Raw genomic sequence first — 288,358 nt, 5'->3', positions numbered from 1 at the left:
GAATCATTCATCTCCCAACATCCTTTATTCTTGCTTTGGTCATTGCTATATGACAACATGATGCTTAGAGCAATGGCACCCACCTTGTGCTTGTGAAGGAAAAGCCAGGAAAATTGCACAGATATTCATTTGCTCATTCAGTGAATATTTATTGAACACTTACTATTGCTGAGTGTTCTAAGATTTGGGGATACACTAGTAAATAGAACAGTCTTACGTTGGATGTTTATCCAGAGCATATTATGAAGCCGAAAATATTAGCATCACTACTAAGACACTATGAATTAAATATTGTGTTACTTTGCAGCCCAAAGTATTCTAAGTGATACAAAAGGTTCATTATTACTAATATTAAAAAAGTGAATGAAATGTATACGCTGAACATAACTTCCTCAAATCCCCAACCCCAGATATTTATTTGCATTTGTCACTCAGTATGCAGGACTTATACCCTATCCCACCCTCAAACACATACAGAGAAAGAAGGCAGGGAGGGTTTTCATGCTTATCTGGGATAGAGAAAAGAGTGATGTGGAACAAAAGGAGGAAAAGAATCTGCTATCCACCCCAACTCTCAGGGCCTCCTATAGGGAAGCAGGGGTTATAAGTGAAAGAAAAAGCATTATGATTAAAGACTCTTAAGAAACTCTGCCTACGCAATAAGACTAGGTGCCATATTGCTACTTAGAGAGGAGAAGGGCATGACCCCAATCTCTGCACACCACAGGGGGACATCTGGCAGGAATCTAAGGGCAGCTGTGGAGTGGGAATGCCAGGAAACATTCCCACTGAAGATCCTCACCAAGATGGCTGTGCTGCAGAACTGCAATACAGTGGCTACTAGCAATGGACTTGAGTAATGATACAAAATCAGGACATGTGTGGACTTATTCCTGAGTCCAAGTGAGATACTCGTGAAATTGCCAAAAAACTGGAGATGAGCTGAGGTCCTGACATATGGCAGAGAGGGCTGTGAGGAAGCTAAATTCAGACCTTATTAATGTTCTTCATCTATGCCCACTGGTTGGGTTGGTAAGCTAGGAACATTCAGGTTACATTGCAATATTAAAATCAAAAGTTTATTTATTTATTTTGAGAGTGAGCGCGCACATGCGTGCACGCGAGCGAGCAGGGAAGGGGAGAGAGAGAGGGAAAGAGAGAATCCCAAGAAGGCTCCACTCTGTCAGTGCAGAGCTCACAACCTGGGAGATCATGCCCTGAGCTGCAATCAAGAGTCAGACATTCAACCCACTGAGCCACCCAGGTTCCTTTGCAATATTAAAATAAAGAAAAATGACTGCAGCTCTCTTTCCTTCATTATTTTCCAATTTACAGATAGTTTTTTTTTCTGTTCCTTAATATAAAACTCCCTTTCCACCCCCCAAAAATAAAAATTTATCAAATTTTAGATCTTGAGAATCTCAACAGAATTTAATCTTTTTCGTAGAGAACAGAAATACAAGTTTTTCACTTGAAAGTATGGGACACAGCAAATTTATTTAAGGAGGATGCTCTGAAACACAGTATTTTTTGTGGTCAAAGACTTCTAAATTCGTTGAATTGGACACCCCTTTGTAAATCTGAGGACACTCTAAACTTCTCTGCAGATAAAGCCCATTGGCATGTGCACACTTACTTGAAGTCTGTCCGTTCCCTCCAATCTCGGATGCCACAGGATCCTAAGTTAAAAGCTTATATCAGGTCTCAGCTTCTAGCACTTCTGTGGTTCCCCGTGGGAGTTAGAGTGTAATGCTGCTAAAACAAAGCCCATGAATTTGGCCCACCTGCTAGCCAGTTAGCATTATTGGAAGCCCCAGTACATCCCTGAACCTTATCAAAGTCCATCAAGTGTAGATGATTCAGTGCTGATGAATCATCTTTCCAAGTAGGTGTTCTTCCTGGTACAGGTAATAATTTGATGTTCCACTGTGTCCAACTGAGAGCTTCCTCTTCCAACACAACAGATCACCACTGTACTGACGGTTGCAAAGACTGACACTCTGTACTCATAAAACAGTCCTCATAACAATGATCTAAATTAAAGGCACTTCATCGTACACTTTAGAAACATTATCCCTTTCCATCCTTCCGGGAGGATGAGACTATGAACTATTACTCCCATTTTACAGGTAAGAAAACTAATGTTAAATGTCATGACCAAAGTCACACAGGTAATAAGTAGTAAAACACATATATATCCCAGTTTTATCTACACGTTTGTGTCCTCCTCAAGCTCATATATTGAAGTCCTAATTCCCCATGTGATGGTATTAGGAGGTGGGCCTTTGAGGGGGTAGTTAGGTTGGATGAAGTCATTAGGGTATAGTCCCCCCATGATGGGATTAGTGCCCTTATAAGAGGAAGAGGAGACACCAGAGTTTCTTCTCTCCACCAAGCAAGCATGTAGCAAGAAAGTGGCTGTCTGCAAGCCAAAAAGAGAGCCCTCACCAAAACTCACCCCTTGCTGGCATCCTGATCTTGGACTTCCTGGCCTCCAGAACCATGAGAAATAAATGTTTGTTGTTTAAAGCCACCCAGTATATGGTATTTTGTTACAGCCGCCTGAGCTAAGACACCCAGGATGTCTGAGCCTGTGCTTTGCACCTCTGCTTTTTGCATTCCAACTAATATGAACATTATACTTTGTAATAATTTTAGTCCCAAGTGTCAACCCCAAATTAAATGAGTTAATAAAAGCTCAACATAAATACTTCTAAATCTCCTGAAATAATTTCAATGGAAGAAGATTGACTTTTGAGAGACAATAACATGTACAGGCATTGAAAAAAAAAAAAAAAGTCTTTTCACTTAATTGTTAAAAATTCCCCATCTATATCCTGCCCACATAATTCTCAACTAATAATAGCCTATTTCACTCAGTGTCAGCAAAGAATACAAAATGCTGTAATCCACATGTGTGTTATTTTGTTGTACATGCCTGCAAACTATAATTAGCCGATATCTTCTTCAAACATCAAGTCAAACATTTTTGAGAGTTTTTCTTGCTTATAGAAAATTCAGTTGCAAACAGCCTAGAAAAACATTTTTTGTTCAAAAAAGAAGGGCAAGAAAAACAAACCCTGTTCTCTCTTCTATCACGATTTGATGTTGAATCTATCATCACATTTGCTCTTTTTAAATCATGTCTGAAATCGGTGTGACTTGAAGCAAAGAATACACCCATCGTAATATGAACATCAAAGAAAACACATCAAAGAAGATGACAGCAAGGAAGGGCCATATAAGAAGAGAACTAAAAATGAATTTTTAAATTGGATTTAAAGGTATCTTATTTAAGATACTGGTGACCTTGGCAAGAGTCATTTTGTTATTGATGAATGTGGGAACACAACTGCAGTGGCTTCAAACAATTATGGCACATCTCTTCAATGGTCTGCTCTGCAGTGGTCACACGATCACAGTGCTAAATTAGCAACACATCTATGAGAAAACCAAGTCACCAAACAATAATAGTGTGATTTCATACTTGTGACAGTAAAACTATCAGTTATAGAAATGTATGTAGGGGTGGCTTAGTTGGTTAAGCATCCATCCGACTCTTGATTTTGGCTCAGGTCATGATCTCACAGTTCGTGAGATCAATCCCTGCATCAGGCTCTGAACTGACAGCCCAGAGCTTGCTTGGGATTCTATCTCTCCCTCTCTCTCTCTCTCTGTTCCTCCCCCACTCATATGTGTGCTCCCTTGTTCTCTCTCCAAAAATATATTTATAAACATTTAAAAAAATGTATGTAGGTATGGATATGGATAGCCTTATTTGTATATTTGTAAATACATGAGAGAATTGTCTGAAATGGCACATTATTGTGCCAGAGACCTGTTTCAGCCACAGCTGTGGTAGATGATGCCACACAGGCTCAGATGCATGCTGATTAATGTCCCGCCAGAAGAGCACAACTGTGGTCTTTCCATACTCTGTGTTGGGGACTGCTCAAAGGAGCCTACTGGGCCTTGCAAACAAGAGTCACCCCAGAGAGGCAGGTGAGTGAACACCCCTAGAAGCAATACTCAACCAATGGGGAATAAGAGCTAATGGATGAATGCCCCAGACTACCCACCCCCTTTAAAAAGACAAGTTTGGGAGTCCTTCTGCGTATTATGTGTGTGGTAAAATATACATAACATAAAGTTACCATTGTAACTATTTTCAGTGTACAATTCTGTGACATTAAGTACATTCAACCTGTCATGGAGCCATCACCACTAACCATTTCCAGAATGTTTTCATCATCCCTGATATAAACTTTGTATTCATACCCCTCCCAAATCCCCCTTCTCCCCTCCCCTCAGCCCCTGACAAGCTCTATTCTTTCTTTCTCTATGAATTAGTCCACTCTAGGTACCTTGTATAAGTAGAATCATTTAATATTTGTTCTTTTCTGTCTGGTTTATTCCATTTAGCAGAATGTCTTCAAAGGTCATCTATGTAGTAGAAGAATTTCATTCCTTTTTTTTTTTTAATTTTAAATGTGAATAATTTTGCCTCTTTTTTGATATATAATTGACATATAATATTGTATAAGTTTAAGGTGCGCAATGTGTTGAATTGATATATTTATATATTGCGATGTGATTACTACCATAGCATTAGCAAGCATCTCCATTACATCACATAATTGTCATAATTTCTCTTTTGTGGTGAGAGCATTTATGATCTAGTCTCCAACCATTTCAAGTATAATATTCAATTGTATGTATAAGCTGCATTTCATCCATCCATTCATATGTGTACATTTGTGCTGTTTCCACCTTTTAGCTACTTATCATGAATAACACTACTGTACAAGTATCTGTTTGAGTCTTTGCTTTCAATTCTTTGGGGCATATACCTATAAGTGGAAATGCTAGTCATGTGGGAATTCTAAGTTTAACTTTTTGAGGAGTGTCCAAACTGTTCACTGCTTTTAGGTCCTGGTGGAATTGAACCTCAGGATCTTGATAACGTGCCTGGAGACTGGCTCCTCCTTCTTTCCTGCCTCTCTCTCCTGCTCCCATGACCTTCCACGTGGAACACCTCCAGCAAGGTCCTGCAAGTCCTTGTCTCAGGCTCTGCTTTCAAGGGAACCAAAACTAGGATAGCACCTTATCTAAGAGTGGTTACAGCTGGGAATCAGGAGTGGAAAAGGGGTGACATTGCCGTTTTGAGCTTTTGTTCCTGTGTCACTTTTGTCTTTTTAAATGTTTATTATTTAAAAAAAATTTTTTTAGTGTTCATTTACTTTTGAAGGAGAAAGAAACAAAGCGTGAGCAGGGGAGGGGCAGAGAGAGAGGGAGACACAGAACCCAAAGCAGGCTCCACGCTCTGAGCTATCAGCGCAGAGCCCGATGCCGAGCCGTGAAATCATGACCTGAGCCCAAGTAGGATGCTTAACAGACTGAGCCCCCCAGGGGCCCCTTCTTTTTGAGTGTTTAATATCATAAATAAGAATCCAGAGTACAGAGTTCTTGTGTTCTTCTGAGACATGTATAAATGACTCCTCCAAAACAAAATAAGCCAGGCTGATCATTCTTACAGCTTTGTGCCTGCAGAGCAAGTGATAGGGTTTTTAATTAATTTTTTACAAAGCTTTTAAGTTCTTGATCTGAGATGATGCTTTTGTGCTTAAGACTGGATCCCTGAGGACTCTGCCTGCACCCTTACCGAGATATTAGGTATTGGCGCACCTGGATGGCTCAGTCGGTTAAGCGTCTGACTCTTCATTTTGGCTCAGGTCATGATCTCATGGTTCATGAGTTCAAGCCCCGCATTCGGCTCTGTGCTGGTGCAGAGCCTGCTGGGATTCTCTCTCCCTCTCTCTCTGTCCCTCTCCCACTCGCACTCCATCTCTCTCTCTCTCTCTCAAAATAAATAAACATTTTTTAAAAAGATTTTCGGTATCAATGTTCTCACCTCCATACTTCTACCAAGCCTACAGTTTTCCCTCTTGTCCATCTTGACCCGTGTATTATGCCCTCCTGGCTTCATTTCCTTTCCTATTTAGTAAGACTCCATGGGACTTTGTGTTACAACAATTATTATGCCATCCTTTTTTATTCCCTTGTTTCTGTATTTCATTCACTCTCCAATTTCTAACCTGGATTAGTCCGAACACTTGCCTCCAGGCTGCCGAGGACTGCTGGAGAAAATGACTTCATTTTCTCAACGATGTAGGAGTGAAGCAGCTACTGGTTATGGCATCCGGTCTCGGCAGACCCTCACCACTATTTAACAACGCTATACTGTCTTGACCTAAGCTTTTTTCCCACTCCCCGTTGCTCTCCCTGACACCCACACCCACACTTTCACCAGATTTCTTTGATCCATGTTTCACAAAGACGATGGAAATTATTCCATGTTCAACCTGTTTTTTTTTTTTTTTTATTTAAAATCATCCATATCCGAACATGTCTTTGGAGAGCTAAAATGTACAATGTGCTCACCAAGTGCCAGGTACTGCACTAAATAATATGATAGCTAACATTTACTGAGCATTTATTATGATTATGTCGCAGAGTAACTGGCACCTACTAAGCACTCAGTAAATGTTGGCTACATAATGACAGGTCCAAATACAGATGTTTATAAATATGGTGTCAGAAAGTAAAACGATCAGTCCAACTCCAGAGCGCATATCCTTAATCTCTACTTCTTCCCTTATGTCCTCCAAAATTTTGGCTGTAATCCTTACAACATCACCAACTCTAAAGACTTTTTTTTTTTTTCCCAACGTTTATTTATTTTGGGGACAGAGAGAGGCAGAGCATGAACGGGCGAGGGGCAGAGAGAGAGGGAGACACAGAATCGGAAACAGGCTCCAGGCTCTGAGCCATCAGCCCAGAGCCCGACGCGGGGCTCGAACTCCCGGACTGCGAGATCGTGACCTGGCTGAAGTCGGACGCTCAACCGACTGCGCCACCCAGGCGCCCCAAGACTTTTTGTTTTTTTGCACTACACAAGCAGATTCCAGAATTTCGGGGGGATGGGAGGATGGGGGGGAACAAACTGGTAAGATAGCTAGGAAAATTCTAAAAAGACAAATGATAAAGGCAAATTAATGCTTATATTGTATGTGAAAAGACAGTATAAATCTACAAGTACTTGAAATAGTTTGGTAACAGTGCCTGAATAGACAGATAAATGGAACAGAATGAAGAACCCAGAAATAGGCTGAGATACATATGGGAATTTAGAATATGATAAAGGTGGCAGTTAAATTCAGTGCAGAAAAGATGGGTTATTCAACAAATAACAATAGTATAATACAACTGGTTAACCATCTGGCAAAAGTAAAATTGGATTCCTTCCTCATTTCTCATAAGAAAATAAATTACAGACAGAAAAGAATTTAGCCTGAAAAATGAAATTATAAATGTACTAGAAGAAAATATGGGAGAACATTTTTAAAAGAGTAGAGCAGACGTGACCTTACTAAGCAAGAAGCAAAATCTAGAGGATATTAATAAGCCTCCTGATATATTTAAAACATATAAATGAAACATTTCAGCATGGAAAAAAAATACATAAAGACAGTTGAAAGTAACAGACCAGGGAAAAATACTTGCAGCACATTAGACAGGAAAGAGACTAATTTCCTTAATACCAAAAGAGATCAAATCAGTAAGAGAAAAATTCACTTTCTGATGGAAAAATGATTGGATAACACGAAGACAGTTCACAGAACAAAAACCACAAATGGCTTTTAAAACCAATGAAAAGATGAAAATTGTACACAAAATGACATGGCAATATGTTTCATTTATGGGTGGTGATGGGGGGCAGGTGTATAGAACACAGTACAGGAAATTGTTCGGGAATAGGCATCATCACACCTTTTGTTGAGGAAGTGTAATATAGAACAAACTCTTCAGAGGCAATTTGATAACAGCTATCCAAATTTAGACCCACAGTTCTAGAAAGATATCCTACAGGTTTCTTCACACACGTGAGCAAATTTAGAATGACCGCCATTGTAGCATTATTTATGGTAGGACAGCCCAAAACATGATTAAATGCCACTAGTAGGATTTTACTTAGTGTATCACTTTAATGGGAAACCCTGCAGACATTAAAAAGAGACAAGACAAACCTATAATGACAGGTATGGAATGATCTCCTAAATCTATTTTATACAGAAAAAAAAAAATCATGAAACAAACCAATCAGAAACAATGAAGTATACTTTGTACAGGTCTAGTTGTTAAAAAAGAAAAGAAAAGAAAAGAAAAGAAAAGAAAAGAAAAGAAAAGAAAGAAAAGAAAAGAAAAGAAAAGAAAGAAAAGAAAAGAAAAGAAAAGAAAAAAGAAAGAAAGAAAGAAAGAAAGAAAGAAAGAAAGAAAGAAAAGAAAAGAAAAGAAAAGAAAAGAAACGGGTGTGTATATGCGTCCAAATATGCTTATTTATTTATATAGAATATCTCTTAAAGGTTACACAAGAAACTACTAACAACGGTTGCCTGTAAAGAGATGGGCTCAAAACAATGATTTGTTTTCCCATTATCTATTCTCCAGTTATTCCTTAGTAAAAGAACCTTGGATTTTAGCTAACTTCAAGGCCAACTACATGACAATAAAGATGATATTTTCCTAGCTTTCTTTGCAAACAGATGTGGCTTAATTATGGGCAACATTTTGGCCATAAAGGGGGTTGCTCTCCTCTCCTCTCTCACTTCTTCCTGCCAGCCAAACTATGGAACTGCTTCCTGGAACTTAAGCCACCTACCTGCAGTATGAGAGAAAAGCCCCATTTTGACAATAGCAAAGCAACAGAAAAGAGTCTGGGTCCATGAGAACAGTGGCCTCATTACACCAGCCTGGAAGTGCTTGCCTTTGAGCTTTTGTTTTTGCGGGACAGAAATACGTTTTTATCATGTTGAAACATTGGTCTGTGAAAGTTTGTGTCACTCATAGTTGAAGCTAACCACAACTGATTTGGGATATGGTGGGATGGGTGACTCGGGAGTAGAAATGGGAGTAGATTTCTATTATTGAGTCCATTTTACAGTTTAGAAACATACCAGAGTATGGATGGTCTTTATAAAGGACTCTTATTTTCTCTTTTCTTCATCTCCTCTCCACTTTGAATGGCTGGTGGGAGCATCTTTATTCCTTAAGATAATCACAGTTTCAGGCTATTTTATTTTTTCAAAACGCCTAAAAGCCCACATGATAGACCAAACAATTTCTTCCCAAGTATTCTGAATGTGAGAATCTATGAAAATAAGAGGTGTGTGTGTGTGTGTGTGTGTGTGTGTGTGTGTGCAGTGTGCAAAGAAAACCGATGAGAATAATCCTTTTAGCACACCTCCATCTCAGCTGGGTACTTCCTCATTATAGACTTTCTGAGGCTGAGGCTTTTTATAGCATCATAAATTAAGCTGTTTGTTACTAGATCAATTCTTAGCTGGAGTCATTCCAATGCTGTGCTAGAAGAAGAGCTATTTTATTTAATTTAGGATGTGCTGGCAAGACTGCCAAACATCAATAAGAACCCAGAAACACTCTCAGGCAGAAGGAATGATACATAGCAATGATGTCAATATCTTTGCTTTCAATTTTGATTTATGGATATTGTTTTAGGAGAGTCAAAGGAAAGAAGGTAAATTTGGGAATGCCAACAAGGATGTTGAGGAACAGGATGGCTTCCCCTTTTCCTGTGGTTAGAACGAATTCTCTTCCTATTTCTGATTATATACTACTAGTGTCCAATCCTGGCTGAGCATGAGAATCATCCTGAGGGACTTTATTAAAATACAGAATCTCAGACTCCGTATGTCCAAAATTCTGGTGCAGTAGATTTGGTTAAGCCTAAATCTCAACATTTTTAAAAAGTTGCTCTGGCAGCAACCTGGTTCTATATTTACAAAGACCTGCCATAGATCAATGTGATATTTTTAGATGCTCGCTACATGTTGTCTCATCAGACACACGGAGGTATGCTAATGGTCTTGTGGCTACAGGCTAGGGTACTGTATATGTCACTACTGTTGCCTTTTCCACAAACTCAGGAACACTGTGCTCACATCACTTTCACTTTCACCTGGCACTAGACTTCTCCACACCAAGGACCCCTGGCTCCAAGAAATAACATCCGGACCCTCATCTTTGTTCTAATGGGTTCCTGAATGCCTGAGGGGACAAATACATTAGACCACCATCCTCTAATAAAAACTCCCAGGCCCCAAACAAAGATAAGAGTCATGGTCCTTTCCTTTCTGAGTTTCCCAGACAACTCTGTCTGGGTCTGCTCTCTCTAAATATCTTCAGTAAACTCCTGTTTTCACCTCCTGCTGGCTCATGTTTGATTTCCATCCTGAATGAAGCCAAGGACCCTCTTGGCTGACCCTGAGGGATCCCCTCTGCGTCCTCAGACCTGGCCTGCCAGCATCAAAATCATACTCTTGTTTGCTATGTTTTTCCTGGTAACTTCCTCTAACTGGCCTCACCCCAACCCCAAACATCTTTTGTCTCTAGTTAGTATGGTATTTAAGGAGGTGGCCTGGACTATTTCTGGGATTTACTCAGTTTTCCTGAGTCTCCCCCATGTATACATGATACTACACTTCTGTTTGTTTTTCTTCTGTTAATCTGTCTTAAATAACAGAGGTGTTTCAGCCAAGAACCTGCAAGGGTAGAGGGAAAATTATTTTTCCTCCCCAACAAGGGTCATGTGAAGATGGAAACAGAGTTTAAGGTGACACAGTTGCAAGCCAAAATATTGCCAAGGATTGCCAACAACAATTAGAAGCAAAAAGAAAGGCAAGGAAGGATCCTCCTCTAAAGTCTTCAGGGAGAGGATGGCCCTGCCAGCACCTTGAATTCAGACTTCAAACTTCCAGAGTGGGAAAAGAATACATTCTTGATGTATTAAACCACCCAGTTTGTGGTGATTCATTACAGCAGGCCTAGAAAATGAATGCACATGTTCAATAAGAACCTTCAAAAGCCAGCAATAAATAATCTGTACTAAATGAATGATAAGAACACTACTGTGTTATGATACCTTGGAGGATGTCTAATAATGTTGCTGAGATCATATGTTCAAATTTACCTGTAAACCAAAGATTCTGGCAACATCTCTATTAGGCCACAGAACAAATCTAGTAAAAAGTAGCGAAATGTACCACCCCAAAATATGCCTCCTTGGCACAGGGATTATTTTGAGCTGATTATTTTGAGAAATTGCAGGCACAGAAGCTCTGAAAACAGAGTAGAAGTTACCCTTTTGTAAGGGAATTTATATTTATAAAAGAAATCTCCATTTGTGTCTCCAAGAGTGTCTCCTTCCCTGTACCAGAAAGAGAAAAATGACTAAATCATAAGAAACTCATCAATGCAGAAGGTACTTAAGTTGCAGAACAAACCTTATCCTTGTATACTATGCTTTTCCTGGTAACCTCCTATTGCTGGCCTCCCCACTTCCCACACACATCATTCTTTTGTCTTTAGCTGAATAAAGTATTTAAGGTGATAGCTTAGGCCGTCTTCAGGAGACACTGTTCCCTGGTATTTCCACTGCACACATGATCTATATATGTTCATAAATGTGTTTGTTTTCTCTTGTTAATCTGTGTTTTCTTTTTTTTTTTAATTTTTTTTTAACTTTTTTTTTTTTATTTATTTTTGAGACAGAGAGAGACAGAGCATGAACGGGGGAGGGGCAGAGAGAGAGGGAGACACAGAATCGGAAGCAGGCTCCAGGCTCTGAGCCATCAGCCCAGAGCCTGACGCGGGGCTCGAACTCACGGACCGCGAGATCGTGACCTAAGCTGAAGTCGGACGCTTAACCGACTGAGCCACCTAGGCGCCCCGAATCTGTGTTTTCTTATAGGGGGTCTCAGCCAAGGACTCAGAATGGTACAGGGAAAATTATTTTTCCTCCCCTACACCGGCAAATGGTATATTTTCATGCCACTTCTCCATAGAGAGTATCTTTGTGATGAAGTTGATTGTGGGACTAATCCCTCCCACATCAGCCTAATAATGATGATTTGCAGCCTAGCTGTTACTCTCAAATGAAAAATTCTGGAAATTCATTGACTAGGATGCAACAGGAAGTTACTCAGATCAGAGGGCTGAAAGTTAACCGTGGAAGGGAGGAGGAGGAAGGGACAAAAGAAGAGAAGGAACATGGGGCTTTTTTGCAGGTCCAGCCAAGGCAATGCGCAGTTCAGTGTTTCACCTAATAGCCCCTTTCCATGAGCCAGTTTGAGCCTGACTGAAGCTGAGCTGTCCTGAAGTCACCTTTAGTTTATTATAATACTAAGATCTATACTATAGATCTTATCTATACTATAATGATACAGGTGGGGTTTCCCACCATTTTCCTGAACATACAATGTATGTATTAGAATGTTGACATGCTGAGCATGCGCAATTAAACCAAGATGCCTAAGTAATAGAATGTGTTTAAGTCCCTTAATATATAGGCAAGCTCCCTGCCTCTGAATAAATACCCTGAATAAAAGCTAACACACTTAATAAAAGCTTCCTGTACTAACCCCATGGGAAGACAGTGCTTTGAGACTATCTCCCCGTTTCCCTACTTGCTGCACGTCATAAACGCTGTTTGCTCAAGCTAAATGGACTTGGGCTGATTTATTGGCTGAGGCACCCCAAGCAGTGAGCCCTTTGCATGCGGTGACAAACCTATTTTATGATGCACAATAAAAAATAAATACTCATTATCTTCATGCACTATTATAGTAGTAAGGCCAGGATACATGTTGTTTAATCTATTTATTGCTATGTAACAAACCAACCCAAAACACAGTTACTTAAAACAATTATTTACTATTTCTCATGATTCTGGGGGATGAGGATTTGGTCAGGGCTCAGCTGTGTAGTTCTTTTATTCTGTTAAAATATAAACTGAGGCATATTAAAGCTTTAAAAAGTTTGAGCAAAAATTGATTCAATTTGGGCATCATCCAATCTAGTGAATAGACAGGAGCTCCAAGGAAATATACAAAAGAAAGACTTTTATATGCAGATGAGAGCAGGAACAAGGAAATCATACTAGGCAATAAAGCAGATTGGTTATTGGAAGGCTGTTTTCCTTTAGGGGAGAGCAGGGGTCTATCAGGCAGATTACCTAATTCGTGCTGCAGATGATTCCTGAATGTCTGGTTTAAGATTCCATTTCTGAGAGAGCCAAAGGTTAAGTCTTCATCTGGTAACATGAGGCCTAGCAAAAGCAACTTGATTTGGGAACTATTGTCTTGTTTTTAACAGTTCCATGTGGGTTGTTGACTCAACTATATTCATCCGTAGTTGAGCTGGGTCCAAAGGTCAATAAATAATTATTATATAATATATAATTATATATTTTTAAGTGATGAGATAAAATGCTTTTTAAATGGCTAGTTATAAGAAGACGGAGGAAACAGGGTAAAAAGGACAGCAACAGAAGACTTCTATAAATATACCTTCTTTGGTGTGTTTGACTTTAGAACGATCTAAATATTTAACATGAAAACTAAAACAGAAGTAAATAATAAAAGCAGTCTCTGAATTTAAAAGCAATAGTAAACAAATGAACCTAACTATATTGTAGGTATTATAGATGGTAGAATAATCAGAAAGAGAGAGAGAGAGAAGATACAACAAAGGATTTTAGAACACAATAACTGTATATTCCTAAGAGGGTACATTAGAGACATATTCTAAAGACAAGAAGAGCTGGGGAGAAAAAAAAGAAACCAACCATTTTCAGTAATCTTGTTGGAGGTGGTAAGTGTTAGAATTGCTTTCTGAGATGATTATGTGCATTGTATGGTAAAAATAAAATGTCTAATTAGGCTGGTGCCATAGAGAACTGAAATCCACGTGTGTGCCATTACCTGGAGATACAGAAGTACAACTGATGAAGTTAAATAAAAATCTAGTTATAACTTGGAGTTGATAGTATAAGTATAAATTCATGATGTACTTCATCTTAACAACAACAGAATCCAGACACGTTTCCTAACTCTAACCACTGACAAGGCAAAAGAACCAATGACTAACTTGGTAGCAATGAGCACTCAAGGGTCCAGATTATGATCTCTAACTATCATTTCTCTCTTTAAGCAAACAGACCCTCTTTGGAAAAATGATTAATTCTGGGTCTAGAACAAGAACTGTAAAAAAAAAAAAAAAAAATACTGGAACATAGTGTTATTCAAAATAAGAAGGAAGCTACTGAACACCACCAGGATTGTGTCAGAAGTAGTCAGACATCAACCTACATGAACTCTGCTGGGCTGAAATAGATCTGAGCATCAATGAACATAATAATTCAATGGCCTGAAATACTTTCATATGTTTACAACGATGAGTTCGTCGTTATACTAAAACTAAACACATTGGTCACCTTTGAAAATGCCAGGAAAACATCTCATCATCTTGAAATCTGATAAGTGAAGAGAAATAATCAAGCCACTCCTGCCCTTGAGGCCACGTTTCTCTTATAGAAGTATTCTAAAAAGTAAATGAAACAGTAACGATAGAATATCACTATTTTGTAACCCCCAGTGAGTGTCACAAGACAAGAGACACGAAGACATTATTTTCCTCATGACGGAAAAACATACCTACAAAGTAGTGTTGAAAAAAATTTTAATGTTAGATAGGCTTCTAAATCTGTCAATTTATAGAAAATACAGCAAATAAAGGAATATGTTAAACTTAATATAGGGATGCAATCCACAAAATCCAAACTATGGAAGCTATGAAATAAACTACAACCAAAAATTCAAGAAAAAGAAAAGAGATGTAGGAGGACCCTATAGTTTAAAAGAGACTTTGAAAAGCTATCAACAATAGCAAACTATGGACCTTACTTGGATTGCAATTCAAAAAAAACTATACAAAAAAGTTTAAAAACAATTTTTTTAAATGTTTTTATTTATTTTTGAGACAGAGAGAGACAGAGCATGAGCAGAGAAGGGGCAGAGAGAGAGGGAGACACAGAAATCTGAAGCAGGCTCCAGGCTCTGAGCTGTCAACACAGAGCCCGACGTGGGGCTCAAACTCACAGACTGTGAGATCATGACCTGAGCTGAAGTTGGACGCTTAACCTACTGACCCACCCAGGTGCCCTAAAAAGGTTTTTTTTTTAAATAGAGCAATCAGTTCAATGTAATGATATTGATGAACTATTGTAAATTTGTTTCCATATAATGATAATGTATATCTGCATGTTAAAAAAAAGAGTCGTTATTTGTAGAGATACATACTGAAATATTTACAGAGAAAATCATATGATATTCAGGACTTTAAAGTAATCTTGATGAGGGGAGAGTTGAAGAAATATGGACAAAAAAGAGCTTGACCATGTATTAATAATTTCTGAAGCTAAGTAAGGAACACATTAGATTCATTATACTATTTGCTCTAATTTTATATATGTTTGAAATTCTCTAAAGTAAAAAAATATTAAACATCAATATTTATTAAAGAATTAGATGAAGCCCAATTGGTAGAATGACGGAATTCTCTAAGTCCCTCTTTTTACTATAATCTTTTCCCTAATGATTAGCTCAACCCAACTGAGGAACCAGGCAGCCCCATGACAATCACTTCTAGCATCAGCAGTAAACACTATTACTCTGCTGAAATTTGTCTAATCGCCTGTAAGTTTAGTAGGCTGCTGATTTCGTTCATAAGGGTTAGCGATCAAACAGCTCCTGCCAATCTTCCTGTGAGGAAGACTGGGCATACGCCACGTTAAATGTCATACCAAGGAGGTATTCCTATACTGAGTCCCCATGGTAGCCTTTGTATCAAACCTCAGCCATTTACAGGCTTTTCTGCTCAAGTATCCTATCGTGCATTACCTCCCAGAAATAACTGAAGTCTTGGCATTCTTCTCCTTGCTGAAGCTTAGAGGCTTTGGCCAAATGCTGAGCTTCTGAAAGTTTTGCTCCTGACTCACTGAATTTGAGCACTGTAGTATACTGTGGTTAGGGGCAGGTAAGAGGAAATCTGTCCAGAACTGAAGAAAAAAAAAATACAAAAAAACAGAGCCTAAATGTCAAATGATAAGCTATGTATGTGTTTCTAGAATTTTAAAAGGACGCTTTGATATCACTATTAAATTTGGGCACATTTGTCAAAATTCCTTATTCCAGTAAGATGTATGTGCGCTGGGATGCTGACAATCTAAATTTAGAAGAAGAAAACTTACATATGGGAGGAATGATTTGAATTTCTACCCACCTGAAGGTGAATCTCATGAACAAGAAATGGTTTGCAGGGGGTGAAACAGAGACATTATAAAGGCAGCCACCTCTGTTCCTGAAAGGCCTTCACAGCAGCAACAGATGGGACCGCAGAATGCAAAAAACAGCAGGTCATAATTGGACATGTAATCGATCTGGTGACTTCGAGATATCAAAAACATCGGAAGGCCAGCCATTATGAAAAATATCTTGGCTTCCTCTTTCCAAGATACTCTTGGCCACTGAATTGATGTTCTTGTGGAAGACATCTGCTTGTAGGTGATGACTGAGAAATGGAATAAATATATAGCATAAATCTCTGCCCCCAATTCCCTACTCTGCCAGCCATTACTAGTACACGTAGGTGTTAATTTGGTAGCTGTCCCAGATTTCAGAAAGGCAGAGATGGCTTCCAGCTAAAAATGGTGACTTGAGGATACATTTAACGCCCCTTTTTTCCATCCAAGTTTTCTATTGAAATAGCCTTTAGATATCATAAACAGGAAACATAGCGATGTTGGTAATTAAGAAATGAAGGTATCTTTGTTAAATATCATAAAGATGAGACCATGAAGAAGAGGCCTATCACTCTAGGTTACTTTGAAGTCTGGAAATTAAATGAAAAGAGACCTCTGCAAAATCTGACCATAACCTTCATTGCAGTGGCAAGGGCTAGAGGTAGTGATAAGTCACTGGTGACTTTGTCAGAGGCACATATAAGTCAGCCCCCACCTCAAAGGAATGCACGGTACGCCAGAGCCACAAAGAGCAGGAATCTTGGGATACTTCCAAGTATCTTGCACTGAACGTGGATGGCCGTGCTAGAAAAAGCAGAAAAAGGCTACCGCTATTTTCTCTGCATAAAGACAACTCTTCCGGCAGAAGAATATGCTACTGTCCCAGCTAAGCTCAGGCTCACTTGATCTGAAACTTCAAATCTCCATGATCTCTAAAAGAACTTAAACAACCAACACTGGATCAACTCAGTCCTCCTTCTCTCATTTAGCAAATAAGGAAAAATAGGAAAAGAGTGCAAGTCAAAAAAAAAGGCACCAATCTGAATGATGATCTGAGTAATGAGATTGAATGTTCTTATATGAAACTTTGGAAATTCTCTGATTAGTTGAAGAGGATTTTGCATATTGGACGCAGAATAAGCAGTAATGAAACAGGAGAAGAGCTGACATTGAAAAAATAGAAAACCTGGTCGTCAAGTGACAAATCAGTGAATTAGAACCCAGGCCCTAAACAATCCTCCCAGAACTTGGAGAAAAATGATAAATAAATAAAAAGGGTAAAAGAAAGGCTAAGAGCTGTGGAGAATAAATCCAGGAGATCGAATATGCATTTAATACATTAAATTTAACTGACTTTGTCAGTTTAAGAGATAAAAATGTAGGGGCACCTTGGTGGCATCCAACTTTGGCTCAGGTCATGATCTCGTGGTTGATGAGTTTGAGCCTCTCGTCGGGCTCTGTGCTGACAGCTCAGAGCCTGGAGCCTGTTTCGGATTCTGTGTCTTCCTCTCTCTGCCCCTCCCCCACTCTCTCTCTCAAAAATGAAAAAAACTTAAAAAAAATTTTTTTAAAGAGATAAAAATGTAACAGTAACACTGGAGAATCTGGAAATATTTGATAAATTAACCTAGGGTCTAGGTTATAAAAAGACAGACAACTACTACAAACTACTACAAAGACTAAAAAACAAAATATTTTTTAAAAGTACAAGGTACAAAATTAGCAATCAGATTTGCAAAATTTATATGCAAACTTTACCACAGATTTGACATACATTATAACTTCAAAATCCTTTGTATATATTTGGTGATATATTTGAAATTCATAGAGGAAGATATAAAGTATAAATATACATATAAAATAAATAATTATAAATTATAAAAATTACTTTGAACATGGGAAAAACTTGAGTATTTAATTTTTACAAAAGAAACTTAAAAACAAGTAAAGCAACTTGCCCAAAGTTATACATCTTGTAAGAGGCAGAGCATGAATTTCAAATTTCACAGCATCTTAAAAAAAAACATGTAAAGCTTCCCAATTTATATTAAGAACTCCCATAATGTTGATAGCAAACCTGACTGAAATAGCAAACACACACACACACACACACACACACACACACACACACACACACCCCATGTAGGTTATTTCTCTAAACATAGATGGAAAAAAGCAAAAATAAAATACCAGAAAATTGAATGCATACTAAAATAAAATAATACAATACAGCAATGTTTATTTCAGTAATGCAAGGATTATTCACTCTTAGAAAATATATAGTATTGTATTAATATATCAAAGAAAAAAATCCCATGATAATTTTGATAGATTTGATGTATCAATCAAAGGCGTGTGTATAAATCAACATCATTTTCTGATAAAAACTCTAAACTAAGACTAAGACATTTTCTTAATACAATTAAGACTTTTTTTTTCCTCAAAAAAGCAGTCAGGACCACAGTTAGGCAAAATCTGTATGTATGTCTGTTGAAGTTTGCAGTAGTTAATATTGTTCTCAGCAAGCAAAAAGACCAAAAAAGAAAGAGAAAGAGAATCATTTCAAAAGGGACCATATCCATTAAACTGGCACATTTTAATCCTCCCTCCTTCCCACCTTAGCTCATGTTTCTTACAGTCTTTCACCCTTGTGAGACTTACAAATTCAGGACAGAAGACAGCTGTTAAATGAGTTTTGCTAAATTCCTGTGGTTCCCACTAAACACGTCAAGAATCAATTCCTATGAGTAAGAGTATAGAGTCCCTCCCACAGACTACAGAAGATACTCATCATACCATTAGAGTTTAACAATGGATCTTATATTTGTTTAAGGATAATATGACATAAAAGAAGAAAAAGTCCACATATATTCTTTTCTTCCTTGGTTTAGGTTGGAAGATGCAGGACAAGAAAGAGAAAAGAGAAAGACAAGGTCAGAAGTTCACCTCTCCAAAATTTGTTCATTTAAAGGGATGGAGGGATATGAACTGAGGCAATCATGAAGAGCAGGAAGCTTGTTCCCTATCACCCTATTTGGGATTCTAAGAAGAAGCCCTGTAGGAGGCTGTATACCCACATCTAGCTGTCAGGTAAAATTGACACAGATAGAGCTTCTACAGTATTTTATCAAATCGAAGTCACTTTCAAACTGAAAGATGTAATAAAGTAAGATGCTATCAAACTATAACATGCTTATAAGATATAGTCCAATTTCATAGATGATGCAATGTGAAAAAAATAATGCACAAATTGGAATCAACAAAATATGAGAGTACCCCTAAGCTGTCATGTCTGGCATCTTAATCTCAGAAGCTTCTGGTCTAAATCAACACTTGGCATATAGCAGATATTTAATAAGTGTTGAAGATAAGGGGAAGGAGGGAGGGAGGGAGAGATGGAGAAAGGGCAAAAGGGAGAGGCAGAGGAAGGAAGGATGGAAGGAAGGAAAGAAGGAAGGAAGGAAGGAAGGAAGGAAGGAAGGAAGGAAGGAAGGAAGGGAGGAAGGGAGGGAGGGAAGGAGGAAGGGAGGAAGGAAGGAAGGAAAGAAGGAAGGAAGGAAGGAAGGAAGGAAGGAAGGAAGGCAGGCAGGGAGGAGGACTTGATTTGTCCAGCATCTGAATACAGTCCTCAGAACTATACATAACCAGCTTCCCTCTCATACTTTCAAATTCCAAGTATTGGTTCATATTCTCAAACACTTCAGCTCTAACAAGCTTAGAAATAACACAAGTTCTTTCTCCAAAGGATCTCAGCTTACCCCATTGTCTTAAGTCATCTGAGATCCTGTATCTATTCTCCTTACTTCTAATTTGGCCCTTTCTCCTGTCCAAAGCATGCCTCAAAATATTTTTGTCTACACTGTTCTAGAGGCCAATTATGGAAAACAGAAGAATTTCTGAATTTGTGAAAAACAGAAGAGAAACTGACCTCAAGGAAGTTGTCTAGGAATAACCAGTACTTGAGCTGAAACTTGAGGGTAGTAAGAACACACCAGCCAGCAGTAAGCCGGTGGGGGGTGGGGGGGCAGGTACAGCAGCCTCTCCCATGAACTCTAGCATGCTATCTCAAAGACGCAAAATGCTAAAAACCTTTGATTGTTCAAAAGCTAGCTTTTTGTAATTTTACATTATAATTTATGTTTCATGTGCATGAATGCACACTCTATTTTCTTCTTGCAGTTGGTTGTAATTAAGCAAGATTTTCAAAATCAAGGTCTAGATGATTGAAAGGTGCATATTTAACAGGTGATTTTCTAGTTATTTATAGCAGCAGTTGCCTTGACCGATAGAGTTCCAAATGATTTCCGCTCCTGGAAATTGCCAGTCTGTTTTTCCTCCTACTTTGCTTGCTTCTCCTTCTTGCTCCCTTTAACTTGCAACAGCTCCTCTTCCAGATTACTGAAATTTGAAGAAACCACTCAATCCTTTCCCTAGCTCTCTTTTCTTCTTTATGTCTCATGTTTTACTTAATTTAAAAATTTTGAAATACTAGATAAATCCAAAAGAATGCATATAACATTTTTGCAAGTTATGAAGCATAAGAGCAAAACCAACAAGGACCAGGACTACGGTGGGGCAAGTGAGGCATTTTCTGTGGGTGCAAAATTTAAGGGGCACCAACAAAAACACAAATACTTAGGATAAATAATATTTTAATACAATATTTAAAAATCAAAATTAAGGGGCACCTGGGTGGCTCAGGCGGTTAAGCATCCGACTCTTGATTTTGACTCAGCGCATGATCTCACAGTCTGTGAGTTTAAGCCCCGTGTTGGGCTCTGCACCTACAGCATGGAGCCTGCTTGAGATTTTCTCTCTCTCTGCACCTCCCCCACTTGCACTCTCTCTATCTCTCAAAATAGATACATAAAGAAACTTTTTTAAAAATCTTAGATAAAAATCAAAATTAATGTGAAAATATCCATAGCAAACCAAACATGAAAGTTTTAAATAAAGACAGGATCTGACCAGGGCTCCTTGGTGACTCAGTTGGTTGAGCGTCTGACTCTTGATTTCCACTCAGGTTGTGATCCTAGGGTTGTGGGATTGAGCCCCAAGTTGGGCTCCATGCCGAGCATGGAAACTGCTTAGAATGCGCTCTCTCTCTCTCTCTCTCTCCCTTGGCCACTCCCTTCTCCTCTCTGTCTCTCTCTGTCTCTGTCTCTTAAATAAATAAATAAATAGCAGGATCTGATCCTGTAGTTTTATAACACTGCCTCAGTTGGCTCATTGTAATCCCAGCCTTGGTTCCAATATACTTATATTTTAAAAAACAGGCATCTAGCCTGAGGACTGTGGTTTGCCAATTTGATTTTTTTAAATATAGCATTAAAATAGGATTTGTCTTGATCAGGGGACCCCCTAGATTTGCAGCTGAGACAAGTCACGGTCCTGCCCATTGCCCAATTTATGAAATGGAAAATGTCCTTTAGCTTGTTTGTAAACTTTATAAAACTAAAATGTAAACTTTAAAGAACTTGAATGCATTAACTGAAGCCACACTTTTTTCTTCCCTTAATGTTAAGTCTTAGAGAGTTCTCCATGCTTATGTGAGCAGCTATAAATCATTGATATTTATGGTTTTCCAGCATTCGATCCCATAGCTACATCTTTTATTTGTGTATGTTCCTAATGACATGTGTGGTTTGTTTCTAGTTACTTGTCATCACAAACCCTGCTTCTGTGAACATTCCTGTACATGTCTGCTATCCACAGTCTGACACATTCTCTGGACCCCCAAGTCTACTCCTGGGAAGAGAATTGCTAAGTCACAGGGTGTGTGCAAGTTGATATTTACTAGATAATGGCATATTATGATCCAAAATGCTGGCACCAAATTCCACTACTACCAATGAGAGTTTCTGCCCAACAGAATAGCCAACTTTTTACAACTTTTTAATTTTTGCTAAGCTAGAAGGTGTGACATGGGATCTCATTGGTGTTTTAACTTGTATTTCCATGATCAATAATGAGATTGAGCATGTTTTCATATTCTCGTTAATTATTCAGTTCCTCTTTCAGAATACCTGCTCACCTATTTTGCCCAATTCTATATTAGAACAGAATTTAATAGATATAGATATAATAACATATAGGGATATAATAGAATATGTACGTATGTTTTGTTGGTCGTTCATTTTTTTTAGAAACTCTTTATATACTCCAGCCATCAATCTTTTGCTGTGTGTGTTCCAATGCCTTCTCTAAGTTTCCACCTTGTCTTTTTACTCTTTATAATACCTTTTCATACAAAAATTCTTAATTTTAACATAGTCAAATATATCATTCTTATCTTTTATTAGTAGTATATTTTGTTTCTTGCTTAAGAAATCATTTAGTGCTCTGCTGTCATAAAGATAATTTATGTTTTCTTCAAATAGTGTTAAAGTTTTGGCTTTTGCATGTAGTCCTTTCACTCATCTGGAATTGATGTTTTGGATATGATGTGAGGTAGGGATCTGATTTCAGTTTTTTCAATGTGGATAACCTATTGCTCTGGGAGCATTTCTTAAAGAGACATTCTTTCCCCACTGATCTGCAATGCAACCTCTTCCATATATCATGTTTTGATATATGTGTAGGCTAGTTTCTGTTTCATTGGTCAGTTTTTAAATCTTTGCACCAATGGCCACATAGTTGTATGTAGGAGAGTTTTCAAATAAATCTTGATATCTAGCTGGTGGTATCTCATGTCCTTACTTTTTTTTTAATTAATTTTTTTTTGAGAGAGAGAGAGAGAGAGAGAGAGAGAGAGAGAGAGAAGCCTAAGCAGGCTCCACGCTGAGCTGAAATCAAGAGAAATTAAGAGTCAGATGCTTAACCAACTGAGCCACCCAGGCGCTCCATCATCTCCTTACCTACTTCTTTTTTTTTTTTAAGTTTATTTATTTATGGGGGGGTGCATACAGAGGGAGAGAGAATCCCAAGTAGGCTCTGCACTGTCAGGAAAGAGCCCAATGCAGGGCTCAATCTCACAAACTGTGAAACCATAACCTGAGCCATAATCAAGAGCCAGATGCTTAACCAACTGAGCAACAAAGGCACTCCCCCCCCTTACCTACTTCTTGTCAAGAGTATCTTGACTATTTGTCCCTTTTAGGACCAATTTGTCAGGTTCAACTGAAATAATTCTTTGGGGATATAAGTATACATCGAATCAATTTGGCATTATAATATTATAAGACATAATATTTGTCTTCTTTCGTACACAGTACGCCCCTCCATTTATTTGGTTCTTTACTGTAGTGGGATGAATGATGGCCTCAAAAAGATATGCTCATAACCCCTGGAACCTATGAATGTGACCTTATTTGAAAAAGGATTTTTTGCAGATGGAATTAAGATGCTTTCAACCCGGGCCTTAAATTTAATAGCAAGTGTCATAAGACACAGAAGAGAAGGGCATGTGAAGGGGGAGGCAGAAATTGCTGTTATACAGCCACAAGCCAAGGAACACCTGAAACTGCCAGAAGCTTGAAGAGATAAGGAAGGATTACCCCGTAGAAACTTCAGAGGGAGTGAGGCCCTGCCAACATCTTGGTTTTGCATCTCTGCCCTAAAGAACAGGGAAGAATACATTTCTGTTGTTTTATGCCACCAAGTTTGTGGGAATTTATTACAGCAGTCATAGGAAACTCCTGTGCTTTTAACAAAGTTAAAATTTCTTCACAATGATCATGCATATCTTGTTGCATTTATCCCCAAATTTCTTATTTTTTTAATGCTATTATAAATGGCATCTCTTAGAACCTATGTTTGTTGGTGTTTTATTGATATATACAAAGGCAATTCATTTTTGGATGTTGACCTTATTTCCAGAAACTTTGTTAAAATCTTTCTTTTTAATCAACATGTGTCAACATTTTGCTATAATCTTGTATGCAAGCAAGAAAAAATATGGCTCTTTGTATGTCAAATAAAACATTTATTCCTGGTAGGGAAACTTTCTAGGGAAAAAAAAATGGATTAATAGAGAAAGAAAGAACACTCTGGTTGAAGGTCACCAGATTCTTAGCTGACAGCTTGATAGTCAACTGTGTGAGTCACTAGTTACCCAGAGCAAGTCTTCATTCCATCAAAATTTATTAAAAATCGACATAAGCAGGGGCGCCTGGGTGGCGCAGTCGGTTAAGCGTCCAACTTCAGCCAGGTCACGATCTCGCGGTCTGTGAGTTCGAGCCCCGCGTCAGGCTCTGGGCTGATGGCTCAGAGCCTGGGGCCTGTTTCCGATTCTGTGTCTCCCTCTCTCTCTGCCCCTCCCCCGTTCATGCTCTGTCTCTCTCTGTCCCAAAAATAAATAAACGTTGAAAAAAAAATTGACATAAGCATTTATTGAAAATGCTAATTTTTCTAAGAAGGAGGGTGTGATTTACAGCCTGAAAAGGACTGTGGCTCAGACCATTTTTTTCATTTCTGATAGTATCGTTACCTCAACAAGTAGGGCTTCCTGCTTCTATTCTCCTTCATCCTGAGCCTGTAGCCTTAATTTTAATTTTTTTGACATTTATTTATTTATTTTTGAGAGAGAGAGGGAGAGAGAAAGAGAGAGTGAGCACGAGTTGGGGAGGGTCAGAAAGAGGGAGACAGAGGATCCAAAGCAAGTTCTGCACTGTGAGCACAGAGCCTGACGCAGGGCTTGAACTCACCAACCGAGAGATCGTGACCTAGGCAGAAATCAGGAGTTGGCTGCTTAACTAACTGAGCCACCCAGGCTCCCCTGTAGCCTTAATTTTAAAGCACAATTATAAATCTAATCATGCTATTCCTAAGTGCTAGTAAAGAACTCAGTGTTCTTGGAAAGAAGCCTAATTCCTTAAATGGCCCATAAGGTACTGTAGGGTTTGGTCCCTCCCGGGAAGTCTCACCTCTTATCACCCTTGCCCTCGGGTTGCAAACAAACTAGCTCTCTCTTAGCATTTGAGAATCAAAGTGCTTCCTGGCCTGTCAAGTAGTTGTATAAACTATTTCTCTACCTAAAATCCTCTTTTCCCCCATCTCTCTGCTGGCCTACTCCTCATATCCCTCATAGCTCAGCTTAGAGTCACTTCCTGAGTCTTCCCAGATCCTTCCATTTGAATAATAAATTAGAATCTCCCCCCACACACACACACACCCCTTCCCTATTATTTCTTTTAACTCTCAGCATCTCTCCCGGCCAGCACCCATGGATTTTTTTTCCACTAATATTTTTAACTTACTTTTAAATGTATAGTCACTGAGGGGTGCCTGGATGGCTCAGCCAGTTGAGTGCCTGGCTCTTGTTTTTGGCTCAGGTCATGATCTCATGGTTTGTGGGTTCAAGCCCCTCATTGGCCTTCAGGCTGATAGCATAAAGACTGCTTGGGATTCTCTCTCTCCCTCTCTCTCTCTCTCTCTCTGCCCCTTCCCTGCTTGCACCCTCTATCTCTCTCTCACTCACTCAAAATAAATAAACTTTAAAAAGGTAAAATTTATTTTAAAAATTTATAGTCACTGAAATTCACAAATGCATAGTCTTATAACCACTACCACAAATAAGATACAGAACAGTTTGATCACCACAAAAATTCCTCGTTGTATCTTTTTGTGTCTTTAGTCCCCTCACAACCTGGCAATCACTGCAGCTTTGCCTTTTCCAGAATGTCATTTAAATGTCATTTAAAAACTGTATGGTACTGGCATAAAAACAGACACATAGATCAATGGAACAGAATAGAGAGCCCAGAAATAAACCCATGCATATATGGCCCATTAATTTACAACAAAGGAGCCAAAAATATACAATGGAGAAAGAACAGTCTCTTCAAAATTAGATAGTCACACACACACACACACACACACACACACACACACAAATGAAACTGGACCACTATCTTACACTACATACAAAAATTAATTCAAATTGAGCTAAACACTTGAATGTAAGGCTTGAAACCATAAAACTCCTAGGGGAAAAAAAAACATAGATGGTAAACTTCCTTAACATAGGTCTTGATGAGTGATATTTTTTATTTTTAAAATTTTTATTTATTTATTTTTTGGATGATTTTTAAAATCTGACACTAAAAGCAAAAGCAACCACCCCAAAATAAACAAGTGGAACTAAATCAAACTAAAAAGCTTTGGCTCAGCAAAGGAAATAACCAACAAAATAAAAAGACAACCTACTGAATAGATAAAATATTTGCAAATGATTTATCTGTTAGAGTTAATAGCCAAAACATATAAAGAACTCATACAACTCATACAACTCAATAATAAAACACCAACAATACAATTTTTAAAAAATGGGCAGAGGATCTGAATAGACATTTGTCCAAAGGAGACATTTTCATGGCCGACAGGTATAAGAAAAGATGCAGTGCATCACCAATCACCAGGAAAATGCAAATCAAAACCATGATGAGATATCACTTTGCCCCTGTCAGAATGGCTAGAATCAAAAAGACAAGAAATAAGTGTTGGCAAGGATGTGGAAAAAAAAGGAACCCCATGGGGCACCTGGGTGGCTCAGTCAGTTAGGTGTCTGACTTCAGCTCAGGTCATGATCTCGCAGTTCGTGAGTTCGAGCCCCACATCCAACTCTGTGCTGACAGTTCAGAGCCTGGAGCCTGCTTCAGGTTCTGTGTCTCCCTCTCCCTCTGTTCCACCCCTGCTTGCTCTCCATCTCTCAAAACTGAATAAACATTAAAAAAATTAAACAAAAAAAATTTTTAAAAAAAGGAACCTTGTGTACTGTTGGTGAGAATGTAAATTGTGCAGCCACTATGGGAAACACGATGTAAATTTCTCAAAAACATTAAAAACAGAACTACCATATGACCCAGTAATTCCACGGCTGGGTATTTATCCGAAGAAAATGAAAATACTAACCAGAAAAGATACACGCACCACCCTGATCATTACGGCATTATTTACAACAGCCAAGATATGGAAACACCTATGTGCTCATCGATAGATGCGTAGTTAAAGAAATTATATTTATCAAAAAGAATGAAATCTTGCCATTTGCAACAACATGGATGTACCTCGAGAGCATTATGCTAATAAGTAAAATAAGTTAGAGGAAGACAAATACCATATGATCACTCTCATATGTGGAATCTAAAAATAAACAAATCAATAAATAACCAAGCTTATCAACACAGAGAAGAGATTGGTGGCTGCCAAGAGATTGGTTCTTCAAAATAAGTGAACAGCTTTTTTTTTTCAAGTTTCAATAAACTGAATATTTTTTTAAGAAAACACACATATATACCATTTTATGAATAAAGTGGGCACCACTGCAACCATCACCTAGGGGAGGAAAATTTCCTCGTGCTATTGTTTTGTAGTCGGTCCTTCCCCTCCCCCTCAGCCTGCCAACCACCCAGTTTTGCCTTTTCCAGAAGGTCATGTACATGGTACCAAAGCATAGGTATCATTATGGATATGATTTCTATCATTCAGCATTATGCAACTGAAATCCATTCATGCTGTTTGTGCATCAAGAGTACATTCCTCTTTATTGTTGAGTAGGGTTCTATTGTATGGAGGTATTGCAGTTTGTTAATTCCATTCCCCAGTTGAAGGACATCTGGATTGTTTCCAGTGTGAGGCAATTAAGCATAAAGTTGCTATAAACATTCATGTGCAGATTTTTGTGTAAACATACATTTTCATCTCTCTTGGGTAAATACGTAGGAGTGAGATGGCTGTGTCATATGGCAAGTGTATGTTTACCTTTATAAGAAACTGTCAAACCATTTTCCCAACACACTGCCACTTTGCATTCCCACAGCAATGAATGAGAGAATTCCAGGGGTTCTGTATCCTTGTCATTACTTGGTATTATCAGGTTTCTTTTCACTTTATTTTATCCATTTTAACAGTGTGTACTGACATCCAATTATGACTACAGTTTGCATTTTCCTAATGACTAATGATGCTGAACACCTTTTCATGGTTTATCTGCCGTCTGTATATTTTCTGTGGGGAAATGTCTGTTCAAATCCTTCGCCTACTTTTTTTTTTACATCGGGCTGTTTGTTTTTTATCATTGAATTTTGAGGGTTCTTTATATTTTCTGAATACAAGTCCTTTTTTCAGACATATGACTTACAAATATTTTCTCCTCATCTGTGATTTTTCATTTTATTCTTGTAAACATCCATTGGAGAACAAAGGTTTCTAGGTTGGTTTTTTTTAATGTTTATTTATTTTTGAGAGAGAGAGAGAGAGAGACAGAGAGAGAGCATGAGCAGGGGAGAAGCAGAGAAAAAGGGAGACAAAGAATCCGAAACAGGCTCCAGGCTCTGAGCTGTCAGCACAGAGCCCAACGTGGGGCTCGAACTCACAAACCGTGACATCATGACCTGAGCCGAAGCCACTCAACCGACTGAGCCACCCAGGCACCCCTAAAGGTTTTTAGTTTTGATGAAGTTCAATTTATCAGTGTTTGGGGTTATTTTTTTTTTTCTTTTGTGAATCATGTTTTTGGTGTCTAAGAACTCTTAATTTACAATCACAAAAATTTTCTCCTGTTTTTTTTTCTGGAAGATGTATAGTTTTATGTTTTATATTTAGCTGTATGATAAATTTTCAGTTAATTTTTGTATAAAGTATGAAGGTTGGGTTCAGGTTTTGTATAAAGTATGAAGGATGTATTTTCAGTTAATTTTTGTACAAAGTATGAAGGTTGGGTTCAGGCAAATTATTTTTGGCATGGATACATAATTATTTCATTGCCATTTGTTAAAAAAAAACTATCCTTTCTCAGCCTTTACCAGAAATCTATAGACCACACACATGGGTTTATTTACTCTCATTATGGTCAGAGAACCTACTTTGTCTGAATTGTACTCTTTCAAAATTTTAAGATGCATTTTATGAATCATTATGTGGTCTGTCTTAGTGAATATTCCATATGCACTTGAAAGAATTCGAGGTCTTCTATGTCCTTGCTGATTTTCTGTTTACTTATTCTATTTATTGCCAAGAGGATATATCTCTTGGGGCAATTGTTGTAGTAGTTACTATAGTGATTATAATACACAAACCTTCTCTCTCAATCTGCTTAGAGCTAATATTTTGCCACCTCAAATAAAACATAAAAGCCTTACAACCACGTTTGGTTCCCTCACGCTTCCTTTTTGATTTTATAGTCATCATTTGTACTACATTGAAAACCCCACCAGTAATATTATCCTTTCTGCTTTCAACTGTCACATGTATTTTAAATGGCATAAGAAAGGAAAAAACAGTCTATCCTATTTACCATTTCTGTTAGTCTTCCTTTGTTCACGAAGCACCAAGGTTCTCCCAGATATAATTTCCATGAAGAGCTTAGAACGTCAGCATTTCTTCTAGAATAGCTCTGATGGTTGACAGTTTTCTTACTTTTCCTTCACCTGAGAATGTCATTATTTTCCTTGTGTTCCTGAAGGATATTTCCTTTTTCTGGACGCAGAATTCAGGGTTGACAATTCTTTTCTCTTAATACTTTACATTGTTCTACTGTCTTCTGGCCATTTATGGTTTTTTGATAAGAAATCCACAGTATTCAAATCACTGTTTTTTGCATTTTGTTTTTGCTTAAATAATTTCATTATACATTTGTCAATTGTATTAGTATTTTAATTTTTTAAAAATTTTTAATGTTTTATTTATTTTTGAGAGAGAGAGAGAGAGAGAGAGAGAAAGACAGAGTATAAGCTGGGCAGGAGCAGAGACAGAGGGAGACAGAATCCACAAAGCAGGCTCCAGGCTCTGAGCTGTCAGCACAGAGCCTGATGTGGGGCTTGAACTGTGAACCATGAAATCATAACCTGAGCTGAGGTTGGACGCCCAACCGACTGAGCCACCTGGGCGCCCCTATTGTATTAGTATTTTTGAAGAAAGGATCATTGTATCTTTCTTTTCTATTTCATTTAACTTCTGTTCCCATCTTTACAGTTTCTTCCTTCCACTTCCTTTGGATTTATTCTGTTTTTCTCTTCTTCCTTTCTTTCTTTTCTTTTTCTTTTTAAGTTCATTCATTTTGAGAGAGATAGAGAGAGCAAGTGAGGGAGGGGCAGAGAGAGAGAGGGAGAGAGAGTGAGAGAGAGATCCCAAGCAGGCTCCACACTGTCAGCACAGAGCCCAAACTCATGAACTGCAAGATCATGACCTGAGCAGAAACCAAGAGTCGGACACTTAACCGACTGAGCCACCCAGGCACCCCTCTCTTCCCCATTTCTAAAGTTGAATGCTTATCTCATTTCCAGTCTTTACCCTTTTCTAAAATAAACAGCTGAGGCTATACATTTCCTCTGAGTAAAAGCTTTAAAGGTAAATCTGTAGCCATGTAGCATTCTCATTACCAGTCAGCTTTAATTTCTGATACTTGATACTTGACATATCAATTTAGAAGTCTAATTCTTAGTGTTCTAATACATGTTTTTAAGTTAGCTGTTTGTTTCTGACTTTTTCCTTAAACGCATTGGTAAAAAAAAAAAAAATTCTATATGATACTGATTCTCCGAAGTGTGTCAAGATTTACTTCAGGCCTAAGAAGTAGTCCACTTTAAAAACAATCTGGGGGCACCTGGGTGGCTCATTCGGTTAAGTGTCGGACTTCGGCTCAGATCATGATTTCACGTTTTGTGGGTTCGAGCCCCATGTCAGGCTCTGTGCTGACAGCTCAGAGCCTGAGACTGTTTCAGATTCTCTCTCTCTCTCTCTCTCTCTCTCTCTGTCTCAAAAAATAAACATTAAAAAAATTTTTTTTAATGATCTGGGTATTCTTGAAAAGAAGTATATTCTCCAATTATTAAGTACAGAGCTCTTTGTTCTTTAGATCAAGATTGTGTGTTCCTCAAATTTTCTTTACCTAGAGTGATTTCTTTTTAATCTGTCAAACACTGAGACATAGGTATTAAAATGTCCTACAATAGTATATTTGTCTATTGCTGCTTTAGTTTGATCAGTTTATCTATCATGTATCTATTATCTATATGCTTTATATATTTGGAAGCTAAGTGATTAGAAATACACAAATGTAGCACTATTTGTCTGAAAAATTCAGTTTTGTATCATTATATATAATCCTTTTTATCTCTAGTATTATATTTCTTTCTTTAAATTCTACTTAGGCATACATATAGATGCACCAGATTTATTTTGGTTATGTCTACTTTGGATATCTTTTTCCATTCTCTTTTTCCTAACTTCATTTTGTCCTTGTAAGTGTATATCTTATAAACAATATACGCATGTGTTTTTTAAAAGCTATTCTGAGAATCTATGATCTTTAACTGTAGAATTAAGTCCATTTAAATTTATTGTGATTACTGATATATTTGGGTTTATTTTTCCATCATATTTCAAGCTTTTGTTTTTTCCTGCCCCTTGTTTCTCCCTTCCTCCACCTCTCTCTGTCTTCCTCCCTCTCTCGCTCTCTCTCCCTCCCCCTTTCTCCTTACACTTACACCGAGTGTAGATATTTTTTCTCCTTCCATTTTATCCCTTAACTGGTTTGGAAGATATACACCTTATTTCTATTCTCTTAGTCACTAAACGGACACTCAGCTTAACAAAATATAAAGTTAGTCTTTACTTGCCTCACATACAATATAAAGATTTTGAAATGTTTTAGATGTAATTACCTTTCTCTTTCATATGCAATTATGACCCTACATTTTAGCTCTATCTTAATTTTAATGCCATAACTTAAGCATTATTAGCATTTTAGAATATCAGTATTTGTTTATATAGTCCTAGAGAGTTTACCATAATCTTTACTCACTATTTTGTCTTGTGTCTCAAACCTTTGGGGGACCATTTTCCTTTTCCTTGAAATATACCTGTGAGAAATTTATTTGGGCTTATTTGGGTTTTGGGGGGAAGTAGACTCCATTTTTTTCTTGTATTGAAAGTTCTTTAATTAATCTTCATTCTTCAAGTACAGTTTTTCTGCATACACGTTCCAGGTTGCTGGTTATTTTATCTCAGCACACTGAAGACACTCCTCCGCATCTTCTGGGTTCTACTCTTCAGAAGTCAAGTGTCAGTGTCATTGCCAGGCTTTGTTTATGAAGTGTCGTTTCTCTCGGGCTACTTTTAACATCTTACTTCTATAATAGGAATCTGAAAAACCATGACTCTCATGAAGTTATCAACCATTAACTTTTGCAAGTTGCTCTTCCTACTTTCTTATATCTCCTTTTGTAACTTCATCTTTTACACCCTTGCTATCACTTAATCTATCACATTTTTTTCATGTCTTTGTATTTCTATGCAGAATTCTGTTCTTTATTTTGTGGTGGTGGTTTTATTTCTTCGTTGATTTCTGTGTTGCTTCTTTAGATTTCTTTTCTACTTCACCAATTCTTACTTAAGCTTGCCTGCCCTCCAACCCTTACACTATATTTAAATTTTAGTTATTGCCCCATCTAGACACTGAGCTCTATAAGGTCAAATACTTTTGCTTATTTTGTTCACTGCAGTAAACCCAACCACTAGAGGAGTGCCTGTTTCATAACAGGTGCTCAACAAACATTTGTTGATAAACTATTAAATGTTGTATTCTTGTAAATTGGATTTGCTTTTTTCTCCCCCATCTATTTGCTCAATTTGGTACTCTTTTATTTCTTTTGTTAGGTTTTGTTTCTTCCTTTTATTTTGGTAAGCACTAAAAAAACTCTTTTGTATCCTGTATCTAATAATTCCAAATTTAAATATCTTGCAATTCTAGTTCTGCGTATTGTTTCTGCTAACACTTGTTCAAAGTAACTTATTTCCTTATATGTTTTAAGCTTGCTTTAACTTTGTGGGATTCTTTGAGGCCCAAGATGAAGGAAGAGTCCTCCAAGGAGGATTTGTGCTGGTTTTACTCTACCTGAGGACACTAGAGCCTACTTTAAACTCTAATTCCCACAGGCACCTGGCTGGCTCAATTGTTGGAGATGTGTGACTCGATCTTGGGATTGTGAGTTTGACCCCTACATTGGGTATGGAGATTACTTAAAAATAAAATCTTTAAAATTAAAAAAAAAAGAAACTTCAATCCTTAACCTGTAGCTCTTAAGACCACAGAGATAATATAAATTCAGCCAAATCTATGAAAGGGATTCTTAAGAGGAGGCATTTCTTTTCTTTTACCTCCTCCTAATAATACCACAGCCAACACTGCAGTCTGCTTCTGAGGGGTGAGTCTTCTTTTTCTAATTCACCCTTTACCCAAGGACACAGCTTTTCCTATGTCCCGGATTTGTATAAGGTGGTTACTATGTAAGGTGGTAAATCTATGTCCTGCACTGACCCAAGAATTTGCCTCCAATATCCCTAATGCTCCAAAGCTGTAAGTCACCCACATCCAGTGGCTTTAATATATGCAAAGGTTTCAGGGTTCACTTACTGTCTTAGTCTGCTCAGGCTGCCAGGACAAAATATCACAGATCAGGCACTTAAACAATTTATTTTCTCACAGCTCTGAAGGCTGGAAGTTCAAGATCAATATTTTAGTAAATTTGGTTTGTGGTGAAAATCCTCTGCCTGGATTATAGATGGCCGCCTTCTCCCTGTGTCTTGTCTTCATGTGGACCTTCCTTCAACAATTGCATGCTGGGGGAACTAGGGGGAAGTATGAGGTCTGGTGTCTTCTTATAAAGACACTAATCCTATCAGATCAGGGTGCCACTCTTATAGCCTCAGTTTACTTTAGTTACTTCCTTAAAGGTCCCATCTCTAAATACAGTCACACTGGGGGTGAGGGGTGGGGTTAGGGCTTCAACATATGAATTTGGGGGCAGGGAACACAAATATTCTGTCCATGTCATTTACCTCCAGGTTTTCCTATACCTCTTTATTCCTAACCTCAGAGGATTTCCATTAGCTTCTTAAAGGGCTCATCAGATTATCTCAAAAGGGTTTTCTTTTTTTTTAATTGTTGTTGTTGAATATTTTTAGATGTCACGTAGCAGACATGAGTTTCAAAATCTCTAGCTTTTCGTATTGCCAGAAAAAGACATCTCTTCTCTATGTATAATCTTGCAGTAGGCAATTCTATCCAATCTCGTATACATGCTTCAAATAACACATCGAATTTATATTTCCAGCCCTGACTTCTCTCCTGAGATTAAGACTCACAGCCAGCTGCTACTTGACATCTTTACTTGGAAGTTTACAGAATATTTAAAACCTAATGTATCCCAATCAGAATTCAAGGTCTTCCTCTCAAATTTTCTCTTCCCCTCATTTCCCTATCTCAGTAAATATCATGATAACCATTGAATCCCTCAAGCCAAAGAACCTAGACATCAACCTTGATTCTTCATTTTTCCTCTCTTCCCACATGCAATACAAGAACAAGTCCCATCTTCCCTATTTTAAACACAGGCCCTCAATCTGTCCACTGCTCTCCACCTCCTTTTTTACCACCTTCGTGTAGCTCATCTGGCCACCTCTACTGCCTCCTAAGCAGGGACCCGCTTCTATACTAACCCTCCTACAATGAGGCACCACAGAGGAGCTAAAGTGATCCTCACATCACATCTCAATAACTTAAAATTCTCCGTTTGCTTTCCATTACACTTACAATAAAAGTCGTACCCTCATTTCACAAGGCTTTAAATGCTCCAATGACTGTCCACCTCTCTGAGCTGATCATGTACATGCTCCCCTGAGCTCCTCACACTATGGACCCTCTGGCTGTCTTCCTGTTTCTCAAATATACTAGTCCATGCCCACCTCAAGTCTTTTATTCTTGCTGTTTCCTCTGCAGGAGCACACTTCCCTATGATATCTGCTTCACTGAAGTTTCAGCTCAAATGTTATCTCCTCAAAAAGATCATCTCTAACCACTGCTAACTATTTTCTATTTGTTCCTCTGGATCCACCATCTACCTATACCTACTCTGTTCACTAGAAAGCTGACCTTCGTGGGATAAATCAATCAGGCCTCCTTGATCTCTCTTTCCATTGGGTTTTGCCAATGGGAAGCCATGACAGAAAATAGAAGGACAGGAGGAAAGAAAGATCTGGGTATTTATTTCCCTGGCTCCCCCGACACTAGGTTGCTGGTTGGTGGTGGCCATGTTCCTGTACCAAAGTTTCTAACAGTTGGCGACTTTTATAGGCATAGCCTCCCATAGGGCTCCACTAATGGCTCCTTTCCCTCATCCCTCCAGGCCCAGGTGTAACAGTTTCTTCCTATTTGGGGGCCTGGAATGTTTCAGCATCCACTGTTAGTTTCCCTTCAATACATTCTTTTTCCTCCAGCATTCCATCTGTTTCCTGTTATATGGGTTTCCTAGGGCTGCCACAACAAAGTACCACAAACTGGGTGGCCTGAACAATAGAAACTTATTGTCTCACAGTTCTGGAGGCTGGATACCCAAGTTCGAGTTGTCAACAGGGCTGTGAGGAAGAATCTATCTGTTTGATGCCTGTCCCCTAGGGATTGGTGGATTGCTGGCAATCTTTGACATTCCTTGGCTTGTGAGTGCATCATCCCAATCTCTGCCCTCATCTTTACATGATGTTCTCCCTGTGTATGTGTCTCTGTGTACAACTTTCTCCTTTTTATAAAGACACCAGTCTTTTTGGACTAGGGATTACTCCAATGACCTCATCGTCGTAAACTACATCTGCGATGACCCTATTTCCATTCTGATGTATAGGAGTTAGGACTTCATATGAACTTTGGAGGGGCACAATTCAACCCATAACACCTGCTGGAATTCTAATAGAGATTCGTATCCACCATCACTTTCTGTCACACTTATTTATTTTCTTATCTTTTGATGTCATTTTATTTATTTTTATATGTGTATATATTTACTTTCTGGTTTTCTTTCTCTCTCAGTAGAATATGGGGGCAAGCTGCTGTTTACCTTGTCTTTTGCTGTAGCTGTATAGCACCAGATACAGAGTAGGAGACCAATAAATAATTACTGAACAAATGAATAGATGGCAATATCTAAAGTTTGGTTAGGATCTTGCACTGCTATAGACTCTAGTTATTAACTACCATAAACTATAATATTCACATTCTACTGTGACATCGCTGTAACCCTTAAAAGAAGTTCATACTAGCATCCTCATGAATAATGAGGACACTTGGGTGTCTTTTGTCCCAGATCTCCATCTATTCATTGTGTCATGTTAAGGAGCTCTTATAACCTCTCTGACCCTGAATCTCCCCAAATGAGAATAAAAATGTTTCCTATCCCTAATATCAGAAGGCTTTTTAAAGGTTAATTATGGTCCCATGCTTTGTGGAATGTGGGGTGAGAAAGAATCGCAAGCAATTATTGTCTTTATGGTGATTATGGTTACTAGTGAGACACTCTTCAGATCCCAACCTCCTGTCAAAGATGTTAAGAAACACTGAAAGAAAAAATAGCTGACTGGTCAAATAAATTCAGGCAAGATCAGGTTAAAACAACTCAGTAATTCTCAGAAGTTCTGACAGTGCAAAGTATATTTAAGTTTTCTATAATACAGCATCATATACATTTTTTTCCAAACTTATCTGACCATGCAACACTTTTTATTCAAAACATCATATATAGGACTAAGGGTGGAGAAATGATAAATTAGCGACTTCTGTCTAAGCTAAATAAGTCAAAGTCACTTAAAAAAGTACAGTAGACTTTTTAAAAAATTCTTTTAATGTTTATTCTTGAGAGAGAGAGAGAGAGAGAGAGAGCGAGAGCATGAGCAGGGGAGGGGCAGAGCGAGAGAGAGACGCAGAATCCAAAGCAGGCTCCAGGCTCTGAGCTGTCAGCACAGAGCCTGATGTGGGGCTCAAAGTCACAAGCCGTGAGATCATGACCTGAGCTAAAGTCAGATGTTTAACGCATTGAGCCACCCAGGCGCCCCAAGAGTAGTTGACTTTTAAACCAAAACAAGAAAGAGGAAAGAATATTCCAGCTCTGGATGCTGCAGGTGGCTGGCAGTGTTTTCCAGCTCCATTGCAATATAATTCAGCATTAGTCCTCAGCAGAGAATGGGATTACATGGGCTCCACAATTAAATCACTCCTCTTACCATAAGTATTAGAGCACTTTTGAGTCCTGCTCTTATTCTCCTCAGCATAAAGTTAAAATGATGCCCTTTCACATTTTTCCTCATCACAGTATATACCAGAAAACAGAGGGAAGCATCCAAAATGTGACTCACTAGTGGTCCTGTGTCCACAGGACGGGCACCAGCCCATTTACGTCATACACACTCCTCTTACTGTAGGCAAGAAATCAAGGTTTGTAGAGTATAAAATATCATTTGCTGCTACTAAGGATGTTTTGTCTAAGCTGCAGGCTTAGAGTTCCTCCTTCTGCTCACAAACACCTGGAGGACTGAAATAAAGCTACCAAGTTTATGAGCTGAGAGAACTACAGAATATTATAATCAAGCCCCTTCATAACAGAGTGGAGAAAATTAAGGCCCAGGATGAAGTGAATTACTTAAGATCATGAAAAGTCTTTGTATTATCACAGAGGTGACCATCCAGGGAGGCAGACAATCCTGTCCTGATTTGCTTAGAGAGAGCTCTCCCGCGGTGTTTCAGCCTATCCAACTTTAAAGACCCTGGACTCCTAGCTAGCTTAAATTCTAGGATTTCATTCAGAAGGTGACATCCTAGAGGCCAGCAAATTCTTCCTTCTAAGTATCAGGGGAGAACTATCTAAAAAGATAGCAAAACAACCCTTAGAAAAAACTAGGGTTTGCTTGTGCCCTTAGACCTTAAACACCACATGAAACTTCAGCCCATACCAGCCCAAGAATATCCAATCTCATTGCTCATCCGTGCCACTTACCCCTCTCACAGCCTTTGACCTTATACTACTCCTGCATTCTTTCCCCTGATCTTCCTGCTGCCAAAGATATCTCATTTCCCAAACGAAAAGGTTTTACCTAGCAAAGAAAACCATCAACAAAACAAAAAGAAACACACCGAATGGGAGAAGATTTTTGCAAAGTATATGCCTGAGACAAGGTTAATCTCCAAAATATATAAAGAACTTATATAACTGAACCCCAAAAGACCAAACAATCCACTTCAAACATGGGCAGAGGATGAGTATAGACATTTTTCCACAGAAGACATCCAGATGGCCAACAGACACATGGAAAGATTCTCAGCATCACTAATTGTTGGGGAAATGCAAATCAAAACCACAATGAGATATTGTCTCATACCAGTCAGAATGGCTAGTACCAAAAATACAAGAAATAACAAGTGTTGGTGAGCATATGTAGAAAATAGAACTCCTGTGCATTGGTAGTGGGACTATAAATTGGTACAACCACTAAGGAAAACAGTATGGAGGTACCTCACAAAATTAAAAACAGAAATACCATATGATCCAATAATTCTACTGTTGGGCATTTACCCAAAGAAAATGAATACATTAATCTGAAAAAGATATATGCACCCCTATGTTTATTTTTTTAATGTTTATTTATTTTGAGAGAGAGTGGTGGAGGGGCAGAGAGAGTGGGGGAGAGACAATCCCAAGCAGGCTCCGTGCTGTCAGCACAGAGCCCAATGTGGGGCTCGATCTTACAAACGATGAGATCATGACCTGAGATGAAATCACAAATCAGACACTCAACTGACTGAGCCACCAAGGGCCACAGTACCCCTATGTTTCTTGAAGGATTATTTATGATAGACAAGATGTAAAAGTAACCCAAATGTCCACTGATAGATAAATGGGTAAAGAAAATGTGGTGTGTGTGTGTGTGTGTGTACACACACACACACACACACACACAAAGGAATATTACCCAGCCCTAAAAAAAGAATGAGACATTGCCATTTGTGACAATATGGATGAACCTAGAAGGCATTATGCTAAGTGAAATAAGTCAGACCAGCAAAAACAAATACCATATGATTTCACTTGTATGTGGAATCTAAAAAAGTAAAACAACCGAACAAACAAACAAAAGAAAACCAAACAGACACTTAAATACACAGGACAAACTAGTCGTTGCCAAAGAGGAGGTAGGTGGGGGAATGGGTAGGTGAAGGAGATTAAGAGGTACAAACTTCCACTTAGAAAATAAATGAATCACAGAGATGTAAAGTACAGTGTCACTAATACTATAATAACTGTGTATGTGACAAATGGCAACTACACTTATTGTGGTGAGGACTGAGTAATATATAGAACTGCCAAATCACTATGTTATATGCCTGAAACTAATATAACATTGCATGTCCACTACACTTCAATAATAAAAAAAATTGAAAAATAAAAAGATATTCCATTAATTGGCACACATTTACCAAGCACCTGCTATGTGCCAGGCATCCTGCCACAAGCTGGAGATACCAAGATGGCATTTCTTTGCTCAAGGGCTCGCAACGTGGTGAGGAAGAATATAAAGAGATTATTGTTTAACACGGTGTTGAGTGACGTGCTAAAGTAGAAAGGTTAGAAGTAAGCTGTTCCCTCACACACAGACCAGTAGGTTAAGAGATTGTACACACAGCCCTTAGCATGTCTCTCATTCATTTCCTCTTTCCCATCCCTTCTGCTTCTGCTCTAGTTCTAGGTTTTATCGTCTCTTAACTGAACTAGTGTAACATCTTCCTAACTTTCTCCCTGCTTCCAGTATCACTTTTGCCAACCTAACTTTCACTCTTCTACCAGAATGATCTTATTAACAGAAACCAACACATCCGGAATATAGTAGACATGAATAAATACCTTTTGAATAAATAACATCACTCCGCTAATTTACAATTTAGTAAATTCCTAATTCACATGGGGCTACTTGCAAACTTTCCCACTGACTTGTCCCTATAAGAAGGGAAGTGAAAACACATAAACCCCCGAAGGTATTTTTCATTAAAATGCACAAATGCAAGATGTACGGCTCGATAACATTTTACATTTGTGTAAACATATGTCCACCATTCCGATTGAATATAGAGCATTTTCATTTCACCCAAAGAAGTGTTCTCGTGCTCCTTCTCAGTTCAGCCTGCCTTCCCAGAGTTAACCACTATTTTATCTTCAGTCGCTATACATTTGTGTTGCCCCTTCTTGAACTTCATACATCATATAGTTATCTACTGCGATTTACTTGAGTATCATTATTTTATATCCAGTCACCTTTCCTTGAGCATCTCAGATAGAAATTTCCATCCCTGAGCTCCAAGACACCCAGGGGCCACTTTCAGGACCCCACAATCCATACTGAACTCTTTGCTTTCACCAAAACCTATTTCCTATAGATATCAATTAGAAAGAATATGAAAAACAAATTCTCATTAAAGGAAAGAAGGTATAGATACTGTATATCAAGGAAAATATTCTCATGATTACTACCTAAGAGGTTATACCTATATAAACATAGCTTTGAGGACTGACTAATCAGATAATGTCATCTTGATTCAAGGAAATAATTGCCTGACAATGAGCCATCAGAGCCAAAGACGAGCTCGTAATAAAGATACTTAAGCAAAAGGAAAATGTCCAGGAGGAATAGAAAAAAATAAGCAGCATCCACTGAGAGCTTATTATAGTGTAGGCAAAGTGCTAGCTAAGCACTGGGGATTTGAAAATGAATATGCCACACATTGGTCTAAATTGGTATTTTTTTAAAAAAATTTTGCTAATGTGTGTCAAAAGCTTTAAATAAGGTTTATGTCTTGGTCCTAGTAATTCCATTTCTAGAAATTTATCCTAGAGAGATATTCAAACATGAACAAAAATATGAGAAATACCCAATCTGTGAAAATTATTAAATAAATTATAGTAAATCCATATGGTTAAACATTACAGAACCTTTTTTTGTTTTGGTTTTGGTTTTGCTTTGTTTTGTTTTGTTTTTTAGAGGGAGAGAGAGTGCAAGTGGAGGAGAGGCAGAGGGAAAGAGAGGATCTTAAGCAGGCTCCACACTCAGCATAGAGCCCAACATGGGGCTCAATACCACAACCCTGAGATCTTGACCTCAGCCAAAACCAAGAGTCAGATGCTGAAATAACCCACGCACCCCATAGAACCTTTAAAAATATATATCGCGTCTGGCTGGCTCATTCGGTAGAGTGTAGGACTCTTGATCTCCAGGTTGTAATTTTGAGCCCCATGTTGGGTATAGAGATTATTTAAAAAAATAAAATACCACAGGATTTCACTCATATGTAGAATTTAAGAAACAAAACAAATGAACAAACGGGAAAAAAGGAGAGGCAGAGCAAGAAAATAGACTCTTCTTTTTTAAAGACAAGGTTCAAGAATTTTTATTTATTTTTTTATGTTTATTTAATTTTTGAGAGAAAGAGAGACAGAGTACCCGAAGCGGGCTCTGCACTGACAAGCAGTGAGCCCAATGGGGGTTTGAACTCACAAACCAGGAGATCGTGACCCGAGCCCAAGTCGGATGCTCAACCTACTGAGCCACCCAAGTGCCCCAAGAAAATAGACTCTTAAATATAGAGTACAAACTGATGGTTATCAGAAGGGAGAGGGATAGGTGAAATACATGATAGGGATTAAGGAGTGCACTTGCGAGGAGCACCAGGTGACGTGTGGGAGTGTTGAAGCACTGTATTGTACGTCAGAAACGAATATAACACTGTGTGTTAACGAACGTGAATTTAAATAAAAAGCTTTAAAAAAAGATATCCAACATATTGATAATGTGGTGACATTTGGGGAAGCCACGGGGTTTGGTGGGAACGTGGTCAAGGGAGATTTTACTATTCTTGGTATTTTGTTTCAAAAAGAATGCATTAATTTGGAACTAAATATTCATTTAGAAATAAACATTATTTTTTAAAATCAAATGGCTTTCTGAATACACCAACTAAGTTCTGCTATAAAGATTATATGGTATTTTTTTTAAATCAAAACCAACTAATTTATATAATGAAGAAATATATGCCCAGAAGGCTCTGTACATCTGAACTAATATATAGCATAGTAAACATAAAAATCTTTAGCCAAATTTAAAGTTAATCAGTTTAAGTGTTGACTTAGTCTTGCATTGATTTTATGAGTAAGGAACTTAAGTTCTGTAGACATAGGCGTGCTCAAGTGAAAAAGTTCCTGTCTATTTCCTTGGACTTGGATGATTTTTACTGTTTAAACCGTTTGGAATGTAGTAGATTGGGAACTTGCCTTGTTGGTTTCAGTTACAACGGACATCATTACATCAGAAATTTTACTCGTCATTAACCTCTAAAAAAATTCAAACCTAGGAAAATTCCCCAAAAACCTTCAAGAAGGCAGGTAGGTCATAAATGAAAAGGTCAAAATATGCTATTTTTTAGCCAATCTATTTCTTTCCCATAATTTTAAGAAGTATTAACTACTGTTAACTATCATGTAATGTTTTACCTTATAATTATGATCATGTGCAGTGAAAGCATTAGTTTATGAGAACGCATACATAAATATTTTCCTTTAGGCTAATAGTTAGAAGGATTTTTAACAGGGTATTATTCTCTATACATTATCAATCTCATTTCATTTTTTTGTTTTTGTTGTAAGCAATTATATTTCAGGAAAGAAAGTAAGGGAGGGAATGGTATTTGGTAATAAAAAAGACAGCTAAACTTAAAATATTCTGGAACTAGAAGTTCTATGGTGAGTTTTTGATAAAGACAGTTACCTTAGTTTCCCTCTTTCATGTCTTAATTAAGAAAATAAAACTCAGCTAGTTATTTCCCTTTTTATAATAGCTAACATAAATGTGTAACTTTATTACTTCCTCCCCAGGAAAGATTTAATTGTGGGATGTATCTTTCCTTCCATTTTCTTTTTTTGGCTAGAAATCAAAGAATGAGGATTGTCTTCAGTGATGTTTTTACCTTACTCTGCCTCTTGGGTGGTAAGTCATTAAGAAAGCATAAATCAAAAAGAGGGAAAATTATCTAAGAGACTGCAGAATTACAATATCAGTGGAAGATGACCTTAAATAAGGTAATTAAGGTGCTTATAGCAAGGCCTGAGGAAGCACTTTTAAACAGCTAGAGCTAACACTTATTGAGCATTTACGATATGCCAGGAACTGGTCTAAACATCTCATTTGTATTAATTCATTGAACCCTCATGACAACCTATGAGTTAAGTCCTGTTATTTCCCATTTTATAGATGAGAAAACTGCGCTGCTAGATGCTGGCCCCATGTTGCTATTGTTATCACTAGGCTGGAGCTAACCAAAGGAGGCTGGAAGCTGTTATAAAAAAGGCAAAGAAAATTAATTAAATCGAATAAGCATAGACACGGGCCTTCTAGCACTTTGCCTGTTAAATGTGCTCTTCACCATCTTCCTTCATTTATAAAAGAACCAATAAAGGAGATACTAGGGCACTTCCAATTCCTTTTACAGAATTCCTAGGTCTCCTCAAATTATTTAGATATGTATGAAGGTAATACCTCCCAACAGGTATGTTCAAGCACCATCATGGGGATTCTCCCTCTAGTAAAGCGGCAAGATGATAACGAAGACAATTGCTCTATGCTGCACCCAGGGTTCTTTTAGAGTCAACAAGATTTAATGGATGAATGAGTCACCTGGGAATCTCACCAAAATGCAGGTTGGGGTGGGGCCTGAGTTTGCACTTCCAACAAGCTTCTAAGTGATGCTGGTGCTGTTGGTCTGGAGACTACATGTCAGTAGGGAGACTCTAGAACACATCCCAGAGATAAAATTCTAAGATTGAGACTTGGAGACCATGAGTAGCAAATACTGGGGTCACCAACTGAAATGCCTAAAGTGCTTGGTCAGCTAATATCTCTCTTGCATTTCACATCCTTATACTAGTCTCTTGTAAAAAATGTGGACAGGAGCATATGAATAGGGGAAAGACCACATGAGAACATACCCAGTGTCTTGCATACCATGAAAAATGATTTAGGGAGGGGACCAAGTTAATTTTGCCAGATACACAGGGAAGTTGTGAGGGTAAAAGAAGAAAATTCTGCATAAATAGAAACCTTGAAGTAATGGGTGCCAGGAGGTAAGGAGTGGTTATTTAAAAGGATCATTGTTGGGGCACTCGGGTGGCTCAGTAGGTTAAGGGTCCGACTTCGGCCCAGGTCATGATCTCACCATTCATGAGTTCAAGCCCAGCATCGGGCTCTGGCTGACAGCTTGGAGCCTGCTTCTGATTCTGTGTCTGCCTCTCTCTCTGACCCTCCCCAGCTCGCATTCTCTTTCTCTCTCCCTAACTCTCAAAAATAAAAATAAACATTAAAAAAATTAAAATAAAAAATATCACTATCATCATGATTATAATATATATTTAAATAACTAGATATTATTTAGAATATACCTTTAAATAATCATATGGATGCTATAATAATATAAGCAATAATATAAAAATAATTACATATAATATATTACATATTATGTAATTATATTTCTATAATTTGTATTATATATTATTTATGTATAATAATATAATATATTTATATTTATATAATCTATATTCATATTTTTAAATTATATAATTTATATAAATATAAAGTATATATAATACATACAAATATATAAAGTATATATACTCTAGAACTTTATATATTATATAAATATAAATATATATTTACATATATATGTATGTAATTTAATATATATTTATATTTATATAATATACTTACATTTTTAAATTTTGTAATTTATTTATTTATATAAATATATATAAAGTATATGTATAATATAAATATATATAAAGTATAAAATATATATAATATATAAAGTATATATAATACATATAAACATATATAAAGTATATATACTCTAGAACTTTACATACTATATAAAGTATAAATATGAATATATATATTTATGTATGTAATTTAATATATAATATATATTTATGTAATATACACTTATATTTTTAAGTTATATAATTTATTTATTTATATAAATATATAAAGTATATGTATAATATATAATTATATATAAAGTATATGTATAATATATAAAAATATATAAAGTATATATAATATATAAAGTATATATAATATATAAATATATATAAAGCATATATACTCTAGAACTTTATATATTATATAAAGTATAAATATATACATTTATATTTTATATATATAACTTAAATTTATATATAATTTAGATATAAATTTACATTGTAAAAATTATATATAATATATATTTATATATTTTAAATAAATTTAAATAAATTTATTTTATTTATTTATATTATACATTTATATACTATTTATATGTCATATGTTATGTGATTGTATTTATATAATTTATACAAATAATGTAATCTATTGGATGTTTCCTGTTAATAAATAAAGTCATAAAATAGTATAGCATACTTCAGAATTAATCATTAAGGAAACTATTCATTTTACATTTAACCCAAAGCTGTAAATTTAGTTGTCAAAGACATATATTTATGTGCTAATGTCAATAAAACCAACAATAAATTTTCAGATAAAAAAGACACTGGAATAAAGGACATGGGATCTGAGAACATATTTATAATTACTCAAGCAAATGAACAGATACAGTCAACAAAAAAGCCTAAAAGCTAAGGTTTCATCTTCAGCTGTAAATAACGTCAGAGCCAAGGTTTTAGGAAGAAGATATGGATGCTGGGTGGGGGGATCAGAAGGAGGAGGGACTATGTGAAAGGGAGGGAAAGAAGCCAGAGCAGGACTCCCCCAGGAAAACAGTCCATGGGTCTCTGGCAAGGCAGAGAAAGAGCTGTCCACCCCGGAGGAGCCCCTGGCACCACAGTTCTGAGCCATGCAGTGATCTCTAAGAGCAAGGGGTGAGACTCAGAGGTCACAAGTGCAGGAGGAAAGTTATCTCAGGCATGACTTAAAGATCCAAGCAGCCCTAGTATTCTGGGCAGGCAACTGACTCAGAATCTACTAAGAATCAAAACATCCAGAAAGAAGAGGGCAAGATCAGGACGTTTGGGATACAAAAAAGGCAGGCAGCTCTAGGGACATGGGGCGCTTGCTTAGAACAAGGGCTTGAGATTCCAACAGACCTTTTTATTTTTTTATTTTTTACATTTTTTTCAATGTTTATTTTTGAGAGACGGAGCGTGAGTGGGGAAGGGGCAGAGAGAGAGGGAGACACAGAATCCGAAGCAGGCTTCAGGCTCTGGGCCCTCAGCACAGAGCCCAATGCAGGGATCAAACCCACGAACTGTGAGATCATGACCTGAGACGAAGTCAGACGCATAACTGACTGAGCCCCCCAGGCACCCTCCAACAGCCTTTTTTAAACTCCTGTCTCTGCCACTTGTACTAGCTACTTAAAATCTTGAGATTTAGTCTTCTTTCATGCGAGACTTGAGCAGTTTAGTACTGGCTTCGAAGGCCTACTGTGAACAATGATGGAGCTAATGAATGTAAATTGCCTAGCAGGGTCCTTGGCATAAGCTTAGTTCTTAAGAAAATATTTGTTGATGGATTGTTGATTATGGATTGAAAGTCTGCCTCGCTCAGAGAGAGAACCAACTGTGAAATTTCCAAAGTGTCTTGAGATGAGAATAGTCAACAGAGGTTAATTAGCCTCATCAGCCGACTATTTTCTCTTAAAAGTGATCTTCTCTAACCCTGAAAATGGCAGAGGGAGATGGAAAAAATACAAAGTGCAAACTGCCTAATAAACTCTTCCTTCGGGTCATCAGTGAGTAAGAGTGACGTGGCAATGGTCTTCCTATGTTCAAAGATGAAAACTATGCACACTGAGGCAGATTTGGACTCAATTTTAGAAGAATCTTTTAACAGGCTGAGGTGTTTTTAATGGTGATGAGCTCTCCATCAGTAGCCAAGGCTCCCTGTAGAAATTATTATAAAGGCGCTGCCTGAATTCAATGAAACTAGTGGTCCTGAAACACTGGTCTGGACATCTATGTCCAAATCACATGCCCTCCACTGTTTCTGCATATCTACAATACAGATTTCTGAACCTCACTTCCTATATATTCTAATACAGGTCAATAGGGGCTCTGGGAATTTGTGTTTATTGTATTTTAACTGTTTACGTAAATGAGATGCACAGTCAAATTTGGAAGCCAGTCCTCTAGATAATAGCTAGCTTCCAATCTTGCTTATGCTGACTAAGTTTGAGAATCTCTGGGCCATTTCTATGTAATCAAAATAAATAACATTTTAAGCCGCTGGATTTGAATGCTGGAGATAACCTATATGTAAACATTAATCAAGCAATACACAGTCACAGAGAACCTACAATACATAGACATTGAAGTGGGGGCCACCTAATAGTGACTATATGGCTGAAATTCAAATTTCTGGCTAAATAACTGGTTTGATTTAATTAGGTGCCGAGGAGTCGAGTAAATTTTTCCCAACTAAATTGTTTAGACCACCTGGCCTCATTTCTAATTAGTATCCGTTCTGGGTGCTTCCAATTGCATGAATGTAGCATATGCTTTGAAATTTCTCCCACTCTCGAAATAAAAATAATTTTAATTTATATGAGTTTTTAAAATTCTTTTTTTAATTGTTGCTTACCTTTTCCAGTTGAAAATCACATTTTTTTTTCCCTCTCCCTTTGTCTCTTCTTTTTTTTTTTCCTTTCTGGTCGTCACTTCTGTTTTGCCTTTATTTATTTATTTATTTAGTTAGTTATTTATCTTCTGTACTTGGAGGTGCTGGAGGTGTGATTTGTAGATTATGCAACCTCTCAATCCCCTTCCATGGATGTCTTTTGGATCTTGGAACCTGCAAAACGAAACCTGGTCAGTACTGCATAAAAGAGATTCACGTGAAAGGTAAGTCTTGACACTTAAAAAAAAAAAAAAAAAAAAAATATATATATGAAAATGACGACAGGAAAAAAAATCCTTATATAAAAGCAAACATCAGTAAACATTTACTATGTGCCAGATGCTGTCCTAAGGGCCTTAACCTGGATGACATTATACCAACAAAACAATGACATGGGCTTGATCTTGTCACTACCCCCATTTTAAAGATGACAAATCTGAGGCATTGGAAGATTAAGACATGTGCATGGTGTCACACAGCTGATGAGTATTGGAGGCAAGATTCAAATTCAAGTGAATGTCTATACTGCCTCATTCACACCACTCACATCCTCACAAAAAATTAGTAATAGTTTGCAGGGCCCTCCTAAGCACAGAGCCTGTACAAGTGCACAGGTGACATGCCTAGGAAGCCAGCCTTGTCTGCAGAGGTTAAAGGGTAAGTGCAAACGTCCAAACGATGACAACATTAGAAGAAAATACCGAAGAAGACTGAAAGAGAGGAGGCCTCTTGAACATCCAAAAGACCTACGTTGTAAAGGAAATGAAAGATAAATTTGAATACTTCAATATTTTAAGACCTATAAAATGAATGACAACCCCCAAAATTTAAAGATAAAGAATAAACTGGATGAAAATAGTTGGAATATAAATAACAGAAAAAAAGATTCCAGTGATAATTTAGATTAGGTTAGCAATTTTTTAGACAGTTTGGGAATTTCCATTGAAATTTTAAATGAACACAGCTTCTACAAAGCGATTGTATTTCTTGATATCTACTGCAGCAAAATATTCACATGTAACACAAAAAAGAATGATTATCAAGGTTATCCCTCAATATTATATTTAATTGTAAAGTAATGGAAATGACCTAAATGTTTATCTATGGACGAAGTGTTCTTCAAACTATGATGCAAGGATGCCTGGGTGGTTCAGTTGGTTGAATATCAGACTCTTGATTTCAGCTCAGGCCATGATCTCAGGGTTGTGGAATCAAGCCCTGTGTCGAGCTCTGCCTTGGGTGTGGAACCTGCTTAGGATTCGCTCTCCCTTTCCCTCTGCTCCTCTCCCCAGATTGGGTACTGTCTCTCTCAATAAACAAACAAATAAACTGAGATGCATATTCAGGCTATGGAATGCTATGCAACACTTACATGAACTAGATCCCTTTGTTAACATGGGAACAATCTCTAAGACATTCTTGAGCAGAAGAAAGGCAGTTGCAGAACAGTAGGCATGGAATACCAACCGTGAATAAACATCTCCACGAGGCAAAACTCTAAATTCCTCTATGGAGTTGGAAGGAGAAAAGAAAAAGAGATCAAAGTTAGTTGGGAGAGAGGAAGAGAACTTGGGGGTCCCACGTGATGGGTTTTGGTATTAAGAGGGTTATTTGTGCTTATTCAGCCCACTCTCTAAGCCCCGTGTTCCCTCTGGCTCATGCCTCTGCCGGTCAGAGCCCCTTCCTTCTAGAAGGGGAGAGGTGCCAGGGACCCCTGGAGCCATGAGATGCTGGCTCCCGGTGATTGCTCTTGTCTTTCAAAATGTGGACACATACTCACTCATCAAGGCAGCTGAACTTCAGAACAAGTGCCAAAGGTCTCTGCACATGAGTCTGGAGGCTGATGTATCAAAATATTGACAATGGCTCTTGACCGGTCAAGGACCCAGTCTGACTCCAGTGTCGTGGGCACAGCAGTTTCCTAACTCGCAAATTTTGTCGTGAAACAAATAGAACTGGAACACTTTGAGAGCTTTATTAACAGGGTTTCTCACCCTTGACACTATTAACACTTTGGCAGGATAGTTCATTGTTATGCAGGGCTATATTATGGACCCTAGGAGGTTTAGCATGTCACTCCATGCAAGTAAGATCTTCCAAGTTGTAACAACAAAAATGTTTCATTATCTACTGTCCTGGGGGTGGGAGGCAAAATTGCCCCTGGTTGAGTGACTACTGTTTTGAGAAGTTTCCAACCATTACACGTTTGGCTGCCTTTGGGGAACTGCTCCTTCCTGTTCTCCCTTCATAAACGTGGAAGGTGGTGGGGGGGGGGGGGGGAGGCTGTGCACGATTACAGGACAACACTATCCCTTATTTTGCACTTGTGTTTATTTTTCACATTTTGTGCAGTGAACATGCATTACTTCCAAAATCAGGGTGAAAATTAAACGAAGTCAAGGACACACTTCCCTTTCTGAGAAGCACTTACACATCCAAATGATCCTTCTGTGGATTAAGCCCTTTGAATAACTCATGACCTGGGTTAAGCTGGGGAATGATAATGGAAGCTAACACTTCAGAAAGTTTTACAAGTCAGTGGCAATTGCATGGGTTTTATCATCTGAAATTGAAAGCTATTTTGCTTTCAAATTTGAAAGCTACTGTATTGCAATGTAGCTAACTAGAATACATTTAGGTGGGAGTTCTTAAAGACAAAATGTATCTTCATAAACCTAGAAGTTTTGCTTTGTCTTTGTTTCTTTTGTTTGTTTGTTTGTTTATTTTTGAGAGAGAGAAAGAGAGCCCACAGGAGGGGCACAGAGAGAGGGGAACAGAGGATCTGAAGGGCACCCTGTGCTGACAGCAGAGAGCCCAAAGCAGGGCTCAGACCCACAAACCCTGAGATCATGACCTGATCCGAAGTCAGATGCTTAACCGACTGAGCCACCCAGGAACCCTGTTACTTTTTTTTTTTTTTAACCTGTTAGTTTGAAGCATCTAAGCCAGGTAGGTTGCACTTCACAAGGAATTTCCTTACCCCTACCCCCCCACCACATGGCTTGAACCCCATGATAGATTTACAACCCCAAGATAGATTTGCATGCTGTACTGACTGGGCCAGCCGGGCACCCCAACCCTACCTCTTTTGTTTCCCTCAGGTGGAATTCAGTGGTATTCCATTCAAGGTTGCACAGAGACCCAAGATGAGTGCTTCAAGAGAATAACAAAGCCTTCTGGAATTCTCTCTACTCACTGTTGCCTTTATTCCTTGTGCAATCTTTGAGCCAGTGGCCCATTTCCAAGTTGTTTGACTGATCAACTGCCTCAGAGTCTGATCTGGTCATCACAAGACAACAGGCTGCCATTAATCCACCCTCTGCAAAACACCTATCTCTGCAGGTCATACGAGTTGTGGTCTAAAACCAGTTCTGGTTTTCAAGGTGCCCCCCTTCTTCCCCACCACCTCCAACTTCTCCCAGAAACATCCTTTTTCAACACTATGTCTCTCCTCTCCTCTTTCTGCTCAGTTCCCTTTCTGGTGACTTCAAAGCTACAAAGAAGTAAAAACGTATTTCCCTGAGGCAAATAATGCATATCGTCTCTAGTTTACTGGTTTCCTTAAATATTTCCGCATTCCGAAATACAGTTACAAATGGATTGTATCACAAGATACCAAGGGACCTCAGAACGTTCATTTGGCTTCCAAAGCAAACTGCCTTGTTTTGGGGGAGTAATTTATGGCATAGGAGGAACTGATTTAACAAATTCCATAGGAAAAATAAGTCACAAATAAGCAAACCAGGCCTGTGAGATCTATGAGCCCAAATGCAAAGAGCTCTGGCAGGTGTGAGAGTTGACACTTATTTTTCCTTTCTTTCTTCTTTTTTTTTAATGTTTATTTCTAAGAGAGAGAGAGACAGAGTGCAAGCAGGGGAGGGGCAGAGAGAGAGGGAAACACAGAATCCAAAGCAGGCTCCCAGCTCTGAGCTGTCAGTAGGGAGCCAGATGCGGGGCTCGAACTCAAGAACTGTGAGATTATGACCTGAGCCAACATCCCACGCCTAACCAACTGAACCACCCGGGCGCCGGCACTTATTTTTCCCGCCCGTATTTGGATCTGTCCAAATGCTGGATTTCCACACCATAGCCACGCCTCCGTGCTTTGGCTCTTCTAACATTGGCAGACGAAGCGATTCATTTTGAGCAAAGAACAGGTGCCCATCCACAAGGAATTTTAAAGGGTTGTGAATATACTTTGGCCTCCATATTGTACCACATATTCAATTACTCTCATTCAGTGCTCTACTTAAGCTGCCTCCAAGTTACTGCATTTAAAATGTTAAAGTTGTTTTTCTCTGTGTTTTCAGGAGTTTGAGAAACACAAATGGTAAATAATACATCGCCACAAAACCTTCTTTGTTGTCTTTTCCTCAGAACCTAAAGCAGTGTCTCACATACAGCTGGCCATCAATAAATGCTCTTCTATACCCTTTGAAGAAAAAGAAGTGTAAAAAAAAAAGCGGGGGCGCCTGGGTGGCTCAGTCGGTTGAGCGTCCAACTTCAGCCCAGGTCCTGATCCCACGCTTTGTGGGTTCCAGCCCCACATCGGGCTCTGTGCTGACGGCTCAGAGCCTGGAGCCTGCTTCAGATTCTGTGTCTCTCTCATGCTCTGCCCCTCCCGCACTCTGTCTCTCTGTCTCCCAAAAATAAATAAACATTTTTTAAAAATTTATAAAAAAAAAAAAAAGCCCAAGGATTTAGACCATATTTATGAACTAAGGAAAAAGTTTCTTCATCCTAAGATTTAAGTTCATTTGCCATTATTCTGTCACTTTACACATTAGCCACATTGTTAAACAGATTGGTGAACTTCATGGAGACATGACTTTTACTTGTTTTTTTATATATAATGTTATTTACCCAATGTCACAGGAGGAAAAAAATAAGCTCACACAATCGGTGACTAGCTCCATAAAGCTTCCCAAACTTAACTTGAAATCCCAGTGATGTAATGAGAAGAAAAGAAGGAAGCAGGTACCCCTTTTTTGTGCCACTAACTGGGCATTGACCTTGGCAGGTCACCTTGGAGTCTGTGTACTTCATCCTCCTCACATACAAAATGAAAAGGATTGGATCACATAATCTCTCAGATCCCTTCAAGTCCCCATACTTTATGACTTGACATTGACTCCTCTGGTGCTGAAGGTCTAGGAGACAGACCCTGGTTACATGGTCAGCACTCCTGTAGCACAGTGGAGTCCAGGAAACCTAAAGGAGAAATGGAAGTCATGACAAGCAGTGCCCATCACTGGAGCACTTGACTACCTGCATGCCAACATGACCCAAAAGTCACACAGAACAAAAATAATTTTCACATCCTTGATGTGGTATGCTGAACGATGCCTCTCCAGAGATGCCCACATTCTAATCCCTGGAAGCTGGGAATATGTTATGTTATGGTGGCAAAGGGGACTTTGTAGATGAGCTTAGAGATTTTGAGATTAGATTCTCCTGGATTTATCTGGGTGGGCCCAATGCAATCACAAGGGTCTTTATAACAGGGAAGTAAGATGGTCAGAGAGGGATTTGCAGACACTCCATGCTGGCTTTGAACATGGAGAAAGGGGTCACAAGCCAAGAAATGTAGGCAACCGCTAGAAACTGGAAAAGTCAAGACAACAGATTCTCCTCTAGAATTTCCAGAAGAAACAAAGCCCTGCAGACACATTTTCGACCTCTAACACCCATAATGGTAAGATAAATTTACTTAAAAAAATTTTAGAGGGGTGCCTGGGTGGCTCAGTTGGTTAAGTGACCAACTTTGGCTCAGGTCATGACCTCACGGTTGGTGAGTTCGAGCTCCACGTCGGGCTATGTGCTGACAGCTCAGAGCCTGGAGCCTGCTTCGGATTCTGTGTCTCCCCCTCTCCCTACCCCTCCCCTGTTCACACTCTGTGTCTCTCGGTCTCTCAATAATAAATAAATGTTAAAAAAAATTTTTTAGAGATAAGTGACATGTAACGTATTCATTTTAGGTGTGAAACATAATTATTTGATATTTGTGTGTATTACAAAACGATCACCACCGTACATGTACCTTAACATCCAACACTATACACAGTTACAGAACATCTGCTTTCTTTTTACATGATTTGTTATAGTATTTGTCATGGGAAACAAATACATTTGATCACGCACAGGATGATATGGTGTCTCCCCTCCACCCAAGGTTTACACACCCAACACTTGGTTTACATGAATCTGATTTCAAGAGAGGTATCTCAGTGTCCTATTATGTCCCTTTCATCCTAACAATTTCTCAGTCATGATTTCCCTTGAAACACACAGATGGCCTATAGACATGTGATCACATCTTTCCAGCCTACACCTCCCACTCAAGCCTCTATCCATTCAAGATAAAAGTTTATTCTTTGCTTATCCCTCACACCTAAAAACAAAGTGATAGCCTGATTTTTATCAGTTTATAAGACATCAGACTGAGGGGTCAATGGATCTGAGGACCTCGCTTGATCCTCTGAATATGAGGTTGGCTTCCCTGTTAGTAACATTCTTTCCTGCAACTGAAATAGAAGCTTCAGTGGTGAATGCCCCATAATTTACTTATGAGAAAGCCTTTGCAATCAATCAACTGGGGGCATATGGAAGATGTGGCAGGGAAGAGACGGAATTTATTCCATTAGCAGAGGAGGGATAGGATGTTTTGTCCTGCTGGCACTCAGTTACAAGATTTTCAGAAGTTCCCGTGAGAACATTTTATAAATGAGATGGCCACTGCTCTCTTCCCCAGTATACTGATGAGGAGTCTGAGGCCCCATAGCTCATAGGTGGCGGGGGGGAGGTTTGTGGTGTGATGTACTATGTGATCTTCTCTCCATCACAAATGCCAGGCCCTGGGGGAGCCATAGAAGCAGACAAGAAGCTGAGCCAGCGTGATGATACAACTGACTCCTTGGCACAGCTGTATGAGACACAAGACTTGGGAGTCTCTGAAAGAAGCATAAGAGTGAAGGGGCGCCTGGGTGGCGCAGTCGGTTAAGCGTCCGACTTCAGCCAGGTCACGATCTCGCAGTCCGGGAGTTCGAGCCCCGCGTCAGGCTCTGGGCTGATGGCTCAGAGCCTGGAGCCTGTTTCCGATTCTGTGTCTCCCTCTCTCTCTGCCCCTCCCCCGTTCATGCTCTGTCTCTCTCTGTCCCCAAAATAAATAAACGTTGGAAAAAAAAAAGAAGCATAAGAGTGAAGAAATAGAAGGAAATGGGATGGTTGATGACTGACCTCTTGAGTTTCCAAAGCAACTCTGAGTCTGACTCAGGACTTTGGACAGAAAGAAAAATTTTGTTAGATAACAATGGGAAAAGTCCGGAGCCCTGAATGTTGCACGCTATGTCCACAGGCAGTCATCTTTTTTTGTTTGTTTTAATTTTCTTCAGTAGAGGACTCCATGTGCTGATACTTTTCCGGCTAAAACTGAATGCTGGAGACATGGGAAACACCCACATCCTGGGGGAGATCGGGGGCCATTGCAGCACTGACTGTCCAGAAGAGTAAACATTCTCTCTCTAAGGCACCAACTCATATTTCTGAAGGTCCTAGAACTAAAGGCACTAGAGGTGGCTGTACTCGCTGGTGGACACGTTTCTATCTTGCATATTTCATTGATCTTTGCAGACCACCACTGGTAAGTCATGCTGTAACCTCTTTTGGTGGCACCTCAAATCCTAACACTCCAATTAACAGGACAGATCCAGAAAGGCAGCCCCATAATCTATCCTTCCCATAACTTGGTGGTGTGAGTGTATTTTCTACCTTCTCGTGCCCACAGACAGTGAATAAAGTCAAGAGATCTGCCATCAGAAATTATTGTGTAGAAAGGAACTTCCAAACAGAGTCATAACTAGCAATTTTGGTGCCAGGGCAAGCACAAAATATGCCCTCAAATTAACTTTGGAATTCATGTCTTGGCTCCTATATTGGTGTTATTGATAATACTTACCATCTGGTGGTTTCCTGTTTCAACTAATTATTCTTGCTAACTAGGTATTAAGCTCAGTGATCCTACATGCATGTGCTGTTGGATTAATTGCACAATCATTTTTAAAACTGACACACTGCCGGGTGCCTGGGTGGCTCAGTCAGTTGAGCGTCCGACTTCGGCTCAGGTCATGTTCTCGCAGTGTGTGAGTTCGAGCCCCACGTCGGGCTCTGTGCTGACAGCTCAGAGCCTGAAGCCTGCTTCAGATTCTGTGTCTCCCTCTCTCTGCCCCTTCTCTGCTCATGCTCTGTCTCTCTCTGTCTCAAAAATAAATAAAGACATTTTTTTTAAATTAAAAAAAAATTGACACACTGTAGATTTCAGAGCCCTGGGGCAATAGCATAGTGGCCAGGTAGAGTTACAGCTCTGATTATGCAGAGAGAAGAGACAGCAAGAAGTAGTAGTCAGTGACGGTAGGAATGGGAAGCACAGAGGACTCTTTAATTTGATAAATATTTACTGAGCAATTCCTACATGTCAGGTACAGTGGAGGTGATGAGGATACATCAGTGAGTAATTTAGATGTTCACGCAGTTACTTCCAGTATGCGGGAAGAAATCACAAAAATAGGCATTTGTCATATAATATAGTAGGTCTGAAATATTAATAATTACAGGATGATATATGGAGTTCAAAAGGAAGGTACCCACCCCAATGATGGTCACAAAAGGCTGTCAAAGCAAGTATGACTAAGCCAAAATCTGAACGGTGGGGAATCAACCAGAACAGCTGGGAGATTGGAGGTTTCTGTTGCTTGAGATCCAGAGTCCTGAAGAACACAGAATCTCCCCCAGAAAAGCCTAAGGGCAGTGGATGAACAGCTTTTCATTTTAGGAAAGTCAAAGTGGCTTCAGTTTGGAAAATAAGTGGAACTAGAGGCTAGGAGAGCATTTAGGCTTTTGCTGCAAGCCAGGTGAGAGATGATGGTGTGCCTACAATAGGTAAGTGGCAGTGGGCATCTAAGAAGTATTTCCTGCACTTACTAAGTGCAGGAAGCCTTCCAGGTTCCAGGGATACACCAGTGGACAAGTTCCTGCTTTTAGACAGCTTACCTTGTAGTGGATCTTACGTTGTAGTGGAACAAGCAATAAATAACCTAATGTCTCATAACTTGATGTCAAGCAAATACCATGGAAATAAAGTTAGATGGATTAAGGTGATGATACATGCTCTATTTTATTTTATTTTATTTTTTTAATTTTTTTTAATGTTTATTTATTTTTGAGACAGAGAGAGACAGAGCATGAACGGGGGAGGGTCAGAGAGAGGGAGACACAGAATCTGAAACAGGCTCCAGGCTCTGAGCTGTCAGCACAGAGCCTGATGCGGGGCTCGAACTCATGGACCGCGAGATCATGACCTGAGCCGAAGTTCGACTGCTCAACCGACTGAGCCACCCAGGTGCCCCTACATGCTCTATTTTATACAGGATGGGTAGAGCAAGCCATCTCTAAGCGGAGACCTGAAAGAGATAGAAGGTAAGTCATCTACGACGTGGAAGGTGAGCATTTATAGGCAGCAGGAACCTCAATGTTCTCCTCTGGATATATTAAGCTTGAGATGCTGATTAGACACCCCTATGGAGATGCTCACATGTGGTCAAATATGCAAGTCTGAACTCAAGAGAGAGGTCTGGCTGGAGAGAGAGAAATTTGAGGTTCATCAGCAAAAATATGGTATTAAATACCTTTGACCTGGACGAGACCACTTGAGGAATGAGTGTAGGTCTGAACCCTGGGACCCTGGGAAATTTCGTGGTAGAAGAGAAGAGAAAGAATGGCCCAACTTCTGCATTGGAGAAGTCCACTTAATAAAGGCTGGAAGAGATGTTCCAAAAGAGCCCTTCCACAGAATCTGCCACAGTGACGGAGGTGGTCTGTAGAAAAAGACAGTGGGAAGGAAGGCCAAGAGAGAGTCCAGCTTATTGAATTTTCAGTTGCATTCACCTATGAAAATGGCACTAGGCATTTGGGCATATGGATTTGAAGCTCAAGGGGGAAATAATAGCTGGGGATAGATTCGTGCACCTAGCATCTAGGTCAAAAAAATAAGGTCAGTATAAAGAATGAGAAAAGAGAAGAGAACTTTTAGAAAGACATTCATCAAATGTGGTTCAGCAGGAAATGAGAAAGCAATGTGTAAAGGCTCAAGGCTATGTTCAGGTTATTGCAGAAAAGGAACACGTTAGGACTTAGCATATGATAAGTGGCTAAGCTTCAACCCTGGGGTGAAGTGGAATAAGGTCTATGTCACAAGAAGAGCAGAGTCTCTGAAGCTAAAAAATACCAAGGCTCTAAGTTTCAGTTCTACCATTTACTAACCGCGTGACCCTGAACCGTTTACCCAACTTTCTGAACTTCAATTCCCTTCTTTGTAAAACAAAGTCAATGGCATCTACTTTACTGGATCTTACAGAGGATCTGGTACATGATCGATGCTCACTACCTACTCCGTTCTCTCTGCCCTGAAAGTTTTCATCAAGAAGGGCAGGGCAGGATAAGTAGCAATACTAAAAATGGGAGTGTCTGGAGGGGCAGCTGGTGGCTCAGTCGGTTAAGTGTCCGACTTTGGCTCAGGGCATGATCTCACAGTTCCTGAGTTTGAGCTCTGCATCGAGTTCTATGCTGTCAGGACTGAGCCTGCTTTAGATCCTGTATTCCCCACCCACCCACTCTCAAAAATGAATAAACACTTAAAAAAATTAAGAACTAAAGATCGCCATTTAATTCCATGATGAGGAAGGATCACGGAAGAAGAAAGGGCCATGGTACAAAGTGAGAAACAGATCCATGAAAGGGGAATGCAAGACAAAACAGCTGTAGAGAAAAGGAGCAGAGCAGTGGCTTGGGAAAACACACTGGTACCGAAGAGTCACATGATCTCTGGCAAGGACTTGATGTCACACCCTCCCTTCCACCATCCAGAAAAGACAGGACTGTTTTATAGTCCCTGAGAGTCTCACAAGCACCCACTGCTGATGGTTCCCAATGGGTGTGGGGGTGGAGGAAAGCAATCCAAGAACTTGGAGAAAAAAAATTATACCTTGATTCCTTTATTTTCACTCATCTGTAACTGAAATTGAGCACTTCCTTCTATAATGAATAAAACCAGCATGTCACGATAGTAATAGAGGTAACTGTGACTTTGTTATCAAAAAAGTAAGATAGGGGCGCCTGGGTGGCGCAGTCGGTTAAGCGTCCGACTTCAGCCAGGTCACGATCTCGCGGTCCGTGAGTTCGAGCCCCGCGTCGGGCTCTGGGCTGATGGCTCAGAGCCTGGAGCCTGTTTCCGATTCTGTGTCTCCCTCTCTCTCTGCCCCTCCCCCGTTCATACTCTGTCTCTCTCTGTCCCAAAAATAAATAAATGTTGAAAAAAAAATTTAAAAATAAAAAAATAAAAAAATAAAAAAAAAAAGTAAGATATTTTTATATCATATTTTTGTTTTACAGACAAAAACTTTTGTTATGCAGACTATCTCCAGATATCACTTATGCTCATCAACGCTTAGAAATTAGAGTAGTCGTCATATCCAGCACTAATATCTTAATAAAGAAGCACATGTATTATCATTTATTGGGGTATTTCATATTTCAATATTCCTTTGTAATCCTACATATTTTATTTGAAGCATTTGGAAAGAGTATTCTGAAAAAGGGTCTATTTGTGTTATCTGTTCCTATGTAACAAATCACAAAACTTCACGGCTTAAAACAACGATCCTCTGATGATTATTATTATCTCTCATGGCTCTGGGGCTGACAGCTCCACTGAGGAATTCCTGCTTGCGGTCTCATGGAAATACAGAGTAGCTGGGACTGGAATGATCCATTTACGTGTTTAGCACCTAGACTGGGAGGACCTGAACAGCCAGGGGCTAGGACAGGGCAGAGCTCATTCAGAATCTCTAATTTTTTTTTTTAACTTTTTGAATTTTTGTTTATTTTTTTCATCATGATAAATGTACTCTTTAATTCCCTGCGCCACCCCTGCCCCCAATCTCTTCCAGAGAATTTCCACGTGGTTGAACATGGCAGCTTTAGGGTTGCCCAACTTCTTACAATGGCAGCTCAGAGTGTCGAGAGACAAAGCCAGACAGAAGCTGTACCACCTTTTATTGCTTATCTGCAAAGTCCTGTGGCACTTCACCCTCCTCTATGAGTTGAGGCAGCCACGAAGACCCACGCAGGTTCATGGGGAGAGTCCACAGACTCCACCACTTGGTGGGAAAGAAATAAGCTTTTGGGAAAAAATGAGACCCAAGATATGGTTGAGACCATTTTTGTAAAAAATAGTCTACCACAGGACCCATAAATTTCACCAGCCTATCAAATGGGTTCGTTGCACTGGGGGAACAAAAAAAAGTAAGAATCCCCTTCTAGAACCTCATCACAACCGAAGTTCACTCACGTTACATAACTCACCTTAAGATACAAATCATTTCTTCTGGATCCTGTCTGCTGATCACATCTAGTCTACTGTCTGGTTCATTTGCTCATTTTCTGTTGATCGTTTCTTTGAAACTATCTCTTCCAGTGACCCCCACCTCCAAAACATAACACAAGCGTATGTGCGAACACACACACACACACACACACACACACACACACACACACACACACACTCAGACACATACTCTTCTAGATTTCATTTTCTGGGCATAAATCCTCCATCAGAACCCCAATCAGTTAAGTGTCTGGCTCTTGATTTCGGCTCAGGTCATGATCTCCCAGTTTGTGAGTTCCAGCCCTGCATCAGGCTCTGTGGCAGAGCCTGCTTGGGATTCTCTCTCTCTCTCTCTCTCTCTCTCTCTCTCTCTGCCCCTGCCCCGCTTATGCATGCATACTCTCTCTCAAAACAAAGCTTAAAAAAAGAAAAGAAAGTCACTAGAGAATCCTATTCTCTATCTTTCTGAATTATATTTGTCTAAGCAACTGAACGTCCCTGGTGAAAACAGTGTTAACAAACCCTTCGGCCCTTGGCTCTCAAGCCTGTAGCCGGGCCTCAGCGCACCAGAGCCTCCCTGCGGCTGCGCTGCCCTGGACGCCTCTGCCATCTGGTGGCCAACAGTGGTATAACCGCGCGCTGCTAGTCCAGCCAACCAGCCTCCTGCACTCCGTTCTCCTCATCCATCAAGCCAAAATGCCCTAGCTGTAATCTCTAGTTTCCAGTGCCCTGTACTAACGAATGCAGAGGCAAGAGCCTTGCGTTACCAAAACACATGTGATATTTGTGGCTAATAAATGCGCCAAAACCTGGAACAGTGCCTGTGCAGGTGATGTGACGTCCAATAAATACTTGGGGATGAAAAAGAAAAGAGGAAAGGTAACGCTTGGAGCATAACGAATCAATTGGTCCAGTGGGTTATGTAACTCTGAAGTTCAAAAAACAAGTGAGAATCTTCTACACATTGCTGAAGACCACAGGTGGATTCCATCCTAGCTGCCCAACTGGCCAGCTGTGGGCAAGTTACCTAACTTCTCTGATCCTTGGTGTCCTCGTCGACAATGTGATTATAACATTTACCCGGTACAGTTATTCTGGAAAGTAAATGAAATACCTTATTAAAAACACCTAGTCTAGCGACTAGCAGGGAGAAAGTGCCCCGTCACTGCTTTAATTAATGTTACTATAAAGATGGTTCAAAATGTCAGAATCTTTTTTGTTAAGACTAGGCAAATACTCATGTGCTTCTGGTAAGAAAGCGATGCTAGAAATTTAGAGGGGGGTTAGATATGCAGGAAAACCTGAGAAGTTGGGACTAGGACTTTTTACTCATGGAGAAGCCATTTACAACCTTTTTTTTTTTTTTAAATAAAGGCTCTCTCATGAAAAATGGTAATGGGTCACTGTCCCACCTCATGTCCACTAAAGGAAGAACTGGAGGGAATGAGGCCAAATGGTTTGTTAGTGATTATGCTGAAACCAGAAATACCTCAAAGAATTTTATGGATCCTTTTTATGATTCTACTCTCAAAAGAATTATATTTCTCCTTAAATAGAATCAAGTCCCAGCTATAGACTGGCAGAATACGGTCTGAAGTGTCACCTCCAAAGTGGAAGAGGCCTAATGTAATCAACCTGCCACCAAGCAGCTGGCTGATGTCCTTCAGACAGCATACCCTAGTGAGGGTGCGATTTCCTTCTCTGACGCTAACATGCTGGAAATTCAGCATTGGCAGTAGCCAGTAGCCAACAGGTTGCCTTGTGAGAGGCAGCCCATTCTTTTGGGAAAAGGCAGAGCCTCCATTCCTACCAGTATGGCCAACTCCTTGCTCAAGCAATGGGTGGCCAAGGAGAGATATTGGCTGCTATTCACTGAGTAGGTCATCCTGTCCACCTGGTTATTGAGCATCCCCCTGGAGCAGATGCCCTTGTGCCCACTCCTATAGGTCCACCTTCATGTCTCCAACCTTCCAATCTTGCTAGTTTCATGTCCCTGACTAACTAACCAAGCCATCTGTCCCTGCCTGGAAACCTGTGTATCCATATCCCTGCCCACTTCTCCTCCCCTACAAAGCAAACAACCAAGTGTACCAGTTGTATCTCTGTCCACTGGGAGAATTCCCTTCAGCCTGTCCTTGAAAGTCAATATTGAATGACTATAGTGTGACAACTGTCCATCTTCTTCTTCCTCTAATACACTGATGAACCAGACACAAGAATTTTCCTCTCCTACCACTGGATCATCTAGAGGCTACTGTGAGATCATGTGCATGAATTGAGGAAAAGGCACTAGTGTCACAAAAGTGACACTCTCTAGACCTGCTTGGAAGTGACCTTTATGAACCATTTCATCATACGATGGATTGTGGCAGCTCCTGTGACTCAGTGGTCATGATGATGTCCAGCCCATGGTGAGCAACACTATTCTCATCACTATGATCAGTTACTCAGTCTCTACAGAACCTCTTTTCCTATGGTGAGTGGTTCTCTGCTACAGAAGGCATGATTATGTCCAGAACCCTGTAAATCTGTGCTGCAATTCTCCTAGTGGAGGAGGTCAGAGACTAAACACTAGATATACACATAGATACATCTAGCACAGATACATCCCAGCATGACTGGATCTGCTGGATCATTTAGCACAAGTTTGGGGCAGATTGCTGTATAACCTTAGCCTACGGTAAAGTCCTCCCTTGTTCTGCTCTCCACTCAAAACTGGTTATGTCCCAAATCCAAAGAGACCCAATAAGCAGTAAGCCTCCCTCTTAGGGCGGCTTGGCTGAGGGCACAATGTGCTAGAAATTGGTTTTCTACTGAAAGAAGATATCCCAGCAAACCCCAGGCAATTGGACCTCTAATAACTGTCCCAGTATGGCAATCCTCTGAATATTTTTCATTTTATCTTTCATCCTTTGGAGAACATAACTCTAACTAAAGCATACACAGTATATGCTACTTTCTGTTCACCAGGTCAAATTAATATATCAATGCTATAATGGATCAACATGTTATGCTGCAAAATATCAAGAGGGTCAAGGTCCATGGAAATTATTTTGTGTCAGCTATCAGGAGAGTTAATATAACCTTAGTCCAAGCCAGTGAGTACATCACTGTCTGCTCCATGTTGTGAACACCTTGGACATCTGTTACTGACAGAATTGGGGGGGAAAAAGAAACTACATTCCCCATATGGGGAGCAGCCACTTATGGCATACTCCAATAGCCATATATGGAGTAGCAGATCTGTAACAAATAGATGCCACATATATTACAGCAGCTATCATTGGGGCTACCTTTGTTTAAGTTTATATAGCCAACCTTTATTGCAACCATTCATCTGGTTTTTGCAAAGGTTATGCAACTGAATTGAATAGGAATATAATGGGGAGCCTTTAACATTTTGAGCTCAGACCCTACGTCTACATGGACAGGGCTCATATGAAACTTCCCCCGTGTGGACTTCTACTTGGGGAAGAACTACAGGAATATGTACTGTATTTACTTGCTGGAGGGTTGCAGAAGCCTACCTTCAGGGACCCACCCCCCCTTTCAGAAGGCTTTGTGTGTCAGAACTACTGAAATATGAAAACCGGAAGAGAAATCATTTATAGTGGAAACTGACATCACTCTTTGGCTCATCAATTCTTATTTTCTTTCTGGTTATAGTAATCAAGCATTCCCCAGTTGGTGACCCGTTTGTCTCAGCCTCGAGAACACCATAGTCTATTAACCATCACTGCAGATCCTTGCAGGTCAAGGCGCTCTGCCTGACACTCCTCTTCCTGGTCATTATAATAGCTATGTCTCCCTTGCGCCTGATGCTTACATGCTGCCACTGGTCTCTGTTATTCTGAAATCTTACTGCTCCCATTGACACCAGGAGGATCATTTCTGCAATGGCACCTACTACCGTCAGTCCCAGCCTACAAAGGCAGCCACCACTGACACTTTCAGTGATTCTGGTGCCTCTTGCTAGTGCATTCCTCATCTCCTTTATAAAAGGGGTACCTTCTGAGCCCTCTTTGAGAATCTAGTCAGCAGGCAGCTTCCCCAATCTTATCTAATAAATCTATTCTAGCATGCCCACCTCTCTGAGCATAGGGACCCCGTCATCCATATGCTTCTACATCATGTTTAAGCTTCACGCAGCCACCCAGAAGGATATTGGAACCAGCTGCATGTTTCTTTGCCAGGACATTTCATCCTGAGTCATGGGAGAGTGTTCCAGAATCATTTCACTGTCCCTAACGAGCTCTATATTCTGTTCCTCCACCTCCTCATCCACCTCAACACAGTCAAAATCCATTCCTGCACATGCTTCTTTGGTTCTACACAGTACAGACTAGCCATGCCCTGAGATTATTTTGGTGAACATCTATTTCTATCACAGCAGGTATTAAACCTCCCCTCTTGGGTTATGCCGAGACTTGACCCTAGTTATTGGTCTGGAAGCAATGAGCTGGAAGGTGCGGATGAGAGTGTCAGAGAGTGTCAGATCTTGAGAATAAACATCATCTTGCAACACAGCCATCTTAGATAAGGCTTTGCATGGTCTCCAGGGAAAGGAGGCTGTTCTCTCTCCTCTAGCAAGGAGGACCACTGCTTCTCCCAGCTAGGTGGGTTCAGAGGAATACGGGGAGGGCTCCAAGGTTCTCAGACACATCCTTGCAAATTTATTTACCCTGGAACCCTGACTTTAGCATGGGAGACTGGTGGAAGCTGTGCATTCTAGTATTCTTTGCAGACCTGCCACCTTATTATTAAACTGAGAGCCTGCTTGTTAGCACAGGCCGCCCTATAGCTACAAGAAACAAGGATCTCCACATATGCTGCCAAGCAAGCCTTCTGGCATTTACAGCCTCCCTTGAGTTCATAGTTGGCTGACTTGCATCTCTTCTTTTCCTTCAGGGATTCCAAGGCAGACATCCAGCCAACTCCACCATCTTTAGAATTACCACTGCCCCATACCACTCAAGTTCTGGGACTCTTGACCAACTCAGTGCTTTCCCTTTCGTTTATACCTCATCCCAACGCATACACCAAGAACCTTAGCAATTGTGACGCTATAGCATTGCAAAGGATTAACACCACCCCACTTACCACTAGCCATGACATCAGTAGGTAAGACATTTCAAGAGGCCCATTACAATGGTCTGCTTTCTAGAGCCAGATCTGGTACCAAATGTCTTCATTCAGATTTTCCCTAAAGCAGAACTTGACACTAGCACTTGGACTGAGGACAGGTTGCTTATTTGTGAGATGATTCTGGGAAACCGGAGTGGGGGAAAGTGAATCAGGGAAGGAAGAAAAGCCAATATTAAGAGTGCGTTGTCAAGGTCACTCCTAACTTGACCCCTGGTACCTCCTGAAAAGTAGAGTTGTCCATCTGAAGGATGGAGGCCTGGAACATTTATTCCCATTGGTTGAGGGCTGTTCCTGAAGCCATTAATTCCCCTCACTTCCAGGCTGCACTTGGCAGGGTTACCCTTGGATGTTAATTAAAGTAATAATCTATAGAATAGTATAACCTCATGAATTCTGAGCCCTGTGGACATAAATCCTTTCTTTAACAGAAAAGACCCTCATAATCACAGGCTGATAATGTTCATACAGTTTTGGTTTTTGTTATAACTGACTCATGGCAACACTACCTATTTACTACATGGATTCATTGAAATAGATTGTTTTAAAGCTCTATTTCAGTTCTTTTCATAAGACTGGAAAGCCCTAGGAAAATAAGCAGTGGAAACTTTGAAGGAATTCTTAACAAGATTAAATATAGATAACCAATTTGACTAAGATTTCAGTAGGTCTATTATACCGTAAACTTATCGTCTAAAATGTTAATTATCTTGGCACTGACCTTTAGATTTCAAAAGGTTGTTCCTTGTACAAATTTCATGGTGATTAAATGCTATAAAACTCCAACGTGAGAACATAATAGTCATTATAAATAGTCCCTTCAACATCAAACACACACAAACACATACATATGCACAATTACATTTGGTAATACATTTGGAAGAATTTGACTGTTAGGAAATAATCATAAGAGATATTTAAGATTAATGAGGAATATGGAAAAATATTCAGAGAAATAAGACCTGAAGAACTTGTGTACGTGCATGACCCTGGACTTCTCTTGGCCAAAAACCAAAGTCCCCATAAGTCTCCTCTTGGGAGATATGAAAGATAATGAGTATCGAATGGGTCAGATCATTGAGGAAACATGAAAAAAAGAAGACTGACTAGCAGGTCTGGTGCAATGCGCACAGAATGAGCTTCCCCCGAAGTCATTTCATGCACCTGTCTAGTTCCCTGGTGGTTGTTACTTTATCTACCTCTGCCTTGTAGGAGAAGTTGTGGCTTTGGGCTTTAAAATCACATTCTCAGTCATCACTTCTGGGAGGGTCCTGCCCCTTAGGCCTTACGACCCAACTCCCCTCTCAGCAAGACTCCAGAGCTACTTTCTTTCAATCCAAGCGTCTCAGTGGATTAATAACAAGAACACCTGAAACGCTCAGTTCTGAGCACCACACTTCTTCGGATTGGAAAGAGCAGCTACTCAGTCCAGTCTGAGAGGGCTCCTCCTTGGGGATACTAAGAGGTAGTAGAATGTAAAGCAAAAAGCATGGATTTAGGCATCAGGCACATCTGGATTTGAGTCCCAGCTCACTAAACAACATCGGGGAAATTACTCAGAGTCTCCGCACTTCTCTTATCTATCAAAGGAGGAGGCTAATAATGGCCATCTTTCAGGGTCATGTCATAAATAATTTGTGTAGAGTTTCCATACATATTGTCCACTCAATAAATAGCAGCGTGTCATGGTTAAAAAGTGTGGGCTCTTGAGTTCTTGCCACTTACTTGTTGAGTGATCTTGGGCAAATTATTAACCTCTCCATGCCTCAGTTTCGTCATCTGCAACATTCGGATAATGACGATACCTTCTTCGCTGGCTTGCTGTGAAGAGAAAAAACACTACTGCTCTTAGTACACTGACCTCTTCCTATTCATCAAACATGCCAGGCTTATTAGTATCTCAGGAACTCTGTTCCTGCCCTTTCCCCTGCCTGTAATTGGTGTGTGTGTGTGTGTGTGTGTGTGTGTGTGTGTGTGTGTGTATAAGCAGTTAGAGCAGTGCCTGGCACCTAGTAAGTGTTCCATAAAATTGAGCTACTGCAATGTCACTATTACTCTTTAATTCTACAGAACTCTGAAAATCCTGAGGTCAGCCTCTGTGGAACTACTTCCTCTATCTCCCAGAAATTGTTAACCTCTTCCAAAGCAAGATGCACTTCTGCTTCATATACTAGCCCACTAAGAAAAACACATTCCCGGGGTACCTGGGTGGCTCAGTCAGTCGGGTGTCCAACTCTTGATTTCAGCTGATATCATGATTTCATGGATTGTGAGTTTGAGCCCTGCATTGGGCCCTGCACTGAAGGTGCAGAACCTGCTTGGGATTCTCTCTCCCTTTCTCTCTGCCCTTCAACTTCTCATGCTCTATCTTTCTCTCTCAAAATAATAATAATAATAATAATAATAATAATAATAATAATAATAAACTTAAAAAAATAAAAGAAAAAATTATTTAAAAAAGAAAAAAAAACATTCCCAGGTGTGCCTGGCTGGCTCAGTCAGAAGAGTGTGTGACTCACAGGTTCGAATCACACGTTGGGTATAGAGTTTACTAAAAAAAATAAATACACTTAAAAAAAAAAAGAAATACATTCCTCCTCAAAAAATTAAAAATAGAATTACCATATGATCCAGTAATCCCACTACTGGGTATTTTGAAAAAAATAAACCAAATTGATAAACCTCTAGCCAGGCTTCTCAAAAAGAAAAGGGAGAGGAGCCAAATAGACAAAATCATGAATGCAAATGGAATTATTACAGCCAATCCCTCAGAAATACAAGCAATTATCAGGGAATACTATGAAAAATTATATGCCAACAAATTGGACGACCTCGAAGAAATGGACAAATTCCTAAGCACCCACACACTCCCAAAACTCAAACAGGAAGAAAGAGAAAATTTGAACAGACCCATAACCAGCGAAGAAATTGAATCAGTTATCAAAAATCTCCCAACAAATAAGAGTCTAGGACCAGATGGCTTCCCTGGGGAATTCTACCAGACATTTAAAGCAGAGATAATACCTATCCTTCTCACACTGTTCCAAAAAATAGAAAGGGAAGGAAAGCTTCCAGACTCATTCTATGAAACCAGCATTACTTTGGTTCCCAAACCAGACAGAGACCCAGCAAAAAAGAGAACTAGAGGCCAATATCCCTGATGAATATGAATGCAAAAATTCTCAACAAGATACTAGCAAATCGAATTCGACAGCATATACAAAGAATTATTCACCATGATCCAGTGGGATTCATTCCTGGGCTGCAGGGCTGGTTCAATATTTGCAAATCAATCAGTGTGATACATCACATTAATAAAAGAAAAGATAAGAACCATATGATCCTGTCAATCGATGCAGAAAAAGCATCTGACAAAATTCAGCATCCTTTCTTAATAAAAACCCTCAAGAATGTCGGGATAGAAAGGAACATACTTAAACATCATAAAAGCCGTTTATGAAAAGCCCACAGCTAATATCATCCTCAATGGGGAAAAACTGAGAGCTTTCCCCCTGAGACCAGGAACACGACAGGGATGTCCACTCTCACCGCTGTTGTTTAATATAGTGTTGGAAGTTCTAGCATCAGCAATCAGACAACAAAAAGAAATCAAAGGCATCAAAATCGGCAAAGATGAAGTCAAGCTCTCACTTTTTGCAGATGACATGATATTATACATGGAAAACCTGCAAGACTCCACCAAAATCTGCTAGAACTGATACATGAATTCAGCAAAGTCACAGGATGCAAAATGAATGTACAGGAATCAGTTGCATTCTTATACACTAATAATGAAGCAACAGAAAGACAAAGAAACTGATTTCATTCAGAATCTCACCAAGAATCATAAAATACCTAGGAATAAACCTAACCAAAGATGTAAAAGATCTGTATGCTGAAAACTATAGAAACCTTACGAAGGAAATGGAAGAAGATACAAAGAAATGGAAAAACATTCCATGCTCATGGATTGGAAGAATAAATATTGTTAAAATGTCAATACTACCCAAAGCTATCTACACATTCAATGCAATCCCAATCAAAATTGCACCAGCATTCTTCTCAAAACTAGAACAAGCAATCCTAAAATTCATATGGAACCACAAAAGGCCCCAAATAGCCAAAGTAATTTTGAAGAAGACCAAAGCGGGAGGCATCACAATCCTGGACTTTAGCCTCTACTACAAAGCTGTAATCATCAAGACAGCATGGTATTGGCACAAAAACAGACACATAAACCAATGGAATAGAATAAAGACTCCAGAATTGGACCCACAAATGTATGGCCAACTCATCTTTGACAAAGCAGGAAAGAATATCCAACAGAAAAAAGACAGTCTCTTTAACAAATGGTGCTGGGATAACTAGACAGCAGAAGAATGAAACTAAACCACTTTCTTACACCATTCACAAAAAATAAACTCAAAATTGCTGAAAACCCATCAAAACCCTAGAAGAGAAAGCAGGAAAAAACCTCTCTGACCTCAGCTGCAGCAATTTCTTACCTGACACATTTCCAAAGGCAAGGGAATTAAAAGCAAAAATGAACTATTGGGACCTCATCAAGATAAAAAGCTTCTGCACTGCAAAGGAAACAATCAACAAAACTAAAAGGCAACTGGTGGAATGGGAAAAGATATTTGCAAATGACATATCAGATAAAGGGCTAGTACCCAAAATCTATAAAGAACTCACCAAACTCCACACCCAAAAAAACAAATAATCCAGTGAAGAAATGGGCAGAAGACATGAATAGACACTTCTCTAAAGAAGACATCCAGATGGCCAACAGGCACATGAAAAGATGCTCAACGTCTCTCCTTATCAGGGAAACAGAAATCAAAACCACACTGAGATATCACGTCGCACCAGTCAGAGTGGCTAAAACGAACAGATCGGGAGACTATAGATGCTGGCGAGGATGTGGAAAAATGGGAACCCTCTTGCACTGTTGGTGGGAATGCAAATTGGTGCAGCCACTCTGGAAAACAGTGTGGAGGTTCCTCAAAAAATTAAAAATAGATCTACCCTATGACCCAGCAATAGCACTGCTAGGAATTTACCCAAGGGATACAGGAGTGCTGATGCATAGGGGCACTTGTACCCCAATGTTATAGCAGCACTTTCAACAATAGCCAAATGACGGAAAGAGCCTAAATGTCCATCAACTGATGAATGGATAAAGAAGATGTGGTTTATATACACAATGGAACACTACTTGGCAATGAGAAAGAATGAAATCTGGCCACTTGTAGCAACGTGAATGGAACTGGAGAGTGTTATGCTAAATAAAATAAGTCAGGTAGAGAAAGACAGATACCATATGTTTACACTCATATGTGGATCCTGAGAAACTCAACAGAAGACCAGGGGGGAGGAGAAGGGGGAAAGAAAAAAGTTACAGAGAGGGAAGGAGGCAAACCATAAGAGACTCTTAAATACTAAGAATAAAGTGAGGGTTGATGGGGGGTGGAGGGGGGAGGGGGAAGTGGTTGATGGGCATTGAGGAGGGCACCTGTTGGGATGAGCACTGGGTGTTGTATGGAAACCAATTTGATAATTTCATTTAGAAAATTTTAAAAATAAAAAATTAATTAACTTAAAAAAAACAAATGAAACACTAATTCGAAAAGATGTATGCACGCCTAAGTTTACTGCAACATTATTTACAATAACCAAAGTGCCCATCAATAGATGAATGGATAAAGAAGATGTGATACACACACACACACACACACACACACACACACACAATGGAATATTAGTCATAATAAAGAATGGAATCATACCATTTGCAACAACATGGATGGATCTGGTATAATGCTAGGTGAAATAAATCAAAGGAAAACAGGGGCGCCTGGGTGGCGCAGTCGGTTAAGCGTCCGACTTCAGCCAGGTCACGATCTTGCAGTCCGTGAGTTCGAGCCCCGCGTCGGGCTCTGGGCTGATGGCTCAGAGCCTGGAGCCTGTTTCCGATTCTGTGTCTCCCTCTCTCTCTGCCCCTCCCCCGTTCATGCTCTGTCTCTCTCTGTCCCAAAAATAAATAAATGTTGAAAAAAAAAATTAAAAAAAAAAAGGAAAACAAATACCATATGATTTCATTCATATGTAGAATTTAAAAACAAAATAAAGTGGGGCGCCTGGATGGCTCAGTCGGTTGAGCCTCCAGCTTCGGCTCAGGTCATGATCTCACAATCTGGGAGTTCAAGCCCTGCGTCAGGCTCTGTGCTGACAGCTCAGAGCCTGGAGCCTGCTTTGGATTCTGTGTTTCCCTCTCTCTCTGCTCCTCTCCCGCTTGTGCTCTGTCTCTGTCTGTCTCTCTCAAAAATAAATAAACATTAAAAAAAATTTTTTTAAAAAACAAAAAAAAAAGAAAGAAAGGGAAAAAAAAAGGGAAACAAAAAACCAGACCCTTAAATACAGAGGACAAACTGGTGCTCCTCAGAGGGGAGGTGGGTGGGGGGATGGGTGAATAGGTGATGGGGGTTAAAGAGCACATTTATCCTGATGAGCATTGAGCGTTATGCTAAATAAAATAAGTCAGGTAGAGAAAGACAGAATTGTTGAATCGCTATGTTGTATACCTGAAACTAATATAACGCTGTGTGTTAACTCTTCTGGAATTAAACATTTTTTTAAAAGAAAGAAAGATATACATCCCTCTATGACATTCATTCCCAATTCCTCTGTCATGTACCCAGAATGTGCACAAAGAAACACCACATCACACCCCTATTCTCATCCTGGCCATTGTTTCTACTTTGCGCTCAGCTGCGGCTGGAGCATGACGCTAGACTTGGGAGTTTGAAGATTCAGGTTTCAGGCTCTGCGTAGTGTTTTGGTCAGTGACCTCTGGATCCAACCTATAACTTTTTAGTGTTTTTCCTTCTTTGTTTTCAAGTACCAATTACCTGGTGATCTCTTGAGACGATTAAATGAGGTAAGTAATATAATATAATTTGTGTGTATGTAAATAATATGGGGTCACTCACCTGCTTAGTGGCTCCCCTTTGTCTTTAGAACAAAATTTAAACTCCTTAGCATGGGCTTTGCCTTCAGATCTCACCCCCACACCTCCCTTCCCCTCCCTCTGCTCCACGTACATTGGCCTCTTTCTATTCGTGAAACACCACGTTTACTCATAGCTCTGCCACTTTGCCCTGTTTTCCCCTGCTTGTAACGTTCTTCCTCCAGACCTTCCCAGACTGTGTGCTCTGTTGTGTGCGTCTGTCAAATATCCCTCTTGGAGGCTCACACAGCTGGCCTAGTCTGGGTTCCCTGCCCCCAATTGCTACCACATCACTCTCTGTTATTTTCCTCATGGTACTTATCATCATCTGAAATTATCTTGCTTTATTCGCTTAACAGTTTTCTCTGACAGCAGGGGCCATGTCTGTTTGGTTGACAGCTCTCCCCACCCAGCGTCTACCGATGGCACCTGGCCTAAGAGAGATGCTCCTTAAATATTTCTGCATGAATACATATCGACATGCTCCACAAAGGTGTAGGGATGCAGGTGTCCTGGGGGAGGTACTGCAGTGACTGGCCATGGCCAAGAGAGCAGAGGAGCTCCACACATCCCAGAGTCCTTCTTTCTTAGGGACATTCTGAAGGAAGTATCACTTTAGACCACACCATGTGGCACGGTGTGGGGAAGTCCTTTTGTGAACAGGAGGGCTGTGAGCCCCCAGACAAAGGAGAGAGAGCCTCACAGCACCCATAAGAAGGCAACCATCACTGAGAGGGAAGCCAGACCCAGGAGACACCACGTGGAAGATGTCAAGTACGGAGTCAAAGAAGAAGGAGCAAAAGGGCCTCGTGAACTGGATTTGGAGCCGAAGTGGCAACATGCCAGCGGGTCTGCTGTGGGGAATGGTCTGTCCCAGCAAAACAGGACCTTGTATGCAACTGTTAGGGCATTGTGATCATAAAAAGCAGATTGACTTTGGGTCTGCTCTAGCTCTGTTTCTCAATTATGTGTCCTTACCAAAAGATCCACTCTCACTTGGGCCTCCCTCCTGACTCTCCATGTTGTCCTTACAGACTGTGGGAATTGGATCTTGCCACTGTAAATGGAGCATCAGAGAGAAAGTAGCTCGGTTGTTGCAAAAGTACTCTAAAAAGGCAACAAAGTAGGAAATATCCAGCAGAATGTAGAACCCAGTCTCCTAGATGGCGTAAAACTCACTGTGCTTACCTTCAACTTCTGGGCCACTCACAGTCTGGGTTTGGCTCCCACTCTTACAGTACCTGTGAGCCAGAAGCTTGATCCAGAGTCAATCCACTTGTGGTTTGTGGCTGCTGGTCCCTCCACCAGTTTTCCTAGCCTCGGGGCCTTTTCCCTTCCTTCTTTTTACCTGAAACAGACTCTTCCCCAAGCTTCCCATGGCTTCTACTTATCCATGGCTTGCTCAAATGTTATCTCCTCAAAGAGACTGTCCTACTAGAAAATACTTTCCTTGATGGGGTGCCTGGGTTAAGTATCCGACTCTTGATTTCAGCTCAGGTGATGATCTCACGGTTCCTGAGTTCAAGCCCTGCATCGGGCTCCGTGCTGATAGCCCGGAGCCTACCTGGGATTCTCTCTCTCTCTCAAAATAAACAAATAAACAAATAAACATTTTTTTAAAGAAGAAGGAAAAAAGAACGAAAGTAACTTCCCTGAGAGCAGGGATCTTGTCTGTCTTATTCACCCCCTATATCCTCTCGCTCCTAGAAAGTTACCTGCCCCATATGAGGTGCTCAATAAATATCAGTTTGCTCATGGAGTGGCATATGAGTTCAGGTTTTTTGCTACTATGTTTAGATTCACAATTCTGCCCTACCAAAGTCTCTACTACTTATATATTTTGTCAGTGATCATTTCGCTTCAAGTTGACTTTGGAGTCAGCCAGATCTGGATTTTAATCTTTACTTTGACACTTCTAGCTATATGATCTTGGGCAAATTATTTAACCCCTCTAATGCCTCTATTATTTTACAGATACCGACACTTTTCTCATCGGCTAATTTAAGAATTAAATAATGTATGTAAAAGGCTTAGCACAAGTCTTAGCACACGCTAAGAACTCAATCAATGTAACCCATTAATATTATAGATTAATGTTATTATTGTTATTTGTGCTATTTTTACCATGTATGCCCTTTGGGAACAGTGTGACTTAGCAAACTTGTCCGCTGGTGGCCCTGCCTGATCAAGTGCATAGTCTATACTCTACAGTTCACTCCCAACGTGTTTATTGAACAGTCAAAATAACAGGTATAAGTAAGACCCAGGGAGGCCACAGATGCACAAGGGAGGGCATTTCACATTGAAAGGGACTGCATGGAGGAAGATAGGTGGGACATTCTAGGAACAGAAACTAGTTCTACATAACTAGACTATGGGTTACATTCATCCATTTATTCATTTGGAAACCATTTTCCAATCACCCGTGGTTAACCAGGCACTGTGCTAAATGCTGGCGGATAAAAAGGATCAGAATGTCTTCCCTGCCCTCCAGTCTAGAGAGGGGACTCAGTTGCTAACTGACACACAGTGAGAGGTGTTGCTGTAGCAAGAGCTACGCGAGCACAGAGGAAAGGAAACACTTTTCTGCGTGAGGAAGAGAGGGAAAAGCTGAGAACGGAAAGGGACCCGTGGCAAAGGCACCGCAGACCAGCTGAGAAGGCTGTTTAAGCACAAGCACGGAAGGTAAAGGAGTGATAGGAACACCAGAACTGGAAAAAGTACACGGAACAGTAAATACTCAAATTAAAATTCTTGAGAGCCTGGACTTCTATGAAGAGAAGAGCAATATCCATTAATTAAATCAATCCAGAGCCTCCAAAACTGACCATGGGAGAAGTCTCTGTGTGGGAAGGGACAGATGGGCTTGGAAACCCTGACTTTGTCCCCCTTTCCCCTGGAGAGGGATCCTTTTCCAAGGCTGCTGTGACCACAGGGCCTCCAGAGGGCGCCGTTCTCCCTCAGTTCTTAGGCGCAGTAGTGGGTCTCCACAGGAGCCAGCGTCAGAATGCCCTGGGAGGCTGGACACATCACTGGGCCCCACCCTGAATTCCGGATTCAGTTTGTCTGGGTGGGATCTAAGAATGTGCATTACTGATGATATCCCAGGTGGAGGCTAATGTTGCTGGTAGAGACCAACTTTGTGAGAACCACTGTGCACAAAGCATCCGAGACCCTTCTTTGTATGATCAGAAGTACAGAGAAAACAAAGCCGGAACATTGCAAGGAGGCCTTGCTTAAGGCTCTGGAGGAAAACAATCAAACAACAACAACAACAATAACAACAACAACAAACCACAGAGCTCCTCCCAGCCGTATAAGTGGCTTATACTTTGTAGCTCTGAGTTTTGAGAACCCTCTGAGTTCTAGCTTTCTGGTTGAGAGTGGCCTCTCTTACCCAGCTCCTTCCTTTAGGGCAAATGAACATCCCCTATAGAGAGAGTAACAAGATTTATCCTCCCCCGGCCTTAGTAGGAATAAGACCAATGAGCAATAACACAGAGTACAACACAAGAAACACATTAATCTGATTAACTGAAATACATATGAAATAGAAAATCTTTATTTCCTTAATAACAGTGGCTTATTTATTGTAGAGTTCCTTCCAATTTCTAGAACAAAGCTTTGTCCCTGGTGTGTGCCTAACAAATGTCTGAAGTGAATGGAATTATGGCTCACAACATCTCTTCGTGCACAGAAATACAGTCTACTTTGTTAGTGTTACTCGTTTGTTCTTACCCAGCTATATTTAGCCCAAGAACTTTGAATCATTTATTATTTTTATCATTTATTGCAACAGCTTTCCAGATAGCACACAGGCTCAATAAATACAGATGTATTCCTCTTTATCTCTGTACTCTGTCTTTCTTGGATCATTATCTTAGAAACCTGTGCTTAATTACTAGTCTTGTATTTATTTGTGTCATGGCTTGTCATGACTTTGGGTTGTTTTTGAAGAAAAATATGCATCACATTTTTTTCCTTACAGATAATCAATCCCTAGCTACTCTTTGATGTCCTCTATGATCCTCTTGGGAACTAAAATTAACCGCCCCCAATTATGTTTCCCTTTTTATCCGTTCATTTGCAGTTGTGTGCCTCTTGCAGATAAAGGGCTGGTAAAGCTCTCTCATGTTTTCTTCCACAGAAATATTTCCAAAGACTTAGGGGGTCTTTAAAACATAGACTAGGGGCACCTTGGTGGCTCAGTCGGTTGAGTGTCTGACTCTTGATTGTAGCTCAGGTCATGATCTCCATGCTGAGTGTGAGCCTGCTTAAGATTCTCTCTCTCTCTCTCTCTCTCTCTCTCTCTCAAATAACAAGAACAACAACAAAAACACAGACTATATCAAGAGTGGGGGCAATGAGAAGTCACAAGAAAGATGATCATAGCATCTAGACTCCCATTAAAGCATCTCTTTGGACATCACTGGGTTCCAAACGGAGGACAGGATAGAGAATGGAATGGACAAAAGAGTAATAGAAAGGGTGCAGAACAGGCTCCACCAGCGGCAGCCACAGACCTACCAGTCTTCTTCCCTCCCCTGACCTGTCCGGCCTCAGGCAAAAGCCTTGCAGGAGACCTTAAAAGAATGTGCCGGGGAGAAAGAGGAGTCAAAGCAAGTCTGAAGAGAAAGAACAAAAGAGAGTTATAAAGAGTGTGAGGGCCAGAGCAAATGAGAGAGAGGAAGATGGAGAGACCAAGAGAGAAAGACAGAGACAGAGAGACAGAGAGAGACAGAGATGCAAAGCGACTCTTCCAGAAGGATAAATCACTCTTCCCACCAAGCTACACACACACTCCCAAAACACCTCACAGGTCCCCCAATCTGGAAGTACAAGCCTCAACAGGCTGAGTCACCACCCTAGCTCTAAATAAACTGCTTGACCTGGTTCTGAAAGGGATTACTTTTTGCCTTAGTCACTGTGGATTATTCCTTTGTACGTGCAGTGGCCACCTGTCTTATCTACCCAAGGTGACTAATGGATTAATGTCATTTTCCTGACATCAACTTCATGCAACCATGTTTGTTTTTAAAAGACCAATCAGAGGCTGAATAAAACAGAATATGGCCTCGGGATTCTCATCCAGATGCCAACAAACTGGAACTAGACCAGGTTAGGAAACAAAACCAAAACAAGAAATCAAACAAAAAAAAAAAAAAAAAATCACAGTAAATTAAAATGTGGCAGCTGTTTGCCAACTCTCAGCCAAAAAGTAATCTTTCCTGAAAGAATGGCCTCCTGGAGAGCAAGTGTTACACTTACATATCTTTGTGGAATAGAGGGATTTAAGAGCATTTGGACTGATGGTTCATGGCTGAAGACAACTGGTTTACCACATTTGATCCCCATTAATGGCCCAGTGAGGGAAATGGATTCCATTTTACACATGAGGAAACCAAGGTTCAGATACACCAATGATCACACAGTAACAACCAGGAAGTAGAACCCAGTCCTCCTAACTAGGGCTCTAGGGCTCTAATAAGTATGTATGGGACTTCAAAACTCAAGACAAAGAAATATGTCCTTACTATAGTAGTCAACACTATTAAATGTCCCCCAGGGGCGCCTGGGTGGCTCAGTTGGTTGAGCGACCGACTTCAGCTCAGGTCATGATCTCCTGGTTTATGAGTTCAAGCCCCACATTGGACTCTGTGCTTATGGCACAAAGCCTGCTTGGGATTCTGTCTCCCTCTCTCTGTCCCTCCCCAACTTGCTCTCTCTCTCTCTCTGTCTCTTAAAAATAAATACAAATAAATTAAAAAAAAAAAAGAATTAGGTGCTTAGTTCAAAACAATAGCAGTAAAAGCAAGTCTTTATTATCCCTTTTCTCTTAATCTCCCTTCATAGAATGTGCTGTTTGTTAAGAATCAAGGACAGCTAGGGACGCCTGAATGGCTCAGTCAGTTAAACGTCTGACTTCTGCTCAGGTCATGATCTCACAGTTTGTGGGTTTGAGCCCCGCGTCGAGCTCTGTGCTGACAGCTCAGAGCCTGGAGCCTGCTTCAGATTGTGTCTCTCCATCTCTCGGCCCCTCCCCTGCTTATGCTCTGTGTCTCTCAATAATAAATAAATGTTAAAAAAAATTTTTTTAAAAAGAATCAAAGGATAGCTATCATTTGCTGAAAGCAAGTAGGAAAAATACAGAAAACATGTACAGAAGAAGAATCCAAAGAAAACAGGTATAACATATGAAGCAGAATATACTCTTTTTAGATATTATCATTATTTTCAGCAAGATGAGAGAATATATTTCACCCATAAAAACCAAACAGGGTGCTACGAAAAAAGAATAAAAATTTTAAAAAGTTCTGGAAAAATCAGAGTTCTTAAAAAATTCAGTAGAAATGCCAGACTACAAAAATTAAGCAAATCTCCCAGATAGTAGAACTATAAAAGAAAAAGATATGGAAATAAGGGAGAAAAGACAATAGACTGAGAGAAGAAATCATAGATACCTATCAGGTAACTCATAGCAGTTCCAGAAAAAGTGAACAGATAAAATGGAAGGAATACAATTATCAAAGAACTAAGATTAAAGAAAAAAGTCCAGACTAGAAGAACATAGTCTTCAGGTTGAAAATGCTCACCAATTGCCTGATTTAAATAAATGAAAAAGACTCCCAGCATACAATCATAAAATTTTGGAGAAACAACATAAATTAAGGATTCTCACCACTTTCAGAGAGGAAAAACAGTCACAGACAATGGGGAATCAAAAGGACATTTAATTCTCAAGGGCAATACTGAAAGGTGTTAGGACGTTTATTTACAATGTTCAAGGAGGCATGCCTGCCAAACTCTATATCAAATTACAAATCTTGTATGAAGGTAAAACAAAGACATTTATAGATATGCAAAGGCTCCAAAACTATATCTGACATGCCCCTGTTTAAGATGCCACTGTAAAGCGGGCTTCACAAAATAAAGGATTTACAACAACAACAAGAACAACACAGGGAGCAGCATGGGATACACAAAAGATGGACCCTACAAAAGAAAAGGAAATCACAGAATGAGTGCCAGGCTGGAGACGCTCAACCACAAGCATATACTCCCTACAACTTTTCCTCCTTAGAAAAACAAAGACTAAGATTGCTTATCACCAAATGACTCCCTCACTAGGGAAATGTTAAGACATTCTTAAAGATGGAAAATGAGGGCTGCCTGGGTGGCTCAGTTGGTTGGGCCTCCGACTTGGCTCAGGCCATAATCTCAGGGCTCCTGAGTCTGAGCCCCACCTCAGGCTGCTGTCAGGCTATCAGAGTAGAGCCTGCTTCACGTCTTCTGTCCCCCCTCTCTGTCCCTCCCCGATTTGCGCATGCTCTCTGTCTCTCAAAAAATAAATAAAACATTAAAAAAAATTGAAAATGATCACAGGAGACAGAAGGAAATAGGGGGAGGAGGTAAACAAAATTGGCTAACACACTGGTAAATATAAACAAATAGAGAGGCGCCTGGCTGGCTCAGTCAGTAGAGCATGCAACTCTTGATCTCAGTATGATGAGTTTGGGAGCCACATTGGGCATAGGGATTACTTGAAAAATTAAAATTAAAAAATAAAATTAAAAAAAGAATTCAATTTATTCACTAATTTATAGTTAGAAATAGAAGGCTCTGGAGCTTGCAGGTGCTGTTGACAGAGTTATTAGTAAAACAGTCAAGAATCTTCAAGATTTTTTTAAATTTTTGCATTCTCAGAGATCAATTGGTTCAACTCTGTTTTATTGGGAGACTACATAGTAGAGTGAAAAGAGACACTGATGCATAGACTGTCAGGAGCCTGTGTAACCATCAGCAGATAATTTAATATAGTGGATCACTTTATTTATTTTTTTGTTTCATTTTGTTTTGTTTTAGTAATCTCTACACCCGATATGTGGCTCAAACTCATGACCCAAAAATCTAGAGTTGCATGCTTTTCCGACTGAGCCAACCAGGCACCCCTCTCTTTTTTTCTTTTTAAAGCAGGAAAGCATTAGCCATTCACTTAAATCTATTTCAAAGATCATGAGAAGTAGAGCAACATTATAGCATGAAAAAGGGAGCCCTGGTGAGGTGAGGCTACTAGGTGGAAGCTCACAATGAGTTATTCTTTTCCACATGTTTGATGGAGACTCCAAGTGGATGAAACACTAGGAGTAGAGTTAACCCTATCAGATGAGGTTGGGTGAACATCAGTAAGTAGGTTAAGCAGACGAGTCTTCCTTTGTCCCTTGTCAAACATCTACCCCCATGTTCTCAAGTACCCACCTGCCAGGAGGGCCAGATGGGAGCTGTAAGAGCGAGGCATCTGGGTCTTTAAGCTTCTGGTGATCCTGACACACCCCCAGTTACAACCCACGGCCCTAGGAGATCACAAGTTCAGGGAGACGACGCTTTCTAGTATTTGGTTCTCCTATAGCCATTGTTTCTTAACTCGACAAAGAACAATCCAGTAAACCATTATATTATTTACAATTATTAGCACACCAACTTCTAGACAGGCCAAACCAAAAAATGGACACAACTTCCAGGGGTTGGCTCTAAAACCTGCTTCTAAGCTCTTCCTGGTTACGTGGGCAGCTAAAGAACCCTGGCTGAGTCATCCATCTGGCTCCCCTTTAAAATGCTCATGGAGACATAGTTACAAAAAGAAAGTCCCAACAGGACTTCAAAATAAAAACATCCATCATCAGGTAGGGCAGATCCCAATTTTCAGTAAATATCATGTGATTGAGAAACCAACAGGGTCAAGTTATGACCTCTGAAACTAAACTCTGTAGCCAAGAGAAAGTCGAACAAAGCCTCTACTGGAGGTGGGGGGTCGGGTACGAATATTAAAAATATTTAACAACCGGTAGCAAATGGTCACAGATCAATCAGCACAGGGGCCAGATGCAAACCCCTGCTTGTGTTCGGGCATATGAGCAAGAAGGAGGTGAATGTCGGACCAGCTTCCTCTATTCTTTTTTTTTTTTTTTTTTTTTAATTTACATCCAAATTAGTTAGCATATAGTGCAACAATGATTTCAGGAGTAGATTCCTTAGTGCCCTTTACCCATTTGGCCCATTCCCCCACTCCCACAACCCCTCTAGTAATCCTCTGTTTGTTCTCCATATTTATGAGTCTCCCTGTTTTGTCCCCCTTCCTGTGCTTATATTATTTTTGTTTCCCTTCCCTTATGTTCATCTGTTTTGTCTCTTAAAGTCTTCAGATGAGTGAAGTCATATGATTTTTGTCTTTCTCTGACTGACTAATTTCACTTAGCATAATACCCTCCAGTTCCATCCACGTAGTGGCAAATGGCAAGATTTCATTCTTTTTGATTGCTGAGTAATACTCCATCGTATATATATACCACTTCTTCTTTATCCACTCATCCATCGATGGACATTTGGGCTCTTTCCATACTTTGGCTATTGTTGATAGTGCTGCTATAAACATGGGGCTGCATGTGTCCCTTCGAAATAGCACACATGTATCCCTTGGATAGATGCCTAGTAGTGCAATTGCTGGGTCGTAGGGTAGTTCTATTTTTAGTTTTTTGAGGAACCTCCATACTGTTTTCCAGAGCAGCTGCACCAGCTTGCATTCCCATAGCTTCCTCTATTCTTACTTTCCCATCCACCACAGGGAGAGTCGGGGACAAACCAGGAGGTCACCCCAAAACTATAGGCTCTCTTCTGATGCAGTTAGGGCCACTGCCACACCCCTAAATCCAGTATTACTCTCTATTCATTCTGAATCTACAAATCCTAGAAATGCAACATGACCAGTGATGATACCTGATGCTGGTTGCATGCTCAGGAGAGCTCTGGAAGCAAGTGCTGATCCCTGGGCATTGTAATTTTTTTATGCACTGCTTCTGGTCAAAACAAAACAAGAAATCACAAACTGATTCAGATTATCCAGGAATAACTTCTCCATAACGTTAAGTGATGAGATATTAGGTCCAAAAGAAGAGCCAGCCTTAATCCAGGAGGACTGAACTTGACCACCTGAGAAATATTTCTGGCTAAAGCTAAAAACAGCTCCCCACTGATGATCAGAGAGAAGTTCAAAAGTCCCCAAGTATGGGGAAGGCAGGAAAGACTGAAATCTGGAAATTAAGTTGGAACCATATCTTACACCTTACTCTAAGAAAATTCCAAGTGGATCAAAGACTTAAGTGTAAAATGTGAAGTTCTAGAAAGAAAATATATTGGGGGTGCCTGGGTGGTGCAGTCAGGTAAGTGTCCAACTTTGACTCAGGTCATGATCTCACGGTTTCTGGGTTTGAGCTCTGCATCGGGCTCTGTGCTGACAGCTCAGAGCCTGGAGCCTGCTTGGGATTCTGTGTCTCCCTCTGTCTCTGCACCTCCCCCACTCACACTCTGTCTCGGTTTCTGAAAACCAATAAATGCTAAAAAAAAAAAGAAATTTAATGAAAACATATGGGAATTTTTTCATATCTTTGAAATAATGAAGACATTACTAGATATTTTTAGTAGTCATTAAAAATTGGCTAATTGCTACATTTTACTACATTTAAAAAAAGCAAAGAAAAGCTTCTGCCACATGGGGCTCAAACTCATGAACTGTGAGATCATGACCTGAGCACAATCAAGAGTCAGACTGAGTCACCCAGGCATCCCTAAACTTTTATTTTAGAATAATTACAGGGTCACAGAAACTTGCAAAAATAGTAGACACAATGGAGTCAAGTTCTCCTGTAGACTTCATCCAGTCTTCCCCAATGATTACCTCTTATGTAACTATAGTGTAATAGGGGGCAATAACAAAATCAGGAAACTGACATTGATGCTATGCAATGGCATAGTTCTATGCCATTTCATCACATGTGGATTCATGCAACCCTACTGTAATCAGGATATAAAACTATCCCACCCCACAAAGATCTCCCACCTTCTCCCCCAGTAACATCCCTAACTCCAGGCTGTTGCTAATCTGTTTTCCATCTCTATAATTTCATCATTTTGAGAATCTCACATCAATGGAATGATACAACATGCGGCCTCTTAAGATTCACTTATTTCCATTTAGCACAATGCCCTTGAGATCCATGAAGTTGTTGTACCAATAGTTTGTTCCTTTTGTTGCTGAATAGTATTTGATGGTATCATTGTACCATGGTTTGTTGAATCATTCCCTTATCAAGGGCATTTTGATTGTTTGCAGTTTGAGGCTATTACAAGTAAACGTTCTATGAACATTTGTGTGCAGGTTTTGTGCAAACATGAGTTTTCATTTCTCTGGGATAAATGCTCAGGTTGTACGATTATAACTCATACACTAAGTGTGTGTTTAGTATTTTTCTTAATTTTTTTTATTTTAGAGAGAGAGAGAACACAAGTGGGGAAGAGGGACAGAGGGGGAGAGAGGGAGAGAGGAAGAGAGAGAGTAAGAGAGAGGGAGAGAGAGAGAGAGAGAGAGAGAGAGAGAACCTCAAGCAGGATCCATGCTCAGCGCAGAGCCCAACACAGGGCTCGATCCCATGGCCCTGGTATCATGACCAGAACTGAAATCAAGAGTCACATGCTCAACTGACAGAGCCGCCCAGGCGCCCCAGTACTTTAAGAAACTATTTTCCAGAGTGGGTATCATGTTACCTGCCCAACAGCAATGCATGAGAGATCTAATTTCTCCTCACTATTGCCAGCATTTGGTCTTGTCACTATGTTTTATTTTAGCAGTTATAACAGAAGCATAGTGATATCATACGGTGGTTTTCATTTGCATTTCCTTAAGGGCTAATGATGTTGGACATCTTTTTGTGTGTTCATTTGCCACCCAAACATCCTCTTCAGTGAAATGTCTCTTCATATTCTTTGCCCATTTTCTAACTGGATTGTTTGAACATATACTGGTAAAAAGTTTATGGATTTACTCCGGAAATGCAAGTTTATCGAGCAAGCAGGAGGGAAGTGTGATAGGGCTATTTGATGACATTGCAGCTGTTTAAATGCAGATGCAGGAGACAGAATGATGATGAATGGAAGACAAATACTGGGGAAGTAATGTCAAGATGTGAACACAAAAGGGAGGAAGGTAGAGGGAAAAGGAGGAGGGGAGTGAGAGACAGTGGATAAAGGAAAAAAGGAAGAGAGGAAACTTAAAATGAATAAATAAATAAATAAATAAATAAATAAATAAATAAAGTAAATAAAACTTAAAAAAAAAAAAAGAAGTTTTTGGTATTGTAAAATTGAATTGTAACCTGCAAAGTGATGACGACTTCGACTTCCTTTAAATCTAAGCTTACTCCTGCTGGTGGTAAGGGTGAAAGAGAATTGGGAGTCAAGGGGTATGATCTTTATCCCAGTTCTACCAAAGACGGGGAGCTCTGTCAAGCTCTTTCATCTGTGGAGTGGGAAATCGAGTCATCTGCCTCTCCTATCTCTTGTGCACATTATATCCTATAAAACACTTACTAGAAAATACTTTTGCACTTGAAAGTTCTTACAAATAAAAACTGTGATTGCTAATATTATTATGACATTACAGTTAAATTCAAAGACTCTATAAATGAAAATGTAACCTACATAAGTGTGTAGGACCACAGAGAATGAGGTGACGTGAAGGAGACAAGAGAGGCTCAAGTTAATGACACAGGAGGTCATGAACCAGCACTGCCTTCAGAGGTGAGAGCCATCTCTCAACCCTTTTCTTCCTGTCACGGCAATGAGAGGAAGCCTGGGATCATCCAGCAGTTGGGGTGGGAAATTCCTGAGGTGGTTTCTCATATTCAACTTTCTCTTCTCAATCCCAGTTAGATCCCAGTTCAAAGAACTTCTCCTCTTCCCCAAAGCCACCACCCTGATCAAAGTCCGGAATTTCTGCATCAGCCTCCAACTCAGCAGAGCAGTATTTCCCCTAAACTGCTTTTCCTGATTTCACCATCTCAGTCAATAACACAGTTAGCCATTTGGTGTGAACTTTGCAGTTTCCAAAGTCTGAAGTCATTCCTGCATCCTCCTACTCATATCCAGGGCCACATTGTGACGCCATGGGCCCTAGGCACTTTGCCTTCGTGGGTCTCTTTCTCCATCAGAAAAAAACTATATGTAATTATATTAAATATATACATATATTTTACAACTGCATGATTACAAAGACGGATGTATATGATCCAAACTGCATTCACTTTATATATTCTTTTCTTTCATGTTGAGATAAATTAAAATTAAAATATTTTTTTAGATTCCTGAATGTACCATGGGTCCTAGACACTGTGCCTCCTGCTTAATTGGCAAGTCGGTCCTGCTATTCACTAAGATCCACAGCCTATGGACAAAGTCCTAACTTTCTGTTCTGATGTTCATGGCCTTCAAAAATCTGACTGCTCGCCATTAGAAGTCTTTTTGACTCTGCTTCCCCACAGGAATCCTTTTCCTTGGTCGAGTTGGCTTGTCCACTGTTTCCTGAATACAGCTGTCCCTGTCGCCATTTTGGAGTTGCTTCCCTCCATTTGCCTTCTCCTTTCCCAAAGCTTTACTTTGATTTATATTTGTCATATGAAGCCCACTTAAATCTGGCTTCAGAGACAGAGACAGACAGCATGGTACAGGCAAAAGAACACGAAGTAGATATAGATGGACTTAGGTTGCTTTTCCTCTCAGAGCTAAAGTTTCCTTACTTCTAAGGGTGCCTGGCTGACTCCGCTGGTAGAGCACGTGACTCTTGATCTGGGGGGTCATGAGTTCAAGCCCTATGTTGGGTGTAGAGATTACTTTCAAAAAAGGATAATGTTACCTGTCTTTTAGGAGTGACATGAGGAGTACATAAAAGCAAATACAAAACAAAAAAACCCAGAAAACCCTAAAAAGTACCTGGCACACAGCATCCTCTCTTCCTTTTCCTTCCCACTTCTTGCTAAATGTGCAAGGTTTCAGTGATCTGTTTCTCAGTTGAAACCCCTGTACTACATGCTTAATCAAACCCAGACAATCTTTTTTACTGGATTGGATTATAAGTAAAAATATATAAATACAAATAAACAACTTTACTGAGAAGTAATGGATATACTACAGCTAGCATATATTTAAAATGTACAATTTGGTGAGTTTAGATCTATATATAAATCCATGAAACGCTCACCATAATCAAAGTAATAGACATACCCATCACCACCAAAACTTTCTGGGCTCCTTTGTGATTCCTCCTCCCAATCCTCCCAACTTCCCTCCTATGCCACACAACCACTGATCTGTTTTCTGTCACTGTAGATTAGTTTGCATTTTCTAAAAATTGTATATAAATGAAATCATACAGCATGTACTTTTTTATGTCACTCCTTTCATTTGGCACAATCATTTTGAGATTCATTTATATCGTTACATGTGTCAGTAATTCACTCCTGTTTATTGCTGAGTCGTATTCAATTGCATGAATTGCAAAGTTTCTCTTTTCACCTTGTGATGGACATTTTGGGTTTTTCCCCAGAACATTGGGGAATGTTGGGCTCTTGTAAATAAAGCCGCCATGAACAATTTGGTGTACGTACAGGCTTTCATTTCCCTTGGATAAGGACTAGGATTGAAAACACTGAGCCATAGCCTAAGTGCATGTTTAACTTTTCAAGAGATTGCCAAAGTGTTTTCCAAAGTGGTTGTCTCATTTTACATTCCCACCAGCATGTGTGAGCATTCCAGTACTTCCTCACTGTTGCCAATACTTGGTATGGTTAGTCTTTTTAATTTGAGCCATTCTAGTGGATATTTAATAAATATATTATTTTAAAAGTTTATGGGTCAGTCATTTATAACACAAAGGATACTCATAGCTGAATTAGTGTTCAAATTAGCTCTAAGCCCTTATTTTCTTTCCTTTTTTTTTTTTTTTTTAATTTTTTTTTTTCAACGTTTATTTATTTTTTTGGGGACAGAGAGAGACAGAGCATGAACGGGGGAGGGGCAGAGAGAGAGGTAGACACAGAATCGGAAACAGGCTCCAGGCTCTGGGCCATCAGCCCAGAGCCTGACGCGGGGCTCGAACTCACAGACCACAAGATCGTGACCTGGGTGAAGTCGGACGCTTTACCAACTGCGCCACTCAGGCGCCCCCTTTTTTTTTTTTTTTAAATAGAAATCCTAAGCCTGAGACTCCTAAGTCCCAAGTGTCAACGTCTGGACTTCTGAAACTAAATATTGAACCTTCTAGATTTCCTCTAAGCCCTTGTCTGATCAATGGAAGTGAAAGAGAAAATCAGAGAAGGCTAAGCTATTTGATTACTTATTTAATGTTTTTATCAAGTTCCTAATGTTTATTTACTTTTTTTAGTTTTTATTTTAATTCCAGTTAGTTAACATACAGTGTTCTATTAGTTTCAGGTGTACAATATAGTAATTCACTTTCATATATTGCCCTGTGCTCATGTTTTAATTTGTTTCTTGTTTTACACAAATGTCCATATCAGAGCTAAAGGCTGGCCTTTGTTGTGGGCAGGTGGGGCAGTTGGCAATGATGGCAGCCAAATAAGGGGAAGTCCATATTGTTCAACTTATGCCTAGTTCTGTCCCTGCCATTTATGGCCACTCTCTGCATAGGTAGGCTCATTGAGAAAGCATCAGAGTAGCTGGAGAAAGAAATCAACTGGTATCCATGAGGCACCTGGAGGCTCAGTCAGTTGAGCATCTGACTTTGGCTCAGGTCACGATCTCACGGTTCATGCGTTCAAGCCCCACATCGGGCTCTGTGCTGACAGCTCAGAGCCTGGAGCCTGCTTGGGATTCTGTGTCTCCCTCTCTCTGCCTCTTCCCTGCTTGTGCTCTGTCTCTCTCTCTCTCTCTCTCAAAAATAAATAAACATTAAAAAAATTAGAAAACAATTAACTGGTATCCACATGACAAGTTATCTGGTCAACCCACCTATTACGAGCATCTTCTGTAGTATATACTCTGTCTCTGTTCTGAAACATACCTTAACATACTTCTCCCGCCCCCCATGCCTTCATGATACTCTTTTTCCTATATTGTTTTCCCCAAGCCCCTAACAAGCTGGACAATCTGTTTACTACGGTTTTTGAATCAGCTGAGATCTGAACAGTCTCTTCTTTCACACAAAGTGACAACCGGGTGTACTGTTCAAAGCTCTGCCCACTGGGAGGATTTCCCTTCCCCATGATCTTTCAGGGCCACCATCAAATGAAGCTGTACACCGGATGCTACAGATGCATATCAGAAGATCCTACAGTATACCAGACCCATACTCCTTCATCAAGTGGTCACAGAAACCTTCCCAGGAGACCATGCACATGCAGTGAAACAGGGGACCAGGCAGTGTAGGAGGCTGAGTCATCTGCTTGGCAGTTCACTTGACCCTTGGATCTGCATGGGACTGACTGCATGTATCACCCTAATCCTAACCTAATAATGGATTGCTGCTGCACATACAGAGTTTGATGGTTCAGTGGAGGCTCCCATTCGTGTTGGGTAGTCTGGGTCACACACATACATGATGGCCCATGGCGAGGCTTTCAGTCTCTACCAAGCCACAGGTGCAAGCCAGAGCTGCTTTCAAAGGGTGATAGTTGCCAGCAGGCTATGAGTTCCCTACTAGGGATTGCCAGAGGTTCCATAAGGCAGTCTATCAGTCACAGACATTTTGAATATCATTGGGTCTGCTAGGCCATGAGGCTCAGGTGGCATGGAAGCTTGCACCATAGTCTGCACCTGCTTCAGAATGCTTTCTTGCTCTGGATCTTGCTCAAACTACTAGCCTCACAGCTTGCTAGGTAGATGGGTTGGAACACCATGCTCCAATGTGGCATACATTGCTTCCAAAATCCAGAGAACCAACGTACGTTGCGCCTTTCATGGTGGTAAATGCAAGATACAGCAACTTGTCTCTCACTTTAAAGAGATGTGCCCCAGACTGTTGCACCCCTTCAAGATATCACACATGTGGCAGGCCCCTGAACTTCCATAGACTTTATCTCCTACCTTCTGGCATAAATGGGATTTACTAAGACGTGTAGGATACTTGCTACTTCACTCTCCCCAGGTCCAACTAACGTTATGTCATCATTGCCTTGGGTCAGACTGACGTGAAGTAGACTATCAAGATGACCAAAGTCCCTTTGGACTGTTTTACAACAGAAAGCAGGAGAGTTCACATGGCCTCGAGGCAAATCAGTACAGGTATATTGTTGCCCTGCCTTGCAAAGGCAAACTGCTTCAAAATGCTTCTCATTGTTATTAATGGTAAAGATGGGAAAAAAGCATTTTGTTAAGTCAGTAGCTATAAATGGATACATGGGACTACATTGATTTGTTTTAGTAATGATACTGCAGCCAGGCCATGGTTCTGATGGGCATTACCATTTGTTTAAGTTTGCAGTGATATATAATCATCTCCATAACCCATCTGACTTTTACACTAGCCACACACACAGTGGAATGGGGATGTGATAGAATCGTATCACTGCATCTTTCAAGTGTTTGGTGCTTGCACCAACCTCTAGAATTCCTCCAGCGACAGGGAACGGCTTTCGGCTTACTGTCTTGAAGGGGTGAGTTGTGTAATTGCAGAATTTTCGCTTGACCTTTTCTATACCAGTAACCACAATGTCATCTGCTCAGCGACTATCGGAGATGTGCTCTCTTCCTTCGAAAGCTTCCACCCAGGCTTTCTTATTATCCACTTAAGTTGGAAACTCACAGTTACATATCTCCTTTATCCTCTATATAGTCTTTAGGACTATTAAAGGAAGCCAGATGGCTCCAGGATCTATATAATCATTATTACTGTGAGAAGTGAGATGATTCCTTTTCAGAAATACCAAACAAAAGCAGTGCTGTCTACTTAACAATAGGTTTACGACCTATTGGAAATACGTGCGAACCCCCTAACCACAATGGAGTGCCAAGCCCTTAGACGCTTCACTTCCTGGTTCTTCTTCCCCTCTCCACTTTGCGGGTTTATTTTTCACGGGCTTTGCGATGAGCATGTGCCAAAGAACTGAAGTCTCTGCGACACCTCAGGGAATGTACATTTGTTCCGGTCAGACTGCTTTTTGGCCTTACATGGAATGGGCATAGGCAACTTCTGGGTAAGGTTGTACCTCTGAAGTACTCAGCCAATGAGGAATCAGAGGAGGGACTTCAAGCTAGGGATAAATGGCCTGCTGTAACCAACCAGAGTGTGCCTGTCCCTCAGACACCCACTCTTGCAAGATCCTTGATCAGCTTCACTGTGCTCTAAGTCTCTGAGTCCCTCCTTTGATTGGGTCAGTGAACTTATTTCTCACATTACCACCATAATGAGTGAGTGCCACGCTACCTGATCTCCCAATGCCTTGCCCTCCTCCTGTGCCTTATCTCATACCCACGCAGTGATAATCTGAATAAGCATAATGCTGCTGTATACCAGGGATTATGTGTCCCATTTTCCATTGGCAAATAAGTCATCGCAATGCTCTTCAAATAGATGGGCAACCCAAACTCAAAATCCCATTCTAAGTGTCTATTTTCTGGGAACACTTGTGAGAGCAATTTTTTATGTCAATCAAGATCTCAGGAAGAAAAAGATAACACACTAAAATTGAATAGTTTAGGGGCACCTGGCTAGCTCAGTCTATACAGCATGTGGCTCTTGATTTGGGGGTTGAGAATTCAAGCCCCACATTTGGTATAGAGTTTGCTTAAGAAAATAAAGAAAAAATAAAGAAATTGGATAGTTTAAGGAGTATTTTAAAAAGAGACTATTTACCAGGAACTGAGTAGGGTAGAGGAAATCCACAAAAGCATAGTAGAGTACCCTGAGGCTAGAAAGAACATGACATCATTACCACCTCTAGACCTCAGGGAGCAATGAGAATGCCCTTCTGAAGAGAGAAAGGTTTGTATGTACAGAATCATCAGACTATTTCTCTACTTATCCTCAGCCTACCCATGGGGCCACACAGGAAGTGAGCCAGGGGAAGAATCTGGACTTGCCTTTCAGGGATCCCCATTACATGATTCCAATTGGAAGCCAAAAGGTAAGGACACCCATGGATATAACCCATACAATCAGCCTGCCAGGTCACAGAATAGGGTGCAGCAGGATGGAGAGTAAATCTAGGACAAATGGAAGATGGTCTATGGTTTTAAAAAATTAACTTGTGTATATTTATGTTCAGTTTCCCCAAGTAGATTGTAAACCCCTTGGGGCAGAGACAGCCTTACCCTTCCGTGGATCCTCCCAAAGCACCTGGGACAGTATGGCATGAGTGAATGAATGAAAGTACTTCAACGTTCATAGCCATGCTATAACATGTCCATAAACCAAGTTACAGAGCATAATAAAAAAAATTATCTGAAGGAAAAACCTGCCCTCTGTAGCCTACCCAATTCCCAAGAGATTGGTACATAGTGGAACAGAACATAGTATTACAAAATGACTGGATCAGATGAAACTTTGACAGCATTTAATATATTCCCAGCTGAACAAAGATTTCAGCTGTCCTTGAGTTATTTCATAGGTAGGCGACAGCCAGTCCAGCCCCTGCTTTTGATTAGCAGGGCTTCAGATGAAATCAGATCACCCAGCTTGTGGCTTTTAAGTAATAGCTGAGTAATGGATGGTAATTTCCCATCTATTAGGCTAAGTCTCCCTTTCCAATAGGTTTTTGTGCAGTCTGCTAAGTGACTCTGATTTTCATTTTTTTCCCCCTGAATGCCCTTCTAACAAGCCTTGTTTTGACAGTCAATGGCTTGGTACAATTTGCCAGGATTTGTTTTTCTCTGCTACAGATTGATTCTTCTTATCTCACTTTGATTTGTTAAGGAAGCATTTGACCTCCTATCAGTGATAGGAGAAGTGTTGGTCTTGTTCTGCAGATAATAAAGAAGAGATAATTTTATTGGATTCTAACAGAATTTGAAGAGTAAGGAACAGAGAGCAGTGGCTTGCTGTAAGAAAATCAATCACCCAAATGTATTCCTGCAGAATGTGTGCCCTGGACACATACAAGAGTCAAAACAAAAAAGGGCTTTAAATACAGTGATCACGCCATTACCTTCTCAACTTGGGGCCACATAGATTGACATTGTAACTTAATATCAACATGAAATCAAAGTGCTATGTTCATCTCTCATGACCACAGATGGCACAATAAATTAATAGCTTAGTGAGTGATATTGGGCTAGTGTGCCAATTTTTCCCCTTGAGGATTACATTTCAATTTTTGTAAGTCTTTACGATTGAGGAATAACATACATACAGGAAAGTGCAATCTTAAGAGTATAGCTCAGTATACATCTATGTGTATTTATGTACCTAACTATCACCAGATCAAGAAGAACATTTCCAGAATTCTAGAAGTTTCCCTTGTGCTCACTTTTAGTCCTACCTCCAAGGGTATCCACTATTCTGACCTCTATCAACACAAATTAATTTTGCTTGCTTTTTTTTTCATTTAAGTGGAATCATACATTATTTCTATTTTGTGTCCAGTTTATTTTTTGTTCCTCATTGAATTGTGAGATTCAGCAGTATTGTTGTGTGTTATCACTAGTTTATTTACGTTCACTGCTCTGGAATATTCTATTGTATGTATATACCACCATTTATTTATTCATTTTATCATTGGTGGCCATTTAATTCCCCTCAGTAAAATTGCACAAATTGCAAATAAATATTTAACAAATTGTATTCAGATACAAATCACAGAATAACCTCTTACCAGAAATTAAGAGATACACTTTCCTCCTCTTATGCATTTCCATTGGCAGTTTTGAAAGCGCCTTTCTTTATCATAGCAACACCTAGTGGCTTAAGAAGGCTATAGGTCTGGATGTGCGCATTTACATTTGAAAACAGTGACTTTTAGTTGTAATAGACCTCGGATAGCATCTAGATGTCCATTAGAACCACGTAACAACGTCTGGGCCCCACTAGAAATCATTTAAATCAGAACCTTTGGCGGGGAGAGTCCAGGATTGGTAGGTTATAAAAGCTGCCTAGGTGATTTTAATGCGTAGCCAGGGCTGAGAACTACCAATCTAGAACAGTTTTCGCTAAACATCACAATTCCCTGGAGGGCTTGTCCAACCACAGATTGCTGGACCCCGCCCTGAGTATATTTCAGTATGTGTGGGTGGTGCTCCAAAATGTGGGTGCTATGTCTCTAACAAGTTCCCAGGTGGTGCTGATGCCACTGGTCCTGGGACCACATGATGAGAACCAATAATCTAGACCAACTCTGTTATTTTACACGAGCAGAAACTTCAGGGCGGGCATTTGAAGTAATTTGCTGGAGTCAAAGTGCCAGTTAGTGACAAAGTTATAATTAGAATGGAGCCTCACTGTCACTTTTCCTCTCATCTGATAGAAGTATAATTAGGTATCTCTGAAAGTTACATCATCTGAGTCTACGTTAAGAGACAGACTACTTCCCTCTAACAAAAACACAAAATAAGGAGATGTTTAAGGGGTGGGTGGGAGTAACTCTTTTCTATAAACCTCTTTGTAAGACTTAATCACTCCAAAGAAGTGAGGAGATCACACACTAAAGAACCAGGACTGAGAAGGCCAGCAGGGATGGGAAACAGAGTCAGCTTGAACTCTGATCCTTGCTCAGGAAAGGATGCACCTCCCTCCTTCCACCACCCCTCAGAGGTTAAGTTGCTGCAACCCAGAAGAGCCATGTGGTCACAAGTCACCCGATCAGGAGTCAGGAGACCTCTCAGCCAATAATTTGTTTCTCCCACATCTCTCTCGTAGTACAGGAGTAATCTGTATTGCTGTATTTCCCTATGGCTCTTAAATGTCACCCACATTTGTCCCTTACAAAACAATGCTTCCAAATATGGCGGCTTCTCCCTGACATTTACGGCCCACACCTGAGGTTTAGATAGCTCTGTGCCTAAGGGCCCATAGTACCATGTTGTCAAGAGGGGTGAGCCCATCGTTCCAGCTGTGCTAAACACGCTGTAATGACAAATGCACCCACAGCCTGGATGCTGGTCTGCCAAGCCATTTTGGCCTGCCTTACTAGCTCCCCGAACTACAATGATCGTTATCAATACATCAGGAGAGCTTTGTCCAAGGGGCTAGATGATTAGTATTTTAAATACACACCACAGGTGATTCTAATGTAACCCAGGTCTGGGGACCACTGCCCAATATCATATTATTGAGGAAGCATTAATCTCAGTTGATGTTCTTGTGGAGGTGGGGGTGGGTTAATAGCATTATACAGTGATCTTCATAGCATCTACACTTTTGGGTACTGGACAAAATATTTTCAGCTCAAGATTCAAGCAGGAATGAGAGCACCTGGCTGGGTCAGTTGGTAGAGCCTGGGACTCTCAGGATGGTGAGTTCGAGCCCCAAATTGGGTGTAGAGTTTAATAAATAAATAAATAAATAAATAAATAAATAGGGGCGCCTAGGTGGCTCAGTCAGTTAAGTGTCCGACTTCAGCTCGGGTCATGTTCTCACGGTTCATGAGTTTGAACTCCGTGCTCGGCTCCATGCTGACAGCTCAGAGCCTGGAGCCTGCTTCAGATTCTGTGTCTCCCTCTCTCTCTGCCCTTCCCCAACTTGTGCTCTGTCTCTCTGTCTCTCTCTCTCTCAAAAATAAACGTTAAAAAAAATAACAAACAAATAAATAACTAATAAAATCTTTAAAAAAAAAAAAAAGATTCAAGCAGGAACAAATTCATTCCACCAAATGGAAGCGACAAAAGAAACTGCATCAGCCAGGGACTGCAGGTATAGGGCATTTGCATATAAGATACAAAAAGGTATTTTCTATAAAAAATAACTGAGGCAGACTCATTTTTGAATAAAAACAAGCAAAGATATTTAGTATTCTCTGATGGGGAGCAAACAAGCAGCCAGTCCAGAAAAATCAGAGCTGATATGAGAACCCACATTTGACTTTTTTGGTTTGCTGAATCTACAGGTTTTCATTATTGAAGGTAGATCCAGTTATTTTTTCTTTCCTTCATGAAGACCCTAGTTGAACCACCCCCTTGACACGCGTGTGCGCTAATGCATTTACTCATTGAAATCCCACTTCAATTTAACGATAAATGAAGGCCATCTCCCCACATTGCCAGGGGTGCCACACCCCACCCTCCCCAGTCGTTCGAGACACGCACATAGTATACCCACCACAGAAGAAAAACAGAAATTCCTAACATAAAACTTCATCCTGTCTTATCTACTGAGGCCACGTGCTGGACTACATGCTCTCTACATGTCTTCCAATTCTAAAAATTTACTCCAACAAAACTGTGCGCACAAATGGTTGCTCCAAAACTTTCATAAATGATGCAGCGTGTAGCTGGAGGTGTAGTAGTTTGTTAGGCTTCAGGACTCCAAATCTCCACGGCTACCAGATGGATTATTGTGCCTGCACACTATTAATTATGTAATGTGAAGGATATTTTTAAATTGAGATATATTTATCCTATTTCATACATATAATATATATTTTAAAAATATATTATATATGTATATATAATATTTAATATATATATAAAACAAGTCACAGACTGGCAGAAAAATATTTCCAAGTTATAGCTAGTAAAGGATTTGTATATAAAATATATACAAAGAAATCTTACAACTCACTAATAAGAAAACAAGACAATTTTTTTAAAAGTAGGCTCCACACCCAATGTGGGGCTTGAACTCATGACCCTGAGATCACAAGTCACATGCTCACGAGTTGCATGCTCTACCGACTAAGCCAGCCAGGCGCCTCAACCCAATATTTAAAGTAGGCAAAATAAGGGTGCTGGGCTGGCTCAGTAGGTAGAGTATGCAATGGTTTTATTCTCAATTTTTTTTTTTTAATTCTAGTTAGTTAACATATAGTGTAGTATTGATTTCAGGAGTAGAACTCAATGATTCATCACATATATAACAGCCAGTGTTCATCATAAGTGCCCTCCTTAACACCCATCAACCATTTAGCCCACCCTTGCACCTCACTCCATCAACCCTCAATTTGTTCTCTGTTGTTAAGAGTTTCTCTCTCTCTCTCTCTCTCACTCTCTCTCTCAAAGAGAATCTCAAGCAGGCTCCACACCCAGCAGAGTCCTACACTAAACGAACTGCGATACTCAGGTGTCTCTCATTAAGAGTCTCTCATGGTTTGTTTATTTGTTTGTCTTTAAAGAACTTTTTTAAAAGATTTTATTTTTAAGTAATCTCTATACCCAACATGGGGCTTGAACTCACAACCCCAAGATGGAGTCACATGGTCTTCCAAATGAGCCAGCCAGAAGCTACCCTTTCCCCCAACCCACCCCATGCAACCCTTGACCTTGGGTTCATTGAGCTGAAGCCTCACGTTGGGCTTAGAGATTGCTTTAAAAAAAATTAAAAGTTAAAAAAATAGGCAAAGTGTTCAATAAACATTTCACCAAAGATGACATACAACTGGTAGACAAGCATATAAAAGGATGCAGAGTCAATAATATCAGTAGTCATTAGGAACACACAAAAACCACATTGAGACTCTAGACCCATTAGAATGGCAATAATCAAAATGGATTAATAATTACAAATGTGGAACCTTCTCAGTGGGGAACCCTCAACATCAATGGTAGGTGGTACAAAGGTGTGGCTGCTTTGGAAAACAATTTGGTAGTTTCTCAAAAGTTAAACATAAATTTACCACATGATCAAGAGAGCTCACTCCTAGGTATATATACCCAAGAAAAATAAAAACATAGGTTCACACAAGGACGCACAAATGTTCACCACAGAATTATTCACAATAGCTATAAAGTGAAATTGAATGAGTAAACAAAATTAGTATGTCCATAGAGAGGGGTACTATTTAGTAAAAAAAAAAAAAAAGAGAGAGAGAGAGAGAAAGAAAAAAAATGATGAACTCCTGATACATGTTACAACACATATATATGTCAAAAATGTTATGTTATATGAAAGAAGTCAGACTTGGGGCGCCTGAGTGGCTCAGTCAGTTAAGTGTCTGACTTCAGCTTAGGTCATGATCTCATGGTTCGTGAGTTTGAGCCCCATTCAGGCTCTGCGTTGACAGTGTGGAGCCTGCACGGGACTCTCTCTCTCTCTTGCTCTGGCTCTTTCTCTTGCTCTCCCTCTGTCCCTTCCCTGCTCATGCTTTCTGTCTTTCAAAATAAATAAATAAACTTTAAAAAAAAAAAAGCCAGACTTAACAACTACATATTTTATGATTTCATTTATATGGAAGGTTCATAACAGGCAATTTTATAGACTCAGGAGATTAGTTGCCTGAAGCTGGGGGTGGGAATGGGGAATGACTAAAACTGGCCACGATAGATCTTTTTGAGGTGATGGGAATGTACTAAAACTGGATTGTGGTGATAACTGCACAACACTGTCAATTTACCAAATCATGAATTTTACACTTAAAATGGGTGAATTTTATGGTATGTAAATTATACCTCAAAAAAAAAAATTTAAAAATTACATAGACGAAATTATCACTATGTTATGGAAGAAGCTTTCATAGAGTGTTACAGGATTTACAGCACAATGAGGCTGATAGTTTTATTAGTGGTTCCCAACCATTCCCAGGCCGAGAATCCCTTTTTAAAATGAAAAACTGGGGCACCTGGGTGGCTCAGTCGGTTAAGCGTCAGACTTCAGCTCAGGTCATGATCTCACGATCCGTGAGTTCGAGCCCCGCATCAGGCTCTGTGCTGACAGCTCAGAGCCTGGAGCCTGTTTTGGATTCTGTGTCTCCCTCTCTCTCTGACCCTCCCCCGTTCATGCTCTGTCTCTCTCTGTCTCAAAAATAAATGTTAAAAAAAAATTTTTTTTAATAAATAAAATGAAAAACAGTGACAGCCTTATGTATTCTAATTGAACCTTTAGTATAAATCGAGGAAATACATAGTTTCAAGAAAACTGTGAACTCAGTAATAATTTGAATTTGCATTAACTAATCACATCTACTGCATATAAAAGAGGAGACAGATATGCAAGACATAATATTATTCAGTCTACTAACAATGCTGAGTGTACATGTGGAATTCATGGGCTTCGTGCATAATGGCGGAGTCAGCGACCCCATAGTTGAAACTCCCTCAAAATTTTTTTGCCACCCGATGCAGCACTGAACAAAAAAAGCAAAAATACTACTTTAAGTTCAATTCCATGGCGTGTGTGGTCCCCTCTGCAGTCAGTTTACAGCTGGGAAGAACAGGATTGACTTCTGGACCGTAGGCTTGTCCCATGTGTGGGCAAAATGCACTTGACAAGTCGGTCCCAGAAAGAGAGGAAGTCATATGAATGGAAAAACACAGAAAAGTTGACTGGTCGGATGCTTTGTCCAAACAAATAACGGAGCTGCTTTGGGATTCCTGTTTTGTCTCCAGTCTAGCCCCCAGGGTCTGTTTCGTTGCAACCGATATGTCACCACAGTTCTACAGTGCTAACCCCGTATTCATGACCGTGACCATGCAGAGACAGCATGCCCCCATGCAGCTTCTTTCCTCTGGGATTTTCATTTGCTGGAGGATATCCTCTCAACTTTACTGACCGTAGCACAGCATCATTCGGTATTTCTGGAACCACCGACTGAGGACTTCCCATGTTTAAATAAATCACTTAACAGGACCTGAAATGTACTGTTTTCAATGCCAAGAAATGGATTCCAAAATCGTTTCCAAATTATTTATAAGAAACACTTGTTTGTTTCAGTAAGTCTTGTTTTTGTCACCGTCCACTGGCAGGCCACTCACGCTACACCTGCCTTGTTCAGCTGGCAGTCACGAGTGTTGCAAAGGCAAGAAACATAGGAGAAACTTATTTTTAAACAGGGTGTAACTAACTGTTCAGTTGCACTTCCAAATACTATGTTCAGTATGCTTTGGGGTGACGCATAATAAATACACTCTTCTTCCTGTGTTACCAGATGTTCTGGACACTCTGTAGTTGTATTAATTATGTTTTTTTCCCCCCAGAATAACAATTGGATCTATTGCTTTAGAGTACTTCCCCAGAAAACATACTGAGTATACTATTTGAAAGTGTAAATAACAGGGTTTAAAAGTCAGCTTATCGTCTGTTTCCTGAGTTTGCGGACATGTTGTAATGTCCGCTGCTGAGAGACATCAGTTTCGTCCCATAGGAGAACATCTTCCTAACCTCACCTGGTCCTGGCAATTTCCTCAGGGCCAATTCATTTCCTATATTGGTCATTTAGGTCGTTGTTCCCCATGTTACCATGATTTTTCTTTATCGTGTTAAAAGAAAAAAACTCTCTTAGAGATTAAACAAAATATTTTCCACAAATAAATCTGGGACTAGATTAAAATAAAAAGTAGATAAAAATAAAAATAACAAGGTCACCTGGGTGGCTCAGTTGGTTGAGCGTCCGACTCTTGACTTTGGCTCAGGTCATGATAAATAAAATAAACATTTTAACAAAAGTAGAATAAATAAGGTCATAATTACACAAAACTTATTTGTAATTTGAACATGCAAATTTATAATTTAAATAAAACTTCAGTGTAATGGAATATGCTTTTCCAATTAACATTCTTTTTCTTTTTTTAATTTATCATTGAGAGAGAGAGAGAGAGAACAGCTGGGGAGGGGCAGAGAGAGAGGGAGAGAGAGAATCCCAAGCAAACTCTGTGCTGTCAGCACAGAGCCCGACTGGGGGCTCAGTCAATCCCCCAGACTGTGACATCGTGACTTGAGCCAAAATCAACAGTCAGATGCTCAACCAGCTGAGCCACCCAGGTGCCCCGAACTTTCTACTTTTAATTCATTATGTAATTTTAAAATATAAAATTTTTGATCATTTGATTATCGAAGTTGCTCAGAAAGTTTCTCTGTGTGTGATATTATAGTTAGCATTATGCCATTACTGAGTTTTATTTATTTTGTTTTATGTTTATTTATTTTGAGAGAGAGAGAGAGAGAGAGAGACAGTGAGAAAGACTTAGCATATGCCAGGGAGGGCAGAGAGGGAGAGAGAATCCCGAGCAGGTACAGTGCTGTCAGTGCAGAGCCGTATAGGGGGGCTCCAACTCACGAACCATGACATCATGACCAGAGCCGAAGTCAAGAGGCAGGTGCTTAATCAACTGAGCCACCCAGCGTCCCCTACTCAGTTTTAACAAAGAAATGAAAGGCCATTTGTAAACTTGTTACTGTCAGAAATATTATTTCTAAAGCCTGTCATTGCACATGTTTGTGTTATGTTGTCACTGAAGGGTCTACCCCTTGCAAGCATTAAAAACAGCCAATAGCAGTTCTGATGCTTCTTGTACAAATGCTTTCATGGGGAGTGGGGGGGGGGGGGGTGTTGCTTCTTCTCTTTCAGTGTAATAGAATTCTGAATCAAGCTTTTTTTTTTTTTTCTTTTTCCTAATCCAAGAATTTCCAGCTTACCTACTTCTCACCCCAACACAGCCTCTTAGGATAATTTAAAAGAAAATCTCAAAACCAAAATTTATAACATTTATAAACATCACAAATGAGCACCTACTCTACCCAGGAGCTTCATGGATACTATATTTAACACTTCTGGAAATTTTATTTATTTATTTTTATTTATTTATTTATTTTTTTAAATTCAACGTTTATTTATTTTTGGGACAGAGAGAGACAGAGCATGAACGGGGGAGGGGCAGAGAGAGAGGGAGACACAGAATCGGAAACAGGCTCCAGGCTCTGAGCCGTCAGCCCAGAGCCTGACGCGGGGCTTGAACTCCCGGACCGCGAGATCGTGACCTGGCTGAAGTCGGACACTTAACCGACTGCGCCACCCAGGCGCCCCAACACTTCTGGAAATTTTATACTGTAGAAGTCACTATCCTTATTTTACAAATAGGTAACGTACACATAAGGTAATGTCACAAAAGTAAGGCAGTTGGTCCAGGGTCATACAACTAGTAACAGGCGAGGATGGGATTCAAACATCCTTCTGCCTCCAAGTCACTCTGCTTCCTACTCCCCTGAAGTTAAGATTTATGTTGCTTTACTTCAAGACATGGTTTTGACAACATTATACTATTAAGTGCTTTTAATTTAGTGTTATAATTGTATTCAAATTCAGGTAATGTTTACATACAATAAGTGTTGAATTTTACATTTCTATTTGGGAACTTATGTATAAATAGAATTATATTTGACTATTTTTGAATTTAGGTATAAATAGAATTACAGAATATATAATCTCATTGTGTTTGGACTCTTCTGCTCATCATATCTGTGAGGTTCATCAATGGACAACATCTACCTTTTAAAATGTTAATTGCAACTTAATGTTAATTTTGAGTTCAAAGACATTTGATTCGCTTTAAAATAATGAAAAAACTTGGGGTGCCTGGCTGGCTCAGTCGGTAGGAGCATGTGACTCTTGATCTTGGGGGTGTAAGTTCAAGCCCCATGTTGGGTGTAGAGATTACTTAAAAAAAAGTCTTCAAAAAACATACTGAAAAAATCTAAGTAGTATTTAAGAATTTAAATATTTAATAATAAAATTTAATTTATATACTTCATATTAATATTTCTAGAGGTTACAGAAACTTCTAAACCAAATTTTGATGAAATATTGTATCACTTAATCAACTCTGAACACGTAGGTACTATTTATATTTTTACATTGAATATATATCTTAAACTCCTCCATATTAGTACAAGTACTAACTATACATTTTATGATAATGCACATTTTGCCTTTGGAAGAAACCAATTTTAAGAGTATAAAAATTTTTAACTTTTAAGACTATATAGACATAAAAGGTACAACTTCATGTATAATTATTATGTAGTGATATCTTTTTTTTTCAATGTTTATTTATTTTTGAGACAGAGAGAGACAGAGCATGAGGCAGGAATGGGCAGAGAGAGAGGGAGACACAGAATCTGAAGCAGGCTCCCGGCTCTGAGCTGTGAGCACAGATGCTCGGCTCGAACCCACGAACTGTGAGATCATGACCTGAGCCAAAGCTTAACCAACTAAGCCACCCAGGGCCCCTGTAGAGACCTCTCTTGAAAGCTTGGTGCTTTAATTCCTTAAAAAGTCTTATGTAAGAGGTTTGGGATAGCATAATCATTTCCATCTGTATAATTACAAAAGTGTAGGACTCATTAGTAGAGAGCGGAGTATGTAATCCCAATACACATCCCTGACTCCAAAAGGGTTGCCAATAAAAACCATGAAAGATGGTCTTCCAACATCACTATTCCACGCAAATCTGAACAGCGTGAGTGACAACATTCTAAGCCACAGCTATATAGAAGATATCTATACCTTTCTATTAAAAAATAATGTAGCTTTTGAACAGGGTGATCATTCAGTATACAACTAATGTTACAGGGGAAGGAAAAGACTAGAAAGAGGGAGATAGTAAGGGACAGAGGTGTGTTCAAGTTAGTGATGTTACAAACTTCACTTAAGGAAAAAAAATGTTTAGGGACATGGAGTATGGGTAATTTTGGATAAATGTGGTTGAAATAATACAGGCTTTGGAGCCATATAGACTTGGTTTGAATCTTAAGTTTATTACTTATTATCTTTTTGACTGTGGCAAGTTAACCTCTGAACTTAGTTTTGACACCTGAGAAGCTGAGAACACCTAACTCAGAACACTGTTGTTTATCTTACATGATAAAATACGTACACATGTACCAAGTACATATAAAAACTTTCTTTTTCTTCTCCTCATAATTATTACTGTACTAAAAGATAATCACTGCAACCTACTGGATAATTCTAATGCAAGATAATCCCAATACAACCTACCGGATATATTCAGAATTGCTTGCAAACACCTATATTCTTTCCATAACGCAAGTAGGTCTCACAATAAAGTGACATCACCTACTTAGAAAGATTACAGGTATTATGACTCAGATGTGGAAATGTCACAGAAAGGAGTAGCATAAAAAAGTGATTTGAACTCAAGGGCATCAGCAATGAGCACTCTCCAGTGATGCCTGGGACCCAATGGTTCTCTAGAAAAAAAGCTCAGGATTGTCTGAAATAATGGAATACGAAAGCATAGCAGAGGACTGTCAGCACAGCCCTGGAATAGTAATAGTATGGAAAACAGTGCAATTATCCAGTCAGCAACTCACATACTATCCGTAGGCATACTAACCCTAATATCCAGAAGGGTTTCTGGGATCAGATGATTGTATAGGTTCAAAACCTAGGCCTGACGCTTTTTGGTTGTGTGCCAAATTACTTTGCCTCGATTTCTCATCTGTAAAATGTGGACAGTGATTGTTAGCACTACACAGAGCCATGATGAACATTTGATGAGCTTATCATGGAGAGGGTTTAGTTTTGAACGGTACCAGGATACATTCCACACTTAATCCACATGCCTCTTGCCTTCCCGGAGGACACCCTTTCTTGGTTCTCCTTCTGCTTCTCTGGTCATTCCTTAGTCTCCGAAGCTGGCCACAGCCAGGGCACAAGAGAAGGAGTCCTAGCAGAGAACAGCTGCTGAGAGGCTTAGAGCCAGGCAGAGATGACAGAGGTCACACAGTGCTGGAGTCTGAGCTTACCCACATTAAGATGGCAGGAAATACATTTCCAAAAATAAAGGCCATACTTGAGGAATAAGAAGATAGGAATAAGGAATTCTAGAAATAAGTGCGAACGGAAACAGACCACCCCAGTAAAGCCTACACCCAAGTTCTGATAGGACTAGGTTGATGTGACCAGTAATTTGTTTTCTAGAGGAAGCCTCTATAACATACCATCCACAATTTCTAGCATACAATAAAAATTACTAGATGTGCAAAGCAGGAGAAAGTGTCTAATAATCAAGATAAAAGAAATGAAAGTAAAAAAGGGTTTCTAAATAACTGTGATGAATATGTCAAAGAAAAAAAGAGGAAAAGATATGCAAGATAGGTAACGTGGAACATTTCAACAGTTACAATCAGTAAAAAAAAGAATTGAATGGACATTTTAGAACTACAAAATCCAGTATCTTGAAATTAACAATTTACTAGCTGGGTTTAAAAGCACACTCAACACCTTAATCCTATTTATTTAGAAGAGAATTAATGAATGACAAGAAAGGCTAATAGAAAACATACAAACTGGGGGCACTCAGCTGGCTCAGTCAGTAGAGTATGTGACTCTTAATCTTGGGGTCTTGAGTTCAAGCCCCACATTGGGTGTAGAGCTTACTTAAAAAAAATAATTAAGAAAAATTTAAAAAGGAAAACCTACAAATTGATTTTTTTCCAAGTTTAAGGACAGTGACCAACAGATTTGAAGAACTAAGAAAACCTTAAGGCACGAACCAAATTTCATAGTCAAATGGCTGAAAACCAAAGATAAAAAAGAAACCTCTCAAAAGCAGGTTTCACATGATCGGGCCATCCATTACCTCCCTGATGGCTTATGAGTCTCCAACTTAATTCTTTCTTTCCTTCCTTGCTGTCCCTTGAACAAATCTGGGAAAATCTTGCCAGATTGTGGCTGTCTCCTCTGCCTGGGACATTTTTCCCCAATGTGTCACTCTGGGCACCTCACTTAAAAATCACAGCCCAATGGGGCGCCTGGGTGGCGCAGTCGGTTAGGCGTCCGACTTCAGCCAGGTCACGATCTCACGGTCCGTGAGTTCGAGCCCCGCGTCGGGCTCTGGGCTGATGGCTCAGAGCCTGGAGCCTGTTTCCGATTCTGTGTCTCCCTCTCTCTCTGCCCCTCCCCCGTTCATGCTCTGTCTCTCTCTGTCCCAAAAATAAATAAACGGTGAAAAAAAAAAATAAAAATCACAGCCCACTTCCCACCCACTTGTACACCCATCCCTAGGCTATCCAAGCTCTTAGAGTCCCAATCACTCAAGCATTCCTTATTTTTTCCCACAGCACTTTTCACCTTCTAATATAATTTACTTCCTACGTTTATTGCTAATTGTCTGTCTCTACCCACTAAAAAGTCGTCTCTGAAATGATAAGGATCTTTGTTTTGTTCATTGTTGTACCCCACGTATCTTGAACAGGGCCCTGCACACATAGGTGCTCAACAATTATTTGTTGAACGAATGAATGCTATTATTATATTGTCATTATTCTAAGCCTTTTTAGTCACCAAGTAAGTTCATGCCATGTCCTCCATCTAATACAGTTTTCTCTATTTACCTTTGGAACTGCTTTTGAAATGTGATTAAGACTGGTACAGTAGCTCAGTAGTTAAAAAACAGACCCTGAAGCCAGGTAACATGGATTTGCAACTAACAGGATTCCATATATATACATTCTGCATTCTCTCTCTCTCTCTTTTTCTCTGTCTATATATATATATATATACACACACACACACACACACATATGGAATTTTTATATATATTACATTATAGATATTTATATATATGCAACTTGCAGAATGTAGGCAAACAACTAAATTGCTTTCTCCGTTATTAATAATTACTAATCCATTACCAATTTATTTATACATATAATCAAACAGTAGCAATAATAGCATCAATTGCATAGTGTTCTTATAGGTTCTAGGCATTTCACATATTAATGCATTTAATCCTTCTATCAACCTCATGAAAACGAAGGCACAGAAAGATTAACTAGTTTGTACCATGACATACAGCTTAGTAAATGATACAGCAGGATTTAGACCCATGCTGAGTTCCAATGAAAAGAAATTTTTAGATTGTACAAAATACTTCCTAAAAAATATAAATGAACTAAATGTAACAATTAAATTTATGTTTGCTTAAAAAAAACAAGGCAAAACCTTTCTTACCACTAAAGACAGAAATGCAGATATTAGGATATGTCACTAGGTGATGCTCTTTGTTAAATTTCTCTCCTAAGAAGGTAATCTGAGGATTTATAACTTATTCAGATGGGAAAGAATTTATGCTAGGTCTAATAATTAATTTAGTTGGCTCTTTAACCACAAAAGTTACCTCAGCCAGAAAATAATTTTGTATGCAAAAAGGTAAGCCCCACAAAATTATGGGAAACTTTCTGCAAAATTGTAACCTTAGAAAACTGAGACTTCCTCACCATGAATACGGTATCTCTTTCTCCAGCATGAATATGGTATCTCTTTCCACTTATTTTTCTCTTCCTCCATTTATGTCTCTATTTTCCTCAACGTTTTAATAAGATTTTATATTTTTAAACAAAAAAATCCATTAAAAATGGGAAGAGGATTTGAATAGACATTTTTCCAAAGAAGACACACAGATGGCCAAGAGACACATGAAAAGATGCTCGACATCACTAACCATGCACCATGACTTTGATGCAAATCAAAGCCATAATGAGACATCATCTCATACCCTGTCAGAAGGACTACCCTCAAAAAGACAAACAGCAAGGTGAGGATGTGGAGAAAAGGGAACTCTTGTGTACTGTTCATGGGAACATCAGTTGGTGCAACCACTATGCAACCGTATGAAGGTTCCTCAAAAACTAAAAAAATAGAAACACCATATGATCCAGTAATTCCACTACTGGGTATTTACCCAAAACACTAATTTGAAAAGATATATGCTCCCCTATGTTTATTGCAGTATTATTGACAATAGCCAAGATGTGGAAGCAACCTAAATGTTCATCCATAGATGAATGGACAAAAAGATGTGGGGTGTGTGTGTGTGTGTGTGTAACATATACATGCATACATATACATATAAATTATAAAATTAATAAGACAAAGACATATTACACACTTATCAAACTGACAGAAATGTAAAGATCAAGTGTTAGTTAAAAAGGATACAGAGCACTGGAACTCTAATAGATTGCTGTGGGGAAAGGAGATAACAATTCTTCTGGAAAAATAGCTTGGCATTATACAGTAATCCTGAAAATGTACATAGCTGGATGGCCTGTACCGCTACTAAATATACATCTAATGGAAATTTATACCAAGAAACACATGTAACAATGGTCACAGCAGTATTATTTGTACTAGGAAAATTTTAAAATAACTCAAATGTCCCTCAGCATTAGAGAGGATAAATAAATTGTAGTATGTTAAGACGATGGAATAAAACACAGTATTGCAAAATGAACAAATTAAAGCTCTTACAACAATATGGATCAATTTCACATCCATGTTCTTTATTTCATTATAAAGAGATACAAAATAACATGCATGTATAAGTCTGTCCATATAAAGTTCAAATCCAATGTCTGCCACTTATTTTCGAACGGTTCAGGAAATAAAATACGTATCTAATACCTAATGAGATATAATGAAAATATAACCGATCAATTGTGAATCTACGGGAAGAATACACAAGGTTTCATTGTACTAGTTTGCTGTTTTCCTTGGGTTTGAGATTTTTCAAAATAAAAAGATAAAAAAGACTAAAAATCAGACAAAACTAATTTATATTGTTTAAAAGTAGTTTCTTCATCTGGATGACAGATGTATGACTTTTCTTATAATTATTTATTAAATTACACATATGTATTTTATATATTTTTTTCTGTATGCATATTTCACAAAAGAAGAAAGGTTAAAAAATGTGATCCAGTATGTAAAAATACTTTCAAGAAAAACTGCTTCAATACACTTATTAAACATTATTACAAAAAATAAATAACAAGTCTTTTATAAGCAAGCTTTAAGTAAAGGGACTTTGTTATGTGGGCCATTTACTTGGGATCAATCCATCAAAAGGTGCTGAGGACCAATTTTTGAAGCTTGCACTATAGTTATATCATCTGATTTTTCCATGAGATACTTCTTACACAAGTAACAATTCTGAATCTTGTTTAGTTTGATATTAGGTAGCACATTCTTCTAAATAATTCCCTTGAACTGCAATATGATAACCTAATATTCACTTTGGCAGGTACTCTGGCATATGCTACTTAAAAGTGTATTATAAGAGGGGCGCCTGGGTGGCTGAGTCAGTTGGTGAAGTGTCTGATTTCAGCTCAGGTCATGATCTCATAGTTTGTGAGTTCGAGCCCTGTGTCGGGCTCTATTCTGACAGCTCAGAGCCTGGAGTCTGCTTCAGATTCTGTGTGTCCCTCTCTCTTTGCCCTCCCCAATTTGTGCTCTGTCTCTCCCTGTCTCAAAAATAAACATTAAAAAACTTTTTTATTTTTTTTTAAATTTTTTTTTTCAACATTTATTTTTTTGGGGGACAGAGAGAGACAGAGCATGAACGGGGGAGGGGCAGAGAGAGAGGGAGACACAGAATCGGAAACAGGCTCCAGGCTCTGAGCCATCAGCCCAGAGCCTGACGCGGGGCTCGATCTCAGGGACCGCGAGATCGTGACCTGGCTGAAGTCGGACGCTTAACCGACTGCGCCACCCAGGCGCCCCTAAAAAACTTTTTTAAAAAATGTATTGTAAGAAAACACTAAATGAAAGTTTCATAATCATCCAAGTATCATGCATAAGTTATATAGTCCATGTGTGAATTTTGCCTGTTTTCTATATAGGTTTTTGCTATTTTTCTCATTAGGATTTCACAGTATTTTTGTGTAAAACCCTCAAAAGTCAAAAGTTGTTCAGAATTTCATGTTTTCAAACTGACTTTGAATATATTAATCCCCTTGATTGTCTTTTGTGTCATCTAAATCAATATCAAAATCTAAATCATCATCACTTTCTTCTTCATTTCTTCTGCAACTTCTAGGGTTGGAACGTAGATTACTTTCAGGATTTTCTGTCTTTTCTGGTTCTTTATTAAACCTAAAATTGAAAAAAAAATTAAAACTTCTATTTATTTCTCAGGCTTTCATTATTTAACTATAGAGTGACAAGAACTTTATACTACATTTCCTCATTAGGAGGAGCCTAAAAAAATAAGTATAGAGTAAAAACTCCTGGAAGACTAATATCAGTCAAGATCCAACCAATTATAATATTGTTGTCAACAAAATAGCCTCAAAGAAATTAATATATGATGTCCACTAAAGAAAAGCAGTTATATAATGAATGAATTCTTCTGTGATGAGTGATGAATGTAAGCCTTATGGATAAATATTTCCATTTCCTAAAAATATAAAGTTTTATTTTTACTGTAATGATAGAAAATTTTAATGAATAATTAAGACTTTTTTCCTGTTAGGTAGAAGGAAAGAATCTAAACTGGTGTGATAGACTGCACCTTAAGACTCTTAGAGCTACTGAATGTTTCCTTGAAAGAAAATCCACTTATCAATTACTAAAAGAGTAAATCCCAGACATGAAAAAAAAATACTCACGGAATAACAATGTCTTCTTTCTTTCCACATTTTGCACAAACTTCAAGTTCACAGGCACATGGTCTACACATTATGTGATAAGAATCTCTCACTGCTTTTTGTAAACATTTAACACTACAAGTGGGAAAAACATCAAGTATTATTTTTTACTAATTTCCTAAGATTTATCTGCTGAAATGAGGGGGTGTAGCTAAATGTATAAGTGAAAAGCCTAAAAATCAAAACTCCTATATTTCAATCTCACTTATCTTATGTCAATTTAGATTAATTATATAGCATTTCTAAATAACAGTTTGTTATTTTTTAAGTAAGCTCTAGGCTCAAAGTGAGGCTTGAATTCATGTCCTCGAAATCAAAATTACATACTCCACCTACTGAGCCAGCTAGGCACCCTAGATTTATCTTCTTTCTTAAAGCTTTTAAAAATGTCATCTGCACGGGCACCTGGATGGCTCAGTCTAAGAGCCTGAGACTCTTGATCTCAGGGTTGTAAGTTTGAGGCCCACATTGGGTATAGAGATACTTAAATAAATTTTTAAAAATGTCATCTGCAAATAGTGACAGTTTTACTTCTTCCTTTCCTATTTGGATGCCTTTTATTTCTTTTTCTTGCCTAATTACTCTGGCTATGACTTCTAGTACTATGTTGAATAAAGGTGGCAAGAAAAGGTATCTTCATCTTGTTCCTGATCTTAGAGGAAAAGCTTCCAGCTTTTCTCTATTGAGTCTAATGTTAGTTATGGGTTTATCATATACAACCTTTATTACATTGAGGTATGTTTCCTCTACCCAGTTTGTTGAGAGTTTTTATCATAAACAGATGTTGAATTTTGTCAAATGCTTTTTCTGTATTTACTGAGATGAACATAATATTTTTACCTTTCATTTTATTAATGTAGTATATCACATTGATTCACAGATGTCAAACTACCCCTGCATCCCTAGAATGAGTTCCACTTGATCATGTTGTATGATCCTTTTCATGTATCGTTGAATTTGGTCTGCTAATATTTTGTTGAGAATTTTTGCATCTGTGTGCATCAGGGATACAGGCCAGCAATTTTCTTTTCTTCTGACATCCCTGTCTGGTTTTGTTATCAGAGTGATATTGGCCTCATAAAATGAGTTTGGAAGTGTTCTCTTCTTTTCTATATTTTGGAATAGTTTGAGAAGAATTGGTGTTAATTCTTTAAATGTTGGCAGAATTCACCAGTAAAACTGTCTGGTCTTGGACTTTTGTTTTGGGAGAGACTTGATTATTAATTCAATCTCCTTACTAGTAATCAGTCTGTTAAGATTTTCTATTTCTTTAAGATTCAGTCTTGAAAGGTTGTATGTTTCTAGGAATTTACCCATTTCTCATATGTTTTCCAACTTGTTGGCATACATTTGTTCATGCAGTCTCTTAGGATCTTTTGTATTTCTGTGGTATCAATTGTAACTTCTGTTTTACTTCTGATTTTGAGTCCTTTGTCTTTTCTAGTGGGTGAGTTGAGCTCAAGATTTGTCAATTTTGTTTATCTTTTCAAAGAAACAGTTCTTAGTTTTATTGATCTTTCCTATTGTCTTTTTACTTTCTATTTCACTTTTTTTCTGCTCTGTTCTTATCTCCTTCCTTCTACTAAGTTTGGCTCATTTGTTCTTCTTTTTTTAGTTCCTTGAGATGTAAAATTAGGTTAAGTTTTCTTATTTCTTGATGTAAACATTTATTGCTATGAACGTCCCTCTTATAACTACTGCTATATCTCATATGTTATGGTGTGTTCTCTTTCCATTTTCATTTGTCTCAAGGTGTTTTGTTTTGTTTTCTCTTTCTATTTCTTCTTTGACCCATTGGTTGTTCACTTTCCACAAATTACTGAGGTTTACACTTTTGTTCTTGTAATTTATTTCTACTTTTATACTGCTGTGGTTGAAAAAGGTACTTGATATGATTTCACTCTTCTTAAATTTTTAAGATTTGTTTGGTGGCCTAACATAGGATCTATCCTGAAGAGTGTTCCACATGTACTTGAGAAGAAAAGTGTATTCTGTTGTTTTTAGGTGGAATGTTCTGTACATATCTGTATAATATTGTTAAAATGTCCACACTACCCAAAGCAATCTACAGATTCAATGCAATGCCTACCAAAGTTCCAAAGACATTTCTCACAAAAATAAAATAATCCTAAAATGTAAATGGAGCCACAAAAGACCTCAAAGAGTCAAAGCAATCCTGAGAAAGAACAAAGCTAAAGGCATCACACTTCTTGACTTCAAACTATATTACAAAGCTACAGTAATCAAAATAGTAAGGTGTGGACATAAAAACAAATGCATAAATCAGTAGAACAGAGTTAACAGCCCAGAAATAAAAGCACATATATATGGTCAATTAATTTACAACAAAGGAGGCGCACCTGAGTGGCTCAGTTTGTTAAGCGTCAGACTTCAGCTCAGGTCATGACCTCATGATTCATGGATTTGAGCCCCACATCAGGCTCTGTGCTGATGGCTCAGAGCCTGGAGCCTGTTTCGGATTCAGTGTCTCCCTCTCTCTCTCTGCCCTCCCCCATTCACACTCTGTCTCTTTCTCTCAAAAATAAATAAACATTAAAAAAATTTTTTTTAATTTACAACAAAGGAGCCAAGAACAAACAATACTCTACACACATACATACATACATACATACATAAGAAATGAAAATATACATGCATACAAAAACTTGTATATGAATGTTGACAGCCACATTATTTGTTAATAGCCAAAAGAATGGAAACTATCTAAATGTCCATCAAGTAATGAATGGCTAAATAAGATGCATAGCTCTACAGTGGAGTACTTAGTAATAAAAAATAATTAAGTACTGATAAATGTTACCACATGCTTGAAAAAATTATGCTAGGAAGCCAGCCACAAAACACTGCATGCTATATGATTCTGTTTATATGAAATGTTCAAAAAAGGCAAAGTGATCGAGCCAGAAAGCAAGAGTAGGGGTGTTTGGGGGGAAAATGCAGATTGACTACTAATGGGCATGGGGTTTCTTTCTGAGATGATGAAAATGTTCAAAATTGGTTGTGGTGATGATTGCACAACTCCATCATATACTAAAAGCAACTGAATTATACACTTCAAATGGATGAAGTGGATGGTGTGTGAGTTAAATCTTCATAAAGGTATTTTTAAAAGTCAAACGGAAGTGTTAGAAATAAAATCTTGGAATGAAAGACAAAAGATAGCAGAAATCCACTTTAAACAGAAACATATAGACAGTTAAAAGTAGGACAAGGAAAAAAACCATGCAACTACTAATCAACAGAAAACTGGAGGGGCACGTGGGTGGCTCAGTCAGTTAAGCCTCTGACTCTTGATTTTGGCTCACGTCATGATCTCGAGGTTTGTGAGACTGAGCTTTGCATCGGGCTCTGTGCGACAGAGCAGGGCCTGCTTGGGATTCTTGCTCCTCTCTCTCTGCCTCTCCCCTGCTTGCATTCTCTCTCTTCCCTCTCTCTCAAAATAAATAAACATAAAAAAAAAAAAAAAAAACAACAGAAAGCCGTAGTCAATATATTATTATCAAAATATACTTCAAAGAAAATTGCCAGGTATAAAAATGGTTATTACATGACAATAAAGGGATCAATTTTTTAAAAACACCCAATAATCGGGGTGCCTGGGTGGCTCAGTCGGTTAAGCAACTGACGTTGGCTCAGGTCAGGATCTCACAGTTCGTGAGTTCGAGCCCAATTAGTGCTCACAGCCCGGAGCATGGAGCCTGCTTCGGATTCTGTGTCTCCCTCTCTCTCTGTCCCTCCCCTGTTCGTTCTCTGTCTCTCAAAAAAAAAATAAAAACTAAAAACAAAATTTAATAAAAACACACACACACATAATAATCTTAAATGTTTAGGCACCTAACAACAGGGTGTTAAAATAAATGAGGCAAACTATTGATAAAAAGAGAAATAGAAAAATCCATAAGTATAATTAGGGACTTCAACACTTCTCTTTCTGTAATTGATGGAACAAGTATGCAAAAAAATCAATGAAGTTATAGAACACCTGGTTGATAGAAGCCTATATCAACCAAATTAACATTTATAGAACACTCCACCCAACAAGAGCAATATATTCTCTTTAAATACACGTGGAGCATGCTCCAAGACAGACCATATTCTCAGCCATAAATTAAAACAAATTAAAACAAATTAAAAAAATTTTTTAACCTGAAATTTGTTCTTTGACCATAATGAAATTAATCAGTACACAGAAAAACATCTGCAAAATGCCCTTATATCCAGAAATTAAACAAAACATTCCTAAATAACATGCAGGTCAAAGAGGAAGTCATGAGGGAAATGAGAAAATATTTTGACTGAATGACAATGAAAACACAGCATTGAAATTTATAGAACAAAGCTAAAATATTCTTCAGAAATTTATATAATTAAATGTTTATATTAAACAAGAAGAACTATCTGAACTTCTACTTTAAGAAAGCAGGGAGGGGGGCACCTGGGAAAAAGTGTAAACTCAAAGCAAACAAATGGAAGGAAGCAATGTCAATACAAACCAAAATCAATGAAATTGAGGGGTGCCTGGCTGGCTCAGTCAGCAGACCATGTAACTCTTGACCTTGGGGTCCTGACTTCAGGCCCCACACTGGAAGTAGAGTTTACTTTTTTAAAAAAATCAATAAAATTGAAAACAGAAAGATAGAGAAAATCAATAAAACCAAAAGGAGATGCTTTTAAAAAATTAATATAATTCATAAACACATGGTCAGACTGACGATGATAAAAGAAAGGAGACAAGTTACCAATATCAGGAATGAAAGAAGGGCAGCACTAGGTAAATCTAACAGATATTAAAAGAACAGTAAGAGAATTTGGCAAACAACTCGATGCACATAAATCCAACAACCTCTACTGATACAGACACATTTCTGAAAAGGCATACTATCAAAACAAGAAATAGCACTAATTAAAAAAAAAAACTAATTACACAAGTCCTTTCAGAAAACAAAATAGGAAGGAAAAGTTCTCAACACATGTGATGAGGCCCTAATATTGTGATAACACAAAGACAAAATTACAGACTGGTATTTCTAATGAACATAGATGTAAAAATCTATAACAAAATGTTAGCAAATGAAATTTATCAAATTTCGGAAAGGGTATACATCATGACCAAGTAGGCTTTATCCAAGGGCATGCAAGGTTGATTCAATATTAAAATCAACGAAGGGGCGCCTGGGTGGCTCAGTCGGTTAAGTATCGACTTCAGCCCAGGTCATGACCTTGTGGTTAGTGAGTTCAAGCCCCGCATCTGGCACTATGCTGACAGATGGAGCCTGGTGCCTGCTTCTGATTCTGTCTCCCTCTCTCTCTGCCCCTGCTCCTGCCCCGCTCACACTCTCTCTCAAAAATAAAAATAAACAGTAAAAAAATATATTAAAATCAATTCATATAATTCACTGAATTGATGTTCTAAGGAAGAAAACCCATTTATTGATCTCAATAGACGCAGAAAAAGCATTAAAGTAACATCAATGCATGATAAAAACTCTCAGCAAACTATAAAGGAAACTTCTTCAAACTGATAAAAAGCATCTACAAAGAAATTACAGCTAACATCATATTTAATGACGAAAAAATGAATATCTTCCTTATAAGATCAGGAACAGGGAAAGAATACAGGCCCTCATCATTCCTTTTCAAAAATATACTGGGGGTCCTAAGCAGTGCAATAAAGGCAAAAAAGAAATACAGTAGCATACAGATTGGAAAGCAAGAAATAAAACTGTCTTTATTTTTTTAAATCATTGTCTATATAGAAAATCCCAATGAATTAACTAAAGAAGTATTAGAAATAAAAAGTGAGGGAGCGCCTGGCTGGTTCAGTCGGTATAGAATGCGACTCTTGATCTCTGGGTTTTGAGTTTGAGTCCCACATTGGGTGTAAAGATTACTTAAAAATAAAATCTTTTTAAAAAGTAAATAAATAAAACATGAGTTTATTAAAGTCATAGTATATATGGTCAGTAAACAAAAATAAACTCTGTGTTCTAGCAATGACCAATGTCTTTCTGTAGAAATTGACAGACTGATTCTAAGAGTTATAAGAAAACGGCAAAAAAAACCTATAACTGACAAAATAATTTTGAAAAAGAAAACCAGGTGGGAAGACTCATGATTGGATTTCAAGACTTACCGAAACACTGCAGTAATCAAGTTAGTGTGGTATTGGTGAAAGGATAGACACATGGATCAATGGGACAAAACAGAATCTAGAAATAGATCCATACATATACAATCAATTGATTTTCAGCACAGTACAAAGGGAATTCAATGGAGAAAAAACAGTCCTTTCAACAAATGATGCTATAACAACTGGATATTCATAAAATTAATAGGAAATGGTTCATAAGTCCAAATATAAAACCAAGAATCATACAACTTCTAAAAGAAAACACAGGAGAAAATATTTGTGAGCCTAAGCCAGGCAAAGATTTGTTAACTACAACAAAATCATGATCAAAAATTCCTGATAAGGGGCACCTGGGTGGCTCAGTCAGTTGAGTGTCCCACTCTTGATTTTTGGTTAGGTCATGATCCAAGAGTCGCGAGATGGAGCCTGCATCGGGCTCCACACTGAGTGTGGAACCTGCTTGGGATTCTCTCTCTCCCTTTCTCTCTGCCTTTCCCCTGCTTGAGCTTGCTCTCACTCTCTCTCTCAAAATAAATAACTGACTGTAATGGCACTGGGTTCAGAAATCAGGCCCTCTCTATTTTACCTATTCTTTTTTTTTTTTAATGTTTATTTATTTTTGAGAGAGAAAGAGAAAGAGACAGAGCATGAGCAGGGGAGGGGCAGAGAGAGAGGGAGACACAGAATCCAAAGCAGGCTCCAGGCTCAGAGACCAACACAGGACTCGAACTCACGAACCACAAGACCACAACCTGAGCTGAAGCTTGATGCTTAACCAACTGAGCCACCCAGGCACCTCTTACCTATTCTTTTAATACCTGTATTCTTCTCGGGCACAGGATGGCTGTACATGTCATTAGGATGGCTGCCGATCTTAAGACTCCTGTATAAGGTTTCTTCCTAAATAACCAAGCATGATCCCTCAGTGAGCATAAAATCCAAGATACATCTGACCATGTGCTTTCCAAAAGGGACCAGTCAAAACTATGACCTAGTTGGGGCACTCACACAACAGCGGACCACTCCCTTGGGACTGGGTCATGGACAAAGCTCATGAGAAAGTTGCCCAGATTAGATAGAAGCTGCATACTTTGTTTTTTTTCGTGTCTCAGATTTGTCCTTACCCATGGGCTGTTTGGTGTTCTTTGTCCTACTCTCAAGGGCGTCTAGCTTAGATATATGACACTCATTATGATATAAAATAACTGCCTCTTCTTAACAAAAGCCAGGACCTTCACCTCATCCATTTATATTAGATCTAGAGTCTTAGAAAAGGATTATTGGTCGCCAAATACATCGACTCCCCCAAAACGGAAAGAGGCAGCCCCAATCTCTGTGGCGATGCAGTCCATTCACCAGCACCTATTGCAGTCTAGAATGCAATAAAGAAGCAAAGGAAGGTCGACATCCCTTCTCAAGAAGTACAAAGGTGTCACAGTGGTCAAGAAGAGGACGCTGGCTGCCACTCTGAATCCCAGAACAATATTCTGGGCAATAATCCCAGGCAATATTCCTGATGAGAATATTCTGTCATTCAGAAGCAAAGGGGGATTTTGGTAATGGACTCCTACTCAGTTAATGTACTCTCCTCATTTTTGTATGAATTAAATATGGAATCAACTTTCCTCAGTCCCAGAGGACTCTCCCTTGAGCTGTCTCCTAACACATTAGAGTCAATTTGGACAACAGGATTTCTAATCTACCTGGGAAAAGGCCTAAAAAGGATGCAAAAACTGCTGATTGCCAGACTAAATGCAACCTCAGTATTGGGGAGACTTCTCCCATCTTCCAAGGAAACCCATGTTGATTGAAAGGAAGGATAGGCAGGGGTTCCTTCTTTGGAAGGCATGCTAGGTCAAAGAGGTCAGCAGGTCGGAGATGCCCACCTACACCAGGGACAATAATTGGATTGTTCCAGGGAAATGTCCCCAGGGCCCAGACTATCCAAAGCAATGCTCTTGGGGATCAGCAGGGATGCCTCTAGCCCAGGAGGCTGTCACTATCTTTCCCATCCTCGATCCCATCCAACACTCCCTTGGGATACATCTTGAGAAACTGGAACCAATTTGACCCTGACACCTTGGATGCTTCCTTCCCAAGTCTGCTTACTTTTGAACATAGTTGGCCTCAATATAAACTAGAGGATGGGGAAATCTGACCGGAAAAATAGACCAAAACCCCATATGGTCAGCTCTTCATGGCCCTATATCTGGTCTGTCCTGATTCCTTTAGAGGGCATGAGAACACCCATCTTCTCACGCTCTACTCTTCAATCCACCATCGGCTCACCTGCCTCAGGCCCTTCTACTTCTGTTAATCTGCCACATCACCTGTGTTCTGTCCTGTTCCCTACGAGCTCCCACTTCTTTCCTGTAAACAGGTTGCTGCCAAGATCCTGTACATGCCTCCCTCTGTTTTTCCTGAGTTACTCGCCTCCTCTTTGTTTGCTTCCTCTTCCATGTGTCAGATCTGGAATATACCTTGAGAGGACCAGATAAATGTTGCCTGACTCTTGTTGTATGTGAGGTTTTTTTTTTTCCCTCGTTCATCTCCCTGGTTAATGGCAGCGATAACTGGAGCCAACTGTCTGGTTAGTCTACCTCCAGACAGGGGCTTTAAAGGAATATTCCCAGGCAGCTGCTGACATTCCTTTTGTTTCAGGGAGGTTCCCTGTCTTCTCCAGCCCTTCAGGGACTGCCTATTTTCACGTTTTGTTGTGAGAAAGAAAAAACGCATCTGTTCACCTGTCTGAGCTGATGAGCTTCAGGACCAGGAGTCCTCTTTCCGTGCCATCTGGGCTTTTAGACACCTCCGGCCTTGCTGGCGGCACCCCGTCTCTTCTGCCTCCACCTCCCCCTCCACCTGTTTCTGCACCACCAGCTTATACAAGGGGCTCCTACACCATTTTCACTGTCCCTGGTGCCACTGGCTCCCACTTCTCCTGCCCCCACTATCAAGGAGTGAAAGGCACTCCAACCTGCTGGGCCACCTCCGCATGAAGTTCAAACGGGAGCGCCTTCCCAGTCAACATGAAGAGGTCTAGGGACCCCTCCCTGGGCTGAAACCACCCACTTTACACAGGCTCCCTAGGTAAAAAGTGGCCGTGGGGAACAAATAGACTGACTTTTCAGTGGACCCAGGTGCAACATGTTCAGTATTTAGACTAAATTTGTTACTTTAATTAAGACAGACATATCTTTAAAGTTATCAGCTTTAAATATAATACTTTAATTCTATCAAGGTTTACCGAAGGTCAAATAAGCTCCTGTTATCACTGTTGCAATCTGTCAGCAAAAAGAGGACTTAAAATCTGGCTGTCTCGAAATTTTCGAGGGGCGCCTGGGATGCCTCTGTCAGCTAAGCGTCCAACTCTTGATTTGGGCTCAGGTCATGATCTCGCGGTTCGTGAGTTCGAGCCCCATGTCAGACTCCACACTCCTATCACAGAGCCTGCTTGGGATTCTCTCTCTGCTACTCTCTGCCCCGAGCGCCTGCTCGCTCTCTCTCCCTCTCTCTCAAAATAAATAAACTTTAAAATAATAAAAACAGGTAGGTTAAATACATAAAAAAAGTTTATTGCTTTCAAAATATTTGGTAACCTAAAACTTTGAAGGTTTGCTAAGTGAGATGATAAATAGGATTGAATCGACTGGATATCTAAATCTTTTCCAAAAGACATGGACTGCTAAAACTTTGTTTACCAAACACAGGTTTATCTGCTTTGCCTTCTTGTTGCAGAGAAACTGAAGACACTTGGGCCTGTCGGGAAACATGCTTTATGCTGTATTGAAAGACTGTACTATGGAAAAATATGTTTTTAGAAATTATGAAATGTATTTATAAATTTGCCTATCTAAAGAATGCTGGTGTAACAGTTCACAATCAGTTACTCTTTCATTTCATTGGAAACTAAGGTTTCTAACAGTTAAAATTCTGTTAAATATAATTAAGGATAATGGAATAAGGAAAGTAATTCTGTAGGAGATACATGGGAAAGATAGAAGGAATGGAAATACATTTTGTTGAGGGAAAATAAAAGTAATTTTGTCCTAAAATGAGGCTGGTTATTTGGAGAGAAATGGCTTATGATAAAATTTGAATAAAAAGGAAAGTTGTAGAAGGTTTGTGAAGAGAAATCTTTGGAAAAGAACTTCATTGCGTGGTCAGGACTAAGGCTGAAGTGAATGGATTTTAAAAGTACACTGGTATAAGACTGAAATTCTGCTTCTCTCTCTGTTAAAAAGACAAAAAATTTTCAGATTGTTGGTCTGCTCTTGATAAGAAATTGTAAACAGTTTCTTTTTCTTTATCTGTCCAGAAAAACAAAGCTATGTTTTGTCTTTTTCAGGTCTTTGATTACTTAAGAGAATTGAAACTTCTAAATATTAAGAACTAAGTTTTGCTAACAATTGTGTAACCTTCTGTAGAATCTCCTATTGCCAGCTTTGGTAAATATATCATTAAATATTAAGTTTTATAATGACCTGTAATCCTATTTAGGTACGTGCTTTAAAACTTTGTGAGGTTACAGCAATTGCACTATTAGGTATTTATCCAAGGGATACAGGTGTGCTGTTTCGAAGGGGCACAGGCACCCCCACGTTTATAGCAACACCATCAACAATAGCCAAAGTATGGAAAGAGCCCAAATGTCCATCAGTGGATGAATGGATAAAGAAGATGTGGTATATCTATACAATGGAGTATTACTCAGCAATCAAACAGAATGAAATCTTGCCATTTGCAACTACGTGGATGAAACTAGAGGGTATTTATGCTACGCAAAATTAGTCAATCAGAGAAAGACAAATACCATAATGACTTCACTAATATGAGGACTTTAAGAGAAAATAGATGAACATAAGGGAAGGGAAGCAAAATAATATAAAAACAGGGAGGGGTACAAAACATAAGAGACTCTTAAATATGGAGAACAAACAGAGGGTTACTGGAGGGGGTGTGGGAGGGAGGATGGGCTGAATGGGTAAGGGGCATTAAGGAATCTACCCCTGAAATTACTGTTGCACTATATGCTAATTAAGCTGGATGTAAATTGAAAAAATAAATTAATTAAAAATTAAAAATAAATAAATAAAAGCTTTCTGATGTTAACAAACTTCCTGAGATTTAAATGGTAAATGAAGTCTTTTTGACTAATTAGACTTATTTATTTGGTATGTTGCTTGGAAAGCACTGTCAAGCTTATTATGATAAACCTTCTTAGGTTATGTTATATGGGTAAATGCTAAAACTATTCTAGAAAATATATAAAATTCCTTAAGTTTTAATATGTTTAGCACAAGGTCATTGCTTGATATTCTGATTTTTTTAAGTGTTATGTGTCACAGAAGTAACTGGATTTCCTAGTCAGCTACATTACAATGAACTCTCACATCAGATCTTCATTTTTTTTACGAGTGAATTTTATTTTTTCATTTATTTTGAGAGAGAGAGAGAGGGTACCAGCAAGGGGAGGGGCAGAGAGACAGAGAGAGGAAGAGAGAGAATCGCAAGCAGGCTCCATGCTGTCAGCTCAGAACCCAACCCGGGGCTCGATCCCACAAACTCTGAGATCATGACCTGCACTGAAATCAAGAGTAGGATGCCCAAATGACTGAGCCACCCAGGTGCCCCTCATATCAGATCTTTAACCACATCCATTTCTGAGCTTTTTTGGTTATTTATAGTTATTGTTCTGATGCTCTTGCAAAATGTGTTTCATCTTCAAAGAGACTTATGAAAAGGAATATGACAAATACAGATATTTGATATCTTTAGGATAAAACTAAACTGTGTAAGAATTTCCAGAACTAATAGGAAAGCTGCATTCAAACAGAACAAAAATAACATGGGGCTGAATGAACTAAGGAAGATGATTATCATTTTTATGACTTTTGTTTGAAATTTTGCTTGTTCTCTAATGTTTGCTCTCCTAGATTTAAGGAAACTTTCTCTTAAAATATCCATGGTTTACAGAAATATGATAAAGTATTCCCTTGTGAACAAATTGAAGCATTCAACTTTTCTCTTTACCTGAACCCTCTGAAATTCCGAAACTCAGTTGAGTTCTCTTTCTTCCATAGCCTATAGTTATTTGCATAAGTTCAATGAGAATCTGTTCTTGTAATGGGACACCACTGAAAACATTGGTTATTTTACCACCAAAGCTTTAACCAGAACGTCATATTTGAGAGAGACATGCATAGACTCAGATATGATGAGACAGCTTTAAGGAATTAAGGCTGACTTTATGGAGCCAATGGAACCTTGGAAATGTTGGTTTGATACCCTTCTTACAGAGTTCCCAGCAGCCTTACCAGGTGCATAAAGAAAGTCAATTCCTGGCAGTTGTAGGAACTTCAGGATATTTGGGGGACCTCAAGGAATATACCCTAATCTACAGGTATTGCAGCAGTCTGACGACAAACACTTGGCTTGGCTCTGGCCTCAAGAGGCTCCTACAAGTTTCAATAACGCATCCTTAGAGGCATCTGGGTAGCTCAGTCAGTTAAGCATTCGACTGTTGGTTTCAGCTCACGTCACGATCTCATGGTTCGTGGGATGGATCCACACGTTGGGCTCTGTGCTTTCAGGACAGAATTCTTGGAATTCTCTTTCTCTGTCTCTGAACCTCTCCTGCTCATGCTCCCCGCCCCGAAATAAATAAACTTTAAAAAATGCATCCTGATGATATCCATAGATTCTAGTTGTTTTTGTTTATTTGGTTGTTTGTTTGTTTTTTTAAAATAGGCTTCACATCCAGTTGGAGCCCAATGTAGGCCTTGAACTTAGGACCCTGAGATCAAGACTGGGACACTTAATGGACTAAGTCCCCAGGTGCCCCACAGATTCTAGTTTTGATTAATTTCTTTAAATGGTTGTTGTTTGCCTAAGCTAGACAACTTGAGGTAAACTTCGAAGAGACTGCCATAATAGCTCATATACAGATAATCTTCCTTATCCATATACAGATAATACCCCTCTGAGGGGATAATAAAAGGGACCCCATGTTGTTCATACAACAAACATATGATTACACAGCTGGACAATGGGATGGACTCCCCAATAACTGTGTAAGTCAGTTGTCACCTTGATCAGTTCCTTGGGGCTAGGATAACAAAATTGCTCTTTAAAAGTCAGAGCACACGCCACTCCATGGGGTTAATTAACTATGAACTTGTACAAACAATGGATGGCCCCACCTTGCTTTTAACTGGATTGGAGAATGCACTGGGGAATGCCCCTATCTCCCGGGACACGTCCTCTCCCACTTGCCAATGAATCCTCATAATTAGAATATTGTTAAGACTAGACATCAGGCAAAGAAGGTTTCTTAATGGTTTTATCCCTTAGCCATACTTGTGCCTGGAAGCCACTGAAAGGAACAATCCAAATGACAGCCCTACCTTAGTTTAAAGCTAGGTTCTCTTTTCTGTTTATTATGGATCTTTGATAAGAAATACAATTGCTGAGAAGTCTGTTTTGCTTGCTGTTTGCTATGAGCATTGTGAGACCTTTCCTGAATGTAACCCGCTGTGTAGTAGAATGGGTTGTAAACCTTCCTAAATGTAATGGAATGAGTGGTTGTACATAAACTAACCGGCGTTTCTCGCTTCTGTAAACCTGCTTGCTTAGCACATTCCTCACCTATCCCCTTCCCCTTTTTTTTCTCTCTCTCCCACCACAAGTAACAGACAAAGGACGCCCAATCAGAAAACCACAAATGTCCTTACTTTAGAATTTACCTATCAGGACCCTCACTCACCTATGCTGTTTGTCCCTGTCTATAAAAACCCTATACCAACTCTGATCGGGGCCTCTGTGTGTCACCGGCAACGAGTGCGCAGAGGTCCAGGTTCGAACCTGCAATAAACGACCCTTGCCGCTTGGCTTTGACTCACGACTCTGGTGGTCTTTTGTGGGAGGTTTTAGAACATCGGGCATTACACCACCATTATTGATGTAAAAGTGAGAAATAGAGGCTTTAGCCAAGCATATAGCAGCCACCTTTAACCCAACTCAACACACAAGTCACCCATAAAATCAAAAAGTGGCCCTCCGAAACTTAATGTCCCTTGACATCCTGACTGCAAGATAAAGGGGAAGTTATTATGCTAATATTGAGATTAAATGGTGTGTGTGTGTGTGTGTGTGTGTGTGTGTGTGTGTTTATATCCCAGATGACTCTGCTAATGTATCCCAAGTTTTAGCAGATATACACATACAAATTAAGGTAATGTCTCACTCCTAGCCCTTTTAATATTTGGTTAAATTCTTGGTTGGGAATGGGACTACAGTCTATCTTAAAGGGTCTTCTTATCACACTTTTTTTTTAAGGTTTTATTCTTAAGTAATCTCTATACCAATTGTGGGGCTTGAATTCACAACCCAGAGTTAAAGTCACATGTTCTACCTACTGAGCCAGCCAGACACCCCACACTTCTTATTTTTATTGTAATATTAATCCTAGTGTGTTGTCTCTTTTGCTTTATTCTCTCCTATTGTCGAGGTACAGGTAAAACTTCCTAACTCCTTCACCCAGCTGACAGATGATCCTTACTACACAAAACAGTCCTTCCTCAATATCCGCTCTGGACTCTACAGCAATGGGCTTCCATAATAGTTACTTGTAGGGACAGAGAGCAACCAGTTCAGTCCATTAGTAGGGACATCTCTACGGCCCCTGTCGGCTTGAAGAAGTTACAGCACATGGGCCCTTCGGCCTTCAACAGCCTTAAAGATTTTAGGACTAAAAATTGGTCAGGGAGGAAATGATGAGGGATAGAAGCAGAAAAATGCTCACTGTTAGCCCCAAAGGCTGACTTCTGGCCTGCATAGTTTTGATAAGGATCAAATAAGTGCTGGTTGCTACATTCTTAAAGGGTCTTATAACTGCCTGTGTATCTTGTATCTCACCAATAGTTGATATTGAACTGAATGATAAATACCAGAGAAATCTTGCAAACGTACTTTTACGAGTACAAATTCAAAGAAGATATTCATGATCTAATACTCCCTGCACGTTCCACCCCCCTTGAGTACTAAGTGTGTAACCACCAGCTTCATACAACAAAAGTGCAGTTCTTTGTGCCCACGGGTCCTGACCCCTGACCCCATGCTACTTAAATAAACCTGTTAAGTTGCAGCATACAATGTCTCAAGAATTCTTTCTTGGCCATTGTGTTCAATGACCCCGGAACAGATGGGAGTGACTACCCAGTTTTGGGGGGTGATGGAACTGTCCTATATCTTAATTGTGGTACTAATCTCACAACTGTATTCATTTCTCAAAATTATCAAACTGTTGTTAAAAACATAAAAGCAGGCCCAAATTGGACCAGCTTATGCTAAGCCCCAAGTCACCAAACCAAGACTTAGTTCACTTTCAGCTCTGCCAGAAAGGGAATCCCACACCCATCAGGCATCTCCCAATCAGCACCAGTTAGGTCATCTGCCCGACAGCCCCCAGCCAGCCTCCAGGAGAGGTGCCTGCAGTAACCAACTGGCTTTTTTGTTTAGTAGAATCTCCTTGTTTCCACTCCCTTCTGCCTATAAATGCCTATCAATTTGTGTATCTCCTTGGAGCCGCTTTCTATCTGCTAGACTGTATGCTGCCCAATTCATGAATCAATGACCAAAGCCAGTAAGATCATTAAAATTCACTCAGTTGAATTTTGTTCTTTAATACTGTACTGCATACACATCATACCTTCAGGGACTTGACTGAGAAAAATAATTTAGAATTAAAAAAAAAAAAAACTAAAAAAAAAAAAACCCTCTTTGATATACAATCTAAGTGAAAATAATTATTACAATTTTCTTGTTAAATTATTTGGTATGTTTGTATTTTGATTTTCCAAAAAGCTTTACTTAATTATTCTGCAATAAAAAAACAGATTTTAAAAATGTGGATCATTAGAACACACATGGATAAAGTTCTAACAATCCAAATGGATTAGGAAAAAGTTTCAGGTTTTCTTTTGGCTTCAATTTTATTTTTAAGGTTTAAAATAATTTAAAGAAAGTCCTTCTTGGTTAGGTTCATCAGAAGCTTCAAGGAAATTAGAATGTTTTCATTTCTATGGATGTGTTGTTTCATACGGAGGAGTCCCGGGGTGAGCCAATCCTTAAGTATTCAAATTGCTAATTCAGGGATAAAACTGTATTTACAGAAATGTTAAATGTCAAAATTTACATGTAAAATAGGCTTGACAATAGGATATCCTGTTTTGGAAGCTGGAGTCAAAAGATCCCAGAATCTACATTCTCTAACCCACTGAGTCCCCAAAACAGTGACTCTTAACACTGACTCGAACACCTGCATAGCTTATTAAAATGCAGATGTCTGGGTTACAGCCATTATTTACATACTCAGAATCTTGGGGATGGGTCCCAAGAATCTGTTAAGCTCTTCAAGAAATTCTTATGCACATTACCACTTGAGAACTCTTGACCAGATAAAAGTAATATGGCCTAGATGTGGGGCTTTGCCAGGGTTCCTACTGATGGTTGAGACCCTAATGGCCGATTCAAAGAAAAGAAGGAATTCTATGGCTGAAAGCAATTATGCTCTTTTCAAATTTAAATTCATTCTGAAAAACAGTCAGGTTTTATTAGGCTAATAACTCTGTGACTATAAATATACCCATCTTTTAAGGAGACACACAAGTTTAAAATGTTTCCTTTCTATAAATGTGAAATGTTTGTGCAAATGTAATATAAATTTATACACTTACACTTACAACCTTCCAGTTCCCCTTGCACGTAAGTACCTTTGTGTGCCTTCTCTTTCAAATCTCTTAATCCAGGTTTTAGGAGTAGAATAAAAGTGGTCTGAAAGTAATTGAGTTTCTGCATTTTTTTTCACCTCAAGACTGCATTTGTGTAACCAAAGAAAGTTGATTTTAAGAATGAATGGTTTTGATATTATTTTAATGGTAAGAGACACACATTCCAAGCTGCTATAAAATTTGTGAAGTATTTTGAAACATCTTTTAAAATGGCTGAAAATGACTTAATCACTCTTGAGTGTATTTTCTTATAAAATACACAGTAAAGAAAAACTTTAAATTTAACCTAAATACAAATTTTACCTATTTTCCCTTGAAAATGGCTCTATTTTAAATATTTTGTGAGCCCAACACTAAAAGAACTTCAGAGATGTTAAAATAAGGGTTTTGCCTTCTTTTTACTTCTCCATGGAATATAATTCCCAGAAACATTCAAACAATCTTGACCATGCATATACCACAATTAAGCATTTCAGTGGAAACCACGGTCAAAAACACAGGTCACTCTATAAACCATGTTTACTGACAAAGGAGACAGTAGTATACTTAAAAAAAAAAAAAAAAAGTTGCCATACTTACTTTTTTACAATGAAAGACACAAAAGGAAAGAATAAATAATTAAAAGCTAAAATATATAGTACATATTTAAGGGTGAAAATCAGGACAAAATTTGAAGTTTTCGAAGAACTGCTACAAATACTATTTTGAAAATAGCACTGACTTGGGAAGCAGGAGACCTAGACTCTAGCCCAGCTCTGACATGCCCTTGTCATATAATCTTTGAAAGTCACTTTGAGTCTCATTCTTCATAATGGATACTAAAACTACTGACACCTTAGCATGAACAAAGAGAGGGGCACCAAATTGTACTAGCAATCACTCTATTTGTCAACTCCTAAAACTCAGTTAAAAAAACAAAAATAAAAACTCAGTCTTTTTTAATGACATTGTTGTGATATTCACATGATTTTTTATATTGTATAATAAAACATACCAACGTTCAGAAGATCGGTATAACTGAGTGGAATAATATTTTCCAAATTCATTATGTTACAAAAGCACACGTAGGGATGGGGGCACCTGGCTGGCTCAGTGGGCAGAACATGTGACTCTTGATAGGATTTCTACAATTATCTTGAAAAAGCTATTAAAATGTACTTTTAATCCTTTTAAGATGTACTCTTCCCTTTTTCTTCTACTAGCCAGAAGAAATTTGCAAAAATGTATAACAATGCCACTTGTCTCACTAATAGTTTTGTTTCAAAAGTTATTTTTCATAAAAATTATTAATCCTTAATGGGCGCATGTTGTTTATATTCATATTATTTATTAAATAATTATTTAAAAAATTCGAGTTCTCATAGCTAACACAATAAATCTTAATAAATACAACCCATATAAACCAAGCTTTCTCAGGTCCTGAGTAATTTTTAAGAGTTACAGAGGGGTCCTGAAACAAAAGGTTTCAGAACCACTGATCTAGACAAGAAATGCCAAGGGAAAAAGAATTGAGCTTATATTTCTAGTACTTGCTAGAAGTAAAAGGCTTATTTTACCTTGCCACAAATTCTCTAGGATTGCTTTCATTTCCTGGTTATATTATTACACATTAACCTTTATCATAATTCAGCTCCACTTGTAATACCCTGACATGTGATGCCTAGGTGCTTTCATCAACAATGAGCTATGGTACTCCACCCTTAGTGTACCAATCATAGAAACTTAACATTGACACAATTCCATAAAGCCACACTTCCTGCCGTGACTCTAAGTAATCTGCTACGTAGAAAGTTTCTGAAACTATATTAAGGAATTACGTCATATGATATAATTAGAAAATGCTTTTAAGGAAACAGTATCTCCAAATTCTAAGAATTTCGAGTAGAAAAAGTTACAATTCACTTCCTTGTGTCCCTAAATGATGTGTTTGAAAATAAGTGTGGGGGCGCCTGAGTGGCTAAGTTGGTTAAGCATCCAACTTCGGCTAAGGTCATGATGTCAACAGTTAATGAGTTCGAACCCTGGCATCAGGCTCTCTGCTGTCAGTGCAGGGCCTCCTTCAGATCCTTGGTTGGTCTCCCTCTCTCTCTCTGTCCCTCCCCAACTTGCACTCTCTCTCTCTCTCTCAAAAATAAAAAAAAATTTAAAAACTAAAAATAAAAAATAAGTGGAGAGATTCTACTACCTCTTCTCACCAACGTAGATTTGATTAGAACAATGTCTTTTTTTTAATTTGAGAGAGAGCACGTCAACAGGGGAGAGGGGCAGAGGGAGGGAGTGGGGGGACAGAGAGAGAGACAGAGACAGAGAGACAAAGAGAGAGAGAGAGAGAGAGAGAGAGAGAGAGACAGAATCTTAAGCAGGCTCCACAGTCAGAAGCTCCACTGACCTGAGCCAAAACCATGAGGAGGAGGTTCAATTGACTGAGCCACCCAGGGGCCCCTAAATTTGCTTCAAACAATTCTTAGAAGAGTACAAAGCATTCACCCTCTGACCAAGAGTAAATTTAGAAAAAAAGAGAAAATGGAAATTATTACACTTCAGAGCAGGCAATTTTCCATCAAAGTTTGCTGTATCAATCAATATTAATGTCAAAAAGTAGGTTTCATGAACAGGTGAACAACTGATGACAGTCATGAAAACTCTCCACTTGACATTTAAATATTAAGGACCGAGGTTCTGGGCAAGAATAAAGCCAGGGTTTATAGTCACCATACACTTCGATATCCCATGAAAAGCAACCTGTGACCAAAACTCCACTCTAGGACATTTTAATACTCCAGGAATGTGGTTCCACAACTCTCATATCACTGATTAACCATCAGAGCCTCAACCTATTATAAGAAATGCTGGAGCTGAAGAATAGAAGCAAAGAACCCTAACTTTATAGCTAATTGTCACACATTGATAACATGAAGGGACTGATAATACTGTAGTATGTAACAATGTTTAGTCTTTTTAAAATTTTATTTATTTATTTATTTTTTAAGTAAACTTCACTCCCAAGGTGGGGCTTAAACCCTGAGATCAGAGTTGAATGGCTCTACCCACTGAGCCAGTCAGCCACCCCTATGTTTTGTTTTGTTTTGTTTTGTTTTTCTTTAAGTAATCTCTATGCCCAATGTGGGGCTGGAACTCACAATACCAAGCTTGAGTCTCACACTCCTCTGACTGAGTGTGAACCAGCCAGCTGTCCCTGAACAAATGACAATCTATGTGGAACCCAAAGACAATACTACATATATAGATAGCTTGAGATTATCCGCATTATCTGTCAAAGGGAACATGGGATTCTTGTTCATTTTCCCTCCATTCTCTGGTGACTTCCTCACAGGGTTTCCTATAAGCATGGTTTACAGCACTCTTTTACCTTTAATTCCTATCTTTTCTAGATCTCTCCTGTTTTCATTTTATTATTCCTCTGCAGTCTCACCGTGTATCTCTCACCTTTTACTTATAACTAGCCTTCTCACAATCTGCCCAAGAATGATTGTGGGCCTGTCTGTCCTAATAGATCAAAAACTCCCTGGTGTTGGAGATTCATTTCGGTATCTTCTAGAGTATATAGCCCAGTGCCTTACTGCAAACAAATGTTGGCAAAGATACAGAGAAAATGGAATCCTTGGGCACTGTTGGTAAGACTGTAAAATGGTGCAATCACTATTTAAAAAAAAGTATGAAGATTAAAACAATTAAATTAGACCATTAAAAATAGAACTACCAAATGATCCAGCAATCCCACTTGAAAGCAGCGTCTGGAAGAGGTCTTTGCATGATAAGGCTCATAGCAGTATTCACAACAGCCAAGAGGTAGAAGCAACTTAAGTGTCCGTCAACAGGTGAATGAAAAACAAAATGTAGTGATATACTCACATACACCAACATTCAATGGAATATTACCCAGCCTTAAAAAAGAAGGGAATTCTGTCTCATGTTATAACAAGGAGCCTGGAGAACATTACGCAGAGATAAGCCAGTCACAAGAGGACAAACACCGTTATGATTCCATGTATACGAAGTATTTCAAGTAGTCAAATTCACAGCGACAGAAACTAGAAGGATGGCTACCAAGAGCCGAAGGAGCGGGGGCCGGGGGGGGGGGGGAGAGGATCATTGTTTAATAGGTGTAGAGTTCAAACTTGCAAGACAAAATGTTTTGGATATCTGCCGCACAGCAGTGGGAACACGCTTCACGCCACTGAGCTGTGCGCTCACAAATGACTAAAACAGCAAATTTTAGGTTATTTGGTTTTTACACCATCACAAAAATAGAGAGACAGATAGATAGATAACTTTAAAAAGAACAGCCCTGCTGTACAAGATTATCTTGAAGGTCTTAGTTTGGCTAATTTGGTCAGAAAAAAAGCTTGGTGGCAAAGAGGAAGCAAGCATATGGTGAGAGGAGCAAGCCAACAGGGTGGCTTGACCCGCCTAGGAGCCTCTCCTCCTCCCCCCTTTCCCCCAAACAGGGTTACTTTTCGTTTTCTCCCACAGTTTAGAGAACCTCATCCCCACCCCCACTCCCTCACCCACTACAGGAGCCATACAAAAGCAGAACTTCCTGGGGACAAAACTCCACTTAGCCTCCTGCTGCTGGAGACTCAACTCCTCCTGGCAGGAGCCCTTGAAACATTTATGTGAAATAAGCCTTTTTTAAAATACTAGTTTATCCAAACTCTGGGCCAAGGAACACATTTGAGTAGAGGTGACATAGAGGAGAATTCACTTATTTAATGCAATGAAATATGAAGAGTTAAGGGCTACAGTGAGGCAATAAATCTTAAAAGTTATCAATTAGATAATTTCTGCTAAAAACCTAGATGTGAGAACCAGGGGTAGTGACTTCCATTTAAAAGCAAACAGCGTTTTAAGCACCCACGTGTCCTGAAACTTTTAGACCAAGACATCCCTAGAGCAATGCTGGGTGCAAGGCATGTTACACCCGTTCTTCCCCTCCTCACTTAAAATATTTTTTAGGATGAAATCCACTTTTAAAATATTTGATTTTTAAGGAATCGCTACACCCAAATCTTCTAGTCAGACAATCAAAAACGACTCCAAACATTGCCAAATATCCCCTGGGGGGTAAAATCCTCCCCTTCCGGTTGAGAACTGCTAATACAGAGGACTTAGTCCACTTTTTTTTTTTTTTTTTTTTTTTTTTTTTTTACTTTTTTTAATGTTTATCTTTATTTTTGACAGAGAGAGACAGAGCATGAGCGGGGGATAGGCAGAGAGAGAGGGAGACACAGAATGTGAAGCAGGCTCCAGACTCTGAGCTGGCAGCACAGAGCCCGACGTGGGGCTTGAACTCATGAACCGTGAGATCACAACCCGAGCCGAAGTCAGATGCTTGACTGACTAGCCACCCAGGTGCCCCATAACTCAGTCCATTTCTAAAGTCGGACCCCAATTTGTTGTGGCCTGTTGCTGTTTTATACCAGCTTCTCCCGTCTCTTCGGTTACTATGGTAACGTTAAACATAAGCTCACACTATATTCTTGGTAAACTTTTCTGTTATGAAGAGAAAAGAGGCAGGCTACAGATTCTAACAGAAATATGGGTATTTACCTATAACGCTTCTAAATTAATAGCTGAAAAAGGCTTCTTGGTTACTTGAAACACAAGGTGTAAGAAGTTTCTAGATACTAACATAGGCTTTTCAGTGCCTGAACATAAAATCTATTTGTCTAGATGCCTGGCTGGCCCACTTAATAGAGCATGCAATTTCTGATCTCAGGGTCCTGAGTTCAAGCCCCACGTTGGATATAGAGCTTACTTAAAAATAAATGAATGAATGAATGAATGAATGAGTAAATAAAGTTTTATACGTTGTATTCAGCAGTGGATAACATCCATAAACAAGATAGGTAACTATAAAAATTAATACAGCTTTGGGCTCAGATGAAGGGAAGAGGACTTTTTGAATGAATAAAAGAATGAGAAATCACTGTAGGAGAACAGGACAACATGGCTTTAGAATGGAATCAATTTGCATTTGAATCTGAACTTTCGGATCTTGGGTGAAACATTTAATCCCTCTGAGCCCAGAAAATAGGAGGAAAAAAAAAAGCCTCTTTTGTTTCTTATCTTGAGGAAGGGGATAGTCTTTTACCTATCTGTATTTCCACTATACCTGGAAAATAATGTCAAGAAATGAATTTTAAGTAAAAAATGTCAAGACTCCTTTCTTCTTTAAGAAATCATTTAATATTTGTAAGACCTCTTGCCCTTCCAATAAGTCAGCTCCACACCAATGTTATTTAAAGGATTCATGAACGACTTGGGACTGACCAGGCATGGTAATGAATAGGTTTCTTTTTCAAAAGTCAAAAACAGGGCCCTTGAACAATGAGGTTTTATACAAAAAGATTTAGACTCATCCTCATCCACAATTCTTACATTTGTAAGTAATCTTTAAGCCTAATAAGAATTCTACCATTTGGATATCACGGGAGATGTTGGTATAGCACCATAGAAGCCCTCCACCAGAGAGTAGCAGGTACTGGCCTTAAGATCAAAATACAAGCCAAAAGGAGTGGGGGATCCTTCCATAGAATCACCTTAACCTCCGATTGGCATAAAACAGGGTGGTGGTTAATCTTAGCTCTTTTACAGAGAAGAAAAGCTGTGAAAAGCTGAGCATTCTCTTTATGAGCCTTTCACTTTATGTCTATAAAGACCTGAAGATCTGAGTATTCAATGATAGTTAAAATTACCTTACATCAAAGGGTAGTACCAGTATATGAACATCACACTAACAGGCAACCTGCATTTTTATCCCCTCATCCCATTCCCCTCCAGCAAATACACAGTTTCAACTCTTCCCTCTTCTAGCTCTGGTGAGGACATCTAGTCTTTTCTGAAAAGTCTCGAGGAACAGCCCAGGGTCGTTTTCAGTAATTAGGAGAAACTGTCATAAAGAACATGCTTATAAAAGTCCCATAGCATATCACCTCACTGAAAAGGAAAAGGAAACATGAAACATTTTCTGCCAAGTACAAATATAATACAATTTTTGCTTCCATCGTCAAAATCGATAACCTGGAGGAGTTTAGATGTCTAACTCTTTTTTGGGTCTAAAATTTGGGGTTAGATACCATGGGCAATGGAAATTTGCTAACTGTGTGTGGTTTTGGTAATTTACAAGTATAATGAATGAGATCAAAGGGCTTCTTCGATTTTGCCAAAATTCAGAACACTACTTCATTCCAAAAGAGATGTCACCTATAAATAGCCTCCCTCTTCTTAAATTTTGTTTGGTTGAACTTTTCCCTATGTACATCATTTGGTTACATAATCTGTGGCAAGAGACAGCTAGACAAGGAATATTCAACACTTTAACCAATGACAATGTTCAGGGTGCTGGAAAATGAATCTTTCCACAAAAGACACATCCAGTGTCAAAGAAAACCTCTTATATAGATCCTGACAAAGGACAAATTTAACGTCTAAGTGAGATCAACTTGAACAAAACATTCAAAATTTCTAAACAAGTTATGTTACCATGAGTACCTTTCATCAGTGGACTTAAGTCACTTACAATGTTGGTAAAGTGTTAATATGCAGAGAAAGCCACGTGGATATAGGTGAGTTATACTTTCTACGACACTCCCAATCCTGGGTTGGAGTCAGAAGGCTAGGCTTTCCAAATGCCTAATGTGTCATGTGTTTGGTGTAATCTGAAATTCAAGATGTTCTGGGCCAGGCTGGTGACTTCCTAAGGAACATGTTCAGACCTTGTTTTAACTAGCAGTTTCTTAGTCTCTTATAAGTAATCATTTGTTCTATATTAGCTTGGGCTTCTTTACTCCTAAAGATCTTCCATTAGGCTTGAATGCCTTGTTATCTGTAATCAGGTATTTACACAGTAATATGTTTCCTTTATTTTGTACTCATCGTTAGCTATTCTGTGGCTAACCCCATCTGCCTTAGGGTGATGTGGAACAGCAACTCCTGAGGTCCTCTTAGCCTTCATCTCCTGACCCACCTGAAGTTTCTCAAAGGGCTCTGGGTCACTGTACTTACTACCTAGGTAATGACAACATTATCATGAGTTTCCTTCACTTCAATGACTCCAAGACAGGCCAGAATTGCTAACCTTTGGGTCTAGGCGTCCAAATCCAACCATTCTTTTTTTTTCTTTTCCTTTTTTTTTTTTTTTAAGATTTTTTTTTTTTTTTAATTTAAATTTACTTAAGTAATTCCTATACCCAACTTGGGGCTCAAACTCATGACCCCAAGATCAAGAGTCACATGCTCTTCTGAATGAGCCAACCAGACACTCAAAGTTACACCAACACTTAGAAATCACTTTTTTTTAAGTTTTGTTTTGTTTTGTTTTGTTTTAAGTAACCTCTACAACCCAATGTGCGGCTCAAACTCACAAGCCTAAGATAAAGAGTTGCATGCTCCATCGACTGAGCCAGCCAGGTGCTTCTAGAAAGCTACAAATCTTATAGTAAGCCTATAAACTAAAACTACATGGTTTATAGCACAACCAGCTATAGAGAACACAGTAGAAAACACAGCTAATTCATTCATGGAAATTTAGCATTGGATAGTACAAACAGTTGCCAAATTCTCTACTGCTAATTTGGGCCAGTTAGCATAAAACTCATCGGATTTGTTTAAAAGTATCTTCTTTTGGAAGGAAATGCTAAAGAACATGAGGAAAAGACTGAAGAAGAGGAGAGAGAAACTCATGTATCTATTGAAAAGGGGGGTCAATTACACCCATGAACGACTTGGGTGTTCTGCTCTCAAAGAGTAAACAGGAAAAAAAAATCTAAATAGCTGAAGTCAGACTATCCTACCTAAAGGCTTTTACCTCTCAGTATTAAAAGGAGTATTTTATGCAAAATAAATTGCCCAAACTAAAACATTCAAAAATGTTAAATATTCTCAAGAAAACAATACCTTGAGCCCTCCATACTTCAGGTAACACTTCTTCCCATAAAGGAAAAAGAAATGAATACATTGAAGGAACATACAACTACTGAATAGCTAAAAGAAAAATAAAGCAACAAGGAGCAAATGTGTTTCAAAGATCTACTATATAGACTACTAAATTAAAACTCATAGTATATGTGTAAAAAAACTACTGCACATATTAATGTTAATTTTTATATTTAAAATAATCACTTTTCTCTTTTAAGCAGCAATTATCCCCCAGTATGATTCTTACTCAGTTGAGCTAAAGGATATAAGGGAGCAGCACCAGGATGTACACAGGCTGATAAAAGAGAATCCCAGAATTATAGAAAAAGGGTAAGGTACTGAGGGATGAGAAACAAAGTCCAGTACCTTTTCATTTGCACCTAAATCTTCAAAGAAATGAAACCATAGGTTATCAGTCTAGCAATTTATTTGATACTCGATCTAAACCACTTCAGTAATCTTCATGGATAGAATTAAAAGGTCACACCCCTGGGGCGCCTAGGTGGCTCAGTCAGTTAAGCATCTGACTTTGGCTCAGGTCATGATCTTGTGGTTTGTGAGTTTGAGCCCACGCTCCCCCACTTGTGCTCTGTCTATCTCTGTCTATCCAAAATAAATAAACATAAAAAAAATTTAAAGAAAAAAAGGACACCCCCCACCCCCGCCCGGGTGACAGATGGAAGCTACACTTGTGATCACAGCATAATGTATAAACTTGAGGAATCACTGTGTTGTACACCTGAAACTAATGTAACATTGTGAGTCAGCTATACTCAAAACGTAAAAATAAAAATAAAAACATCAAACTCCTTTCAAGACTTTGGTCAACTTTGGTAAAGATGATCCACAATAAATATTATTACCTGGTTAATGGGAGACAGAATTTTGCAAAACAAACTCTCTCCTCTCTTCTCTAACCCATCTTTTATGAACAAGAACCCATAAAAATGGTACATTATTTATAGGAGAATGGGGTGGACAAGGATGAATCCACTTTATAAAGCAGGAATAAACTATGATACATATATTATTGATAAAGTAATTAAGAAATATAACTCACCATTTTTTAGGCTTTGACAATGGTTTATATTTGCTGTATTTTACACGCCATTCAAGAACTTCTTTACAGCGCTGACAGACTCCATCATGAAGCTTTGCATTAATTTTCTTAAAAACAAACAGAAAAACAAATTAAAAATTTCACTTGTGAGCCAGCATTGCAAACCCATGAAAAAGGCACATGAGAAATTTAAGTTTTTTTTAAAATAGTAACCTATGGAGCGCCTGGGTGGCTCAGTCAGGTAAGCCTCCAACTTCAGCTCAGGTCATGATCTCGCAGTCCATGAGTTCGAGCCCTAACTTGGGCTCTGTGTTGACAGCTCAGAGCCTGGAGCCTGCTTGGGATTCTGTGTCTCCCTCCCTCTGTGCCCCTCCCCTGCTCACTCTCTGCTTCTCTCTCAAAAATATACATTAATAATCAATTAATTAATAATAAAATAGTAACCTAAATTTAATCGGTGTAATATTTTAAGATACAATATGTGTATGTTTTTTTACACTATGTATTTTTACATGCATTACTCAAGTTGGTTCTTTTACAAAGGCAAAGATTCTTAATGAGGTGGAGCTCAGAATTAACCTTTTGGCAGAAGTATATGTTTTTAGATTTATTTATTTTGAGAGAGAGAGAGCGCAGGGGAGGGGCTGAGAGAGAAGGAGAGAGAAAGAGAATACCAAGAAGACTCCGCAATGTCAGGACAGAGTCTGATACGGGGTTTGAACCCACGAACTGCGAGATCAATGACCTGAGCCAAAATCAAGACTTGGCAGCTTAACTGACTAAGCCACCCAGGCACCCCGGCAGGACTATTTTACAAAGTCCTCCCCATTGATTCTGATGTGTACAAGTGTGTGTGTGTGTTTGTGTGTGTGTGTGTGTGTGTGTGTGTGTGTGTGTGTGTGTTGAATGTTTATTTATTTACTTTTCAGAGAGAGACAGAAAGAATGCAAGCAAGGGGCAGAAAGAGAGGGAGACATAGAATCTGAAGCAGGTTCTGTGCTGATGGCGGGGTTCAAACTCACAAACCGTGAGACCATGACCTGAGCTGTGGCCAGATGCTGAACCAATGGAGCTACCCAGGCTCCCCCTGATGTGTACAAATGTTAAAACTCAAATTTGTACAGACAGGATATGTGCATTTTACTGCGTGTAGGTTATATTCAATGAAAATATAATAATAAAAACCTAATTCATATTTTAAGCCTACTGTTTCCAACAATTCGAACTTTACCACTGAGAAACAAGAAAATACGCCGAGAAATTATAGTCCCAAATTGTCAACCTGGAGGCGTGTGAGCAGAGACCAGGATACCTGAGAAAGGAGTGTCAGGGAGAAGCAGCTTGAAGCAAAAGGGTACTTAGTCTTCAACTGTAATTCTGTATTCTCACAGAAAGAAAAAATGTTTTAGAAAACTGATTTCTAATCTGATTCCTTCAGAATAGAAAATAAATGTGTGCTGGGAATATCTGTGGTGGGAAAAGGGCTTTATGAGGGGGAAAAACCCCATTTTTATTAGGGTTTTCTTCTCAAAATGTGTTGGGAAATTAGGAGGATGAAAAAAATTTTAATGTGTCATGTGTTCTCCCCACTAGTTTTATATTTTATAATATATTCGTGTGATTCAGGACCTAGACTCTATATTCTCACTAAGTCCTCTGAGAATTCTCTATCTTACTTTGGCTCTGCAGGCCTGGTCTCTGCCTATTGTTGAAACAATGAGAAGAGGTCATTTTATGTTTTCTTTGCTTCCTTTGTTTCCTTTTTTAATTTCTCAAGAGGAGACAGAAAAGCATCACAAAAGATGCAGAGTCTTTGGGAGGTTATCTGATGCTGAGTCAAAAGCACAATGTTTAAAGATCATCTGAAAAAAAAAACTGAACAGTGCTTGCTTGGTATTCTTTAAAGTTCTACATAAGAAGGTAAAATAATTTGACACAACATTTACTCAAAGAGAAAATATTTCATGGGTATGTTCAAAAATCATAAATTAAGCTGTGAATACGTTTTGTTTGATTTTACTTCTGTGGTGAAAAACATATTCTGTTACTTATGAATTGTGTGTTGGGTATTCCTATCTCCCAAATCCAGATGTAGAGTCCCTGGAAAAACAAATTCTGGGGGCACCTGGGTGGCTCAGTCAGTTGAGCGTCTGACTTCGGCTCAGGTCATGATCTCTCAGCTCGTGGGTTCGAGCCCTGCGTCGGGCTCTGTGCTGACAGCTTGGAGCCTGGAGCCTGGAGCCTGCTTCGGATTCTGTGTCTCCCTCTCTCTCTGCCTCTAACACACTCGCATTCTGTCTCTCTCAAAAATAAATAAACATTAAAAAAAATTTTTAAAAGAAAAAGAAAAAGAAATTCTGCAAGAGGCTGTATTCTTCACTTATTGTGGTCTGTTACTTGTTGCCAAAAAGAAGAAAATCTGTGTCCAATACTAAACTCTTCTTATCAAACTCGATACTTAGCTGTCCCACATAAGGCTTGCTAAGGAATACCCAGAACTAAAGTTTACATCTCATCATTTGCTCTCACTGCCCTCTGGTGCCTGGAATTTCTTACTAAAAGCATTACTTATGGCAGGGGTGGGGGTGGGGGGGACGCCTGGGTGGCTCAGTTGGTAAGCAACCAACTTCGGGTCAGGTCACGATCTCATGATTTGTGAGTTCAAGCCCCGCATCAGGCTCTGTGCTGACAGCCTGGAGCCTGGAGCCTGCTTCTGATTCTTGTGTCTCCCTCTCTGACCATCCCCTGCTCTCTCTCTCTCTCTCTTTCTCATTTTCTCTCTCTCTCAAAAATAAATAAACACTAAAAAAAATTTTTTAAAGCATTACTTGTATTTGCCCAACTCTAAAAGTCATGGGAACAAGCTAATGACTTGAATTATGACTATAATATGAATGTGACAGGAGCTTTCTAACTAGAATATTCTTAGAATGCAAAACATTTTGTTATTGCAATTTTATTATATATAACACACTCTGCTTGTTAATCAGGGAGCATTATTTGGTTTCTTGTTTGTTTCTGTATCCAATTTCTGACCAGTTCATCTTGATTTACAAAGCTGCACATAGCTGGGCAACTGGTTTCTTCAGGGTGGATCGGACAGTAGAACAAAACAGGTCTTTGTGGAAACTTGTCCTGTGAGGGATGTGTGAAGCAGTGTAAATGGAGATGTGGTAGAGAGTTTACATGACTAACAGGCACTACTACAAAATTAAACTTGATTTTCACGTGTTAAGAAATGAATGAAAGAATACAAATGCATGGTACTTTCACTTAAAAATAGTTGCAAAAAGAGAGAAAATTACGTACTTCTGTTTTAACATATTTTGGCAAACCAGAAAAAGTTAAATCCAGGGATTTGAGCAATGAAAGCTAATCCTAGTTCTAGGAACCATTCTGCCTGGAGCAAAGATGGCAATCTTACCTTACTCACACCTATGTTTACAACTAACCCTGTTTTGGCAATTAATTTTAGCATATCCCTCCTGGTAGAAATAATAGGTTATTAAGGTTCAGATTTATGCATGCCCAAATATAAAATCAAAACTTAGTTTTGTAAGTATAAAATCCTTTAAAGATCATTTTTTTTTTGCATTTAAGCATCTTTCCATTGATAAAAAAATTAGCAATCTCTCTTTTTTTTAACATTTATTTATTTTTGAGACACAGAGAGACAGAGCATGAATGGGGGAGGGTCAGAGAGAGAGCGAGACACAGAATCTGAAACAGTCTCCAGGCTCTGAGCTGTCAGCACAGAGCCCGACCCGGGGCGTGAACCCACCGACCGCGAGATCATGACCTGAGCTGAAGTCAGACGCTCAACCGACTGAGCCACCCAGACGCCCCAAAATCTAAATTATTAAAAAGAATAACAATTCTAACTGCTGCTGAAAATCCATTTCCATGAAATGGCCTTGTTCTTCCCCGGCATTACCCCGTCCTCCAAAATAAGGTTGTGGTGCTAATAGAGTTACAACAGTATTACTCCAGAAAACAGGATTTTTATATCCTATTTATATTTAAAAGTATATATTTTTAAAATTTTCTATTAATACCCCTTAGACAGGATTAATAATCTCTAGATTTGGGAGCAAGAACTTATATGACTAATAATACTAACATAAAAATGTGTCTTTTAGGTTGTGACTTTCAAATCAAAAACTGTTTTAAATCCTTTTAATAAATACGGCCAGAACATTGTTGGGCATACAGTATCTTCAAAATAAACACAACCAAAAGCAGGTGAGGGAATCAAATTACAGGGAAAGTGAGGGTAGACAGGGAAGATGATGAAGCCGGTCAAGAGCACAGCTAGGAAACGCACCATGAGTGATGGACCACAAGTGAGATCCAAGGTTTCTTAGCCAGAGCTTTCTAGCGGCCAGTTAAAACATGAGCTCCACTCCCTACCTGCTTCAATGTCTGTAACATGCCCAAAATCCAATTTCTCGGAGGTAGCACAACTATTCTTGCTACTGAAACCCAAAGTCTGATCTTTCCCAAAAAGGAACTCATAGGAATAAGCCACGGTCTCAAAAACACCCTTACAAGATAAAGCGGTTCACAGAGCTGTTTTCTACCAGGGTTCTCAAAGTAGTCTGGTGTTACGTAACGTCAAACACAGTGAGGTAAAAGTTATTCTCAGGAGTACAGATGCCTGATATCAATAGGATCTATAGGAATGCACTGCATATAATAAGGCCATCATAAATAGTATTTCTCTTAAATGAGTTCTAAAAACATTCACCTTTATTATGAAAAATTTCAAACATGCAGAAAATTTAAAGTAATAGTAATGCATAGCCACATACACATTACCTAGAGACAATTATTAACGTTTTTAACCTGTTTTTGTGTGTATACTCTTAAACTAAGTTGCAGACATCATGACCCTTTACCTCTTGACCATAATATATCCTAGAATACTTTCTCCTAATTAACCACACTGCTGTTACACTTCAGAAAAAATGAAAAAAAAACTCTCCAATGTCATTGAATATAGCCAGTCTACCTTGAAATTGCCTCACCTGCCCCCTGCTACCTAAATCAGTATTCAAGTACTGTTTGGCTGTTATCTCTCTTTTGTTCTAGAAGGATGTCCGTCTTTTATCACCTTTTGCACTGATGTTTTTCAAAATTCCAGGCAAGCAAATTTGTCTGATTCTGGATTTATCTGATTCTTTATTCCTGACGTAATTTAACTCATTGTTCTTTCTACCATATTTCCATAAAATGTAAGTTAGGTTTAAAGGCCTGGTTAGATCCAGGTTTAACAATTTTTTGATAACGTTGCTTCTGCACAATTCATATTACTCCCACCAGGAGACACAAAATATGCAGTTCTCATGGAGTCAGGGATATGAAATTGGACTTGGATAAGATGGTGACTGTCCTGAGCACTTCAAATTATAAAGATTAGTAACAATCTACGTGGTCATATCAATATACTGTTCCACAATAACATTTCATTTCATGGTTTTAGCACCCACTCAAGACCCTTTGCCTTGGGACACCTGGATGACTCCGTCCACACTGCCAGCATGGAGCCTGCTTTGAGTTCTTCTTCTTCCCGTTTCTCTACCCTTCACTGCTAAAGCTCACGTTCTCTCTCAAAATAAATAAACTTTAAAAAAAATTTAAAAAGACCTTTTGCCTGAATCAATAATTTTGTTTATTTAGTAACCTCTATACTTATTTAGTAAGTTATTTAATCAATCAATTAATTAATTAATTTACTTATTTAGTGAGAAAGTAAGCAAACAAGTAAGCTCTATGCCTAATGTGGGGCTTGAACTCACAACCCTAAGATCAGGGGTCACATGCTCTACTGACTGAGTCAGACAGGTGCCACTGAATTAGTCACTGTAAATGCTAATTCTATCATTCTTTATATACTCATTAAAAATTTTTTTTAATTTTTTATTTTTAAAAGTTTTTTTTTTAAGTTTATTTATTTTTTAGAGCGAGAAAGCACAAATCGAGGAGGGGCAGAGAGAGAGGAGACAGAGAATCCCAAGCAGGCTCTGTGTCATCAATGTAGAGCCCAACGTGGGGCTTGAACCCATAAACCATGAGATCATGACCTGAGCTGAAGTCAGAGGCTTAGCCAGAGTGCCTCTTCATTAAGTTTGTTAAAAAGGTTGCCAGCTGGGCACCTGGCTGGCTCAGTTGGAAGAAAATGTGACTCTAGATTTCAGGGTCATGAATTTGAGCTCCACTTTGGGTGTAGGGAATACAAACATAAATAAACTTTAAAAAATAATTTAAAAAATAAAAATAAAAAGGTTAGCAGCAGAAGTCAGCTAACCTAACTCACCTAACCTAGGTCAATTCTTCATTTTTTTCTTTTACAGATCTTACTTTTTGTGTCAAATCTAAGAAGTCACTGAAGAATCATGAAGTTTTTCACCTGTATTTTCTACCAGAAGTTCAATAATTTTAGCTTTTATTTTTTTATTTTTTTTTCAACGTTTATTTATTATTTTTTTTGGGACAGAGACAGAGCATGAACAGGGGAGGGGCAGAGAGAGAGGGAGACACAGAATCGGAAACAGGCTCCAGGCTCTGAGCCATCAGCCCAGAGCCTGACGCGGGGCTCGAACTCACGGACCGCGAGATCGTGACCTGGCTGAAGTCGGATGCTTAACCGACTGCGCCTCCCAGGCGCCCCTAATTTTAGCTTTTAAATTAAGTCTATGATCCATTTTGAATTAATTTTTGTATGTGATGCAAAGCATTGGTAGAGTTTCATTTTAAATTAAACATGTATGTCCAAGTTCCAGCACCACTGATTTGCATTTGTACCTTCGTCAAAAATTAAGTATGTGTGCATCCATTTCTGGACTCAATATTCTATCACAGTAATCTATGTTTCTCCTCTTTCCCCAGTACCACCATGTCTTGATTGCTTTAGGGTCTTGAAATCAATACTGTGCATCCTCCAACTTTGTTCTTTTTCAAAATTGTTTTGGCTATTCTAGTCCATTTGCTTTTCCATATACATTTTGGAATCAGTTTGTTGATTTAAACAAAAAAGCTTGCTATGACTGTGATTAGGATTACACTGAAACTATGAATACATTGGGGGAGAATTGACATTTTTACAACATTGAATCTTCCAATCCATGAATACTGTGTTCCTGAGATAGACCCCACTTATCTGTGACATGTTGTATTTTTATTTATTGGTGAATACAATATGCTAACATTTTGTTGAAAACTTAAAAATTGTCTAAGTTCAGTGAGAGATTCTGGTCCATAGTTGTTTCAGGTTTTTTCTTGGTGTCTAACTCAGTTTCTAGAGAATTCATGTGCAGAGTATAAAAAGTTAAAATGGTAGTAAAAATTTTATATCTTGGAAGAATACTAGAATATTAAAAATCTTGTGGAGTCAGTGCAAAGCCATATTTTTAAATGTTTAAAAGCACACTTACATATTTAAAAGTGTTTTTGTCACAAACCTAGGAAAGAGAATTATCCTAACTATAATGGAACTCAAATTTCTTACAGTTATAACTAGCCATTGGTTTGCTCATATTTACCAGAACGCTTTTAGGAATAAACTTTTTAAGTGGATAAATATGAAATGGGGCAGGGAGGGAAGAGGACAGAGCTCAAACTTTATTTTAATTGGTTTTTAATGTTTTATTTATATTTGAGAGAGAGACAGAGCATGAGTGGGGAAGGGGCAGAGAGAGGGAGACACAGAATCCAAAGCAGGCTCCAGGCTATAGCTGTGTCAGCACAGAGCCCGACGCAGGGCTCGAACCCACGAACCATGAGATCGTGACCTGAGCCAAGGTCATATGCCCAACCGACTGAGCCACCCAGGAGCCCCAAGAGCTCAAACTTTACATAGAAATCCCTTTTGTATTGTGTCCAGTAGCCTGTAAACTTTGTTCATCTCCTTACTGCTTAGTTTTGCAACTGCAGTGATTATTTCCCCTCAATACTTTTCCGCACTATGTATTAACAATGGTACACTATACTATACCGTTTTCTTACGATAAGAATTACTTTTGTAGATGAAAAATAACTTTACTGATCAAGTCCCAAGACAACGTGCATTTACATCTAAATATTCATATTAGAAAACATTATAATACGGATAAAAAGACAAGTCTCAACATTCAGAGATTCTATACTTTCCAGCATTTCAAGTATATTTACAAAAATTTGTGTTTTTTTCTGTCCATGTTGTTTTATAACTTGTCATTATTTTTTTTCATATTAATATAGACTTTGGAAGCTTGTTTTTATTGGCTGCATCACATTCTCTTGGAGTTAAGTATCACTTAACTTACCCTATTTCCTATTATTTGACAATTTGGTTGTTTCCAATTCCTGACTGAATATATATTTAATGTTTATTTTTATTTATTTGTCTTGAGAGAGAGAGAAAGCGAGAGAGAGACCGTGCACACACTCGCATGAACAGGGCAGTCACAGAGAATGAGGCAGAGAAGGAATCCCAAGCAGGCTCTACACTGTCAGCATATAGCCCAATGTGCTGTTAACTGCCTCAGATGCTTAACCGACTGAGCCACCAGGTGCCCTTATATATATTTTTTTAAGTAAGCTCTAAGCCCAACTTGGGGCTCAAACTCATGACCCCAAGTTCAAAAGTCGCATGTCTACTGACTGAGCCAACCAGGTACCCCTGAATGAATGAATATATATACACACACACACACACATATATATATGTATATACGTGTGTGTGTGTGTATATGTATATATGCATATATATTAATGTATTACATTATAAATGTCAGGAAACGTCTAATGAACTTGCAAATTCTCATCACATTATATTTACACATAACAAGTTCTAGTCCCATTTTAATAAGAGTTAGGTAAAACTAACAGGAATTTTCTCAGAGGTAAAAACCTGCAGTAAAGAAGAATTATCCCATTTTTTCTTTATATATTTTTTTATCTTTTATTTAACTGTTTAAGAGAGGGAATACAAGCAGGTAGGGGCAGAGAGAGAGAGAGAGAGAGAGAGAATCTTAAGCAGGCTCCACCCCCAGTGTAGAGCCCAACGTGGTGCTCAATCTCATGACTGTGAGATCATGACCTGAGCCGAAATAAGAGTCGGCTTATTACATTAATATAATAATATATATAAATATATTTTTAAATTTTTATTTTAGGTAGTCTCCACACCCAAGTGGGGCTTGAGCTCACAACCGCGAGATCAAGAGTCACATGATCCACTGACTGAGCCAGAGAAGTGCCCCTAATTATCCCTTTCTTGAATCAAGTATATAATTACATGGATATTATTAGGAAGCAAATGTCTGTAAAATTGTCTACAAAAATTTGTATTTTAAATCCAGGTAAAGATTTTTAAAAGCAAACATTGCCATTTTCCTTTTTCAAAAGGTAATTAAAAAACACTCTTGCTACAATCAACTTAATATCACATTGAGACCATCACTACTATATCATCCAGGATATCAATACTGAGTTCTACTCACTTCACACTTTCAAACCTACAAAATCTATTTTTAATGTGATAAAGAACAGTCTGAATGTCCATGAGTCTCAGAAATACCTTATTTGGATTAAGTTACTGAGTCTTACTATTTTTATGTATTATTTCACAAAATGAGCTGGTCAGGTAAATAGCCTAGAAATACTTTTGAAGCGAGTTCTGATGGTGAAATTGGTTTTATTGTCATTTAAGGAAAACTGTAAAACCAAAGTTACTATAGGCTTACTTCTTTTTAGGAAATCATTGGCTCAATATAGCTCATTACAGATTAGCTGCCAACATTTACAACAATCTGTCACAAAAAAATCAGGCCATGTCTCCTTTAAGCAAAATAGTACCCTAGAGTTCTAAAATACTTAGGCGGGTGCCTGCGTGGCTCAGTCAGTTGACCGCCTGAATCTTGATTTTGGCTCAGGTTGTGATCCCAGGATCATGGGATCATGCCTGGTGGCAGGCTCCACGCTGAGTGTGGAGACCACTTGGGATTCTCTCTCCCTCTGCCCCTCTTCCCCACTCGTGCTCTCTCTCTTCCTCTCTCTCTCTCTCTCTAAAATATAAATAAATAAATATATACATACATACATACATACATACATACTTGGTATACACACATATGTCAAACACATGAATATTTGAGCTACCAATGGTTAATTTTTTACCATATAAAACTCTAATTAAAAGATACCAAAAGCATAGGGGTGCCTAAAGCATAGACTTCTGGCTCAGCCAAAAGAGTGTCTGGCTCTTGATCTTGGGGTCGTGAGTTCAAGCCTTATGCTGGGTGTAGAGATTACTAAAAAAAAGGAAACCAAAACAAAACAAAACAAAAAATACCTAAAGCATAAAATGAGGTCTATTTCTACTACAAGCTAAAATAATTTTCTTCCCCAAAGTCTACTCCATCTTCCATTCACTCTGTGTTAATCCTAAATCCTTAAAGCACCAATACCAAACTGAAAGAAGTGAAAATATACACAAGAAATATTCAAACTGTTCCTCTTACTCAATATACTTACAACGTAAGTTTTTATAGTGAAGAAATAATATCTGATTCCCTCTCCCACTTTTTTTGTTACTGCTGGAATCTTTAACAAATGACATCTGTGAAAATAAACAATTGCATTTTCATCCAAAGACTGAATATAAAATGAGTCCTGATCATCCCAAACAGAGGACTATTATCTCAGTAAGTGGGTAGAGCTATTGTAGGTTACAATTATACAGAGGGCCTATGTACAAACTACCTACTGATTTCTTTCAGCAGCCAAGCAAACTACCCAGATTTTCACTGACAAACTTAATCCTAACACTTAAGTGAAATCACACCTGCCTACACGCAGAAATGTGCTGGTGCAATATCTTCTGGCAGCAGAGAAACCTATTAAAAAACACATTTCTTCCCAAAGTATATTTATTCATTTACTCTAAGAAAAAATTAAAATAAGGTAGTGCTATGCATTTTTACAAGCAAATATTTCTAAAAGGTACTAACAACCAAAACAATGCATTGATAAACTGATCACATCTTTACAATTTTTTTTTTAATGTTTATTTATTTTTGAGAGAGAGAGAGAGAGAGAGAGACAGAGCATGAGCAGGGGAGGGGCAGAGAGAGAGGGAGATACAGAATCCGAAGCAGGCTCCAGGTTCTGAACTGTCAGCACAGAGCCTGACACAGGGCTCGAACTCAAGAGCTGTGAGATCATGACCTGAGCCAAAGTCGGACGCTTAACTGACTGAGACACCCAGGTGCCCCTAAAATGATCACATCTTTAAAAGGTGTGGTCAGTTGGATCAAAGAGCACTCTGGTATGAAGATTTTTAATTCTCTCCATTTTGTTCTAAATGGCACAATTTAGGAGGATATGTTATGAATGTTAAAAAAAAAAAAAAAAGATTTTTATGGAAGGACCCACAATGCAATGCTAAAAACAAATGATAAGCAGAACATTAGAAGGAATAAACTCCCGATGAGAAATTTTGCCTTACAATTAAAACATGGGCACTTAGTATTTTAAGATAATGGGCCGCCAATTATCTTTGAGCCATTTTCATTATTAAGTATGGGGCATTTTTAGTAAATAAATAACCCAAGAACACCTTCTCTAAATAGAAAATAAATAGCTTTACTATTGGAGCAGTTCTGTGGGAAGTAAGCCTTTTCTTCCTCAAACTTTTGCCGTAAATGATCAAAATGTCAATGGTTTTATCTAAGAATAATTTTTTGTATTTCCTGAAAAAAAAACCTCACAAAGTAGAATTGAAGCCCCAACTCCATTTGCTCCTTCTCAAGATCCTTTGCTCAAGCTTGTTCCTCTGCTTACCCCTTAAAAGTATCCATTCCCTAATATTTATTTAGTCATCCATTCACTCACTCACTTACTCATTCTCTGTCTCTGTCTCTTGAACCTAAGTGCCTGTTGAGCATTCCTTTCTTTTCACATTATGTATTTACTCTTGGTCAACAGAACCTGTAACCCCAGCCTCAACCATGAACTCAATGAAGATTATATGCAAAACCAATACCCAGTCCTACTGTCTCTCGGGAGGTCTCGCTCTCTCTGACTGCACGCACAATATTCACTTTCCTCCTCGTGGAAATCCTTGAAATATCTCAAATTCATGGACTAAATAAATAGCAACCCCTATCTTAGCAATAAAATCTGTTTCTCCTTTGTCCCAAACATTATCGTTAGAAAGTCTTCTTGTAGGCTCAGATTAAAAAAAAAAAATCTCAGGTCACCTTTGACCTTTGACTTCTCCCTCTCCTTTTACCAAAATGCCAATACTGACAAAATTAGTTTTCCCACCATGTCCCCAACTGTGTCTTCTACTCTACATCCCCCTACTTCCTCATATCAGGTCCTCATTTCCGATCTGAAGTAGCATCCCAAATGGAAGATGGATTAGGGAGAAGATAGAGAATGGGAGACCAAGCCACCAACAGTTACGCTTTAATGGACATCCCTCCATAACTCTCCGCTAGTCAGAAACCTACACTCTTTAAAGGCATTCCTAAGGCTGATATTCGGAACTCTCCACAATTTGATCCCTACTTTCCTTTCTGGTCCTACCTCCTCATTTTCCTCCCTGTCTACCTAAGCACTCCCCAGTAAACAAATCTGGCAGGACAGAAACTGCACTGTGCCTCCTCCTGTCTTTGCTCTGCCTGCACTCTACCTCCTTTTCCTCAGTACTGGTGGGCTGAAGTTTCATTCTTCATTCAAATTCCCGTTCCGCTTTCCAAGCAGTCATCCGAGATCCACTGTAGTATCTCCCACCTCATTCCATTCTGAAGATGTACACAACACCTACGATGGCCAGGCAATATTAGATACTAGATGGTATCTAATGTGATACAGGTTTAAAAAAGAGCGAGTTAAGGACCTTGCCCTGGAGCAAGTAAGCAGGCAAATGGAAAGACAGCTTTAGCACTGTGAAAATTATGACAACAGATAGACAGATAGACCAAAAGTGTTCTGGGATCATCCTATGCCTAACAACGTCCAGTATACGAGGAAGACCTCGTGAAAGCATGAGAAAGCTTATGGCCCTTCTGGAAAATGGCAAGCAGTCAGAACAGGAAGGTGTGAAGAGAATGAGAGGAATGAGCTAAACTATCAGAGAAATTATTTACCAAGCTAAAGAATTTTGACTCTTATGCAGGGAAGGGACCTGATTGGATAAGATCCTAAGGTATAACTTAAAGACAAGACTAGAGGGAAATAGGGAGATTAGTATGGAAGTTGCTACAGTCATCCAGAATTATATAATAAAACACTAAATTTGGTTGTGGTAGTGGGGATGAGAGAGATGGGCACGGGCATGGGAGGTAATAAAGACATAGAAATGATCTGGATTCAGTGCAGAGAACAAATGACTACAACAGAGTTAGAGCAAAGGCAAGACTCCAGGGAAGAGGGACTTTTAAATCAGTTCTCAAACTCTTGGGTACATAAGACTCAACTAGAAAGCATATTAAAAATCAGACTTCTAGGGACGCCTGGCTGGCTCAGCAGGAAGAGTATTTGTCTCTGGATCTCAAGGTTGTGAGCTCGAGTCCCATGCTGGGTGTAGAGATTACAAAAATAAATAGATATAAACAAACAAATAAAATAAAAATCAGATCTCCAGGCCCCACTCTCTGAGACTGATTTTTTTAACTTGGGAGCGTCTGTGGCACAGATCATGCTTTGAGAACCCATGATGGAAGGATAGGTGAATGCTCTGGTACAAGAAAGAGCCCAGACAGAGTGGGCTTCTGAAATAAAACCCCTCCCACATTCCCAGTGTAGACTTAAATGTATAAACAGAGAGAGTCTGATCCTTGGAAAGCTAGTCACACGGACTAGAGTATAAAGTATGGGGGAAGGTAATTAGCAGAATAGTCTGAGGTGTGGTTTGAGGCCTAAAGAATGATGACTCGTGGGGGTGCCTGGGTGGCTCAGTCAGTTAAGCATACGACTCTTGAACCCGGTTCAGATCATGATCCCACAGTTCATGAGTTCAAGGCCCACGCTGACAGAATGGAGCCTGCTTGGAATTCTCTCTCTCCTTCCCCTTCCCCTGCTCATGCTCACTCTTGCTCACTCTCTCTCTCAAAAGAAATAAACTTAAAAAAAAATAAGAATGAACCTGGACTCAACCCAAGAACTACTGATTGAGAATTTCTGGCAAATGGGATTCTGCATTTTACATAAGCTTTCCAGATCATCCTTAAGCATGCCAAAGTTTAAGAAGCATTGCCGGAGGTAGCTGAAGCAAGTAGACATTTCTAGGGAAAAAAAGTATATTCCCTACCTCACCTCTGCTACTGAAAGTGCTACTCCAAGGGAGGTGATATACTTTTCCTTAGAAAGTTGTAATTGTTATGGTTGAGACATGATGATGATCATGAGAAATGACACTTATGCAGTGTCTTCAGCTTAAAACTCAGTATTTACAGCTAAGTATATCATTTCCTCACAACTATGTTGGGGGATAAATAGTATTATTCCTACTTTACAGACGAAGAAACAAGTCCAGGCAGGTTTAATCATCTACCTACAACTGCACATCTACAAAATAATACCATGGGGGCTCAAGACCAAGTCCTCTGACTCCAAATACCATGTTCTGCCCTATTATTCCATATTGCCTCTCTTTTAGAAACCAAATCTTAGTTTGACTCCTAGTTTCACTGTTGAGAGCATCACTTCTTTGAGAATTTACACTTTGATTTCCAACCAAGTGAATGAAAGAAATATTTGAAACATACAGTGTTACAACTAGACTACTTGTATTACAGAATAATGCAGCAAATATCTGAAAGAGTCTCCAGAATGACCTCAAAACTGACAGAAAAAGCTATGTTGGAGACATAAATCAGGAATCCAGAAAAGCTCCAGGACCCTTTGGTGGCTCAGTCAGTTGACTGTCCCACTCTTGATTTCGGCTCAGGTCGTGATCTCATGGTTCGTGAGATCAAGCCCTGCTTTGGGCTCTGTGCTAACAGCGTGGAGCTTGCTTGGGTTTCTCTCTCTCTGTCCCTCACTCGCTCTCTCTCCTTGCTCTCTCTGAAAATAAAAATTAACATTTTTTTAAAAAAGGAATCCAGAAAAGCTATTATTTAAGAAGCATTTCCAAAATTTTATATCAAAAGACATCACCTCAAAACACATTTTATCCTCAATTCTCACTCATCTGTGTAAAGTTCCTTAACTCAGACATGGTCACACTGATACAGCACTATGCAGAAACCATCTGTTTTCCACCCTGATTTCCTCATGGTCTATACAAATAAATAGAATTTATATCAGTAGTTTCTGACCTTTATTCCTATTCCAGGAATTTAAGCCAAATCTAAACATGATGAAAACTGGAAAATTATTTCTTTATTCTTCCCTATTTTTTTCCAGTTTTATTGAGAAATAATTGACATACACCAGTGTGTAAGTGTAAGGCATAGGGCATGGTGGTTCTATATATATATATATATATATATATATATATATATATATATATTCATTCTGAAGTAATTACAATAGGCTCTGTTACCATCCATCTTCTCACTTAGATACAATAAACAGAAGAAAGAGGGGGGAATCACCCCTGTTTTAACCCTGTCTTAGTCATAGAATCAAATGGCAGAACAAATCTCAATTAACGAGGGAATCTAGAATTAGAGACATCTAGGAAATCGTGTAATTTGTGGATCAGTGATTCTCAACCTTCCTTTCTGCCTCTACTGTTCACATCCCCCGGTTACCTGCATCATCAAATACAGGAAAAATCTTAATTAACAAGAGTTAAGAGTATTGGGGGGAAGGACAGGGAAGAAAGATCCCGATACATTCCTTCCCAACACAAGATGTCTCTATCAGAATTAAAGGAGGTAAAGTGTGTTTCTATCTTCTCAGGAGATCTTCTTCTACACTTCTCACTTAACTCTATGCTTAGCTGTTTACAGTTCCTAGTCACTATTCTTTCACTTACTCAAGTCTTTGAATGATTTCACATGCAAAGGACATGTCTGTACTTTGTTCAGGTGTCTGGACAAAAGCATACTTAGGGAAGAGTTATTTGTTTATGTGGTTTATTATAAAACAAGTATTTTTGGTGTTCACTATAAAAATAAGGCCAAACTAAGTTTTACACAGAAGACTGCTATCATAAATCTATAAATCGCATGTCTAATCCTTTATAAAGATTCTCTCTGCTGCTATTCTTAGAACATTCCTGTGGCTAGGGCAGGCATAATTATCTTCATTTTGCAGATGAGAAACCTGAGGCTCAGAGAATTAAAAGATTTGCTTGAGGTCACACAATCAGAAGCAGCAGAGACAGAACCCATAAAAAGATGCCTTTTAGTTTAGAGCATTCTACTAAAGTTACAAGTAGAAAGTGTTCTCCTACAACTTTCAAGGTATTCTACATATTAAAAGAAAAACAAATTTGCAGAGTATACATTTCAATTTGTACTCTGTTTTGACTCAAATTCTAACATTGGTACATTGTTTTGCAAATATGGCCAAACCTGCTAGCTTATTTGTAAGGTAACCTTGCAGTATTATAAATCACTTGTTTAAAACAAACAAAATGAAATTCCAAAGTTAAAAAAAAAAAAACTCGTTTAGGAAAAAAAATATTATCTTTGCTAAGCAATGTTCTAAAAGAGGAGGATTTACTTTTCTACCCTGCTCCTCGGAGATTTTCGAGGCACTGAGACCTAAACAATAAGGGTAACTAAGTGGTGAGCCACACGGACAAACTATGTACGACTGGAATGCAAAAAGCCTATTCAAGCAGCAATTGCGCAGTGTCATGTGGCAACACACGTTTTTATAAGCACTCATTAAAAGTTAGTCACAATTTAAGATCTTGTCCAACCGGTATGGTATGCCCCAAGTTAGTGATCTTAAATGAGACAAAAATGACTGATCATTGTTTAATGTGTATTAAACAAAATAGAAGGATAGTATTCATTTCCTCTTCATAGCATATTTTGAGATTTTATGGATTTAACTCTTTGAAGCATAATAATTGTGGTAATGTCCACAAACCAAACGATTTTATCTTTTAAAATAAATCAACATTGTAAAGTCACTTACTTGGGAGCAGATCTACAAGGACAATTACTATATTGAAGCGGGTTAGTTCACTTCTTCAAAGATAGCCCCCTTGTCCTGGTCATACAAACATGTCGTAAGAATAACCTATATATATGCTGATAACTGATTCAGGAGCCAAGTCACTTACGGAAAATATCAGGTTTGTGCCGTGATTCATTCTGTTTAGAGCTCAATAGTCACATGTGACTTACCTAACTTGAGTTGGGAACATTTTCTCATTCTTAAAAGGAAAACAAAGATATTTTTGATGACAAGAATATATAAAACTAAGGGATAAAATTAAGATATATTCTGAATGAAGGATGCAAATCACCCATAACAAAATACTACTACATTTTATTTCTACAGATTTTAAAAAATCTGAATCTGTCCTATAATCCTTCTCATTTTAGTCTCCTATCATCCCTGTGTGTAAGCAGGAAGGTGGTATTGTTATCCTAATTTGTAGCATTGATATCACTTACCTATGATCACAGACAGAGTGACTCAGTAAAGTCTGAAGAATACTCGTGTTGTCCTGACTCCAAGCTTAGGACTTCTTCCAACATGTCAAAGTATAAAATGTGTTATGGATTAGAATTAAATACAGCATGCATTCTGATTATCTCTCCACTGTCTGTAGAAACAATCCAAAAAAGTATGTACTAGTATGTACTCGGCACTATGCCAGGCATCTCAAGGATTCAGGAGATTTATGATGTACAGTCCCTTCCACACAGTGCTTACAATGTAGTTGAAGAGACAAAAATAATGGGCATGAAGTAAAGATGGAGAGTAAGCAGTATTTGTGAGAGTTAAAATGGTGTTTAAAATAAGAGATTAACTGGCTGGCATCTTCCAACTGAGTTTCAAAAGACTTGGATTGAGGGGGAGTCACTACAGATCCAGTGCTCATTGGTAGACTTGCAGATTTCAAAACACTATCCTTTCATTTAGCCCCAACCCAATGAGACAAAGTGGGGAGTCATTTCTAATACTCTACTATTTCTACTACTTATGACAAATATGCAAAGGTGTCACAGAACGGGTATTGCATTTTATGTTTTCAAAGGCCATTGTTTATCTTAAGCAAGTCCTCAAGAGGTATCAGATCAAAAAAAAAAAAAAAAAAACAACAACAACAACACTGATGTGTCTATATCAAAGTCTAAAGTGATACACAGGCTAACTTAAAGCAACAGCAACCCCATCTTCCTTCCTTGTACTTCCATCACTCATGTATTAAAACCAGAAGTGGGGGGACACCTGGGTGGCTCAGTCGGTTAAACATCTGACTCTTGGTTTTGGGTCAGGTCATTATCTCATGGTTCGTAAGTTTGAGCCCCACATCAGGCTCTGAGCTGACAGTGTGAAGCCTGCTTAGGATTCTTTCTCTCTCCCTCTTTCTCTGCCCCTCCCCTCCTCTCTCTCTCAAAAATAAGTAAATAAACTTAAAAAAACAAAAACAGAAGTGGGCTTCAGTCACTAGCAGAAGCAGGAGAGAATATGTGCAGGTATGCACACTGTGTTTCAGCCTTTCCTGAAATGTGACTTGATAATGGAACATTAAATCACCTAGAGAATAAGGTGTTCAAATAACTGCTTCCATGGAGAGGAGAAATCTCACGTTTTTTGAGATTTTATTTTTAAAGTAATCTCTACACCCTACGTGGGGCTCAAATTCACAACCCCTAAACATCAAGAGCTGCATGCTCCACCAACTGAACCAGCCAGGTGCCCCCAAATCCCACATTTTTAATACTAGATTGTATGAACAAATAATAGGCACTTAGAGTTTACAACTTGGATGTTGACACTGATTTTCCTTCTCTGGCTTTTCTACCACCTCAAATAAGACAAGATCTTCAGCTTCCTTTTATTCTTAATTCCCAGGTTTGGTTGAAATCGGCAACAATGGTATGGATTTTGTCTTCCAGAAAAATTACCTCCCTTATTACGTGATTCACAAATATAACAACAGCATTAACTTTTACCACCATCCCATCAATGGTTATTTAAGGTTAACTCAGTTTTATTAGGTTCTTAGTTCACTACTATTTCTTCTACTACATATCTTCTTGTATTCTGGAATACATCCTTAGGTATATACATATGTGTGTTTTTTTGTTTTTTTGTTTTGTTTTGTTTTTATTTTTTTTTAATTTTTTTTTTTAACGTTTATTTATTTTTGAGACAGAGAGAGACAGAGCATGAACGGGGGAGGGTCAGAGAGAGGGAGACACAGAATCTGAAACAGGCTCCAGGCTCTGAGCTGTCAGCACAGAGCCCGACGCGGGGCTTGAACTCACGGACCGTGAGATCATGACCTGAGCCGAAGTCGGCCGCTTAACTGACTGAGCCACCCAGGCGCCCCTATACATATGTTTTTGACAAGCTTTTGGTTTGGATGATTCTTTGATCCTGGCAACTGAGTCACAGCTTAACTCTATAAAGAACTCTAAATTTAATATACTTCCCTTACAACCCTTTGTAGATCTTGTCCTATTTTTTTTTACAAGTAGCAGATAAGAAGTTGATGCCTATAAAATTATAGTTGTTTTATGGGTAACCTCTTTTTTTCCCCTCTCTAGAAGCTGGTAGGCATTTCTTTATGTTGTGGAGTTCAAAACTTTCACCAAGATATGTGTAGAACCCTTCTATCTGAAGGCTCATGATTTTCTTCAAGTTTGGAAAATTTGTGGGGGGTTTTTCCTTTACTTTTTATCATTGCTTCCTCACCCTCATCGTCTTCTGGATTTCCTTTGGAAACATAGAGGCTTTCCTACCTCCATCCTCCATATCTTAAATTTCATTTCATAATTTTTATCACTTTGGTCTTTCAGATGAGGCTGATCAAGCACTGGTTTGATCTCCCAAATCACAACTTAGTCTTTATTCCTGCCACACCGCTGTTTAGCCATCCCCTTAAGAAGTTTATATGTCTGAAACCACAGTTGCAGTTTTTAAGAAATGTTACAGGCAAGAATCTTCTACCTTTTTTTAACAGCAGTCTTTGTTTTATGGATTTTGAAAGCTTTTTGAATGATTAACGATGGGTAACAATTATACTTTTTAGTTTTTTTTAATCTTTACTTTTGAAAGAGATTGCAAGTGGGGGAGGGGCAGAGAGAGAGGGGAGACACAGAATCAGAAGCAGGCCCCAGGCTCTGAGCTGTCAGCACAGAGCCCAATGTGGGTCGTGAACTCATAGACCGTGAGATCATGACCTGAGCCAAAGTCAGAACAATTGCACTTTTAAAAGTTCTCTTCTGTGTCATATATTACCTCTGTTAACTAGGTATAGAAAGTAGGGTTTCTAGTTATGCATCACATAGTTTTGGTTTTCCTAACAGATTTTGTGCTTCTTAGTAGTAGTCTGCTCATATGAATAAATGCAGACATAGATCTGTACTGTATAATATGATAGCCCCTAACCAAACATGGCTATTTCGGTTGAATTAAAATTAAAATTTGGTTCCTTATTTGTACTGTCCGCATTTCAAATAGTCAATAGGTACATGTGGCTAGTGGCTCCCATACTGGATAGCACTAATATAGCACACTCCCACCATCATAGAAAGTTCTTTCGGACAGTGCTCAAATAGAATATGGGATGGGTTACTAAAGCAGAATTCAGAATCGCTGTTGCTCTGGAAATGAATTCAGATGTCCACTATATAATCCCTGGCTCTGGGTAATAGAGTGAAAATGAACATCTTGATAGCTTTTGCTCTAGTAAGCACAAGAAGTTTACTGCTTCCAAGTACAGGGGTTCCTTGTTACACTCTGGGACCAAAAATGATGAGGAATATTGCTCTGCTTGGTCTTTCATGGCATCTCCTCATTTTAGAGAGTTGTTCTTCTGACTTTATCTGAAGAGCAAGTGTTAGAGAAAGCCACTTGATACAAAGGATTGGCACAGATCTTATTAATTCTGATGATGGCATTATTCTAGAGTTTTACTGAAAAAATGCTGACTTCTATCTGTATTGTGTTACAGATTAATAAATTGTGTGCCGGCATCAGTCTAATCCTATCTACTTTACATTTTAATTTTCCTTAGTGTTCTTTTCTGTTTTTTCCGTTTTCTAATATTGTAGTTTCATTGTCTTCTGTCATTCCACTGAAATTTAGCAAATTGGGAAGATAAATGCATGTTTTGAGTCATACTGAATTAGGGCCTTAGTAAAATGTAACTGATTTTTCTTACTGGGTAACAAAAAGACCTTACTTAATAAAGGTGGCCCAGAGAATCACTAAGATTAGAATTAACCACCACAACAAACCAGAGAGTTTTTTATTTAAGTACACTAGGAAGCAGTTGACTTTAGAAATATCATATGAGGGAGGGTCAAAGGACAGCCCATGGTTCAAAGATAGAGTTTAAATGAAAGCAACAGCATCACATATGGTAAAAGTGACCATAATATTCTTTTACATGTATAGAAAATAGATGACAATTTATCCCACAGGATAAGTTCTATTCTAACTCTATTAAAAACTAAATCTAGGGATACCTGGGTGGCTCAGTTGGTTAAGCAACCAACTTCAGTTCAGGTCATGATCTCGCGGTCTGTGGGTTCGAGCCCCACATCAGGCTCTGTGCTGACAGCTCAGAGCCTGGAGCCTGCTTCTAATTCTGTGTCTCCCTCTCTCTCTGCCCCTTCCCGACTCATGCTCTGTCTCTCTCCATCTCTCAAAAATGAACACACACTAAAAAAAAAAAAAAAAAAAAAAAAAACTAGATCTAGCATTACACCTTATAAGCATTCAAATTTACGAGAAATATGATATCCTACTACTATAATGTCTTGTGATAAAGGTTAATGATGGTACACAGAACATTCAGATATACAAGTATAAACCATGATGTCAAATATATTACTCAAATTGATGACTTCAGTGACATGAGTAATTTCAAAACAAACAAATCAGCCACCTAAGAGAGGGCTGAGCATTTAATAATATATAAATCTTCACAGAATAACAAAGCATTTAAAATAATCACCAGCTTAGCTTCGTATTTCATACCCATGATGTTGTAAATAGCGAACACCACCAAATGACCTGCAAAACCAGACCTGATTAATATAAAGGTGCAATAGAATTCTACTGCTGATACACCATCACTGAAAATTATTACACGTTTATAGTTCCATCACTTATAAGAGATACTTCCTTGTAGAGGTGCCTGGGTGGCTCAGTCGGTTGAGCGTCCGACTTTGGCTCAGGTCATGAACTCACGGTTCATGAGTTCGAGCCCCGCGTCAGGCTCTGTGCTGACAGCTCTGGAGCCTGCTTCTGATTCTGTGTCTCCCTCTCTCACTACCCCTCCCCCCCTTTCAAATATAAATAAACCTTAAAAATTTTTTAAAAATTAAAAAAAAAAAGAAATACTTCCTTGTTAACAACATACAACTCAGACAAAACAAAAACAAAAAAGAAAGTCTATCGTACAATTTAGTTTCAAAAGACAATGTGAATAATTAACTTTAGAATGTAAACCCAACTATTCCAACTAGAAATGAACTTGACAAAATATCCAAGAAAATGACTACCACGAAGTTCTAAAAATGTCATTCAACCACATGAATAAACAGATAAATTGGAAGAGACTTAGGACTGAGGCTGAAATAATCAGCCCCAAAGCTATGGGAAAGTTCAAATTTACTACTGATATTTTTAAAAGTCAAATATCCGGGGCGCCTGGGTGGCGCAGTCGGTTAAGCGTCCGACTTCAGCCAGGTCACGATCTCGCGGTCCGTGAGTTCGAGCCCCGCGTCGGGCTCTGGGCTGATGGCTCAGAGCTTGGAGCCTGTTTCCGATTCTGTGTCTCCCTCTCTCTCTGCCCCTCCCCCGTTCATGCTCTGTCTCTCTCTGTCCCAAAAATAAATAAACGTTGAAAAAAAAAAAAATTTTAAAAGTCAAATATCCAACAGGGGCCAAATTAATCACTGTTGGAAAATCAAATCACACCAATTTCTTTCAGCCCAAAAAAGTATTACGCGAGGTTGTATTGCATATTTAAAGAGCTGAGATGATCCATCAGGATGCTCTTCTACATCCACTACTACTATCTCTGAAAAGAGAGGATGGTCATCAGGTACCTCCAGCTTTCTCTCCCTTGCTTCCAAAAGCTGGGACGTCAAGGTTGCTTTAAAATATTTCATATGCATCAAGACAATGGTTAAATTTGAGAAATAGGAGAGCCTGGGTGGCTCAGTCAGTTAAGCATCCAACTTTCATGACTTCACAGCTCATGTATTTCAGCTCCACATCGGGCTGTGTGCCGACAGCTCGGAGCCTGGAGCCTGCTTTGGATTCTGTGTCTCCCTCTCTCTGCCCCTCCCCTGCTCATACTCTGTCTCTCTCTCAAAAATAAATAAACATTAAAAAAAAATTCAGGAGGACAGTGGTAGTGACTAAGAGAGGTGAATAGCATTCTCTTGATCTGTGTATTGGTTACATGACTGTGTTCACTTTGTGAAACTTCACTGAACTCTCTGTTATAATTTTTGCACTTTTCTGTACATTTGTATGTTATACCTTACCAAGTTTATTAAGTGAAAATGCTCCATATTAGCCTTTTTCCACTTTGTAAAGTAGTTACTAGTGTAGAATTCCTGAATGAAGGATTCCTATCCCACTCACCTTTTTGTTGGTGTTTGGTACATATTAGGGGTTTAATAAAGACAGGTGACTGAACACGGATCAGTAATCAATTGTACAACGTCAACAAGAATAACTTGATTTCCATTCTCTCAACCCACATCACAGAATGGCTGCTACAGGACCATGAGTAGTTCAAAATGCTGAAGTCCCTGTCATGATCTCGCGGTCCATGAGTTTGAGCCCCGCGTCAGGCTCTGGGCTGATGGCTCGGAGCCTGGAGCCTGTTTCCGATTCTGTGTCTCCCTCTCTCTCTGCCCCTCCCCCGTTCATGCTCTGTCTCTCTCTGTCCCAAAAATAAAATAAACGTTGGGAAAAAAAAAAAAAAAAATTAAAAAAAAAAAAAAAGCAGCCAAACTGTTAAAAAAAAAAAAAAGAAAAAAAAGACTTAAAAAAAAAAAAAAAAAAGAGTCAGATGCTTAACTGATTGAGCCACCCAGGAGTCCTTGTAGTATCTATTTTTAATTGAGGTAAAATTTACATTTATGTCATGCACAGATTTTAATGCCCAATCCAATGAGCTCTGATAAATGTTTTCACTCTTGTGATCCTCACGTTTCCATCATTCCAGACAGTCTCCTGAGCCCCTTCCAGTCAATCCTCCCACCAGTGAAGGCAACTGCTGCTCTGATTTCTGTAGATGGAAGAAACACCCGGTTCATTTCCCTCCACGCATTTCTGAGATTTGTCCACAATGCATGCAATATATGCAAACGATGCATGTATCAGTAGTTCATTGTTTTTTTATTTGATAGAGAAAGTGGGGGAGAGGGGCAGAGGAAAAAGAGAGAATCTTTTTTTTTTTTTTAGGTTTATTTATTTGGGGGGTGGGAGGGGCAGAGAGAGAGAGTGTGAGAGTGCGAGACAGAGACAGAGAGACAGAGAGAGAGAGAGAGAGAGAGGGAGGATGGCAAGCAGGCTCCACACTGTTAACACAGAGCTCAATATAGGGCTTGAACTCACGAACCTTGAGAGTATGACCTGAGCCAAAACTGAGAGTTGAAGGCTTAACCAACTGAGCCACCCAGGCGCCCCTAGGGAGACAGTGACTCTTAAGCAGGCTCCATATGCAGGGCTCAATCCCCAATCCTGCCATCATGACCTGAGCTGAAATCAAGAGTTGGACATTCAACTGAGTGAGCCACCCAGGTGCTCCATTAAAAAAAATTTTTTTTAAGTTTATTTATTTTGAGAGAGAGAGAGCACGCATGGGACAAGGGGAGGGGCAGAGAGAGAGAGATAGAGGGAGAGAAAAAATTCCAAGCAGGCTCCACGCCATCGGTAAGGGGCCCAATGAGGGTCTTGAACCCCACGAACCATGAGATCATGACCTGACCTGAAATCAACAGCCAGGTGCTTACCTCACTGAGCCACCCAGGGATGGTGCTTTTTTAATAACAAAGTGTATCCCAATCGATGACTGACACAATCCATTTAACTACTCTCCTGCTGATAAATATTTGGGTGTTTTGCTTTTTTTCCAATCTTTGCCTATTGTGAATAAAGGTGCTTGTAAACACAGAATCCTGTTCTGCTGTAAATGTAATCATACCACCTTAAACTTAAGATAGCCTTCCACCCAACCAGAAGCTGAAGGATCTGACTCTATTGGCATTACAGTGAGGGAAAGGACCCTTACCTCTGCCAGAGCCCTGGCTGAAAAGATGAGACCCACTCCAAGCAGCCCATACCTGTGCTATGTCACACTACAGTCAGCTGAATAAACCTTGTGAGGAGAGACCTTCCCCTGGAACATTTCAAATAGGTAGTAGTTAGGGGCAGTAGCAATAAAGCGCATCTCTATTCTGACCCTAATGTGGTGTCACAGTATTTCTATTACATGCAAAAATACAGTACTAAAAAACAACATCGGGGTGCCTGGCTGGCTCAGTCTATAGAGCACCGGACTCTTGATCTCAGAGTAGTGCGCTGGAGCCCCACATTGGGTGTAGATCACTTAAAAACAACAACTGCAACACACATACACAAAAAAGGGGCTTTGATTTACTTGTCCTTTGAGGTCTCCTAACAGAGACATCACCTAATCAGCAGATAGCCATGTGCTAATTATGTAACTATCACTAAGTCCTAACTTCCCAATACACAGAATGGGATAATTATAGCATCTATCTTAGGGTCATTTTGAAGAGCAAAATTAGATGATGTATATTAAGTATGCATAGTGGCTAACACATTTAAGCACACAAATATTAGCTATTACTAATAAAACTTTTTTTCCAAAATGATTTAGAGAGTATAGCCTCCAATTTTCATTTTCCTTTCCACTTCAAGATAAAGACCAGAGTTTCTCAAATGAGTTTCTTGCTCCCGAAATAAGTTCAAGGTCAGTAGGTATTACGGAAACCAAAGGTTCCATAACCAAGCAAGTTTTGGTTAAATAACTTTATTTTAAGATTGTATTTTTAAGTCATCTCTACACCAGTGTTGGGCTCAAACTCACAACCCTGAGATCAAGAGATGCACACTCTACCCACTGAGCCAGCCTGGTGCCCCTAAACAACTTTTTTTTTTTTTTAATTTTTTTTTTTTTAACATTTATTTATTTTTGAGACCGAGAGAGAGAGAGAGCATGAACAGGGAGGGTCAGAGAACGAGGGAGACACAGAATCCGAAACAGGCTCCAGGCTCTGAGCTGTCAGCACAAAGCCCGACACGGGGCACGAACCCACAGACTGTGAGATCATAACCTGAGCTGAAGTCGGACGCTTAACCGACTGAGCCACCCAGGCGCCCCCCTAAACAACTTTTAGAGAGCGAAACATCTTAGTGTTGTATGCCAATGCACACTATGACCCCTAACAGTGAGATCCAGTATATACTTATTTCCAAAGTAATTTGACCACGAAACTGACTCCTGCCCTATCGAGAAGATACGGTCCTGGGGCACTTTGGGAAATGCTAGTAGAAACAACACTAACTACACATATAAAACAAATAGTATTCTATCAAAAAGATATACGCTCTTTCTATTTCATTTAGTTAAATGCTATCCATCTGTCAGATCTCAGGGAAGCCTTCTTTAAGCCTCCAAACTTAATCAAGACTTCCTGCTTGATACTCAGGTTCCCTGAGACTTTTCCTTCATCATCCTTACTGTGATTTGTATTAACATACTTGAAAGATTACTGCTTTCATCTCATCCACCAAACTAAATTACATTCAACCCTATATCTCTAGCATCTAGCACAGTGTTTGGTGCTAGATAATAAATATGAAACACATATGTGAATCTAAGAATTTCACTGCAGCTTTGTCATAGTGAAAAACTGAAAATAAGCGTTTATTAACAGGAAAGTAAGGTAGTCTACATTTACATTATACAGCCATTAAAAAGAGTAGTTTAATTTTTGTGTTCTGACATACGCACCTTAATTGAATGAGGAAGAAAAATGTTCTTTTATTACATATATACCATAGTGTGCATAGATGTCTAAAAACATATATAAACTGTTAACAAAAAAAAAATTAACAGTGACTACACTTAAAGAGGAATAGGATTGGGAAAAGGTAATTTTACTTTTATACTATCCACATTTCTCCATTTTCAGTATTCTCCAATAAGTGTATTTCTTTTCTAATTAATTTGCTTTGAGTATGTCTACATAAATTCTCATCTGCTTTATGCTCAGTTTGTATTTGTATACTATTTCGTAAAGACATTTTTGTAATGATCCCTATGGCAATCTGGAGAGGCAAATAAGACAAGAGATAGTATTAACTCCATTTTGCAAATTAAAATCTAGGTAAACTGCCTAACATCACAAAGCCAAATAAACAACAGAAGCTAAAATGTAGATCCTTTTTCTTCATCAATGTTCTTTTCATTACACATCACTGCCTTTCCAGGGACACAAGGCAGTCCTGATACAACCAACATTTTAGTATGAAATGACTAGAAGAGATTTAAACCTATTTCCATCTCAGCAAGTCATGAGAGGACACTGCAGACCAATGGCCATAGAGGCCTCTCTTAAATAATCCCAGGGAAGGAAGGGTAGGTTACAAAATCCTAGTGCATGTTCCTATCAGACAACTCTCTTATATTAAGCTGAAATCTCTCTCTGTAACATTGACCTTTTGGTCCAAGTTTGGCCATTTAGAAAACCACAGAATGAGCTTCTCTCTTGTTCTGGAATATGCTCAAGCATATGAAGACAGCTATCACCTGGGTCCTTTCGAGAATGAGTCCTTTGCTTAGACAAACTTCCCAATAAAACATCTGTCATTATTCAACTTCTAATCCCAGTCGAGTCTTGACGAACCGGTTGGCAGAAAAGGGAAGCTATCGTGCAGGACTCTTACAAATGAGGTACAAATAAGCAATTGTCACTACAGTCCCTTAAGGAGAGTTACAGACAACCATGCACTCTCACCACCCTTTTGTTGGATGGCACTGAATCAAACAGCTTTTTGGTATGAAGCATAGGAATGAAGACAGGGTCAGATGTTTCTGACAAAATCTTGGCTTTAGATAGATGCACATGGCTGGATCAAGAGAATTTGCTACGAACACAGCCAATTATTACTCCTCCATTAGATGAACAATCAACCTAATGGCCTTTCATCAGTAAAATATTTCTTCTGTTTTTGTCAGATTCTCCAATAACAAAACACCTGCTCATTCTATCAACAGACAAGTGAGACTTCCTCATGGTTTAAAAGAGGCAAAGAAATTAATGATACAAATTATAAAATGAAACTTAGTGACTGAGTTTGAGACTCATGGAAAGATCTAATGACATGGTTGTTAGAGAACATCAGGAAAATGAACAAAGAAAAGTACAAGGAGTCTAGGGAGAAAGGCTAGCACAAGAAGTACAAGTCCAAGAAGTCTCATACTTACAAGAGGTATAGTAAGCTACACTGTAGCTAAATACTTACTAAAATTGCTTTTTATCATCTCATGAAAAATAATCAGAATTAAATGCTTGTACAAAACCTTAGAGCAAAAATACAGGACAAGGCAGACCTCTACTCGGAATAGCATAGCTTTTTATCCTGGTTTACCTATTAACAATGAGCAAAAACTTGCAAAAGTCTTCTCAAATGCTGCTTCAGGTTTTCTTTCTGAATTTGAACTTAAGTAAGGGAAAGAAGTCCATTGAGCACCCAATTGAAACTATCCCTCCTGGGAGGCCTGCATGGCTCAGTCCGTTGAGTGACCAGCTCTTGATTTCGGCACAGGTCCTGATCCGAGGGTCATAGGATTGAGCCCTGCATCGGGCTCCGCTGAGTGTAGAGCCTGCTTGGGACTCTCTCTTCCCTCTACCCCTCTCCCCTACTCCCGCACACACTCTCTCTCTCTCTCTCAAATAAAAAATAATAATGAAAAAAAATACCCCTCTTTACTCTTCTTACTGATCTTTCATTTCACCAGAATTTATCATAATGATATATATCATATATATTATTGTGCTTGCTTGCTGTCCAATGATGCAGAAAACTGTATGATCCCTGAAGGCAGAGTCAACTCTTTATAACACTGCAAATATATGCACATATGGCTTTGTACATGGAGGGTGCTCATTAAATATCTGCAAGGTAAGTGAAGACAGAAAAAAGGAAAGGAGATCACAGGTGACCACGAACAGTTTACTTTGCTTTCTTAATTAAGGTTGAGACACTTACTATGATCCAGACCAATTACCTACATCATTTAGTTTAGCCTCACAAGAAGCCTAGGAAGTTTCCATTTGAGACAAAATAAAGCTCAGAGAATTAAATATTAAATGACGCAAGCCACACACTTAGTAAATCCAAACTCTCATTTATGTGAAATCAGTTTTATCTAATATGATGGCCGCACCCAAGATGCCCATGACTTCAATTATCTCCTTTCCATAAAGCTATGGGAGAAGAAGGAGATACCTACAGCAAATTAGTTGTGTACAATCCAATGCCTCTGGGCATCTATAAAAAGTCTGAATTTTCTCCCAGGTCACAAAAAATCCTCCTAAATAAGTAAAAGACTGGGGCAGCTGGGTTGTTCAGTCAGTTAAGCCTCTGACTTCTGCTCAGGTCATGACCTCAGGGTCCATGAGTTCGAGCCCCCTCCCCTCCCCCAACCTCCTGTCAGGCTCTGTGCTAACAGCTAGGAGCCTGGAGCCTGCTTGGGATTGTGTCTACGTGTCTCTCTCTCTCTCTCTGTCTCTTTCTCTGCCCCTCCCCCACGCATTATCTCTCTGTCTCAAAAATAAATTAGCATTAAAAAAATTTTTTTAAGAAGTAAAAGACTTATAACCAACAAAACAAGCGTTTTTACATTAGCCAAATACTTTGATCCTCAAAACAATCTTGCAAAAGAAACAGATGCTCCAATTATGTTGGTGAGGACACTTGGGGCTAAGAGCACTTAAGCCTTCACATTCTTCCTACAAACCTATGGGCTTGGAGCTTACACAAAGAAATAGTGGTGGGCGTTTGGGTGGCTCAGTCGGTTGGGAGTCCGACTTTGGCTCTGGTCATGACCTCACAGTTCTTGAGTTCAAGCCCTACATCTGGTTCTGTGCTGACAGGTTGGAGCCTGGAGCCTGCTTCGAATTATGTCTCCCCTCTCTGCTGCTCCCCCACTCGCTTGCTCTCTCTCTCTCTCAAAAATAAACATTAAAAAAAAAAAACATAGCGGTTGTATAAACTTGGTGCAAACTTTGAGAGACACTCGTAACATTATCATTTACCACTGCAAATATGTGATCGACATGGGAACCCTTCAACAACTCAATTCTCCACTTGCATTTTAGGTTCACTGTGCAACTGGTTAACTGTTGACCGCCAAATATATTTAGGAGGAGATAACACGTCCTGGTCAAAGAAAGGGCGTGGGAAAATCATTTTAGAAAAGGTTGTATTGCAGCCAAAACTAACTCTGGGCGGCGGTCCACAATCGCTCGCGCCAACTCCTCGCATTTCCTCTTTCCCCTCCACTGAACCATTCCTTTCTAGAGTCAGATTTGGTGCAACAGGCAGGTTCCTACCTTGGTCTGAATACTCTTATCAAACTTGTCATTTTTGAAGCTAAACGTATTCTGGTGCCTCTGAGGCCTGGAACGAGCCACGTTCCCTTTCTGGGAGCTCATCGTGGAAACCACAATCACCTCGCGTTGATACGAGGAAGACGCGGAGCGGACCAAGACGCCAGCAACTACTCAGCGGAGTCCACGCTTCTGTCACTGACCCGGAAGGAACTTATCCAGCCTTTCCGCCCCGCCCCCGTCAGCCCACGTGACTCATCAAGGCGGTCAAAGGACATCCTCTGGTGCCTCAGAACCCTCAAGGTTCTTCCATGCTAACCAGTCTCGACCCATCCCCCTCCGCGCAACCTCTCTCTCAAACCTGGCATCTGAATCCCGCTTCCTTCGAAGCGACTATTCCCCCATTGGTCCGAACATGGCAGTCCATCAGGGCGGAGAGGCGGAGAGCATTTGCTTCTATTGGCTCTTCTTTTCCGCAATCCCCGCCTCCTGCCGACTAAGCTCAGCCTCTCCCGGAGCCCGACTCCGCTGTGCGGCTTGTGATTGGCGGAAGGCCGGCTAAGCTGGGCTGCGTCCCTCCCCCAGCCCGCTTGGAGGCTGGAGCCCGGGTCAGCTTGGCGTCTCCCTCCAGTCAGTGACCAACTCCTGCCTTAGCGAGGCTTCTGCTCGCCCCCCTCGGTTCCCTTCCAGCCTTCCTCCCGCCACCAGACCTAGCCCCGCGGTGGCAGGCTGAGGAAGAGCGAAGAAAGGAGGATTAAAGAGAAGAAAGACCTCGCTGGGTCTGGGTGGTGTCTGCAGTGCCAGAAAGGGAGGTGGCGGCGGCGGCTGCGACCACGGCCGCGCGGGACGTGAGGCCCGAGAGCAGCCGACGGCGGCGGCCGCTCCAGAGCCTCGCGCCGGGGCCGTTAGTCAGCAGAACGCGAGCCCGTGTGCGGGAGCTGGGCCGGCGCGAGGCGAGACTCCAGAGCGCGAGCCGGCCCCCTCGGGCGCCGCCGTCCCTCCTCGTCCCGGCGCCGGGGGCTGCAGCCCTCGTCCCCCCCTCCTCGGCCGCGCCCGCCCGCAGGCCGGGAGAGTCCGGCGGTGGCGGCGGCAGCAGCGTGGGTCGCACCTTGTGGAGGACAGCGCGTCCGCACAGGCTCTCTGCCGGCCCTTTCTTCCCGACACCTTGGCCGCGGCCCCTCAGGTGCAGGTGCGTGGGGCCGCGGCGGGCCGGGCGCTGCGGCCGGGCTCGGGGAGGGGGCGCTAGGCCCGGAGCCGCAGCGCGGGAGGGCCGAGCCCGGGCCGGGAGGGGGGAGGGGAGCGGGAGGCGTCTTTGTTGTTGGCGACCGGGATCTCTCTCGGCGCCGGCGAAAGGCGGGGAAGCCACTTCGGATCGGCTCTGGTTTTGAGAGGCTTCTCCGGTGGTTCCGGGAGCGAGAGCGGTAGGAGAGTTCCTGCGATCGGAGAGGCTGCGGGGGTCTGGGGGCGGGAGAGACAACGGACAGACAGACCGGGAAAGGTCTTGGGTCCTCCTTGCAGAAAAGGGTCTCGTTTCACTTGTTTTGCTGGTCTCCCTGTGGACCGCAAGATAGGGTCAGGTTCACGTTCTCCTCCCCGTCTCCCTGTGAGGTTGGCGATGCCTGTAAGCTTTCTCCTGAATGTCCTCGTGTGTGCCAGCCTCGATCTGAGATCGAATCGGCCCCGTTCTCGAAGATGTGTGTGTTCCCGGCGGGCCGTCGCAGGGTTCTTTTTCTCTAGGTGGCTCAGCTTGAACTGTTTCGAATTCTGTTTTCGAGCCCTAGGGTAGGCTCATCAGTAATTGCTTTGAGTTGGAAAATGAGAGGTTTTGTTTGGATTTTTTTTTTTTAACCCTGAAACGAAAGTTCTGTCGAGTTACAGTGTACGGTTGTGAACGCTTTTTTTTTTTTTTTTTTTTTTTTAAGAAGTGTGAGTTTAACCCTCGCTTCTAGTTTAAAAAAAAAAAGAAGTTAAGAGCTCTGATCCTTGGGAGATTTCTGCCAATGCCAGAACACGGTTGGATTTTTTTTTTTTTTCACGGTGCTTTGATTTCAGTCTGCGTGAGGTGGGTTTGATAAGCAAAAAAGAGGAATAACGGAATACAGAGAGGGTGACCTTTAAATTTGGCTGTTTATGAAAAGGTATTTTTCTGTTTTAATATGTTTCGTAGTATATGTGTATATAATACTTGATGCGCAAGATGATTCATTGATTTTTTTTTTCCTAAGGCTCCAATAAAAAGAATTTTGGAGAGCTTGTGTCAGCATTTGGAACTGCCTAATGTGTCTGAGTAAAAAAATCAGGTACATGTTGTAATAGTATCTCCTTACGTTAACAGGAAAACTTAACAAAAAATGAACTTTTCTCCATAGTTTGTCTCTTTTATACGTTGATAGCATAAACTCATTTGTGTAACATATCTATCTAATCGTGACCAGTATTTTAATAATCATAATTATGCCTAAGTCTTTGCTTGTTGGTTAATTTTTATTGTGAGAATAGAGGTGGGGGCTTAAAGAACAGTGGAAATAGCCATGTTCCTATTTACAAAGGAAATAAAATCCCTGTTGTAAAATAGTTGCTGTATTATTGGAGGTCCATGAGGTAATGAATAGCACCCTCACCCATATTTTGACCTCTCTTTTCTCCTACTCTAGTATTAATAAGGTTAATTGGGAAGGATAGGATTAGATTTTTAGCAGGCTAGGCAGTTTTAATTTTGTCCCTTGCTGTGCAGGACTGTACTGGGTAAGTGGCTTGTTTCCTTGAGTATCTTTGCCTGTTTTGAAATATGGATGCAGTGATATCTGACAAAGAATTTTCTGTATCCTGTGACAAACAAAATTATCATAAGTCATCATGGCAAAATAATGTTTTTGGTAACTTAATGAACACAGAAGTACTGGGCAATTAGTGTCTGTTCTAAGTTCTGTCACTGAATTGGTTTGGGACAAGCAAGCTATCCCACATCTGAATCAGTTTCTCCATCTGTGATATAAGGCTAATCAATGTGCCACCTGCTCCCATTGTAGAAAGGGCAACGAGAACCAAGTTACTTTGGTTATATGGCATTAATTGTTTTAGTTTAATAAGAGTACTTTTTAATGCAGTTCTCTTATTTCGGTATCCTTGAAGAATTAGCCTAAAGAAATAGAATTGTAATAGGGAGACTGTCTACCCTTGTGCCATCATCTAAGAATTGATAACTCAATTGCTTCCTTGTTAAGATTGGTGTTAACATCTTTAGAATCAGTAATGACAAGAACATAGTGACAAATTTGTTGCTTTGTTAGTTTATTTACTGGTAGATTTTATTTCTAATGTATCCAAGGTTTTGTTCTTCATTCTCAAAAATTATTCCTTTTCCTACCTTGTTAAAAAATTCTCGTATCCATTGCTCTGTGTTTATACCTCTCAAGCTCAGCCTTGTGAGTTGGGGAGGACAAGTGATTTATGACATTTTTACAGATAAAGCCCAGAGAAGTTAATTCTTTGAATTGCCTAAAGCTACATAAATTTTAAGAAGCAGAACTGAGACTTGAACCTGGGTTTTCTGACTTCTAGCCCTGAATTCTTTGCTTTGGAGTAGTGTTTTCCAAACAGCTGTCTGGACCCAACAGTTTTTGCCAATTCGGATGAAATGAGAAATAGCACAGCAGTTTTAAGTATTGGCAACATATGATATCATGAATATTCATGCACTCATTACTCAGTTGAAGAAACAAATACAAAATGAAACGAAGCTTTCTTTGTAGTCTGTACACCCCTCTTAAATCCTCCTTCCTCTTTCCCCCACTCCCAGCCACTGACCGGAAATTAAAATATATCCTTCCTATGTTTATACTTCACTACATGCCTTTATGTCCATGAACATATATAATATTTCTTTGATTAAGACTATTTAAATATGTTTGTATTTGTAGTTTGTTTTCTAAACTCAATTTTCCAAGATTTATCTATGTTTATTCAGGTTACTCTAGTTTATTTTTACTGCGGTAATGGTATGTGTTCCATTATGTGGCTGTCACATTCCTTTGGTCATTTTAGTTTTTTCCAACTGCTTATTAAACACTGACGTAGGGAATATTCTTGTATATGTTTACTTGGGTTCACGTGCAAGACTTCCTCTAGGGCAGTGGTTCTTGAGCCTGTATCCCATTTTTATAAAAGTATATTATAGCTTGAGGTGCCTAGGTGGCTCAGTCAGTTAAGCACCTGACGTCAGCTCAGGTCATGATCTCAAGGTTCCTGAGGTCAAGCCCTGCATCAGACTCTCTGCTGTCAGTGCAGAGCCTGCTTCAGATCCTCGGTCCCCTTCTGCTGTGCCCCTCCCCCACACTTGCACACCTGCTCGCTCTCTTTTTCAAAAATGATAAATAAAGAAATTAAAAAAAAATATTTTATAGTTTTCCCAATACTGCCCTAAAATGAAATTCAAAATAATACACTCATTTAAAATTTAAATGACCTTACAAACTTATTAGTAACATTAAAACTTGTAGTAAATTTACATTATATTTTAAAGTAATGCTCTTACTAAAATATGAGAATTTATAACAAAGTAGTATATTTCACTGTGTAAATGCTCAGACCAAACCACACTCTAATCTTGCTACTGAGGGTGATAGTAGACTAGCAAATCAGATTTCTGGGAGCTTGTTAGAAATCAGAATTTCAGGCCCTACCCTGCTGACTGATGCTGAATTTTAACAAGATTCCCAGGTGATTTGTGTGCACATTAAAGTCCAGGAAGCACTGCTAGAAGAAACAGTAGTACCCAGATACTTTGCATCCATGTTAGTATCACCATGAATAGAGTAAGCTGCTGATGCAAATTAAGATAGGTGTGTTGAATGGGTTTAAGTACCGATGGTGGCACTATCATTGATAAATGAGTTTCTGAAGTAACTATTTTCGGTGAAGTTTGGACAAAAATAAAAGTGCGGTCTTCTCTCTTTATATACTGGTCACATTCTTTAAAATCTTCATCTATATTAAAGCAATACAAATATACTTTGTGTTAAGTCCTGTTTATAAATATCTGACCTTATTTCCCCCACCCCCTCCTCATCCCCTTAAATGAGTGTCAAGCAGAATATTCAAAAGTCACAAGACATGGGGCAGCATTATTATCTGTATGCACCAAGAGTGCCTGGTGTCCCTGGCAGCTGTTCAGTAGTGCCCCCATTTGTTAAACAACTAAAAAGCCCTCATTGAGGAAGATTGCCCTGAGATGTAAATCTAATGGTAGAGTGCTAGAACAAAGGGTAGGAGTAGCTTCAACTTTATTGGATAACTACCAGTTTTCTTTCAGGTGTTTCTATCAGTAATGGATGAGAGGGTCTATATTCTCACCTTCCAAATAACTTTATTAGACTCCTTATGGTTTGCCATTCTGAGGAGTATATGAAGAGGTACCCCACTGCAGTTTTCATTTGCATGTCACCAGTTAGCCCTGTAGTTGAGAACACTTTCATTTATTTTTTGGCCATTTTTTTTTCCATTCATGTTCCTTTTCTGTGAATTGTTTACTTGGGTTTTTTAAGTTTTATTTATTTACTTAGAGGGAGAGAGAAAATCCCCAGTAGGCTCCTACTGCCAGCCCAGAGCCTGATGCGGGACTGGAACCCACGAAAGCCGTGAGATCATGACCTGAACTGAAACCGGGGGTCGGACGCTTAACCGACAGTCACCCAGGCGCCCCTGTGACTAAACATTCTTAATTCTAGTCAAATATATTATTTTTTAAAAAAGATTTATTTATTTAAGTAATCTCTACACCTGACGTTGGGCTGGAACTCAACTCAGCGACCCCATGGTCTACCAACTGAGCCAGCCAGGAGGAGCCCCCAAATATTTTCTTTTATGATTGTGCCTTTTGTCTTAAAAGGAATTATTTTCTATCCTGAGGTTATAAATATTCTAATACACCTTTTTAAAGTTTTACATCTCCATATTTAGATCTTAAATTCACATGGGACTATTTTTATATGAGGTGTTTGTGAACCTAAATTTACTCAATAAAATCACTACTCTCCATAGTGAAATTATGTCATTGCTTATGCTAATGTGTTCTGATGAAATGAGTGATAGTAGATTGTATTTAGTTTTTAATAACTTTTGTGACAAAATTAAAATTTGGGAACTCTACCATTCCAACTTTTAAAAAATTTACGGGTGCCTGGGTGGCTCAGTCGGTTGACATCCAACTTGGGCTCAGGTCACGATCTCACAGTTCCGTGGGTTCAAGCCTTGCATTGGGCTCTGTGCTGACAGTTCACAGCCTGGAGTCAGCTTTGGATTCTGTGTCTCCCTCTCTCTCTGCCCCTCCCCTGCTCATGCTCTGTCTGCCTCTCTCTCTCTCAAGAATAAATTAAACATTAAAAATTTTTAAATAAAAAATAAAAATTTAACTGGTTTTTGAAATTCTTAAGTTTTGGGAACCACTGCTGTAGAGTATTCTAATTCCCATGTTCCATTCTGTCTTACATTAAGCTTCTGAAGCATCATAGAAAGTGAGCAGGCACTAGTTAAATACTGATCTTTCATCATCATTTACATCCTACACACTTTGGTTTGTTTTACATGTGTTTTCATCACTTTGTATTTGGGCTAGAATTTTTTTAATGGTTATTTATGACCCTAATTTTTAAACAATTTTAGACTAAATTTAAATATTATTTTAATGTTAATTTGGCTCAGATATAGCTCTTAACTATTTTGTTTTCCCTAGAATTGGAAGTGAGAATGGTTACACAAGTTCTTGGATACAGTGAAAGGTGAAAAGTGGTAAAGGGAAATTAGGTCAGTGTCTGTTGTGTATTAGTTTCTATTACAGATTTTGGGGGTACATCTGTAAACAAGCAAAGATCCCTAGCTTCCTAGGGCTTGCCACCTAGCAGAGGACCATAGGGAATATACAAAATTTTTTAAATATCTAATATTTAGAAAGTGATAAGTACTTCTACAGAAAAAGTAGTGAAAGGTAAGGAGAAATCAAAAGGAGGCAGTTTGACACATTAAATAAGGTGGTTAGGGTAAGCTTCACTGAGAAGGGGAGCACGAGCAGAAATGTGCAGCCAGGGCAATAGCCATGCAGATACTAGCAAAATCTTGGAAGAATGGACAGAATATAGTCTTTAGGTTAAACATGTATCCCTGGTTCTGCCACTTAATAAGTTGTGTGAACTTGGACAAATTAACTGAAGCCTTGATTCCCTCCTGTATCAAAGGATGATAACCTGAGAAAAGTATTATTAAGATGAGAGAAGATAACAAGTGAAAACACCTACCTCTTGCCCCCACCTGGTTCTCATATGGCACTCTGTACTCTAGTTTCATAGCATTTATTACCATGTAATTATCTGTCTCACCAGGTGATAAATTTTATCCCACCTATTCTGAAATACAAATGGGAAGAACAAGTCAGTGTCATAATATATTTTATTAACATACATTCATTTGTAAACTACCTGTAACCCTTTTTATATGTGAAAATCCTCTGAGTTTGGTTGAGAAAGCGTTTTTGTATTTATATTGTCTTTGTGCTAGAGCTTCAAATTGTATTACAGGCATTAGCTCATTGATCACCACGTACCATCTTTGTGATGGAGGCAGTGGGTATGTATCCTCTTGCACTTGGAAAGAATTGAAGCTGCTAAATGGTATAAAGTGACACAGAAATTCAAGGAGAATTCAGATGAAATCTGATTACATTTGGTTACATTTTCCCTGTGCTCTTTTTTTTCCTTTCTACAACATTGCTAAAACTGACTGTATAAAAGCAAAAATATGTAGCTTATGTTATATTGTTAAACCGTGGCCTTTGGAAAATCATTAGGACACAAACAATATGTTTGTGTCTAGCTATGACTTTATTTTCAGTTTTCTTCCATGAAGCTTCTCGTAGTATCTAAGGATGTGTTATTAGAATTGGCACCTGGGTGGCTCGGTAGGTTAGGCATCCAACTCTTGATTTCAGCTCGGATCATGATCTCACTGTTCGTGGGATCAAGCCCTGCTTAGGGCTCCGTGCTGGCAGTGCAGAGCCTACTTGGGGATTCTCTGTCTTCTCTCTGTCCCTCTGCCCTGCTTGTGCTTTCACTCTCTCAAAATAAATAACGACAACAAAAAGAACTGGCAATAGAGGTCTTTACTCTTAAGAATACATACTGCTAAAGAAATTAAAACATTATGGTTGTCTTAGATTATTAAACATTTATTTTTAAGAGGTAGTCACATTAAAAGAATAGGATTAGGGTAATAAGTATATGCTTAGTATAGGTCAGGGTGAAGAAGAAAGGGGGTTGAAAATAACCTCATTAACTTGGTGTAGTAAGCAAGTATATGTTCTCATCTCAACAAACCCAGAGTGAAACAAGAATGCCTCTAGGAACAAAAATAGAAGACATTATCATTTTATCACTTGCACTAAACTTGTTATGCTTCTGAATTTATATTGTTCTTAAATGTGTTTTTAAGTTAAAATCAATGGAAATAATTCCTCCAATAAACCTTTCCCAAAAATACTATCCACTGACTGTGACCTAGATACTTTGTTTAATTTTTTACTCTGTAGCTTAGCCATCCCCAACCCCAAAGGTATATATTCTCTGCATATCAGTTATTTGGTAACTGGTTTGGGCAAGCTTATAGCGGAAATGAAATGTACTACAAGTTACATTTTGTTCAGAGCTTTTTAACAGACTTTAATGTTGCTTTTTATTAATAAAGATTTAGGGCAGTAAAGTTATTAAGAGTGAGAATAACTTTTTAAAATTATACATTAAGGGCATTCAGGTATAATTCTCTAAGGTAATGGTTTTCAATTTTTTTGTTAGAATACATAAGAAAGACATTTTGCTTCATGACTTGATACATGCATATGCACCCTCAGAAAGTTTCACCGAAGAGAATCTATCTGTCAGCATGAACATTGTTCAAGGGAGATTTTTCCCCCTAGGGAAAGGAGTAAAACTTAAACAGGGGCTTTAAAACAGTAAAAGTTGTTTCATTTATTTATAGGGGAAGTGATTGAGTTGGCAGGGTGGGGGGGTGGAATCGGCCAACAGAAAAGAAACAGTATGCACAAAGGCATAGAGGGAAGAAAGAACAGGTCTGTCATTAAGGAATAGTATGATGTTCAGTAGAACGGATGAATAGGGAAATGCTCAGAAATAAGGCTAGAGACTGGGAAACAGAGGATGAGGAAATGCTGTATGACATACTAAAGAATTTATTCAAAAGAGCTTGTAGGGCCCATTGAAAGATGTTAAACAAAAAAGTAACATCACCTGGCATCAGTATACAGTGTGGATTAGAGGGATAGGAGATAGATTTTAGTGAGTGATTTTCTAATGTTAAATAAAAAGTGATTGAGCAAAGGGGCACCTAGGTGGCTCAGTCTGTTGGCGTCTGACATCAGCTCAGGTCATGATCTCACCCTTTGTGAGTTCGAGCCGCACATCAGGCTCTGTGCTGACAGCTCAGAACCTGGAGCTTGCTTTGGACTCTGTGCCTCCCTCTCTGTCCGTCCCCACCTCCCCCTCCCCGCCTCTCTCTCTCTCTCTCTCTCTCTCTCTCTCTCTCTCCCTCTCCTCTCCTCTCCCAGTAAATAAACATTAAAAAAATAAACATTAAAAAAATTTTTTTAAAGTGACTGAGCGAAGACGTGGCTGAGGGAGTGGAGAGAGATACATAGGAGATGATGGGCCTTGATTGAACAAGAGGAATGAAGAAAGGGAAAGGGAGGAGAGGGCTATACAGATGGAAATATTCAGGGTCTGTAGCTTAGGGGAGATGTCTGTGCTAAAGGTTTAAGTTTTTAGATTTAGGCCTTGTTACTGTGTAAGAAGTAGTTAAAGCCACGGGTATGATTGAGATAAAAAGACTGGAAGACAGGGGCGCCTGGGTGGCTCAGTTGAGTGTCCGACTTCGGCTCAGGTCATGATCTTGTGGTTTGTGAGTTCAAGCCCTGCGTCGGGCTCTGTGCTGACAGCTCAGAGCCTGGAGTCCACTTCTGATTCTGTGTCTCCCTCTCTCTCTGCCCCTCCCAGGCTCACACTCACTCTCTCTCTGCCTGTCAAAAATAAATAAACTTAAAAAAAAAAAAAAAAAAAAAAAAAGACTGGAAGACAAAAGACCAAAATACTAGTTAAACCCATGGGTTCGGGTGAATTAAACTTAAGGTAACTAAGATGTGGGTTGATTGCATTTATGTCTAATTCTAAAGCTTAGTACTAAAACTTTATTTTTTTAGGGTCAAATTTCCCCAAAAAGGAAAGAACAAGAAGAGGCTACCAATTTAAGTTTTGAAATTACTTCAAAAAAATTTTTTGACATTAGTGCCTGTTACAATTTTTTACATAAGTTTTCTTTTTCACAACAATGTATATTTTAACAAAAATAGAAAGGACATAATGTCCAAATGGAAGGGAAACCTTTAAAATCATTAAGCCCACTACTCTTGTCCTTAGTTTTTCTCATTTCGCCAAAGAATGATAACTTCATCATAGACCAGTACCAGTCCTCAAACAACCCTTCCTGAAAGACTTCTGAGATGACAATTTTATACACAAAAATATAGTACATTGTTACTGTTGTATAACAAACTTCAATTGTTATAGCTAAACACTTATGTTAAAAAAGAAAAACTAAATATTGTATTTTTCCCTTGTTAGAAACTCTTCCATATTTTGTTTCGCAGTGAAGTGATTTCTCATTACCACATTTCTAAGAAATTAACAAAATTTTAAACTGAAGCAACTCAGAAATACACAGCATTAATTCGTGAACTATTTCCTTTTGTTAACTTACTAGATACTTCTGGGTTTTGTTTATTATGACTTATTTTTAAAATTGCCAAAAGTCATTGTAAATCCAAATGTTTTTATTATTCTTTTTAAGATTTTATTTTTATGTAATCTGTACACCCAACATGGGATGGGGCTTGAACTTTCAACCCTGAGATCAAGAGTTGAATGTTCCACGGACCAGGCCAGCCAGGTGTCCCCAACTGTTTTTAGAAATAGGGCATCAAATTGCTCTAACATACCACCGCTTACTCTCTTACCTTGTCCCGGTTTGGGAATATTCTCCTGTATGCATAAACTTATTTGCTTATAGAAATGTAGCTATTGCCTAGTCAGCTGTAACAGCACATCTTTAATGAACACATTTTTGGGGGTTCCTACCAAAGTGAAGAACAGAGCTAAGTAGGCTCCATGTTCTTTAAATCTGAAGTTCTGCTTCTGCCTTTAATAATACTGGAAAGCAATTAGAGTAATACAGAAAAAAATCAAGGTTCAGAGGCTTGTAGCCGCCATTCTTGCCAGCATTCTCCTCCCCTAGGTCCTGAAGGGTATGGACATGGTTAGCAAGACATTTGCTGATATTCCCTGATGTTGATGCTAAAAAAGGAAAAGGGAAGGACTCGGCTTCTTACCGTCTGGGTATCCTGGTCACTGGATAGTCTACTTTCAAATTTGAGTGAGGGTAGTCTCTGCCACCTGAGGCCTTCAGCAGCTGTCAGTTGACTACCCTAAGTAGATGCAAGGCAAGTCGCCTTTAAAGATAAACTTGCTGTTTTTATGGGTGTGTTAGGGCATTGATTGGTACCTTAGCACTTAAAGACAATATGCTGCACCTGGGGGCTACAGGCACAAATCATTTATTTTAAATGCCTGAACAATTTAAAAATGAATACTTCAGTGTCCAACTCTTGAGTACAGTTCACATCATGATCTCACAGTTCACTTCATGGAATCGTGCCCCACATTGGGCTCTGTGCTGACGGCAAAACCTGCTTGGGGTTCTCTGTCTTCTCTCTCTCTCTGCCTCTCTCTCTCTCAATAAATAACGGTTTTAAAAAAATGAATGCTTCAAGATGTAAATCCTTCTTGTTAGCACACATTTTATATCAAAAGAAACCCTCAAACGTAACAGAATGTTGTTCCATTTTTGCCAAAAGGAAACTTAAATTATCTCTTCAAAATAATTCCTGAGTACTAGCCTCTTTAGAGTGGCCTCCCAAATTAATCAATTGGGAAGCATTTCAACTTTTTTTTCTTTTTGGCCAGCCATCAAATAATCCTTTAGATAAAGTATTTCCCAACATTTTCAAAAGACACTCATGATATAACTTGATATATAAAAATATTACAGTTTTATAATCAGGAAATTGATTTGCTGTGTTGCATTTAATGGGAATTGGCCAGATAAAACATCTTTAGCTGGCAAATTAGTAATTTGTGTGTGCAGTAATTGTCCTCAACCTAATGGTCTGTTTATTTAACTGCCTCTCTTAAGGATTTTAAATATATCAAAAGGTGTTTTAATGCATAGAGTGCAGTGTAAATAGAAATACAGTTTGCTAATCATCATGATTTCCAGAAAGATTCAAGCCATAAGTTACATTAGTGTTGTGAATCCTGGTTCAAAACAACAAAATAAAATCTATTTTGATTATATTTAGCATGAACTCAGTTTATATTCTATCAGGTCTTTAGGTATAACTGTAAGTTCTTATTTTCTTTACTCTTTTTCATTTAGATTGTTATTGATCAGGTACTTCCTATGTAGTGCTAGAGAAAACACATGGTCACTGACCTCATAGTAAAGACCATAGGCATTTATCGAGTAAGCCCACAGGTGAATACACGACAGGGATCACAATTTTCAACTGAAATGGAAAAGAACTGGGTGCTATGAAAAGGAATAACCTAACTTACATTTGGGGTTGACAAGATCTCTCTGAAAAGGGGGCATTTGAGATTGGAATAATGAGAAATCAGGTAGAGAGTGTGCAAATCCTGAAGCGGAAACAACTTTCATGCTTTTAAAGAAATGGAAGGTGAGGAGAGCATCCACAACCATAAGTGATGAAAGGAGCGGTATCAAAATAAATTTGGAAAAGCTAACAAAGGCCTGATCCCGTAAGGTCTTTAAGAACCTGTGGAGGGGCGTCTGGGTGGCTCAGTCGGTTGAGCGTCCGACTTTTCGGCTCAGGTCATGATCTCATGGTTCGTGAGTTCAAGCTCTGGGCCTGGAGCCTGCTTCGGATTCTGTGTCTGTCTGTCTGTCTCTCTCTCTCTCTCTCTCTCTCTCTCTCTCTCTCTCTCTCTCTGCTCCTCCCCCTGCTCACACTCTGTCTCTCTCTCAAAAATAAATTAAAAATAAATAGACATTCAAAAATTAAAAAAAAAAAAAAAAAAGAAGAAGAAGAACCTGTGGAGAAGTAAGATTTTCTTGGAAGTACTGAAGGAAGCCATAGAAGAGTTCCTAAGCAGGTTATCACCTTGTAGGCTGTATAGAAAAGAAAGTGTAGATTTGGAGAACATATGGGAGAAATTCACACTTACTCTCAAATACTTTCCATTTGTTTGTTTACTCACACATTTTGAATTCCTTCTGTTGTCTTATTCTACATAACCCTGGTCAGTCCTTTCATTTGCAAAAGCTGGGAACTGTAGTAAAGCATAGAAAAGTAACTTAATCAAGAGAATTGTGTGTCTTATCCACAGTTAAGGATAATAGAAATTGAATGACTTCTCCATTGAACTCTCTTTTTTGTATTTTTACTTTAAGCTATCGAGGCCAGTGTAAACTTCTTGGTATTTGATGCTGTTTTGACTTGTATTTAGTAATGCTCCATAGGTTTCCTTTTTTTGGAAAGTCATATTTAGAGACTATTTTTGTATTCTTGGTATTATTAATAGAATGTACAATCAGATTTCTCTTTCTGTGGGGGCAGTGAGAGGAAGAGAACTGTATTTAGTTGTATAAAGAAAGATATGTGAACATAGGATATGATACCAAAAAAATCCAGGCAGATTACAAAGGAGAAGCTTCCTTTTCCTTTGGGATTCAATATAATAAAATATTCTTGGGGCGCCTGGGTGACTCACTCAGTTAAGCATCTGACTTGGGTCCTGATCTTGCTGTTCGTGAGTTCAAGCCCCTCATCAGGCTGTCTGCTGTCAGTGAGGAGCCGACTTCTAATCCTCTGTTCCCCCTTCCCCTCTGCCCCTTCCCTGTTCATGCTCGCTCACTCTGTTTCTCTAAATAAATAAATAAATAAATAGAGATTTAATAAAATAAAATATTCTTGCTGGAAAGCTCCAGCTCTCTCATTAAAATTGACACACTTAGGGATATAAGAATTCATTTTAAATAAAATTATAACTACAACCTGATTGGTATGTAACCCAATTAATGAAGGATGAATGGACTACCCATCTTTAATGCTTGCTTTCTCTTTCATCCTAACAAGTATTTACGCCAGAGGTACACTACACATGTAGATCACCAAAAAACTAGCTATCGGATACTTCTCAAATCAGATATCAAAGATTTGCTCCAGCGGTTTTTTTGCAAGCCTCTGTTCCTCTTCTCTAGTTGCATTACTTGGCATTAAGCATCAGAAATGTTGTTCTCTGTCAGCTTTGACTAAGACTTTGTAGATGTCGTGTAGAAATTGTCTCTAAAAGGAAACAAGTCTGGAATATTCACTTGTTTCTTTGCTACTTGCCTCTTTAAAAAAAATACAAGATGAAATTTTTATTAAGAGAAACATCCAGTAAATCAAGATTATCTTTATTTTGCAGAGTACATGTATGTACTACTAATGTGTAGAAACATTACTTTTAAATGTAGTCAAGTGTTGGGGCACCTGGGTGGCTCAGTCGGATGAGTGTCCGACTTCAGCTCAGGGCATGATCTCACAGTTTGCGGGTTCGAGCTCTGCTTTGAGCTTTGTGCTGACAGCTCAGAACCTGGAGCCTGCTTCACATTCTGTGTGTGTGTGTGTGTGTGTGTGTGTGTGTGTGTCTCAAATAAACATTAAAAAATTTTTTTAATGTACTCAAGTGTTGATATTTAACTGAAGGATGTGGTTTTTACATTTTGCAATATGATAACCATTTGTTGATTTTCTACCTTCCTAGTAGTGTTTCACATGCCTCCATGTAGTAGGTTGAAATATGTGCCTTTTTGAGGCTTCTTTTTGAAAATCTTAAATTTGAAATCTTAAAATTTAAATAAATTCTTGGGGTGCCTGGGTGGCTCAGTCAGTTAAGCATCTGACTTTGGCTCAGGTCATGACCTCACGGTTCATGATTTTTGAGCCCCACATTGGGCTCTCTGCTGTCAGTACAGAACTTTGGATCTTCTGTCTCTCTCCTCTCTGTCTCTTCCCCGCTCACACTCTCTCTAGTTCAAAAATAAACATTATAAAAAAAAGTAATTCTTCAGCAGTACCATAGTTACCAAGTCACTGTGCTCCACTTAAGTCATTGGTATGTAGGCTTTTATGCAGTTGCCTAAATGACTGTATCATTCTGTCTAATGCATGTGTAAAGAACTACAGTCGTTTCTATACATTGTTGAGCAGAGATTTGTTTCTAAATTTTAAGTTTTTAAAATGTTTTCATTTATCTAATTCTTCCCTTTTCCAGTTTTTTCCCCCTCCTTTCTACTATGCACCCTTTGCTTTAGTTCTTTCTTATGATCGTACTCTTACCTGTATTATTCTCTCACCCCGGAGAGTTTTTTCTCTGCTTTTGGAAATCACATCCTAGTCTCAGTTCTAACTTCACAAAGTTTCTCCTGATTATTGATATCTACGTTTGATTTCTGAAGCTTAAAATCTACCCCATGTTCTGTAAGTACTTAATTTTTTATAAGATGAAAAGAGCGTTGATTTATTAATAATAAATTATACGTATCATTCATTATAATACATTTAATATATTGACTACCAATTTACAAAAGAACACATGAATTTAGGATAAAAAGAGACTTGAATGAACATGAAACTAGTTGCCATATGTTTTCAACTGAAGAAAAAACCTCAGAGCCATTAAATGATTTACCAAAAGTCTGAAAGAATTTAAATTGACTCTCAATTGATCAGGTGTGCTGTTGTTTTCTTTAATTAGGCATGTAAACTTTTTTTTTGAAGTAATTATTCTAGTTCTTGTTATGTACTCCTTAAGAAAACGTACACAAAAGGTAAAATTTTCATGTTTGAAGAAACATTGACAAAATGTTGATTTGTTGAGATAGGAAAGGTATTAAGCACAAGTGAGGGTGACAAGTGGTGATTACACATTTTCTAGGAGTAGTGGTGTTTCTTCAAATCTGTGCTTACTGATGAGTATAGCTAAGGAAACGCAGCTGGCAGGAAGAGGAAAAGGAAGTGGTGGAGATGGCAGCGTGTATAGATGGCCAGAATGTTGGTAGACCAACTGAAGGTCATATTAGTGAGGACTGACCGACTTGTTACAGTCTGTGAAAAGAGAGGCAATGATGTTGTTCAGGAATACTACTCTTGACCTCATAAGTGCCATAATCCCTCCCTGTATCCCCACTAAACATAGAAATTATATAGATGGAGAAGGACTGGTAGACTAATAGGAGGAATATACTTACATGCTGCTTATCATGCAGTTCTGTTGTTCTTTTCTCCACATGGTTGATAAAAATACCTTTTTCAAAATGAAAACTTTTCAACTTTTTTTTCACAAGTTGAAATTCTACTCCCATCCACTCTGTGGATCAAAACCACCATGTCATTTGGTTTGGTTTTGCTTCTTATTTGCTGAAACAGATTTATATCTGCTCTACTGCTTTATTAAATAAGTGGTAGGGTAACACTGACTTAATTTAAATAAACTCCTTCACCAAATAAACATTTTTAAGAGGTTATCTCAGAACTGGCCTAGTGAAAGAGCCTATTCTTTTGAGAATTAATGTTTAATACATAAATGCTGATTTGGACCACTTCCATTTTCAGTCTGTCAATAATAGAGAAGAATGTCCTCAAAACAAACAAGGCATTAGAAATTTCTTTCCTTTCAAAAAGGAGTCTTTGAGGGACCGCCTGGGTGGCTCAGTTGGTTGAGTGAGTGGTGGAGCATCCGACTTGGGCTCAGGTCATGATCTTGTGGTTCGTGAGTTCCAGTCCCATGGACAGTTCCAGCCTGTGCTGGCAACTCAGAACCTGGGGTCTGCCTCAGAATCTGTCTCTCTCTCTGCCCCTCCCCTGCTCACACTCTGTCTCTCTCTCCCTCCATGTCTCTCCCCCCTCCCCCCCGTCTCTCCCAAAAACTGAATAAAAATATTAAAAAATGTTTTTTCTTAAAAAAAGGAGTTTTTGGACAAAATGTTAAAGTAGAAGATAAAAGCTAAAGAAACTAAGGGAAAAGGTAACTGTCAGAGAAAAAAAGATAAGACCCTAGGTACATTTAATAAGAGGAAAGTCCAAGAGTCCAAAAAACCTTTTGGAATGAATAAATTATTACTTTGTTCCCATTATATTCAGACACTTACTCCATTAGTCGTTCTTAGCTACTTTATACTTACATTCAAGATTAAGAGGCCTGTATCCTAGAATGTAATTTAAGTGCCATTGAATTCAAGCCTTTGATGTTAGAGATAAGGAGGCTGAGATCCAGGGAAAAGTGACTTCCTTAATGTCTCAGAGCTAGTTAGTGTGAGAGTAGGGAATAGAATCCAGCCTTTCTCATTCATAGACCAGGGTTCTTTATACTATACCACAGACCAGTTATGGAAAAAAAAATTTTTTTAAAGGCGGGAGGATGAAACCTTATACGTAGTTAAATTGACAGTAGTCATTGTGTATACTTTTATATGTTCTTCTGATTTTTAAAATAAATGATAGTTGACATTTCTTCCTCACTGTAAGGAGAAGCTCATGATTTTTTCCAGCCCTTGACATTGTTAGAGGTTTTATGTCTTAGGAAGTAGTTTCTTTGCTAGATGATTTCATATCCTATATAACAAGGTTACAAGAAGTTAATAATATGGATCTGTTAAAGCCCTCTAAGCCAACTGTTATTAATTTTATAACTTATTGGAGCTCCTCTTTATAGGGAGAAAGAGAGCTGTAACTTTTCTTGGATTAATCTTTAGGTAAGAAGGGTAAATCAATCTATTAGCATTAATTGGCATTTAAAATTATTTCTAGTTATAAATTTATGTGTCTTCCATAAAAATTTTCTTATTCCCTACTTTGTGGAGTCTACAAGTAGATATCCCAAGTCTTATTTTATTCTAAGAAGTTTTCCATATAACAGCCCCAAAGCTTCTGGAAGATACACACACACACACACACACACACACACACACACACACACAATATTCCTAATCCAAAAAGAACCCTTTATGTATCAACATGAAAATGTATGCATAGACTTGATGAACTTTCTCTTTTCTTTTTAATCATGACATTTGCCTTTTTTTTCTTTAACAGGCTTTAATTATCTTCTTTTTTGTTTAAGACTATGTGGTAAACACAACTGGAGCCTGTGTCCTCTGCACAGAGACTCTGGTGTGTGTCTTTACAAGATGGTCAGTGAATTCCTGATAGGGAGACTTGATGAACATTCTCTTTCCAGAGGTCAGGGAGGGGAGACAGGTGTAGGTCTTGGGAATCAAAAGTGGCCTTGGTGAAGTTGCCCGGGTGGCAGGGCAGACCCTGGCTGGCGTGTAGCAGTCGTCAGTACTGTCATCGTCCGTATCTTCTTGGGCTCAGGGACTGAGACAGTGCCAGTGCCCCTGGGGCTGAGGATGAGACCGACCAGCACAGAGCGACAGCAGCTGCTCACCCTGCATGGGACAGTGTGGGGCCTGATGATCTTGTTCCCCGAGTCACCTTGCCACACAGGTCACTGGAAAGCTTGGCGGAGATTATGGCCTCACGGCCTCACGGATAGCAGTGGCTACCTCCCTGGAGCACTTAACACCCAGTTAAGTCCACAATGGACATGTCCATTGTCCTCTCCGATGACAACAAATACCTAGAACCTGGTCCACTGGGAGTCTGCTTTTGTGCCAACATAGTCTTCAAAACCTTATCCTTGAGGGATGCCCCCAGGAAAAAGTCAGTAATCTCATATTCCTTGGTGGGCAGGGAGAAGAGATAGATCTCCTTCAGGAAGTGATCTTCATGTCTTTGACCAGGCGGCACAGCTTGGTCATGGGGATCCACTCCTTTTCCTCGGCCTTGACTCTGTAAGCTCTGTGGTCTTGGCGGCTTCGACTCCCACCACGACCCTGACCCCTGGATGCTGCTGTAAAAGCCACCAGAAGCTACTGCTCTGGCCTCCCATCACAGGACCCTTCCACAGCACTGGTGTCTTCCACCATTTGGTGTTTTCTCTTTTCTCAGGGAAGCACATTTGCCTTTTAAAAGGTGGGGATGGGGTGTCTGGGTGGCTCAGTCCATTAAAGCCTCTGACTTCTGCTCATGTTATGACCTCAGTGTTCACGAGTTATAGCCCAAGCCTTATGTTGGGCTCTGCTGACAGCTCAGAGCCTGGAGCCTGCTTCAGATTCTGTCTCCCTCTCTCTCTGCCCCTTCCCGGCTCACACTCTCTCAATAAATAAACAAACAAACAAACACATAAACATTTAAATAAAAGGTGGGGAGAAAGTGATAGTCCTTTGTCCTCTTGAAGGAGTTTGTGTATGTCTTTTAGGAGAAGAGAAATGTGTATATCCCTGTTTGTTCAGTTGATATTAGCGTGATAATTTTAGTACCTTTTTACAGATCTTCTGTGAAAAGCTGGCAGCCTTACTCTAAAACTCTGGCATCTGGTTATATTCACAGACCAGAATTCTAATCCTCTCCCCTCCCCAGTTATCTGTAAATCTACCTCCAGTAAGGGCTCAAGGTATTTTTTTAGAAGTATAATATCTTGACCACGTCCTCTGGAACCTCCACTGGGAAGGTGAAGGAACTAGGGGTATTCCTTAATGGCCAGGTGAAGGCATATCCCCAGACCAAGAATAAGAAGTCTGCTACCAGAATTGTAATTTAGTTTGTGTGCAGTGCCAAAAGAGAAAAAAGAAATTGAAGTCAAGAGTACAAAGTAGAAATTCCTGCCTAGAACTGAGACTATTAATCATATGAGAAGTAAAGTTTGGGACAGAATGAGTATTTACAGAATCAAGGTATAGGTAGGTTAACATCCAGGTTGGTTTCTTTTGTGACGGAAAAGCCTCCGTGCAACTTTGAAGATCTCTGTCACATACATGCAAAAGGGATGAGTTTTTATAGCTTTTCAGATACCTCTATAAAAAGTAAGATGCCATAGTCATTCTAGATTGGGTGCATGGTAAGACTTGAGGATAAAATGAATATGTAACAGAAATCTTAACTGAAGAACTTCCAGACTTTTGAGAAGATTGTTTTCAGGGCACTCTGTTATTAAATGTTTTGGATGCTGCTTCTACAAACTTTGCATACAGTTTTGGCAGTTCTAGAACCACAGATGTTCTTTTTCTTTTTTTAATGTTTATTTTTGAGAGAGAGACAGACAGAGCATGAGCAGGGGAGGGTCAGAGAGAGGGAGACACAGAATCTGAAGCAGACTCCAGGCTCTGAGCTGTCAGCACAGAGCCTGACGTGGGGCTCAAACTCAAAAACTGTGAGATGATGACCTAAGCCAAAGTCCGATGGTTAATTAATCAACAGAGCCACACAGGAGGCCCTCTTTTTTTTTTTTTTTTTTTTAATGTTTATTTATTTTGAGAGAGAGAGCTAGTGGGGGAGGGACAGAGAGTGGGAGAGATAGAGAATCCCAAGCAGGCTCTGCTCTGTCATCACAGAGCCTGAAGTGGGGCTTGAACTCATGACCTGAGCCAAAATCAATAGTTGGACACTTAGCTGACTGAGCAACTGAGGCATCCCCGGATATTCTTAATAGTGGTGCTAGCTCAGGTGATTTTCAGGTTTGACCCCAAGCTGATAACCTACTGATTTCAATTTTGCATGGGATTGATTATAAAGAGTACCTAGCTCAGAACCATCCACATAAGGGTTTGTCCAACGTCAAGTCTGAGATCAGTATATCACTGAATTGCCATTTGGGGTAGAGGATGTTAATAAGAAACAATTTATTAAGCATTAGAATATTGACTAGATGGCATGGTAGAGGGTAAAGGCTTGATACATTCTTCAGATTACCCAGACTTTTCAAAGAAAGGTAAGGTAGCACTTTCCTACTTTACAGATCAACATTGGCTTATAGCCTTCTTTTTTGTTTTTAAGTTGTATTTATTTACTTTGAGAGAGAGACAGAGAATCCCGAGCAAGCTCTGCCTCGTCAGTGCAGAGCCCAACACGGGGCTCGAAGTCATGAACCATGAGATCATGATCTGAGCCAAAACCAAGAGCTGGTCACTTAACCAACTGTGCCACCCAGGTGCCCCTGGCTTATAGCCTTCTTAATGCACCCCTAGTTCAGTCAAAGCTGGTCTAAGAGGGCAGAACAAGCAGCAGTGAGAACGGTTCCTGAAATGTCACTTAAAGTTGGCAGAGCTGAAATTTTCCACACTGCTCTTCTGCAAAAAGCAGGAGAATCTTGAGTAAGATGCAAAAAATAGTTAATTCAGCCCTGAGAGACAATATGCCCATTTGACCAGGACATAGGCCTTAGGCATGTAATTAGGTCTAGTCAGTCCTTGAAGGGTTATAGTATCTTGGCTTCCATATCTAAGAACACCTTCCTGATGGCAACCACTGAAACTCAAATTGTTGTTGACATGGTGGGGGAGACAGAGGATAGGACTTCTAAGCAATGTGTAATCATGGGCTTGGTGATTTGTACTTGGCCCCACAACTGACAGAGAGTAAAGGAGCAACATAAACACATGCTGCTCCTCAAAGCCCCTGTCAGACGTCTGGGTCAAAGTTCCTGTGTAACATCCTTGTGCATTTATCCACCTACCTTCCCTTGATAATGGTACTTCATTGGATAGGGATGACTTCTGGTCTCACTGTGAATGTGTCCATTGGGTTAGTACAAGGTCTACCAAGCTTTCCATTGCTCAGGAGTCTACCATATCCATGCCTCCTAATAATTCCAAGAGACGCTCTTCTCAGGGAGATGAAAATTCTGAAATGAAACATAAAAAAAGAGGGATGGATTTGGATCCAGCCACCCTAGGTTTTTTTCCTGTTTAGAACTGAGACGTTTTAGGTGGCCTACCTTTGTTAAAATGGTCTGTCACCCTGAAGCACAAGCAGAATTGTCATCAGGCTCCCTGCCAGTAAACTCAGTTATCATATACGTTGCCTTCAGATCTTTTTCAGTTACAAGCCACCCAGGGTCCCCAGTGGACCCAATGGCTCTCAGACTGGGGATTAGTCTGCCCTCTCACGAGGTACACTGGGCAGCCAGTTTGCCTCCCTTTACAGTGAGTGCCTTCTGCACATTATTATCTTTAGCCCCCTCTACCCAAGTAGAAGCTTGGATTTAGTGTAGGGGTTGGGTGGATGATTTATGTGCTTGTAAGCATGGAGCTAAGAGTGATTTGAAAGTGAAATAAAGCACATAACCAAGTCTTAAAAATTGAAGGGATGGGGCGCCTGGGTGGCGCAGTCGGTTAAGCATCCGACTTCAGCCAGGTCACGATCTCGCGGTCCGTGAGTTCGAGCTCGGTGTCAGGCTCTGGGCTGATGGCTCGGAGCCTGGAGCCTGTTTCCGATTCTGTGTCTCCCTCTCTCTCTGCCCCTCCCCCGTTCATGCTCTGTCTCTCTCTGTCCCAAAAATAAATAAACGTTGAAAAAAAAATTTTTTTTTAATTGAAGGGAGAATTCAGGCATAAGGAAACTGGACAGAAACTCAAACTTCAGATAGAAGGTAACAGAATAAAACTCAGAAATATCAGACTAGAGAAAGAGGGCTCAAAAAGAAAGTAAAATATAGGGGCGCCTGGGTGGCTCAGTCGGTTAAGCATCTGACTTCCCTCAGGTCATGATCTCATGGTTTGTGGGTTTGAGCCCCACATCAGGGGGCTGTGCTGATAGCTGTCTGTGCTGACAGCTCAGAGCCTGGAACCTGCTTCGGATTCTGTGTCTCCCTCTCTCTGCCTCCCCCATTCACACTGTGTGTGTGTCTCTTCCTTTCAAAAATAAACATTAAAAAAAAAAAGTAAAATGTAATACAACATATATTACAAACATGTAATACAAAATGTATTACAAAATGTAATACAACAACAATGGCCACAAGTACCTTAGTGGGAAAGGAATTATTCAAGGGCTCCAAAGTGGCTCACATTCCAAGCTGGTTTATGTATCACCAATACCAATTCCGTCTCTATTTCCATGCTAACGCATAGCCCAGGGAGGTTGCCAAGCTTTCATAGAAACAAATCATTCAACAGCACATTTAAGGCTTGGAGATAGAATTCTGGTACCAGTGACTGATTGGATCTCAGCTCTTAGTGTTTCTTGGAACAGAAAACCTCTCAGTTTGAATTTCAGATTTGTGTTAGGTCTTGCTTATTTTACTTAATTCTCAAAGCAACCCTGTGAGATAGGTAGTATTCCCATTATACATCATTGCAAGGACAGACCTCTTCATCTGTCCTCAAGTAATTGACACTGAATGGTGAATCTATTAATTCTAAAAGTCTAACTATCAGACATTGTTCAATAGACTCATTATATTAGCAGTTTCTGTGCGGTAGGCAGCATTGTTTTGCGAGGTATCATCCATTTCTCTGACTTCATTGGGGTAGACAGCTACTACAGAAGTGTTTGTTTTTTAAATACTTTATTAAGGTGTAATTGACCATAAGCTGCACATATTAAAAAGTACACAATTTGATTTTTTTTCAGTTGAAGTATAGTTGACCATAAGTATTTTTAAAAAGAGTTAAAAATAGAGGGAAAAGATAGTAAGAGACAACAGATCAAAAAACTTTAAAACAAAAAACATGTTAGTAAATCTAATTATTGACTATAAGAAAATACAACTAATTTTTCTTTAGCACAGAGAGAACACTCCCCAACTAAATTATATGAGGTTAACATATAATCTACAAAAACATGACGAGTGTATGAAAATAGACCATGAAAGGCCATTCTCAATCATTAAGTATAAATGAAAAAATTCTATGTAAACTATTAGCAAAGTGAGTCTGGTAATACATTAAAAAGATTTACATTGGGGCGCCTGGGTGGCGCAGTCGGTTAAGCGTCCGGCTTCAGCCAGGTCACGATCTCACGGTCCGTGAGTTCGAGCCCCGCGTCAGGCTCTGGGCTGATGGCTCATGATGGCTCAGAGCCTGGAGCCTGTTTCCGATTCTGTGTCTCCCTCTCTCTCGCTGACCCTCCCCCGTTCATGCTCTCTCTCTGTCCCAAAAATAAATAAACGTTGAAAAAAAATTTTTTAAAAAAAAAAAGATTTACATTATCACCAAATTAGGATTATTCCACGAATGTCAAGTTGGCTCTTTGGAATTTATCCTGTTAAAGCTCTGAAAAACTAGGAAAGAAGGAAACTTCCTTAATCTCTAAAGGACATCCATAAAAATTCTGTAGGAAAAGTTATCCTTAGAAAAAGAATACCATCAGTGTTTCAACATTAAGAAAGTGTGCTGGAATTCTGGTAGTAAAGTGCCATAAAAGAAGAAAAAACAATTAGAGAATAAGAATTTACAAAAACTCACATGTGTACTGTCAGTGCACAAAAACATTGCATTTCTATACATCAACAAAGATAAGAAAGTAGAATTTTTTTTTTTTTTTTTAATTTACATCCAAGTTAGCATGTAGTGCAACAATGATTTCAGGGGTAGATTCCTCAATGCCCCTTACCCATTTAGCCCCACCCCCCCCCCCCACACACACACAACCCCTCCAGTAACCCCCTGTTTGTTCTCCATATTTAAGAGTCTCTTATGTTTTGTCCCCCTCCCTGTTTTTATACTATTTTTGCTTCCCTTGCTTTGTGTTCATCTTTTCTGTGTCTTAGAATCATGAGTGAAGTCATATGATATTTGTCTTTTTCCAACTGACTAATTTCGCTTAGCATAATACCCTCTAGTTCCATCCACGTAGTTGCAAATAGAATTTTTAAAAAGATGTAAATGGGGATATCTTGTTCAAGAATATAAATTGTACACTGAAAGATTTCAGTTCTTCCCAAATTAATTTCTAGATGCAGTACCATTCGTTGACATGTTAACAGAGTATCACTTACATTCATTAACGTATCAAAGTTAATCCAAATGACAAATCCCCATGGGTTGGTAGTACAGATGTTACTACAAACTGATGCCACCTTTGAGAACAGTTTGGTGGTCCATTTAATAATATTGAAGGATATATCCAAAGACTTGTGAAATCCTTACACATTTGAAGCTCACTGAAATAATAATATTTTCACATAATAAGTAAAATTTGCCCTTTTTATTTTATTTATTTAGTTAGTTTTTAGTTTTATTTAAGTAATCTCTACACCCAACGTAGAATTGGAACTCAATCCGTGGTTTAAGAGCCACATGCTCTTCTGATTAAGCCAGCCCCAAAACACTCCAAAATTTGCCTTTTTAAAAGAGCGACCTCAATCTTCAGGAAAGAACAAGCAAAGCTGTGAATATATAGATACCAGTTCAGATTTTACTTATTTTTTGCCGTCTGGTAACCAAAACCACTTCCTCTTTCCCCAGATACATTCTCTCACATTCTGAACCACTTATTTTCTTCATCCAGTCTTAGTTTTTTTTAAATGTTTATTTTTGAGACAAAATCTGAAGCACATTCCAGGCTCTGAGGTGTCAGCACAGAGCCCAACGCGCGGGGCTCAGACTTAACGAACCCTGAGATCAAGACCTGAGCCCAAATCGGGCACTTAACCAACTGAGCCACCCAGGTGCCCCTGGATTTTTTTTTAACTTAATATTTGTTGGGGTTTTTGGATATGAAATGGGAAGGTCTTTCATCCTTATTTTTCTTCTGCTGCTGGATTTATTATTCTCTCTCCATGTTCACACCATAGCAAAACGTTTCATTCTTACACACTAATTTAACTCTGTGATTAAAGAGCATGTCCCCTGGACCCAAACTGCTGAATATGAATACTGGTTTTACTATTTACTAGCAATGTGATCTTAGAAGATTTAAACTTCTCTGTTTCTTCTTCTCTAAATTGGGCCAGGGGGAGGATAATGGCATCTGTCTTATAGGTTGTTCTGAGGATTAAATAAGGTTAATACTTAGGAAGGTTTTATAGGATCTAGCTACATATAATTGTATTTTTATAAATGAACAGTAGCTTGGCTTTCATAACCTACCACAATTTCAAACCTGCAAATTTAGATTCTTCAGTGTGAAAGTTAGTGATAATACTATTTGATTTGTCTTGTTTTATGACCTTAAGCTCAGCTAACATGGGCTCTTGAGTGACTTCTGTGTGACAGCCATTGCGAGAAGTAGATATACTTGAATGTTAAGTATATGAAATGAAATATGTATGTAATAAGGTTCAAAACGTTGGTAATTTACAAAGTAGTCAGTTGGCTAATTATACAAAAAAGAAACATTTTTAAGCCCAGGAAGTCTAGTTCCTTGAAACCGGACTTCCTGGGCCCTTCACATACATTTCCGTACTTCAAAAAAATTTTTTTAGCATTTATTCATTTTTGAGAGACAGAGACAGAGTGGAAGCAGGGGAGGGGCAGAGAGAGAGAGGGAGACACAGAATCGGTAGCCGGCTTCAGGCTTTGTGAGCTGTCAGCACAGAGCCGGACGCAAGGCTCAAACTCACGAGCCGCGAGATCATGACCTGAGTCAAAGTCGGACGCTCAACCGACTGGCCACCCAGATGCGCCATACATTTCCATACTTTCAGAAGATACTTTTCTGAAAGGTGGCTCAGTCGGTTGAGCGTCTGACTTCAGCTCAGGTCATGATCTCACGGCTCCTGAGTTTGAGCCCCGCGTTGGACTCTGTGCTGACAGCTCGGAGCCTGGAGCCACCTTCAGATTCTGTGCCTCCCTCTCTCTTTGCCCCAACCCACTCGCATTCTGTCTGTCTCTCTCTCTCTCAAAAATAAATAAACATTAAAAAAAAATTTTTTTTTAAATAAAAAGATGTATGGAGTGGAATTTAAATTTTTAGTGATAATTCAGTGTACTGTAGATATAAAATGTTAAAAACTTTTTAAACTTAGAGAATTTGCAGGGTAAATGTTTAAATATAAATTTAAACTGGGTGGGTCAGTTGGTTAGGTGTCCCAATTAGGTCCAGGCCATGATCCCGTGCTTCATTGGTTTAAACTCCATGTCCGGCTCTGTGCTGACACCTCAGAGCCTGGAGCCTACTTCAGATTCTGTGTCTCCCTCTCTCTCTGCCCCTCCCATTTGCACTCTGTCTCCCAGAGATAAAAATAAATATTAAAGAAAAATTTTTTAAATTGAAATACATAAAGTTTTATTTTAGGACCTTAAGTATTGTTGTTATTGTTGTTGTTGTTAAGTAAACTCCACCCCCAACATGCAGCTTGAACTCAAAATCCCAAGATCAAGAGTTGCATTCACTCCCGACTGAGCCAGCCAGGAGCCCCAGGAACTTTTTTTTCTTTTTTTGAATACTTGAGAGCTCACATAATTTTCATGTATCATATGTTAAATTTTTAAGTATATTTAACTCCAACTTTAAAATTTACTTTGAAATATTAGCCAGTTTTATTTAACTGTACAAGTTGCTGGATGTGACATCTCTTTGTTTTTGATTGATGGAAAGTAAGAATTCAAACAATAAATCTACATTAGAGTAAAACTAAAAATATTTTTATGCTTTTCGAAACACTATTCCCTACCAAAAGAAATGAAATCAGAGACTGTAACAGATGTTTATTCACCCATGTTCATAATAGCATTGCTCTCAGCCAACAAGTGTCCAACAGATTAATAAATAAGGAAAATGTGGTATATACATAAAGTGGGATATTACTCACCTTTTAAAGGGAAGGAGATTCTAACACATGCTACAATGTGATAAACGTAAAGATATTATTCTAAGTGGAATAAGCCAGTCTCAAAAGGACAAATAGGATATTTTATATGACAAATATCATATGATCCAGCTGATGGTGATGAGTGCAACATAATGTAAATGTACTAATGCCACAGAATTGTACACTTAAAAATGCTTAAAATGATAAATGTTATGTATATTTCACCACAATTTTTAAAACTAAGCATTGTTTCCCCACAGTGGCCAGGAGGTAAAGAAATCACTACTTTTGGAAAATAGTTATAAGATTCAGAAATCTCTCTCACCCCCTCACAAACACCTGCAACATTCCTCCTCTACCTTTATTACCTCCCCCTCTCCCAAATTGTAAGTCATTAACTATAACTTGCCTAATACAAATTAATGTCCTTGAGGTGCTTTGTTTTTAGTTGTTGGGGGGAAGCTTTGAGTATATCTGAAGTTTGTCAAATTATAAATTTCTTTATTCTTTTACATGCTACAGAATATTGAATGAATCAGAAGTGAGAATTTAAAAGCATCTTAGTCATAAAGTTGCATAAGGAAGAATCCTTAATATCTAGTCCAAACTTCTCATTTTATAGAAAAAGAAAATTGTATATAAAGAGCTTGACTTTCCTAAACTCCCAACTTTTTAGTAGTAAAATTAGAACTGAAAGCCAAAGCCAGGTCTCTTAATTGTTAGCTTAGTGGTTTCTGGCCCACCCTGTACCTGTTAGAAGCCCTAATTGCATTACTAAATCAAATAGTTTGAGCTAAACTATTTTGTGTCCTTGAGTATTTGTAAAGTATCTTCTATTCCCATTAAGCATGATAAACAGAAGACACTTGTTTGTGCCATAGGCAGAGATAGATGGATGGTGGGTGGGTGTGTGTGTGTGTGTGTGTGTGTGTGTACAAGGTGTATGTGAGAGAGAGATTTGAGACTTGAGTCCTATTCTCACATAAAGTAGTATATCCCCAGTAATCTTCCTTATTTTATTAGAATGAACATTGAAGAACCAATCCCACAGCATGAAAATCCAAGGTGAACAGGGCAACAAACATTATCCAAAAAACACAGATGGACAGAACAACAAAAATCTGTCTACATTAATATTCTAAGACAGATTTGAGAGGATGATATTGCACCCATAAAACTAAAACAGAATCCTAATGTTAGAATTGATTCTACACTCTAGAATATTAAAGTAATGATCTGTAAGATGAACTTACAAGAAATTCCCTAGAGCACAGAGCTGAAAGAGATGGGAAAAGGAAAGAAAAGTAGGTATAATAGATGATCCTAGGAGTTTTAAATTGGAATTCCTGGGGCGCCTGGGTGGCGCAGTCGGTTAAGCGTCCGACTTCAGCCAGGTCACAATCTCGCGGTCCGTGAGTTCGAGCCCCGCGTCGGGCTCTGGGCTGACGGCTCAGAGCCTGGAGCCTGTTTCCGATTCTGTGTCTCCCTCTCTCTCTGCCCCTCCCCCGTTCATGCTCTGTCTCTCTCTGTCCCAAAAATAAATAAACGTTGAAAAAAAATAAAATAAATTGGAATTCCTAATGGAACAGAGACAGTAGAGGAAATAATTTTTTTAAAAATAATAGAAGGAAAAGTCTTTGCTAAATCAAGTCCTGGGGTTTTTGATCAAAAGGACCTGCTAAATGCAAATAGAATGGATGAAAAATAACACACACGTTGATTTCAGAGCTAAAGAAAGATAAAGGAGACTCTTGTCAATTTTTTGTGAGATAGAGATGGGCATCACTTCAAAAAACAAAAATTAGATTGGTGTTACACATCACCATAGGATGCTAGAAGATGTGAGCCAGCAATTTAAATTTTGAGGGCAAGTTTTAAAAACAATCTTTCAGAGCTAAAGAAAGATAAAGGAGAATCTTGTCAATTTTTTGTGAGATAGAGATGGGCATCCCTTCAAAAAACAAAAATTAGATTGGTGTTACACATCACCATAGGATGCTAGAAGATGTGAGCCAGTAATTTAAATTTTGAGGGCAAGTTTTAAAAACAATCTATAATTGTGAAGCATGCCTACCTAGTTTCTCCTAGGTATGAAACCAAAATAAGAGCTTTTTGAAAGTATGTGTGTAAAAATCTGGTTTTCTTCCCCAGGTCCTTGGGAAGAAGGCAGGGCAAAAGGCTTGGAAATATATTACAACAAAACCAAAGAATCTCACCAAAAGGTTAAAATGTGAGATTAAGAAACAACACAAATACGTAATGAAAAATGAAATTCTGGGTAGACCAACAACTGTGCAATGTACTGGCCCAGATCATAATTGTTTCAGGTTAAAACAGAACTCACTGGGGTCTGAGAATGTCTTCAAAAACAACATGGATTCTGTTGGCACAGATTCCAAGAGTAAGAAGTTAGAATGTGTTAAATATGCTAAAAAGCTTGTGGGGTAAAATTAGTCTCTTCAGAAAGTCCAAATATGAAGCAAACTGACATGTGCCTTATTTTTGAGCAATTACCTGAGTGTAAACACCTCAACACTTGGAATTAAGTGATCTAAAATAACTATTCATTCTCTGGGTTTTATCGCACTGCTTTGATGGCAGTGAATAATATTATAAATAGTTGTTACTCAATTTTTAAAAATCAACCTAAAGAGGGGCGCCTGGGTGGCGCAGTCGGTTAAGCGTCCGACTTCAGCCAGGTCACGATCTCGCGGTCCGTGAGTTCGAGTTTGAGCCCCGCGTTGGGCTCTGGGCTGATGGCTCAGAGCCTGGAGCCTGTTTCTGATTCTGTGTCTCCTTCTCTCTCTGCCCCTCCCCCGTTCATGCTCTGTCTCTCTCTGTCCCAAAAATAAATAAACGTTGAAAAAAAAAAATTAAAAAAAAAAAAATCAACCTAAAGAAAAAACATAGGAAAACATAATAGTTGTAAAACAACCTGCAAATGAGATAAAACTTAGGTATGTGAGTACATGAGGAGCCAGTGGAAACTTCCTAAATTTGATGGAACAAGAAGTAAAGGTTCAATTATATAAATATAATTATTTATAATAATTAAAGTTATTAAAATAACCAATGAAAACTATAAATATACAGAATAAGCAGAGATGAAAGAAAATAGGGTAAATTTTCTGAATCTTTTAGAATGAGGATACATCATAATAAAGGTTAAATGAGTACAGTAGGAAACACCAAAACTAAAAACAAATGACCCAAAGTCATAATTTCTGGATTTGATTTGAACCCAGTTTGGGTTTGAACTGGAATTAGGAGATTTCTTGTCTTAAGTTATTTTTTTTATTGAATTCATATAAGCACATGGTTAAGAAGCCGAATGATTTGTTTGTTATGAAAATTGGCAAGCCCAGGCCTCCATTCTATCTCTTTGATATATCCTTTCCCAGGGCATGTACTTATTTTTGAAGGATTCTTTGTATGTTTACCTCTGTATCTTTAGATAATGGTATTATATCACTATTTCTCACATATTGACATCCGCTTACAGAAGAGGATCTAGCTCTCCATCACCGTGACAACACTCATGCTTCCCATTCTCCCAATGATCCATGGAACCTCCCATATTTCTGGATCTTTCCTTCAGATTAGTCTAATAGTTCCTCCAGTGTAACTTCTGGTCTTCGTAGTTGAGGAGGATATCTAGGAAACTGAATTTTTCAATTGACTTTTAACCAGTCCCTATTTTAGCCTGGCAGTGAGCCTTATTTTTTTTATTTTTTAACCTGCTGTGTGGTTTGAATTTTTTTTTTTTTTAACTCTTAGGAATTCAGTTGAGATACCAGTAATATGAATCTTCTTTGTGAAAAGATTGTGTTTATCATTTATAGTCAGCAATGAAGTAGTCGTTAATTTTGATTACTAAATGAAGTAGTCATTTAGATTTTATCCTACTATAGATGGGTATTATATACTGTGGAACACATTGAGTAAGTGTTCACCTGAGAAGTTTCCCAGAAAAAGATCTTACTGCTTATAAATGGAGGAGAGAGGGGCGCCTGTGGCTTAGTCAGTTAAGCATCTGACTCTTGATTTCAGCTCAGGTCATTATCTCACAGTTGGTGAGGTCTAGCCCTGCATCAGTCTCCGTGCTGACATTGTGGAGGCTGCTTGGGATTCTCTCAGCCCTTGTTCTACTCGTGTATACGTGCTCGCTCTCGCTCTCTCACTCTCAGAATAAATAAACTCTTTAAAAAATGAAGAGAATAATATGTATTTGTGGAATAATACGTATTTGTGGAATATGTATTGGTATATAGTACCAATGTATTATGAAGCTTTTCTATGAACTTTGAGGATAATCATGTTTTGGAAAGTCTTTCAGGAATGGTGCCAAAAACTGATGATTAAGGGGGGAAAACATGTGCCTGTTCATGTTTTAGTTTATGCTCAGCAACATGTACAGGTGTGACTTTGAAAGCTAAGCTATAATTCATTTTCCAGTCACCAAAAGCTTTATAGGAATCTGTGATAATGACATATATAAAAGTCAACAAACTATCTTTCTACTTAATTATTAGGAAGGCTTGATTTGCTTGTTAGGGCTTTACTTAAGTGCATCATCAGGATTGTAAGTGTTTAGAATATTGGATGGACTACATCCAGAAATAAACATTAAAAAAAATTTACTTGGCATATAATCACAAATGGTTTTTTTTTTTTTTTAATTTTTTTTTTAACGTTTATTTATTTTTGAGACAGAGACAGAGCATGAACGGGGGAGGGTCAGAGAGAGGGAGACACAGAATCTGAAACAGGCTCCAGGCTCTGAACTGTCAGCACAGAGCCCGACGCGAGGCTCAAACTCACGGACCACGAGATCATGACCTGAGCTGAAGTCGGCCGCTTAACCGACTGAGCCACCCAGGCGCCCCTAATCACAAATGTTTTTATAGTTTCTTATGGTTTGCTGGCAGTTCCAGCCCATGGAGAACCTTTCAAGAATGTGAATCCCTTTGATACATCAAAAACATGCATTGAAATGTATAAATGTCTTAATTGATTTGTATTGATCTTTTTTTCTAACACATTTTTTTCCCAAACGTTTATTTTGAGAGAGTGTGTGCAAGCAGGGGTAGGGGTAGAGAGAAGAGAGAGAGAGAATCCCAAGCAAGACTCTGTCAGGGTGGACCATGATGTGGGTGGGGCTTGATCCCACAAACCATGAGATCATGACTAGGACTGAAATCAAGAATCGGACACTTAACCAACTGAATCCACCCAGGCGCCCCTCATTGCTCATTTTTAATAAAATGGCCTTTACGTTAAAATTGGGTTTGATGCAGAGAATACAAAAATACTAATTCAAAGGGATCCATGTACCCTGATGTGTATAGCAGCATTATCTATAGTAGCCAAATTATGGAAATAGCCCAAGTGCCCATCTACTGATGAATGGATAAAGGTGTGTGTGTGTGTATGTGTGTGTGTGTGTATGTATGTGTATGTATGTGTACGTGTACACATACACAGACACAATTACTCAGCCATGAAAAATAATGAAATCTTGTCATTTACATGGATGGAGCTAGAGTATAATACTAAGCAAAATAAGTTAGAGAAGGACCCAATACATAATTTCACTCATATGTAGAAGTTAAGAAGCAAAACAAATGAGCAAAGGGGGAAAAAAAGAGAGGGGCAAACGAAGAAAAGACTACCAGAGAACAAACTGATGGTTACCAGAGGGCAGGTGGGTGGGGGGAGGGGTGAAATAGGTGATGGGGATTAAGGAGTGCATTTGCTGTGATTAGCACTGGGTGTTGTATGGAGATGTTGATTCACTATATTGTACACTTGAAAACCCCTATTACACTGTATGTTAACTGGAATTTAAAAACTTAAAAAAGAATTGGGTTAGATGTTGTAATATTTTTCCCAAAATACATTCTTCTAAAACAGTATTATGTAGGTAATCTCATTTTGTTGTGTGACATTTGCAGTATTCAATAGGATCTACAAAAATTGCCCATATATACTTTGATGGACAGGCCAGGAAGGAAAGTGCTCCAGCATTTCAAGCTAGTATGGATAGGAAGCATGTAAACTCTCATTCTTGATTGCCTGAATTTGAAAGATTCTAGTTCAGCAGTGCCCAGTAGGGCTTTCTTGCAGTGTTGGAAATGTTCATTCTTCACTATGCATTTTGGTAGGCACTAGTCATATGTGGCTAGTATGACTGGGGGACTGAATATTTAATTTAAATAGCTGTATATAGTTAGTGGCTCCTATATTACAGTAAATATTAAGAAACTGAGGGAGAACATAAGTATAGAAGTGGTCACATTGACTTACGTTAGGACTTCTGGTCCAGATAAATTTGTTTGGAATAGTTTATAGGCTCTCCAACTTCCTCACTTCTGATCTTCCAATCCTTACTGCCTGTTTTGTTTTGTTTTTTAACTAAAAAAAAAAAAAAAAAAAAATAGGTTCATAATGAAATGCTAGGATTGAGACTTTTGGTAACTCTGGTAGATTGTTGTCACCTTCACCTCAACTTTTTTTGTGTGTCTAACCCCAACTCTTCTCACCAGTGGGAAAGGAATCTTATTTTGTCATGACCTGGTAAGTTTCTCCTATAAGCTTTTCTAAACTCACAGTTAATTAAGGCATCTATTCCATTTACCACTAAAATTACATTTCCTAGGGTGTTTTCAAGTGACTCATTGACCCAGTTGTTCTCCAAGTATTTCTAGAATCTTACTAGTATTTAAAAAGGATAACTGTCCTGAAATCATTGTTGTACTGTATGCTAATTTGGATGTACATTTAAAAAAAATTAAATTAAATAAATAAAAAGTATAATTCTACCTTAAAAAGTAACTGACATGATTCCTTTTAAAAGAAAATCATTTTACTAAAATTTCTCCTTTCAATTTGAAGTAAATATAGTACTTCAAAAAATTTTTTTCCTTAAGGTTTCAAGTTTCTATTCCCATGTTAGTACAGCCCTTGTAAGTTGTCTTTAGTCAGAGTTGAGTTTTCCTACCAAAGTCACCTCATCGAGTCCTGTGATCTCAGACAGGGGAGTGCCTTTGCTGCTGAATGCTATATAAAATGGTCCAAAAAAAGAAGGAAATGCAACCTACACCCCCAAAAATGTTTTACAAGCTGTACTTCCACATAAGACTTATACAAATAAGATAGAAAATGTGTTTAAAGAAATATCCTAAACACCTAGTTTCTAAATTACACTTATTTTGATCATCATAAGTATTTTGGATGCTGTCTTGACTGAAAAAGGAGCATGTTGCCATACTCATTTATTTATTTATTTTTTTAAACGTTTATTTTTGAGACAGAGCATGAACGGGGGAGGGGCAGAGAGAGAGGGAGACACAGAATCGGAAGCAGGCTCCAGGCTCTGAGCCATCAGCCCAGAGCCTGACGCGGGGCTCAAACTCATGGACCGCGAGATCATGACCTGAGCTGAAGTCGGACGCTTAACCTACTGAGCCACCCAGGCGCCCCTTGCCAGACTCATTTAAAGGTAAACGAATATGGGGCACCTGCGTGGCTCACTTGGTTAAGCGTCTGCCTTTGGCTCAAGTCATGATCTCATGGTTTGTGAGTTCAGGCCCCGCGTTGAGCTGTCTTCTGTCCGAGCAGAGCCTGCTTCAGATCCTCTCTCCCCCCCCCCCCCCAAAATATAAATAAGTTTTTTAAAACTTCAAAAAAATAAAGGTGAATGAATATTCCACATCTTTGTATGCACTAAAGTCTGTAATGTATACATTATAACATTCGTAGTTTCACTTGCTGTACTTTTTGTAAATGCTGCTACAGATTACTCGCTTGGTATCCTTGAAGTTGAAGTTCAGTTTCATTTTCCTTACTTTGGTAGTGATAACACCCATAAGGCTACTGACTGTTACATAATTAACCACCTTTGCGTGGTATCATTGTGATTTCCTTTGGATCAGTCTGTTGGGATATATTGGAGTCATGGCCCCATTGAACAGAATTGACCTAAAATCTGATTTTTCCCTCAGCTTTTTCATAGTTAAATATCTTTTCTTTCATCACTTCTGACTTTAATCCATTCTGATCTTTGCTGCCTCTTGCTGTTAATAATTAAGCATCCACTTCATGTGTCAATTTCTCGTGTTAGTCAGGGTCTGCTATAAATCTCATTATTTTGTTTTTTTCTTTCAGTGTATCTAAGAAAACATCAGGCTTTAATTTCTGTACCCAAGGATAAGCATCGAAAATGGATTGGTGGTTGTTTTTTGTTTTTTGTTTTTTGTTTTTATGGTGGCAAATGGACCAGTCTTTACATTTTGTGCAGACTTCTCATTTTCAAATATTTTTTACTTTTGAATGCTCACGGATTTATTTAAAAAATTATAAGCTCTAAGAAGTGCTGCTGTTTAAGTGGCTTATTATATACCTACCTACACTCTAAATTGGATGAGACTTTAAATCAGCATATATCCTATTTAGAGCATAGTTGTCAAAATATCTCTTAAAATGAAGAAGAAATATAAGCATTTTTAAATGTTTTTAAAGGTTTTAAAATGTTTTAAAAGTTTTCTTGTGTGTGCCTGGGTGGCTCCTTCGGTTCACTGCCCGACTTCAGCTCAGGTCATGATCTCATGGTTTGTTCATGGGTTTGGAGCCCAACGTTGCATTCTGTGCTGACAGCTCAGAGCCTGGAGCCTGCTTCAGATTCTAGGTCTCCCTCTTTCTGCCCCTCCCCTGCTCATGCTCGCTCTCTCTCTCCAAAAAAAAAAAAAAAAAAATCAAAAGTGTCTTCTCGGGGCGCCTGGGTTAAACTTCCAACTTCAGCTCAGGTCATGATTTCACAGGTCCTGAGTTTGAGCCCCACATGGGGCTGGCTCTGTGTGGTCAGTACAGAAGCCCGCTTCTACCCCTCCCTTGCTTGCGCTCTCTCAAAAATAAACCTTAAAATAAATAAATAAATAAAAATGTTTTCTCTAAAAACACTTAAGTACTAGTTCAGTTCATCACAACATCTCAAACCCAAAAAGAATCAGTTGGGGGTGCCTGGGTGGCTCAGTCAGTTGAGCATCCGACTTCGGCTCAGGTCGTGGTCTCGCAGTCTGTGAGTTCCAGCCCTGAGTGGGGCTCTGTGTTGACAGCTCGGGGGCCTGGGGCCTTCTTCCGATTCTGTGTCTGTCTCTGTCTCTGTCTCTCTCTCTCTCTCTCTTTCTCTCTCTCTCTCTCTCTGCCCCTCCCCCGCTCATGCTCACTAGCTCGCTCGCTCTCTCTCTCTCTCTCTCTCTCTCTGTCAAAAACAAGAATCATTTGTAGTTTGTAGATGGTAGTAATGTGAATTGATGTGTGTTACCAAGAAACTGTTACAAAGGAGACCAGGGGTGCCTGAGTGGCTCAGTCGGTTAAGCGTCCAACTTCAGCTCAGGTCATGATCTCACAATCCCTGAGTTCGAGCCCTCAAGGGGCCCTGTGTTGGCAGTTGGAGCCTGGAACCTGCTCCTGCTGGAATCTATGTCTCCCTCGCTCTCTGCCCCTCCCCCACTCATGCTCTGTCTCTCTCACTCTCAAAAATGGATAAATGTTGGGGCGCCTGGGTGGCGCAGTCGGTTAAGCGTCCGACTTCAGCCAGGTCATGATCTCGCGGTCTGTGAGTTCGAGCCCCGCGTCAGGCTCTGGGCTGATGGCTCAGAGCCTGGAGCCTGTTTCCGATTCTGTGTCTCCCTCTCTCTCTGCCCCTCCCCTGTTCATGCTCTGTCTCTCTCTGTCCCAAAAATAAATAAACGAAAAAAAAATTAAAAAAAAAAATGGATAAATGTTAAAAAAATGTTTTAAAAAAGGAGATCAATCAAAGTGAAATTTTTTTCAGTCAACTGTTATTACATCAGGAATTGACAGGAGTCACTTCAATAATTTCTTCTGTGAAAAGAGAGGAAGGAGATATAGTAGGTCATTCTATTTAAAGACATTTTTTAACATTAGTCTTCCTGTTTTGCTGAGAAGGGACTCAGATGTTCATCTTTTATCCTTTGTCATCGAGCAGGAAAAACTTATCAGGAGAAGCAGGTTCTGAAATTATTAATTCATACAATTTTAGGAAATTCCTCTGGCTATAAGTGAAATAACTTTACGTCTCCTGCCAAAAGGAAAACCTTAATTTTCACAATGGACCATCTGTTTAACATTCGGTTGACCTTTTATTTTGAGAGGGGCCAGACTGCCTCCTCCCCAGAAGAGTGCCCTATTCTGTGCTTCATAGTGCGGTGACTGATTTGGTTAACTAGCTGTGCTGTTCCCTCCTGCACTCCCCACCCTAGCTCAGGTTCCTAGGTTTTTATTACACTGGTTCTATTTTGCACCTATACAAAAAAACCTAATTATCACAAAACATTTGCTTTCTTTTTTAACATATGGTTTAGTAAACGTTTTTTTCCTTTTGTGGGAGTTTCTTAGGTGCAGAGAATTGAGTTAATCTTATTAATTTACTAACTCATTCATCCAGAAAATATTAGAAACCCTTTTATGTGTCAGGTGTCCTGCCTTGGCACTAAAGGTCCAGTGATAAGCAACCAGATGGGATTCTTGCCTCTGGAACTTGTAGTCTAGTTCATGGCACGTTATCATCATTGATCTGTGAGCATAAAACCTACTCTTGTTTTATTAACTTTTTTTCTTCTTTGCCTTCAACCTCTTTACCCATTCCCCCTCCACAAGCATCCACTCAAATACACATGTCCTTAGATATATAACATTTAATGCATGTGTTTAATTTACATTAATGGTACTATAGATCTCAGTTTATTCCTTACTTCTTCACCCAGTACTATATTTTTAAGCTGTAACCATCAAAGTCACTACTTCAAACTGCATAATATTCCATTGTCTGCATCCGACACATTTATGTATTCATTTTCCTGATGATGGGATCTATGTTCCTTCCTGTACCCTGATACAAATAATGCTGCAGTGAGCAGGCACCCCGTACATACTACCTCAAGGACCTCTGCAAGTGTTTCTTTGGAGTACTTACCTAAGAGTAGAATTCTGGGTCATTGGTTAACAGAATGGCTTATCAAAAAGTTCACAAAAAGGTTCCTACTTTCCCCTATTCTCACCAGTACTTCATATTACTCAATTTTCTACTTTTTATTTTTCTTACACTTTTGAAATGATATTTCTTGCATTTCTCTGATGGTTGGTGAGAGTCCTTCATATATTTGATAGCCTTTTAACCCTCTATAAGTTGCCTGTTAGTATCTTCTGCTCATTTTTTCTCCTGAGTTTTTGTTTGTTTGTTTTTGTAGCAGTTCCTTGTACTTAAGATATCAATTCTGTCAGTTTTGGATGAAGAAATCATTATTCCCGAAGCATTTTTCACTGAATAAAAATCTCTATTTGAATGAAGATAAATCGACCAATATTTTATCTCTTGTGGATTTTGGTCTCTTTATAAGCTCTGTATTCTATTACTACTAGGTCTGTTTGTGTCAGCACTAGTTTATCCTTATGACTTTGGCTGGCTTTGTGTTGACTGTCTCAATACCTGGGAGGGAAAATTCCCAGCTACCCCCACAAATACATACATACTTGAGCTCTTGGCAAAATTACCTTAGCTTCCCATTGACTTAGATGGGATGGTAAACAGCTTTCTTTTCTTTTTTTTTTTTAACATATTTTTTTTAAGTTTTTTATTTATTTTTGTGAGTGAGAGAGAGAGAGGGAGGAAGAGAGAGAAGATAAGTGGGGGAGGAGCAGAGAGAGAGGGAGACACAGAATCTGAAGCAGACCCCAGGCTCTGAGCTATCACCACAGAGCCCAACATGGGGCTCAGGGCTCAAATATACAAGCTATGAGATCATGGCCTGAGCTGAAGTTGGACACTTAACTGAGCCACCCAGCCACTCCTGAAGATTTATTTTTAAGTAATCTTTACACCCATAATGGGGCTCAGACTTAACAACCCCAAACTCGAGTCACATGCTCTCCCAACTAAAGCAGCCAGGTACTCCAGTAAATAGCTTTATTAAGATATAATTCACATACTATACAATCTACTCATTTAAAATATGCACATCAGTGGTTTTTAATATATTAATAAGTTTCTGCAAGTATTACCCAAATAAATTTTAGAGCATTTTTATTACCTCCAAAGAAACTTTATACTCTTTGGCCGTTGCTTCCCAACCCTCCCATCCTCCCTAGCCCTAGACAGCCACTGCTCTCTTTCTGTCTCTTTTGATTGCCTGTTCTAGATACTTCATATAAATGGACTCATATAATAAATGATCTTTTGTGACTGGCTTTCACTTGGTATAATTTTTTCAAGATGTATCCACTGTATAGCATGCGTCAATACTTTGTTCCTTTTTATGACTGAATAATATCCCATTATGTGGATATACCACATTTTGTTTAGCCTTTCATCAGTTGATGGATGTTTGGGGTGGTTTCTACCTCCGACTGTTACAAACTACACCACTGTGAACATTCATGTACAAGTTTTTGTGTCAGCATAGGTTTTTTACTTCTCTTGGGTATTTGGTTATTGACCTAGGATTGGTATTGCTTGGTCAAATGTTAACTCTGTGTTTAAACTTTTTAAGGAATTGCCAAACTGTTTTCCAAATTAATTGCTTCCCACTAACAGTGTATAAAGGTTCTAATTTCTCCATATCCTTGTCAACTTTGGTCTTGTCTGTATTATAGCCATCCTAGTGGATATGACGTGGTATCATGGCTTTCATTTGCATTTCCCTAATGACTAATGATGTTGAGCATCTTTTCATGTTACCCATTTGTATCTCTTTGGAGAAATGTCTAGTCAGATCTTTTGTTCATTTTTTAATTGGGTTTTTTTTTCTTTTATGTTACTCAAGAATTTAATGCATTTCATCAAACTTACTGTGTTTATTGACACAGTATTTTTTAATTTAGAAATTATGTATGTCTTTTCATTTAGTATGTGAGTTTTTTGCTTATCTCTTTCTCTTCATGAGTCTTGTGTGGGTACTCTTTTTACAAAGCAGTGGTTATGAGTTCAGGCTCCAGAATCATTCTGCCACATATCAATTCTGTCACTTTCTAGCTGTGACCTTTGGTAGGTTACCTAACTACTCTGTGCCTTGGTTTCCTGAAATGGAAAATGGGTGAATTGATAGTCTCTACGTCAGAAGGTCGTGAAAGGGTTAAATGAGTTAATAAAACTGTTTAGAATAGTGCCTGATATAACTGCTCAGTTAATGCGAGTTGCTATTGATAGTGGAAGGTTTTTCTAAGAGTCAGCTTTTGGTTCTGTTAATATCTATTGTTTTTTATTCTCTATTTTGTTGATATCTGTCCTTTAATTCTTATTTCTTTGTGTTTACACTCCTTGAGTTTAACACACAGACAAATATTCAAAGCTGGACATTTGTAATGAATAACTATAACTACTTCAGATGTATCCTACAACCTGTAATTTTATGGTGGTATATCTGACTTCTTAATAGTCATAGGTATGTTCTTCCATGTCTGAAGTTTATTAACATTTATACCATTCTGAACAAGTCAAGTGACAAGTACCTCAGCACATTTTTCACTTTTAAATCCCTAACTCTCTCCAATTCTCTCTATATTGGTATTCCCCAAAGTTATGACTCTGGATTGTTTAGGGGTATACTTTGCTGCTTTTTTTCCTCCATTGCTTGCTTTAAACACAGACACACACACACACATTATATTAACTGTTCTTTATCATATCTGAGATACTTCATAGAATTCCCTTGGATTTATTTTGTTCTTGCTGGAGTTTCTCAAAGAGGGTCTCAGTTTGGTAAGCCTTCTGAGTTTTAGTATGCTTATAGCTAAATTTATTTTATTGTTTTATTAAAGTGGTATTTTATCTCTATGTAAAATTCTAGGTTCAAAGTTTTGTGCGTTTTTATTCTTTCTTTCTTTAAAACTATCTCTCCAGTGTCTTCTGGTTTCTAGTGTCAGTTTTGCAAAGTCAGATGTTCATCTGATTCTTGTTCCTTTGTAGGCAATCTGTTCTTTTCTGGAAGCTTTCATATTTTTGTTTCTGGCAATCTTAATATTTACTATAATTTGTCTATGAAAATGTCCTTAAATACCTGTTTGGCACTCTGAGCTATTTCAGTCTGGATTTTTTCTTTAATTCTGAGAAATTCTTAGATTCTTATCTTTGTTTTCTCCTCTTTTTCTTCCCTCTGGTACCCCCAAAGTATTGATACTGGTATTTCTACTTTTGTCCTTCTTAAAGTTTCTTTCATATTTTCTGTCTCTTCATCCCTTTCATCTTAAAAAATTCCATTTGGGAATTCCTCGATTGGATTGTCCATCTCACTAACATGTTCGTAAGTTACTGATTCTTGTATCCAATCCATCAGGTTCTTTATTTTAGATACTGATTTCTTTATATCCGGGATTCCAGTTGGATTTTTCTTTAGGACACTTTTGCATTTCATCTTTAAGTACTGTCTCTCTCTCTCTCTCTCTCTCTCTCTCTTTTTGAGAGAGAGAAAGAGCACATGCCAGGAGGAGGGGCAGAGGGAGAGGGAGAGAGAGAATCTTAAGCAGGCTACACACCCAACTTGGAGCCCAATGCAGGGCTCAGTCTCAGGACTGTGAGATCATGACCTGAGCTGAAATCAAGAGACACAGACGCATAACCGACTGAGCTGCCCAGGTGCCCCAAGTATTCTTTTTTTTTTTTTTTTTTTTTTTTTTTTTTAACAGGTTTATTTTAATTTATTTTAAATTTTCAAAATATTTTTAAGTAGTCTCTGTACCCAACGTGGGACTTGAACTTAAAACTGTAAGATCAAGAGTTGCATGCTCCATTGACTGAGCCAGCCAGGTACCCTATTTTAAATCTTTGTTGTGTCTGGTCTAAAAGTTCTGCTCTGAATTACTTAATTTGTTGTTTGTCTTTTATGGCTGTTGTGTACTCTCAGATGTTTATCATTATTCACTGCTTTGTCTCCTCAAGATTTTGTTGCCAAGAAATAACTGGCAAATGATACATTTTTTACTCAGGTGATTTTTACATAAAACACACTGGACTTAAAATTACCTAAATTTAGCAAGATATTCCAATGATTTTTAAAATTCCTATCAAGAGGGGCACCTGGGTGTCTCAGTTGGTTAAGCGTCCATGACTCTTTAATTTTTTTTTTCAACGTTTATTTATTTTTGGGACAGAGAGAGACAGAGCATGAACGGGGGAGGGGGAGAGAGAGAGGGAGACACAGAATAGGAAACAGGCTCCAGGCTCCGAGCCATCAGCCCAGAGCCTGACGCGGGGTTCGAACTCACAGACCGTGAGATCGTGACCTGGCTGAAGTCGGGACGCTTAACCGACTGCGCCACCCAGGCGCCCCGCGTCCGTGACTCTTGATTTCGGCTCAGGTCATGATCACAGTTTGTGAGTTTGAGCACCGTGTGGGGCTCTGTGCTGGCAGACCAGAGCCTACTTGGGATTCTCTCTCTCCTCTCTCTGCCCCTCCACGCTTGTGCTCTCACTCTCTCTCTTGAAAATAAGTTAAGAAAAAGTAATTTTGAAATAAATCTGGGGATGAACACCAAAGGAGAGAAGCAGGAGAAAAGGTGCAGTGCCAGGGTCTAGTCTAATGAAAGGACAACCTGACCTTCTTAATGGTGGTGGCAGAAACTGTTCCTTCCTCCACTGCCCTAAACCAGATAACTGGTATCCACCAAATAACTTGCAAATTACCACTTTTCTAATAACAGGACTGAGAGAGCAACATAGACTTCCTTAAAAAAATGTATAAATAAAACAAATAACCTTAATATAATCAGAACTAAACAAATTACTGAGGAAAAACATTTTATTCTTGATAGAAATTAAAAAAAATTTTTTTTTAATGTTTTTATTTATTTTTGAGACAGAGACAGAGCATGAGCAGGGGAGGGGAAGACAGAGAGGGAGACACAGAATCTGAAGCAGGCTTGAACTGTGAGATCATGACCTGAGCTGAGGTTGGACACCTCACCGACTCCAAGGTGCCCCCAACCTCATCTTTTTGTTTTTTTCCCTAGGTTGTCTCCTCTTGAACTGACCCTTTGAGCTTTCTTTCTTGCCATCCTCTTCACCAGGTCCTGTATCCTCATGACCAGGTTAATTCATAGCCAAATTCTATAGTAGACATAACTAGTTTATTACACGTTCTTTGCCTACCAAGCCTTGGGCATGCCCTCAAAATGCTTCTGAGTACAATATTTCAGGGAGCCAATTAGAGCCACCACTAAAGATGATACCTCATTGTCATTTCTGTTCTATCAGACTATTTTCCCTTCAGGCTTTATTTGTTTTGAAGGTTGAAAAGGAAATAAAGGTAGAATAGCAAGTAAAAGTGTTTTCTAATATCCAACGGACACTCTTCTGCCCTTCTCTTGCTCCTCTTTTAGTCGTTTCTCTATCTGTACTGTTTCTTATTCTCTCTACCTAATTAGTTTACACTGGGAAATTAACACATGTATATGAGCATATGGATTAGATTTTGGGAAATCAGTATATTCGTATTGAGCATATAAACTAGATTTTGAATTTTGATTGAGTAGTGGATATAAAGGTCATTTCTTTCTTTCTGAATAGTCTCACTACTTCAGTCAGTCTCTTGAGGTAATTTCTTCTCTTATGTAATTACATTTGGCATAATGGTATGGTAGACATTTTTTTCTGTCCTTATATTAGATTTTTTTTTGTAAAAAATTACGTGTCACCAAATCTCTGGAAGGTGTTTTGAATGCCTTCTTCCTGGAACTAAGCAATGGTCACCTGTTGCTAAAAAGGATAGGAATTTGAGAAAGGACAAGATAGAAATGCTGGCAGGGAAACAAGTATTAATTACTCTAGTTTTGTTCCTGGCTTAATATCAACTAGAAACTTTAAAAATATTAATATTTTAAAAAGACAGGAGAAAGTGGACCATCCTTAAGTGTGCCACCTATATCCGTACTAAAAAAACTATAAGCATTGTATTTGTTCTTCACAATCACTCTGTTCAGTGAGGGTATTAGCTTCGTCTACTTATGAAGACAGTGAAGGTTGTAAAATAAATAATTTACCCAAGGGCAAACAGCTAGTAAGTGGTAGAGTTGGGATTCCACCCCAGCTCTCTCTGACTTCAAATCTTATACTCCTTCCAATCTAACCATAGAAGAGGAGAAAATTTTAGCAGATTTTACCTTTTTTCCATAATGGACTTTATATTGTAGCCTTTTAAATTTGGGCAGTAATTACATATAGACATATTTCAAAGTCTTATACATGATTTGCGCCACTGGCACCATGACTAAAACGATAGGCTTCTGAGACAAATAGTTTTCTGAGCCTCTGAGGCAGTGTAGCCCAGGGATGAAAGACAGTGGTTGAGTCTGGTGTCAAATCCGGGCTGCATGAATCTTGTATAGGTTTCTTAGATCAACATGCAGAGTTGTTTTGAGAATTAAAACACATAGAATATGTAGCACCATGCCTGACAAATTGTAAGCACTAAAAAGGAATAATATATGCAATATTGTTATATCTTCACTCTATCATGTTAAATATCTAGCTTCTCCCTGAGATTCTGAGAATTTTCACTAAGTTAACCCAGAAATTGTGTGCTACTCTAATGATATATCACACCTCCTATGTTGTTATCGGTGGAGAAGTAACAAATGTTACTCTTCATATTTTCAGTTTTGGTTAAATATTATAATATATAATAACTACTATTTGAAACATCCTATACTGTTTGAGTGTCTCCTGGTCAGGAAAATTTGCCTCACCACAGGATTTAAATTATTTCTAGAAAGATGCCAAAAAATGTGTTTGGGCAGAGGATTCTTGAAATAATAGTAGACACTGAACACCAGTAGAATTTACTGGTGTCTCTGTTTTAACCTTCTATTGTATGAAAATGCAGAATCCATATTTAGTAATTAAAACATTTACTGTCTCCTTTTCTTTTTCAGAAGATGAATAATCTTTCATTCAGTGAGTTATGTTGCCTCTTCTGCTGTCCACCTTGCCCTGGGAAAATTGCTTCAAAATTAGCATTTTTGCCACCTGATCCAACATATACACTGATGTGTGATGAAAGTGGAAGCCGCTGGACTTTACACCTATCAGAACGAGCAGACTGGCAGTACTCTTCTAGGGAAAAAGATGCTATTGAGTGTTTCATGACTAGAACCAGTAAAGGCAACAGAATTGCCTGCATGTTTGTGCGCTGTTCACCCAATGCCAAGTACACTTTACTCTTCTCACATGGAAATGCTGTTGATCTTGGTCAGATGAGCAGCTTTTACATAGGACTGGGATCACGGATTAATTGTAATATATTCTCATATGATTATTCTGGATATGGCGCAAGTTCTGGGAAACCAACGGAGAAGAACCTCTATGCAGATATAGAAGCTGCTTGGCTTGCTCTTAGGACAAGGTAAATGGTGATTGGGAGTATTTTCCACAGTTATTATGATGTTTAATTGAAATTGCTTTATATAAAAAAAGAATAAAAGTAGTTTTTATAACATAACATGTTTTGAAGTAGTAAATAGAGATTATATGTACCAAAATATACCTGTGGAGAGTTAAGCTCTTAGAATGTAATTAAAAATTTTTACAAACAGCATAAAGTTTTTACACAGATCTAATTTGTGTCTGTTAGTGCACGTGGGTGATTTTCTTTAAAATTTAAGCCAATGACAAGTTTTGGTTTTATAAACTTACTAGAGTGTGATATAAAAATCTTTATTCAGAATAACCTGGGTGGCTCAGTCAGTTGAGTGTCTGACTCTGGATTTCAACTGAAGTCACAAACCCAGGGTTGTGGGTCAAGCCTCACATCAGGCTATGTGCTGAATGTAGAGCCTGCTTAAGATTCTCTCTCTCCCTCTGCCCTTCTTCCCTGCTTGCACTTTCTCTCTCTAAAATAAAGAAAAAATGTTGATTTGAATGAACAGTGATTAGCTAATCATTTACTTAAGAGTATAAGAGACTGGACTGTTTTGGTGAATTGTAAGCCTGAGTCCTGAGTTTGCGTTATTTTCTATAACAATCTCTTAGACAATGTGACTTAAAGATATCTTATTGGAACTATTTTTAAAGTATTCATTCTGTAAAAGTGAGATTTTTTACTTTGCATTCTGGACTAATAAAATTTGGAGAGATGATCTTAAGCTAAAAAAGAAAAAAGGTAATGTTATGATAAATCATTTTAGCAGATTCTCTCATCATGTCAGGTATTCCTTGGTTATAACAATACATTTTTGGGAACTAGTAATTGCTTTAATCTTTCCTAATCACCAAGATACTTAGAAATTTTTCATGAAATACATTGCAGTTTTGTAGACTTCAGGTGTTTTTTTTTTAATCAAATGGTTCCTGTACAATAAATAAAGATACCTTAGCTCAAGTTATTCTTCATATTATCTTCTGAAAAGCTGCCTGACTTCCAAAGTATTTTAGACTAAAGCTAAAGGACTTAAAGAAAATTTACTATTTCTAATTTAATGTTTAAATATTAATGGTTTCGATTAGAACCTCAATTTTGTTAGCAGGCATAACCTTTGTTAGAAAATACCTTTAGAAACATTTATTCCTTGGGACACCTGGGGGTCTCAGTGGGTTAAGCATCCAACTCTTGGTTTTGGCTCAGGTCATGATCTCATGGTTTGTGAGTTCGAGCCGCATATCAAGCTCTGTCCTGATAGCACAGAGCTTGTTTGAGCATTCTCTCTCTCCCTCTTTCTCTGCCCCTCCGTTACTCGCTCATGCTCGCTCACTCTTGCAAAATATTTCATTTTTTTTAAAAAAAGAAACATTTACTCTAAGATATAATAAAACTATAGTCTCTGAGGTCCATATAAAGGGGATTCTTAAATCATTTGCAATTATATGAAAACATACCTGATAAGTAGGAAAAAGTTGATAAGTAGTATAAGAAATAAATAGTTGGGGAGGGGGCAGGGAATGATAAAAATTTATAAACTTAAAAACTGCCTTAAATGACCAAAGTCAAAATCGTCTCAGTCCTACAAACCAAAATAAATGAGTGCGCACTTTCCAGACCCAGCCAATTGAATGGAGTATAATACCTGTCAGGAAAGTATGATAGTAGATGTTTTTAAGAACAGATTTATTGAGATATAACTCTTTTAAAGTACAACTTCAGTGGATTAGTACAATTTTTAAGGATGCTAAGTTAAAGCAGATAGCCTTTATTGTTAGTGCTTCTCAAAAACATGAAAAGATAACTTATTCAACCAAAACACACTAGAATCCAATAGAGTGTTCTCTGCCTATGTTAAAAAAAAAAATCCACTCTTGTAAGTGGTTAACTTTCATTTTTCATCTTGTCTGATATCAATTTGAAGAAATATTTATGAAATTATTTCTAGTCTTGATTAATTAGTCTTTTTAAACATACTTAATGATTGAAGCGCCTGGGTGGTTCAGTTGGCAGAGCATCCGGCTTCAGCTCAGGTCATGGTCTCACAGCTTGTGGGTTCGAGCCCCCGCGTCGGGCTCTGTACTAACGGCTAAGCCTAGAGCCTGCTTCAGATTGTGTATCTTCCTCTCTGCCCCTCCCCTGCTCACTCTCCATCTCAGAAATGAGTAAATGTTAAAAAACAGTTTTAAACATACTTAATGATCATGCATACTTGATGAATGAGGAACAAGAGCAGAATAGATACATTTCTAAATAGTCCTATAGTCTTTGAATTCATTATCTGCGTGCTATAATGGAAAAGGCGCTGGACTGGGAGTCAGGGTACCTGGGTTCTAATTATAGATCTGCCTCTGACTTACTCTGACTTTGAACATCTGCTCAGGAAGCAGCTGAACTAGATTAAATGGTCTCTGAAGTCCTTTCTAACTTGTACTGTTCTGAAATTCTGTTATTGCTTTGAATTCTCTGCTAAACTGGCAGCTGCTTCTACTCTGGAGCCTTGCCATTGCTAGCATTAGCCTAAAACCCATAGTTGCCACCAACAGTGCTGCGATTCAGCTAACAGCAGCCTTAGCCTCAAGAGTTAATGCTGTGCTGCAAATGTTCATTTTCATAAAATTTCTTTACTGTTTGAAATATGTGCAGCTAGGTCTTTTTAAAAAAAAGGGTTTTCTGAGTTTATTTACATTTGGAGTCAGTCTGGAGTAGATATGTCCAACCTCTGGGACATATCCAAATGCTTACATAGGACTGATTGGAAGAAATTATGGATGGTCATTATTACCTGGATGGTTCAGAGTCTTGCGCCCCTGGAAAGGGCCAGAGGAAGCACGTAGGGTTTGTCTTGCTATTTTTTTTGTGTTCAGATACTTGAAAAGCTCCATTACGTTTTCAGAAGACCAGAGGCTGTTGTGCAAGTGGCCCTTCCCATCCAGAAGTGACTTCTTTCAGATTTCTAGAGTGCAAGGGCATGTTTGATCTCACTCTAACCCATAATTCTGTATTTATTAGCTCCTGTAGCACCTCCTTTCTGCTTGGAGTACTTTACAGTTGGGACAATTATACTATAGGTAGTAAACAGTGCTTGAAGCATAGTATATACCTGATATTGAATCAGTGAGTTGATACATTTAAGTCTGCAGCATTTTTAAAGGGGGTAAGGCAGTTCTCTTGAGGTTTTAGCATGAAGTCTATTCATAATTAACTGAATCATAAGGCATTTGGAATTCTCATTCCTCTGTTTATCTTTCCAATCATTAGTCCATTTCTTTGAGCAAATAAAGGCAAATTTCAGGAAAAATAGTAATTTGCTTTTGGCTAAAATGATACATATTTTTTATTCATAACATACAGTAACTGTATGTCAAGATTTTCATCACTGTGACTGGCTTCAGAAAATAAAATGAGCCACTTTTAATATCTAGACAAAGAAAGAACTTTTTGTTACTTTGAATGGAAGATAGATGGTAAATGTCTATGAAGTGTCAACCCATTAAAATATCAATGATACAATATGTTCAGCATTTAGTAAAAAATATGCCACATTGAATTGCATAAATGATATAATGAATTCCTTTAAGTTTAAAATTTTAAAAGACCTCAGCCATTATTTTTCTAAAAGATGAAACATGAAAAATGCTAAGAATACAGATATTATTATAGCATTAAATATAATGATGGCTAAGAAAATGTATATTTTAAATATAAATTTGTTGACATGGTCTCATTCTGAGTCATTCTATTATAAGCTTAAGTCCCTAGAAAATGATTGAATATTTCATACCAGTCCAACTCTCCACTTTATTTTTTTCTTTAACTCCTGAACTTTGTAGATATGGCATTCGCCCTGAAAATGTGATTATATATGGCCAAAGTATAGGGACAGTACCATCTGTGGATCTTGCTGCTCGGTATGAGAGTGCTGCTGTTATTCTTCATTCTCCTTTGACCTCGGGAATGCGAGTCGCTTTTCCTGATACCAAGAAGACCTACTGTTTTGATGCATTCCCAAAGTAAGTATCGATATTCCAAATTCAAAGAAATCTTGCGGGAATTTTTTTCATCACTTAAGGAATCCATAATATGATTCATTCAGCCATGAGCTTCTATTTTACACATATTATAGAAATTGTGAAAAACTAGTTTTTGAAGACAATGGTGGCAGGAGACCAGTCAGGAGGGTGTAATGTTTGAGCAGTTGTAATCCGGGTGAAAAGTGCTAAGGGCCTCACACCCCAGAGAGTGGCACCAATAGTATTAGAGATAAGGGATGAATTTGAGAAATAAAATTGACAGAACTGCATGTCACAGTGAATGTAGGATGCGAAACAAGAGAACTTGAATTTGATTCCTAAGGTTCTGACTTGAGCTGCTAGTGGATAATGATACAATTCAGTGAGACATGATACTGGAAGAGTGGAAGTGTAGAGGAGAAATGAGACACGTGTGCATAAAAATTAGTGAATGATGTCTAATTAAGGATAGCTGATTTACAAAAGAAGTGAATTGCAAACAAGTTGAGTCTTAAGAATAAAGTATTGCCATCCTAGAGGCACCTGGGTGGCTCTGTCAGTTAAGCGTCCAGTTGGCTCAGGTCATGATCTCACCGTGAGTTCGAGTCCCACATTGGGCTCTGCATTGACAGCACGGATCCTGCTTCAGATCCTCTTGTCTCCCTCTCTCTCTGCCCCTCCCCAGCTTGCTGTCTGTCTTTCTCTCACTCTCTCAAAAATATAATAAAAACATGAGAAAAAAAAAAAGTATTGGGGCACCTGGGTGGCTCAGTCAGTTAAGCATCTGACTACAACTCAGGTCATGATCTCACAGTTTGTGAGTTCGAGCCCCACGTCGGGCTCTGTGCTGCCAGCTCGGAGCCTGGAGCCTGCTTCGGATTCTGTGTCAGCCTCTCACTCTGCCCCTCCCCTGCTCGCGTTCTGTCTTTCTCAAAAATAAACACTAAAACAATTTTTTTAAAAACGTGTTGCCACTGCATAGTCTGCAAACACACAGTATTATACAAATTTGAAAGAACTACTTCTGCTTCTCAAGACAAGATAAATGGGAATTCCTCCAGCTCCTCTTCATAATTGGGAAAAAATGGATGGCCCTTTTTTCTCAGAGGACAAAGGCAAGAAGTGAGAAGCTGGCAAATTTCAGTCTCACTTCTTTTCCCCAACTGGCAGCTATACAAAGAATTTTTTTGTGAATGATAGATGGGCCCAAGGCCAGAGTCCTCACTTGCTTCTTCATAAGAACAACGAAGGTCATTTCAAAAGCAAATTTTTTCATCATTAGCCAGTAAGGGGTCATTTTTGTAGGGAAGCTAATGATGGGATGGGAGCATAAGATCTTATCACCAGAGCAAGCTGTGAGAGGGTTTTGTTTTTACATTAATTCAGGGTTTTTGTTTTAGAGAATAGTGTATTGGAAGGTATGTGTATTATATTGCTTCTGTCTAACTGAACAGTAGGAATGGTAGGGAGTATTTGGGGTAATGCTGTTGCCAACTTATATTCTCTGTCCAGCTCCCTTTTGAATTTCTGCTACACCAACAAAGAAAGCAGCACTTAACTGCAAAACTCTCTGAAAAAGGTCATAATTTTGTTAAGTTTTAAAATTTGTTTGTAAGAGTTCTTTGTGTAGCTTATGTCTCAATGTTGCCTTTTTAAAATTGCTTTGATCTCTGATATTTAAAATGTTCTCTGATATCTGATAATTCTTAGTTGTCTGTTCATGTGTAAGAGAGGAACTAAAGAGCGGACCTGAAGCAGGTGACAAAGGCTTGTTGACTGAGCTTAACTATACAGGGATCTGTTCATATCAGTTAGTTGGGGATCCCACCCCATGTCACTATTTTCTGTATCTTTCCTCTTAAAGTGGATGTCGTCTTCAACAAAGATTCTTTCTACAAGTCCCCTCTGGGTACACCTCAGTGGCTCAAGTCGGTGAAGCGTCCGACTCTTAATTTCGGCTGAGGTCAGGATCTCTCAGTTCAAAGGATCGAGCCCCGAGTCAGCCTCTGAGCTAAACAAACTTTGAACAGATTCTGTAGACTCCCATCACCTGCTTTCATCCCCATATCAATTCCTGACCTTCGGGTGTATGCGGTGGTATAAATTGGGTTGTGTCTTCACTTTATCTTCTATCCTCTTAAAATTGGTTTTCTCTTATACTTTTAATTTGTTACCCAGCTCCAAAATTATGTATTTTTTTATATTCTCCCTATTTCAGGGAGTTGATGCCACAAGACAAAAAAACATTTTGTTGTCATTTTAGTAGATTAAGAGGCAGAAAAAAATACGAGTGCAGAGAGGTATAAAATTAGCATATGTTTGAATGGTCCTTAGTTTCCTCTTCTTCCAAACTAAGTTTTCTTTGTGCTCAATATTGTAGAAAGGTACAGGAGGCTAACAGTAACTATTGAATGATTCCCCTGAAACAGAAGTGCCTAAAGTTAGCTTCCTCAGATAATCTTAAGAAAAGGAGTATGTAAAGTGACTTTTAAATCTTATTTGAAATCCAAGAGGCATCTGTTTCTTCTGGCTTGATTCAAAGACTATTCTGGTATTCGGTATGGCACAAGAGAATTTGTTTTACGTTTCTTTTCATAGATAATTTGTTGACTTCCTTCTGCCTTCTCTTCTCTTACAGCATTGACAAAATCTCTAAGATAACCTCCCCAGTATTAATAATTCATGGGACTGAAGATGAAGTCATTGACTTTTCACATGGCCTCGCATTGTTCGAGCGTTGCCAAAGACCTGTGGAGCCTCTGTGGGTTGAAGGGGCAGGTCACAATGATGTGGAACTTTATGGACAGTACCTCGAAAGGTTGAAACAGTTTGTGTCACAGGAACTGGTAAATTTGTAAAATATTCTGTAAATTTGCATACTGGGTTTTCTTTCCTTGCTGAACTGCACTCTTTGGTAAATAACATAAAACCTGAAGGTTTTGTTTGCAAATCATGTCAGTTGCCTTCATAATTGTACAGGTAATGATTTGTTAACAGACTTAATGAAGGTTTTAATTACCAGAACTAGAAACTGGAAATAACAGTATCATGCAGTCAAGCTGTGTAATTTATATTTTTTCTGTGAATTTTTTTTTAAACATCAAAATGAGTACTGTATGAAATTTTAATTCTATAAAATCAAATGCTGTAAAAGTATTGCCAAATGCTTTTGCATATCAGAAACAGATTTATAAATATTTTTAAAACATCTCAATGTACTAAATCTTATCCAGGTATACAAATGTAATATTCTTTCAATAAAAAGCAAAACAATTCAAGTACTCATAATAGAATAAACTGTATGAAAATGTGCAAGTTCACTAGAGATGACCTAAGCCCTGTTGTACAGGGATAAAGGTTTAAACACTTATTTTATTGTAAAATACATTGAATTTTCTGTATTCTCTGGTTATCATACATTTTCTCCTTAAAAAACAAATGATGTAAGTCTTAATTTTTATGCCATCTATTAATTTACCAACTAGTTACCTTGTAAATGAGAAGTCATGATAGCACTGAATTTTAACTAGTTCTGATTTATAGGGTTGGTACTATGAGGCAACTACTTAAAATTCTCATTTTTGTTTTTTAAAAGGCATTTAGAGCTTCAAGAATGATTTTGTATGCAATGTTGTTTTAAATTTTGACTAATCTCATAGAATTGCTGTACTCTCTGTTATAAGAAAACCTGAGAGTCCGTTCGTTAGATGTTCTTCAAGACCACAAACAGGCTGGCTATTTGGTCATTTTTCACTTTGGCTATTTTTAATAGGACCTGTTGTTTTAGATTACTATCTGAGAATTTCATGGATTCACTCCTGATACAGGAGATAAGAGAACATTTAATTCATAACTTTTATATTAACCAATGTAGTAAAAAACAAAGCTCACACACAAAAACTAAGTTGCCTTTCCTTGAATGAATCCTGCCTGAATAAAACAATGAAAGAAAAATAAAAATAAAATTAATGGTATGTAGTCTAATTTGTAAATGAATGAATATTGAAATAATACACACTGTGGATATATTTTAAGGCCTTATGTAGTTTTAATTGTTCTGCTTGTTCTGTGGTTATGTCTAAGACTATAGTATATGATTCTCTTCAAAGTATATCAAGTATTGTGAATGCTTTGGTTCAGATGTGTCAAATTAACAGTAAAACAACAAATATAATACCACCCAGCTGTGCCTGTTTGCCTTCTTCCATGTTTCCCATCCCTTACCATCAAGTCGGGAAAAAATTACCATTCATCTTAATAGAACATAGTTCTGTAGTTTTCTAAATTTTATCATCACTTCTTTTTTGGAGAGAATTTTTTGCTTCTCAAGGTTGTTATGGAGCCTGTACGATTCCTATTTTTGTACAACATAGACACCAGAGTGTAGCTAAGTGTTTTCTTTGATTACCTGTTAAATTTAAAATATTGATCATACCAATTCAGTATTCATTCATTCATTCAACAACTGTTTATTCAGTCATGTAGAACCCTGTGCCAGATAAAGATGGAAATCAACCATGTCCTCATAGACTTCATGGTGTATGTAACCAAGGACACAGACACCTTATTGCACAAGTATTGCTATTTGGATAAGGGCTGAAGGATATTTGTAGCTTATATATAATAGGTAAAAGGTACTCTTGGGAGGGGAACATGGTGGGAAGGGCAAGGAAGAATTTGACAAAGAAGTGATCTTTGATCTGAGCTTTAAGGATGACTACAAAATGACTAAACTTGGTGGCCAAGGGAAATCCTTGCTGCCTGAAGGGAACAGTATATGGAAGCCTAAAGAAAGGATAGTGCATTTAAAATGTAAAAAGACTGCCCAGAGGTCAAGGGGAATGGATGGCATAAAGATGAGGCTGGCAAATTAGTTAGAGGCACAATCATACATGGTATCATGGGCCCTGATCATTACCCTAGACACAATAGAAAGCCATTGATAGGATTATGAAATTAGATTTGTCAGGAGTTTATAGATGAAAAAAAAAAAAAAACTGGATATTTTTAGTTTGCCATAAATAGCATGTGAGCCGGTTATAATTGGCTGTAATCTTAGGATGCTGAAAAATCCATCATGGGAAGATAATCTCATACAAAACGCGAGTCAGGCCACATCTGTAAATATTAATTTCATCTCAGGATCCAGTGAAAGGATATTCACAAACTAGTGCAAATTCTGGAATGTTTTACCAAGTTGGAAAGAGTCCCACAAACTAACGCACAAACCATGTAACTAAGGAATGATAGCTATGTTCAAGTATTTGAGAGACATGTATAATTGATTCTTTTTGACTCAAGAGTAGAACTAGGTAAAAATTGCAAAATGGCAGGTTAGAGCTCAGTATAAGAAACAACTGTATGGTTATTTGTCCATGAGGGAAAGGGATTGCCTCCTAAGGTCAATAAGGATCTTCCCAAAGGAACAGAGCAGAAGCCGAATGACGTCTGTCACAGTGCCGCAGAAGAAATTCCAGATTTACATGTGAAGCTGAACTAGATGGACCATGGAATGTCCCCTTTAATTAAAGATTTTATATTCCATTTCTATTTCTCCTACCTTCTCAGTATTGCCCACTCTGTGATATCCAGAAGACAGTATCCTGTAGAAGAATTGACAATCAGATCTGGGTTCTCTTCTCAACTGATACCAATTGGATCTGTGCCCTTGCCAAGTTACTTCTTTGAACCACTAGAAGTTTCCTCACTAGAAATGAAGAGATGGAACTGATTGATTGATGTAATCCCTTAAGATTTCTGATATAATGAAAACTTCAACCCCGTTCATCTGTAATGACCCCTCTAAAAAATTTTAACCTGTAGCCTCAGATAATTCAGTTTGATATTTGGCTTGGTGCATACCAATGTGGTACAATCTGGATGATAACACTAATCCTGGGGAAATGGTCAGCAGTGTACCTAAATCCTGCCAGGTAATATGTACTTGAGTACATAAAGCAGATCAAGAACTTTAATAAGTTGGTTTATCATCTATACACTTTTCCAGACTTCTAACTTAAATTTACCAGTTCTGTATCCTACCTGAGAATATATTGCAGTTTTTCTTGGTGATATCTATAAATATATAGGTATTGCTCACTTTACAAACGCTTGAACAAAGAAAATGTTTTAAATTGTAAACTGACATCTATTGTCCTATAAACAATGTTCTTGGTGCATTTAGATATTCTGTATGACAAAAACAACTTTTCAAGAACAAATTATGGAAAGCCAGATGAACTCATAAAAACTAGATGTGAAGTAGCTTAATCCCTTTGTTTTACAGACAAAGAAGCAAACCCAAAGAACAGAAGTAACTTTGCCAAAATCTACAATGTAATTGTCATTAGTTGTACTCCTTATCTTCTCTTCATCAAATTTATCTGCACTAATGTACCAGTGAACCTTTTGAATTATATTAAGTTGGTAGCTTGTGCCTTTCACATTTGTCAAATTAATGATTTGTATATCTTAAGTATTTTAACACTAATTCATTTCACTAGGGTCAGTAACAGCTATTTGGTTGTGTTACAACCTAATGAAGATGGTAACTTTGGTCACAGGAATAAACAGGTATTTACTATAAGCAGCACACTTACTACAAAGTATAGCATTGAGGAGAAGCAGTTACATTGAAAAAAGCATCAAAACAGTTATTACAGATCGGTGATGGGTGGGCTTTTATTTTTTGCTTTAATTTTAAAACAGGCATTATATTCAAATACTGTGGTAGCATGCTGCATTCTAATGATGGTAAGCATGCCAAATGCCCAGTAACCAAAAAACTATGCATTTGATACTTGAAATGGTGTTGTGAGTTACAATATGCAGAAAGGAGAGAGAAGACGTTTGTCTACTACATTGCTAATAGATTGTGCATCTGACTCAATAGTTGAGTAATGCTAAGGAAGGAAGCCTGGGAATGACCCACTAGACCTGAGTTGAAAAAAAAAAAAAAAAAAAACAGGAAGTAAAGCCTAGAGTCTTTATAAATGTCCATGAACTAAAAGCTGTTAAACTGGTTCTTTCATTAGAAACCAGATGGACTTGAAATAATTTTACTCCTCTTTATCTTGTAGGCCATGTACTAAATTTGCATAACACAATTATAGTGCTTCTAGAAAAACGTTTCAATAGTGTATGTGCCTTAAATGAAACCCTTATATTAGAAAAAATAAAATCATGGGGAAATGCTGTTTTTAAATTATTGATGGTGTTTGTATTTACTGATAAAATGCAAATGTCTCCAATTGTCCTAGATTAATTCAGGATTGAGGGTTTGGGGATTTTATCCCCCCCTTCAAAATTGCTACCTACAGCAGTATATTGAAATGAGGAGGTAAGGGTAGCCGGTAGGTTTATGGATATAGGAGTATCTGAATTTTAAATTTTTAAATGTACCTGCTCTATTCCAAATTATCCAAAGTATGGTGGATTCATGGACTATAAATCAAGACATTCAATTACCATTTTACATTATAAATCTTAGATGAAATGTGGTTTTGTAAATACATTCAAATTTAAAACTGGCAAAGTCAGAGGTCATATAGATTGCTTCACCGAAGTTAAAGATTGTGTTTTGTTTTGTTTTTAAGTCTGGGCTTCTGAAATCAGGATCCCATGATAAACCAAAGAGAAGTAACTCCAAATAAGGTTTTGGGCTGGCTGTCAGAGCAGCAAATAAAAGGATTCCTTGCATTTGGATGATGTTTTCTGGGGGGCGGGAGATGGTGGTTTGCAGGGAATATAACAAACTGAATAGTATCTGAAACATCTCCATGAGTACCAAGTCTAGTAACAAGTATTTTCTAAGCAATGTCTTCATTTTACATCAGTTAATGTTACACAATGCATTGTTAACAATTGTTACTTTACCATCTGTGGTCATTTCCTCAGCTCATTACAGCTTTGCTGGCATTCACCTCATGTGTGCTGTTGTTGGCACTTACACATATATTACACTTCCAAATGTTATAGGCCCAGTAATAGGTTACAGTTGACCCTTGAACAAGACAACCATGAACTGCACAAGTCCATTTTTTGCAGATTTGTTTCAATGAATAGAGTACCTTATTTTCCTTATGATTAAAAAAAATTTTTTTTTTTTAGTGTTTATTTTTAAGAGAAAGCACAGGCAGGTGAGGGGCAGAGAGAAAGGGACAGAGGATCCAAAGTGGGCGCTATGCTGACAGCAGAGGAGCCCCACCCACATAGGGCTAGAACTCATGAACCATGAGATATGACCTGAGCCAAAGTCAGGTGCTTAACCAACTGAGCCACACAGGAGCCCCTATTTTCCTTATGATTTTCTTAACCTTTTCATTTCCAGCTTGCTTTATTGTAAATATACAGTACATATACAAAATATATGTTAATCACCTATTTTATTTGTAAGTCTTCTCAGGCTGTCAGTTCAGTTTTTAGAAAATCAAAAGTTCTACGTGGATTTTTTACTGTGTAGGGAGATAGTGGCTGGTGTGGTATATGGGTCAGCTATATATACATATTTTATGAAATTGCTGTTTAACTTATTTAAGAAAATAAATGAGAAGAATATGCATTTATAGTTAACCAGTGTTCTCTGGTCTTGTGAATTTGTGTTACTGTCTGAGATTACTTTCTTATAGTCTGAGGAATTGCCTACAATATTTCTTGTAAGATGAGTTGGCTAGCAATGAATTCTTTCAATTTCCGTTTATCTGGGAAAGTCCGTATTTAACACTCATTTTAAGATAGGTTTGTTGGATATTGGATTCTTGGTTAACAGTATTTTCTTTGAGCACTTTGAATGTTTTCCCACTGCCTTCTGGCTTCCATTGTGCCTGCTGACAGGGAAAACTGGATTCCCTTGTAAGTGATGCTTTGTTTTTCTCCAGCTTTTTCCAAGATATTTTCCTCGTCTTGGACTATCAGCCTTTTTATTCTGAAAGGTCTATCTGTGGGTCTCTTCCTTGGGCTTCGTGGGTTTGTAGGTTATTGTTTTTCAATAAATTTGGGAAGTTTCTTGCCATATTTCAAACATTTTCATCTTTTTCTCCTGGTATCCTCAGTTCAAGGGCAGCAAGGATTACGAAATTAGTCATCTGCTCTTATGTTAGTAGGCCACAGCCTGCTCTACTTTTTGGGTTCCAATGTTTGCTTTCCAGTTTCCTCTGTTGTCCTTTCACACTGTGAACTGCCACCACTTGCTTCTGTGAGCTTATTTCCTCTGCTCTAACTTGATTATTCCTGTGTTTCTACTCAGATTATCTAGGAAACCAGATAACTGAACTACTTAAAGTGTGTCTCAGTTAAGAGCAACGTGACTGTGTTTTTGAAGCCCTGGAAGACCATGCTGTGAGCTACTGCCTGAACCAAGAAGCAAGGCTACCCCCACCCTGAGGTAAGAATTAGTTGCTACCTGCTCAAGAGATCGGGTTCTGTCCAGAAGATCTGCATTTCCCTAGAAAGCTGCTAGGAGCCTGCTTCACCCACCAGATTTACAGCCATTGTCTTCTATGATGCTTATTTTAAAAAGTCATGAAGTTCCAAGAAACAAAAACAACATACCATTTCCAATGTTGCCATTGAAACCGTGGCTTCTAAATGACAGCACCAATCTGAGTTACTTAAGAGGGGACATATGAAGTGGTACTATGCATAATCAGCCTTCAGCTTAGCATTAATAACCATCATTGACCAAGATGATGGATTTGAAAGTACTCCTCTTGAGAATCATGAACGTAGAAAGGTATGCAATTGGCAATATCAGGGAATGGGAAATAGAACTTAGAGTGACCCTGAAAATGAAGGAAAAGGCTAATCCATATTAGAAAGAAGCAGAATAGGGGGAGATAATGCAGTGTGCTTTAAGACTAATGAATCCTTCCAAATACCCACAATCAGGAGAAAGGCAGATAGATGCAAATACAGCCCAAACATCCTGTCAATTCAGAAATATTTTACAATTCATGAGATACCTAGAACACAATGTTAAAAAGAAAAAAAAAAAAAAAAGCCTGGGTTAATAATTAATTTGAATATGAGTAAATAGTATGGAAATGTCTTTTAAATGGTAGAAGCAGGCTATAATGGTGGCAGTCTGACCAGGGGTCAGTCTTGTCTCTTCAGCACTTATTAAGCTTTTATTTACATTGCATTTGGTCTCTGCATTTTTGTGCTTCAAAACTGAAGAGAAATAAGCAACAAATAATGATTAAATAATATAAAAGGACACGTCGTAATGAAGCCTAACAGTAGCCAGTGGCTACACCTGTCTTTCAGGTCCTTCCCATTGCTTCACAGAAAACATCTACATGAAGCCCCATTCCAAGGTGGAATGAAACACGAGATATTGGACTATGTACGTTCTTAATGCTGCCAGTTCTAGGTAGTTCTATAAAGAGTGTCCTACGAGCATTATAAAGAAAGAAGAACCTCAGAGACAGAAGCCTTTCACTTTACAGATTTGCCCTTCAAGACATTATAGGCTATTTTATCTTAGATTGAGAAACTCTGAAGAGCAGAGAATGTGTCTTTCCCTATTTATACATCTTTACCCTTACCTTTCTTGGTAACTGAAACCTTCCTGACACTTGAATTAATATCAGGAGAAGAAAATGTATTTTCTTTCATTAAGAGGTAGGACTTTCCCTCATAAGTCAGAACTGTGACTTTATATTTTCCTTTTGTATCTTTAAATTATTAGAGGAAAAACCAGCAAATTAACAGTATACATAGGGTTGGAGGATGGGCAGCTTTTGAAATCTTAAGACCTACTAATCAATGTCTTGGAGCTGAGGTTTCATTTTCAGTTAAAGGGTAATATTGACAGTATCCATTGTTGACCTTGGATGTTAACTATGAAGAAAATGATAATACTAAATGGAAATACTTTCAGTGCTCTAAAGGAATATAAAAATATAAGGGGTTATTTGTGTTCTAAAAGTGGATGTGTGTATAGAAATGAAGATTAGGGAGGCCTGGGTGGGCTCAGTTGCTTGAGTGTCCAACTCTTGATCTCAGCCCAGGTCTTGATCTTGGGGTTGTGAGTTCAAGGCCTACGTAGGGCTCCATGCTGAGTGTGTGAGACCTACTTAAGAAAACAACAACAAAAAAAGATGGGACACCTGGGTGGCTCAGTTGGTAAGTGTCCAACTCTTGATTTCAGCTCAGGTCGTGATCTCACAGTTCATGAGTTCAAGCCCCACATCAGGCTCTGCTCTGACAATGTGGAACCTATTTGAGATTCTCTCTCTCCCTCTGTCTCTGTTTCTCCCCCTCGTATGTTCTCGCTCTCTCTCTCTCTCTCTCCAAATAAATAAATTAACTTAAAAAAACAAAAAAGGAAGGAACAAATGAAGATTAGGCCATGAATTAACTTTCAGATAATTTTTAAGGAATTCTTATTGTTGATAATGTGCCAATTTACTGGCAGATTTGCAGAGAACTTGAGTCTGTGCAACTCTGTGATAAATGCCGGCCCATTTCTTCCTTTGGCCATGTTTATGTGACTTGTTGAATCTAAAGCAACCAGAAGTTCCTATCTGACATGCCTTAAAGTGTTACTCAGTCCGGGAAGGCAGTAACAGCTGGATGAACCATAGCAAGTGCGAGCAAATGCACCTTTTGTCTTGTCCAACCCTGCCTGCCATGCTCCCATGACGCTTTGGCTCCAAATGTGTCCTATTGTCCCTAAACATACTGCCTTTGTGTTCTTAGTTTTGAGAGTTAAACTGAAAAGGATGGAGGCAGGACAAACAAATAACACTGGAACAACTGAAATGAAAACCCCATGGTTTTAGAAAAGATTTAGTCTGTAGTATCAAATCCCTAGTGCTCATTTTTACTAAAATTAAAATTTTAAATCCTGCATACATTTTTTCAATCATAGTGCTTCTCCACTGATAAAAGAATAATTTGTTAGAGGTTTGACATTTAACTTTTATATTTATTTATTTATTTATTTATTTATTTATTTATTTATTTATTTTAACCTTTTTGGGGTTTTTTTTGTTTTGTTTTGTTTTTTTGTTTTTTTGTTTTTTTTTTTTTGAGAGCAAGGGAGACACAGAACTCGAAGCAGGCTCCAGGCTCTGAGCTGTCAGCACAGAACCTGACACAGGGTTCAAGCTCACAAACCACAAGATCATGACCTGAGCCAAGGTCGGATGCTTAACTGACTGAGCCACCCAGGCGTCCCTTGATGTTTAACTTTTAAAACGTAACTACTACCATGTTAATAAACAATAAGATTTAATCCTTTTTATTGAGAATTTCAAAATGTAAATCCTTTAATTTCTTAACGTAATACCATACAAAAATACGGCCTACAAGGAACTATATATACCTTGACTGAGTTCTTGTCATAATCTGTGTTTTTCGTTTTCTCGTTATAATGTGTTGACAGCAGAGTCATTGCTTTAGCCAACCATCAATGGAAAATTCTTCAAAACAGCAATTCAACCAAGAAGAGATAATCTCATTAAAAGTGTGGTCCAAGCAGAGTTACCGTTCACTTAGCCACCCTGAAACACAAGGCAGTAAATACAAAACCTGCCTGTGATTGTCCTAGGATTCTCTCAGTACTCCCAGTGGCGGCTTCATTGAAATAAGCTCATTTTGCCAAAATTGGAGAAGGGGTAAGGAGGAACACTGGTTTAAACCACTTAATGAAAAAAATGTTCCTTCTGCATACTGTGACAAAATGTGTTTAAATGAACAAATTTAATTGACTTAAATTTCACCTATATGTGCTTTGTTGTTTTCTGATTACAATTAATATCTGCTTTGTATATTTTTAATGTTCCAATATGCTGTTTGAGCTTGTATAGTTATGAGAAAAAGATGTTTAGATGTTCTCTATCACTCCCACCTCTTTCTGACTTGCATGCCTGCCCCCCCAAAAACGTTCTACAAATTCCCAAAATAAGGAAAATTGGAACTGGGAGGCTCAGTCGGTTAAGCGTCTGACTCTTGATTTCAGTTCATGGGTTCAAGCCCTATGTCGGGTTCTGTCTCTCTCTCTCTCTCTCTCTCTCTCTCTCTGCCCCTCCCCACCGCATGTTCTCTCTCTCTCTCTCTCTCTCTCTCTCTCTCTCTCTCTCTCTCTTTCTCTCTCAAGATAAATAAATAAAGTTTAAATTAAAAAAAAGTTTTTTAGAGAAAAGGAGGGGCGCCTGGGTGGCTCAGTAGGTTGAGCATCTGGCTTCAGCTCAGGTCATGATCTCACAGTTCGTGAGTTTGAGTCCCGCATCAGGCTCTGTGCTGACAGCTCAGAGCCTGGAGCCTGCTTCAGATTGTCTCTCCCGCCTCGCTCACATTCTGTCTCTCTCTCTCTCTCAAAAATAAATCATTGAAAAAAATTTTTTTAGTAAATTAAATTTTTAAAAGGAGATAAACTATACATCTTGCTTTTCTACCTGTGCAATGCTGCTTACATCAAAGACCCATTTGATAATCCTATGAAATGATAGATGTGAAAGGCCTCTTTAAATTGTAATGCTATATTTAATTCTAATGATTATTTTTTTATTAGGAAAAAATGTATGGTGACCGTGTATAAAATATTTCGTTGATGCTTCCAATGAGGTGCTGTTGGTGCCTCACATTCCCTCAGTCTTACGCTTCGTGCACTCAGGCCCGTTACCATCTGCCAGCATTTGTATTTCTTTCCTTAAGAGCCATCTCTTGCTCTCTGAGCCAGATTTGCTGTCCAACCAGCTGGAAATATTACAGAATAACATTCATTGGGAGCAACCTTTAATCAAAGACTGATGAGCTTACACTCTAGCTTCCTTGCCGCCCAGGTGGTATAACTCAGAGCCATGTGTCCTACACAGTCTCCTACTAGTTTTCCCAGAGGGATTAAGGGATTAAGCTCTAGTCACTCATTGTCCTAGCAGCCTTCACTTTATGGACTTTATTGGCTGTTTTTCCCCCTTTTCACCTCCTCATTCCCCTCCTGAATAGCCTTCACCCCTCCAAATAAACTGCTTGCACTGAAAGTTTTGTCTTGGGATCTACTTCTACTTCTGGGAATTCCTAAAAGATACTGCCATTGCTTAAAACAATTTGCAATTCCTAGAGTCACTGAATCCTAGAAGTTACCTACATACATGGAAGGAATGTTAAAACAGTAGTACAATGGGCAGAGAAGGGACTTTGGAGCAAAAATTATTTACATTTAAATTTCTTACTAGCTGTATGACTTTTGCCTTCCTTTCTAAACCTCACAATCCTCATCTATAAGTGGTTGTCATGTAACACTTGTCCAGTCTACATTATGGGTCTTGCCAAAGACTTAATTAGATAATACAGTTAAAAGAGTTGGATGGATGGATAGATCAATCTATCGATAGGTAGATAGAAATTCATACACAAATTTATTATTGTTGTAATTATTAATTGAGGAAAGCTTCAAGGCAACTGTTGAAATTAGGATAAATGAAGAAAGAAGGCATTTTAGGCCTGAGGCAGGTGGTTGGTTTTGGGAATAATGCTAATAGATCGGCTGGCCTTAAAACAAAAATCTTGTTTACAGAATGGAGAAAAATAATGTCTAGTACTTTATAGATTTTATAGTTTCTTCCTTGCCCAGCCTGAGGAGTAGGGTTCTATGTGACAGACCATGGAAACCATTTTGCTGTAGAAGAGGTACAGAAGGAAGAAAGAGAGGTTAGCAAGATTACACTAGACATTGCCTAGAAGACAGAAAGGCAGGGAAACCCTGGAGAGCAATGTGATTTCCTGGCTTCTTTTCTCGGTTTCACATCTCCATACACGTCTTTGGGTTGGCTGTGGTTAAGCATAAGGCTCTTATAGTTGCAGTCAATCTTCGCGTTCGCGGACCCTCGCAGAGCTAAAGATTGATCCAATGTTCTCATTGCACAACCTGTGGAATTTCTAATGACCTCCCAAGATTTCTGTGAAGTCCTGGAGGTTATGCTTTTTAGTGACCACCCTGACTCTGAAATGGCTTCTATAGAATCAATTCAGTCATCTATTGTCTTTCTTTTCCATGTACAAAGTCTCTGTTTTGTATCTTATTGACTCATAGATAGAACTCAGCCTTTCTCCTTAATTACATACACGCACACACACACGTACCTCACACACACACAGTCCCATGAGACGATTGTACATATGTTAGATTTTATTTAAGGTTTGGAGGGTACAGGGGCTTTGGAGCTTAAAAAATTTAATTCTGAATATTAGATACCCCTCTCTGTAAAAAGGAATTTTTTTGCCATGTTCAGCCTATGTCTACCTTATTCTTGATTCATGCCCCCAAATTTCTAATCCCATCCAGGTGAAAACGTGATCACTCTTTTATTGCCCTTTCTCCAGTGAGCTCATGCCTCAGGGTCTTACCTTCTACCTCCCAACAGAACCTCCTGGTATGTTTTTTAAAACTTAATTTTCCGAAACATGGCGGGCACCCCTCTGAATTCCCTTCAAGGGAATGTCCTGCAGGACCACAGACCTCAGATATCTTCCAGCCACCATGCCATTGTCTCCACTGTGGCATTCACATTGAGTCTGTGCTTTCCCCAAGCAGCTCCCAGCCAAGGACTAGACACAGTGAGTCTACTGGAGTGGTCATTCTTGCCTGACATGGGAGTCCTCCACGTGAGTCCCTGGAACTTTACTCAGGGACTCCCCATTGACCTGGCCAAGATTTTCTCAGCACTATGCTGCTTATCCTGCAAATTCCTCCTTCTGGTCTTCTCTTACCACCATCAGATCTTCACCATAACTGGAAGGTGCTTATTGCCTGTTCCTCCCCTCTCTGCTTTATCCTTCACATCTTTCTCCCCAGTAAATCTATTGCACATATAATTCCATCTGCTGCTTGGAAGACCTGAACCAAAATACTCCCTAAGAAGGACCATGATGCCAGCATGTAAGATCATCATTTTTCTGCACTCAGCTACACAGGTGTAATTATGGAATCTCTTTGCTGATAATATTATATTATGAATTATGTCTATTTGTATTTAACAGGTATACGTTTCTCCATGACAACCAGATTCGACTTGGTGTAAGGCCTATTAAAATCAAACAATAGTCTTCAGAACTCGCTTTTCTTTCCTAAGCTAAGCAAGGAAGTCCTGATTCTCAGTCTTGCTTTCTCAGTGGTTGCTTCAGAAATCACTTTTTGGTCCATTCAAAGGTTAGCAATTGTTCTAGAGACTCTACTCTGGTAGTGTCCCATTAATAGAAACTTTGTTGGAGCCCTGCAGCCAAGGTACTTAGTACCTGGTCCATATAGGCATCCCTGCAATCTTTCCCATATGCAACCCATAAACTGAGTTTTCTGAACCTTACAACCTGCAGTTTTTCTCCCAATGTTTAGAAATATATCCATCTTCTAAAATGGGATTATTCTCTTCTACCTATGAAGTCCTCTTCCTTAATTTTTTCCCTTAATGAATCCTTTGAAAACAAAGGTCTACATAGCTGTCCTCGGGGATAAGCTCATCCGTGACACAAAGACTTGTTTATTCTTTTGGGACCAGAGGGTACTGGTGGATAACTTTTGGTCAAAGTCTGAGAAAACAAGACAGCAAATTCACAGGAAGTTACTTTGCCCTGTCAAATTCTTCATAAATCAACCTGCTACATACTTTTTCTCTGTTTTATCTCCCTGATGGTGGACATTTACAGCAAGCAAGAAAGAAAGAGGGAGGAAGGAAAGGAGAAATAAAAGAAAAAAGAAAAGAAAAATCTGATAGTATCATAGCTTTGAGTCCCATGAAGCCCCTCTTGGTCCAAATCCCTTTTTCTAACAACCACCTGGTAGGTGTTTGTGCTTAGCATTTCTGCCACATTTGGGCAGCGGTAGAATTCGTAAACAACAGAGACTGGTACATCCAAAAGAGACCTTGGACGTTAAGTAGTTCATTGCTTCCAACTTTACAGATGAACAAATGCTGATCCATAGTGATCAGGTATCGGTCCGAGAACATACGGTCAATGTTATGGCGACAAACCGCTTTAAGTCTCCTAGCTCAAAGGTGTAGAGATATAAGCAGAAAGGACAGAGTTACGCAGAATTAGTTTTGTTTTTTGTTCTCTAGGAAAATTTGGATGTTACTTATGTAACTGGCATCTTTTTTTTCCATCTTTAAACTTTGCATTTTAATAAATATCGAGTTGTTTGGAGGATAAAACAAATTGAAAATTGTGATGACAGTGGTGTGCCGGTAAAAGCTTAATAATCAGCTCTTGGAATTGATGGAGGAACCATGATTTGGGGCATTTGATAATGTTCAGAGCATAAATATTCCCCCTGTTGTCAATTTCAAGCTTCCAGCAGTTTAAGAAATGGCTGGCAAGATTCCTGAACACTTAACAATCGCCTCTCACAAGCACATGTGAGCTGGCACAGACTGGCTCCAGCACACCACTGAATATAAAACACTTGGCATGGAGTAGATACTCAATAAATAGTAGTTGCCCTCTCATCTTCACAAGCCACAGGTTCTTTTTACCATGCCATGTAACTATTGTTTCATGAACACTCTCTCTTTGACCTTCCCAAGAAACGAGTTACTGTTGTAATAATCTATATAAATAAAATGGACTCTCTGAAGTGAAAAGGGCTGCACAACATCTCACTACTTTTGAGGGTGTATTAGAACTGCTCTCTCTAACAATAGACAATGTATGAAGTGCCCAGAATTCACCTTGCAGGATTCTTGTGACTTCCCAAAGAGATAGGTTAACATTGTACAGACCAGATGAAACAGATCAATGTAAAGCCCATAGAGCAAAGGAGAAATAGTGACTTTAGGTAAGACATTTTCATATACAATTATTTTAAATAAGATGCTTTGAATTGGGGGTTAAACGTCTGTGTCTTTATTTAGGTTTAGGTCATGATCTCACAATTTGTGGGATCGAGCCCCATGTCCCCACTGACAGCATGCAACTGTCAGTGCATGGGAATCCCTCTCTCCCTCTCTCTCTGCCCCTCCCTTGCTCATACTCTTGCTCTTAAAAAAGGGGGGGGGGCTTAAATTGTAATAGAGCTCGTTTCACGTGAGTAATTGTATATATATAGCATAGTCCAGGATGAGTAGCAGTGGCACATTTATGTACTGTTTCTTAATGACTTCTCCTGAACAATTCCACATAGGGCAGCTATCCTATTTGTTTGTTTGCTTGCTTTAAAGATGCACTACGGAGTTTCATTTCTAGTCAAGAAGGACTAACTGGTTTAGAATTGTCCTTCCATTGTAAACAACTAGAAAATTGGACAACATTTATGAAACAGCTGTTTTCAGATATTGGGACCACAGTATGTTCAAAATTGTGATTCCTGAGATTAGAGAAACGATTGAATTGAGCCCCACAATTTTTCTAGTTTTCTTCCTCCAGTAGGGTTGCCAGAGAGAATACAAGATATCTAGTGAAATTTTAATTTCAGATACATAATGAATAATTTTTAGCATAAGTATATATAAAAATGCAATATTGGGATTTTGTTAAATCCAGTAACCCTACTGGAAGCAATTTTTAAGCTGTAATAAAGGAAGAAACTCATAAATGGAATGTGCTAATTCCTATAGGATGAGGAAACAAGTTCTATGGGGAGGCTGCAGTGGCTGGAATTTGCAGGGCAGAATACTATTAGGGAACAAGATGCATAGGGAAAGAGCCCCAGAAATGTTTCCAAGGGTCCTCTTGGGCTCTTGACTGAATATTACCCTATTCTGTGTGTGCACAGAGTGAAATTCCACAAAGCCAGGCAAAAAGGAAGGAAGGAAGGAAAGAAGAAAAGGGAAGGGAATGGGGGAGGAAAGACAGACAGACAGACTTGACGAGTTCACACAGACTTGAGGACATTTGAATTCCATTCATCTGACCCAGATGGACTTCTTTGGATATTTGGGGTCATTAAGAGATCTGAGAAGGATCTAGTAGAAGGGCTAATTGGCCCTATAACAAAGGCAACACTGCACTCACTATAGCAAAGCTTTAAACCAAACCTCAACAGAATCAAGGTGACTCTGCAGTTCTTGCAATTCCTGTGATCAAACGGGGCAAGGATGGGGAGAGAAAAACATTGGGGAAATGCTAACTGGCAGAACTCACTTGGATATGAAAAGAATGGAGAGAAAAAAAGGAGAAGAAGAAGAAATAGACAGATGAAGAGGATAGTTTTGATTCTTGGGGGAGGGAAAGATAACAAATTGATATGTTCTTGTTACGAGAATTTCTAGTTGGGCCATTATGCTGGCTGGAGAAGGGAAGGGTGAGGTCTGACAACATCTATGCAAAGATTTATTTAGATTTTTTAACTGTTCACCAGGCTTCCAGTTGAAAGTATTTAGCAGTATTCTGGATACTAAATAGGGTCACATGATAAAGGAATTTATTTTTATGGTTTGGGAGTAAAAAATTAAAGAACCATTATCCAAAGAATTAGAACACCCAATGAAAGCTCTGATTCCTGAGACTATCAGACGAAAGTTGATAATAGACTCAATATGCCCAGAAATACAACAAATGGCATGTTGTCTTTGTAGTTGCTTGTTAAAGCATTTTTTCTAATAGTTACTTTAAAATGCTTGTCCGATAATTCCAACATCTGTATAATCTTGGTATGGTATGCATTGATTATATCCTCATTTAAGGTGGAATTTTTCTGGGAGCACCTGGGTGGCTCAGTCAGTTAAGCATCTGACTTCGGCTCAGGTCATGATCTCACAGCTCATGAGTTCGAGCCCCGTGTCGGGCTCTGTGCTGACAGCTTGGAGCCTGGAGCCTGCTTCTGCTTCTGTGCCTCCGTCTCTGTCTCTGCCCCAACCCACTCGCATTCTGTCTGTGTCTCTCTCAAAAATAAATACACATTAAAAAAAATTTTTTTTTAATAAAAAATTTAAAAAGGTGGAATTTTTCTGGTTCCTGATCTAAGTGATTTTCAATTGTATCTTGGACATTTTTCATATTATGAGATCCTGGATCATATTGCAGTCCTCTGTTTTAGCAGGTGTCCTGTGACACCACAGCAGTGGAAGAAGGGTGGTGATGCTTTATCACTGGCAGGTGGTGTAGAAGTTCAGATTCCCCACTTGGCCTCCATTGAACCTTGAGATTGGAAGCAGAAGAGCATCTCGCTGTTGCTGGGTGCAGGTAGGAGCTCAGGGCCCCCACTAAGCCTCTGCTGACACCGCCGGGGGGCGGGGATGCCTAGTTACCTCTGGCATGTTGTAAAAGTCTGCACCTCCCTCTCCTCCCCCTCTGACACCACCTTGGCAGGGAGGGGTGCCTCATTACCACTGGGCAGGGCTGGGGTTCCTGGCTTCCCTAGTGGTCTTTGCTGACAACTTGGGGCAGAGGTAGGGTGGTCTCATTACTGCTAGGTGTGGATAAAAGTTCTGACTCCCCAGTTGGCCTCCTTGACACCACCCAGGCGGAGGACAGAGAAGTGTCTTGATATAGTTGGGAAAGGGCATAAGTCTAGGGTCTTTACTCACACTTTTTTCCATGTGTTTGGCTGGAGTAGAGCAGTTACTGTCCGAAAGTTAATCTGTTTCACTAGGCTGCCACTCTCCTTGTCTCTTAGCTAGAGGGAGCTGACTTTTCTTGCTGCTTTTTTTGTCTGTGACTAGTGGCTTCTCCAGCACCCACGGTGGGCTTCAGGAGTCAGAAAGAAAACCCTGTCACCATGCTTCTTGGGTCCTGAAATCCCTAGCAGGCCTGCCTTCTCTCCACCTTTTATAATCTTCTTATGTTTGTTTTATATGCAATGTCCGGGGTCTCTAGCTGTACTTAGCCAGAGGATTAGGGAGGTATGTGTCTACTCCATCTTGTCCCAGAACTGGAAACTCAATTTCAGATACCTGTGGTTCTGCTCTCACTGCCTTGGTACTGCAAGGCGATGGTTCCACATAGGAAAATGGACATTCAAGCCTATATGCCTTTCACTGCTAACACTCACCACCCCTAACTTTTAGTCCATCTAGTTGGATGTAAAGGGTTTTAGCTCCACACCTGACACAACATAGTGTATCCCCTCCAGTGTCAGTGCAGCAGGGGCAAGTAAGATAGTTCTTGTGCCAGAGATGCAAATTTCCCAGATGTTAGGTGGTTTGCCTCTGGCTTGGGAAATACGCTTCTTCAGAGAACATACCTGCCAAGACAAGACTTCTCCTCTATCATGGAGGCTCATCTGCTTTCACGGCATTTTAGAGCTTAATTGACTCTGTCTCTTGTGGATAAATTCTGTACTGGGTTAAGAGAAGGAACCGTCACTTTTATATATTTCAAACGTGCTCTCCAAAAACAGACACAAGCACTTCAAGCCTTTAAATCCTTTCTGCTGGCACATATTTCAAATAGCCATTGGAGCTGCCACTTAAGGAAATGCAGTTTGTACATGGCACAGAGGCTCCCGACCCAATGGGACAAAAAGGAGCTGAGATCCAGCCCAGGCTCTGCTTGCCAAATCGTGTACCCACAGGGCTGCATCACCCAGAGGGGGTGCCTTTTTCAAATTTGCACAAAGGCTCCCTATAAGCAATCAGCTGGTCTCTGAACCTAACAATAGCAGTATTGCAGCATCTCAAAAGAAATACTCTCTTGTATTCCATAAACTCATTTTACTTGAATATTCAATTGATGCTCATACATAATTTATATCATCACTTCAAAATAATTTATTTTCAGATTTTCAGGCCTATTAAAACGAGCTCTGAATCATCTGGGGTAGATAGAGCATATTGCAAATTTTGGCCAAGGTCAAATTGGCTTTTTAAAAGGAATTTCCATCATTATCCCCCTGAGACTGCACCTTCCCATTAGTAACGTTTGTTAATTACCAGGTGCTGGGCAGATAAGTTAGGCTTCCTGATATGCACAATCTTCTGTCCCTTCGCTGTAACAAAAACCTTCCCCTGCTGCCCTACTGTGTGACAGATCAGTATGTCCTTTCAGGCAATTCAAAATTCTTGCCATCTTGGAATGGCCACATCATTGATGAAGTCTGGGTACTGAAGGTTACAACAGGTCACTAAGCAGTTATGAGAAAAGGCCCATAACTCGTCTCCTTAGTCAGCTAGTGGCCACTTAGTGGATACATCTCTTCTCAGAATTAAAGCTTTAAATTCCTTGGATCAAATAGACTTTATAAAATAAGCCATTGGTCCTGGTCTTACTATAAACTACATGGTGATTTGGGTGTAAACATTTGGCTCACATCAAGACAAATAACAAAAAAACACCAAAGTACATCCTGGTTTCTTCCTTGTTTTTTTTTAATTCCAGTATAATTAACATATAGTGTTATATTAGTTTTAGGTGTACAATATAGTTGATTCAACAATTACTCAGTGTCCATCACAAGAGGTGTATTCTTTTTGTTTTTTAGTTTGTTTAATTTTCTTTTTTTTCTTTTTAATGTTTATTCATTTTGAGAGAAAGAGAGAGGGGAAGGGAAGGAGAGAATCCCAAGCAGGCTCCACGCTATTAGTGCAGAGCTTGATACAGGGCTCAAACTCACAAACCATGAGATCATGACCTGAGTCAAAGTCGGACATTTAACCCACTGAGCCACCCAGGTGCCCCACAATAAGTCACCTATTTCACCCATCCCCCCACCCACCTCCCTTCTGGTGACCACCAGTTTAGTTTGTTCTATGTGTTTAAGAGTCTGGTTTTTTATTTGTCTCTTTTAATTTGCTCATTTGTTTCTTAAATTCCACAGATGAGTGAAATCATATGGTATTTGTCTTTCTCTGGCTTATTTCACTTAGCGTAATATACTCTACTTTCATCCACGTTGTTGCAAATGGGAAGCTTTTTATTTTGATGTGGTCCCAATAGTTTATTTTTGCCTTTGTTTCCCTTGCTTTGGGAGACATATCTAGAAAAATATTGCTATGGCCAATGTCAGAGAAACTACTACCTGTGCTCTCTTCTAGGATTTTTGTGTGATTTCTGGTCTCACATTTAGGTCTTTAATCCATTTTTAGTTTATTTTTGTATATGGATTAAGAAAGTGGCCTAATTTCATTTTTTTGTATGCATACCCTAGTTTCTTAATTACCGTTTATTTCTCGACTTCCCCAAATATTAAGTAATATTTTTTAAAAATACTAATATTTTCTCTCAACGCTACTGTACCACAGGGTTCATATCTACTGGATGAGGAGTTTTAGCTAGCTAAAATACTCTAATTTGTATGTGTTCCAAACAAGTACAGTTTCATTGAATGATGTCCGTTTTTCCCCACTTTTTTCTTTTAAACGTTTACTATCATTTTCCTAATACATTTAAGACTTTTTCCTCCTTCGTGTGGAAATTGGTTTCCCATCTACTAAAGTCTCCTTTTTCAAATGTACTCATTTCTAACAGGAAAAGCAGGAATTTTTAAATAGCCACAACCTTTTTTGCAAAACACTATTATGCCACGAGGAAGACTTTGAAAATCCATGGCAAAGAAAAATAAAATCAGTTTTGGAAAGTTGCTATAAGTTTTCTTTATTTTTAAGTTTATTTATTTTGAGAAACAGCACACACGCACAAGGGGTGGAGAGAGGCAGGGGGAGAGGGAGAGAGAGAATCTTTCCACAGGCTCCTCAATATCAGCACGGAGTCCAACACAGGGCTCGAATCCATGAACCTCGAGATCGTGACCTGAGCCGAAATCAAGAGTGAGACGCTTAACCGACTGAACCATCCAGGGACCCCTATCAGTTTTCTTTTAGTAGTTCAGGGAGAACAGAAAAAATTCCTATTGTCTTCCCATATCACGTGTGTCTCATTGTGTAAAAGTGTAATGTGTAGCATTGTACAAGAATTGCTATTTTGAAAAGGAGATTAAATCACAGAACTTGACTAATACAACTCTCTAAAATATTTACCATAAGTCTACATCTTGCCATATGAATGGACTTGCGCTACTAAAGTGTTTAGTTTTGAAGTGTTTGGTTTGGAAATATTTATCCAATGTGAATGATTAAAACAAAACAAACCTCATTAAAATACCTTGATGCTGATCCTCATTCTGTCATAAGCTATGAGAACTTAGCTAAGACACTTTCCCTGGACCTTCGTTTCTACAACATCTGAAAAGTGACGAAGCTAAATTAGATGCTCTTTGTTTATAATATTTTAATTTTATTTTTAAAGTTTATTTTTGAGAGAGAGTGAGCATGAGCAGGGTAGGGTCAGAGAGAGGGAAACAGAGAATCTGAAGCAGGCTCTGCCCTGTCAGTGCAAAGCTCGACACGGGGCTCAGACCCATGATCTGTGAGATCATGACCTGAGCTGAAGTCGAACACTTAACTGACTGGCACCTCGAAATTACATGCTTTATTAATGGCTTATTGTCCTATAACTCTATCAAATAGTTCTTGGACTATTCTTCGGAAGTCTCAAATTGTTAAAAGTGCCCATTTCTTTTTTATTTTTTTTTAATGTTTTTATTCATTTGTGTGTGTGTGAGAGAGAGAGAGAGAGAGAGAGAGAGAAAGGGCTTGAGCAGAGAAGGGGCAAAGAGCAAGGGAGACCCAGAATCCAAAGCAGGATCTAGGCTCTGAGCTGTCGGTGCCGAGCCCAACATGGGGCTCGAACTCATGAACCTCAAGATCATGACCTGAGCTGAAGTTGGACGCTTAACAGACTGAGCCACCCAGGTGCCCCAAGAACTAATCATTTCTAATTTACAGATGAAGAAACTGGATTTGAAGAAGTTAAAGAACTTGCCCAAAGTCAGACAGCTAAACCATGGATTGGTGGATCCCTTACCCAGGTCTATCTGATTCTAAAGTTCATCTTTTAGTTCTACCTCCGAGGCAATTCTCGCTTTTCAGGAGTCCCAGAGGAGAAGAAACACTGATTTCCATAATTTTAGCATGAAATCTATACCCTGTAGAAGAGCCTCCTTGGAGAAAGTACTGGACTACTTGAGCAGTAGCCTCTATACCTTGTCCTTCAATGAACTGAGACAGTGGTTCTCACTGTGGTCCCTGGACCAGAAGCATCAATAGCACCTAAAACCTTGCTAAAAATGCAAATTCTCAGGCTGCACCCTATAAATCACAGACTGAATCAGAAACTCAGGAAGGAGATCCAGCAATCTGTGTTTCAACAAGCCCTCCCAGTGATTCTATTACTGCAGTTTGAGAACCACCACACTGAGATGTGTGACCTTGGGAAATGCATGCGAGAGCTCTGAGCTCCAGCTACCAGCTCTGAAATCCTAGGGTCCTCCTATGACCTAACTTTTGAATCAACAGAGGGATAGATCATATTCATACCCCTAATTTTAAGAACTGATAGCCAGTAGAAGGAGAAGGCAGATGGGTGAAGAGGACAGCCTTTCATATGTCCCCCAATTAGCCAGAGTAGCAATATTCATTGTGATGATGTATGGCCATGGTGCCTGTGACATCCCAAATTAGAACATCTTTTTTGGAGTCACTCTCAATGCAGCTAGCTCTTTGGGAATTTAAAAATGTATTAGGCGACTTGGAACTCAGGTCAAAGAAAGACAGAATCAATTAAAAATACGCATCGTGTTTCCTTAGCCCCACTTTAAGTCATTCAGGAGACAGTTTCTGGGAATGGAGTCTAATAGATCTGTTTTGCAAACGGGAACAAAGTAATATCTCACTTCCCAGGAGTCATGCCCCCCTCCCCCCCAGGAGATGACATATATTTTGGGATCCATTTCAGCCAGAGATGACATAACCAGCCTTTCAGGTAGATTTCAGGAACTCATGTTTCCCCAGCTTAGGAATGACTCAGCGGATGGCAAGGGAGGATGAATGGCCTTAAGTACTAAACTGGCGCCAGGGGTCATATTTTCATTATTTATTAAACATTTTTCTGGCCCACGGCCTAAGTCGCTATAACTCTATGCTTATATAGTGCACAACTTGGGTCAGAAATCTCTTCATTAGGCCTAGTCCTGAGGTTAGAAAAGATGCCGTTTTTCACTTGTGAGATCGAAGCTCCTGATCCATCATCGGAATGCCTGTCAAATGAAAGAACGAGCTGGTAGGAGTGCACAGGCCAGATTTGGTTTGGAAATAACGGAGATGGTTGTACACCACTTTGCACGCACACTCTTACCTGTTTCTGTCATGATGGGGAAGGAAGCAAATGTGTTCGGAGGACTTACCATGCCCCGAGTGCCCTGTGCATGTTTTTCTCCTGGGATGCTCACAACAACCTCGTGAGGGTGGAGTTGTTAGTGCCATTTTGTAGGCAAGCAAAAGGAGACTGAGATTCCTGAAATCGCACAGCTGATAAATGGCAGGCCCAGGAGTGGGGCGTGTTTCTTGACCGCTCACTTTCCTTGCTGTCTGATACTGGATTAGTACATGGGCAAAATGCCTCCTCAGAACTGGGGCTCAGAGTACGGCCTTGAAACAGGCTGATGTTCCAGAATCATAGGCCCTCCCCTTGAAATAACAGAGGCAGCCGATTTGGGCACAGAAAGGGAAAAATAAGTAAAACCCTACTTTTTGTTGATTTGCTTTATCAAATCTTTTAGACATGTAAAATCACCTATGGGTTTGTCAATCATTTATCTTTAATATGTATAAGATAGAGATGTTATAAAGACTGTAATAAACACTCAAGTGTCTATCACCCACCTCTGTGTCTCATTTCTTTACTGTCTTTTACCCAGAGTTTTTGTTTAGCCTTTCCTTGCTTTTTTTTTTATTACATGTCTTTGTATATGTATGTACAAACTATATTGTCCACTTTGTTTTTTAACTTTATATGTAAGGTATTATACTGCAAGTATTTTTGTTTAAAGTTTATTTAGAGAGAGAGAGCACGAGTGGGGGGAGAGGAAGAAAGAGAGGAGAGAGAATCCCAGACAGGCTCTGCGCTGTCAGCATGAGCCCCATGTGGGGCTCGATCCCACAAACGGTGAGATAGTGACCTGAGCCAAAATTAAGAGTCGGACACTTAACAAACTGAGCCATCCAAACACCCCTATGCTGCAAGTGTTCCACCATGTGCTTTTTTATTTAACATTATGCTCCCCGATTTAATCTATTTTGTCACATAGAGCTGTAATTCATTCATTCATTTTATCATTAATTCATGAGAGTATCCCATCAAATGAACATACCATGAACATACCATAATCTATTGCCCATTCTGTCAATGGACATGTGGGTTGTTCCCGGTTTTTGACCATCCCAGTGCTATCATGAGCATTCTTACACATCTCCTGATCAACATATGGGTGATCTAGGTACATACTACGTAGAAGTAAACTGCAGAGTTTTAAGGTATGCATATGTTCACCTTGATAAGACCATGTCAAATCGTTTTCTTAAGAGTATGGACGTCTTTACACTGCTACACAGCAATAGCTAAGCATTTGTATATCCCAGCATTTGATATTGTCACACTTCTTCAGTGCCTTCGCCGGTCTGGTAGGTGGAAAATGGTAGCTTATAGTTTTAATTTGAAGTTTTTCCATAATTAATTTGGTGGGACGTCTTTTCATAATTTTATTGGCTTTTCTGATTTTCCTCCTCTAAGAAATAAATACTAGTTCCTCACAAATCCTCTCTTTATCTTTACCCTCAACCCTCCTATTTCCACAGTGTGGATGAAGGGTTGCAGATACATGAGAAGTGGTGAAGCAGATGAAGAGGAATGGGGCATAACGTGTGTCCCAAGAAGAGGCGACACCGTGTTTGGAAGCTCAGAAGTCAAGGAGAATGCGGTGCATTCAAGAAACCAACTGGTTCTCACACAACACAATGCTGAAGTGCAAGCTTTGACTTTAAGGTGAGAGAGTTCTGAAACTGAAGCAAGTTTCAAGACAGACCACCCTGTAGTAATTTCCAAGTAGATATCCAGAGACTCTGGAATCCCTTAGCCACATAAGGATATAAAACAGTTGAGAGAGTAGAAATGCAGGAATGGTTTGTGGAGGTGATTTTTTTGGAGGGAGAGCTGTTTCCTTCGACCTCTCCAAGGGGACAGGGGGAGGGGTGCTACCCTTTCACCTCAAGATTAGAGAGAAGGACCTTGGTGGAACCAGGGGGAGAATTTCATATGCATCCCGAGGGACATGGTGTTGAGAGGACACGGTAGATGACGTCAAGTCATGCTTTAAAAAGTGCACGGGTGAAATGACTGGAGTCCCCGGTCACACCCTAGGACAGAGAGACCAGAAGTGGGCACAGCTTGACTTCTACACTTGGGGTGGCATCTTTGCATAACACTGGCCAGGGAAAAAACTGCAATCCTTTCCTCACCTCTCTTCCCTTGCTTCAAGCTCCTGGTGGAGTCAGAGACTGAGCAAGATACAGGGGGTGGAGGAGGTGGGAGTACCACACAGGAGAAAAAGAGAAAGCCCCATGACCCAGCCCCTTCCTCCACAAGCAGCCAGCCCCCATTGGGCTCCAGCCTGGGGATGAGCACAATTTCATTTTAAATCAAATTTGGTGTTTTCTAGGTTGTATGGGACTGGATACTTTGAAATCTTGAACTGAGAAGGTGCTTGACACTGGAAGTGACCATGGTATTTTCTATCATCCAGCAGGAAATCAAAAAGCCATTGAAACTGCTGGCATCTTCATCCAAGTGTGAACGAAGAGAGTCATGGGAAAGGTTAAAGGAACGGTGGGAGACAGATGTTAAGTGGTTTCCTGATAAAGTTCTCTGAGTTCTGATTTTCAAAGTCAGTGTAACTGGAAGGCAGCAAGGGAAGAGACTGTAGAGAAGGTGGCCAGATGAATGAATCACATGGGGATCTGGGAGTTAAGGCCCTTGAAAGCTATTGAGGAACACTATGTAGGGGAGTTTTGTGATCAAAATCGTGCTTAAAAAAAAAATATGCCTCTAGTTTCAGGGTATGTGATGATTTAAAGGGCAGTAGAGGCAGAGGGTGCCCAGAGGAGGCCCTGGTTGAGGTGACACATAATGGCAGCTCGAGTCCAGATTAGTGGCAGTGAGAATAACAGAAATGGAAGGTTTTGAGAGAAGTGATAAGCTTGATAGTAATTGGTGATGGAGCTCATGTGCGAAGTCAAGAATGGTTCCTACATTTCTGATTTGAGCCACTAAGTAATCAGCAATACCATATGCAAACATTAAGAGTTCTTTGACCCTTTAATATTCTTGGGAGTTACACAGGGTAGACAATAGCACCTCCGTCTTACTGCTGTGGTGACTAATAAGAAAGCCAATTAATTTGCTAAAGTCCACACAACTCATTACATGCTGAGTCAAATGACGTTGTTTGAACTAGTTCTCTCTGATTCCATTTAGAAACAAATGCCCAACCGTAGGTGGAGTTAGGTGTATAATTTAAAGGAAGAGAGAGAGGCACCTGGCTGGCTCAGTCAGAAGAATGTGCAACTCTTGATCTCATGGGTCACGAGTTTGAGCCCCATGTTGGGTATAGAGATTTCTAAAAAATAATAATTATTATTATAATAAACTTCTAAAAAGATAGAAGAAGAGAGAAGGAAACTGGGTCATGATATGGTCCTTAAGCTTAAGATATTTATACATTCAACAATTTCAGCAAAAGATAATTATGCTTCTTAGAATCATGGAAACATTCCATGAAACCCTGGATTTCAATACAGTTGAGAAAATTCTGAACTGGCCTAAGTAACCTTTCGCCTCTCGCAGCCACAAGATTCTAACATTTATATTGTGGGGCAGTATTTCTCAATCCTTAATGTGTGTACGAATCACATGGGGATCTCGTTAAAATGCCAATTCTGCTTCAGTAGGTTTGGGGTGGGGCTTGAGATTCTGCTTTTTAACTGGCTTTCAACGTATGCCCGGGATGCTGGTCTGACTTTTGGAAAAGCAAGGTTTCAGATGAGCGCAGATGAGCCCAGAACTTCTCAGAGTAGTTGTGGGGACTGAGAAAGATCAAAGGGGAAGGACCCAAAGGAATCCCAGAAATGGAATTATGTTAGGGATAAGCAGGGTTACACCTTGCAAAATGGCGAGGCAGACAAATGTTCCCAGGCCTGTTTCCACTTTCCAAATTCCTTCCCTTGTTCAGCCTCTTGCCTGTGCTGTCGTCCCTTTCTGCTGATTAACTGACTAATCCTTGTCTAGGATAAGACTGGAAAGTGGTTTTTCCTGTTATCCTCCTGCTTACTCTGCCCGGTAAGCTGCACTTATAACTTCACTTTCAAGTTTCAAGACCCAAAAGAACAAAATTTTAAATGTGGAACAATAGGCAATACGCGTTCAGTATCCGACACAGACAAATCCTGGGAGAAAGAAGAGACGATGCCCATCCAAGTGGCTTTCCTTCTAGGGAATATTTCATCCTGCTTACTTACTTCCCTGTGCCTCCTTAAAATCAATCTTTAAGACATGCCAAAAAAAATTTTTTTTTTAACGTTTATTTATTTTGGGGACAGAGAGAGACAGAGCATGAACGGGGGAGGGACAGAGAGAGAGTGGGAGACACAGAATCGGAAACAGGCTCCAGGCTCTGAGCCATCAGCCCAGAGCCTGACGCGGGGCTGGAACTCACGGACCGCGAGATCGTGACCTGGCTGAAGTCGGATGCTTAACCGACTGCGCCACCCAGGCGCCCCGACGTGCCAAATATTAAAAAGGGAAGAATTTCTCTCCAAAGGCTATCTGTCGGCATATTTGCCTGGGCTGTCCCCAGTCAGGACTGAAGTGGACTGTAGGGACATAGAGCCCTCAGTGAGTTGAGGGATAAGCATGTGACGATGGACGGGATCAGAATTGTTCCCATGAACCTTGCGGAGTTCACAGCCAGCGAGGGATGTCAGGCTCTGCTCCTGCTTTGGCCATTTGCATCCTCTGTGACCTTGGGCCAGGCCTTTAACATTTTCAGTGTTCGTTTTTTTTCTTCACAAGTAAAATGAAACAGTGGAACAGAATGCACTCTCGGTTCCATTCTGGCTCTAAAATTTGTTTTCCAGTTTGTTTCAAGTGAACTTGAAAAAGGGGAAATTTTTAAGCCGCCAGTTTTTACAGTCGCTGGTCATCAAAATGATCTTGGAGAGCTTTAAAAATATATAGACAGGTCTTCTCTACCCTTTCTGCTCATTTGTGGGTGCAGCCTCGGAAACTATTTTCCCCAAGGTCTCCAGGTAAATTCTGCCCATCAGATAAATTTGGGAATCACTAAGCCAAACCACAAGGGGGCGTCTGGGAGACACTGATCTCCATCTCAGTTTTTAAAACCATTTTGAATGTTAAAATAGAAAGAAAATCGATTTGTCATTTCCATATCTAATGTTGCCTCATATAACTCAAAACAAATATGTGACTGAAAGTATCTTTTACTCTTTGGAATGTGGGATTTTATTTTCTTCTGCGTGAGCTGAAACTATACTTATGTAATATGTATTGTTAAGTAACAAAAATTCAACAGACTAAGTTTTAAAGGTCTAATTGGCTTCATTAAATGATTCATGAGTCAGGCAGCATCCCATCTAGCAAGAAGTGGAGGGGAGGGGTTCTGAGGAAAGTCTTCCTTAGAAGGAAGGTGAGGCGAGAAAGTCATCAACAGAAGAAAACGATTGTTTGGGGCAGGCTGGCTTTCCCTTAGGGAAAAAGCAAGGGAAAAGCAAGGGGTCTTAAGGCAGACTACCTCATCTTTAGTGCCCTTGTGGCACTCCCTGGTGCTGACTCATTGGCTACAGTTAAGACTACATTTCTGAGAGAGGTTGGACACTCAGCTAAGGAGAGGGGTAGGGTCTGAGGGCACAAAGGGGAGAAATGCCATTAGCGAGAAGAGGACGTTTGGAAAACGAAGGTTGCCCTATGATGTAGATAATTTCTTAGGTAAAGAGGAATCTCTGTTAATAGCTGTCTTCCTGACATAAGGAGGAAGTTGAGGGGGGAAGTAAACAGATTTTCCTGAATCTGAGGGCTTTTGATTGCTTTTAACTCCAAATAGTGTTCATGCCAAAGTAGCCCATCCTGGGGTGGCCTGCCCTTGGCCCCTATAATCTACAGTTTTAGAAAAATGCTTATATGTAATTAGGATCTAATATATATCAGTGATGACAATGTTGTGTTGTCATTATTCTCTTGTCTTGGTAGGACTTTTACCACTCAGTTATCTGTTCCTAAAACCCAGCTTCCTCCCTTCTCTTCCCTGTTTCTGTTATTGCATCCAACTGGTAACATTTATTTCTCTCCTAAATCTACTCCCTTCCTCCTTATCTCCACAGATGCATCCTTCATTTCATCATTCATTTCACTTCCAGACCTCCTCCATGTCTTCCTGAAAGTCTCCCTGCCTCCATGAGTGATTGTTTTCACGAATCTGATGATGTTCCCCCGTGAACAAAATCACATCCATGACAGTATGCAATTTACTCTGAAAAGGTGTAAAAAGTGTTACATGTGTGTATGTGGAGAAAGAGAGAGAGAATGATGGAGCAAATGGGACAGAATGTTAACAATAGATAAATCTGGATAAATGTATGCAGGTGTTCTATGTACTCTTTGATTACTGCAACTTTTTCGTAAGTTTGATTTTCAAAACAAACAGAACACTGGCTAACCTACGTCTTCAGACTCATCTCCTACTATTTTCCCTCCTCGGTGTTTAAGCTTCAGCCATCATCCATGATTGTAGTTCTTTACTTTTGCAGTTGGGTGTTCACTAATTTGGAATAGGATGGCCTTTAGTGCTTGTCTACCTGGAAAACTCCCATGTATACTTCAAGACCCAACGTATAATCCTTCCTGTATTGTGCCTGTGTTTTTTGAATCACCTTACTTCCTTGGGCTGAATGTGTTTCTCATTTTGACTCCTGTGCCCTTTTCTCGTGTAGTACATAATTAGTCTGTTTCTTATACTAAACTCAGAGATCTTGAAGAACAGAGTCCCCTGAGTCATTCATTATTGCACCCTAGAGCCTAAAATCCCAATTTCTGGCCTCTCGCACTCTTGGATACATTTGTATTTGCCAGACCATGCTGTTTCTTCACCTTTAGCTATTTACAGTGGTCGTGATGACTGTCATTTGCTGCAGCTTCCTGTTGTTCCCAGCTGAAGCTTGCTTCCTGGCTACTCTCCCCAAATTGTTTTTAAAACTTCTTCTGCATATGGAGGAAGTGAGTCGTTACTGTTGAGCTGAAATCCAGTGGTGATCTTTGTTACTTACAGACCTCCTCCAACCCCAGCACCTCGTTTCCTTACTCTAATTCTGTGTTTTGGAACCAGTTAATGTACCTCTTACAAGTCTTTGTTTTCTCATCTATAAAAAACATACACTTTAGTCCAGTATCCATTGGAAGAAGTATATGTAGGGGAAAAAAAAATAATTTTCCCACTACTCTTCTAGGTTCTTGGCTGCTTCCTTCCTGAAGAATAAATATGTCACTCTAAATTATGCCTCTTTAGGGGTACCTGGGTGGCTCAGTCAGTTGAGCTTCCGACTCTTGATTTTGGCTCGAGTCATGATCCCAGGGTCATGAGATTGAGTCCCACATCGGACTCAGAGTAGAGCCTGCTTAAGATTCTCTCTGTCCCTCACTGCCCCTCCCCTGCTCATGCATGAACTCTCACTCGCTCACTCTCTCTCTTCCAAAATAAATAAACATTTAAAAAAAATAAAACATGCCTCTTTGGCATAAACATTATCTTCAGCTGGTTATTTTTAAGAGACAGCAGACACAGGATAAGCTCCAAAAAAGAGTAGAAGGTACCCTTTTGTAAGGGACATTTACATTTATAAGGGAAATTGCCATTTGTGAGAGTGTGTCCCTTTGTACATTCATCAATGAAAAAGACATCACTTGAACCTGCATAATAGCCCTACCCTTGTTTACCGTGCTTTTCCTGGTAGCCTCCCATAACTGGCTCTCTACCTCCTACATTTTCCTTAGTCGAAGATGGTATTGAAGGGCGGGGGGGGGGGGGGGGGGGGGCTGGCAGGGAGTGTCAGCCAAGAATCTAGAAGGGTAGAGGGAAAATAATTTTTCCTCCTCTATACCCTCTTATAATAAAAGACAGATTAACCAGAGAAAAATAAACAGAAGTGTAATAACACATATGCCTTCTGTATACATGGGAGAGACCCAGGAAGACTGGGTAACTCCCTGAAATGGCCCAAGCCACCACCTTGACTATCATCTTCAGCTATTGACAAAAGAAGAATGCTTGGGTTGGGCAGAGAAGCTAATTATGGGAGGTTACCAGGAAAAGCACAATAAACAGAAGATAAGGTTGTTACAGATTTAAGTCAGACCTTCTCCATCGATAAGAGTTTCTAGAGATCTAGGTGCATTCTTCTCTTCTTGATAGAGAGGGAGACACCCTTCTAAATGGAGATATTCCTTATAAATGTAAATGTCCCTCAGAAAAGGGCAATTTCTACTCCTGTGTCTGTACCTTCTCAAAACTAATCAGCCTAAAATAATCTTTATGCCAAAGAGGCATATTTGGGGGGGGGGGGGGAGGGGGTAGAACATTCTTTTCCCCTTCTGTACATTTTATTTTCTCTTCCCTTTGCTTTGGCTTCCTGTTAAGACAGATCATTTCATTGAATCCTCTGAGCTGATTTGTCAAAGCTTATCAAATATTAATAGAAACTAACAAGTTATTTCTTGAGAGTTATTTAAGTCAAAGACCAGAATGCCCCATACATACATATGATATATGGATAATATCCCCTTGGATTCTTATGGGGGATTTTTCTATGAAGATTTCAGGGTAGGGCAAACTTAGCACTGTTTATAGCAATAAGTGACCCTTCTAAAAGTTCGAAGAAGAAAACTTATTGCCAGTTGAACCTATTCACTTTGAAATACCACTTTGAAAGAGGATGTCACCTACCGCCATTTTGACCTCAGGTACTTTCTAATTGATTCAGTTCATCTTTCCCCTTTGTCTCTTAACTCAAGCAGAAGACCCTGAGGGCAAAGCATCCCCGTGATGGGAACTGAAACAGCCTCCCCCAGCCACAGGCACTGCCCTGGGTCCGTAAGACCCTGCATGATTAACCCCAAGACAATGATCGTACTGACTTTTACTGCCCACTTGCACATACCCACCGACCTTTGTCCCACGTTTTTCTCTCATAAACCTGGAAGCATTTTTGACACTTTGGAGCCAGTCTCTGAGACGCGAATCCGCTGTCTTGCCAGTGTTGGCCTCGCTGAAATAAAGTCCCTTCCTGTTTCACCGCCACTGTCTCTCTGCCTTTGGATTTTGTCAGCAGCAAAGTGGCCCAACCTGGTCTGCCTGGGCCCCCTTGGAGCCATGTGCTCTTGCAGCCTTGTGCCCCTGGCTATGACTTGAGGGGCTGAGCGTTTTCTACGGTGATGAAATACAGAGCACATGCTTAAAATCTGCTTGTTGGGAACATAAGTGTGACTCTGGAATGAATGCTTCCTCATAGCAGGGACCTGGTCTTCCTGATTCAACACTCCATGCCAGGGCCTCAGACCATGCCTGACCCTACCACGAGGTCAGAGAATGAATGAATGAGGTCAATAAGCCTGTTTGGGGAAATGTCAGAGCTTCAAACCTAAGAATATTCGAGCAAATAAAGAGGAGAACCCTGAAGGGACAGGTTCTTTAAGGCCCCACCTTTGCCATCAGGATTACCCTTGGTACTTCTGCTTCATCTGTATTGGAGATGTCCAGCTGCCACCCAGTCCAGGCCTTTCCATGATGGATATTCTCCAAACGGTCCTGGAATTGAAAGTTATAATAGAACTTTTTGGTCCCTTTGTGTTCTGCTGTTTGCTGCATGCTGCAGCTTTTGGAGCCCCGGGGGGCAGACGGGGGTGGGGGTTCCCCGGGAGTCGTTTTGCCATAATAAATGGCCAAGTTACTGACAGCCGTTCCCTTTCTCATACGCTCTTTATCAACACAGTACAGTTTCCTGTACCCATCAGTGATGGGGAAGTGATACAGCTGACATTATTACACGTGAGTAACCCAAAGTTATCTTGTCTTAATCTCCCGGGTCATATTCTCTTACATCATTCATATTTTAAATGATTTGCAGGTTGTTGTTCTTTTAGAGATCTATTTTATTTTCTTGCTCAGTTCCTGTTAATCTGCTTATCTCCAATTTGCCAAAGACTTTGCTCTTTTTTTCTTTTTCTTTCTTTCTTTTTTTTTTTTTTTTTTTTTTTTTTTGCTCTTCCAGTCTGAGGACTTGACAAATGCAATGTTGGGGCAATAGAGGAGAGACAGGCCTTAGGATGTACTGTATAAATCACCAAAATGTGATGTACTATTCCTTCTCAGCATAAACTGGAAATTAAAAAAAAAAAATGCTGCAAATAGAATTGCTTCCTTTGGGCTTAAACCGGATTGGCAGCAACATAGATTCTGCTGTGAGTTGAAGTCACTTTCTACTTTGGCACGACTCGGTCCATGGGGATGGTGGAGTCATGATTTAGCAGCAAGACTCTGGGAGCAGGCCAGCATCCACATCTGTTCTGAACTGTAAGTGGACTGCAAAAATGCTTGAAAAAAAGCCAGAGGTGGGAGGTGAAAGAGAACACAAAACCTTTAACCTCAAAAAGGCCAGGAAAACGACTTGATCAATTCCAAGGAGATTCGATTTCGAGAGAAGCTTTTATGGAAATAAAGTCTATACGATTCTTCTCTGTCTACATCCATTAAGTTCCTCTGCCCTGTGATACAAGAGTCATAATACAATACAAGAAAATGTTATTAGGAAGGACTAAAGCCTCACCTACCTTACTTGGGATGAGTCCTAACAATTGAAGTGCAATGTCCTGGTAACACCTCTTAGACATTCATCACACTTTTTAGTGAGTTGCATGATGGATTTCTTTTCTCCAAATGTGTGACTCCACCATCTTGTAGGAATTGGGGGGAGGGGGTGTTTTGTCGTGTTTTGTTTTAACATCAAGAGGTACGCCATCAATTAAATATCATGAAGATGACAGGGCGCCTGGGTGGTTCAGTAGGTTGAGTATCCAACTTTGGCTCAGGTCATGATCTCACAGTTTGTGAGTTCAAGCCCCACATCAGGGTTGCTGCTGTCAGTGTAGAGACTGCTTGGCTCCTCTGTCCCCCTCTCTCCGTGCCCCTGCCCTGCTCGTGTGCATTCTCTCTCTCTAAAAAATAAATAAATAAAAGCATTAAAAATTTTAGTTTGAATATCATGGCGATCATGAGTGGGAGAGAGTGTAGCTGATATACTAGAAAGAATTTGGAGAGAGACTGGCCTGGGTTCAAACTTCAACTCCATTTCCTGGCTGTGTGACTTCAGGCAAGTTGCTCCCTTGTGCTAAGCTTTTTCACCTATGATGAGAATAGTAATATCTAATTCCTGGGTTGTGAAGATTAAGGGAGTCCATGGGCATATGGAAAGCATGGAATAAATGTTAGTTTGCCTTCTCTCTATTCTCTCTGGGTGCCCTTTCCTTCTGTCTTATTGTCCTGCAGACAATGTCACATAACCTGAGTCTTTATTTCCAGAGAAGGTATTTGTCTAATTGGAGTCAATGAACCAAACTTGGCTTGTCTAAAGTTGAAAGTATTTTTTTCTAGCTAGCCAAAAGTGTCCAGAAAAACTGAGAGAAAACAGCCTGCATGGCACAGACACAAGAAAGGGAGAGTCTGAGTTTACTTGGAGTAATCACAATGGATTTTGCAAAGAAGCTGGGGCAAGGATCATTTGGGCTATTTAGCCAAAATGCCAGATCCTTTTTGGAAAGACTTTCTGAAATGATAGTCAAATTTTCAATAAAGCACAAAGAAGATACAAAATAATAGAAATCATAGAAGTAATTTCCACATGGCTTAGAAAAATAATTTTTATTTCTCAGGGAAGCACATCACATTTTCTAATTAATTATTGGGATATATAAAGAAAATAAAATAGCTCTTAGGGATTCCCAAGGCCTTACTCAACCTCTCTGACTCACAGTTTCCTTATGAAACATGAAAAGATTGAAATGAAATTGATTCTTTTTTTTAAAGTTTTTATTTATTTATTTATTTTTGAGAGAGAGCATGTGTGTATGCGTGAGTGGGGGAGGGGCAAAGCGAGAGGGAGAGAGAGAATCCTAACCAGGCCCTGAGCCGTCAGCACAAAGCTGGATGGAGGCTTGAACACACGAACCCTGAGATCTTAACCTGAGCCAAAATCAAGAGTCGGATGCGTAACCCACTGAGCCACCTAGATGCCCTGAAATAGATTCTTTCTAATTCCCTTTCGGTCTAAACTTCTAAGATTTTGTGCTTGGTTAAATATATTAAAATTATTTTTACACCTTCTATATTGACAATTATGATTTACTGTGAACTTAGTTGATGCGATTCAGGTCATTTACTCCCTATACTTATCCCAGGTAAAGGAGCACCTGTCCGGTTCAGTAAGCGGAGCGGACAACTCTTGACCTTGGGGTTGTGAGTTCAAGCCCCCTATTGGGTGTAGAGATCACTTGAAAATAAAATCTTAAAAAAAAAATACAATAGAAAATAGGCACTACTATTATTCCCATTTTACAGGTAAGGAAACTAAAGCCAAATGTAAGCAATTTTTCCAATGCCATCCTGTTAGCAAATGAGAGAAGTTCAGATTTAACTGGTTCTGGTTCAAATTTAACTGGTTTAACTCTGATTCTGTCTCAAGCTTCTAACCCAAACCTATGTTGCCCCCCAGTACATTGTTTTGTTAACAAAGGATAAGAAGCTTTCTTGGTTGGGGCACTGGGTGGCTCAGTTGGTTAAGCATCCGACTCTTGATTTCAGCTCAGGTCATGATCTCATTGTTCATGAGTTCGAGCCCCACATTGGGCTCTTCACTGACAGTGCAGAGCCTGCTTGGGATTTTCTCTTTCTCCCTCTCTCACTGCCCCTCCCTTGCTCGCTTGCTCTCTCTCTCTCTCTCTCAAAAAATAAATAAACTATTAAAAAAGTTAAAATAAAAGAAACTTTCTGGGCAATGGAAAAAGTGCAATCTTGGTAAAAAAATATTCTCCTAAATAAATGGTATATTGAATTATTACTATAATTATATAGTGAATTATATATAATAATTATAATAATTATTGGGACTGGGAAATTTGTCACTGCTTTGGACTGTGAGTACTGTGGCTGAGCAGTGTGTTTTTTACCTTGGCTCCTGCTTGCTAAGTAAAGTAGGTACTTAATGAATTCGTGTGGAATGAAATGTATATTGGATAACCTCATTATAAATCATTATAAAGGTTCTGAAGGCTGGAAGCAACTTTATGGCTCATTTAAACTATCTCCCCTCCCACCCCACTATTTTATAGAAGAAGGAACTAAAAGTCAGAGAGAGGGAAAGAGAGACACAATTGGCACCCAGGGCTCCTCATTCACAATCCAGACCTCCTTCCCACTTGACTGTTGTATGGAATTCTTCCCGCTTCTTCTCAGTGTATCTGGAATTGAACGAACGTGAGTTCGCTCCTTGGTAAGTGACAGAGAGAGACTATACCAGGTGGAGTTGTACCCAAAAGAAATTTCATTTGCAGAAAATAAGGAAATCTCAGGGCATAACGTCCAAAACCATGACTCCTGGAGTGAGGGCGGGTGGGCCTCTTTTATTTAGGGTTAAGATGAATGTTCAGAAAGGGCAGTTTTATCGCTGCAGGGAAGGCCAGCAGGGGTACTGTATGGGTGTCCTGTATTATGTTCATGAAGCTGTGTTCCTCCTGGAATGCAGAGTTAAACATTACGATGAGGTAGGGGCGACTGGACGCCCATCTGCGCAGGTGTGAGTCAGTGATCAAACTCACACTGCCCTCAGCTGCCTGGAGCTTTTCCTGTTTGTTGTTTGCCTCCAAAAGATAAGGTTCACGTTCCCGTGAAGAAGAAGGGGGAGTCCATGGGAGGCTTGCCAGGGACAGTGGTAACCTCCTTAGCCCTGCGGGCACGGTTTCACACCCACCGGGCTTGAAGCCCAGCTCCCCACCAGCTGAGATGCTCAGGTCCCCAGTTCACGGCCTCACTTTTTTGCCCATTACCCGCTTGGTTTCTCAGCCTTGAACCGGCCAAGGGCACGGCAGGAAAAGCCAGCTGGCATGGCAAAACACTCCCTTGAGAGGGGACTAATTTTGCCTGGCCTTACGGAGCTCGCCTGCCTTGTTTCAGCTGTGTCTGCACCGATATGGCTGAATTTACAAGAGCCAAGAGGATGTTTTCGCCATCTGCCTGTTAGTGGGGAATTGGCCTTTCTGCTCCCCCCACAGGGATTGGGAAGGCTTGGTGGCTCGGGGCCAGCCCGCCGGGGTGCTTCTCCTTGGATTGTGTTCTGCTGAAGGAAAGGAAACTCCGCTGAGCTCCAGAGCCAAGGGTGACAAATGGCCTGCATGCATCTGGGACAGCAAGCTTGATCTGAACACAATCGCAACACTGTTGCAAACTGTCTTCTGAATACTTGTCATTGTCACTTTTGGACAGTCAGTTGGGAAAGGCCTGCTTTAAACAAAAAAGAAAGAAAGAGAACAAAGAATTTTTTTTTACGATCTTATTTTTAAGTAATCTCTACACTCAATGTGAGGCTCAAACTTAACCCCAAAATCAAGAGTCACAGGTTCTACCGACTAAGGAGCCAGGTGCCCCAGAATTTTTTTTCCTGATTACAAAAACACTACATGTTTATTGTAGAAAATTTAGAAAGTACAGAAAAATATAGAGAAGACAACAAATGCTATGTATCTGATTATTATGTATCTGTACCATTCTAGGAGAATCATCAGGAAGTTTCTGTTATATATTCGTTACAGCTTTTAAAACATATGCAAATGGCTTCTCCATGTACTTTTATGTTTGCTTTTTTTCTTAAAATACATCACAAACGATTTTGTATACTAGTAGATCTTATTTAACACTATTTTTGGTAGCTACATAGTATTCCATCCTTTGCTTATACCATATATATTTATAACCCTATTGGTGGATATTTAAGTGTTCCTCAGCTTTTTGTTATTTGAAGTAATGAGTGATAAACCTTTTTGCCTAACTGATTATTTTCATAAGAAAGCAAAATTGTTAAATCAAAGTCATAACTAGTTTCTACTTTAAAAAATTTTAGGGGTGCCTGGGTGGCTCAGTTGGTTAAGCGCCAGACTTCTGCTCAGGTCATGATCTCACAGTCCTTGAGTTCGAGCCCCGCGTCAGGCTCTGTGCTGACAGCTCAGAACCTGGAGCCTGTTTCAGATTCTGTGTCTCCCTCTCTCTCTGCCCCTCCCCTGCTCACTCTGTCTCTCTCTCTCTCAAAAATAAACATTAAAAATAAATTATAAATAAATAAATAAATAAATAAATAAATAAATAAATAAAGGTTTTAATACCCACTGCCAAATTGCCTTTGGGCAAGGTTATACCAAATTACATTTCCATTAATATAAACCCATGAGCAAACTTCTCAGCATCCTCACTACCATGGGGTGTTAACTTTTAAAACATTTGCCAAAGTGATAAGTGAAAAATGTTAGCAGCATTCTACCTTTACCCTTAAATGTAGGTGGTTGACCACCACACGTTTCCTTAATTAATTAATTTTTAAAGTTTATTTATTTATTTATTTATTTATTTATTTATTTATTGTATTAATCTCTACACCCAATGTGGGGGTCATGAATTTGAGCCCGAGATCAAGAGTCACATGCTCTTCTGAGTGAGCCAGCCAGGTGCCCCACATTTCATTAATTTAAGCCAAGCTAAGGTTACAAAGACTCAGGGACAGTCAGGTTTGTTCCCAGATAAAGACAATCATACTTGGGGCTATTTTGATTACGTGATCTTTTTCTCTTCTTGTTAATTACACCATAAGTGATGATGCTATCTTACTTATTTGCCATTTGCAGATGATAATACTTGTTCCAGAGCAGATAAGCCTTTATATCTGTTTGTTTGCTTGTTTGTTTGTTTGTTTTAAGAGGAAAAAAGTGGCCATCTTGCCTTTTGCAGTTATGATACAGAATACTCCCAAGGAATGTTTATTTCTGTGAGTATCTTAGGTATGCCACCAGGAAAGTCAAGATGAATGCTTCTCTGTAGCAATAATGTGATAAAAAGGAAATGTATTTTGTGTTTCAGAAACTAGAAGTATTAATGAAGTAGGGTTTTGTTTTGTTTTGTTTTTTTTTTTTTTTTTACCTCCTGGGAAAGAAAAATGAAACATTTTTTGGTGGAATTACTTAAAAGATGTAAGAAGGGTACCTGTTTGGCTCAGTTAGAAGAGCACACGACTCTCGATCTTGGGGTTGTAAGCTCGAGCCCCACATTGGGTGTAGAGATTACTTAAAAATCTTAAGAAAAAATGCTCATGAGGAGGATGGCATTCTGGGTGGTGGGATGGTTTCAATAATTAGGAGTGAGCGTGGCTAGATTGTTTTACTAAATCGAGATGCTCAAGAGAATGACCTACTGGTGCTTGTATTCCTAGCGCCTAGAGCTGTGCTAGAAAATGTGTTCTAGGCAGAATTTAGTATGTCTCGTGAAGGGCTGTACTTGATCAGAGAAGAGAAGCATCAATGGTAAAGGAGAAAAAAAAAGAGTTCTTTATGTTTTCTATCAAAGAAGTGGAGATGATTAGATAAATCTCAATTTTTAAAAAGTTTTGTAGTTGTATTTAAAATTTTTTTTAATGTTTATTTATTTTTGAGGTACATAGAGACAGAGCATGAGTGGGGGAGGGGCAGAGAGAGAGAGAGAGAGAGGGAGACACAGAATCCCAAGCAGGCTCCAGGCTCTGAGCTGTCAGCACAGAGCCTGACACAGGGCTGGAACTCACGAACCGTGAGATCACGACCTGAGCCAAAGTCAGACACTTAACTGACTGAGCCATCCAGGCACCCCCATAGTTGTATTTTATTTTAAATAAATAAGTATAGGGGTGCCTGGCTGGCCCAATCAGTAAAGCATGTGACTCTTGATATCGATGTTATGAGTTCAAGTCCTATTTTGGGCATAGAGCTTACATAAAATAAAATAAAATAAAATAAAATAAAATAAAATAAAATAAAATAAAATAAATCCAGTTAAAATAAACAAATATAATGTTACCTACCTATGGTTTTTTCAATATTTGCAAAATCACTTTCATAAAAATATACACACTATATTTCTGAGATGTTTATAGTTTATCATTTATATAAAAAAGGTTTGCCATTAATAGTACTTTAATATTGATTTTTTGTTTCAGAGTTTGGCCTTTCTGGGAAGGAAGACCTCAATATAATGTGTATGCTAAAAAAATACAAAACAAAACTAAGCTCAAAGTAAAACCTGAGCTCAAAGCAATGTGCTGTAATGGACAAAGGAGGTCAGGGTCAGTGGATTTGGGTTAAGAAATGCAGCTCTATCATCAGTGGAGGAACTTTGGCTAATCCAATACCCTCTCCTCATCTCAGCCTTCTGATGTATAAAATGCAAGATTTGGACTTGTTGATCCCTTCCAGATCAGAGAGTTTCTGATTCTATTTGTGATTTTGAGAAGGTGATTGGGCCAGGTAATGTCGAATTCGGCTGATATCAAACCTAACAAAAGCAAACATGATTTCACAAAGTATCTCTTAGCAAAAGTAATTTCTTTCTCTTCCTGTTCTTTCCCTTCTCTTTTTGGCAGTATGATATCCCCATCACTTCTTCTGTGGGGTAGATGGAAACACAGTCTTTCTTCTTCCTTCACTTTCCAAGGGACTTCTTTGGCTAAGAGAGGAAATGAAAAGATGTAACATCGGAGAGAGCAGAGTATTCTACGGAAGCAGGTGCGAGGCACTACCCAAGCAAAGACAAGAATGAGGAGCCAGAGAATTGAGAAGGAAGGCTGGAATGGTGAGTGTTTTAAAGAGGAGGATCGAAGAAGTTAGAGCAGCTGTCTCGGGGAAAAGGAAAGGAAAGGTTGGTGTTTGCTAAGGAAGATGTTTATGACGATTTGCTCTGTATCATGCAATTAAATTCAATTTTTTGCTGCCTCTTCAAGAGACCCAGAGGTAAGATCTGCATAACTCTTCATTTGTCTTTGGAGCAGAATTGCCTTCCTTCCTTATAGACACGACAACGTGAGACACCTGCACATGACATGGTCCCATTGTTTTTAGGTTTGATTTAAAAGCTAGGGAGAGGGGCGCCTGGGTGGCACAGTCGGTTAAGCGTCCGACTTCAGCCGGGTCACGATCTCGCGGTCCGTGAGTTCGAGCCCCGCGTCGGGCTCTGTGCTGGCCGCTCAGAGCCTGGAGCCTGTTTCCGATTCTGTGTCTCCTTCTCTCTCTGCCCCTCCCCCGTTCATGCTCTGTCTCTCTCTGTCCCAAAAATAAATAAACATTGAAAAAAATAAAATAAAATAAAAATAAAAAAAAAATAAAAGCTAGGGAGAGCTACGTCAATTGCAGGCATCACTCATAATGTTATTTAAAAACAGAAAAACAGACCCTTTCTTATGTATCAGCTTCTCCTCATAGATTTTCTTTAATATTTTGAACAATTCCTCGGATATAGATTTTCCCCCCATCTAACATTATGCCTTTGAAAAGCTGGGCAATCTTATGTTGAGACGTTGCAGGTCTGCTTTTGGGAGTGTCTCAAATAAATATTGAATCAAATATTCACAACTTTGCATATTTCTACAATAACATCAGCTATTGCTGTGTGTTCTTTGCTAGATATAAAATTAGTTAGGTTAGTTTGGATTATGTTAACATTACATTCTTAAAAATAAATATTAATATAAATATTAAAAATAAAGATTACTATAACAATTTTTAACTTTTTTCATCTTTTTTTTTTTAACGTAATCTCTATACCCAATGTGGGGCTTGAACTCACCACCCTGAGATCAAGAGTCAGATGCTCTACCACTGAGCCAGCCACACACCCTGGAGTGAAATTCTGAAACATACTATGAATAAAAAGTATGAATGTATTCTTCCAACCAAATATTTGTATGTGGAACTTGGTTCCCCCTCTTAGTTTGTACAAAGTTACTCAGAAATTGGTGTAGCTGAGAACAGAACTGGGCTTGGTCTGATTGTTGCAATGGACTGTTTCACACACAGAAGACCCTCCTCCATTCTTAACTCTGTCCCTATTGTCAGCAACCTCCAAAAACATTCAGTCATAATTACATTCTGTGTTCCCATCTGAATCAAGGCTGAACTCAAGTTCATCTGGGGGCTGAAATGATTAGGGACATCATAAAAAAGTTCGAAGTTGCACAGAAGTGCTGAAGCAACACCACCCACCAGCTCTGATCTCCACTCATACCCACACTGGCTGGGTTATTCCTTCAGGGAAAGGAATCAAGACCAAGAAAGAGGCCTTTGGCGCTCTCTCTGCCCAGTGTGTACATGGTGCCCTCTAGTGGCAGAGTGGAGTATTTCCAGAAAGGGAATGCAGAGTCTGATGCCGCAGCACATATTAGGATCTTCCACCTAGCTTTTTGTTTATATAACCTTTATTTGAATTAAAGGTAGAAAACAATATACTTTTATTTGTAGGTTAAGGTGCAAGTTGCTATGGCAATCTAAAATAGTTATACACACTTTGTCATATTATCCTTTTAGACATTTTTATATATAAGGAATAAGGTTAATCATTTAGGAAGTTTGACAAAAATGAGAAAATTATCCTCAAAAAAAATTTCCTTACTGTGCTATTGGTATAAAGCTCATAATAGCCAAGACACTTAGGGGCGCCTGGGTGGCTCAGTCAGTTAAGGCTCTGACTTCAGCTCAGGTTATGATTTTGTGGTTCATGAGGTCGAGCCCCGCATCGGGCTCTGTGCTGACAGCTCGGAGCCCGGATCCTGCTTCGGATTCTGTGTCTCCCTCTCTCTCTGCCCTTCCCCTGCTTGCACTCTCTCTCTCTCTCTCTCAAATATAAATAAACATTAATTTTTTTTTTTAAATAGCCAAGATGTTTATATTAAGGGACTGAACCCAACTCATTAAATAAAAATAAAAGCGCATTTCTTGAAAAAGTGCTAAAGAAGAAGGTACGTCAAAAAAATGCCCTATACAGGGGCGCCTGGGTGGCGCAGTCGGTTAAGCGTCCGACTTCAGCCAGGTCACGATCTCGCGGTCCGTGGGTTCGAGCCCCGCGTCGGGCTCTGGGCTGATGGCTCAGAGCCTGGAGCCTGTTTCCGATTCTGTGTCTCCCTCTCTCTCTGCCCCTCCCCCGTTCATGCTGTGTCTCTCTCTGTCCCAAAAATAAATCAAACGTTGAAAAAAAAAAAATAAAAAAAAAATGCCCTATACATATTTTTTCAAAAGGACATAAACTATACTTTTCAGCACTGTCTTCTCTTCAAATTTCCTTGACCAACAATATATAGCAGGACTTTAATGTCCAAATGGCATTGTAGGAAGATGGCTACAGCAGCCGTGTGCAGAAAAGCATGTATGTAATGCAGATAAAATATAAAGATATTATTCCAAAATTAAAATTGTCAAGATAGTCAATTCATATCTGAAAGTCTTGTTGTATCTTTATATAATTAAAAAACATAAATCTTGTATATTGTGCCTCAAGAGTCATGTCTTGAATGGTACTTGAAATGCAGAATCTCCACCTTTAAAATGACAGTTGACATTTTCTACGCAGGCAGGTATTTCATTTCTGTGCTGTTTTATAGACTATCTACTTTTAATGAAGTTGGTTTTTAAATAAAATGTTTATGATAAACAGCTTATCGGTTATGAGAACCAATGACTTCTTCTAAGCCCTAGTGTAAAATACATGCTTTCCAAATATGGAATGTTTATTTTATTTTTTAATTAATTTATTTTTTAAGAGAGAGAGAGCAAGGAGAGGGTCAGAGAGAGAGGGAGAGAGGGAGAGGATCCCAAGGAGGCTCTGCACTGTCAGTGAGGAGCCCTGTGCGGGGCTGGAACTCACAACCGTGAGATCATGACCTGAGCGGAAATCAAGAGTCAGATGCTTAACTGGCTGACCCACCCAGGTGCCCTGGAATGTTTAATATATAGATATTGAGCTTTTAAAAATGGCCATGTTAAGGGGCACCTGGGTGGCTCCGTTGGTTAAGCATCTGACTTCCGCCCAGGTCATGATCTCAGGGTTCATGGGTTCAGGCCCCGCATCGCGCTCTGTGCTGACAGCTCAGAGCCTGGAGCCGGCTTCGGATTCTGTGTCTCCCTCTCTCTCTGCCCCTCCCCTGCTTGCACTCTGTCTCTCTCTGTCTCTCTCTCTCAAACATAAATAGACATTTTAAAAATGTTTTTAAATTCCCAGTTTTATTATACTGCAAAGCTGAAATTCATCTACTTCTTACAAAAAACATTGTGTTCATTCAAGCAGGACTTTGCTCCAATCTTCTTCAGTTTCCTTCTACCATATTCTATAGTGGACCTACAAGTTTATCGTGCACACGCATTAAACCGTTAAGTAGTTCACAGTTTTAACTCTTAGTTCTGAAGTAAGTAACATCTTCAGGGGTGCCTGGGTGGTTCAGTTGGTTAAGTGTCTGACCCTTGGCTTTGGCTCAGTCCATGATCCCAGGGTCATGGGATGAGCCCCACATTGGGCTCTGCACTGAGGGTGGAGCCTGCTTGGGATTCTGTCTCTCCCTCTGCCCCTGCCCCACTCATGCTCTCTTTCTCTAAAATTAAAAAAAAAAAAAAATTAAAAGAATAAATAAAGTAGCATCTTCATCATACACAAATGTAGTTCAGAGATGATGCTGGAAAGATGATATATTCTACCTGTGACTGACTCCTTCTTCCACTCCTGTGCACAGACAGCACAAATGCCTTGTGTATGCCTATTAGGAGAATGATTACCTACAACAGATCTATTTCACCAGCTTTTATTTTCTTTTCAAAGGCATCACATTCTGTTTGTAAGTTTGCAGGATTCCCATTCCCACAAGGGTATGAGCAGTTTTAGGATCAACATCAATATGCTTTTAAAAAGGTATTCCACACCTACGATTGGGAGACTTGAGGACAATGGGTGGGAAATTCTACATATTCATCCACATTAAATGTCTCCATATATTTAAGAGAGAGGTCTCCATTCTGGTCATTTCTCATTCTGGTCATTTCTCATTCGATGCTCTGTTGGTTTTGGTTTTTGTGTCTGTGTTGTTGGAGGGGGGTGGTGAGTATAGTTGACCACTATTAGGCTTTTTTACTAATGATGTATACTAATGATGATACGTTAGTACACCTGGGAGACCAACTCACTCTTCTGATGCTGGAGCGGCAGGAACCCCTGATAACTTTTCGAGAGAGAAAAGTTGATTGTGCATTATTAAACTGATAAGAGCAGATACTACACTTGATCTTAGCCAAAAGGCCGAGAAGCGATTATCGTGCATTATTAAATATTCAACCATGTTGATTTCCTTCTCCCTTGGCAAGAGTTGTGAATGATCACGTACACAAACACCAGCTTCTGAACTTCCAGTGACTAACACAGTAATTTGGATAATGCTACACTTTTGGACACAATTGTTGCAGGGTCCCCAAGCACGAGAGTCCTTGACACTCTGTATGGCGCATCTTACTAGGTTTATTTAAGGAGCTCAGGGACAGGACCCGCGGGCAGAAAGAACCGAACTTTTGTTGTATGAAGCTGGTAGTTATACACTTAGTACTCAAGTGGGAGGGGATGTGCAGGGAGTATCCGACCATAAATGTCTTCTTTGAAGTTCTACTTGTAAAACCACTTCCACAAGATTTTTCTGGTGTTTCTCATTTAGGTCTATATTAAGTATTGGTGAGATATACAGGCAGTCACGAGACCCCTTAAGAATGTAGCAACCCGGATGCATCTGATCCTTATGGGAACTATGCAAGCTATGGGTCAGCCTTCCAGGCTTAAGGTGAACATTTCTCTGCTTCGATTCCTCACCACAATGACCCAAACTCACCTGTATACAAAAAAAAAAAAAAAAAAAAAAAAAAAAGATGTCTCTTTCTATTTTTAAAAATTAAACTGCTATACTCTGTTCTTAATCATGATGATTTTCAAGCTCCTTCGTGCTGATACAATGTGTCAGCAGAATAGCCCAAGATGATGAGTCATTTGACAATGAACCAGATCTAGAGAGGTAATCTTCATGTCATTCATTAACAGAGCGTGCATCAAAATAACCATGCTCACTTTGTATTTTTCTTTCATTGCCAACAGAGGCCTGAGATTATCCCACAGCCAATCACTGGGGACCACTGTGTTTGGGGATATGAAGAATCTGGCATGGGCAGACTGACATCACAGTGTGGTAGGAATTGCTACCACCTTATTTTTATTTCCCGTATATATTAAGAAACGCCTGCTTTAAAAGGGGGGTGGCCACTTCGTGAGTTTAAGTCCTGCCTCAGGCTCTGTGCTGATAGCACAGAGCCTGGAGCCTGCTTTGGATTCTGCGTGTCCCTCTCTCTCTGCCCACCCCCCACCACGCTCTGTCTCTCTCAAAAATAAATAAATATTTTTTAAAAATTTTTAAGGGGGGGTCTCTCTTTACACAAAATATTCTAATTCAAGGACCTAAGCGCCCCACGTAGTGAATGGCCTAGAATACAAGTTCAGTTTCAAACACTTGAAAGTGGGGCAAAGGGGCCTCCTTTTCTCTTTAGGATCACCCCTGCCAACCTTGCTAAACTACTATATTGAATTTCCTCAAAGCAAGAGAAAACAAAAGTCTTTTATATTGCCATGTATTTTTAAACCAATGGCTTCTTTTGCATAGTTCCGTTTATTGCATAATTAAGAAGAAAAAAGACTATTCATACCGAGAGGAAAATTCTTTTGAAAATGTTGTTGCAAATCTTGTAAAATACGGCATATTATGGAGAAAAAAAGTTTTCTTTTCAATAAAAACAATAAAAAGACTGATTATATCTTAATATAGGCACTCTAATAATTTTAGAATAGTCTACATAAAATCTATATATTAGGTTTTAATGAAGTGAAATATATCCTGGAGAGATGAAAATATACCTTTATATTTTGTTCACATTCCTCACAAAGGATGTGGCATTTTTGAAGATAGAACAGATAGAAAATGGAAGCATACGTTTGAAAAAATTATCTGAGGCAACTTCACGTATGTTGAAATTTGTTTTGCTCTGCCGTTATTAATGGGCACAGGCAAATTTAAGTCCTTAACGCTTATGTATCTCACATGACAGAAAAAATACTCAGAGACAAAAATTAATTATATAATAAAAATAAAAAGCTCTCTGTCTTAATTTCCTTGTTTAAAAAAATCTCAAAGCTAGAGGCACATTATTAAAAATTGTAACTCCAAAGACCGAAGCCTTGATCTTTGCCTGGTAACAACTCATAATACTTACTGCAAGGAAACTGAAGCATGGCCTGTCAAACTTTTTAATAGGTTGAAAATCAATGTGAAAAAAATTTTTTTAAGATTTTTTATTTTTAAGTAATCTCTACACCCAATGTGGGGCTTGAACTCACGACCACGAGATCAAGAGTTACATGCTCCACCGACTGAGCTGGCCAGCCACCCCCCAAAAATATTTAACAACCTTACCCATACTTGCTAACTGCATTTTTCAGAAAAATTTGAAGTGTCACTAAATTTTACAGGTTGGTTCTTTCTATTTAGGTAAAGTCTAAAGGGACCTGTACCACTTCCAATCTCTATTTTAGTTGTTGTTGTTGTTTTTAATGTTTATTTATTTTTGAGAGAGAGAAAGAGGGAGGGACCGCTAGAAAGGGAGACACAGAATCTGAAGCAGGCTCCAGGCTCCGAGCTGTCAGCACAGAGCCCGACGCGGGGCTCGAACTCACGAGCTGTGAGATCATGACCTGAGCCAAAGTTGACACTTAACCGACTGAACCACCCAGGAGCCCCATGTTTTGTTTTGTTTTGAAGTAAACTCCACACCCAACATAGGGCTGCAATTCATGACCCCAAGATCAAGAGTCATGGTGCTTTACTGAATGAGCCAGCCAGGTGCCCCCTTTTCTAGAGTTTTTATTTGGGGTGCTCATTAAATTGCTGCATTGTAGGAGTGCGTCACCTTCTAATTCAGTTCCTTCAGCTCCTTCTGGGAGGCAGGCAGGAAGCATCTTTCTCTGAAAAGGTTGCACGAAGCCTCACTCCAAGACATTCATTTAGGTAGTGCCTTAATAATGTTATGATGTGTCACATGTTCTAACATGTTTGCACATTTGTTAATCCATTTGATTCTTAGATTTTTTAAATGTTTAAGTAATCTCTACATCCAACGTGAGGCTTGAACTTACAACCCTGAGATCAAGAATTGCGTGTTCCACAGACTGAGCCAGCCAGGCACCCCTCCATTTGATTCTTATAACAATCCTTAGGTAGTGAAAACAGTTGCTATTTTCCTGTTTTATCAGGTTCCAGAGTTGAGTGAACATCTCCAAGGACACAGAGCTATTAAGCAGTGGAGGCAAGCTTTGAACTCCAAATCTTTGTGATTCCAAATCTCCAGCTTTTTCTTACAACCTTAGGGCAAAATGTTCTAGATTCTTTTGGGGGAAGGGCTTTATTATTATTATCATGCTGGCATAATTGACAAATAACATTATCTTAGTCTCAGGTGTGCAACACAATGATTTGATATTTGTATACATTGTGAAATTCTCATCACAGTAAAAACCAGATCCTTTAATAAGCAAACTCTTACTGCTACCAACCCTCCCCATGCCTGGCCAAACTCTCCTACTGCTGGGCCCCAGCAGTGGCTTGCTGGGTCACAAGGAAATATAGGAAAGATAGGCCGGTCTAAGTTCACTCTGCTCCCTGGTGTCTTGGCAGTTAGGTGTGTATGTTACAGCTTTACCTCGAAGGAGGCAACTTTACTAAAGTTTAAATATATTAGGACTGGGGCGCCTGAGTGGCTCAGTCAGTCACACATCGGACTTTTGATTTCCGCTCAGGTCATGATCTCACACTTTCTGAGATGGACCCCCACATGGAGCTCTGTGCTGACAGCACGGAGCCTGCCTGGGATTCTCTCTCCATCTCTCTCTGCCCCTCCCCTGCTCGTGTGCTTGCTCATGTACTCTCTCTGTCAAAATAAATAAACATGTAACAACAACAACAAAAAAGAACCGGGGTGCCTGGGTGGCTCAATCTGTTAAGTGTTCGACTTCGGCTTAGGTCATGATCTCACAGTTAGGGGGTTTGAGCCCCCTGTTGGGCTCTGTGCTGACAGCTCAGAGCCTGGAGCCTGCTTTGGATTCTGTGTCTCCCTCTCTCTCTGCCCCTCCCCTGCTCGTGCTCTGTCTCACTCTGTCTCTCAAAAATAAATAAATGTAATTAAAAAGAAAGAAAGAAAGAAAGAAAGAAAGAAAGAAAGAAAGAAAGAAAGAAAGAAAGAAAGGAAGAAAGAACCTATTAGGACCATCTGTTGCACAATTCCCTCCCATCACCTCATCACCTTAGTAATCCACATGCCAAATAAGCAGAAGTTTATCAGGAAAGATTACAAGAAAGTGCTAAGCAAATGCAGCCTCTCTTCCTAGTTCCAAAGTTATCTCTCTGTCTCAGCTGGTGCTCCCTTTCCTGCTGTCTGGCGTCTTGTGATATTCAGCTCTCACTCATGAGCTCTGGAAAAGTCCCAGATGGATCCCAACACTCTCAGCATTTGGCACCAAAGGTCCCATTTGGGTTTTTCCATGACTTTACTAATATCTGGCCCCCTTACATAGGAATAATGCTAACATTACATAAATTGCTACTGGTAAAAAAATAAGAGAGAGAGAGAGAGAGAGGAGAAAAGAAAGGGAGAAAGAAAGAAAGAAAGAAAGAAAGAAAGAAAGTCTGTTCTGATAGATTGCATAGTTTTCAGAAAAAGATTGCCAATGATCACTTAATGACCCTTGTGATTATAGTGAGAAAGAATAAAATTGAGTATTTTGGGGGTGCCTGGGTGGCTCAGTCAGTTGAGCATCCGACTTCGGCTCAGGTCATGATCTCACGGTCTGTGAGTTCGAGCCCTGCATGAGGCTCTGTGCTGACAGCTCAGAGCCTGGAGCCTGTTTCGGATTCTGTGTCTCCCTCTCTCTCTGACCCTCCCCCGTTCATGCTCTGTCTCTCTCTGTGTCAAAAAAATAAATAAAGGTTAAAAAAAAATTGTTTAATAAAATTGAGTATTTTTTTAATGCCAGGCAGTGTGCCAACAGTTTTATGTCATGTAATCCTTATAGTCACTTCATGAGATAAATATTATACTTATCCCCATTTTACAAATGAGAAAACTGAGATCCAGAAAGTTACAGTAGCTTGCTCAAGCTCACTTCATTTGTAAATTATAGGGCTAAAATTTTCACCAAGTCTCAGAGTGGCATTTTGGTCATAAAAGCATTGTTCAGGGAGACAAAGGAAGGGCAGATGGGCCAAGGGGTGACTCAAGTAACCACTGACTTCCTTCCTTCAGCCTAAACCTGAGTTCATCTGTATAAAGCTTCTGTGATTTGATAGGAAACACGTAGGACCGAAGATGAATCATCAATGACTCCTCATTGTGTTAGTATTGGGTAGTTGATCAAAGTATTTGTTGTGCGGATATGTAAAAACTGCCCCCTAAGAGGATAGTTTTCTGCTTCGCGAATCAAATGCAAGAAGCCTGCAGAGCAAACGCCATGGTTTAGACTGCTACCTGTCATGGTTTATTCTCTCTGCCCGGTAGAAGTGGATAAGAATACATTGATTCGTTATTATTTTTAGACAACATGTTTACCTTTCCATAGTTGTGCTTTAATATAGCAGAGAGGGTGGGTAACCTGTTTTCATGGGTGGCCTTATCTTGGGGACAAAAGGCTCACAAATGCACATATGTTATTTCTTCACCCATTTTGACCAATATTATTGACTCTATTCCCTGTGCTGTATTTTCCATTTCCATGACTCATTTATTTCATAACTGCAGATTTGTCCCTCTTATGTCCTTTTTATCTATGTCACCCACGCCCTCACCCCCCTCCATTCCGGCAACCACCGGTTTGTTCTCTGTATTTGAGTCTATTTTTCTTTTGTTTGTCCCATCCATTTACTTTTAATAGTGAGAGGTGGGGGAGGGGAAGCGTTCTGTACTGTTCATTAGGTCTCAGGCTCTTAGGGAGGCTGTGCCTTTTGGACTGTGAACTTCGCAAGTGTTTCTCTCTTTTTTTGTCTCCTCTCCTTAGGTGGGACAGGATGACCAGAAGGGGCTGGCGCTGGGTATTTCTTCTCTCCCGTTTGGAAAACTAGAGCTGGTTGGAATTGGATATTTCCCTTTCCCCAAGTCACTGGGGCTCTGATAAAACCCCAGCAGGTTAGGCTCTGGTCAAAGAGTCTCTCCTGAGGGCAGACCTTGTTAAGAAGGAAATGATCTGATGTATTTCAAAATAGTTTCTTTTTTTCCTCCCCCCTGCCTGGTAGAGCTCCAGGACGTCAAACATAGAAGGATGGGGGTCCTCCTGATAACTGACTTCCCTCAAGTTTTTATCTCCTGGACTTGTCCATGCTGAGCCTCTCGTAATTCATCAATGACAGTTCAGCTTTCCCTACCCTGACATTGATTTCCCATGGAGGTTTCTGCTTTGGTAAGTCCTCTGTATCTACCTGTCATCCTCTCCAATTTGGGGGTGAAGCATAGAGTGCCTATATGGGCAGTCCCCCAGAAAAATCTGTGCTAATGAGCTTTCTTGGGAGACAACATCTTACATGCATTGTCACAACTCATTACTGGAAGAATTAAACATGTCCTGTGTGACTGTACTAGAAGATTCTTGAAAGCTCACCAGTCTGCCCAGTGACTTCCCTTCCCTAAGGAATCTAAAGAGAATTGTTGATTTTTTAGTTTGCTCAGCTTTTCACTTTTTATTGGGATGGAGTGAGCATTTCCACGCTTCCTAGAAACAGTACTGGACAGCAGAAGTTCTCAAGCATCTTTTAGGAATGAGAAATACTGAGACTAAAACCTGTTCCTTTTCTTCCTCTGTCTGTAGATTTATAGCAGCTATAATTACCAGTGCAAGAATTGATTCATAGAGGAATCTGTATGTAGTAAGATAATCTTGATGTAAAACATATTTTACACATGTTAGATGCTAGGATTTGAGACATTACGATGTAATAGTAAACTGTATGGCTTCTGGAGGCAAATATACTATGATACTGGCTCTTTCCATATATGATCTGTAGGGTCCTGAGCAAGATATTAATGTATTTGAGTTTCAGTTTTACGTCTTTTATTTATTTATTCTTGAGGGAGAGAGACAGAGGCAGAGAGACAGAGCATGAGTGGGAGAAGGCCAGAGCGAGAGAGGGACACAGAATCAAAAGTAGGCTCCAGACTCTAAGCTGTCAGCACAAAGCCCGACATGGGGCTCGAACTCACAATCCGTGAGATCAAGACCTGAGCCAAAGTCAGACACTCAACCGACTGAGCCACCCAGGCGCCCCTGGTTTTACATCTTTTAAAAGTAGGTAATACATATGAATATAAAAGTATAGTATAAATATTGATTTTTATTTTTTAAAAGTTTATTTTGAAAGAGAGAAAAAGAGAGCATGCATATGAGTGGGGGAGGGACAATGAGCAAGAGGGAGAGAGAGGATCCCAAGCAGGCTCTGTGCCGTCAGCACAGAGCCCAATGCGTGGCTTGAACTCACAAACCATGAGATCATGACCTGAGCCGAAATCAAGAGTCAGATGCTTAATCGACTGAGCCACCTAGGCGCCCCTATAATATAAATATTTTAAATACATATAAAATGTAAGTAGGATAGAACAGAAAAATATAAAATATAAACATGTAAAATATATTTTAAGGAGGCTAATAATGCCTGTATACAGAAAAGGGTTAAAAGACATATGGCATAGACAGACATAACAATGAGAATGCCCTGCTCGCAAGGTTGGCCCTGGGTTGGCACTTGGGAGGTTGGGTTTGGTAAAGGTTCCCCCTATTGTCTTTTTTTTTTTCAATGTTTATTTATTTTTGAGAGATAGAGAAATAGAGCATGAGCGGGGGAGGGGCAGAGAGAGAGGGAGACATAGAATCCGAAGCAGGCTCCAGGCTCTGAGCTGTCAGCACAGAGCCCGATGCAGTGCTTGAACCCACGAACCGCGAGATCATGACCTGAGCCAAAGTCAGATGCTTAACCGACTGAGCCACCCACGTGCCGCCTCACTATTGTCTTATGAAAGAGTCATTCACTGTGCTGAAATTGTGCAAATGATATGGTTTTCGCTGCACACCTGGTTTCCTTCTGGGAGTCTGGACTTTGAGTGTATGCTAAGCATAGACTGCCTATATGAGCAGTCCCCCAGAAAAATCCTGGGCACTGAGTCTTCTAATGAGCTTTCCTTGGAGACCACCTCTTACATGCATTGTGACAACTCATTACTGGAAGAATTAAACATGTCCTGTGTGACTGTACTAGAAGATTCTTGAAAGCTCATGGTTTCCTCTAAACTACACCCCATACGACTTTGCCCTATGCTGATTTTTCCTTGAATCCACTTACTGTTATAAATCATAGCCATGAATGCAAATATACTGAGATGCGTGAGTTTTCCTAGCAAATCAGTAAGCCTGGGAGTGGCCTTGCAGACTCCTCACACAACCTTACTTTATTAGATTTTTCTAGCCAATTAAATATGATTATGCTTTGCATAATATTATAGTAGTAAATAATAATAAACACTAATAAATGGCAACTAGAAGTATTATTATCTTGTGATAACATGGTGAATTTGAATCTTATGCTAAAGGACATGGAACAGAAAAATGACACTAGCCAAGCTTGAACTTTTCTGAACATTTTTCAAAGTGGATTCCCCTAAAATAAACATAAATAAACACTAAGCTTTTATTTATAGTAGAACAATTAGGACACGGGATTATTGCTGGGACCTTTCTGCTAGACTGGAGTCAATGAAAACTTTACTCATTTCAGCCAGATAGATACTCAGGTATCTTTTCTGAGTGTGTGGGGAAGGGAAATGGAGAATTGTAGCATTCTGAGCCTTTGAGAAAATCATTTTCTCTCCCCACTTCCTTTGCTTAAAAAAATGCAGTGTATTAATATCTGACGAGAACCCATGTGAGATCAAGATATGAAGACAACAGGATACACTTTTTTATTTTCAGGGTAGAACTCTCATGCCTGGCTAATCAACTAGAAAGTCTGATATTTGCATGCCGCAGAAGGAAAAGATCCTAGATGGTTTTGGGGTTTGTATTCTCTAGCTTTTATTTACCCAGGCTTGGTTTCTACATGCAAATTGAAATGTTTCTGCTGGGTCTGCCAGGTTTTAACCACCTTCGTTATCATGCTCGTCACGAAGGATGAAAACTTGAAGGCATGTGTATTTTTTGGTTATTGCTGCAATTCTTATACTCAGTGACCTAGGAGACTGCCAGGTTTGGGTGGGATCTTGTGCAGGGAAGTGCTCTGCATCAGGTCCAGGGTAAGGACTGAGCAGCCCTGTCACTCAGGCCATCTGATCCTGCAGACCCCATGACGTTGGAACTATCAGCGGTAGGAAAGAGGCTGGCAAACCCCGGTGGGGGATTGCAATTCAGGGCCTTGCGAATTGAGAGCAAGGCCATGCTATCTGCAGTAGAGAATCGGTAGAGAATCTGCCTTTTAAAAATGACTCCTGCCATGCTGCAAAGCTCTACTTGAGACAGAAGGCCCGTCAGTGATCACCGAGTGATCGTGCAATGAAACTTCTCCTCATGAACTGGGGCAGATCAACCAAGCCATAAATCAGGGGGTCCTGGCAGGAATCCATCCTAAAATGAAGATGCTACTTCCAGAATTGAGAATAAGCAGGACCAGAGGGTACAAGTAAGCTGCATGAGCAGTATATCCCAGACCCACGCCCCGATCCCTCCCACTGTTCCCTCAGTGCCCCTCCTCTGCTCATGCTCACGGCCGTATGGGGGGCATTCTGCATGACCAACCAAAGAATGAGAAATGGGTCAAGTTTGTTTTGCTGACGGGTCCACCCTGCAGGTGCATGCAAGCTAAAGATGCATGATATCTTTTCTACAGACCCCTCAGCAGCCTTAAAATACAACGGCAAGGGAAAATCCTCCTAGTGGACAGAGCTTTGAGGGGTCCACTTTGTGCGGAAGAGAAGTAGCCTGAGGTTAGAATATATATGACAAATGGCCTGGCCAGTTGACCAGGGGTCTGGAAGGAAAAAAGAGATCGGAACGTTGCAGACAAGGAGGTCTGGCATGGGGGCATAGGAGTGGGCATGAAACGTCAAATGTTAACATCTCTCAGAGAGCATCTGCAGAAGACAAGTTAAACAACCAAGTAGACAGAATGACCTGGTCAGTTGACTGACAGCCAGTCCCTGTCATTGGCCGTTTCCGTGCTGGCACGATAGACACATGAAATCAAGTGGCCATGGTAGTAGGAATGAAGACCAGGCAGAGAACAAGCATTACTGATTTCCACTTACCAAGACTGCCTGTGATGAATGTTCAACTACCAGCAACAGACCCTAGGGAAGAGGTTGACTGTACTGGGTCTCTTTTATCCTGGAAGTGCCCGCAGTTTAGTCTCAGGAATAGGTACATATTCCGAGCCTGGGTTTACCTTTCTCTGCATTCTGAGCCTCAGCCAGAACCGCTGTCTGTGGGCTTACAAAGAGTTTAAGTCACTCGTATGGGATCCCACGCAACTTTGCATCAGCCCGGGGACTCAATTCATAGCATAGGAAATGTCAGAGTGGGTCTGTGGTCGTCTTCTCACATACCATGCCGCCAGAAGCTGCAGTGTGGAGGGAGTGTTGGAACAGCCTGTTGAAGGCACAACTTGAGGACAGCTCAGAGGCCATACTTGGAGAGGGTAGCCTGTGCCAGGATTCTCCACTGGGAGAACCTTTAAACACCACTCTGTATCTCTGACACCATAGGGTCTGACAGATCATGTGGCCTGGTTGCAGGACTGCTGGCACCACCACTTGGACTTGATGCAGACCTGGGCCTCACTCAAGGCTGGCAGCCTTTTGTGTCACTCAGTATGTGGGTCAAAGCCTTACCTTTAGGTGTGCAATGTGCTGCCTTTGGAACCCAAAGAGGCCCAAAAGGCACTGTGCTTCCTTCTTCGCGGTAGGAGATACAAGATGAAATACCCCTTCAAATATAAATATGGCAGGCCATGAATCTTCACAGGGTTTCTCCCTCACCCTCTAGAGCACTTGTGTCTTACCAAGGCCTCTGAGGCCATCCGGCCCAATCAACACAATGTCACCAGTGTAATAGATCAATGGGATGTTCTGTGGTCTGTTAAGATGGTCTAGATTTCTTTGGACTATATTGTGACGAAGGAAGATTAATACAACGTTGACAGGGAGGACGCCTGGGTGGCTCAGTCGGTTAAGCATCTGACTCTTGAGTTTGGCTCAGGTCATGATCTCCTTGTTCATGAGTTCGAGTCCTGTGTCAGGCTGTGCGCTGACAGTGAGAAGCCTGCTTGGGATTCTCTCTCTCTCCCATTCTTCCTGTACCCCCCACTAAATAAATAAACAAAGAAACAAACAAACTTCAAAGAATATATATAACACTGAGGGAAAACTATCAATGTATATTGTTGTCTATTACATGTGAATTCAAATGGTTTCTGGTCCTTCTTTTCTGATTGGGATAGAAAAGAACACATTTGCAAAATCAAAATCAACTTTGATTGTCCCAACCATTGAAATTATTTAAAATAATGACATAGAAATATCTTCAGAGTGCTTCACGAATGGTGATTGTCGTCTGGGATATTTACAGATGGCCTATACAATGACAGGTGGCATACACTATAGCCAGTGTCGTGGTTGGAATATGAGGGCTTTCTAGGGTAAGTGAATATTTGGAGAGAGGGCAATACTGTCTAGAAATTCAGGGTTTAGACACCTGGTGGCTATATCCAAAGCTAAAGTAGAATATGGACAGGAATATTGACAAAAGTAATATAAAACTGATCAAGTATACAAGCTTGTTCTATGGAAAGATATCCTTTTTTTTTTTAATCCCAGTTAGTTAGCATATAGTGCAATAATGATTTCAGTAGTCGATTCCACTGATTCATTCCCTATGTCTAACACCCAGGGCTCATCCCAACAAGTGTCTTCCTTAGTGCCCCTTACCCATTTAGCCCATCCCCCCACCCACAACCCCTCCAGCGACCCTCTGTTTGTTCTCTATATGTAAGAGTCTCTTATGTTTTGTCTCCCTCCCTGTTTTTATATTATTTTTGCTTCCCTTCCCTTATGTTTATCTGTTTGTATTTTAAATTCCACATATGAGTGAAGTCATATGATATTTGTCTTTCTCTGACTGACTGATTTTGCTTAGCATAATACCCTCTAGTTCCATCCACATAGTTGCAAATGGCAAAATTTCGTTCTTTTTGATTGCCGAGTAATACTCCACTGTGTATGTATGTGTATATATATATGTGTGTGTGTATATATATATACATATATATATACATATATACGTATATATATACACACCACATCTTCTTTATTCATTCATCCATCAATGGACATTTGGGCTCTTGCCATACTTTGGCTATTGTCGATAGTGCTGCTATAAACATTAGGGTACATGTGTCCCTTCGAAGCAGCACACCTGTATCCCGTGAATAAATGCTAGTAGCGCAACTGCTGGATCGTAGGGTAGTTCTATTTTTAACTTTTTGAGGAACCTCTATGCTGCTTTCCAGAGTGGCTGCACCAGCTTGCATTCCCACCAACAGTGCAAAAGAGATCCTCTTTCTCCGCATCCTCGCCAACATCTGTTGTTGCCTGACTTGTTAATTTTAGCCACTCTGACTGGTGTGAGGTGGTATCTCATTGTGGTTTTGATTTGTATTTCCCTGATGGAAAGATATCTTGATACTCTTCCAGGCTGGAAGAAGAAAGAGACTTCAGCTGTTATCTCAGTTACCTTTCTAAAGTGATGTATTATCGGTTTCGACCTTCAGTGTTGAGATTTGTCTCAGAAGTCAAGCTAGATTATCATCTGTGCTTACAACTGATATTGCTGGGTACACGTGTCCAACAGAAGCACTGTGTCTACCAATGTCTTTTGATAGGTCCTCTACAGTCTCTGTGCCTGAGGTCATGTGAACATCTTCTAAGATACTGCATCTGGCCTGGCAGCTGCGATCAGGCTACTTACTACTTGGTTCAGTTTGCAACAGTCTACATCATCCTACCAGATGCATTCTACAGGTGCCAGACTGGTGAATTAATGGAAATATGATGGAGGCCATGACCCCTAAATCCTTTAGATGTCAGAATGCAATACTGTTTGTTTTTTTTAACAAGGAGGTATGGGCTGCATCTGCCACCACACATACCACCAAGGAATTTTTGGATACCAGTTGGCTGTCCTGTAATTAAATTCAATTCTGACACCGACTACCTGGAGATAGTGTCATAGTTCGCAGGTTAAGGGCTCAGTCCTACAAGACCACCCCCTACCTCCCCACATCACATTCTGACCACAAGTCAGTTTGTCACCTGGGCCTCACAGTGGCCAGCTATAGATTGGAGGTTCCCGAGACCCTCAACTTGCGTTTGACTAATTTACTAGATGGGCTCACGGAACTCAAAGAAACATTTTACTTACTAAATTACTGGTTTATTTTATAAGAATATAACTAGGAGCAGTCAGATTCAGGAGATGCACAGGGCAAGGAAGGTATGGGGCAAGGGAGGATGTGGAACTTCCATGGTCTCTCTAGAACAGGACACTCTCCCCGAATCCCAGGTGTTCACCAAACGGGAAGTTTTTTGAACCCTGTCCTTTTGGGTTTTCATGGAGGCTTGATTACAAAGGAATGGTAGATTAAATTACTGGCCATTGGAGGAGCACCTGGGTGGCTCAGTAGGTTAAGCCTTTGACTCTTGATTTCGGCTCAGGTCATGATCTCACGGTTTGTGAGATTGAGCCCCGCGTCAGGGTCTGCACTGACAGCACAGAAACTGGGATTTTCTCTCTCCCTCTCTGTTTACTCCTCTGTCTCTCTCTGTCTCTCTCTCTCTCTCTCTCTCTCTCTCAATAAATAAATAAATTAAAAAATTTTTATTCTTAAATTACTGACCACTGGAGATTGATTCAATCTGCAAGGCTCTGGTCACATGGCTGGTTCCCCAGGTAACCAGCCCCCATCCTTAGGTTCTCTCCTGAAGACATCTTGTTAATATAACCAAAGATACTGCTGTCACTCTCATTAGCTAGGAAGTTCCAAGGGTTTTAGAAGCCCTGTGCCAGAAATGGGGACAAAGACAAAATATATATCATTACAAGTCACAGTATCCCAGCTAATATTAAGTGGGTGATTGCTGTCTCATTTCCAGGATATTGGTGACATACGGTAGAACTGGTCTAAAGGACTGTTTAATCCAATAATCTTTATATCTATCTTCTCTTCCCCAGGGCCACCAAAAATCACTGGTGCAATGTAGAAAGGGACAAATAAGCATTCTCTTTTCTCTTTTCTGCTTTCGCTCTCACCCTCCTGCTGTCTCTCCTCTTTCCCTTTTTTTTTTTTCTTAATGTTTATTTTTGAGAGAGAGACAGAGTGCAAGCAGGGGAGCGGCAGAGAGAGAGGAAGACACAGAATCTGAAGCTGTCAGCACAGAGCCTGATGTGGGGCTAGAACTCACAAACTGTGAGATCATGACCTGAGCCAAAGTCATGCACTTAACCGACTGAGCCACCCAGGCGCCTGGTGTTCTCTTTTCAACATAGCAGCTAGAGTGACCTGTCATGTAAAATATAAGTCAGATCGTCATACTGCCCTTCTGAAAAGCCTCCTTCCAGTGGCTTCCCATGATTCTTAGAGACAATCCAAAGCCCCTTCTGTGTCCTCCAAGCCTTTACATGGTTTGACTCCAGGACACCTCCTAGACTTTGCTCCACTGTCTCCCTTGTTCACCTCCCTCCAACGACAGTGGCCTCCTAGCTGTTCCTAACACATGGAGCACATTCCTTCTTCAGGGCTTTTGCATTTCCTGTACTGTTTTCCTGGAAAACTCTTTCCCCAGATGCTTGCATGCCTCGCTCCTTCATTCCATTCTGGCATCTGTTCAAGCGTCTTTCTCAGCCAAGTCTTCCCTCACTCTCCTCTGTCCTAAAACCTTCCCATTGCTCTGTCTCTCTCTCTTTCTGGCACTTACTGCATTGTGACATTATATCACATAATTGTTTGTTTACTTGTTTATTGTCTTCCTCCCGCCATCGCCAGAGGAAAGTGAGTTCCACGTGGCAGGCACTTTGTCTGTTTTGTTCCTTGTTCTGTGTCTAGCTCCTGGAACAAGGCCTGGTGTATAGTGGAAACTCAATATAGATTTGTTGGATAAATAAATGCATGCTCAGTTGTCTTTCTTTCTTTCTCTTTGTAAGGAATTATGGACTCTTGTCCTTACTTCACCGCTTGGGACTGGGGTGAATGATTTATTCTGAAAGGCATTGTTTTAACTCGAAGCATTAACCAGAAAAATATACTAACCTCCATGCCCTTCCTTCCTAATTCTAAGTGCCTGTTCGCTTCAGCTACATTCAGGGCAGCAAGATCCCCTGTGTCAAATAGAAATACAAAGGCTTGGTCTCTAAAGCTTTTATGGTCAGTTCTGCCTGTCACCGCCAGGTCCAGTCATCTCTTGCTACAGGTTAGCTTGGGAGTTCTTAACCTGGACTTGATGAACCTCAGTGAAGTTAGTGGATAGGATTCTGGAGGCTCAACAGTCTCCTGGAATTGAGCCAGAATTGGGTATACATTCTTCTGGGTTTTGCAGGGGCCCCAACTTCTCCTCCAGAGGTTAAGAATTCCTCAAATCGTGGAGATTATTGCTCTTTTCCAGGCCTTCATCTACTCTTTGTTGCTAATATAGGGCTATTGATTGGGCAGAGATTGGAGGAGTAGCAGAGGCCTGAACTTCTCCTTTCTCTTTCTTAAGAGAGTGTAATAACTTGAAATATGTACAGTTACTGTGAAAGTTGAGTGTAAATACTAAAGGAGGAAAACGTAGGATCAATCTAGCAGACCATCTCTCCAGCCACCTCAGATTCTTTATGGGATGGTAGGTCATACATATTCACACATACTTAAGTCCATCTGTCCATCCATCCATCCACCCATCCATCCACTCATGTAGGCATACATACATACATCTATCCATCTCCTACCCATCTGTCCATCCATCTGTCCTTCCAACCATCCTTCCACCTATCCATACAAAAAATTTCCCACAACATGCTATTCTCAAATGAATGAGCTATACCCTGTTTCCTTTTTCAGATTCTTTTTTTTAAATGTTTATTTATTTATTTTGAGAGAGAGATGTGCAGAGCCATCGGCACAGGGCCCAATGCAGGCTCAGTCTCACTAACCGCAAGATCATGACTTTAGCCGAAATCAAGAGTCAAACACCTAACCGACTGAGCCCCCTAGGCACCCTCTTTTCGGATTCTAACCCCAGTGACAAAATTCCACTTTCAAACACACTGTTGGTATGGCTTTCTTCCCTGTATCTTTAGTGAAATTCTGATCTTGGATATTATGAATAATGTCTCCAATAACAATTTCATAACATTGTTCCACACACTTTTGGCAGTGGTTAATATTCACTGGTAGAAGTGAGAATGAAAAGAAGATATTTGCTTCTTCTTGCAATAAAATAACTATTTTTCCTGTCTAATGAAGTAATAATTGATATAAAAATTCACAATTTTAGTCTTTCCTGGAGGCCATCCATCACTAGTGATATTTCAGTATATTTATTTTTCAGAGTTTTTCTACTTCCACACACACCTATATGCATTTATTTAAAAAGGGAAGGATTATGGGGTGCCTTGGTGGCTCAGTCAGTTAAGCATCTGACTTCAGCTCAGGTCATGATCTCATGGCTCATGAGTTCAAGCCACATATCAGGCTCTCTGCTGTCAGCACAAAAGCTGGCTTGGGATCCTCTGTCCCTTTCTCTTTCTGTCCCTTCCCTGCTCTATCTCTAACTCTGTTTCTCAAATATAAATAAACATTAAAAAAAAAGGGAGCATTATACTATACAAGATATTTTAGAGTTTGCTTTGCCATTTCATATATGATGGGCATGTTTCATTAGATATACATTTGTGTTATTATTTAATGGGTACAGAGAATCTAATATATTGACAATTTTTAAAAACCTCTCATAATGAAAATTATTTTTATTTATTAATTAAAAAATATTTTTTAAGTAAGCTCCATGCCAACATGGGGCTTGAACTCATGACCCTGAGATCAAGAGTCACATGCCTGAGCCAGCTAGGTGCTGTTTTTTAAAGTAGAAAAAAAAATTTAATTAAAAGAAAATAAACCCAAACTTAGAGAATCACTAGAGATTCCCTTAGAACTATGTTTTGATGGCAAATTAATACAGTCACAAGTTCTCTTTTTGCCTAGCTTAAACCTGATACCGTCATGTGAATTCATTTAACTAATTTCATTCACCAGCGAGACCTCTCTGAATCTTCTCTGAGAGATTAATGTTCTTTATATACACTCTCAAGGTTTAACCATTCAATTTTTCTCTTCTCCTATCAATGTAATTCTAGTTCTTGAAGACAAGAGAGATTGAACTGGTAAAATCCTTGGAACTGTAGTTGAAGAGTGTTATTAGCTTTTCTGCCTAAATTAAGGGAAATTATACACAACTGGACTGAGAGACAGAAAGGCTAACAGCTTGTTCCAGATTAAGAGGAGCTGAAGAGAGGCATCTACCAAATGCAATGCATGATGGTAGGTTTGGTCCTGAATTCTGGGTTGGGGTCAAATACCATAAAGGACGTTGTTGGGCCAATTGGCAAAGTTTGAATAGGGACCATATATGTTAAAATTTCTGAATCTGATAGTAATTATGCTGTTATATATATATATATATATATATATATATATATATATATAAATCCCCATTCCCATGAGATTCACACTGAAGTATTTAGGGGTAAAAGGGAATGACGTCTGCCATTTATTTTCAAGTAGTCCAGAAAAAATACATGTAACTGTATACATAGAGAGTTAAGGAAACATGGCAAAGTGTTAACCATTGTTGAATCTGGGTGAAGGATACATAGGAGTTCTCATACTATTCTTGCAACTCCTGTTAAGTTTGACATGATTTCCAAATGAAAACAAAAAGGAAGAAAAAAAAAGCATCCTTCAGAGCACCATTTTCTTTTCTGGGGAATTTTTTCACTTTCTATGTATTGGGTCCCATTTGTAATCTGCAGGGTGTGATTGAAGACAGTTATAGCTGTAAGATTGCAGTCAGATGAGGCCTTTTCCTCCATTTATGTTTGAGACCAAATTTTCCTAAAAAAAAAAAAAAGTTTATTTATTTAAGTAATCTCTACCCCCAAAGTGGGGCTCATAACCCTGAGATCAAGGGTCACACACTCCTCCCACTGAGCCAGCCAGGCGCCCCACACACCAAATTTTCTATATGCTGAAAGGGAGTCAAGGGAAATGTCAAAATACAAAAAAACTTTAAAAAGACAAAGACGTTTAACTGTAAAAGGAAGAATGAGTCACTTTTTCTCAACAGTGCTTTTCAACTTATGAAAAATTTAAACCTCAAGAAAAATAGGATAGTAAACACCTGTATGTGTATCCATAACTTTGAGTTAACAATTGTCAATGTATTGTCACATATGCTCCATTATTATTTTTGGCTGACATGTTTTATTTATTTATTTATTTATTTATTTATTTATTTATTTATTTTGGTTAACATATTTTAAAGATGTCACAAAACCCTTCAGTGGAAGGCTCTAAAACAAGAACATTTTTTTAAATTAGGACAACAGCATCATCATACCTGCCAAGATCGGAAATGATTCTTAACGCTGCCTATTCCCAGTCTGTATTCAAAATTTCCCATTTGATCCCAAACGTGGCTTTCACCCACTCATTCAAATCAGGGTCCCATCAGGGACCACACATTGCACTTAGTGTGTATTTTAGGTCTCTTTTCACCTTGAACCGTCTTCTTCCTTGCTCTGGGCTATAACATTTTCTCCCTGTGACCGGCATGTATTAATGGGAGAGGGGAGAGTGTGACGATGAGCAAAGGGTTTGAATAAAGATGAGTCTTTATATCTAATGGAGGCTAATCATACAAAAGTATTTAATTTAAAAAACAAGGATGTTTTAACTTTTCCAGGCAAAGCGAATACCGTCTGAGTACTGTTTACCGCCTTCTCAAACCTCACTGTTCTCATCTATATAATGGGGATGATAATCCTTGTCCGGTCTATTCCATAGGCACGTTAGGAGGACCCACCGAGACAGTGTGTGAAAGCATTCTGTTCGCTAGTATGCACTTCTGTTTTATGATTTTCTCCAGCAGACTGAGCGAGCAGGAGACATCAAATCGCAATGCAGTTAAAGGCAGAGGGGAACAAAGGAAGAAAAGTTCTGTTATGACCGGTGAATCCTCTGTTCCCCTCTTCCCCTCAAAGTCCAAACCCCAAGCCTAAATCCACGGTACTAACTTTGCAAAGCAAAGTTTGAACTGCGTGCTGTGGGTTTCCCGCGCACCGCGCCCCCCTCCCGGAACAGCGCGAGCCTTGTCCGCGCAGCTGCGGGGCAAGTAAGCGAGGAACGGCGGGCGGCGCGGGGCTGCGGGGCGCGGGCGCCAACAGCCGGGCCCTCGCACCCACGCCCTTTCCGCCCTCCGTGCGTCAGCGCCCCGGCTCCGCGCTGCCTGCGCTGTTATTTCCTGTGCCGCCCGAGTGCCGGACGGACGGAAGGTTGGCTGTGCCGTCACGCTGGTGACACCTAGGGTCTGGCTGGCGGAAACGCCTTCCATTCTCGCCCGCCTGGTCCTGCCCGTGGTTCTGAGCAGTGATCTCGGCGTGGGGCTCTCCCCAGCGTGGGAGTTGCTGCGCCTCTGACCGCCCCGCCTGTGCACATCTATTGCTCCTCCTTTAAAAATGTTTTTCATGTTTATTTATTTTAAGAGATAGAGAAAGTGAATGGGGGAGGGGCAGAGAGAGAGAGAGGGAGACACAGAATCTGAAGCAGGGTCCAGGCTCTGAGCTGTCAGCAAGGAGCCCAATGCGGGGCTCGAACCCATGAACCGCCTGACCTGAGCAGAAATCAAGAGTCAGATGCTTAAGCACTGAACCACCCAGGTGTCCCTTGCTTCCCATTTTAAACTGACTTCTTCTGTCTGTCGTGGTCCAAGCCCTTTAGCTGTCCACTCTAGACAGAGCTTATGGACTTACGGGATCTCTGCGCTGGAAGGTCATGGACTCCATCCAGCACCCAGCCAGTAATAGCGAAAGGTCCTTCACACTGTTGCTTATATGCAGTTAGGGAAGTGGTTAAGAGCAAGACTTTGGGGTTCAAATTTCTGGCACCTGCTAGAGGTGTAAATCTCACTCACACTACTTAGCTCCCTCATCTGTAAAATGTGCCTAACAGTAGTGTCTTCCTCATAAGGTTGAGGGGATTCGCAGATTAATATATATCTATACCTGTGAAGCACACTCTGCAGTTCCTGTCACATAGGAAGCATTATGTAAGTGTTGCTATTTGCATGAAGCTGCGTAGCCCCTGCATAAACGCCTCTAGAGATGGAGATCTCCTTAGCTCATGAAGCAAGCCATTGAATCTCTGGTCAGTTTCAGCTATTGCAGGCCGTTCCTTATATTGTGCGGATTGGGGCGGGGGGGGGGGGGGGGGTTAAGGCAGTGTCAAAATATATCGAGTCCTCTGTGAGATTTTTTTTTTTTTTTTTTTTTTGCATACAGTGTGTTGTAACCTTGTGAACGGATTTATCCCCAATTTTGTTGATTTACCTGTGACAAGACTGAAGACAAGGATTTGGGAAGCTTGCCCAGCGTCCAACAATGATTAAATATTCCAGTCCGAATTTGAACTTGGTCCTCTCAGGCTTCAGTAGCTTCAAAAATTGGAAGAGAACTCATTTTTCTGTTGAGACTTTGGTTTCTCATGGTTGTCGGCAAACTGTGAGTCCTCAAATGGTAGGAATTATTATTAATTTCTTTTTTCTTTTAAAGATTTTATGTTTGAGTCATCTCCACATCCGAGATGGGGTTCTACCTCCCAATCCTGAGATCAAGAGTCACATGCTCCATTTCCTGAGCCAGCCAGGTGCCCGGAATTATTAATTTCTATTAATTAATACTTTATATGTTGCCAGTGCTCTTTTGAACCATCCCTTCTCCTTTTTTGTTTTTGTTTTTGTTTTATTCTTGCCAAGGCAGGCTGCTTACAACCTTCTTCCTTTACTTGATTTTACTTGTATAAAATACCAGTAGATCGGTCTTGTCTCTGGACACCCGTGTCCCACAAAAAGAATGAGAAGAATTTGACAAGTGTTCCCTTTGAAGTTACTTTCACCTGTAATACAGAAACTTTTTTTTTTTTTTAATGTTTGTTCAATTTTTGAGAGACAGAGAGTGAACAAGGCAGAGAGGGAGGGAGACACAGAGTCTGAAGCAGACACGGGGCTCGAACTCACAAACCATGAGATCATGACCTGAGCCAAAGTCAGATGCTTAACGGACTGAGCCATCCAGGCGCCCCTACTACAGACACTTTTAAAGCCAGAAATCCGTCAGTCCTTTAGTGGTTCTGGGAGGCACTTCTCTTACTGCATATCCTCTAGGATCATTTTTCTTCCTAAAGACTCAGATAGAAGAATTATATGTCAATAGCATTTATTCTGACCCTCCATCAGGGGCTTAGCTGTAGCCTCTCACACATGCCAGATGGAGTGCTCCTGAGGCAGCCTGTGCCATTTTGGAAAGCTCTTATTATTCATTCATTCAACAAGTATTTATTGAGAGCTGTTGCCAAGCACTGAGCTAGAAAGGAGAGATTCACTGGAAAGTAAAAACAGCAACTTCTTCATATGCTGAATCAAATTCTACCTCCCTTGATTTTCTACCTATTTAGCACATTCTGTCCCCTGCAGCAACAGAACAGCATTACTTTCTGGTCCTCACGATAACCCCTCTTATTATTTGAAGGTGTTTCCTGTTGCCTGGATAACTAAGATGTTTTTTCTCTTTAAGTTTTCCTTGTAAAGATCTCACTTTTTTTTTTTTTTTTTAATATTGGGAGATGACGTAAAGGGGATAAAAAATCGTGGATCTTATTTAATTTCTTTGAGCCTCAGTTTCTTTGCTGTGAAATGAGGATAATTATACACAACAAGTGGTTGAAAAATTTGAGATATTGTATTACTTGTCTGAAATAGATGAAGTATGCGTGTATATTAACATTAACTGCATGCAGATATGTACCAGGTTCTCTTCTAAATGCTTCATGTTTATTAACTCATTTACTGTCATAACAACTCTGTGGGGTGGCTACTATGATTAGTCCCACTTTAAAGATAAGGAAATGGAGGCACAGAGAACTGAAGGACCTCCCCCAAAGTCACAGAGCTAGTAGGGGGTATTGCTGAGATGTGATCTGAAACAGTGTGGCTCCAGAACCCTTGCTTATGGGTCTCTGGCTGGTCACCATTTTTATATCAGAGAGACTGAGAGAGGGGACAAGACTCCAAAGTTTCAGTAGGCAAAGCGGAGCTTAAATGCTGAACTTGGAGCCTGATCCTTGACCTGTGGTATCTACTGCTTTAAATAATTTCCTACAGTTTGAAATTCAGTCTCTCAGGTTCACAGTCTGGCCTCAGAGGGGGCTTCCTCTTCTCCGACAGCGGCTTCCCAGTCCATTCTGCCCTCAACTCACACGTGCGGCTTCTCTCTAGCCTTCACTGGGCGATTCTTGGCAACAGATATTAGTTTTCTTTCCTCAGCACATCGCTTGTTAGTTTCTTACACTGGTTCAAGTTGTAGCTTACAAATATGTTGTTTTTTTTACCACCCTAAGTCAGTCTGCTAAACTGAGAAATCATACTTTCAACTCAAATCAAAAACAAAGGGGGTAATTTCCTTAACACATACAGAGATGTTACAAATCAATAAGGAATAAGGACAAGAGCCTGGTAGAAAAACGAGTAAAGGATATAAATAGACAAATCACAGAAGAGGAACTACATAAACAGCTCCTGTGTATGTGAAAAGACACGCATCCTCGATTATGATTAGAGAAATACATGCTAAAGCGATGGTATTTTTTTTTCCCC

General features: G+C 39.4%; 3 protein-coding genes, 1 long non-coding RNA gene and 1 pseudogene across 10 annotated transcripts; 2 read left to right on the top strand and 3 right to left on the bottom strand.

Moving 5' to 3' along the window:
* Positions 1-42,284: 42,284 nt before the first annotated feature.
* On the top strand, positions 42,285-51,216 carry CD4H9orf57 (chromosome D4 C9orf57 homolog). 2 transcript variants are annotated; one of them, XM_045469148.1, is made up of 4 exons: positions 42,285-42,405; positions 42,948-43,006; positions 47,782-47,904; positions 50,782-51,216. In XM_045469148.1, exons 2-4 carry the CDS (start codon positions 42,958-42,960, stop codon positions 50,904-50,906), a joined length of 297 nt encoding a protein of 98 aa, XP_045325104.1. In that variant the 5' UTR covers positions 42,285-42,405; positions 42,948-42,957; the 3' UTR covers positions 50,907-51,216. The 2 variants fall into 2 exon arrangements, with proteins under 2 accessions (XP_045325104.1, XP_045325103.1); XM_045469147.1 differs by having other exon boundaries at positions 47,755-47,904.
* A 15,504-nt stretch (positions 51,217-66,720) lies between these two features.
* On the bottom strand, positions 66,721-167,636 carry CD4H9orf85 (chromosome D4 C9orf85 homolog). 4 transcript variants are annotated; one of them, XM_045469142.1, is made up of 4 exons: positions 167,111-167,462; positions 136,359-136,465; positions 109,379-109,492; positions 108,492-108,863 (listed from the first exon to the last, which is right to left on the bottom strand). In XM_045469142.1, exons 1-4 carry the CDS (start codon positions 167,210-167,212, stop codon positions 108,716-108,718), a joined length of 471 nt encoding a protein of 156 aa, XP_045325098.1. In that variant the 5' UTR covers positions 167,213-167,462; the 3' UTR covers positions 108,492-108,715. The 4 variants fall into 4 exon arrangements, with proteins under 4 accessions (XP_045325101.1, XP_045325098.1, XP_045325100.1 ...); XM_045469144.1 differs by lacking the exon at positions 167,111-167,462 and adding an exon at positions 167,469-167,636 and having other exon boundaries at positions 108,498-108,863; XM_045469145.1 differs by lacking the exons at positions 108,492-108,863; positions 109,379-109,492 and adding an exon at positions 66,721-67,079.
* Positions 167,637-167,727: 91 nt separating this feature from the next.
* Positions 167,728-221,494, top strand: ABHD17B (abhydrolase domain containing 17B, depalmitoylase). 3 transcript variants are annotated; one of them, XM_045469141.1, is made up of 5 exons: positions 168,269-168,296; positions 169,333-169,407; positions 212,821-213,290; positions 217,136-217,315; positions 219,954-221,494. In XM_045469141.1, the coding sequence occupies exons 3-5, from the start codon at positions 212,824-212,826 to the stop codon at positions 220,171-220,173; spliced, it is 867 nt and encodes a 288-aa protein (XP_045325097.1). In that variant the 5' UTR covers positions 168,269-168,296; positions 169,333-169,407; positions 212,821-212,823; the 3' UTR covers positions 220,174-221,494. The 3 variants fall into 3 exon arrangements, with proteins under 3 accessions (XP_045325096.1, XP_045325097.1, XP_045325095.1); XM_045469139.1 differs by lacking the exon at positions 168,269-168,296 and adding an exon at positions 179,654-179,752; XM_045469140.1 differs by lacking the exon at positions 169,333-169,407 and having other exon boundaries at positions 167,728-168,296.
* LOC123593393 lies at positions 185,407-212,723 on the bottom strand. The gene is made up of 4 exons (XR_006710299.1): positions 212,712-212,723; positions 205,573-205,579; positions 187,119-187,126; positions 185,407-185,510 (listed from the first exon to the last, which is right to left on the bottom strand). It is a non-coding gene; the product is annotated as an uncharacterized LOC123593393 (long non-coding RNA).
* A 43,960-nt stretch (positions 221,495-265,454) lies between the features above and the next one.
* On the bottom strand, positions 265,455-265,547 carry LOC123593922 (annotated as a pseudogene).
* Positions 265,548-288,358: the final 22,811 nt, after the last annotated feature.

This window comes from Leopardus geoffroyi, chromosome D4 (genome assembly GCF_018350155.1).
Source record: "Leopardus geoffroyi isolate Oge1 chromosome D4, O.geoffroyi_Oge1_pat1.0, whole genome shotgun sequence".
Taxonomy (NCBI): Eukaryota; Metazoa; Chordata; class Mammalia; order Carnivora; family Felidae; genus Leopardus; species Leopardus geoffroyi.
Note: the sequence above shows the minus strand (reverse complement) of the source record. Positions and strands in the feature narration are given on the sequence as shown.

What these genes read in the sequence shown, in the direction of transcription:
- ABHD17B (XM_045469139.1), top strand. Translation starts at nt 179,699, where the DNA reads ATGGTCACTGACCTCATAGTAAAGACCATAGGCATTTATCGAGTAAGC. An exon ending in TGGCTTGCTCTTAGGACAAG is followed by an intron (nt 213,291 to 217,135) that starts GTAAATGGTGAT and finishes TGAACTTTGTAG; the next exon opens with ATATGGCATTCGCCCTGAAA. An exon ending in TGTTTTGATGCATTCCCAAA is followed by an intron (nt 217,316 to 219,953) that starts GTAAGTATCGAT and finishes CTTCTCTTACAG; the next exon opens with CATTGACAAAATCTCTAAGA.
- CD4H9orf85 (XM_045469142.1), bottom strand. Translation starts at nt 167,212, where the DNA reads ATGAGCTCCCAGAAAGGGAACGTGGCTCGTTCCAGGCCTCAGAGGCAC. An exon ending in ATAAGAGTATTCAGACCAAG is followed by an intron (nt 136,466 to 167,110) that starts GTAGGAACCTGC and finishes TTTGTTTTTAAG; the next exon opens with AAAATTAATGCAAAGCTTCA. An exon ending in AAAGAAGACATTGTTATTCC is followed by an intron (nt 108,864 to 109,378) that starts GTGAGTATTTTT and finishes TTTCAATTTTAG; the next exon opens with GTTTAATAAAGAACCAGAAA.
- CD4H9orf57 (XM_045469147.1), top strand. Translation starts at nt 42,958, where the DNA reads ATGAGGATTGTCTTCAGTGATGTTTTTACCTTACTCTGCCTCTTGGGT. An exon ending in CTTACTCTGCCTCTTGGGTG is followed by an intron (nt 43,007 to 47,754) that starts GTAAGTCATTAA and finishes TTATTTATTTAG; the next exon opens with TTAGTTATTTATCTTCTGTA. An exon ending in AAAAGAGATTCACGTGAAAG is followed by an intron (nt 47,905 to 50,781) that starts GTAAGTCTTGAC and finishes TGTTTCCCTCAG; the next exon opens with GTGGAATTCAGTGGTATTCC.